Source organism: Pelodiscus sinensis, chromosome 4 (assembly GCF_049634645.1).
Source record: "Pelodiscus sinensis isolate JC-2024 chromosome 4, ASM4963464v1, whole genome shotgun sequence".
NCBI classification, from domain to species: domain Eukaryota; kingdom Metazoa; phylum Chordata; order Testudines; family Trionychidae; genus Pelodiscus; species Pelodiscus sinensis.
The window spans coordinates 125795994-126027160 of record NC_134714.1 but is presented as its reverse complement, the minus strand read 5'-3'; the positions used below and the strand labels follow the sequence as shown (position 1 = coordinate 126027160).

At 49.0% G+C, this 231167-nt stretch overlaps 1 protein-coding gene across 19 annotated transcripts; it reads right to left on the bottom strand.

Moving 5' to 3' along the window:
* Nucleotides 1-5321: 5321 nt before the first annotated feature.
* Nucleotides 5322-185271, bottom strand: DAGLA (diacylglycerol lipase alpha). Of its 19 annotated transcripts, XM_075928457.1 has the most exons (22): nt 184861-185270; nt 168667-168791; nt 166801-167037; nt 72235-72373; nt 71357-71568; nt 66381-66482; nt 65554-65692; nt 58541-58628; nt 54965-55099; nt 49989-50066; nt 47700-47824; nt 46182-46338; nt 45820-45903; nt 45119-45196; nt 34904-34984; nt 31565-31707; nt 29743-29811; nt 28639-28711; nt 25750-25946; nt 25218-25347; nt 24001-24173; nt 16717-19079 (listed from the first exon to the last, which is right to left on the bottom strand). In XM_075928457.1, the coding sequence occupies exons 4-22, from the start codon at nt 72327-72329 to the stop codon at nt 18152-18154; spliced, it is 3087 nt and encodes a 1028-aa protein (XP_075784572.1). In that variant the 5' UTR covers nt 72330-72373; nt 166801-167037; nt 168667-168791; nt 184861-185270; the 3' UTR covers nt 16717-18151. The 19 variants fall into 19 exon arrangements, 18 of the variants coding, with proteins under 18 accessions (XP_075784572.1, XP_075784582.1, XP_075784574.1 ...); XR_012903704.1 differs by lacking the exons at nt 166801-167037; nt 168667-168791; nt 184861-185270 and adding exons at nt 5322-7065; nt 142302-142436 and having other exon boundaries at nt 17060-19079; XM_075928467.1 differs by lacking the exon at nt 71357-71568 and having other exon boundaries at nt 184861-185271.
* Nucleotides 185272-231167: the final 45896 nt, after the last annotated feature.

The following is a 231167-nucleotide window of genomic DNA, read 5'->3' as shown; positions in this document are numbered from 1 at the left end:
CAGAAACCCTCGATACACCCACCTACAAGCCAGTCCACTCCATCAGCCACCTCTATGAGCTAGCTGCAACATCTCTCGTCCAGCCCATCTTATACACCAAAGACCAGGCCCTTCTCTCCCTACCTACCCTGTGTAGTCAAGAGACCACCAAGGACTAATTGTATCCCCTACATGCAGTCCACAAATGCCCTCCCCTTCTGCTGTAAGACACAAAGCCCAACCATCCAACCCCTACATGCTCACCTTGTTCCACTGCCCGGTGACATCCCCTCCACATAAAAACTATTAGCCACCTTCATAACGTTCAGGCCTCACACACGAGCTGCAGTTTCCACAGCGCCTCGTTCTACCCAGCAGACCACCTGAGCGATGGAGTTGCAAAACTCTGCCCCGCAGGACGCCATGCTTAAAAGGGCTCTCCTGACCACCTCTGAAGTCAGTGGGGCTCATTGACTTCAGTGGGAGCTGAGTCACACCGAAAAGGCACAGTTCTTTGTTCCTTTCAAAACATAGAGAAGCAAGTGATGTACCAGCCTCTTCTGAAACGTCCATCCCGGCGTGGCAGGTGACTTCCCTTTGTGTTCAGATGGAACCAAAACCGCACCGGAAGTGTTCTGTGCATCACGCCTATCCACAATTGCCATCTGTCCAGCTGTCTAGGGCTCATAGGGAGCCATAACAATAAGTTAAAATAGCTTTAATTGACCTAATCTCTAAATATACCTAAACGGAAGGTCTAGTAGGGTGGATGCGTTCAAAGGAGGAAGCAAGTGCTGCTCCTGTTTCTATTGCAAGAGCCCCAACTGAGACCAGGGCCTCTCTGCGCTGAGTACCTATCAGCCCTTGCCCCTAAGAGCTCACATTCCAACTAGGCAGACGGGGCACAGAGGCACAGAAGGCATCTGTGAGAGTGAGAGTTAGGGATGTTAAACTGTTTGTGTAAACATGTAACCACTGGATTTTTTTGGGCAGTTACATGTTTACACAGAGGAGGCAGGTGGGTGCTGGTACTTCTGATACAGACACAGCAGCACAGGGGGCAGCATGCACGGGGAGCCAGCTTAAAAGCCAGCAGCCCACAGGCACTAAGTTCCTGCCTCGATACAGCATACCTTTGTGGCTCCACTACTAGCCAGATCAGGTAGGTCACACCTGACTGTACTGTAGGCACTAGAAAAGAAGGAGTCAACCAGGAGGAAGAGGATTAGAACCCATGCCTCCAGAGTCCCCATCTAGTGCTCAGCCCACTGGGGTGCCCTGGACATGGCTAGGCAGCCCACAGAAGCTAGTCTCACAACGCAGGATGACACACTTGGGCCAGCAGGGCTCATATTAGTGCTCCAAATAGGGTTGCCAGGTGTCCAGGTTTGAACCAGACAGGCCAGTATTTGAGCTTTCTGTTCGGGAAACAAATTGAGAAAATAGAAATGAGAAAATATCAATTTTCTAAATAAGCTGGGATGTCGATTGTGATGTCATGTCAGGTGTGTCCGGTGTTTTTGTTGAAACCATCTGGCACTCCTAGTTCCAAAACCAGCTGGGTCGGCAGAGCTTTGAAGTCAAGCTCGGGCTTCAAAGCCCCCCCACCCCACCCCACCCCAGGCATCCGTAACTCAAGCCCAGCCTCCATGGGCTGAATCCGGCCCTTAGAGACCCTGCCGCTCCCCCGCCCCCCGGCCAGTTAGGGTCTGGGGGTGAGGAGAAGCACATGAAGATTCCTCCACGCTGTCCAAAGTGCGCAGCTCATGGCAGGGCGGACAAAGACTTTGCGTGCTCCCCCACCCCCCAGCCCTGACTGGCTGGGAGGTGGGGGGGGGGGAGCCGGTGAAATTTCATCCACCCTGCAAGGAGCCCTGCTTGGCCTGGGGGCAGAAGAGGGAGCGCACAAAGTCTCCTCACACCACCAGGGGCAAAGGCACCCCCCCACCCCCAGGCCAATCATGGTCTGGGGGTGGGAAGCAGGGAAGTATTCTGACCCCGCCCCTTCTGCTTGAGGCCCCACCCATTCCAGTGCAGCCTGGGGCCATTTAAAAAACTTCTGAAGTGGCCCCTGGCAAAAAATTGTTGCCCACCCCTTCCCTAACTCCTTTATGCTGCATCTTCTCTATAAAATAGTCCTGTCATTATATCTACAGGATACCTTGCAACGCCCTTGTGCAAGATACAAGTGCCCGATGCAGGCGCACTGGTCAGGGAACTACTCCAGCAAGCCACCGGAGAACTTTCCCCAGGACATGTCCCCCAGGAGCAGACTGCTGGGTTGACTCAGAGCAGGAGGGAGCCTGAAACTCCCAGGAAGTGAGGATTCTGCAATAGGAAGAGCGAGGCTGAATGCAAGGGGGGACAGTGCCACCTGCTGCAGGAGAGAATTACTTTACTCAGCAGATATTACTCCACTGATGTGGCACTGGCACCCCTTCCAGTTTAAAAGCCACACTGCTCAGGGTAATGCTACATAACTGGGTTGGACAAGGTTTCCTATGTCATTCATCTACCTTCCTCCAATGCCACCCATTTAAAATAACATGTCGATCCCTTCTGCCCAGATCAATGAGATCCGACATAAAACTGGGCCTAGCCAATGGTTCTTTGAGCATCCCATTAGCACTTCACAGAATCACAGAACACTAGAACTGGAAGGGACCTCGAGAGGTCATCGAGTCCAGTCCCCTGCCCTCACGGCAGGACCAAGTACCATCTAGATCATACTTTGCTCCCCACTTGACATACAACCACTTAGAACAGCTCTAGTCTGCTTGCAGGCCTGCCAGCTGAGATCATCTGAACACACTTTTTCAAAGATTGAAAAATACTCTCTCAGATGATTTAGTAAAAAGTCCTAAGCATGATACAAAGACACAGGTTGTGACTTTGTCTGCCAGTTTTGGAATCTGATTAACCATGATCAAGATTGTTTGGTGTGATTTGTCCTGGAGTCCGTTCAAACCATCATTGCCTGGATAACCCCAACAGATTGGCTCTCATTCTCGTTTAGGAATAGAAATTACGTACCAGATGGTAATTGCTAGATGTCTTTTCTTTTCTTTTTTTTTTTACTTTGTAGAAGATCAGTCATCGCATTTGCTTCTCCAGTTCTCGTGCCTGCACAGTACTCCCTGACTTTTCAAAAATAATTGTCAGTGCTTCATCAGCTAGTTCCCTTAACAATGTAAGATGTTTCACATCCAGAGAGTCTGTTCTGCCATTTTAGGAGTTGTTATTAATTCCCCCGACATATCGGGGTTTCACTTGGGAATAGTCATCATAATCAGGAAATTATTTCACTTGGTTTATGAATCACAGAGTCATAGGGTTAAAAGAGACCATGAGGGACATCTAGTCTAGGCTATTTTCTTTCTAGCACTCCTTCCCTCTGCCATGTATTTCTTAACATCTGTCCATGGCTCCTGTTCCCCTAAACCGGGGCAAAAGGGCTGCCGCGGGCCGAATGAGGCCTGCCAGATGCGTTGATCTGGCCTGCGGAGGCCCTGCTGCTCCCCTGCCTCCAAGCCAATTAGGACCTGGGGGAGGAGGCAAGCACATGAAGTTTCCTCCGCCCTGCCAGGAACACGCGGCTCCTGGCAGGGCGGAAGGAGACTTTGTGCATTCCCCCACCCCCAAGCCCTGATTGGCCTGGGGGCAGAAGACTCCTCCCACCACCAGGGGCATGGGTACCTAGGGGGAACCTCTGGGGGGCAGCAAAGGCCAATCATGGTCTATGGGTGGGGAAGCAGGGAAGTAGCCTGACCCCACCCCTTCTGCTTGAGGCCCCGCCCCTTCTGGTGCAGTCTGAGGCCATTTAAAAAATTTCTGAAGTGGCCCTTGGCAAAAAATTATTGCCCACCCCTTCCCTAACTCCTTTATGCTGCATCTTATCCAGATTGCTCCCCATAGTCTCCTTATCTGTGTATTGTTGTCTGGTTCCTTTGGTCATTTTCCATTGCCAAGAGAGGTCTACTATTATTATTCATAAAAATGTGAGCAGTGTTTTACATTCACACACAGCTTTACAAGCATGGATTAAGATAAATCCTTTGCCTCGAAGAGCTTTTACGCCTCAGACCTCTGGGAAGCTTCCTTGCATGTTTCTTTTGCAGAAAGATTATGGCCTCTTTCTGACGGCATCTTTCCAGCATTCTGCCCCAAGGGTGGATTTTCACACTTTCTTTCCTGCTGCACTCCTTTACCCAAAAAGAGCTGTTTCTTTTACTCTATCACCCTTGCTCATGTTAGCCCCATTTCTCCGTATGTTGATTTCAGACCGCTGACAGTCACGAGCAGCAAACACCCTGCTACCCTTATGTTCTTAGTCAACGCCTTATTAGGAGGAAGACAAAGAGGTTGCATTTTCTCATTTTGATCATGGAATTTCCTGTTGCTACCAGGATTCTCCTTTATGATCTATGTTGAGCTGCCCAGGGACACAGAGAGGTTGGGATTTTCAGGGGGAGGGACAAGGCTTAGAGGTCAGAGTGGGTGCAGGGATTGAGAACAGGAAAGGACATGTAGGGCCCAAGGAGAAGAGGAAATAGGAGTCTAGAGCTCCATGGAGGGAAAGATACAGAACCCGGGGTCTATGAAGGGGAGATACATGACCTCAGGGGTTGATCTCAGCAACATCTGAATGTCTCATAGGATCCTAGCGCTGGAAGAGCCCTCAGGAAGTCATCAAGTCCAGCCCCCTGCCCAAAGCGGGGCCAACCCCAACTACATCATCCCAGCCGGGGCTTAGTCAAGTGGACACTTACAAACCTCTAGGGATGGAGATTCCACCATGCTCCTAGGGCAATAGTTTTTCCTAATATCCAACCTAGACCTCCCCTAGTGTAACTTGAGACCATTGCTCCTCATTGCTCTGCCATCTGTCACCACTGAGACCAGCCTCTCTCCATCCTCTTTGGAACCCCCCTTCAGGAAGTTGAAGGCTGCTATCAAATCCCCCCTCACTCTTCTCTTCTGTAGACTAAATAAGCCCAAATCCCTCAGCCTCTCCTAGTAGGTCATGTGCTCCAGCCCCCTCATCATTTTGGTTGCCCTCCGCTGGACCCTCTCCAATGCACCCACGACTTTTCTATAGTGGGGGGCCCAGAATTGGATGCAATACTCCAGATGTAGCCTCACATCTTGTCACAGAACCCCCCAAGCAGCCTTAACAATGGAGCAGTATCTGGTTGTTCCCTGAGGCTTGGCAAGAAAGACAGGGTTATTTTCTCCCAACTCTGCCATCCTTGCTCACAGTCCTTTAGAATATCCCAACAGCCTAACTATATAGCTCCCCCATTTTCCCAAACCAAGCTTGGGGCAGGCACACACACCAAGCATACTTCTACATCCATTTTATACACTGCTCTATGCAATATACAGAACCCTTTATATACATATATCTTTATATAATATGCTATATTAATTTGTATCTTTACAGCAATATTAGTTTAGATCTTTCATACATAGGTACAAAAAAGTCACATGAGAATGGCACATGAAGAGTGCTTGAGTTTCTTTATAGCCTTCATGCCGGGGCAATGTGGAGCAGGGATCTAGCAGGCAGCATTCCCGGGAGGGGCAGCGACCTCTTGCATGAGTGAGAGAACATGGGTTCCTTTGCTGCTTCCCCAGTGATTGCATATGAAGGCTCTCGAAGCCCCAGGAGAGGGAGTTGGAGCAGCTCAGGGCTGGGTCGAGGGAGTTGCCTTCTCCCCAGTAATGCAAAGACTCTAAACTGTAAACAGGCAGGCGGGGTGAAGGAGTTTGCTAGAAATTACCCTAGTCCAATTTGCCCCAGCACAAGGTATGGAAAAGAGTGAAAGAAGCAGGCAGTTGTCTTTCCTACACAGAGGGGTCCTGATGTCTGTTGCAGGGGAGGCGAATGTGGAACGGGAAAGGAGCGTGATCTCCTGTACACAAACCTTTTTCCACAGCAACCACCATTTGGCAAAGCCCCTCCTAAGCGCAGGGCCCAAAGGCCCCACTGGACCAAAGTTGGGTGTTCTGTTCCACTGAGTCCATCCCAAGGGGCATGCAAGAGGGAAAGTGAGCAGACTAGGGCAGAGAGATCTTCATCGGGGCTCCTCTTTTCTTGCCAGCTGCACATGCACAGCAGCATTCTTGGGAGGCCAGGCGGGCAGATAGCATCACAGGGTTTTCCAGCAAAAGGCCCCACGAACTGAAAGAGTCTTAAAGGGCAGCAATGTCCCTTCTCCTGATGGCCACCCCTGTGGCCGCATGGACGGCAAGGTGACTCTCAGCTCCTATGAACCATTCACTGGATGTATCAGGAGTCTGTCATTGGAATGGGAGCGGGAGGCTTTTGCTTTGAAGTGACCTCTACCTCTGCCTGAGGCAACTTGGCAGGGGAGCTTGGAGCAGAGGCCTCTGCGTCCTTGCTGTGGTTGCAGGTGAGGTTACTTCTCCACAAGACAGTGGCCACCAGCAGGCACCTCAGACACGATATGGGCATTGAGATGTGATAGAGTGCACGGGAGATCCATCGACCACGCCTGAGATGCAATCGCTTTGTATGTGCACTGCCCCCAAAGTGAGCAAGAAGATGAGTCAGACCATGCAGGCAACTGCCAAGAACCGGTTCGAATGTAACATACCTGCTACGTGGGGGTAGAATTGCCCCTCTGGTACTGCCCATGTACTTTGGAACATCAGAACTTCACTGGGACTGTGATGAACAGCAGAGAAGTGGAGCTCCAATTACTACTGATGCAGGCTTTTGCCTGCACTACACTATATTTATTTTTGCTAAATATTCAAACTAGTGGCTTCATGGACATAATGACTGGACGGAGGCCGCCTGTGTAAGGAAAAAGCAAAACTAGGCCTGGCCATGTCAGCAGGGGATTCAAACACAGGGACTGAGGAGCAGTCCCCATGCATGTCAGAGTCTGGCTTTGGAAGATCACTGGTCTAGAGTCACAGTCGAAGTGCAGTTAGTTACTCCATAAATACAATGGGCAGCTTTAACACGGTAAGTTCCTTTCATCGTGAAATCTTGCAGAACAGAGCCAAAACGAGGGACAGTTTTGCTTATGATGACTTAAATCTTTTGATCACCACCTGGGGGACAAATACAGAATTGCATGACTGGCTAGACATGGTGCATGTCGGAAATCATGTCAGGAAACTGCCCCGGCCCAAGACAAGATGCCAGACTAGATTGATCCAGCAGGGCGACTTCTATGCTTGTGTGGGTGTTTGAAGGAGACCTGCTTCAGACCAGTCAGGCTTTGCTATTGGCACTTTAAGACAACCTGAGGGAGCAGGGGACCGTGAGGAAACCTTGCCTGGCCTAACCCAGATGGTAAAAGACAAACTGGTACCCAGAGTGATTCTGGTCCAGCCCCCATCTCTCTTCTTTCCTCATTCCCAACTAGGAGCACTGTACCTGGCTCTGCAGGTGGGAGGAGGAAGCTAGTAGGCCAGGTGTCCCGTCCCAAACAGGATCCTTGCATTGCAATAGAAAACAAAGGCACAACAGAGACATGAATCCAAGCACGGAAGCAATGAAAACAACATTAATGGAGACATCAAGGCAACTTGAAGGCAAGTTGGTATATTTCCTGATATCTCCTGGGACCACCCTTTCCTATAACAAGTCATACACCTAGGAACTGGATTTGCTCTCTCCCTGGTTGTTTTGAATTTCCACTGTGTATGCCTTTAAAGAGCCATAGGTTATGCCAACAGCATCCTCATCCGCTCTCTTCCTGCTCAGGATACAGAGTGAGAAGGCTCAGAGAGAAGCGCAGGGCATGAATTTGGCAGAGAAATGATAAACCAGAAACCCACGACCGTGGCATGTGAAAAGAGAAGCAGCAAGGCAGCATGCTGCCTCTGGCATGCTCCCTTCATAATGGGAGCAGAGTGCCCCACAATTAGACTCTCAATGTGGAGAGAACATAGTACCCCACACCACAGTTGCTTTTTTTGCAACAGTGTCATGCTGTTGACTCATATTTAGCTTGTGGTGCACTATGACCCCTAGATCCCTTTCCACTGTGCTCCTTCCTAGACAGTCACGTCCCATTCTGTACGTGTGAAACAGATTGTTCCTTCCTAAGTGGAGTACTTTGCATTTGTCCTTATTAAATTTCATCCTGTTTACCTCAGACCATTTCTCCAGTTTATCCAGATCATTTTGAATTATGATCCTATTCTCCAAAGCAGTTGCAACCCCTCCCAGCTTCGTATCATCAGCAAACTTAATAATCATACTCTCTATGCCATCATTTAAATCACATATGAAGATATTGAACAGAAACGATCCCAAAACAGACCCCTGTGGAACCCCACTTGTTATGCCCTTCCAGCATGACTGTGAACAGTTAGTAACTACTCTCTGAGAACAGTTATCCAGCCAGTTATGCACCCACCTTATAATAGCCCCATTTAGGTTGTATTTCCCTAGTTTATTGATAAGAAGGTCATGTGAGACAGTGTCAAATGCCTTACTAAAGTCTAGGTATACCATCTCCACCACTTCTCCCTTATTCACAAGACTTGTTGTCCTATCAAAGAAAGCCTTTATCATAATAAGGAGCCCTAATAGGTGGGATGAGACTATGAGTAGCACTTAGGAGAGAGAGTCCAACAGGGGAGATACATGACCTGAAGGGAAAAGAACGCTGATCAATCCATTTCACACATTCTATACAAACTGCTCTGCAAGAGACAGAAGACGTAGTGACTTGAGCACAGGCTTGGGAGCCAGGAACTCCCAAATTCTAACCCTGTATCTAATGGAGAGTCACTATATGGCCATGGGCAAGTAACAACCTTCCTTCCTCTCTTTTCCCATCTGTAAAATGGGGATATTACTTGCCTAACTCACAGCAGGATGGTGAGACTTGCTCATTCACAACATGTGCAATGGATTATAACTATGTTCCATTTGGGGACACTGTTGGAGGGAACCCAGGAGCAAGAGATGTGGCTCTGATATCTGTTAGTTTAACTTCACAGCTGACTGCAAATCTGAACATTAACCAGAAGCCGTGTATTGCTCCAGCTCAGAAGAGAGTGCTGGCAGGAATATACAAAGACCTTAAATTTCAGAGTAACCACTGAAAAAGAAGGGCAGAGTTCCTGGTTGTGCCAATCCCACTGGAGCCTACGAGAGGGGGCCAGTTGTTCAGAGGAAAGGTCTGTGCAAAATGGATTTTTAGATCATTTCTTCAGACAGCATAGGAGAGATTGTGTACACCATTGGCAAGGAATGAGCATGTCTGTCATCCCTCAGTGACAATAAGAACTACTTGCTGTTAGGCCAATGCTCTATCAGGCCTTCTCTGCTCCAGGCTGGAAGTGTCAACACCCGGACACCCCCTGCCTGAGACTCAGGCTTGGATACCACTAAAATTTACTCCTTCACAAGCCTAGAGGGTCTGGAAAGAGACCTAACTAATCAGGAAGACACCAGCGAATTAAGAGGGCTTGTCTGCTTCGTCCCAGGAGGAGTGCTGAGTATAGCTAGGCCAAGGGGGAATTCCTCAGTTCTAACCTAGGATCCTAGCCAGGATCAGGACCTTCATTTACATGTCCTGCCCAAACAGTTACTTTGTCTTTTTGCTTACAAGTTGAAAGGTGCAGGGAGCCAAATTTTGAGTTTAACTCTTAAAGGACCAACACTGAGCTTGTTCCACATAATGCCTTGCTCTGGGCTGGCTTCCCCAATGTTAAATCTATTTACCCTGTTTCCTTGTTTAATAGTTCACATAATGTATCATTTTGTACAGTGCCTACCACACTAGTCATACTCATAATAATAGTATCCCTGTTTGTTCTATGTTGGGTTTTTCTTTTACACTGAGTCTTCACACTTACTACATCACTTATGTAACCCATCACTCTTTTACTTCCCGCTGCTCATATGACTAGCATTTTTGGTTGCTAAAGAACTGTAAAGAGGGAGCACACATTTAGCGAACAGTTGCTTAGTCCCAATATCACCCTAAACTGAACTAAGAGGGAACAGGGAGATTCACTCTTAAAAATGCAGAGAACTAAATGCATGAGGGTTGGGGGCAACATAACAAAACAATAATCCTCTTAGCAAAAACCCTGCTTGAGTTTGGGTTGACTCAGACAGGAGATTCACAAACTGAGGGCAGTGTGGAGGGATCTTGGGAAGAAGGAATATGAGACTTAAACCATATTATAGACAGAAAAAAAGAAAATAACTGGAAATCAGAGGAAGGCCAGAGGAACTTTTAGAGAAAAGGTAAAACTAGTGGTTTGCAATAGGTTAGCTTAGAATGTCTTGCCACCAGGTATTTTGGCATTTATTTATTTACTCGCCTTATCAGGAAAGTATTACACTCTATATGCTATCTACCTAACAAATCATACAGAGCTACTGTAACCAGAAAGCCACTGCCCTTGCCACAAAGTAAGATGTCTCTGCAGGAGAAGGAGTAAATTGGGGTTTACTTAGCATAATGTAAACCAGGCTCTAGCAAAGCCCCAGAAAGGGGGGTGTTCCCCAGGCATGTACCTCAGAGAAAGCACTGATCATCACCATGGGCAATTAAACATTGTACCACGCTACCCTCTTGCATAATGGTAAAGTCAGACTTAGCTGGAGCAGACAATGTTTAAAAGCACACAAGGTACTTGCAAGAGTGAGTGTGTGCATGTATGCAAGCAGAGAAATGGTAGATAGGGACTGAGCAGTCCAGTCCCAACCTGCCACACTGAATTTATAGACCTGCTTATTCTGCAAGAAAAACACACAAAGGAAAATATGCACATTTCTGCATAGGCTGGGTGATATTTGTTCTGCCTTGTTAACAGTGGGCTGCTCCTCAGATTCTATACTGGAACCAGTGCTATATAATATATGGAACAATGATCTAGAAAGGGGGCAAGCAGCAAGGTGGGAACACTGATAGATGATAAAAAAATAAATTATCCAAGCTTGAAGAAGACTAAAACTTTAAAGAATTCAGAAGGGCCTAGTCAAGGTAGGTAAACAGGGAACACAACAACAGTTCAAATTTGGTGTTGATTAATACCCTCTGTGGGCAGTCTGTGAAGTTATGGAGATATACCTATCTCATAGAGCTAAAATGGACCTTGAGAGGTCATTGAGTCCAGTCCCCTGCCCCCATGGCAGGACCAAGTACCATCCCTGACAGATTTGCCCCAGGTCTCTAAGGGGCCCCCTCAAAGACTGAACTCATAACCTGGGGCTCAGTAGGCTAATGCTCAAACCACTAAGCTAGCCCTCCCCTCCAACAAGCACACAAGGCAAGAAATAATAGGAGGGGTGTTTTCAAAGATAGGAGACAGGATGACCAGAGGCATGGAAAAACTTCTATATGGATGAGACTGGTAAGACTGGGACTGCATAAGTATAGGGCTGACAAAAATCTGAAGTGGGCATTAAAAAAACAGAAAGTACTAACCGATATCCAGAAAGAGCTAAGGTGTTCCAGTACCAGGGAATCCCCAATAAAAGTGAGAGGGACCCTACTTTTGACAAGGTGACAAGCCTTGTGGGTGGGGCGGAAGTGACAGATTTGATATAACTTGACTTTAGTGAGGTTTTTGATACTGTCCTGCATGACCTTGTAAACAAACTAAAGGAATAGAGTCTAGTATAAGGTGTGTGCATAACTGGTTAGAAAACCATTTCCAGAGAGTAGTTTTCTACAAATTAAATGAGGTCCTAAAGATACAAGTTCTGGGTCAGGTTCGGTTCAATATCTTCATCAATGATTTAGATAATGGCATACAGAGTACACTTAGAAAGTCTGAAGATAATCCCCAACTGGGAGGGGGGAATTTTGAGGATACAGCCGGTCCCCGAGTTGCAAACGGTCGACTTATGACCGTTCTCAGTTACGACCAAAGCTGTCGTAAATGACGGACCCCGTGTTACGAACACGATCCGCGCTTACAAACAGCATGGTTGCGTGAAACTCAATTGGGTCCGACTTACGAACGAACCGAGTTACGACCAATTGCTTGGTCCGTAACCAGTTCGTAAGTCCCGAAGAGGCCGTACAATTAAAAATCAAATTGATCCTGACAAACTGGAGAAATAGTCTGAAGTAATTAGGATGATATTCAATTACAAGGAAAATATTTGCAGTAGTATCCTACAAAATAACGACAGAACTCAGTGGAAGACACTGCTAGGGGTTGTAGGTTCACATGGGAGAGCTCTGGAAATATAGCGTTTTGTATTAACTACCCATTACTTCTGAATAAAATTAAGAGGGAAAACAACTAGAGTTGCAAATTTACACATAATCATACATCAGAAGATGGAGGTAGCACCTAGGGCTCCAAGCTGCTAAATCCGGACTATTTCCCATGAAGTGCTGAGCACCCTCAACTCCCATGGAAGCCAACAGGAAGTGAGAGAGCACAGGACCTCTCAAGATGGGAAGGCATGGACAGCAGTCAGGAATCCAAGGCATTGGTGAGCTGGGTGGATGGAGAGAGGTACACAGCGCTACAACTGGTGCCAAACAGGATGTGGATGGGGTACCATCTTCTTGACACAGAGTAACCTCACCATCTGGAGCACCAAGAAAAGAGAGGAGGGCTCCTAACTGAGTGAGAAGGGGGGAGACATCCACCATCGTAGGAGAGAGGAAAGTGGTAGCAGCAGGAGAGGATCCCAAACTAGAAGTGCAGGTGTAAGGAAGGGAAGTGGTGAGATTATCAGCTCTCTGTGGCAGGGACTTTCTTTTAGATCTTTTAACACCCTGGTCCCTGACTAGGGTTACTAGGTACTACCAGAATACAAACAAGAACATAATTTATAAAAGGGCCACCACATTCTAAAACCCAGGGTAAAACTGCTCCAAGTCTACTGAAGTCAATGGGAATATCTCCATTAACTTTGGCAGGCTTTGAATCAGGTCCCAAATGTTCAGAGGGCAGCTCAAAAATATGTCTGTGTTTAAACAGTCATAACCCAAACACATATGGCACTTCATGGATCCTCACCACTTCCCGTGACAGGATTAGAGACGCTCTCTCTTTGATCTAGGAGGTATGGGAGTTAAACCTTCGCGGTTACAATCATTTAAAGCCTCCCCTAGGGCCCTTCAATGTTCCATGGTTTCAGGATTACAGTCCATCACAGTCTGCTATTGGCGCGGAAGATAAGACATGCTATGCAAATGCCGTCTCATTATTATTCACTAGCCACAAAGTGCCTACTTGGGGAGGTTTCTTTGTAGGACTCTTTGGCGTATACCAGCAATGGGCAACTTAGGCTAATGAGTGGGCTGCAAGATTGTCATAACCAGGATGGTCTCCCAGAATAGGGAAGTTTTGCTCACTGCGCTTTCGTACCTAGAATTTGTGGGGGGGGAGGGGTGCCAATTGAACTATAGCAGCCCTTTGATTGGATGCAGGAGGTACACACGGGTCTGTCAATGTTGTGTGCAATTAGCATGCACCTGCCTTCATGTGCCTTGCTTGACGTGTGTGTCACTTGAGTAATACCAGTAGGAAAAGAACTATGGGGGTGGAAACCAGTGGAATCTGGCAACCCTGCACTTGGGCAAGAGTGAACAAAATGAACAAAATGTCTCGTGGGCCACACACAGAACCTGCAGGCTGCCCACCACTGGTGTACAGGGTTTCACTTTACACATTTTAATTTGGTGCACAAAACCCAGCCACTCAACTTTAGCAAACTGGTAGCCACCTGCTCTGACCTTCACTGGAACAGCCCTCCTGTACCAATCCCCACTGAGTGGGGGTGTATGTGTAAGAGTGTGCCTCACACCAATGATTAACAGCTTAGCTGCTCTCAAACGGGTCAGGCACCTGCAGTACTGGCCCAGTCACATCTTGATGTCACATTGACATTTCAATGGACCATCCAAACAGAAAAGGCACAAGGTGGCTGCACAGCAGCTGGAGGATAAGATCCAGCAGCCAAGCAGTGAAGTAACCTTAAGTGCTACGTATAGGTGTCTCAGGAAATGTATCAGAGCAGAGGAAAGGCAGAGAGGGCGGCAGATAGTGGCATGGGGTATGTATGGGGCGGTAGTGACGGGCTCAGCGTTCAGCGCTAACGCATCAGAGATGTTCTTTTGGGTGCAATGATGCATAAGACAATGGAATGGAGTCACATGAGTCGTTTCAAGGGGGGAAATGTAAGGTGTGTTTGGGCAGTGCTGGTGCAAAGAGCATGGGTTTTCTCTGTGCAAAGAGTCCTAATTTCCCAGGAGAGGGCAATGAAAAATGGCTGCAAGAGGGGAGGCCACGAGATAGCGTAGTCGTAAACTAAGCTAATTGGACCCTCTCACATCTTGACTCCCCACTTCTTTGGTCAGTAGGAGCCCTGGGGCACTGGAGGCTGCATATTTCCAACTTCCTGGCAGAAGCTCGATAGCCACAGAGCATGTAAACTGGGGGGCAAGACTGCATGCTGCTGCCCTGATTCCTCTAATGCTGGTCAGGGAAAGAGCTTCTGAATTCATCCTAATACAATGGCTTTGAAAAAGTAGACAGAGTTACAACATACAACAGCAACAAAATGGTGCCCAGGTCAGACGTGACATCTTAGTGCAATAACATGGTCCATTAGTCATAATCTGGTCACTAGTGAAATCACTAAAATGCTAACAAAACTTTCACTAACAGGGAATCCATCTAATCCCCTAATTTCAGTGACTCTGATCCCCTAATCTCCTCAAATCAGGAACCAATGTCGCCTAGACTCAGCACATTCGCTGAAGTAAGCAGCCCATCTCCTAATACAATAGGTACGTATCTAACTACTAGAGATTGGGCCGATTCCTTCATTAATATTTGTAAAGTGCTTTCGAGATATAAAGCGCTAGGTAAGTGCTAAGCGTTGTTATTACTCCCTGACCTCAGCCTGGGCAAGGCAGGAACATGCTCCTTTCCCCAAGGCTAGCAGACAGTTTGAGGCAGAGTGTCACTCTCCCTACATGTCAGCACCCCAGGCAGACTGCTGTCAATGGTAAACCGAGCCCACTAGCCCGATTCCCTAAATTCTGCAAACTTCACAAACTCTCCTTGTTACTTTAAACCAGCGATGGACAACCTAGGTGAATGAGTGGGCTGTAAAATTGTCATAACCAAGACAGTCTCCTGGGATAGTGTAGTTTTACTAACTGCGCTTGAGCACTTAGAATTTGTGGGGTGTGCCGACTGAACTGTAGTAGCGCTTTGACTGGATGCAGGAGTGCACGGCTCACACAATCAGTGGTGTGTGCAGTCAGCACAACTCACTTCACATGCCCTTGTTTTACCTGTGGGTCACTTCAGTAATACCAGTAGGGAAAAAAGCTGTGGACAGAAACCAGCGGATCTGGCAACCCTGGGCTCGTCTACACTGGCCCCTTTTCCGGAAGGGGCATGTAAATTTCAGCAGTCGTCGTAGGGAAATCCGCGGGGGATTTAAATATCCCCCGCGGCATTTAAATAAAAATGTCCGCCGCTTTTTTCCGGCTTTTAAAAAAGCCGGAAAAGAGCGTCTAGACTGGCCCCGATCCTCCGGAAAAAGTGCCCTTTTCCGGAGGCTCTTATTCCTACTTTGAAGTAGGAATAAGAGCCTCCAGAAAAGGGCGCTTTTTCCGGAGGATCGGGGCCAGTCTAGACGCTCTTTTCCGGCTTTTTTAAAAGCCGGAAAAAAGCGGCGGACATTTTTATTTAAATGCCGCGGGGGATATTTAAATCCCCCGCGGATTTCCCTACGACGACTGCTGAAATTTACATGCCCCTTCCGGAAAAGGGGCCAGTGTAGACGTAGCCCCTGTGTGTGGGTAACAGTACATAAAATGTTTCGTGGGCCACACACAGAAGCCCGATGGGCGTCAATTTGCCCATCACTGTTCTAATCTGCACTGCTTATTGTAATGCTTTCCTGAAAATCACCTTTTTAATTCCCTCGCCACATGCTGTTGCCCTGCACTTCCAAATGGAGGATAGTATTAACACAGCTGTTCTCGTTCGGGTGCCAGAACCATTCGTGTTGTCAGCACAATGCTGGTTAACTGCTGCTGCAGAGCCAGCAAGGGGAATACACCAGATTGTTCTTTTTGGTAGGGACTACTAACAAAAATGGGACTTTGTTGCTCAGCAACAAATAGATTTTAAAAAAAGTTATTTAGAATCTTGCCAGAGTTTTAAGAAAGGTCCCATCTGGGAGCTAAGCTTCTGGGACAGTGAACAGATTTTGGTTTAGTGTTTATAAATGGAAACAGCTGCACATCCTATGATTAAGCACCTCATGGTGGAGACTGAGGAGTCTACCCTACATGATGTTGTCACACTGGATACACAGGATCTATTCAACACTGCCATGCTGGGTGGGTGTAAAAATGTTCCTGCTCTTATTTAGGGACATTTTACACCATTTTTGTTTAGTGTTTGTACAGCACCTAGCATGACCACCCAACAACAACAAAGATGTACCGTGATAGGGAATCGGACCCATCGATTTCTCTTGTGTGATGGGGCTAACCTATCACATGCATGGAATTCTCACTGCACGGGGAACTGCCCAGCCCAAGGCTCCTGTAAGATGGGGGCATTTTACAGCTGACTCCCAACAAGAGATTCTTTTCCGGTGAAGGAGGGCAGAGCTGCAGAGACACAGACGAATTCTGCTGAGTTCTGAATTGAAGTCTTTTTCCAGTTAAAGGACTCTTATAAGTCACTGTGTGTTTAACTGCCTCGGCAGTTAATCTCCCTCCTGCTTTCATCATCGGAAAACCCCTTCTATTCATTCAATGGAGCCAGCAAGCTACCCAGGGCATTGGAATTGAGAGCAACTGGACTGGTTGCTCAGAGACAATTTTGCTGACAGTATATTGGGGCTTTTAAATGAGTTGTCGTGCAGTACGGTGAAGGGGAGGAACCCCTGTGGGGAGGGAGGCATGCCATGAGCTTGGATCAAAGGGCCTCCACTTTGAAACAAGGATTTGCAAAAACAGCACCTCCTGCCCACCCCATTCTCCCCTCAGCCTCCAAACTGAGGGAATGGCAAGGGAAGGGGAGAGAAAACATTCTTCTTGCTCCAGGAAGGCTTCCCAATTTGCAGAATGAATACCTTCTGAAAAGCTTAGCAGCTCTGTAAACATACATGAGATTTCAACACTCAGTAAAAGTTCATCTTTTCCCTGAACTCCGACGGCAAAGACCGGTGTTGGCCTGCGAGGAAGGTGGACTGAGGACCAGGAACAAGCCCAAGGAGGCTCCCAGGCACCACAGGGAACTGGTGGATAATCCTGGGAACTGGCAAGTCTTAAATACTAAAAGCTAGTTTAAACCATGTGGTACTGAGATGAAAATCCAGTCAGTCTGTGGTGGGAACATCACCAGTTCTGAGTGGTCCAGGGAGCTGTGAAGTGATGAAGGTGAGACCCAAGAGACCTTCCCCACCTCTCTGGTGGAGGTTGGATGCAGCAGTGGCCTTCGGCTCTCTAGTACATGGATTTCCTTTCTTCTCAGAAGAAGCCTGGTAGTCACTGAACTCAGAGGTAATCAGGGGAGCGAAAACACACAGTGCCAGCCTGATTCTCGCTGTGCCTGGTCGGGAGAGGGTGGCTGCATTCCCCGGGAATACAGCTTCAATGGCTTTAAAACGGGAGAGAGTGTCCTATAAAACAAACACCATGAAAGGGTGACGAATTGGTGCTTGGGTCAGACATGACGTGTTAGTGCAATTGGGCCCAAAGTTGCAATCTGATCGCTACTGACACCACTTAAATGACAAGGAGGAGGTGATTTGACCCTCACTTCTCTTTACCCAGTCCTCTAACCTCAGGGAATCCACCCTCTGACTCCAGCAGACTCCCCGGAGCAGGAAATCTGAGCCCTGTGCCTCAGCAGATGGCCTGAGGCTGGGAATCTGCCCCCTGATTTAATCTAGTTGGCTGAGGTAGGGAAACCAAACATGTAACTCCACTGACGAGACTCTCTTAGCGCAGCAGGCTTTCAAAGGCAGTGCCTCTTCTCCCAAACTTAAGCATACGACCCAACATACGGAATCCATCCCCCTGGCGTCAGCATGGCACCCCAGAGGGAACATTCTCAGGCGTCTCCACACTTCCGAACTGCCCAATGACCAGCTCCTCCAAGTGTTATCCCAGCATTCAGCTCATGGGATTGGCTTTTGGAGCCTCACCCCTCCACCCCTGCACTAGAGGGCTGAGATCATGAGGTCCTCCTGCTTGGCAGGGCTGGTCACATGACCAGCTGGAGTGGAAGTCCGGATTTTGTCAGTGGCCAGGCATTCCTGGCTGCTCATGCCTGTGGGAGTGATGTCCATAAGTTCTCCAGAGGAACTCAGAGGGAAGGAGGGTGAGACTGAGATGCCAGAAGAGGGATCTGCTGAGCCAGCAAATAACCGAGGGGGCTTGGGAACTAGATTGGGTTCATACTGCGCTCTTAGCAGGATCTCCTGATCACTAACTGACTTGGGCATCTCAGCAAAATCGCTGGAGCTGTCAGATACCATCATGCAGTAGAGGTCCTGGAAGGAGCTGCTTTTGCTGTCCAGGTTAAAGAGGCTATCTATAAATTCAGCAAACTCCAGCACTTGCGGACTGGGCACATCAGTGAGCCGTCCATTTTGGAGGGACAGCTCCTCCCGAGGGGTGAAGGAAACGTGGTCCCCTTCGCTACGAGCTCCTTCCTCGCTGCCGCGTCGCTGGGGGGTAGTGCCGCCACTGTTGGCCAGGCCCTCTGGGGGCTGGGTCTCTTGGGAGTGTTTGGAGAGGCTGTCGGCAGCCAGCAGTTCTGTCCGTGAGCTGAGGGAGGGGTTCTCCTCAGGAATAACGGGGTCTATATAAAAGCAGTGTGTCTCATCCTTCTCCATGACGACATGGAGGCTGGGTGAACCGCGAATGCTCCGGAAGCCAGAGGAGCGCCTCGACTCAAAACTGTAAATAGACTCATTGTCTGACAGACTCTCCATGGTAGCGAGAGGAGCGCGACGGTCCTGCAGCTCCACAGACAAGCGCTCCTTGGTATCCAGCAGCAGTAGCTCCACCGGGTCCTTCTGCACAGGAGAAAGGAGCTTGGTCTCATAAAACCCTTCCAAACTGATTTCAGAATGGGACTTGCTCCTGCAAAGAGACAACAGAAACATGAGGCAGCCTCTAAAATCTCTCACCTGCCTCAAATTGTATCTGTCATCCTGCACCTAATTTTCGGAATAGCATCTCCACTGGAAAGAAACAATGGAAAATGAAACCACAGCAGGCTCCAACCCTGGAGTTCCCTATCTCTGACCCTCCCTTTTATAGTACAAGGCGTAAAAGCAGTAACCTCCTCTCCCCTTGACAAGAATTATTCCACTGTAGAATAGTGATAGAAATGTAGCTGTGATAGTCTGGGGTAGATGAAGCAAAATGCAGGACAATGTAGCACTTTACAGACTAACAAGATGGTTTATTAGATGATGAGCTTTCGTGGGCCAGACCCACTTCCTCAGATCAAAAATCCACTGTAGAGGCTGCTCTGGCTAGAAGACAGAAGTCTCCCTCCTCTGGGCTGTCAACCTCTCCCTCCTCTCTGCTTGCTCCTTCTACCTCCATCTTCTGTAGCCCTCACTAATGTGGATCCCTCTCCCTCTGGCTGCTCAACTGTCCTGTTTCTTCCTCTGCCTAGCCTCTCACTCTATCTCTGGTGATGGCTCCTGATCAGTGCCTAGAATCTCTCTGTTTCCTCCTTTCTCATCTTATCTTTTTCTTCAACATCAGACACTGCTCAGTTTTATCCCAGGGCTACTTAACTGCACAGATCTCAGCACCCACAACGACTACATCATGTTCGGCCTCCCTGTTTGTGTTGGCCAGACAAGTGCCTGGCTTCCTCGCAGCTTCCCTTATCAACAATCTCAGAAACAAAAGTCCTTTTCTTGGGGAGAGACAGACCCTTCCAGCACAGCTCCGTCTTTTCACTCCCGTCTGGTTCAACGGTCTATAGTTTTGGTATTATTTCCGTCACTCCCACAATTTCTCATCTCCTAGAATCCGCATCCAAGGGCTCTCCCCCTAATTAGAGCAGCTCATTCTATGGCCTTCCCAGTCCCTGCTCTGCCAAGCCCAGCAAGTGCCTGTGCTCCAGTCTTTACACACGTACAGCGGAGTGCAGCCACACTCATTCCCTGGCTCCCCTTTCACTTGGGTTCTGAATGGAAATTAATTTCCTTGTTTTTAGAACTCTCCAGGGGCTGGGTCCAGCAAGCCAGCCCATTACAGCTGCTGCCTACTCCTGGCCTCCCTGACTATGACGGCGTCCTCTGCAGCTCCTGCAGCCTTCTTGTACTCCTCTGCCTCACAGTCTCTCCAGTTCACATCTCAGCTGGGAACATACCCCTTGCTCAGGCTGCTCTACTTCTCGCTTCCTTTGCAATTTTCTGCAATAACATTATTTACTCTATCAATCGTTTGGGGATACACTTTACATGAAGAGCTGCACAAAATGAAGCATTCTGCTCACCATGATGGCTTCCGATAGTATCTTTTATCACTGATCCATATATTACTACCAACACCAGCATATTTACAGGGTGCTGGAAAGTGAAAGGAATGCAAGCTTTACCCCACCACTGAACCCTAGCCCTGTCCCAAGGGAAACCTCCCTTTGTCCTGGAGTAAGAAGGAAAGTGTCAGTGTCCTTTCACCTTTGGGTTTCCTTTTGCTGCATCCAATGAACTGTTAGAACGACATGGGCTTCTTTATTTCCAGAGTAAAAATCCCACTTGAACAGTCACTGAATCTACACTTCAAGCATGAGCCAGTCCCAAGTTTCAAAGAGTGATTGTGATGCTGGCAGACTATGTTCCAGTTCATGTCAAGGCCATAGGTCTCACCTGAACACTGATAAATACATAGCTGGAGGCCAATCCGGCTTTCCTGTGTGTTAGTATCGTTAAAATAGGTATTAGATTATAAAACTGTCCTTAACATTAGACGTTATTAAATGCTTGGAAACTGATCATGCATTCATCCCATTTATAATACCTGTATCCCATGCTATATGTTAATATTTAAGTGTTTGCTCTGTAACTGTAAAGCTGTTTGTTCTATAACTGCAAATCACCAGCCAGGAGAGTAGCATTAACAAATGTGAAATAATACTTTGCCATAGGAAGTGTTCTCTCCTGCCCAGCAATAGACGGCCCATCAATACCAGACAAACCACTGCAGAACACCAGAAGACAAAGTGCTTTATTAAACGCTTCCTCTCTCCCCAAACCCAAACTTCCTACCCTGCTCCTGAAAAGAAAACTTGCAACTGAATTCTTCCCCACAGCTGAACTTGCAACTTGAAGAAGTGGAAAAGGAATAAAAGGCCTAAACAAGGAGAAACAGACTCGGGGTAGGATAACTAGTTATAAGCAAAAGATCCCCAGTATCTGGCCTGGCTTAGTCCTTAAAACATATAGGCTATGCCTACACTGGCACCCTTTTCCGGAAATGCTTAAAACGGAACAGTTTTCCGTTATAAGTATTTCCGGAAAAAGTGCGTCTACATTGACAGGATGCTTTTCCGGAAAAGCACTTTTCCCGGAAAAGCGTCCGTGGCCAATCTAGATGCGCTTTTCCGGAAAAAAGCCCCGATTGTCATTTTCGCGATCAGGGCTTTTTTGCGGAAAAGGCTACTGTGCTGTCTACACTGGCCCTTTTCCGGAATAGTTTTTCTGGAAAAGGACTTTTGCCTGACCGGGAGCAGCATAGTTTTTCCGGAAAAACACTGACAATTTTACAGTAGATCGTCATTGTTTTTCCGGAAAAGCAAGCGGCTAGTGTAGACAGCTGGCAAGTTATTCCAGAAAAGTGGCTGCTTTTCCGGAATAAGCTGTGAGCTGTCTACACTGGCCCCTTGAATTTCCGGAAAAGCAGTGACGATTTACTGTAAGAAATCAGCTGCTTTTCCGGAAAAACTATGCTGCTCCCGTTCGGGCAAAAGTCCTTTTCTGGAAAAACTATTCCGGAAAAGGGCCAGTGTAGACAGCACAGTAGTCTTTTCCTCAAAAAAGCCCCAATCGCGAAAATGACGATCGGGGCTTTTTTCCGGAAAAGCGCGTCTACATTGGCCACGGACGCTTTTCCGGAAAAAGGGCTTTTCCGGAAAAGCATCCTGCCAATGTAGACGCTCTTTTTCCAGAAATACTTATAACGGAAAACTGTTCCGTTTTAAGCATATCCGGAAAAAGGTGCCAATGTAGACACAGTCATAGAGCATGCTTATTATAGAAGCTTCTATTACCTTTTGAAATTTAGGACAGTAACACATTTGAGTGTGTATTTATTTAGTTGCTTTAACCTTGAAAATAATACTTATTTCCTTTTCTTAGTTTATAACTCTTTAGACTATTTATTATAGTATTGGCTATAAGTGTCTTCGGTATGACATCTAAGGTGCAACTGACCAGGGGAAGTGACTGGTCCTTTGGGATTGGGAGTAACCTGAATATTACTGGGATCTTTGGTGCGAGGAACAATATATCGAAGGTAAGTTTATCTTGGTGCCAAGACAGATCAGATTTTAATCATAGAATCCTATCTAGAACACTAGAATGGGAAGGGACCTCGAGAGGTCATCGAGTCTAGTCCCCTGCCCTTGCGGCAGATCCCAGTACCACCTAGACCATCCCTGATAGATGTCTGTCTAACCTGCCCTTAAACATCTCCAGTGATGGAGATTCCACAACCTCCCTAGGCAATTTATTCCAGTGTTTAACCATCCTGACAGGAAGTTTTTCCTAATGTCCAACCTAAACCACACTTGCTGCAATTTAAGCCCATTGTTTCTTGTTCTATCCTCACAGGCCAAGGAGAACAATTGTTCTCCCTCCTCCTTGTGACACCCTTTTAGATACCTGAAAACCGCTATCATGTCCCCTCTCAGTCTTCTCCTTTCCAAACTAAACAAGCCCAATTCTTTCAGTCTTTCTTCATAGGTCATGTTCTCTAGACCTTTAATCATTCTTGCTGCTCTTCTCTGGACCTTCTCCAATTTCTCCACATCTTTCTTGAAATATGGTGCCCAGAACTGGACACAATACTCCAATTGAGGCCTAAACAGCACAGAGTAGAGCGGAAGAATGACTTCTCGCGTCTTGCTCACAACACCCCTGTTAATGCATCCCAGAAGCATGTTTGCTTTTTTTGCAACAGTGTCACACTGTTGACTCATATTTAGCTTGTGGTCCACTATAACCCCTACCTTTCTGCAGTGCTCCTTCCTAGAGAATTGCTTCCCATTCTGTATGTGTGAAACTGATTGTTCCTTCAAGTGGAGTACTTTGCATTTGTCCTTATTAAACTTCATCCTATTTACCTGAGATCATTTTTCAGTTTGTCCAGATCATTTTGGATTATGACCCTATCCTCCAAAGCAGTTACAACCCCTTCCCAGCTTCACTATGTTAGGCATTCCTTCATCAGACTCCTTTGTGAAGATGGAAACAAAGAAATCATTAAGCTCCTCTGCCATTTCCAAGTTTCCTGTTACTGTTTCTCCCTCTTCATTGAGCAAAGTTTGGAAGGGGACTGTCTAGGACTCCATGTTAGGCTGTTGTAGTGCTTGAGGAACTCATAGAATCCTAGGGCTGGAAGAGACCTCAGGAGGTCATCGAGTGCAGCCCCTTGCCCAAAGCAGGACCAACCCCAACTAAACCATCCCAGCCAGGGCTGTGTCAAGCTGGGCCTTAAAACCCTCTAGGGATGGAGATTCCACCACCTCCCTAGGGAACCCATTCCAGTGCTTCCCCCAGCCTCCTAGGGAAATAGCTTTTCCTAATATCCAACCTAGACCTTCCCCAGTGCTTGATAATAGCTTGGTGAAATCTAGGTACAGAACTCATAACCAATTTGCAGTTTGTGCCCTGCTCCTTGACATTCTGCCCCAAGGATGGCCCCCTGCTCCTGAGCCATAGCAAGACAGCTTGGAAGTGATCACAGCCCCTGTAGGAGGCAACAATCCCTCGAAAGGCCTGGGGTAAACCTCTCAAGGAAATAAAAGCTACATCCTTACTTGACACTGCTGTCCACGGTTATGGCTCCAATCCCGATTTGTACTGAGGGTCCGCTGGGCAGGGGCTGATTCTGGAAGATCAGTTCTGGGTTGAGATCCACTTCTGTTGGACTCACCATCACTTTGGCTGCAGAAAGCAAGGCAGTTTTGCCCTTGTTGTAATTCTCCAGAACCTATTCAAAATAAGATCAGCTTTGTTCATTTCTGTTCTAAACTCTGAGCTCCCCCCTGACAAGCAAACTTATCCCAATTTGCTTCTTATCAGCAGTCATTGCAAGCCTAGAGGGATGACAAAGGCAAGGATCATACCTAGGATCACACAAGCTGAGACACAAATATTGACATCAAAGCCATACTGTCAGTAAGTACTGCTTTAACCCAGTGGGAGGAAAGCAATTAGCGACCCTGCCTCTGGCAGCCCCAAGATCAGCAGGGCCTAGGAGAAACAGTTCTATTGACTTAAATAAGAGTTGTAAAATCAGACCCAACGACTTGAGACACTTCCTGCAGTGTGACATGTAGGTACCTAACATGTAGGTACCTAACACAGTGGAAAGACACTGAAGAGGCTCCAGCATGTTGGCAGGTGCTGCACAACTCAGAGACCGCCACATTAGTTACTGGTGCCCCACTGGAGAAGTTGTGGCTTATTAGATCAGCCTTGAATACAGGAGCAGTCCTTCATCAGAGAAAGGCAGGGTGTGGATGGGCAGGTCCTAAGGGAAGGAACCAAGGAGCAGACAGGACTAAGGAGACAGCTGAGACTTGGGTTCACACTATGCTGTTTTGATCTAGTGATCAGGGCACTAAACTAAGACTTAGAAGACCCAAGTTCAATGACCAGCTTTGCAATGAATAAGTTATGAGACCCTGGACCAGACCGGCCCGTCCTGTGCCTCAGTTTCCCTTCCCGCCCTTTGGCCATCTTGTCCATTTACATTGTATAGTAGGTGTATGTACAACGCCTAGAGCAATGGGCACCAATCTCGGTGGGAGCCTCTAAGCACTACTGTAATACAATATTATTTATACGGGTTAATAAAACCAGGCACCACACTACAAGTGTGCAGTTTTGATTTGGAGCTGAGTGGGGATTCCACCAGCTTACACTCCCCTCTCTAGCCTCTCCAGGGCCTGAGACTCAGAAGCTATTTTGCTATGCTGAGTCTGCCTCTGCCCCCTCTCCCAATACTTGAGACTTGGACGTTTGGCATTACCTTGTTGAGCCCCTCCATGACCACATAAGGAAGGTGTTCATGCAGCATAGCTGGGGAGATGATGACTTCATTGAATGCTTTATTGTCACCCCAAATTGCAAAGTAAGTGGGATCCTCCTGTTCACAGCAACTGGAATAGAAGTCGAGGATCAAAAGAGAGGGAGAGATGGAGACATGGGAGAGCGTGTGAGTCAGAGAAGGAAGGGGGATAATGTGAGAAAGAGACACAGTAGGATCCAGAAACAGAGAACAAGTGAATGTGAGGGGGGAAGTAAAAGAGAAGAGATGTTGAGTTACATATGCTGCCACTCCTCCCAAGAACAACACTAATCAATCCTGATGCAATATCTCCTCTCCTTAAAGCTCCTCCCCAGGGTAGACATAACCACCGCAGAATAGTGCTAAATAAGTCTCATTTACAGACAAAGCAAGCTGCCAAAGAATGCGGTGGCTTTCCCAAGGTTATCCCCTTGGGTTCCTTTCACAACAGAAGTGTGCCCCCTAGCCTGGCTGCAGCTCCACCTGTACTTACCAGCATTGCTCGGCAGGGTGGTTGTGCACTACGTGGATGATGCGGCCGGGTGGGTAGAGTGGCGTACTGGCAGACAGCGCAATGGTTAGATCACTGGGGTGTGTCCAGAGACGGTTACTGGTCACCGAATTCCCTTCAGTCTCCTCTGGGAGTTCTGACTTGGGTATACACTTTGTGGCACCCACGATGATTCGCCACTGTCCAAGAAGAGAGGGAGGAGGAGAATGAGATGATGCAACAGATTGTGATGCAAGAAAACTGAAAGAGACCAAAAGGAGTTGAGGATAAAAAGCCAGGGCAGAAGGGGGCCTATAGTGTCATATTCCTAGAGTCACTTCACATTAGCCTGTTGCTGGGTTTAGTTCACAGATTACACAACACTTTAAAAGTGTCCCAGAACAACAACATCAGGCTTGTGCCCTTATTTACTTAATCACAAAACAAAAGAAATTTCAACTGTCTCCCTTCACCCCAAGTTTTTCCGCCTCTGATTAAAAATAGCAACATCTTCCCTGTTTTTGCTGACGGTCTCCTTCCAGGAGCCAGAAACATGGCATGAAAGTGTTATCAGCCCTACATTGGAGGGCCAGGTATGGTGAATCCTTTACAAAGAGGTATTTTCTCATGCCTATTTATTAGGCATTTGAGCTAAACAGACATTAGCAACAAAAGAAAAAAACTAAAGTTCTAAAGAATCTGCATGAAAAACACTTCCCCTCTCAGTTAGACTAGGTTTTGCTTTTCTGTTCCTTCTGAGATCATAACCCTAACAGTTTCCCATGCTCACAGAACAGTGAAAGACAAGCAGCATAGAGTGGAATTTCTAATGTAAAAAACAAGCAGAGAACAAACAACCCAACCAACCAACCAACCAAACAAAAAAACCCCTTTCAAGCATGTCACTCTGCACAATCATACAAAAAGACCCAAAGTCCTTTTTACTCTTTGCAGGACCCCTTTAAAATTCCTCATATTAAAACTACTGTTAATAACGCTTCTGTTATCCATTAGATTGGGGTGCCTGACTGACGCTATGTCTACACTACACTGTTCTTCTGGAAAAAGCTATGCAAATTACGAACCGCAATTAGCATAGCTTTTTCTGCTTCTTTTTTCGGAAGAGGCTTTTCTGACATTTGGCCCATCTACACTGGGCCAAATGTCGGAAACCCCCCCTTTTCGGAACATCCCTTCTTCCTCATAAAACGAGGCTTACGGGGATGCCGAAAAAGCACATCTGCTCTTCTCAAAAATTTTTGGAAGAGCAGACGCGTTCCCTGGACCTAGTAGAGTTAAAACTGTATAATGTAGAAGTAGTCCTACAGCCCAGGAGTGCTTTCACAATGCCCATAGTCTGCTTTAACACATGTACTAACAGCCAGATCATTAGTGTTTGTTTACATCATTTTGGTTTACACAAGTTTGTAAATAGACAGCACCATACATAGAAATAGCTTATCTAAATACATATGAAATAAAATGAACTTAAAATATAAATCAATATGGGGGTATGTCTACATTAGCCCCCTAGTTCAAACTAGAGTGGCTAATGTAGGCATTCGAACTTGCAAATGAAGCCAGGGATTTAAATATCCCGGGCTTCATTTGCATGTTCCCGGGCGGGCGCCATTTTTAAATCCCCTTAGTTCGAACTGACTGCCCGCAGCTACACGCGGCAGTCAGAAGTTAATCCGAACTAAATCCTTAGTTCAGATTAACTGTTACTCCTCCTGCAACTAAGGATTTAGTTCGGCTTAATTTCTGACTGCTGCGTGTAGCCGCGGGCAGTCAGTTCGAACTAAGGGGATTTAAAAATGGTGCCCGCCCGGGAACATGCAAATGAAGCCCGGGATATTTAAATCCCGGGCTTCATTTGCAAGATCAAATGCCTACATTAGCCACCCTAGTTCGAACTCGGGAGCTAGTGTAGACATACCCTGGGTGACTTTAAATTTTATTACTTGGAATCTGTGTGGTCCACACAAAGTTGTGCTTAGGTTTATGTGGTAATAAGGTTAGCAATGGCATTTTCTAGTCTGTCAGAAACGAATCTTTACAACATAATATACATGTTAATCCTCCATCTCCCAAGAGTTAACACAATCCACTTAATTCAAAAATGCACAACTGAATAGATACCATGGAGTCATGGATGTAAAACTCCATTACTAACTTCATTACTTCATTACTAACTTAGTCCATTACTGGCCACTGCTCTCTAAAGGCCAGGAATTGGAGTGTGAAATCCTAAACCAGGCATAGGCAATAATTTTTGCAGGGGAGGGCACTCCAAGGATTTGGTAAGTGGTCACAGAACTTACTTTTCTATTACATTAATGGAAGTGGTGAGGGGTCTGGGAGGGAGACTGGGGGCAGGAGATTATGACCTGGGGAAGGTGTTGGGTGTGCCAGGGAGGTGCCAGGCTCTGACTGGGAGACACTTATCAGCAGAGGTGGCTGGCAGCATGGCAGGACACACAGACAGGCAGGCTGCCTGCATGCCATAATGGTCCTATGCCACTCAAAGCTGCCGGATGCTGCTTGCAAGCATGCCTCTGCACACCCTTTGTGGGCAGGGAGGCAGTATGTCTCTGTGCCCCCACCTACAACTTCCTTTGGCTAGAAACTGGTTAATAGGAGCTCTGAGGATAGCACTGCCCCCTTGCTCACTGCCCCTTGCCCCCAAGGGGCGTGCAGAGACATGCTTGTCAGCAGCCTGTGGCCATGGTGCTTCCGGGAGTGGCATGGCTGGGGCCTTGGCAGCCAGGCTGGATGCTGTCCCTTGTCCTAAACAGACTCAGTTTAGGACAACACCTATTCATTTGGTCTGGTATTTCCATGAGAATAATTGTCAAAACTTTTCATTCCAGGTGACTGGAATAGTCTTACCTTTGGTTTGTTACTTCTCTGGAGAACATCAAGAAGCTGCCGGCGAAAACCCTCTAGCTGTGACAGACCAATTCTAGAAGCAACAGAGAGAAAGAATATTAGCTACAACTGCACAGGAGACAACTGGGAAGTTAGCATCAAAACACAAGTACCAAGGAGAGGAGGTACTGGCAGAACAGAAGAATGAAATACCACAATCCAAGAGATGTACAAAGGTGTGGGAGATACCACAATACGGGGGATGCAAGAAACATCACAGAGATATCAGACGACACAATACAGGTAACCCACAGGCAAACGGACAAGATAGTGCAAAGGTTTGAGATGTGACAATACAGATAACTCAGGAGATAGATACAGAGATGCAAGATGGCATGAGACAGGTAGATAGCACCGGTGTGATGTCACAATACAAAGAACCAGGAAAATGGTTCAGAGATATACAAGACCACAAAACAGGCAAGCCAAGGAGATGGTACAGCAGTGTAAGACACCACCATACAGGTCACCAGGGAGACAATGGACTGGTGAGAGATGTCAACTTACAGATGGCCAGTAATAATACTCAGTACTCTAAAGTGCTTTCCCTCCAGAGATTTTTACAGCACTTTACAAAAGTTGGTCAGGATCATTATCCCCATTTCAAAGATGAGGAGACAGAGAGCAAAATGATGTGGCCTGCCCAAGGTCACACCACGAGTTGATGGTAGAACTGGGGACAGGACCCAGGTCTCCTGGATCATGGCTCCAGCATTAGGCCACACATCTCCAAGGCAAAGATAAAAAGGTGTGATATATCAGATGCAACAATGAACATAATTGTGAAGTCAGGATATTCACCTTTCTACTCATACAGGGAGAGAGGGGGAAGGGATATGCCAATACACAGGTGTGTGATACACCAATAAAGGTGTCCAGGTAAAAGATACAGCAATACAGGTAACTAGGAAGAGAAGGACAAGTAAGAAGCACATGAGGATAGGTAAATGAGGAAACTGGAGACAGATATGATTGGGGTGGGTGGGGTTTCAGACAGGAAACAGGTACCTTTGGTATAGAACAAATGGATACTGAAGTGAGGAATTCAGAGACTTTTCAACTTGCCTGGGGACTAGATCTTTGCCAAGCACGACAGCAGTCACAAACTCTTTCGAGTACTCCATGGCATCCTCACTGGAAGAGAAACAGGGTCCAAGAAGAAAAAGTAGGATTTCACTGGCAGTGAACGGCACTCCATGGCCAAATTGCTCATGACCTCTGAAGGCTCAGATTTCCAAGAGACTGGATTTGGGGGACTGTGGTGTTGTGCAGGCCACAATTTCTGTTCCTGATGACATCTGGGGTTCTCACCTTGCTCCACACACACAAGGCTTTAAATTCACTCCTGTAGCCCAGGTGCTATTAGCCTTTGCGTGCACTTGGGAAAGGAAGTGCTCAAACATTATAACTCAAATTGATTCTCCCCATAGTCTTCATATGGCCAGGACACTTGAGAGAGGTAGGAAGGCCATGGTGCTTGTGAGACAAAGAACACCACTTTCTGCACCACCCCATCCCCGCTGGCCCATGGTAAGAGTGAGCTAAGGCTCCGAGATCCTGTTCATTATGCAGATTTACATCTTCACTGGCCTCTCTCTGACTGGTGGATAGATTCAGAGTAGCTAGAGGGCAACACTTATTGACAGAAATCAAATGAGAGGGTCTACGGACGATACTGCAAGCCGTGTTAGAGTATCATGAAGAATAAAGATCAGAAACATGGTAAGTGGAGGCACCCCAAGGAGCTATCTGATAGTCTGGGGTCTAACAGCACACCTTAGCCATGGCTGTGTCTATAACAGTGCAAGGGATTTCTATTGGGGGAAACCAAATAGATTAGCTACAGAATTCCCTCAGGGTATGTCTAGACAACAGGCTTTTGTCGACAGAGGCTTTGTCAACAGATACTGTCGACAAAGCTTCTGTCGACAAAGAGTGTCTAGACTACACCCAGTTCTGTCAACAAAGCAAGCCACTTTGTTGACATGAGAGTGTAGATGCAAAGGACAGTGTAGATGCAATAACACCTTCCGTCAACAGAACTCTGTCAACAAAAGACGTTGTTTCTCCTAGAATGAGGTTTACCACCGTCAACAAAACTGCCGAGTTCTGTTGACATTATGTCGACAGAACTCAGAGATAGTGTAGACGCAGGTATAGTTTTGTCGATAAAAGTCCACTTTTGTCGACAACACCCTGTAGCCTAGACACACTCTCAGTGACTGCCCCTTGACAGTCATTACAGAGCACTCTCTGTCCAACAGACACTGCAGAGACTCCTATCATGGAGTGCTACACAGACACACAACTATCGTGATGCACAAATCTCTGTAGCTGCTGTAAATAACCGTTGCAGTGACAGTCATGACTGATCAAGGGGCCCCATCCCTCTTCATGTGGGTCAAGATGGGTGATTTCTTTTTAGCTACTATATGAGTCACCTACTGTATCTATCTGCAATGGACAAAGAGGCACAGTGCCCAGAATCTCATAATATGCAGTGGAAGATGACGGAAGGGAAACATGGGCTGGGCTGCCAGCCTCTTGATTGTGGCTTGCGATTGCTATTGTAAACAGGGTGAAGCTACAGTATTTGCCAAGGGACTCCTGTGTGATGTGACTTCATATATTTAATGAGTGACTGGAGCAGCTGTCCACCTGGCATCATGATCAAGATCTGAAACCTAGACACACAGAACCAGGCCAACTGCAACATCAGCATCTCTAGTGTATTGCTCCCATGGCTGTAAGATTTTTAGGACAGGGATGTCTCTTGCCATTTTTCAGTACAGCACCAAGCACCCTGGAGCCTTGAGGTGCTCTCATACTAGCACAACATAATGGTCATCTGCAATCCCCCTGTCAGGTCTCATCTCCCAGCACATACCTCAGCAGCCCCCCAGGGGGAGAATAAGCATAGCACTTCAGCGATGGGTACTGTGGACGCAGCATAAAGGACAGAATAGCAGCTGTGCCAGCCCCTAGGGAATGGCCCACAACAATCAGCCCATAGTGTTTTGTTCCTCTGCCCTGCAAAACAAAGACAAGCTGAGATACTGGAAGAAGGTGGGCACCTTTCTACAAGGCCCCGCCGGCTTAGCAAAAGCTGACTCTTCCATGCACTAGCACGCCAGACCCTCCCTCCTTCCATAAATGACTTATGACAGTGGTTCCTAACCTTTTTGATACTGGGGACCAGAAAACCCATTCACAAACTTTTGGCAGACTGGTAACATTTTATTTGCATATTTGCATATTAATTACCATCAAAAGCCCAGCCCCCAGAGTCCCCAGTGGCAGCCCTAAACCCCAGAGCCTCCCAACCCTCAAGTGCCAGCCACTGACCCCAGAGTCCCTTGCATCCAACCACCCCCCCCCAGCACCAGCTTCCCATCCTCAGAGCCCCCCCGTGGCAGCCCATTCCAAACGCCTCAGTGCCAGCCCCCCACTCCTTAGAGCCTTCCCCCCACCAGATCCTCCCCCAGTGCCAGCTTTTTGTTTCCAGAGCCCCACTGCATCTAACCCCTCCCCCAAGTGCCAGTCCCCAATATCAGCCCCATTCCCAGGGCCCCCTAGTTCCAGCACTACCTCCATAACCCCTCACCCACTAATAGCTCAGCCTCCAGGAGGAGACCCCGCCCCTGCCTGGCACTGGTTGGCTGAGAGGCAGGGCAGGACATGCGTCTCCCAACAGCCTCAGCGAGAGCAGCGTACCTCAGCCCCGACACCCAGAGCCACTGCAGCCAGAGATCGGTTGGTTGGGACCCGCTAACTTATGACACCTTCTGGAGTGGGAGTGGAATTCAGATTACAGGCTGCCTTAGTCTAGGCTACATAATGACAGTTCCACCAAGCAAATCCCATCCCTGCCCTGGCAGGGCACTTCAGAAGAAATGAAAGCAGAAATCCTAGCAGTCACATCACTAACTTAGCGGGACCCAACTCTGTCCCATCTGACAGATGCAAATAGGACACGTTTGGCACTTCTTGTGACTCTGTCTCCACACAGCAGGGAACTAACTCATCAGCCTGGAGACAGAATTTAGGTAAATCACATCAACTGCCACTCAGAGAGACAACTCAATAATTTTCAGGACAAGGGTTCTAGAAACTTTTTTAGAGGGAAACTGTAGAGATGTGCAGTGAGAATAATCAAAGATGAATATCCAACAGACTGGGGTGCTCCTAACGGTTTGCACACAGGCTACGGAAAATGGACTGCTCTGGAAAGGAGGAGAACTTGCAACATAATAAATTTGCTGGAATTGAGGGTAAATAGAAAGACCATGAAATGTCTAACTCCCCTCTTGGTGTCATCCAGGCTCAGAGTGACAATTATGCAAGCTTACATAAATGGCCAGGAGGAATTTGGATATCTCATCGGCAAACCGAGAATCTACACTCTTCACACTGTGAAACAGTGGAAGCTACTGGGTTTGGCAGCGTAAGTACAAAGCAAACACAACATTCAAGCCTGTTTGGCTAAGTCAACAGACCCTGTGCCATGGAGAATGGAAAATGAATAGACAACCTCCGTCAGTTTCCAGCGAAGAATGCCACAGAGAAATTTATTTGCCTTGTTGTTAGACTTTCCTTGTTGCAGTCACTGGGGGGAGGAATGCATGGAAAAACTGATGCATTCTCAAGTCAGGAGTCTAATCCCTTTTGTGGGCCTTTTTTCCTTTCACTCTCCTTACTCAGATAGCCAGAGCACTCCTCAAAATGCCAAGATATGTCCCCAAAGTTCTTAGTTTTCCTGGCTCCTTGAAATGTCAGTTTGCTCCCTTGAATTCTATCTTCCACTACATGTCCAATCAGATGCCAAAAACTAATTCAAACTACTGGCTTGGAACTTGTATGGCTGCATCTTCTGGAGTGTAGATATTTTCAATAACTAGCAGACTAATTCTTGTAATAAAAAATCCACTTCTAAACTTTGCTATTGCATTTGGTATCTATTTAGAAGTTGAAGCTCTAGGCATGGTCTGAATCTTAAAATTTACTAATAAAAAACTATGTTAGCATTATCAAAGCTTTAAATCTCAGTTCTCTGCCTGGCCCACGGCAGCACTAGGGCCCCTAGACTATCTAGAGGAAAGGAAAGTCTTCTATTTCCTTATCTTCCCCGGGGCCAGACCCTAGTAAATTAAAGATTGGGTCCAGCATATTTAAAATTATCTTACCAAAAGGAAGTCAAATTCAATTGCCTTGATGTTTGATAGGTGATGAAGTACTATTTAGACAGGAACAATAACAAGATTTTGGGTGCACAATGTGCAAGAGAGAATTAAGGTATCAGAGCTTCAAGCACCACTATATTTTTGCCAAGTCTGGGCAGCAATTATTGAGGTCTATGGGACAGCAAGAAATTCCCCTCTTATGAGTAACAGTTGCTCACTAAATAAGGCCAATTCCCACTTTCTGGGGTGATAAGAAGAGAGCATCACATTAAGAAATCAGAGTAGTGACCTGTGAATCCCTCCATCCGCTTATCAGATATTACAAGGTGATCATCTTACTGGGGCACTTGGTTCTCAAGTCCTGCAGTCTGCCACCCTTTCTTGATCCCTCTTTTCCCTCTTCCTCTTCTTTTTGGTTTCTAGGTTGCTTGCTAAATCGCAATAGCAGGGAATCTGACAGTCCAGAGAAGACTGTCCCTTAGTTAAGTGTCAGTCATTCTGTCAGTGCGGCATAATATACACTCACTTTGGAAGTCAGCATTCAAGGGTTGTGGTGTGGGTCTCTTCATGATACGGGAAGATCCGTTCATGCAAAATGTATATATTTGAGCTGTTCAGATGAATGCTACTGGGTACTGCTCCCTGGTAGTCTCTCTCTAAACCAACGGATTCCATGGGCATAAGAATTTAGTCTTATTGGTATGTTTCTCTGCTCAGTGTTGCTATGGGATGAAGCGTTTTTGTCTGCAACTGCAGCCTGATTTCCTGGTTTTTGCCTTGCTTCAAGAACTAGCTCTGAAGCCCTGAAGGACTGATGTGGAGAACCCTTCAAAATAGGGTGGTGCATGGAGGAACAGGAACACTGGAGTAACTGGTAACAAGTTGGCTCTCTGATAGCTGGGATCAGCCAGACTTAGAAGAAAGCTTTGAATTCCTGGGACCAATTCTACTACAGTTGTTTCAGGACAGTGTGGGTGGAAGCAGGATACCAGTAGCACAGGAAAATCTCATCTGCTAAACACGGAAATCAAGAAGAAAGGACTCACCAAGTCACGTCCAAAGGCTTGAGAAAGCACCATCTCCTGCTCCAATTTCTTCTTGATGTACTCAGCAGACAACACCATTCCCTAAGGCCAGACATCACAGATCAAAATGTGATCATTAGCATAGCAGCCTCAATAACACAAGTCAGCAAATTACTGAAAGGAGCTAGTGGGCTTTCTAGCTAGGGTTCTGGACTGCACCCAAGAGTGATGGGGGAAAGTACTGACTTACCCTCCTGTTTCATTTGGAGAGAAAATAATTGGGCAGCAGGTATGTGTCTAAGGAGCAGGACTGTGAACTGCTATACAATAGCAGAAATGATAAATATTCATATTATGGTAGCACCCAGAGACTTTCTGACACTTGGACCATCTATCTTTGGTATTTACCATCACAGAGCAGTGAACTGAACCCGGATCTCCTGAGTGCTAGCACCTTAACCATTATCCTCTTTAGTTTCACTCTGTAAATGAAGATGTTAACTATTCTAACACATTCACAGGCAAACAAAAGAACATCAAGGTTCCTGTTATGTCTACTAGCCCCAGAGAGTGAGAGAACTGTTTAGTAGCCCACATGGGAAGAGGAATGGGTGGGGCCATGGGGGAATGGAGAGGCGAGAGACTATTGTGTGGAATCTACCCTCGTTGCATACTGAAGACATTGGAATGGGTTTGTAATTGTGAACTATTCAAAGCACTTGAGTGGGATAGAATCCAAAGATCTGGACAGCTCATCTTATTTGTCTGCCTTCAGTGTACACAGCATTGAATTTGCTATGTGGCTGTTTCTCATTCTATCTGTAGTAAATATGGAGGCTGCTGATTCCTGCTGCAACAGATGATTGGTGTTTACTGATCAGCTAACACCAATGAAAGAATGTGATATGGTATACAAACATCACATGGAGGTGGAAAGGGTTGAAGGAGTATCCTCGGCCAAGCTATCCCTGCCATTCCAACCCAAGAGCATGGAGATACAGGCTAAAAAAGGAGCAACCCAGCTCAGAAGGGAGAGGCTGGGAAGGAGAGCAGACCTATCTGGAAGGCTCCTGCCAAAAGGAGCTGAAGAAGACTCCTAGAGGAACAAGACTGTACGTGGAGCCCAACCTGGGCTAAAAGGTTTTGGTTTCCTTCATTTTAATTCTTATCTGAGACCAGATAAGTGACCCATGAAAGGTAAATCAGCCCCCCTGCCCCAGGCAAAATGCTGCTAATCTTCCTAAGGGCCAAGGTCAGAGCCCAGTGAAGTGGGCAGGCCCGGGTTTTCCTGCCACTGTCCCTGCAATGAGCAGGTGCTAACTACTAGGCTCCCGGGCCCCCCAGGGAACCCCATTACAATGAATTGCCCTACTCAATCTGCCTAAAGATGAAGAATGTAATAGGAAACAAGGAACTAAATATACTGAAATAACTGAACAGTTCTCAAGTAAAATGTGAACATGGTCAAATGTTGTTGATTTAAGATATAAAGAATCCAAGCTCATTGCAAAAATCTGCAGCAACCTGGGTTTCTTTAAATTCTTAAATATGCCACTGCATTGAATAAAACTGGTATTGAAGAGGGAAGAGCAGAATGTTGATAAGTTTGTGAATCTGCAAATGAGACATCTGTAATGCTATTATCATTATAATCATCAAAAAGTAGCTATCAGGATCATTTTAGGTTTCATCTACACAACCAAGTTTTGTTGCCAAAAGCTGCCTTTCGGTGACAAAAATGCAATAGCATTCACATTGCAATGTGACAAAAGTCGTGGTTTCAGCGACAAAAAACTTCCATCACCATAAGGGACTTTTTTCTTTCCCCCTCCCTTTAACTGTCGACAATAATGCAGTGTGGACAAAAGAAGGCTTTTTTCACCTTTACAGCCCTCCAGGATGTATCCTATAATGCCCCAAGCAGCTGCTACAGTCAGCACTTTGAACTCTCCTGCCCTGCAGCCAGATATACAGCAATCTGCCCCTCTCTCTTGCAAGCCCTGGAAACTTGAATTTCCATTTCCTGCTGGCTGGCCCAGCATAGAGAGCTCTTATGGCTTCTTCCCAGCTGATCATGGCTGGCTATCACACCAAATATACTCCAGCTTGGACGACCATGGAACTTTTGGATCTTATCACGCTGGAACGCGCCTCACGCAGCTGCTGCTTGACTCCAGCTGGAACTGGAGGAGAAGAAGGCAGTGCCACCAGACCAGGACCCCACGCAGCAAAGGCGGGCCCGTGGGGGGAGGGAGAGAGGGAAGGGCCGCACACCACCGGAACCTGGCCCGGCTGTCCTATGCGCTCTGCTGCAGAGGAGGGGGAGGAGGCTGCTGTGCAACGCCAGTGTTCCCATCGAGCAGTGAAATGTCTGGCGGGACTTTCAGGACATTTCACTACTTGATGGGGCACCAGGAGAGAGTATTTAAATTCAGGACAGTCCCGGAAAAATTGGGATGTATGGGCAGCGTAGGCATGCGACATGCACCTTTCCAGACCACCCTGCACTGATGTCTGTGAAATACCCATGGTGATCCACAAGCACCTGCAGCACCATTGAGAAGTACCCCTTCTTATTGATGTCTTCTGTGGCAAGATGGGTGGTGCTAAAATTGGAATGTGTGTGCCATCTATTGACCCCTCGCAGTTAGGAAAGCCTCCATCTGCACAGCCAGCCACCACATCATGAACATGTCCCAGAGACACGGTCCTCTGTAGCAGAATGTGATGTATTTCCTTGCACACTTGCAATGGTACAGCGCCAATGGAAGACTTCTCCATTACAAATTGGTTTGCAACAGACCGGTAACAGGGGTTACTAGCTTCCAGGAACGCTTCTCTACTGAGAAGGCAGCTCTCACTCTGGTATCGTTGCATTGCAGGCCAGGAGTCAGCTCAGCACCCAGCTCCAGGAAGGTTGCTTTGCACCTCCTAAAGTTCTGTAGCCACTGGTTTTCAACCCACACCTGCAGGGCAATGCGGTCCCACCACTCAGTGCTGGGTTTCCTCACCCCAAACTGACAGTACCTTCTGCAGCTATTCTGTGAGTCACAAATGCAAAGACAAGTTGCTGCTGTCCACCTCACAGTGTCAGCCACTGTGACTATTTCCTCTGCCAGTAACTTCAAGAGTAATTCTGCTGCAACGTGTGATGTCCTCACAACACTGAACACAACACAGGAGAGAAGTGTGGGATCCATGCTTTCACAATGCACATGCTGGAGTGCAATGTCAGTTGGAAACCCCTAGAGGGCTGGGAAACAAAGCAGTGCCTGATGGGACGTTTTGCATGTTCTCAAGATGCACTGTGCTCTGTTCTACACTCCCACGGTGCCTAGCAACAGATGGAATCCCCACAGTGCATTGCTCCCACTGTCGATGGCACTGCACTGGAACATGTTCTAGAGAGAGATCCTGCTCTGCAGCCCAGTGGGAAAACATCTTCCACCTTGCTTGGTAGATCGGCCTTGTGGAAGGTTTCCTACTTGCTAGCAGGACCTGCTGGAGCTCCTCCAAACAAGTACGTTCCACCTCACTCAACCACGGAGCATCAATGACACAAGGTGCAGGGATGCAAGGTCGGGATTTCTGAAAGGATCATGACCATCTTGTCCAGGTTGTCCCTAGATTGGGAGTAAGCTGACGCCAGCCACTACTGGAAAGGCCACATGCAGAGCCCGTCATGGCAGATATGAACACTACCAAATGCTCCAAGAGGAAGACAGACAGACCCTGGCCATAGTCAGAGGATACAGGAGGCCCCCACTTTACGATGGCCCGATTTATGACCCCCGCACTTACAACCTTTTCCGTAAGTGTGGAAGGGGCCAAAATCCCCCAACTTACGTCCTTGGCCCCACATTTACAATGGGATACAACGCCTGTCTAAATGCGAACTCGAGTTACGACGCCCCCGACTTGCGATGCTATCCCAGGAACCAATTACGTCGCAAGTTGGGGGCAGCCTGTATATGGTCTGGGATCTATCTAGAGGCAGAAAAGTCTTGGTGCAGGTTGTGTTGCGCACCACTTTGATGAACTCTACCCTTCAAACTGGTACTAATGTTGACTTCTTGTCACTGACCAGGAAATTCAGCAATCGGCAGGTATCTAGAAAAGCATCAGACTGCGACAGACCTGTGCCCTGGATCTGCCCTTGACCAGCCAGTCATCAAGATAAGGGAAGACCTGGATGCCCCAATGCCTGAGATAGGCTGCTACTACCACCATACATTTGGTGAACACCCTCAGGGCTGCAGCCAACCCAAACGGGAGGACTGTAAACTGGTAGTGGGCAGAGCCCACCATGAAACAAAGGAACCTCCTGCGACCTGGAAAGATCGCTAAATGGAAGTAGATATCCTAAAGGTAGAAGGAGGCATACCAGTCTCCCGGATCCAGAGAGGAAATGATGGAGGGAAGAGAGACCATACAGAACTTGAGTTTCCACAGATAATTACTGAGGTTTCTCAAGTCCAGAATAGGGATGTAGAAAAACGGTTAATAATGTAACCATTAAAAATCGTTACACAGTTACATGCTGCGGGCTCTGCAGTATAAAGCTTAAAATGCAAAGTCCGCAGCGCAGCTGGCTCCCCAGAGGTGTGTGCTGGCAGCCAACTTATGCCAACCCCGCTTCCATGGAGCTGACTGCCACCTATGCTGCGGGCTCTATGTCTGACACATAGCCCGCAGCATGGACAGCAGCCAGCTTTCTAGGATCAGGACAGCAGCCGGAGCTGGTGCGCACCAGGAGCTGGCTTATAAGAACCGGAATCATAGAGCCCTAGGGCCTTTAAGGTAGTGCGAGAGTCTTTACACCTAGGTAATTTCATGCCCATCTGCTCTGCAAACAGGTAGTGCCCATCAAACAAGAGGTCCTGCTCCCCAGATAGCCTGGAGAAGAGAAGCCAGGATGCCCAAGGCATAGATATGGTCAATGCCATTCTGTGCACCGCAGCATCCCTTGTGTCTGCAGCTGCCTGGAGGCCCACCATGGCCTCCACTGCCTCTTCCTTGAGGAGTGCTCTGTACTCCTTCCTTGAGGATTCAGGAAGCAAGCCCTCAAATCTGCCCTTGGTCCGCCACATGTTAATGTCATAATGGCCAAGGAGGGCCTGATGATTAGCCACGTGTAGCGAAAGAATAACCCTTATAACTGAATAAATCCTGCTGTTTTGAGTCTTTATTTCTCAGTGTCATCCCGCCTGCCTTTGCCTCTCCTTGTGGTTGACAGCCTCTACTACAAGGGAGTTGGGAGCCAGGTGAAAATAGAGGTATTCACGTCCCTTCACTGGCACAAAGTGTTTTCTCTCAGCCCTTGTAGAAATGGAAGTCAGGGACGAGGGAGTTTGCTAAAGGACTTTAGTAATCGTTAAGACCCCTTTGTGCAGCGGTAGGCAATGCATCCCAGGGCTGAGGTGCCAAGCGCACCAAAGAGTACACCCTCCAGCTCCTCTGGTTCTTCCCAGGTTCAAGGCTGCCCACCTCAGGAGCTCCTAGTGCGCCTTCACGTCATCCTGCGGTACTGGGAGAGGGGAGCGTGTGATGGCCGCATCCAGTGAGGACAAAGAAGAGGCTGGCACCAGGGTTACCACTCCCTGACCCTGAGGTGCCCCTGAGGAGTCCGTTAGGGGTTCTTACATGCAGGGGTGTTTCTTCCTCAGCAGCTTGCATTAGCCTAGGGGGTTGAGACACCGAGGCTGAGGATATTTCTGACACCCCAGAGACTAATTTTGGAACTGGGGCTGTCATGTAAATCTCCAAGGCTCCCCAGGAACCAAGATGCCAGCCACTGTCCTTGCAGCCATACCAGCATTTGCAGTGCTGAGGGCTGAGGCTGGCACTTCCAGAGTCTGCGTCTGTCTCGGTGGCAGGGACCATTGCTCCATGCCGGCTTCTGCTGGCATGAGTGCACTGCCTGGCCACCAGGAACAAGAGAGCTCATGAATGCCTCTCTCATAGCAGTGCATGCTCTGGGCCTGCCAGCATGTCTCTGACCATGATGAGCCCCTATCTGGGAAAGCTGGCATCAGTTCAGGGAAAATGGATCTGCATCGGTCACCCAGTGATCTATACCTCCCATCAGCTCTCCGATGCTGGGAGCTGGAACGGGACTGATAGCTGGAGCAAGACCAGCAGTCCCAGGAGCGTAAAGACCATGAGGAACACAGAGACCAGGACCAGTGCTAACAGGGTGAGAACTGATGCTGCGGGGAGCAGTTCTGGTTACAGTGCCCAGGCCACCATGACACTGACCTTAATTGAAGGTTCCCAACCCGAAAGATGCATGCCTGTCTCCAAGACTCTGAGATCTGGCTGCTTTGCACAGGGGTGCGCTGGCACACAAACCCCATAAGGGATGGGCTATGCTGCAGGGGTGACGCTCAGAAGGAGTCCAATGTGGGCCTGCCTCAAGACCATGTCCTGTGCAACTACAGGGCTTCAGGAGTCAATGGTGCCTCTGGGTTCCGGAGACCATTGTCGCTGCTCAGTGCTGACGCTTCGGGCGGGGTCAGGCTGGACTGCCCCTCTGGAGCTGAAGTTCGACTTCCTGGCAGAAATGATGACCTGCAGGTCCAGGCACCCTTCCTTGTTTCTCCTTGGCCTTTCAGAGCACAGAGGAGCAGACGTTGGTTGAAGCCTTCACCTTCTGCACCAGGGTCAGCGAGGGAGAGCGATGCCAACTGGAGGCACGGTGCCCATGGGCCAGGCTGGTGTCTGCTCCCTTGCTGGGGACAGTGCCAATTCCATTAGGAGCGCCCGCAAGCAAATGTCCCTTTCCTTCTTAGTACGGGGCTCATATGATCTGCAAAGTTAGCACTTGTCACTAATGTGCCCTTCACCAAGACCTTGCAGACAACTCTCATGTGGGTGGCTCACAGGCATAGGGTGCCTACACAAACGACATGGTTGGAAACCTGGGGATGGGGACGTTCCCTGTCCCTAGGCAACTGTCCCATTCATGACAATGAACTCTATCTAAATGAACTTATCAACTAGTTGAAAATTATCTAAAGAGCTGCTAAGTAGAGATGATCAAGCTGAAACCAGAAGTTCTGATGCATTGTCACTGGCATCAAGAAAGAACTGAGGATAGGGGGAGCACACAGTGCCTCCTATATTGCGCCATGGCAGAAGCACTCCAAGGGTCGCTAGAGACACTCCCCTACAGATGCTGGTAGGGGAAAAACTTCCAACATTGGTACACATGGCAAGCACGTACATCTAACGTGGAATGGAGATGAGCAAGCACTCAAAGAAGAAATCTAAGATATGAAGACTACAGTCAAAATATTTTATAATTATAATTTGATTTTATAAAATAAAAAACAAACTGAAACTTCTTTTAAGTTATGCCTGAAGTTGTGAAGCCATTAATCAAAGAATAGCATCGAATATTTTAATTCAAAGGCCAACCCCAAAAAGAAAAAAGGGAATGATCTGATAAAATACGTAATAAAATCAGACATATTAATGCAAATATTCTAAAAAGATAGTCATGAGGAAAGCTTCATCTCTAACATACATTGTAGATTTTCACAATATATAGTAAGATACTTGTAACATAGATTTTCAGTTTATTAATGTCATCTTCATTTGGATTTAATTTTACCTTAATTATTTCATAAACATTCTTTTACAGTTATCATTATGCTACTTAATTTTGAACAAAATGCATTAGTTCAACAGCATGAGATGTTAGCGCTAATTCCTTCTGATAAGCATAATATTTAATAAATGAAACAAGCAGCACAGACTTTAAATATATGAATGCCAATTATATGACAAAAACATTACTTTGTTTATTTCTGAATATTATTTTGTTATGCGGATTAATTTTTGTTATTTCAGAAGTATAAAACATAGCACTCACATTTGTAAGAGCAAGAACGCAACCTTGGTTTCAACATGACCCCATTCTGCAAGCCTATTCACAGGTGTAATCCAGGGATGGGCAATAACTTTTGATCAGGGGTCACGCCAAGAATTAGGTACGTGGTCAAGGACTGCATTTTTCTATTATATTAATGTAACAAGTGCAGGGTCTGGGATGGAAATTGAGTACTGGAGGAACTCTGGGTAGGTGACTGAGATACAGGAGGGGGTGTGTGGTCTGGGCGGAAGTTTGAGTAAAAGGGGATTGTGAGCTGGGAAAAGGGGTTGGGGGTAGAAGGGTGTGCAGGGTCTGGGGGGTGGGGGTTTGGGTGCAGGAGAGGATTCTGACCTATGGGAGGTCTGTAGGAAGGAGCTATGACCCGGGGCAGGGATACAGGAGGGGGTGCAGAAGGTTTGGGTTATGACATGATGCAGGGATTTGGGGTGCAGGAAGGTTTGGGGTGCCAGGTGAAGACTCTGGCCAGGAGGCACTTACCAAAGATTGCTTCCGGCCAGCAGCCCAATGAGACCATCGGGCAGTCTCCCTTTCTGTCATGCCCCCACAAACTGGGCCCCTTGTGCGGATCTCTGCATGCTGCGTGCACCCGCAAGCAGGGCCCAAGTAGCTCCCACTGGCTGGTGTCAAGAAATGCACACACTGGCTCCAGCAGCTGGGTGCTTTGAGTGGCATGTTGGGATGTGGCAACAAGGAGCCTGCCTGAGGGTCCCGGTGGGCTGTGGGACATTGGCGACCCAGATAGGGTTGCCAGGTGTGCGGTATTGACCTGGACAGTCCAGTATTTTTGCCTCCTGTCCGGTAAAAAAAAATTCAGACAATACCGGACACCTAAAAAGTCTGGTATTTTCTGATTTTTTCCCAGCCAGGAGGCGAAAAAAACCCATGTGCTTACCTGGTTCCGCAGGGGAGTTGTCTGGCCCGGAGCAGTAAGACAAAATGGCGGACGGCCGCCGGCAGTCTGTTCGGCCAAAAATCCTCAAAAGCATTTCTTAAAGGGGCCAGACCAAGTTGTTAATTTTTTTAGCTTAACAACTCTCGGGGTCCTTTTTTTTTTTTTTGCTCAACAACCTTGGTCTCCCCCCGCTTTTTTTTTTCTCAACAGAATTTTTTCCCCAGTGGGTTTTTTTGGGGGGTGGGGGTGGGGTGTTCAGTATATTTGGTTAAACCATCTGGCAACCCTAGACCGAGAAGATCTTGGCAGGCTGGATCTATATGTTTGACAGGCCGGATCCAGCCCACGGACCATATATTGCTTGCCCCTGTGTAATCGTTAACCATACACAGAGTCCCAGTGACACCAACTATAGTATGCATGTGAGTAAGAAGTTCTTGCATGAGCAAGACTCCAAGCATCAGGTTCTTAGGCCTCTATCCAACCAAGAACTTAAGTATTTGCTTAACTTTAAGCACAGAATTAGTCCTTTAGACTAAGATGCTCATGTACTTAAAATTAAGCACATGCTTTACATTTAGCACTTTGTTGTATTGGGGTCAATGGTTTTGTCTTTAATAACTACATCAATTTAGTTACACCAGGCCATATTGCTAATATAGACATACTGCATGTCAGTGACCATCTGCCTTACAATACTGAAACTGTTATGCTCTGTCAGGGCTAAATTTATTTTTCCTTTGACAGAGCTTTTCAGAATTTGCTGTCAGTGATTTTTTTCCCCACCTTAACAGATTCCTTTTTTTAGTGTGCTGTTTTTATTAATTGTGTATCTTTCTTGTCTTTAATTAATGGCATAGGGACCCTAAAGTATTTTTGGGGTTTTAATAATGTCATTTGGCCACGACATAGACCTCCATTCTTGCCCCCCTACTTCACAAACCCTCTGCTCCCCTCCTGCACCAATATCCCCTCCCAGATCTGGCATCCCAACTCCTGCCCCAGATCGCAATCCCCTTCTGCTCTAGGTCACAACCCAAACCCCTGCACCTTCTCCTGCACCCCAGTCTCCTGCCCCAAATCACAACCCAAACCCCTGCACCCTAGTCCAGTGCCCCAGGTCACAACCCCCTCTTTCACCCAAATTCCGTCCCAGACCCCACCCTCCCTTGTGCAACCCAATCCTTCACCCCAAGCTCCCTTCTGGACCCAACCTCCATCCCAGAAACCTGCACCTCCTTCATTAATATAATGGAAGAATGCAGCCCTCAACCGCTTACCACGTTTCTGGAGTGGCCCCCCATCAAAAATGTTTGCCTACCCCTGATTTAGACCCTCTAATCCAAGGTGCTCAAAGAATTAATGAATCTCACTAGGTTCTGTGGGAGGAGGGAAGGGATCACACTATAAAGTTACAAAGCCAAAATAAGCAGTGTTTTCTGAGTACCTTGTGACCCAGCCAGGTTCCATGGTGACCCTCAACTGGGAGACGCTCTGCATCCCCTGTCAGATCAGTCAGGGCATCCTGGAGGGAGAGAATCCAACACAGGTCAGAGAGTGAGAGAAAGAGAGACAGCGGGTATGTCTACACTACCCCGCTAGTTCGAACTAGCGGGGTAATGTATGCATACCGCACTTGCTAATGAAGCCCGGGATTTGAATTTCCCGGGCTTCATTAGCATAAGCGGGGAGCCGCCATTTTTAAATCCCCGCTGCTTCGAACCCCGTGTAGCGCGGCTACACGGGGCTCGAACTAGGTAGTTCGGACTAGGGTCCTATTCCGAACTACCGTTACTCCTCGTTTCACGAGGAGTAATGGTAGTTCGGAATAGGACCCTAGTCCGAACTACCTAGTTCGAGCCCCGTGTAGCCGCGCTACACGGGGTTCGAAGCAGCGGGGATTTAAAAATGGCGGCTCCCCGCTTATGCTAATGAAGCCCGGGAAATTCAAATCCCGGGCTTCATTAGCAAGTGCGGTATGCATACATTACCCTCCTAGTTCGAACTAGGAGGGTAGTGTAGACATACCCAGCAAGAGTGGGAAATGAGCTCTTTGCCTGTACCGAAGGAGATTCCCAAGAATGAGCATAAGCCAGCGTATGCTGGTGAGAGTGAGTACCAGGGGACTCCATCACAGAGCACACATACCTTTGGAGACAGAGTTCCTCGGATACTGATAACTACCTTCTTCTTATCATGGTCTACAGCAACGTAGAAAGGAGTTTCATAGACCTGGGGAAAATACATTACTCTGTTAAAACCTGCGGCCTCAACTAGCTCCCCGCTTTCCCTCCAACTGAGAGGGAAGCAAATCACCGGCATGACAGATCTCTCCTCTGCCCAGTTCAAGGGCAGCAGTAACGTAAGGATTTGTATACAAGTAGTGCAGTTAGTCCAGAAGGGGAGCTCCAGGGTCAAGGGAATGGCTTAGGGTCCTCCCAGCCATGCTACAGAGCACACCGGCTTGGGAATATACCCTGAGTACAACAGGCGCCATAGAGTCTCCTTACCGCATCGTGGCAGGAGGTGTAGACAATGTCCACCGAAGTCATATTCTCATCTAGGAAGTGGCGCCGGATAGCGATGGCGTTGCAGCCGCAGCAGTTATCCTCCTCAATAGTGACACTCGGAGCATAGCGGGGCCGTGAGGAGCAGAGACAGCAACATCTACCAAGTAAAAGAACTACAGTGAGGAAAAAGGAAAGGTAGGGAGTTGCGGGGCTTTGGGAAGAGGAGTGGCAGGCATGAGAGGCACTGAGCCAAGATGGAGAAACAGCGGGAAATACCTGAAAGACTCTGCATGAGACTCTCTGGCCTTGCCTCTTGTCATTGTTTTTATGCACAGGTGCTATGAAGCTGCAGCACAGTCAAGGCACAAGCATTTTTACCACCTGTGACCGGAGTAGGTTTAGATGACATGACCCAAACCCTGCCTCCACTACAGCTTCTGCTCTTAATGACCCAGCTGGAGCTGCACCCTTGAAGAAGGATGCTTAGTTTTTCACAAAGTAGACACTCCCGCTTCTTCAGTGTCACTGTGTAAAATCACCATGAGGGTATGCAGTGTTGCTTGTGGACACCAGGAGGAGCAACAATGCAACTGATGACTGAAGAATCAATGTGACTGAGGGATCTCTGAACCTCCACAGCTCTGAGCACCGGGAGGGACACTATATTTTGGTTACTGCAACCCCAAATGTCTTGTAAGAAAAGGGCTAAGTCCTTAAAAAACAAAGCGATTCTGGACACTAATCACCAAACTTAAGCATTTAAAGGACAGCTAATTTGTTTGGCCTTTTTAATCCTTGACAACTGTCTTTCCCTACAGATGACTCCTCATGCACGGATGACTCAAAAATTGACAGACTCTTATTAGAAACATTCCTAAAAATCAAAACAGCTTCTGGACTGAGACTACACATGAGGTTGTCAGCCCACCCTTCGCCCCTCCAAAAAAGAAGCAATGAGAAAGTTCCAAGCAACTAAAACTGGAAAATGTTGCAAATGAAAGTGCCACCTCACTTTAACTACAGTGCTGTTACCTGGAGGTGACTGCGCTACTCCTAGCATTGGAAATAAATCCCAGAAAGCAAGGAACACTGATCCTGCCCAAGCCTCATTGACACCAAATGTCAGCTGCTTGCATTTCTGTGCTTCCCAGAGCTATAGGACGGCAATTCTGCCTCAGTGGATATCGTCTTAGCCAATTCCCCATGCTGGCGATATGAAGCACACAGGTTTGGCAAGGTCTTTAGTATGTCAGAGAGAGCACGCAGACACACAGAATGGGGAATTAAATAGGGAGGACAGATAAACAGTGGGGAGCAAGGGACCAAAAAGAATGGGAAAGAATGGTGAAAGTGAGAAGAAGAGAAGGACTGGAGACTGAGAGAAGGAAAAAGAGCAATAAGGAGGAGATGCATAAAGAAAAGGAAAAAGAAGGGAAAAACGAGAAAGGGAGAGAGGAGGCAAAACGGGGAGTGAGAAAGAAAGTGAAGGCAGGGGGAGAACCAGGAATGGCCACTCACGAGCAGGATCTGGCCAGGCGACAGAGTCCACAGGTGGGTTTCCTCATCAGGTACATGGGCCAGCCATAGGCAGCTAAGGCAAACAGCATATAATAACAGACCTCTTTGTACCGCAGCATCTCTTGCTGAAAGAGACAAGAGAGATTAAGTGCCTTTCATATTCTCTTGGTGGTGTGCGCCTCACCTTGACTCCTTTTTCCAGTACTCTCCCCACCAAGAGCTCCCGATTATGTGTTAGAGACATGCATCCGTGTTTCCTTTTGAGCTCTCTATTTTATGTTAGCCCTCCCCAACACATCATCAGTTGCTTTGTGGCGAGCACGGTGGTAATCCTGGGTCAAACCCGTCACTGGAGTAAATCAACCGGGCTACCCAAATTAACACCAGCTGAGGCTCTCACCCATAAATGTTTAATAAAGTTAAGAATTAGCTCTACAGATATTCCCAAAGCACTTTAGCAAACTATCCAGCCTTTGCAAGGGAAGGGAACCCACAGTGATCTTAGCTCCATGACAGTGGGGGATCGCAATGCCAGTCCCTGTCCACACAAACCCAGAGTGCTCTGCACTGTCCTAACTGAGGAGAGAAGACACTAGATTATTATTTGTCAGTAACAGGATCGCTTCAACATATTGTTCCCACAGAGCCACGGATGGTCACAGAGATTCACAGAGATGGAATTGTAGAGCCATGCTTTTAGCCTGGGGCCAGGTGCCTCGGAGCATGTGTGGATCAGGGCCTACCTATGAAGGGAGACACATAGGCAATTCCCCACCTGTCTAAAAAGGGGGGCAGGCTGAAGATACAGTGGAACACAGTGGAGTAGAAAGGTCCACAGACAGATCAATTACAGAATCACTTGATCAGAAAAGACCAGGATTGAGTCCTCTGTCTCAGCAATTTTGCTACAATCTAGGGCTGCAATGGCAACATGCCACGAGACCAAAAGCTAAACTGAATTTGTACAAAATGGGACAGCTCTCAGTCAATTTCACCTTCAATAACTGCAGCCTGCAGAGACTACTGACTCCACCATGCAATGCTCATCTTGATGTCAGTGGCCTTTTGTTCAAATCAAGATAAAACCCATCATGATCTATACTGGCAGCACTTCCGCATGAAACTCCTGCATTAATACCCTGTCTGTGTCACTGACTCCTCACTAGTGGCCTTGGACAAGTCACTTAATTGTTCTTTCTCCTCCATGTGGAATTGTATCATCGTATACTTCATAGGGACATGGTGAGGATAATGCTTTAAAGTTTTGAAAGATCCAGGCAAAAGCTTTAAGCATTGCTACTATCATCTGCAGCAGAAGAACAAACTTGAAGCATGGGCCTGGTATAAGACCTGAAGCCTGAATCAAAGTGAGCAAGAGTTATACTATTAGTAACAGACAGGCCATGTCAAAAGCAAATGTTTGTCTGCAATTCAGCGTCCGGGAAAGGAACTCAGCATTGGTGCTGCTAGCACTGCTAAAACACATTCCATCAGGGCTGTACAAAGTTACCCCCACATAACACACGATAAAATAGTTTGACAAAGGTGATGAATAGCGATATTTTGTCTGAATGCTCAGGAGTGGAAGCACAGTAACAGGTGGTAGATGGGAATGCTTTGTCTGAAATATCAGGAGAAAAGTAAAAGGGGAGGTAACAACATGTCATTAACGCCTAAGATGATACCTATGGTGTGTATCATAGATTGTTTGTCTCAGTCTATAAATGTTTACTCCAACATTTATAGACTGAGACAAACTATGATACACACACTTAACTCCTTGTCCAGCCTATGGAGCAGCAGTGAATTCCATGCTACTGAATGAGCCACATTCATTGCACGGGCACACATTCTTAACTTACCTGTAGGCATCTCATCTGGGGAAACTATTACTGTGCTTTGTTTACAATAAACCTGACTCGGGTATCTCCGTATCTTATCTGATTCTGTGGTCATTGGGGACTCTCTCAGAGTGTGCTGTGTTGTCTACTTGCGCAAAGCCAGCGCGACCTAGAGGAAGCACGCGAACATACATGCAGCCGAATGGTTATCACCACTGACAGAGCAAGAGACCAGTCAGGACACCACGCCAGTGCCTTCTGACTACTACATCATCATCTAACAGTATTGTTCATCTTTAATTTCCTCGATTATGTGAGACAAAGAAATAAATGAAATAGCAAGCACCAACTGAGAGAGAAAGGGACAGGAACTATGAAAAGACAGTCAGTTTGTTGTTTGTTTTACAGCTCTGCACAGAGCCAGTGAGTTCATGGGCTGGTGACTTACCGAGTTTTTCAGATCCAGGTACTTAGTGTTCCTAGTCACTGGCATTCCAGACAGAAAGGCCAAGATGTCATTGTTTGCCTGTAAATCACACAGACATTGGGATGAGTTCCCTCCAGCACAAAGACAGAATGGCTATGCATAAGAGAAGGCAAGTTCCCATTGTTCTGTGCCAACACAACTTGCAGAAGTTGAGATATTTTCCTTACCATCTAGTCAGTTCTCTGAGCTCATTTCTGTTCCAATTCCCACCCCGTCTGATCTCTGTTATCCTGATTTTGAATCTCTCAGACATGCCCAAAAAGAGACCTCAATAGGTCATCTAGTCCAGAAACCGTCAGTGAGGCAGGATTAAGTATTATCTAGAGCAGGGGTGAGAAATAATTTTTTTGCCAAGGACCACTTCAGAAATTTTTGAAATAGCCCCGGGCTGCATCGGAAGGGGCGGAGCCTCAAGCAGAAAGGGCGGGGCCAAGATACTTCCCTGCTTCCCCACTCATAGACCATGACTGGTCTGGGGGTGGTGGAGCACATGAAGTCTTTGCTCCCCCCACCACCCTGCCTGAGGTTCCCTTTAGGCCAGCCGTGGCCAACCCGCGGCTCACGAGCCACACACGGCTCTTCCCCCAAAAAAGTACAGCTTGTGAAGCCGCTCCTGAACCCCCCCCAACAGCCCCCGGCCCCCTCCCAGGTCGGCGATTCAAAATGGCGCCCAAGATGGCAGCTGTCGATGGGAGCCTCATGTGGTCAAAAAGCCTAAGCTTTCTTGCTCCTTAAAAGGGCAGCCTCATTTTTTGGGGGAGAGGGGAGGAAGGGGGGGGGTTGCTTGATGATTCTGGTGTGGCTCTTCGCATTTTTTCCACTGCTGTTTCAGCTCTCTTTGGGTATGTCTACACTACAACGTTAATTTGAACTAACTTAGTTCGAATTAGTTAATTCGAACTAAGCTAATTTGAACTAACGGATCCAGACTAAAAAACTAGTTCGAATTAGCGTTTTGCTAATTCGAACTAGCATGTCCACATTAAATGGACCCTGAACCGGGCTTAAGGATGGCTGGAAGCAGTGCCAGCAGGGCATCAGAGAAGAACTTAGAGCGTGGAGATGCTTTCTCAGGCTAGCCGAGGGCTGTGCTTAAAGGGTCCCGACCCCCACCCCGGACAGACAGTTCTCAGGGGTGCCCCGCTTGCAAAGCAGTCCTGGCTTGGAGTGCCCTGACTACCCACACTGGGCACATCACACCACTCGGCCATCAGCCTGGCTGCACTTGCCGCAGGCTGCCATCTGGGGAGAGGGGGCAATTGGGGGGCTGCAGGAGAGCTTCCACCCCCAGAAGCCCGCAGAGCCAGCCCAGTCCTCCCCATCGGGGGCTCGTGCCCCATTCCTCCCTCACCTCCTTCTACTTACCCTTCCCTAGCCCCTCTTCCTGATGTACAAAATAAAGATAACGTGTCTTCCAAAATGGAATCTGTCTTTATTGAACAAAACTGGGGGGGTATGTCTACACTACCCTCCTAGTTCGAACTAGGAGGGTAATGTATGCATACCGCACTTGCTAATGAAGCCCGGGATTTGAATTTCCCGGGCTTCATTAGCATAAGCGGGGAGCCGCCATTTTTAAATCCCCGCTGCTTCGAACCCCGTGTAGCGCGGCTACACGGGGCTCGAACTAGGTAGTTCGGACTAGGGTCCTATTCCGAACTACCGGTACTCCTCGTGAAACGAGGTGTACCGGTAGTTCGGAATAGGCACCCTAGTCCGAACTACCTAGTTCGAGCCCCGTGTAGCCGCGCTACACGGGGTTCGAAGCAGCGGGGATTTAAAAATGGCGGCTCCCCGCTTATGCTAATGAAGCCCGGGAAATTCAAATCCCGGGCTTCATTAGCAAGTGCGGTATGCATACATTACCCCGCTAGTTCGAACTAGCGGGGTAGTGTAGACATACCCGGGGAGACTAGGAAAAGGAGGTGGGAGAGGGGAAGAGAGAGGCTGGGAGAGAGGAGGACAACTAAAATGATCAGGGGTTGGGAACAGGTCCCATATGAAGAGAGGCTAAAGAGACTGGGACTTTTCAGCTTAGAAAAGAGGAGACAGAGGGGGGACAGGATAGAGGTCTCTAAAAGCATGAGTGGGGTGGAGAGGGTGCATACAGGAAAGTTCTTCATTAGTTCCCATAAAGAAGGACTAGAGGACACCAAAGGAAAGGAATGGGTAGCAGGCTTCAAACTAGTAACAGAAAGTTGTTCTTCACAAAGCAAAGAGTCAACCTGTGGAACTCCTTGCTGCAGGAGGCTGTGAAGGCTAGAACTAGAACAGAGTTTAAAGGGACGTGAGATCAAGTCATGGAGGTTGGGTCCATGGAGTGCTATTAGCCAGGGGGTAGGAGTGGTGTCCCTGCCCAAGGTTTGTGGAAGGCTGGAGAGGGATGGCACAAGACAAATGGCTTGGTCACTGTCTTCGGTCCATCCCCTCCAGGGTCCCTAGGGTTGGCCGCTGTCGGCAGACAGGCTACTGGGCTAGATGGACCTTTGGTCTGACCCAGGACGGCCATTGTAAGCTCAGGGCTCAGGGTCGGGGGTCTCACTGGACCCCCTTGATTCTCTTGCACACCTGCTCCTGGGTGGCCAGGCTGGCAGCTCTCCTGCCCTAGACGGCCACTTTCCTGTGCCTAGTGCGGAGATCGTGGACGAGGTCCACGATGTCTGCACTAGCCCAGGCGGGTGCCCGCCTCTTCCGGTCCCGGGCAAGCTCCCAGGAGCCGCCAGCCTGGTCCCGGGAAGAGGGGGAGGGCTTGGGGGCATCGGGTGGGTGGCTCGATCCGTGCCAGGTGCAAGGTCTGCTGGCTGGGTGCTGGCAGGCTTGCACCTGGCACGGGCACCATAGCCAGCCCGTGCCCCTTTAAGGGGTTCGGGGCCAGGAGGGGGGCAGACGAGTTTCCCTGGTGTTGGCCAGAGTGGCCACCAGGGAAACCTGGGGAGGGCTAGCCTCCCACTAGTTCGAATTAAGGGGCTATACACCCCTTAATTCGAACTAGCTAGTTCGAACTAGGCTTAATCCTCGTAAAATGAGGTTTTCCTAGTTCGAACTAAGCGCTCCGTTAGTTCGAATTAAATTCGAACTAACGGAACGCTAGTGTAGCGCCTATGAAAGTTAGTTCGAACTAACATCCGTTAGTTCGAACTAACTTTGTAGTGTAGACATACCCTCTGTTAAATGGGTTGGCCATCCCTGCTCTAGGCGCCCATGCCCCTTGGGTGGGAGGAGACTTTGCGCGCTCTCCCTTCTACCCCGCAGGCCAAGCAGGGCTTAGGGGCGGGGAAACATGCACAGTCTCCTCCCACCCTGCCAGGAGCACACGGTGCTTCTAGGCGCTCCCAAGCGCCGTGCGCGCCTTGCAGTGCAGGGGCAAGTGCAGAGGAAACTTTGCGTGCTCCTCCGCCCTGTCCCCACCCAGCCAGGAGTGCAAGGCGGTTGGAAGTGCCACGCACTCCTAACAGGGCAGAGGAAACTTCATGCACTCCCCCCACCCCCAAACACTGATTGGCCTGGGGGCAGGGGAACAGCAGGGTCTCTAAGGGCTAGATCAATCCGTATGACGGGCCGGATCCAGCCCGCAGAGACCTTTTGTCCACCCCTGATCTAGATGATCCCTGACAGGTGTTTCTCTAACCTTTTCTTTAAAATGAGGGAGATTCCACAAGGTCCCTGGGTAATTAGTTCTAGAGCTTAACTACGCTGACAGAAAGGGTTTCCTAATGTCTAAATTAAATCTTTCTTGATGCAATTTAAGCCCATTACTTCTGGTCCTGTCCTTACTGGTTAAAGAGAACAATTTAGCATACTCTTTTTTATAACAAGTTTTTACATATTTGAAGACTTATGTCCTCCCCCCCCTCAGTCTTCTCTAAACAAATACATTTCTTCAATCTTTCCTTGTAGGTCATATTTTCTAGATCTTGAATCATTTTTGTTGCTCTCCTCTGGACTTCCTTCAATTTGTCCACATCTTTCCCAAAGCGTGTTGCCTAGAACTGGGCCCAGTACTCCAGTAGAATCCTTACCAGTGTTAAGCAGAGAATTACTTGTTCTGCCTTGCTTATAACACTCCTGCTAATACATCCCAGAACAATGTTCACTTTTTTTGCATTGCATTGCGGGCTCATGTTTAATGTATGATCCACTATAAACCCCAGATCCTTTTCTGTAGTACTCCTTCTTAGGCAGTCATTTCCCTTGTTGTATTTGTGCAATTGATTATACTTTCATAAGTATAATAACTTTGCATTTTTCCCAATTGAATTTCACCCTATTTATTTCAGAACATTTCTCCAGTTTGTCAAGATCATTTTGAATTCTGGTCCTGCCCCAAAGTGCTTGTAACCCCTCCCAGTCTGGTGCTGCCCTCAAACTCTATTAGGGCAGGTCTACACAACAGCCTAAGTCGAAGTAATTTACATTGCTCTGGGGTATGAAAAAGTTCTAACCCCACAAGACTTGTCCATAAAAGTGCTATGACAGTGGAAGATGCTCTCCTGATGAAAGAACTTCCACTTCTTGTCAAGGTGGAGAAATTATGCCAATGGGAGAGCACTTTCTTGTCTGCACAGCGCATCTTCATCTGACGCACTACAGTGGTACAGCTGCACTGATATAGAGCCGCAGTGTAGATTTGCCCACGTGTACTTTCCAAATCATTTATGAAGATATTGAACAGAACCAGAGCCAAAACCAGGACCAATCCTTGTATGGAAAGCATTTCAGGAGCCACAGATAAAGGTGCTGCAGAAGAACTAAGTATTATTAATTTTGATTTACCCAGAGAGTGGTAACAACCCACCATACAACTGAAACCAAGTGAGCAGAGACATGGGGTTCTCACACTGAGGCAGGTAAAAGGAACAGGTGGAAATGAGTAAGATACACACAGTGTCAAAGCCTCCACTGGGACAGTGCAACCCTAAAGCACTCCAAGCACTCACCTCGTCTAGCACTGCGTTGCGCTTTGCCCTCTGCCGCTGACGCAGGAGGACCAGGCCCGCAATGATGTCAGATGGAACTATGTCAAGGTCTCGGAAAAACTCAGCAAAAAGGTAAGCGATTTCAGAGTACGCATCCTGAAGAATCCAGACAGAGGGGAGGATTAAGGAAGAGGAAAGGAGAATGAGTGGGACTCGGTATGGTAGGAATGGCCTCATTCTCAGGGCGCTCTTTAGAAAACATTCTCCAGGGGACCTCATGGGAAAAAGTCTCTGGTCTAATTATTATTAATATGTATTATTCATATTTCTGAACCATCTCAAGGCCTCACTTGACATCAGAGCTATGCTGTGCCAGGAGCTGTACATATGAATATTAAGAGACAGTCCCTACACTGAAAATAGACAAGACAGACCAAAAGGAAAAGAAGGAAGCATTATTTGCCCCATTTTACAGATGAGGAACTGTGGCACAGAGAAAGTGTGTGTCCCAGGCCAGTGCCTTAACCTCAAGGCCAGCCATCTTCTTTATCACGGATTTAATCTGAAAAATTCATTTTAGTAAAAATATTCCCCATATTTCTCCTACCATTCTCTAGCTTGTAGTCCTGTGATCATCTCTACTAAATTGAAGCCAGACAGACTCCCAATCCTTTCTGTCCCCTACTGTGAAAAACGGGGGAGATAGCTGTATTATTTTAATAACTATTATCCGATTTCCATCATGTTCATTTCAATGAGTTAAGTAAATGCTGGGTGGTTTTATAGATCTGCAGGCAGACAGACAATGGTTCTTGGTATCCCCCGTTAACCAGTACTTGAGGGGACAATACAGATGCCAAGCCCTTTAAGGCTACCTCAGTCTATGCCGAGGCCCCCATTCTGCACTGACACTGGAGAACTAAGGATTTTGGAGCTGTTAAAAGCGGAGCCCTTGACAAAGCATGGATGAAAGCACTGCAAGGAAGAGAGGACTGAGCAGGAGGATCCCAGAGTTGCTGAAGGACACTACCCAAGACCCAAGTGACTCTCTGCAGACCTGAGGATCTTGCAAATAGATGATATTTTTGCTCTTCAACCCAACTTCTTTCCAGGCTAAAGAATCCCAGTCTTTCATTCACAGCCCAACTTTTCTCTCAGTACCATTTCTGACCCTTTCCTGAGTCTTTTTTCTGATATGAGGAGGCCAAAATTGCAAGTTGTAATTTGTGCAGATGTGCCATTGATTTATAGACTAACAAAAATATATACGATCATGAGCTTTCATAAGTAAAACCCACTTCATCAGATGAGTGGGTTTTACCCATGAAAGCCCATGATCCTGTATATTTGTGTGTTTGGCTCTAAGGTGCCACAGGACTACTCACTGTTTTTAAAGTTACAGACTAACATGGCTACTCCTCTGAGACACTGATTTATAGAATGCTCTGAGAGCTTTTCCATACTGTTCTCTCTTTCTATCTAATGCAACCAAAAATCTTTCCTGACTTTTGGCCACGGTTGTGTTGAGTTGTCCTTGATAACTTCAAGATCTTTGCCTACAGGTTATAGCTAATTTAGAACCCCTCCGTGTGTGCAAGTAATTTAAACTGTTCATTGCAATGTGTATTAGCTTGGCTTTATCATCTATGACTTTCATCTGCCTTCGAAACAATTCCCTTGTTCTGTCTGGTCCTTCAGGAGTTCCTCACAAATGCTCCATAGTTTTAACTAACCTAATTATTACTATATCCTCGGCAAAACACTGTTCACTTCTACAGCAGACCATTAATAAATCCAGTAATCACCAAATCTAGCACATGAATCTGCTCCCAGTGAAGTCAATACAAAAGCCTCCGCTGACTTCCTTGGGGAGCCAGGATTAAGCCATTAGGCCAGATCTATGGGGGAACTATCTATAGCAGTGGTTTCCAACCTGTGGTCTGCAGATTACTGGAGGCCTGCAGATTATGTCTAAGATTTCCAAAGATGTTCACCTCTCCATTCAAAAAACTGTAGGGATCCACAAATGAGAAAAGGTTGAAAACCACGGATCTACATTATTAAACTTTCCACATTGAGGTCTCCTACTTCAATTTGTAAGCCATCTTAATTTGACACAGATCATGGTATTTAGCAGTAGTTTTAGGCACTCCATCTGCCCAAAAGAGATTTGCCAATTTTAGTGGGTTTGTATTTTCTTATTTTTAAGATGTCTCTCTCTGTCCCCCCTACAGGTGTTTGAAAAGCTCTCACAAACAACTGGGGAAACTGTGTTAATGAAGAGGAAGTGTTAATGAAGAGGAAGCAGTAAAGCTGCCTATACACAAAGTTCCATCAAATGCAGAAAGTAAACACAATAAAAAAGGGTTTTTTCTCTAATCTTCATTTAGAGAAATATTAGGAGATATATGTGAAAAGCTTCATGCAGAAGTGTCCCTAGGAACTAATAAATTTCCCTACCCATAACCTCTTATGAGGGAATTTCTTCAAAGGCCTCTTCAAAGTCTAAATGAACTATATCAAGTATTTCCACCTTAACTATTATTCAGTAAGCCCTTGCAAAGAATCCCAGCAGCTCAGACAGACATGACTTACCGCTGCTCAAGCTGTTTTGGACTCTCCCTCCCAAATTATACTCATCGAGATGTTATGTTATACTAACATTTTGCCAACTGTTGGGCATGGCTCACTCACATGCAGGACACGAGATGATGGGCAACAACTGGATATTACAACAGTGAACTCCAGATGGGACAGAGCTGTATAAAATAAGAGTATGCCCCCTACGGTTACTCCTGGACCCATGACTATAATTTCCAGGATCAGATGGGTAAAAATGCTATCCACCTTTAAAAGACCATCACCCTCTCTGGGGACTTGTCTTTCAGCATATAATTATAACAGATATACATAGTTCTTCTGTGCCATACAGGGACTGGACTCAGTGACCCAAGTGATCACCTTCCAAACCTATCCTCTAGATTCTCTTATCATTTCTATTCCTGACAATCAGCCAGTCTCATCCAGGAAACCTGCAAGTCAAAGGAGGCTTATACTGTAAGCCAGTGTTTCCACAGAACTGCGGGGTTCCACGAAGTGAAAATAAGGGTTCCGCAAGAAAATTCCATTACAATAACATTTTATGATTAAAAGAAATAATAATGTTTTTAAATATGTGCAATTAAACTAAATGTTGATCTCATGACCTTGTTTAGCATTTGTTTATTACTATCATTACATATTTGTGGTCTACTTTTTCAGCTACATATATAAGACTATTAGGGGTTCCGCAAAATTCTTTCACATTTAGAAGGGTTCTGTAGCCAAATAAAATTGGGAAACACTGCTGTAAGCCTTTGCACCCACCTACTTTGAGAGCAGTTCACTTTGCTGCTCCTAGAGAGGCATTTCCCTTGTATTCCTCTCCCACTACACTTAATGCACCTAAATCCCAACTAGGTAAGAGTGCCACTTCCCTCCTCTCCCTCTTCCCAGCTAGTTGCATGCTCCATCTCAGGGATTCCTAGAGAGCTATTCTTGTGCAAGACGGGCTAGGCCTGAAGTCTGCCCTTTGACACAGAGCTATTTGGTACTTACTGACTGGGAGTCCTTTGTCCGTGTGCAGCAAAGGAAAACTTTGAGTCGGCGAGTCCAGCTGCTAGCTTGTCCCTCTTCAAGGCGGTGCCTGCACCATGGAAACAAAGAATGCATATGCACAAAGGAAAAGCAGTTGCATAGCAGAGGGGCAGGAGCAAATACAACAGCAAAAAGAATACAGAGACAAGCACTAGGACGTAGTGTACAAACCACATAGACTATGTGGTCTGGGATAATATACATACCGGACCAAATTCTCATTTTCACTAAGGCTCCTATACACTGCTCTGGAAATGAGTATCTCGCCCATGCTGTATATAGAGAAACATACACAGAGCATGGGAGATGGTTTATGAGGCAGCATTCTGTGTGTTGAGAGGGAGGGGGAGATATTTGTGAAAAGTTCTGACTTGTCTGATCAGTGCTAAATTCACATACGTGATGACCTTTTCCTGATTAGGATGGCTGTAATGAGGACATTAATGTTCCATGGTCTGCTAGAAGCAGAATGTGCAAGGACATCTCATTCTTTAGAGCTCGGAGAGGAACCTTGAGATATCTGTGTGCAGATCATAAAGATTAGGGTTGGAAGAGACCTCAGGAGGTCATCAGGTCCAACCCCCTGCTCAAAGCAGGACCAACCCCAACTCAATCATCCCAACCAGGGCTTTGTCAAGCCAGGACTTAAAACCCTCTAAGAATGGAGATTCCATCTCCTTCGTAGGCAACAAACTGCAGTGCTTCACCACCCTCCTAGCAAAATAGCTTTTCCTAATATTCAACTCAGATCTTCCCCACTGCAACTTCTTGTTCTGTCATCTGCCCCCACTGAGAACAGCCTGGCTCCATACTCCTTGGACCTGCTATCAAATCCCCCATCATTCTTCTGTTCTGAAGACTAAATAAGATTAGTTTCCTCAGCCTTTGCTCACAAGTCACGTGTCCTAGGCCCCTAATAATTTTCACGGGACAGAGTCCAGCGGAGGGCAATTTTTCCACATCCTTTCTGTAGCGGAGGGCGCAAAACTGGATGCAATATTCCAAATGTGGCCTGTGACAGGGCGGTCCAGCCCTGCACTGACCAAGGGGGGAGCAAATGGGCCTGCTGGACAGGGAAGGCCCCACCCCCGCAGCAGTGCATGCTTCAACTGCGGGCCAGGTACAAAGGCCAGGGAGACAGCTCGGTCGGGGCTGACCTCCGGCGGGGAAGGAGCTCCTACCTGACCACGGATGCCAGAGTCTCTGCTGCTGGAGCAAGAACCGCCGGAACAGCCGCCTAAGCAGCTACAGACCCCGGCCTGAGCGCAACCGCAACGCCGACTATGCCGCACAGCCCACCTATCCGCCGTCGCTGCCCCCACTGCTGCAGTACCAGTTGCCGTGCCTGCCAATGCCGTTGTCACAGCCAGAAACCCGTCTACAGCTGGGGCCTCCATCGGCCATGGGGAAGGGGTAGGAGACAACCCAGAGCAGGGAGCAGGAAAAGCCCCGGCTGGCTTGGCGCGTTTTGGGGCAAACTCCCCGCTGAGCCAGTGGTGGGAACCACCCACCGCTGATAGGGCCCTGGGTGGTGGCCCGGTGGAGAGGGAGGGCTCAGGCCCCCCTACCTCTCCTTCCCAGATCCCAGACAAAGAGTAAATCGGGGGAAAGGACTAGGTCTCTGGGCCTGTGTGGGTAATAGGACTTGGCCTCTGGGCCCGGGTGTAAAGACTCGACCCCAGGGACAAACTGTGCGGGGCTAGGCACCCCGCCACGTGGCCCAACCAGAGCCAAATAGAGAGGAATCATCACTTCCCTCAATTGCTGGCAATGTTCCTACTAATGCATCCCAATATGCCATTAGCTTTCTTGGCTACAAGGGCACACTGTTGATTCATATCCAGCTTCTCATCTACTGTAATCCCCAGGGATTTTTCTGCGCAACTGCTGCTTAGCCAGTTGGTCCCCAGCCTGTAGCAGTGGTCAGGATTCTTTCATCCTAAGTGCAGGACTCTGCACTTGTCCTTGTTGAACCTCGTTAGATTTCTTTTCACCCAATCCTCCAATTCGTCTAGGTCAGCTTGGCTCCTACCCCTATCCCCCAGAATATCTACCTCGGCCCCTAGCTTAGTGTCATCCACAAACTTGCTGAGGGTGCAAACCAACCCATCATCCAAATCTTTAATGAAGATATTGAACAAAATCATCCCCAGGACCAACCCCGGGACATTCCACTTGATACCAGCTGCCAACTAGACATAGAGCCATTGATCACTACTCACTGAGCCCAACGATCTAGCCAGCTTTCTAACCACTGTATAGTCTATTCATTCCAGACATACTTCTTTAACTTGCTGGCAAGAATACTATGGGAGACCATATCAAAAGCTTTGCTTAAGTCAAGGTATATCATATCCACTGCTTTCCCCATAACCACAGAACCAGTTATCTCATCATACAAGGTAATCAGGTTGGTCAGGCATGACTTGCCCTTAGTGAACTCATGCTGATTGTTACAGATCACCTTCCTCCCCTCCAAGGCTGTGTCTACACTGGCACCCCTTTCCGGAAAAGGGATGCTAATGTAGACTTCGGAATTGCAAATTCCGCGGGGGATTTAAATATCCCCCGCGGCATTTGCCTTTACATGGCTGCCGCTTTTTTCCGGCTTGGGGATAAGCCGTAGAAAAGCAGCAGTCTAGACGTGATTCTCCGGAAAATAAGCCCTTTTCCGGAGGATCTCTTATTCCTACTTTCTTATTCCTACTTTCTTATTCCTACTTTCCGGAGGATCTCTTATTCCATGTAAATGCAAATGCCGCGGGGGATATTTAAATCCCCCGTGGAATTTGCAATTCCGAAGTCTACATTAACATCCCTTTTCCGGAAAGGGGTGCCAATGTAGACACAGCCCAAGTGTTTCAAAATGGATTCCTTGAGAATCTGATCCATGGTTTTTCCAGGTACTCAGGTGATGCTGACCAATTAGTAATTCCCCAGATCTCCTCCTTCCCTTTAAAGATGGGCACGATATTTCCCTTTTTCCAATTGTTTGAGCCTTCCCCACTCGCCAAGAGTTTTCAAAGATAATGGCCAGTGGCTCCACAATCACATCAGCCAACTCCCTCAGCAGCCTCAGATGCATTAGATCCAGCCTTTTGCGTGTCCAGCTTTTCTAAATAGTCCTTAACCTGTTCTTTCACTACTGAGGGCTGCTCACCTCCTTCCCAGAATGTGCAGCCCAGTGTAGCAGTCTGGGAGCTGATCTTGTCTGTGAAGACAGCAAAAAAAGCATCAAGATCTTCAGCTTTTTCCACATTATCTGTCACTAAATTGCCTTCCCCATTCAGTAAGGTTCCTACACTTTCCATGATCTTCTTGCTGTTGACATCACTGTAGAAACTCTGCTTGTTATCCTTCACATACCTTTCTAGCTACAACTCCAATTGTACTTTAGCCTTCCTGATTACACCCCTGCATGCCTGAGAAATGTTTTTACACGTTTTCCTAGTCATTTGTTCAAGTTTCCACTTCTTGTAAGCTTCCTTTTTACGTTTAAGATTTCTCTATTCAGCCAAGCTGGTCACCTGCCATATTTGCTATTCTTTCTGCACATTGGGACAGTTTGTTCCTGTGCCCTCAGTAAGACGTCTTTAAAATATAGCCAGCTCTCTGGGGGTTCTTCCCCCCTCATATTAGCCTCCCAGGGAATCCTTCCCATCAGATTCCTGGGTCAAATTTTGCTTTTCTGAGGTCAAGGGTCCGTATTCTGCTGCTCTCCTTTCTTTTGTCAGGATCCTAAACTTAGTCATCTCATGGCCACTGCTGCACAGGCTGCCACCTACTTCAACTTCTCTACAAATTCTTCCCTGCTTGTGACCAGCAGGTCAAGAGGAGCATGACCCCAACTGGTTCCTCCAGCGGCAGTGACAGGAAGTTTTCCTCAGTACTCTCCAAAAACTTCCCGGATTGTCTGTGCACTGCTGCATTGCTCTCCCAGCAGATGTCAGGATGACTGAAGTCCCCAAAGAGAACCAGGGCCTGTGACCTGGAAACTTCTGTTGGTTGTCTAAAGAACGCCTCGTGGTCTGGTGGTCTATGGCAGGCACCCACGACAATATCACTCTTATTGCTCTCACCTCTAAACTTAACCCAAAGACTCTTAACAGGCGTTTCTCCCACTTTATACTAGAGCTGTGAGCAGTCGTACTGCTTTTACATACAGTGCAACTCCTCCACTTTTTCTCCCCTACCTGTCCTTCCTGAACAGTTTATACCCCTCTGTGGGAGTGCTCCAATCAAGCAAGTTACCCCACCAAGTATCTGTTATTCCAATCAGATGAAGTGCCACCCTTAGGATTTACTGCTGTTCTCAAGGAGAGAACTTTTACCTCTATGAGACAAGTTGGCCCCTTACACAAATGGATTTTACAATACATCACAGTGGCACTCAACTCAACCGCAGGTGTCACTGCCCATTGGAGGCAATATTTTGTGACAACTTCCTTCCCCGTTTTTGATTGAGGAACATGCACAGCAAAGAGGCTTAGATCAAGCAAAGTGAAATTCATCTCACTTTAAGGCTGGAGATTAGGGATGTGAAAGATTAACCGGTTAAACCTTAGGTTGATGTAACATTTAATCTGTTAACTGATTAACCGGGATTTTACATCACTACCAGAGATGGTAGTGTCTTTGATTCTTTACTTCAGAGATCATCCCTTGGTATCCCTAAGCAGCTACTCGCTCTGTTGATGCCAGCACAGATGAATTAAGAATTAATGTGCTTTGGAGTGATTAGAAACAGGTCACTTCAACCCTGCTCTTCAGGCAAAGGATCCTGAGGGAAAAGCACTTGAGTACAGTGGGTTGCTTTTGGGGAAAAGATTTTGGTAGGTTAGGTGGCTCCAGTAACTACATGGGTCCCAGTCAAACAATACAACGTATAGAGCCAGAAAGTGGATATGTAAAGAGTTAAAAAGCAGCCAATAACTTGCAACTAAGATTCCAAAAGATGAACAAGAATACAGTTGTTTTAAAATGGAGTTAGCCCTGTAATGTAACAGGCCTAGAGATAATCATGAGCTCCCTGAAAAGCTACGGAATACAGGTAGCAGAATTTTTACCTCCTCCATCAATGTCAAGGACTTCACAACTGGTCTAACGGGAGAGTGGAGGGACATGGGAAGGGAGCAGTCATTCGGGCTGAACTTTCAAGTGTTTACTCTTAGCCTAAAGGTGAATTTGTCAGGTAAGTCTGAACATAATGAGCTGACCTTTCTGTGAGCATGAAAATAGCCATGTAACACAACAGAGAAACTAATAATAATAGCTGAGTACCACAGAAAGGAAGCCACCAAAAATGAACTGTCCTAAAGTAACAAATAAATCCAAAGGAAATCTGTCATCTTGGCAGGCTCTGTTATGGGCTGAGAAAGTGAAAAAAACCCTAAAGTTATAAACGCATTTACAAAGATCACATTGATTCCTACATGTCACAAGTACTTGCCACCGAGGACTAGAGGCTTGATCTTGCAAGACGGAGAGTGCCCTTAATTCCCTTTAGTCTCAGTGAGAACTGACAGTGCCCAGCACCTTGCAGGATTAGTCTCAAGACCAGAAGATAATTTAAAAATAAACCCATCGGGGGCTATTGTTAAAATAATAATAATACATATGTTATAGCATTTTATATTTCCATATAACATTATATCCCAGCAGATCTCTAGTTACATGTACCAATCACCCCTGAAATTCAGCCGTGTCTGGGTAGGTTGTAAATGTCAGGTGCATAACACACTGCATAAGAATAGGGGAAGGAGAGGTCAAGGACACTGAGACAAAGCCATACTCTGACCCAACGGTGCCCTGGAGTCTTTAATACCCACAGAACAGTGAATTTTAAGATCTCAGATAAATGGAACCTGTCAGACTGCAGAATGCTCAGTTTCCCTCTCTCTCTCTCAGGAGGAGGAAGACCTGTTCAAACTTGCTGGGATTTATGCACATGGTCTGCGGGATGCATCCTGATCTACCAGGGCCTGTCCTCACTTCAATGTAGCACCCTGAAGCATGCAAAATAGACTAACAGGGTACTGAATAGCCCCAAAGATCCAGAACTGATGCAAGTGACATGTTAAATGGTAAGGAAGGAGCTCCCTGCTGAAAAAGATACCAAGTCCTTAAAGGGTACATGTCCTTGCTGTATGGCTCCTTAGCAGTCCAAGGGTCTTTCCCAAAATGTGAACAGCATTCGAACGATTCCTTTTCAAGTCAAAGTTGGAGCGAATGTTTGGAGGACCATTTCTCACTGTATCTTCTTGATTTGAAACACATGACTTCCAAGCCATTTTCAAATGGCCACACCTTTGCATATGCAAAAGCAAATAGCCTCAACTGGCAAAGCTACATTCCTCACCAAGGGCTATATACATTTCCACACGACAGGCCAATTTGTGCTGTCCAGCATATAAAAAAACATTCTTATGTGATGAAAAAAGAAATCCTCGCTCCTATTTTGGGCTACTCACAAATGGCACAATGGTTTCTTAATTATAATGTCTAACTGCCAACACAAAAGTAATTGCTTCTGGGCTGAGACAAAATATAGCAGAGGGGAATATGCTGAAAAAAGACAAAGAATGAGCAAAGAAAGGGGCTTCGAATGAAGAGGCTGTCTCAACCTTAAGTAGAGCATCAGTGCGGCAGAACTGTAGAAGGGCAAACAGCCATGCAAAAGAATGAGCAGTATAAGATACTCTACATGGCAGCAACAGGGCTCCCCAGGGACAGAAAAATTCCTGGCCTACATGGATCCAATCAAAACTCTCCCTTCAGACACATACACTGATGTACATGTGGTACACAATACGAATATCCTGGAGCATCTTTGGAAATGATGCTCAACAGAGAAATGCCCTGTTGCCGGCACTGGAGAGCCCCCGGAGGGAGGATGGGGAAGTGCCAAGAGTTGGACAGATCAATATGGACTTCCAGACCTCCTCTTTCTGGAGAGCTGCGCCCTGCTTCCTTACCGCAGGTTGTATGTCCTCAGGTTGCGCTGTCTTCTCTTTGTGGCTCGCAGTTTAACAAAGGTCCGTCCTGTTGGGTCAAAGACACACAGGACAGTGATGCAGACACTCAGAATGACGACCCAGTTGCAGACGACCATTCCTGCAGAGAGAGAAGAGGGGGAAAGTCGGGGGTCTGACCTGAAACCACAGCAATGGTTCATCCACCCTAATCTCTTGTGTGCACACCAATCCATCTCCCCACTTCTACAAAGAGAGCAATAGGACGGCATTAACCTGCTCACTCTTGCAGAGAACTCCTTTGGGAGGGTCTCTGAGCGTAGATGGGTTCTCCAGCCTCAAGATTCTTGTTCAGAGGTTACCTATGTAGAGGGGGGCACTTAAATATCTATTCAGTATCTAGAAGGATTCCAGAGCGTGTCAGGAGCCCAATAAGACTAGCTCAGATCCTGAAAGGAAATCTAGATAGTTAACTCTCTGAAGAGCAAATAGTAAAGCACAAAGTCCTTCAAATTCACCCACCCAACCTAATGCTGGAAATTTAGATTTCTGTCTCTCTGGAGACAGCTAAACAGTGTGAATACAACACCTGCTCTGTGCAGTAATATAGCCAGACAGCAAGCACCACATTCACATCGACTGTACTTCCCCCGTTCCCAGGGGTACTTCCTCCATTCCCAGGGGTACTTCCTCCATTCCCAGGGGTACTTCCTCCATTCCCAGGGGTACTTCCTCATACATGGAATAACCCCACAGTCAGGGGCACCCTCTACAGGCACAGGAGCACATAAATGCACTGAGCACAATATTCAGGACACCCAAATACGTACCCAAGGTGACACTCTTGGCAGTGAGGTCATTGCAGGAGGAATAGTACTGTGTTAACCACACAATGCCCACAATTGCATACACAAACTCGATCACCAGGATGGCTGAAACAATAGGAACACAGAGCACAATAGGAGCAAATTTCTAACAGCTAAGCACTGCTTCTCCCCAGGAAGATAGGCATGCTCCTAGCCTTGTCTCTGCCACCCCACCTGCATTTCACATCAGCAGCCTCAAGCCAAGAGAGAAATCCTTGTTCCTAATGTTGAATGAACTGTAACCAGTGGCTGGCTCATGCCCCACTAGGATAGACTGTGCTGAGAGCAGCACAGAATGGATTACCTTGCTGTTCTGGCCACAATGCTTTAGGATCCTGAAGGAATGAGTACAGAGATCCACTAGCTCTTCAACAGTCTCTACCCCTATATTATTCCCTGGCTATAGTTACACACAGTTGCAACACCAAGGATGGCATCACAGGCATGATTCATACCCCACTTAGCCTACAATGCACACAGACTCTCCCAATGCAATGTACCACTGTGTAACAAGCACCTGCCTCACCATGATATACCCCCCGCCTGATTTGGAAAGGAGAGGTTAAATCCCTCAGGCAAAATTGAGGAGGGTTTGTGTATTGTGGATTAATCCCACCTTGTACATTTTGGCAAATCTGGTGTGTGTGGAAGGGAATGTATCTATTTTAGGCGCCTCACAATCGTCAGGGAAATTCTATTATCCCCATTGTACAGTTGGGGAACTGAGGTTCAGAGAATCTAAGTGACTTGCCACACCAGGAAGTTTGTGGTACAGCAGGGAACTGAAGCCAGGTCTTCCAAGTTCTAATCCTAGCTTCTTAGCCACTGGCTTCAGCAGACTCCCAGCATGTGAGGAGTGGCAAAGGATGTTAAGCCCCCAATCTTGGCAGTCTCAGCACACAAAGGATCCCTCCTGCTTCTGTCAGGTTCAGAAAGGGGCATACAGGGCAGGGGTAATTTTCCACTGGCTCTAGCAAGCCCAGGGGGATATATGTGTAAAGGTGAGGCTTGTTCCTGGCTAGCTTTGGCAGACTTGAGAGAGAATATGGAGTGCTTCTCTCCCTTGGGCACTATGGGTATGTCTACACTACCACACTAGTTCGAACTAGCGGGGTAATGTAGGCATACCGCACTTGCAAATGAAGCCCGGGATTTGAATTTCCCGGGCTTCATTTGCATAAGCGGGGCGCCGCCATTTTTAAATCCCCGCTGGTTCGAACTCCGTGCCGCGCGGCTACACGCGGCACGAACTAGGTAGTTCGAACTAGGCTTCCTAGTTCGAACTACCGTTACTCCTCATTGTAGTAACGGTAGTTCGAACTAGGAAGCCTAGTTCGAACTACCTAGTTCGTGCCGCGTGTAGCCGCGCGGCACGGGGTTCGAACCAGCGGGGATTTAAAAATGGCGGCGCCCCGCTTATGCAAATGAAGCCCGGGAAATTCAAATCCCGGGCTTCATTTGCAAGTGCGGTATGCCTACATTACCCCGCTAGTTCGAACTAGCGGGGTAATGTAGACATACCCTATCAGACTTGGGATAGGTATTATACCTCTCCCCTCAACTCTGGCAGCTTCAGGAGACAGGGAATGTTCTGGCAGACTCAAGATATGTTCTAGTCATAGGCTGACACTTCTTTAAGGCCAGAATCCTCTGTCTTTCATGAGCACTTCAACTACCACTTTCCTTACTCCTTGGTACATCTCAGCCACTGGAACCATTTCTTTCAGCTGAGATACAGGCATCTGCCCCGGGAACTGTTCTGCTGTTTCTTCGTAGGGTTGCTAGGTGTCCGGTATTGACCCGGACAGTCCAGTCCAGTAATTCCTCATTTAACACATGCCCGCTTAACACGTTTTCATGATAGCACGATTTTCTTTTTAGGGAACGTTTTTTGAATTACACACGACTGTCCCTGGAATAACACAATTTCCCCAGCCGGCCCATCGCTGATGGCTGTGCAGGGCTTCCCTCGCCTCCCTGCAAAGCGGCGGAGAGTTCGCTGCTCGCAGCGCCATTCCCCGCTGACTCCCCCTCACCAGACACCTTGCCCCCTCTCCTCCGCCCCCGCTTGCAGGCCGGCGACTGGGTTTCCCCAGCCGGCCCATTGCTGGCGGCTGCGCAGGGCTTCCCCCACCTCCCTGCAAAGCGGTGGAGGGTTTGCCACTTGCCACGCCGTTCCCCAGTGACCCCCGCTCGCTGGACGCAGTGTGGGTCCTGGCAGACCCATCATAGGAGCATACTCCCAACCCAATCCCCCTCCCTTCTCCTTCCCTTCCTTTCCCCAGAGCCAAACACCTCCCCTCCCTGCTGTAACCCAGTCCCCTTTCTTCCTCAACCTTATGTCCCGGTCCCAACAGACACCACCGCTTGAAACGCAACCCTCACCTTTTCCATTCTTTTCAATGGGAAAATTGATCCCGCATAACACGTTTTCACTTAACACGATCATTTTCTGAAACATACCTATAGTGCTAAATGAGGAATTACTGTATTTCCACCTCCTGTCTGGTAAAAAAATTCAGAAAATACCAGATACCTAAAATGTCCGGTATTTTCTGATTTTTTCCCGGCCAGCAGGTGAAAATCCCAGGTGCTTACCTGGTTCTGCAGGGGAGATTTCTGGCCTGCAGCAGAAAGACAAGATGGCCCAAAAGTCTCAAAAGCATTTCTTAAAGAGGTCATGCTGTTTTTGTTTTTTTTTTTTAAATAAGCTTAACAACTCTCGGGGTCCTTTTTTTTTTGCTCAAAACCTTTGGTCTCCCCTTTTTTTTGGCAACAGAATTTTTTCCCCGGTGGTTTTTTTTTGGGAGGGGTGGGGGGGAGAGTGTTTGATATTTTTGGTTAAACCATCTGGCAATCCTATTTCTTCAAACAACTGTAGGCCTGTCAGGCACTCACACTCCTCTCAGATCTAGGGCACTGGCAACCATGGGCCTGCATCATCTTACTGACCCTGGTTTAAATGGTTCCAGCAAACAGCTTCTCGTGCTATTTGGCCAGCCAGTGGTACTTTTAAAAACTGTTCAGTAGGCCTTGTGTACACCGGTTCTCCCCGCCCCCACCCAAATTCCTGCCATTTCTATCATCACATAAGCTTCACCCACAGGAGTGTTAGTATTAGGAATGTGAAAGATTAAGCAGTAAACGGGTAAGCACCACCCTTAACGGGTGCTGCTTCCCGGTTCCAGTTAACCTGTGGGGGATCACCGTGGACAGGGACCTTGTGCATCACAGTCAGGGTCTGCTTCAAGCATCCAGAGCAATGCCTGTTCATGGCATCCCAGGCGTGTGCTGGGGAGCTGCCCAGGGGATTGCTCCAGCCCAGCTGGGAACCAGCAGAGACAGCCCCAGCCGAAGTGTGGGGCTGGGACCCAACGCGTCCAGCAGACAGACCCAACGCGGGGCTGGGAACGGGAGCCCAGCAGGCTAGGGGGCTGGAGCAGCGAGATCCCACTTAATCAATTAATCAGTTAAACATTAGGTTAACTGGTTAAATGTTAGGTTAACTAATTAACTGGGATTTTACATCCCTATAGATAAGATTTCTGAAGTCTCAGGGCTGGACTAACAGCATGTGTTTATTGGAGACCTTGACTACATTAGTGGTAATATTCACACTGCTAATACCAGAATAAATGATGAAATTGTGGTAGCAACAGTGAGAAATGTGAGGAATAAAGCACACCCAGGCCTAAGACTCAGTTTCAAAACAGCTCCCTAATATGTGCATGGTATTAAAGGGCTTGATGACTTTGCAGACGGATGGGATGGAGGGGAGATCTCTCACTTGGTTTCTCTCTTTTCCTGCCCCTTCTACTCAACCTAGATTTAAAACAGTGTGTCGAAATGTCAGGCTCTACTCCTTTCCCGTGGGAGATTCTACAATGTTGGGGAGAAATTTAGAGAAGAAGATTTGTTTGCTTTGCTCGTTAATGGATTGCACTTGGCACTCAGCAAAGATGGAACTGCTTCCCATATGGAGAGAGCTTTCAAGAGAGGATGCTGGGCTTCTGGTAAATCCTAAGGGGAGAGAAGCCAACGAAACAAGAACAGGCAACAAGAGGCCCTGCCCTCATGTTTAAAATAAGCACGATTCCCTGTCTATCCAAAAGACTTCCCCACCAGACTCTTACAAAAATACTTCCCCCAGGGAGCAGAGGTGGTGGCCTAAATGTATTTCCATATCTTAGGCCAGAGTGAGAAACCCTGCATAGGAGACCAGGATCTGTTCCCCTTTCTGGTACGATTTTGAGGAGTTTCGATTGGGAGTGCTGGGGGAAAGGTTGTAGGAGGAAAAGAGATGTAACACACATCTCAGCAGGAGGGGAGGCATGTAGGCATCCAATGTATATAGTTATCTATATGGAGGCGGGTTATCTATCCTGCACACTAGTGGATGGATAGGTGTATTGAGAGATGGCCTAGAAGTGACATCTTGAGGTAGGTGGGTGAAGGCTGGGTGTACTTAGCGTATGACAGGGACTTGTATGACAGGGAAAGGCATGTGCATGCTTTGGGGTGGGCATGCTGATGTTGTACTGAGGCATATATTTGTGTCATGGGAAATCTTGTGGAAAAGGAGGGGGCAGACGTGTAAATGTGTCACAAGGGAGGTGTACAACTGTATTGGAGGAAGAAGGATGAATGTATTTGTGGCAGGGTGGGGGTGTACAAGATGTCACAGGGAGAGAGGGATGAAAGAAAGGTACGCTGGGAGGGTGTTTGGGGGGGTGGGTGCAGGTATGTATGGGAAGGCAGGGGGCTGTGTGTCCATTCCAGAAGAGCTCCATAACTCAAAGAAGAGTGGCTAGACACATGTCTCTGGGGGCGGGGGGTGTATTTGTCAGGGTTCAGGAAGGAATACTCTTCTGAGAGTAACAGATGTGGAGGGTAAGCGTGGAGGGTAAGTAGTTAGAAGGCCCTGTGCTGCTGCCTCTTACCCAGTCTGACATAGAGCACATACTGCATCGAGTCCCGGGGCTCTGTGTACAGGATGCTGCCGCGCATGCTGAGCCAGATGATTGCCACCTCTGCGATCATGCAGCTGAGCAGGATGCCCAGGTAGCCTCTGCCGTGGTCCACCAGGTTAAGGGAACAGGTCTCGTTGGGATTGTACGCCAGCCCGAAGAGCACCACGGAAAGGATCACAAACCTGCCATGCACAAGCCAACTATTTACCAGTGGCAACACCAAGCAAAGCAGCCCAGCATCTGGTAAGATTCCCTCAGCTAGTCTCCTCACAGTCAGTTTTCTTATCCTTAGGAATAAAAAAAGAAATCCTAGATGGCCTGTCCATTTCCTGCTAGTTCTACTACTAACCTGCAAAGCCTTATTATATTAATTTGGTCTTGAATTCTCTTTCTCAGCTGTCGGGAGACAAGCTGCCCAGATCTCACCACCTCAGTAGCCTGCATCTATTTGGCGGTTATGAGCTATCCCAGGGGCCATAACAGAGGCATCACACTCAAAGCACTGTACTTTGGGTCCCTCTAAAAAAGCACCTCCCCAAATGTCAATAGACTACTCAGGATAAAGGGTGGAGTTGTACGAGGGAGTTACAGGCAGGAAGCTACTAACAAAGGCTTCCCCTGTGAAAGTGGGACAAGGACTCGGAGTAGCAGTGATCCAAAGAACAGGGAAAGGGAGAGGGACCAGAAGTTGAGAACAATCTGGTGCCAGTCCTAAGTGTCCAACATAACCTTCCTGCTCTACACAGGGGACCTAGAGGGAACTCCAGCCATGGAGATGGGAGTAGCAAAAGGAAGGCATGAATTGCTGCAGAGCAACCTTCTCCTGATCATCTGTGCTTGTCACTTACCAGGTGGTGTGAAGAAGGAAGAGGAAGATGGCTGGCAAAACGAGGTCATCGCTGCCCACAGACCAGCGACGGCGGAATACCACAATCCCTGGCATGGCTAGTGGGTCTGAGGAGGCTCAGCAGGCACGATGCTCATCTCCTGAAACAGAAATGAAGGAATGAAGGATGCAGGTCCCCTTCAGTCCCTCAATCACTCCATCCTGTCTTAAAATCCCCTCTTATGGGAGTCCCCTCCATCCCACACCCATGACAATGGCACATCTCCACCAACCATCACCAGCAGCCAAAGAGGGAGGGGCATACCAAACTCACGGTGGCGAGGTGGGGAAAGGAAGAGGCAGTGCAAAGACCATGGGAAGCAATGATTCAAACAGGTGTGCAACTCATGCTGAATGCAAGTAACACTCACTCGAATACCAGCTTACAGGATTAGTTAGAATCCTGTTACAGAGCTCCGTGTTTGCAAATGATCCCTGCTGGGCACCAACATCAGGTTGTGCCAATGTAAGCACTGTACAGTTCCCTATTACCATGTTCTCCCACACACCTGCCTTCCGGTTCTTCTCTCAAAAGCTTCCTTGCATCACCTCCCTCTCAGTCAGCCAGGTGCTCCAAAGCAGCCACTAATACTTGGCCCTTGCAAGCCACTGAGAGAATAGTACATCTCCTCCTCCCCAGCTCTTCGTGGTCCACATCCTACAGTCTCCATGGTGTGCCAAAGCTAAGACAGCAGTGTCCAAAGAGATCTCAATCTTGAATGCAGACTATTTAGAAGCCTCCATTTGCTCTGCCCTCAATTTGCCTCCTGTAGGCATTAAATCAATGGGGAGCGAAGAGACAATTGCGTCTCTTCCTTTCTCTCTTTTTTATTAGGTTTTTTTAACCTGATGATCCTCAGTTAGCACTGGCAACAGTAGTCAGGAGTGATACAAGCTCCCCCACACATGCAGCTCTGTACCTCACTCCTATCCTGCAACAACTCCTCCACTATTCTACTCCAAGGTTCGCCCATTGGCAGTTCTGCCAAAGCACCTCCTGCAATGCAGCACCCTCTGCTATTTCAGCTTGAAGAGGCACCTCAATTCTAGTTTTAAGCCCCCAGCATGGCTTTGTTAACGTATTTCTATGCAGACCTGCCACATCTCAGGCTTTTCTACTTCTGGCTTCCACTAGCAACTCATGGTGCTCTCTACCCCAGTGCATCCATGGTGATGTTACAGTACTCCTTACAATTCCAGTCTCTCCTTCACCCTCCACTCTGTCAAAGCACTTCAAGACTGTCCTGCAGCTTCCCATGCCACTCAACCCAGGCACCTCAATCCTGAAAAACCACCTTCTGCTCTTCTAGTTCTGGGCTTCCACCAGCTCTGCCAATGCACCTCATGCTTAATCTGCAGCAACCTCTGCTATTCTAATCCTCCTCCTTAACACTCATATATTGCTGCCAATGCACTGCAGTTGCAAAGTACAGCAACCATGCAAGTCCCATGCTGTCTCCCAAGTACTGACAAATAGAGTAATCTAATCAAGTACTTCCACAGAAGTAAAAATGAAAATGTCTCATTTCTATTACTTGTGATAGAATGAGGATGTACATCAGGATTTCAGAGGGGACGAACTATTACACTAATCTGCAATGCCCCATTCCTAACTTAAATCTTATTGGCACTCTTTCACACTGGATCTCAAATTCCAATCCAAATGCTCTGAATAAAATGACTAGATGAGTGACCACATTTAAATTAACTAGAATCTTCAAACCACAAAACCATTGGCAGCTTATGACATGCCCTGCAAACTGCCCTAACAGCACCACACATCTACATTATTAGAACATCTGATGTTACAACAGGTCTCACGACCTAGCATCTTGTACCCGTCAATTACATTTTTGCTCTCTAATCTGCACACCAGGACTGCAGATCATCCCAAAACTTGGCAGCATTTCTTGTTCCATGTCCACTACCAACTGCTGTCAACCTGGTCTAGTTGGATTTGCTCTTCTATACATGCTGTCACGTAGCAGCAAGTGACTACACACACCTCTAACACTTTTCAGGAAATTCCACAATTAACATGCTGGCATACTTCTAGCATATTACTCACTTCAGTAAAGGCAACACTGTATTCAAAGCTCAGCAGAAGAAAAAAAATCCTGAAATAACTACACACCATTTGGATTCATACTTCCCTAGCACACACTTATCAGCACACTTGGTACATTTCAAATTGCTCACTCCACCAGCCATATGGCAATGCTTTCTAGCCTTATCATGAATAACCTCCCCATCTACCATTGGCACATGGTGGTACTTTCCATTTTCACCGTGAATATTGCTATCCTAAATCAATGCACACAGACATACTTTTCACATTGTTCTACATGATGTTGTTCCTTGCCAATGAACATAGTGGTACCACCCAGCCTTTCCCTACCTGCTCTTTATCCATGCAGGCACTCCCAGCATTCCCTGGCTTTCTCATCTGCCCCATTAAAGTATTTTCTACCACTTTTCTGTGCCTAGCAGTACATGCGATTGTACTTTGAACACTTTCCTACAAAAAGAGAGCCTACAAGGCCCTATGACCAGATCAAGCAGTGCTGCTTTGCAGAAAAAGTGACCCCTAAAGTAGATTCCTGATAAAAAGCAACAGGTGGGCTTGGAATGGAGTGTCTGGGCTTTCGTTGCTGAACATGGTCCTATAGGACTGATGCTGCTAGTCCTCTATTTACCAAACATCCTATACATAATAATGGGGAAATCAGGGGTAGATTGAAGGCAATTAATTACTAATGGTTGTTGGTATGAAATCTAAACCAGGAGGCCTGGAGCCCTGCTCCCCTGTTAGAAACAGCAAGACAGAAGAGGGCAAGAAGGCCTGTTGCTATAATACCGGAGTTACAGCAAGACAGAAATAGTGCTCTCAGGGTAAGGAGTCCTGGGATGCAACCAAAGAGATATACTGGAGGAGACTTGAATACATGAGGAGAAGGGGTGGCTGGAAAGAGTCAGAGGAAAAGAGCCTTGGGACCTTAAAGCAGTGGGTTAGACACTGCACCAAGAGTCCCAGACTTTGCCCCCAGGTTTAAGAGCACTTACAATACAAGGAAGCCCAGGCGTCTGAAAGACTGACTGAAAGAACACTGAGTTGAGAAACCCTGGGACCCTATGCCCCTCCTAGGGGAAAAGCACATGCATGCACAAGTGCTCAGTGCAAAGAGCCCCAGGACCCTGGCCCTTCAGGTCAGAGTGAGATCTACGGGAATCGGAAACGCTTACATGGCATGTGGTCCAGCAGAAGCACATCCTTCTCTCCCAAGAGGGTGTTTCAGGGAAAGTGCGTATCCACGGAGACAGACATCACGAGTGAAGGAAGAAACAGCAAACTCTTCACACAGCCATTGAAAATCCCAGTCAGGAGAGGAAAGGACGGCTTGCTGACTGTCCGTCAACGAAGCCAAGCATCATCTTCAGAGCACTTCCCTCCCTCCAAGACAGCAACCTCATTTATCCAACTGGGACTGCTCAGAGCGAATGAGCCGGGGTCGTGACTTCCCCCACTCTGCACCCCCCCCCTTCGTCACACTCTAGAAGGAAGTGACATCATCCCTGTTCTGACTGAGGAGATTGTGTGAATTGTGGGAAGAAGGATTGAAAGCAAGAGCATGAGATGCTGTCAGAGTCCTGGGGAGAGAAACACAGAGAGAGATGGAGAGAGGACGGAGCTCTGAGCCAGCAAGTGCAGCAGCACGGAAACCTCCTCCCCTTTGCCAGAGGAAAACAGGAAAGACTGAGCTTGCTGCAGCAATTCTTTGGGGATGTCCTGGAGCGTGGCTGCATGCAGGAACTCCTCTTCCCCAGCAGTGGATAGCAGTAGAGGCAGCGCTGCTGGAGCAAAGATCCGAAAGGCTCTGGGACAGTACCCGCTGGCATTTGCTGAATGCAGAGGGGAGGCGGGGAATTGGACGGGGCATGAAAAGGGCAGTCAGGAAGGGCCACCCTCCTGTCCAGAGAAAGGAGGGACTGTTCAAAAGGAACAGCCTCTCGCAGGCCTTTTCAGCCGTTAATTCCCTGTGACATGCTCCCTAGGGTATAGCAGGGCATGGGGGAGGGGTAGAGAAAGCTGTCTGTTTGGTGAAGGCTTGGAGAAAAGAGCAAGAGAGAAAGAGACATGCTACAACAAGACAAGATTCCAGCTAAACCTAGATTTAGTTTAATCCAACATCCTCTGGGTCTGACATTAACCACATTTACAAGATATACAAGTAAATAGATGAACTGAACACAGTCGCAACCAAAGGAAATAGGTTTACACATATCACCCCAATAGACATGAGACACCACCTGCATCCACACAGCCACTGACAAACCAACCCACAATCACACACTCCTTGCTAGCCAAACCCACAGAAGAATGAGCTAGCATGCTCACACAGTCACATTCAGACTAGAGATGTTAAATATCGATTAACTGAATCGTCAGTGAACCTCATGAATTCTTATCAGTTATTCAACTATTCTAAGTCCCCGGGGGCAAGGCTGGCAGCCAACAGGCTCCGGCCCGACTCCCGAGAACCCCCTTCCACTCCGTGCTGCTGCCTCTGTGGGGTGCCAGGCTCCCCTCACGGACTGGCTGCCTGTCGCACCACGCTGCTGTCGCTGATACAAAGGCAGAGCGCAAGGTGGCAGCAGCCCCTGAGCTCCCGGACCTGGCATGAGCCAGGCTGCCTGCCCACTTGGCTCCTAATACACTTCAAATGCAGAGCCGCAGCAGGGGCAAGTCCTGGACCCCAGCGCAAGCTGGGACTGAACTGGGCTCCTGGCCAGCCTGCTAAAAATTTACTGGCTAGGGTGGAGAGGAATGCGTGTAGTCTATAGCATTAACTGATAAGCATTTGCTTATCAGTTAATCGACTATGCTATTACATCCCTAATTCAGACACCCAAGGCACAACATGTGTACCCATACAGACTCTGATATGCCACCCTACAGTAATTCCTCATATGAAACTCACCTCACCAATCCACACAGGCAATGGGTTCACTCTCACTGTATACTACCTACAAAATCCTGAAACTGCCTACATGCTATCAGCTCTCCACTCAACCCCCCGTGTTATCTGCCATCTCCTGGGAAACAGAAGCAGGAGGCCCTCAAGTGACCAAATTCTGAGTCTCCTGTAGCACCAATGGTTTAAGGCTCCAACAGGCGTGCTAGACAGAGAGTCTTGCTAGGAAACATCTATAGAGAGGCCCTGAGATTTAGTGGATCTGCTGTCCTCATGCACTCGCCATCTCCACGCATGCATGAGTTAGCATGCTGACTGTGACATGACACAGGCACTGAAAACCATCCCTTACCAACCTCATCCATGTGACATGCTTGTAACCCTGCTGCTGTCAACCCATCTCTCCAGGCCCTGCCTCAACTCCAGGAGGGGCTCACAGAGCCTAATGGAAGACCCAAAAGAGAGAACAGTTGTGTTCTGAAACTCTTAGCCAGGTTTTCATCTCCTCTGCCTGTGACTACAGAAAGCCCTTTCCTTATGATACCAGCTCCAGATACTCTGGCAGGTGTAAAATACTGCTGCCATCTTCTCACATGTTCTCCCAGACAAATGACCATACACACCCAAAACACTTCACCTTCCCACTCATTTCAAGTTTAGGTTCAAAACTGTCCTCAGTGTTCTTAAAACCATCCCAGGACATGCTGTAAGTGACCTCAAAGACTTGTCTCTGCCTCCTCTCTTCATCTAGCCCTAGCCTCTTCTCTGTCCTGCCATGCAGTCTGACCACTGTAGGGGCACATCTAGACTACATGCTTCTGTCGACAAAGAGTGTCTAGACTACATCCAGTTCTGTTGACAAAGCAAGCCGCTTTGTCGACATGAGAGTGTAAACGCAAAGGACAGTGTAGATGCAATAACGCCTTCTGTCGACAGAACTCTGTCGACAAAAGGCGTTATTCCTCATAGAATGAGGTTTACAGCTGTCGACAAAACTGCTGAGTTCTGGCGATGTTATGTCAGCAGATAGTGTAGATGCAGGTATAGTTTTGTCGACAAAAGTCCACTTTTGTCAACAAAACCCTGTAGTCTAGACAAACCCTAGGTGTAAGAAACTCCTCTGTGGCATCATCTATGTCTTCGCCTCTCAGATGGAATCATATTGTCTCTTGCCTGTACACTTGTGTCCCTTTCGAAATTATTTAACTCTGTTAAATCTGCTGAGATAATTTGTATATTTCATACATTTACCACCAAAGTTGTTTTGTATCAAAGAAAATAATTAAAAGTGTACCAGCAGTTGGACCAAGCAAGACTATCTCTGGTGCTCACATACTCTCCCAGACAAATGGCCATACACACCCCAAAACACTTCACCAGAAGTGTAGAGTCCTGCACAGATACAAAATTGTTATCTGCATTCACATCCATAGATGCAGATACCTGCGGATATAAAGTCCATATCCATGGATATGTAGGGCTCTACCAAGGAGCACTTCACCATACTCTTGCTATACCCTAAGCATCCACTGGATTACAGTCTCCTACCCCATATCCCAACAAGCCACAGCACCACTGGACAAGTTTCCAACTCCACCAGACAATGTTCTCCTGGGAGCTGCACTCTCCCTGACCATTCAAGTGTGCCCGTAACTCACAGGCTATCTCACCATGAGTGCCACACAAAGAGTCCCTCCCTGTCCCTGCGAGTACACCAGACTGCACGCACGTACTTGTACTCGACTTCAGCGGAAATCAGCAATTAGAACTTGTACAAAACATGATCAGTCTTCCATCAGTTATTTTTAAAGCCCCTAAATGGAGCGCTTTCTGCTTCAGAGTCCGGATCCTCACAATCTGGGAACTGTTCTTCCATCGGAAGGGATGTGATTTCATCTTTAGGAAATGTCTTAAGGTTGTTGGGGAGGTACTTTCTTGCCTATGGCTGCACACTTACAAAGAAACATCTCTTCCTACTGAATCTTATGTGAGGTTCACAGTGTGTACTCTGAAGGCATGACAGTGTGGAGTGAACAGAAAGGCTGCATTCCTAGATCACTCCCCTGCACAATCTGCCCATGACAAATGTAAGCATTATTAGTACCTCCAAGCTAAGATCTCTATAAGCTGCATGGTCATGCAGCAACCTATTAGGCACCACGCAGATATTCATGGAGCCTAGTCCCAGCAGACCCGCTGCAGCAAGGGGAGAGGTGCCCATCCTCCAGCCCAAACCTAGCCTGCAGTGGCCCGGAAAGAGGTGCCCCTCCTCCCCAATCCCAATCTAGCCTGCTTCTGCCCAACTTGCCATGGCCAGGCACCATTTCCCCAGCCGCAACCAAGCCTGGCCCCCAACTTGTTGCAGCCACAGGGCAGGTACCTATCCCATGGCCCAGCCCTAGAGCTGCCAGAGCAGGGAGAGGAGGAGTCCTCCCACAGTCCAGGTACTGCTGTGGGAAGAGAGAATGGGGAGAGGGGGAGGGAGTCCTCTCTCCCTGCCATAGCCCCAGAACAGCTTGCCCCCCAAATCCTTCATCCTTGGTCCCACTCTAGAGCCTGCACCCCCAGCCAGAGCCCTCACACTCCTGCACACAAACCCTCTGCCTCAGCCCTGATCCTTCTCCCACACTCTGACCCTTTCAGCACATGAGTTTGTTATATCCACCAATATGGAGGTGATGTGTCACACTTCCATATTGGTGCACATAATAAAATTCATTTCACACGTGTGGGGAAAATTAGAGGGAACACTGTCTTCAAGTGGAGTTGATGAAGGATGAACCCCAGAATAATGGGAAAGTGAATTCCCCTCTCATCCTAGAAGCAGAATGTGTCCGTGTAAAGGAGTCTATCGGAGCGCCCACTGGCACCCCATACTCTCCGCTTGAGTCTTTGTGCTCCCCTCACCCAGAGGTTCACCGTCTGGCATCCCCAGTCAACTATCTTCTTGGCCCAGGGGGCCCCTTTAACACCAGGGGTCTCCGAGCTTCCCGCAGCAGGGAGAGGGGGGTCCGGGCCCGCCCCCTCTCACGGACCCCAGCCCAGGGCCCTAAGGACTCGGTACGCTTACGGCATCCGGTCCGGCTGGCGGGGCGTCTGCCGTAACGCGCCAGCCCTCAGGCTCCCTTCGCCTGCCCTGGGCTGCTTCCTCTCCCTGTTGCACTGTCTCACCGATGCGGGGGCTTACCTCCGCAGTTTGGGTCCACACCTCTCTCTTGGGCAGTCATGTCCGGCCTTTTAAATCCCCGCGCCGCTTGTGGGCGGGGGGTGGGGGCTCCGCCCCCTGTACGCGGCTCTACTTCCGGCGGGGCGGCGCACCCGCCATCTGGTGCCGCCCCCCGCGTGACATCAGGCGTGGTCTCGGCAGGTGCAGGCGCGTTGCCGCCTCCGTGGCCCGGAAGCACCCGGCACATCGCCGCTCGCCCCACGCTGGGGCCGCCCCGTTTGTCCCCGGCGCCTCCGGCTCCTGCCCGCACGCCGCCGCTCGTGGTGTGGCTGGTGCCGGGGCCTCTCGCTCCGACCCCTGGGTCGCCGCGAAGGCAACTTCCAGGGGGATCAGAGTGCGGGGCGCCTCTGCCCCGTCACAGTCTCCAAGACAGGGCTAGTTCCCCCTCTGGAAGTAATGTGGGAGAGAAGCTCAAGGGTGAATTAACAGGGAGTCTGAAATCCCTTGACACTCTAGGAAGGCAGGACCATGTTTGACTGATAGATTACATTCTTCTTAATGGAAGCCCAAAGCAACCTCAGGAAGAACCTCTGTGCTTCAAGTAAGAGGAGCTGGCATGCAGGCTGGTGGAGCATTTGGAGAATGGGCCCATTACTGATGTAACCAGTTATTAAAAATTTTAAAAAGCCACCTCATTCTATTTAAACTTAAAACTCCCAAAAACCAAAGAGAAGAGTTCCTGAAGTTAGGGACTTTAATCTTGGAAATTACCACAAGTTCCAACTTCACATTGATGTTAAAGAGAGGTAGCTGTGTTAGTCTGTTTCAGCAAAAACAACAAGGAGTCCCGTGGCACTTAAAAACATAAATTTCTGTGGGCTGTAGCTTACTTTGTCATGCAAGATTCAGATGGCAGGGATTTATTCACACATACAGAGATGGCAGATTAATCAGAAGTGGTATCATCTTCACTCTCCTCCCCAAGACACTTTTTGCAGAACAATGCTCACAGCACTGACTACGATATCCTACATAGTGGCTATCACTGTATCAAATTTTATTAGAAATAACAATATGGACAACCCTAAGCAGTCAAAAACCATTAGACCAGTCATGAAGTTGGCTCAAAAATCATGAGTTTTTAAGAACAGTAAATCTGGGATTCTTTTTATTTGCCTTCTGGGGTTTGAGCCTCTAGGATTCACATATATTCTTGTCATGAAGGCTAGAAATTCAGCTTTAATTTAAAAAAAAAGTCAGTTCTCACCTAATAACATGACCCCGTAAAGAAAATACTATGATTATCATTATAAATTATATATACATAATATAATTTATGTTTATATTATATATATATCATTATTATAGATTTATGAGTATTGTTTGATTAAATTATATATATTATTTAAGTTTGTATTATTAATATTTATTATTATTATTATTACTGCTTCTTCCCATGGGATGGGACCACAAAAAACACACTCTATCCAAGGTGAAATCCAACAAATGCCTCATACACTCACAGTATATCACCTTACCAACCTACTACCTTGCTTTTCTAGAGTTGTCTGCCTAGTACAGGCATGTCCAAAGTCCGGCCCGCGGGCCAATTGCGGCCCGTGTTCCGGTTTAATACGGCCCCACAGGTAATTTGGCAATATCTATCTTTTATGGCCCCCAACGAATTCATATGTATTGAGATGAATACATTGTAAAATCTCAGTTAATGTCAGTTGGTCTAAATCAGTTATAAATATATTTGAACACAACATGTATACTTGGTGTTATGTTCCTGTTCATATTTTTTGAACTTAAAAGTTGACAGACAACCTTTATTACCAATAATATGTAATGTACTTTACAATGTTCCTGACATATATTTCAGCTTCTTGGATTTTTTTTTCATCTGGCCTTCAGATATGAAAGGCAGAGTGATTTAACACCTGTTTAGATTTGTCATCCATGTGACGAAATGAAAAGTATGCCGTTTGCAATAAACTTTGCATAAAATAGTTAATTTGCATTTAATTTTAATGGTTCAAAGAATGTCAGGCAAAATGGTCGGCCCTCACGCATGTTCACTTCATCAAATCTGGCCCTCTTTGAAAAAAGTTTGGACACCCCTGGCCTAGTATTACTAGAGGTTGGACCTCCCTGGTCTGGCACCCTTTGGATGTGACCGATCCCAAAGGAGGGAGTTTGGCTCTCCTGAGGTCTGTCACTAGATCACCAGGCTCCCCTGTCCCTGGGCCACTGGTCTCCCCACTCCACAGCCAGCCTTGGGGCACCAGACTCCACTATCCCCTGGCAATGTCAGAACTCTGCTGCTCCAGGAAGCCGGGCTCTGCAGCCAGCCCTGGGGACATTGGGGCTCAGCAGCCAATCCCGGGCCACCAGGCACCAGGGCTCCGCTGTCCCAGGACTGACGGGGCTCCAAAGCCAGTCCTGGGGTCGCTGGGGTTCAGCAGCCAGCTGCTTCCTGCCGTCAGCCTTCTGGGGCTCTCTGGTCCAGCAATATCTCACAGATGTTGCCAGACCAGAGGCTCCTGAACCAGAGAGGTTCAACCTGTACTATCTTAAGGCATAAAAGTGTTCTTTAACAAGTTCATGATATTCTTAAAGGGCTTTTTGCAGTCTTTTGAGATGAACATGCAGCAATATTTGAGCTGCTAACATGTTTGCGCAATATCTGTTTTGTAGCAATTGTTTCATTTCTTCAAGAATGCTGAAACTATTTTACAACTTACCGTGGTTTTGATGAAGACCTCAGAAGGAGACCTAAATGGAGACAATTCCCTAGCTACCGTCATTTTTGCTAATTGCAATAGTGTTCTTCCTCCCCAGAGCTTCGTAATCAGCAGTGAAAGGCTGGATGGAGGATCAACCAAATTAAAGGGAAATTGGAATGATTTTTTTGTCTCCAGAGAGGCCAAATAACGGGATTTGTCCCCAAAGCTCATATTCACAGCAGAATGCAACAAAACATTTTTCAATTGTGGCTCTGAGAAAGCATTTTTGTCTAAATGAGGAAACGACTAGATTTCTGTTCCACACTCTGCCTTCTATGAGTGACACACCCAGTGAAAGGATTTATCAGAGAACCAGGAGGGACATTTTTCAAGGAGGGAGGTCCTCCCACGCACACTTGTTAAAATACTGGTAGCACATCACTGGCCATTTGTGACAAACTACAGGCAGTCCCCGACTTACACGGATCCAACTTACGTCGGATCCGCAGTTACGAACGGGGCTGCCCCAGAGTACACGGACTGCGGGACCTCGCGGTCCCGCCGCCCGTGTACTCCGGGCGAGAAAAGCTGCTCCGCGTCTCCCTGGTCTGCAGACCAGGAAGACGCGGAGCAAAGCTGCTGCCGGCTTCCCCGAGGCTTTGCAAAGCCGCGGAGGGGCTCGGGCAGCGAAGTAGCCCAGGCCGCCTGGGCTGCTCCGCTGCCGGCTTCCCCAGACTTTGCAAAGCCGTGGGGGGGGGGGGGGGCTCGGGCAGCGGGGCAACCCAGGCGCACCTGGGCTGCTCCGCTGCCAGCTTCCCCGAGGCTTTGCAAAGCCGCAGGGAAAGCCGGCAGCAGGACAGCCCAGACACCCCGCGGCTGTCCCGCTGCCGGCGTCCTGAGAGGCTTTGCTCCCCATCTCCCTGGTCTGCTGGTCTCCAGCAGACCAGGGAGACTGGGAGCAAAGCCGCGGAGGACCCAGGCGGCGGGACCACGGTGCGTCTCGGTCCGCCGCCCGCATCTTCCTGGTCTGCTGGGGTGGGGGGGACGCAGCTAGTACGCCCTCCCCCCCAGCAGACTAGGCTTTTCTCTGGACACCTGTGGCAGAGCAGCTGGGGCGCTGCCGGTTGGTCCCGCAGCGCCGCTCTGGGCGCTACTGGACCAACCCAGCAGCACCCCAGCTGCTCTGGTCCTGATTCAGCCGCTGCTGGTCAGTTTCAGCAGTGGCTGAATCAGGACGCCTGGGGCAGAGCAGATGGGGTGCTGCTGGGTTGGTCCAGTAGCGCCGAGGAGCGGCGCTACTGGAGCAACCCAGCAGCACCCCAGCTGCTCTGCCCCAGGCGTCCTGATTTAGCCGCTGCTGAAACTGACCAGCGCTGACTACAGGAAGCCTGAGGCAGAGTTGCTCTGCCTCGGGCTTCCTGGAATCAGCTGCTGATCAGTTTCAGCAGCAGCCGACTTGGGGACGCTTGGGGTTCTGAAGTTGATTCTGTATGTAAGTCAGAACTGGCGGTCAGTTTCAGCAGTGGCTGAATCTGGATGCCAGTTCCGACTTACATACAGATTCAACTTAAGAACAAACCTACAGTCCCTATCTTGTACGTAACCCGGGGACTGCCTGTACACAAAATGTGCATGCTAGTGACCACTGAGAGTGAAGAAACAGGGTAATCAGGTTTCTAAGGGTCCATTTACACTGCAGGGCTTAACTCGAAATACAGTACGCAAACTGAGCTACATAAATTGCCTACCTTATTTCGAAATAGCTTATTTGGAAATAGGGAGCATCTACACAGCACTTATTTCTAAACAGAGCACTCTTCCTCTGACACCCTTATTCCTCACACAATGAGGGTTACAGGAGTTGGAGGAAGAAGTCCTCAGGCTTGATAGTATTTTGACACTATTTTGAAATAACTCCTTCTGTGTAGATGCGAACTAAGTTATTTCGAAATAGTGTTGTAGTATAGACGGTACTAAGTCTTAGAGTGGCTTCCCAAGTCCAGGAAAGAGGCAGTTTTGTGAAATATGGAAACACTGAGAGTTCTGCTTCCACTTAAATACAAGGACTTTTGCATTTAATTTCAATGGGTCAGACTTGAATCTCAACATCTACTATAATTAAATAATTATGTATCTGATATCCCCCTCTAATATCCCACACCATTTAAAACCCATAATTTTGTGCAACTACGATCATTTAAATTGGTAACATAAAAAAAATACTCAAAACAAACAAGTATGATGTCAAAATTATTTAAAAAATATAGATCTAATTCAGCCAAACCTAACTACAGTAACTGCTTTGCTATGTCCTGAAAGCACCTTGATTATCAGGGACCTGAGTTTGGGAATCTCTCTCTAGTCTTTGTTTTAAATGACAATCACGATTTTGCTAATTCCTTGGGAGGGTCTTCTAGTCCACTCTCATCATTACAAAATTTTCCCTAAAACTTAATATAAATTGTCCTTTGCTCAATTTTCCTCTAACACTTCCTCTCCCTCCTAATTTTATATCAGATACTTGAAGATAGTTACATACCATCCCCTCACCTCTGTCTTTTAGACAAGCTAATACATACTTAGCATCTAAAACCTTTCTTCATAAATCAATCCCTCCAGCTTCTTTACTCTTTCTTTTGGAAAGTGCTCCTGAAATTCTCTCCAATTATCTACTGAGGAGGTACCTAAGATAGTTACATATTATTACAGAGACATCCCTCAGGATAGGAATAACTTCCACTGACCCCAGGTGCCATCTTATCATCAGTCTCTGAAAGAGGTGCTATTACCTAGCTTCTCTGTGGCATAATTTTTCTGCAAAATCCCAATGTTTTTTGCTGTCATATTGCATTGAAAACACATCCTGCTCACTATCACCCCTAAGTCTTCCTCAGTATTCCTGCTCCCCAGTTTTCTCTCTTGCACTAGATTGTTCTTAGAAGTATTAGCCTGCATTTTTCTAGATGAAATCTCATTTTATTCCCTGCCCATATGTCTAGACTTTTTAGATGCCTCTTTATTGTTTCTGTGCCCTCTCTGCCATTTGCAATGCATTCCAAGTTAGGATCATACATAGATTTCATTTATTCTTGTTTTCTTCTTCATCATTAATAAAATTTAATAAAACTGAACCCAGCATCAATATTTATAGGCTCCCCCTCTTTGAAGCCTCTCCCTAACTCTATATATTGCATCATTTCACACATGGATACAACTTTCCAGCTATTTTTCAGTCCATATAACTGGTCCCTTACCAGAAAAATGAATTCCAACTGATATGGGTAAGCTTCTGAAAGGTGCCACACCAAATGATCTTCTTAAGTTCAGAGGCTTTCTCAAATAGGGATTCTTTCAGCTCAGGACTAATCTAGGTCACATAACATCACAACGTATACAGTTTCACTTTTAACATTTTCCCTACTACATTAAGGAAGCCGTGGTCAAATGCCAAAGTAACAGGAGCTCAGTCTAGTGAAGAACATGTGCACGACAATGAATAAGCATGTGCAGGCCAGGGTAGCTGTTTGCAACTGTACATGTATTTCCATGAAGTGCCACAAGGACTATTGTCACAAGAACAATGAATATAAATAGTATATTAGTAGGTAGAAGGTTTAGAACAAAAAAACGAAGTATTTCTTCTCACAACACACAGTCAATCTGTGGAACTCCTTGACAGAAAACATTCTGAAGACCGGGACTTTAGCAGAGTTCAAAAAAGAAGAGGAAGTTACTCACCCTGTGCAGTAACGATGGTTCTTCAAGATGCGTGTCCCATGGGTGCTCCACTATAGGTGTCGGGCTTGTCCCGGCGCCGCAGATCGGAGAATTTTCGTAGCCGTAGTCCGCCGGACCGCGCATGCGCGAAGCGCAGCTCGTGCTCTTTCACGCCATTTGTGTTTGCGCGGTCCAGCTCCCGCCAGTTCCTCCTGATCCTCTTGGTCTGAAAGACAAATAGAAATTCCGAAGAGGGGAGGAGGGCGGGTCGTGGAGCACCCACGGGACACGCATCTCGAAGAACCATCGTTACTGCACAGGGTGAGTAACTTCCTCTTCTTCTTCGAGCAGTGTCCCGTGGGTGCTCCACTATAGGTGAATTTGCAGCAGTAGCCCCTAAAAGGAGGGGGGTTCGGAGCTATCGTGCTGCAGCTGTGGACAGCACCACTGTTGCCACTGCTCCTTCTGGAAGGTGGAGGTTGGGAATGGCATAGTGCTTGGCAAAGGTGAAATTTGACGACCAGGTAGCAGCCCTACAAATTTGACGACCATGTAGCAGTCTTTTAGAGGTACGCCCTTCAAGAATGCAGTTGATGTAGCGACTGCATGCGTGGAATGCGCTGTCGAATTCTGTAGCAGCGGTCTACTACGTAGGGTATAGCATTCCTTTATGCAGTTCACTATGATTGACGAAATGCGTTGTGCTGACAACTGTTGACCCTTAGAACGATCGGCTGTAGACACGAACAGATTGTTTGTCTTCCTGATGGACCTGGTTCTGTCTATGTAGAAAGCCAGGGCACGTCTGGCATCCAAAGTGTGTAGCCGAGCTTGTTCTGCCGAGATGTGGGGCTTTGGGTAGAAAGTGGGAAGCACTATCGGCTCATTGATGTGAAATTTTGAATTCACTTTCGGAAGGAAAGTGGGTTGAGGACGTAAAATGACTCCTTGATCAGTAAACAGAGTGTATGGGGGTAAGGCCGATAAGGCAGCCAGCTCACCAACCCGTCTTGCAGAGGTTATAGCCGTGAGAAAGATAACTTTCATTGTGAGAGTGCGCAAATCACATGTGGCCAAGGGCTCAAAGGGTTTTTAAGTTAACGAGCTCTAGGTCCCATGGTTGCGCTGGTTGTGTTCGGTGTAGAAAGAGAGTATGTAAGCCTTTCATGAAACGTCGCATCGTCGGGTGAGAGAAAACTGAGTAACCATCCACAGTGTGGTATAACGCAGTGATTGCGGCGACGTGCACTCTAATAGAGGCGCAGCTGAGAGAAGAGCTCTTGAGGTGCACGAGGTAGTCCAGAATACAGTGGATGGGCGCAGAATAAGGATCCAGGGATGCCGACGCACACCATGCAGAAAATCGTGCCCATTTGTGAAGGTAGGTGGATCTCATGGATAATTTCCTGCTATGTAAAAGAATGTGTTTGACCTCTTGCGAACAGATCATTTCTGTTTGTTGAAACCAACTAGGAACCATGCCGTCAGTGCCAGAAGATCGATCTGGGGATGGAACAGGCGCTGCCTGTTCTGGACAAGGAGGTCGCGCCTCTTGGGCAGAGGGAATGGACGCCAGGCTGACATATGATGGAGGTAAGGAAACCACGTTTGTCTTGGCAAAAAAGGAGCTATCAGGATTACAGTGGCTTTATCCATCAGTATCTTTTCTAGTACTCTGGGGATTAGAGGTGTGGGAGGGAACGCATACAGCAGTTGATGACTCCAATTGCATAGGAAGGCGTCTCCCTTGGAGTTCTGACCTATTCCTGCCCTTGAACAGTATTGGGGGCATTTGGTGTTCATGTGGGTAGCAAATAGGTCCACTGTTGGGAATCCCCAGGAGTGGAATATGGTTAAGAGGACTTCCGGGTGAAGCTCCCATTCGTGCTTCAGGGAAAAATGTCTGCTTAGTGCATCGGCTATAGAGTTCTGCTGACCGGGTAAGTATTCTGCAATCAGGGAGATTTTGTGGTGGATGCACCAATTCCATAAGGCAATTGCCTCGGCGCAGAGTGACCGGGATCGGGCCCCGCCCTGCCTGTTTATATAGTATACTATCATCATGTTGTCGGTAAAAATTCGGATAGTTTGGGCACGAATCTTTGGGAGAAAGTGACGACAGGCATTGCGCACCGCTCGTAATTCTAGGAGATTGATATGCATCATCGACTCCTCTGGGGACCAAAGCCCTTGTACCTGATTGTGTTCCAGGTGTGCGCCCCAGCCTATTAAGGATGCGTCGGTGGTCAGCTGTATTGTCGGGTGTTGGCGATGAAATGGCACACCCGACATCAGATTCTTGGGGACTGTCCACCAAGTTAGAGAATTTGTGATGTGCACGGGGATTGATACCCGTTTGTGGACATCTCGAACATTTGGAGTATAAACCGTAGCTATCCAGTGCTGAAGGCAACGGAAGTGTAGTCTTGCATGCTCGACGACGTATGTCGTGGCTGCCATGTGTCCCATAAGCTGGAGACATTGTAGGACCGAGAGTCTGGGACTGGTGGTGATGGCCTGTATAAGGTCTTGCATTGCTTGAAATCTGGTTATTGGCAATAGAGCACGAGCAGTGGTTGAATCGAGTTGTGCGCCTATAAATTGTATCAATTGTTGTGGCGTCATGGCCAATTTTGGAATGTTGATGATCAGGCCCAAGGTTTCGAAAACTGTTTTCGTGAGGCATGTCACGCGGAGAGCCTCCGCCGCTGAAGAAGCCTTGATTAGGCAGTCGTCTAGGTAGGGGAATATTATTACGCCTAGACGTCGTAGGTACGCTGTTACCACTGCCAGAGTCTTGGAGAAAACCCTGGGAGCCGACGAGAGACCGAAGGGCAGGACCCTGTATTGGAAATGGCCTGCTCCTAGTTGAAAACGTAGAAATCGTCTGAGAGCCGGGTGTATCACTACATGAAAATAGGCGTCCTGTAAATCGAGGGACGTGAACCAATCTCCGCTGTGAAGCGCTGGAATGTTAGTGGCTAGGGTAACCATTCTGAAGCGGTACCTCCGGAGGTACCGGTTTAATCCTCTGAGGTCAAGGATCGGTCTCCATCCCCCTGATTTTTTCTCTGTTAGGAAATATCGAGAATAGAACCCCTGTCCCCGGAACTGTTTTGGTACTATTTCTATTGCTCCGATGGCGAGGAGGCGATCGACCTCTTGTTGTAAGAGAGGCTCGTGAGATGGGTCCCTGAAAAGGGATGGGACGGGGGGATTGGGTGGGTAGAGTGGTGAATGGAATGGTATGCCCTAGTGTGATTGTTTGCAGTACCCATCTGTCGGTGGTGATGTGAGACCATCGGTGTTCGAAAGGTCTCAGGAGGTGGTGGAATAATGCCTGTGGAAGTTTGGGATGGGTGTTCAGCGGAATAGTGCACAGTCCCTCAGCTGGGATGTCAAACTTGTTGCTTGGCATTTAGACGGCCAGATGTTTTTGGCTGAGGTCTTCTCTTCTGCTGTCGCTGCCGGTTGCGTTGCTGGTCCTGCTGTCTGTATTGGGATGGCTGAAAGGCGAACGATCTCTGTCTCTGATATGGAGTATACCTTTTCCGATGGAAGGGAGGAGTATACATGCCCAGAGTCTTGAGTGTGGTTCTAGAGTCTTTACCCGAATGTAGCACCTGATCAGTTTTGTCAGAAAAGAGATTCTGTCTGTCAAAGGGTAGGTCTTGGACTTTGGTCAGAAGGTCTTTAGGAACTGCCGCCTGGTGTACCAACGAGGCCGTGCGCATGACCACGGATGTAGCTGTGGTACGCGCTGCGGTATCAGCCATGTCCAGAGCTATGTGAAGAGCTGTTCTGGAAGCTGTATAGCCCTCGTGGACCACCGCTTTAAGGACCTCCCTTTTGCCCTCAGGTAGGTGGTCCAGTAGGGGCGCTAGTTTGGCATAGTTATCAAAGCTATGGTTAGCTAATAGCGCCGCATAATTTGCCATCCGGAGTGAAAGGGTAGCAGACGAGTAGACTTTTCGTCTGAAGAGGTCTAGCTGTTTCATGTCCCTGTCCGGGACACTCGGTCTTTGCTGCGGGCTCCTCATTCTTTGTTGGGCCGCATCGGCGACCAGAGAATTCGGTGGAGGATGAGAGAAAAGAAACTCCATCCCTTTCGCTGGAACGTAATATTTTTTGTCTGCCTTTTTGTTGGTGGCCGGTGCAGAAGCCGGCAGCTGCCATATGTCATCAACAATCTCCAGGATGGCATCATCCAATGGGAGAGCCACCTTCACCTGTTGTGAAGGATGAAGGTTTCTAAGCAAGTGGTGGGATTTCTGCTGAACTTCTGCAAGCTGTACTTTTTGTGATACCGCCACTCTTCTGAAAAGGTCTTGAAACTGACGAAGGTCGTCCGACGGAGATGTGTCTTCCTGAAATACAGCATCATCCGGAGAGGAAGAGGATTGGTCGGTAGGAGATTGATGTTGAGACTCATCCTCAGTGGTATGTTGTAGGAGTACCTGAGGCTCAGGTGGTTGGGGCGGCGGGATACCTGATGGAGTTGGTGGTCTGGTTGTTGCTGGTAAGGATTGACAGTCCCTGCTGGGTGGTGTGTGTGAACGATGAGGAGAGTAGGACACCGAGGAATGTCGAGACTGGGAGTAGTGCCTATAATAACGGTGTTCCGGTGACCTATGATAATATGAGGAGCGGTGCGGAGATCTAGAATAGTAACGGGATCTGTGAGAGGTATAATACGCACAGCGCCCGGAGCGTGATGGAGACCGGGGAGATCGAGATCGTTCTCTGGATCTCGGGGTCGGTGGAGGTGACCGGTGATAACGGCATCTTGGCGAGACACGTGGAGAATGGTAAACCCTCTGCGAGTGTCTGATAGATTGGGGAGAGAGTCCTGATGAAGGAGAAGGCGGTTCAGGTGAAAATTGGATGTTTTCTGGTGAGGGAGAAGGTGTAATGATTCTCCTCGATGTTCGGTGCGTGGATGACGCAGTTCATCCCACAGAAGGTCATGCAGGCTGCACATTTCCTTCCATCGGTGCCGACAGTGCCATGTCAGAAGGCGGAGAACGTTGTGGGAGAACAGACTCCCGAGCCAGAGTGAGTTCCCGCACCGAAGAGTCGCTCGGCGCCGGCGAGTTACTCGGTGCCGGCGAAGCGCGCGGTGCCTAAGCATCTGACGGTGCCGGGGGGCGACGCAGTGCCGGCGACGCGTTCGGTGCCAGAGGTTCCTTCGGTGCCGAGGTGGGAATCGGTGCCGTAGGAGTGGTCTGCGTCGGGGTCGCTTGCGGTGCCGCTGTTGGCGGCTCAGCGGGTGTTCTCGGTGCCGCGTGTGACGTCGGTGCTGGGAACGGCTTCGGTGCCGACGATGACTTAGGTGCCCGAATAGTCGCGGGCTGCGGCGCCGAGGTACTGCGGCTGGGCTTTGCCTTAGAGCCATGCATGCCCGAGATACCAGGTTTATCCCCCACGCTAACACGCGTCGGGGGAAGGGAACAAGAAGGCGATGGTCTTTTCTTTGCCTTCTTTGAGGACGGCTCAGCTGAAGGAGCAGGGAGGGATCCGGGATTTGCTCCATCTTGTGGCTGTAATGCCCTATCAAAGAGGATCATTTTGAGCCTCATGTCCCTGTCCTTCCTCGCTCTCACGGTAAGCTTGGAGCAGTGAGGGCACTTCTGGGGTATGTGCCCCTCACCCAAACAGCGGATGCAGAGAGCGTGACCGTCGGAGGCAGGCATTGCTTCGCGGCACGAGCTGCACTTTTTAAAACCGGGAGAACCCGGCATGGTTACCTCTGTCTTCTTCTGACAGGGTAAGAAGAAAACTATCTACAGTAGAAACTATTAACAGGTAACTTCTGAAGAAAATAATTTTTTTTTAAACTAACGACTACAACTAAAAGTAATGTCACTATATAACTGGAAAGAACTAACTATGAACTAAACTAACTAAATCCTAAAAGTTCTTTCTCTCTCTCAGCCTGACAGAGTCTGAGGAGAAAACAGTATTCCACCCGCGGCCGAGGACGGTCAGGAGGAACTGGCGGGAGCCGGACTGCGCAAACACAAACGGCGCGAAAGAGCACGAGCCGCGCTTCGCGCATGCGCGGTCCGGCGGACTACGGCTATGAAAATTCTCCGACCTGCGGCGCCGGGACAAGCCCGACACCTATAGTGGAGCACCCACGGGACACTGCTCGAAGAAGAACTAGATAAATTCATGGAGGATAGGTCCATCAATGGCCAGGATGGGCAGGAATGGTGTCCCTAGCCTCTATTTGTCAGAAGCTGGGAATGGGCAACAGGGGAGAGACCACTTGATGATTGCCTGTTTTGTTCATTCCCTCTGGGGCACCTGTCATTGGCCACTGTCGAAGGACAGAATACTGGGCTAGATGGATCTTTGCTCAGATACAGTATGGCCGTTCTTATGTTAAACTGTCCATGAACAAATTAAAGCCAGAAATTGGAAGAAGGTTTCTAACCATCAGAGGAGTGAGCTCTGGAACAGCTTCCCCACAAGAGTGAACAATTTAATTACGTTTAAGAGAGAGGGGGGCAAATTTATGAACATGAATGCATCACAGGATTACTTATGATGGTGAGAGCAGAACTTAGCAGCCTTGGGGGAACCCTTTCAGTTTGATTCTTATGTTCCTAAAGGGCTGGTCACCAGAAGGGGTCAAGAAGGGATTTTTCTCCCCAATGTATCCTAGGGCTGTCTTGTTTTTAATCTTCCTCTCAAGCATCAGGGATAGCCATGGCTGGAGATGGGACACTGGACGGAGTAGGCTAGTGTTCTGAGGAGGCACTGAGTAGTCAGTCTGTTATCTTACATGGTTGGCTGGCTGGTTATTGCTCCCATGCTCGGGGTCTAACTGACCACCAGCTATGGAGACTGGGAAGAAATTTCTCCCCAGCTCAGATTGTGAGTTCACCTTCGTCTGCAGCATGGGGTCACTTGCCAGGATTATCTGAGCATACAGACATCACTAGAATTGCAGGGGCACCGGTGCACCTTGATCCCTCCTATTTTGCACCCATGGCCCCTAATAGTTTAGTCTCCTGTGGGCTCTAATACTTTGGGTTTAATGTGCAGGTATTGGTTGATACTGGCGGCCTGTGGCATGCAGAAGGTCAAGATGATTGGGTGGTCCCTTCTGGCTTGATACTCTGTGACCTAATCCATATATATGCATGTGCTCTTGCACTTTCTGAGATATACAAACGTTTATCAGAAAGAACAAGAACTGCCCAAATTTTGCAAAAGGCCTAAAGCACAACAGAGTTGCAGCCCCCATCTGATATTTTCTTTCCTTACTCAACGGTGGTATATCCAGAAGGAGAGACCTCACATTACTGGCCATAGAAGGAGCGGCTTGAATTTCTATTGTGGAAATACCTATCACTCTGTCCTTTTTATTTTCTGTGCTCAACAGGAACCTTTTCTGTTTTAAAGAGGAAGCAGATTCTAGAAGAAAAAGAGCACAGAATGGCCTTGTATTAGCAAACAAGTTGTTCCCACGCCTAAACACTAAAACATACAGCATTATTTTAGCTTTTCATTTGACAGACAAATGGTGCTGTTACATCTAAGCCCAAAGGGAATATTTAGGTTCTGACTGTGGACCCTAGAAAACAGGGTTTTTATAGCTGGAAGTTAAGCATGGGTCTGCAGCACTCTCCCCACACACACAAGTAGGAATCTGGGTACAGAACAGACCCTCAAGGTACAGCAGGGGACACAGATAAAGAATCCCAGAGGATCAATTCTTCTCAATCCTGCATGAAGAATGTTGTCTTTCCAAAGGAAGATGCCAACTCCTGACCCTGCTCATAAAAAGCTCACTAATTACAGTGAAAATCAGAAGAAAGCAAAAAAGGGAGGGAGGGAGACTGGCTCTCCAGCTCACACAAATGACAGCTTGAGCAAACTTTCCCTGCCTCAGCGGCTGTTGCTATAAATAACACTCCCCAGAGCTCAGCGCTGCAGTATGACAACCCAGAATCCCAGTCATCCCATACACACCCTCTAAAACCTGCACTCCCCCTATGCACAGGGCACCTCTCATGCCACACACACAAGCACTAAAAATTGCACTCCACTCCATAGTAAACACTCATCTCTGCTGTACTGTGGATACATGAATTTCTAATACACATACACCAAAATCAGCTAGAAATTGCACTCATCTATTCACAAAACACTTCTATCTACCACCAGCCCTACAAGCTTGCCTTCCCTCTCTTACCCCCAGCCTTCCATCGCTTGCATTGCTTTTCCTCATTCAGCCCACACCTCCATTATTGCAGCCAGTCTCTTTTTCCCCTTCTTCCTTTTCAATCTTCACATCTTCCAATGCTTCCCTTGTCTGAACCGGGGTCCCCACCCAGTTCTTTCCATTTGTTATATAGCAGCCCTAACATGTCCTAGTGTAGCCAAAACCCGCCCTCCTGCTGCAAATGGCTCTTTCTGAAGCCTGGGCCAACACAGCTCCTTCAGTCAGCTAAAGAAAAGTGCAGGATGCTATCTCCCCGCTGGGACTGAGCCTAGGGATATAAAATCTCGGTTAATCAGTTAACCACTTTAATGTCAGGTTTAATCGATTAAGTGGGACCCCGCTCCAGCATCCTTCCCTTCATGCTTAACTGCCGCTGCCAGCCCCTCACACGGGGGGGTACAGTCCCACGTGTGGGGGGCCTGGCTTATGCTCCTGGCCCCCCACATGGGGGCAGAGGCAGCAGGAGCGGGCAGTCCAGTGCATGGGGAGAGATGCTCTGGCTCCCATGCACATCCAGCTCCTGCTCCCAGCACCTGGGGGGGCTCAAGCAGCCTTCCATCTGCAATTGTCCATGGGCAGGAGGCTGCTCCCTGGTACAGGTGATGCTTACCAGGTACCCGGTTAACTAGTTAACCATTCACATACCTAACTGAGCTCACTGTCTCTGCAGCACATCCCATCTCCTTGATGGCCTAGGAAATAAATGACCAAATGACACCTAAACTACTGCTAATGCTGACTGCACAACTGGTACAGTTCCCCCTTGCTCTATCAGTCTTTCTTTCCTCTCCCTCCTCCCCCAGTGGATTGTGCCTGAGCTACTGATGCTACTCCTGCATGCTGCACCTCCACAGAAGCAGTCAAACCCTGCCAATTGAACTCAGTTCCACATAGCCACAGATGAAAAGGAGAAGCACGGGTACCAGCATCACCCTATGTTGATGGGGGCAGAGAAACAAAATGCCTCCTCTTCTCCCAGGAGGTCCTATTTGTAACCCTTCTCTAATAGCCTCTTACTCTGCTGCTGATGTTATCTTACTTATCAGTCTCACTCTGTTCCCACTAGGTAGCTGCAGAACGAACAGCTATTGACGGAAGCAAGGAAGACAGAACTTGCCTTGCATGCGAGTTTTGAAGATGCCTGGGGGGTAGGGAAGAAAAGCAGGAAACTGATTCTCATCTCCCACCAGTCCAAGATTTCTGTGAACTTGTGTCTCATTTAAGCCTCATCTACAGCCTCTGGCAACCTAGAACTAAGAGCCCTTCTCTTTGCAAACAGACCAATCACTACACTTCTGAACACCCAGCACACACCCCTCCTCCACAACACCCACGCACATCACACAGTACATTCTGCACACACACGCAGCACATCATCTGCATTCATATATCTCCGGCACAAGCCTAGGTAACAGGCCTCTGACCTGTTCCTCATCCTCCGATTACACGGAAAGTGCTTCTCACTACCACCATCACCACCGACATCCCCTCTCCCTGATCCCCAAAGGTAGTTCATGGCAGACAATGGGAAGCAGTTTCCAGGCCAATAATGATTTAATCAGATAACCCAATTTTAAAAGATCTATTTAAACTTTCTGACTCTCTAATTGTCTAGCTATGAGCCTTGTGATCATCTCTGCTGAGCCTGATAGGATATTCTCCCAAACCTCATTACCTTTTCTGTCACAGCCACTCCCTCCCCTACCTGATCCCCATTCCCTTGGTTTCCTCAACAACTTTCCTTTTCCCAGAAGTCTTTATACTGAACTCATACTGCCCATCTTGTTGTTCCACAGCCTTTCCAACCTCCTACCCCCATTTCTTCAATACTAGGGAAGAAGCCAAAGGACTAGGGAGTTAGAAAGAAGACACAGATATAGATATAGATATAGATATTAGTGCTTCATTCCATAATTAATCTCCATATCACTACAGATCCTTGGGACTAGAGCAGTAAAACCCACCATCTCTGGAAACTCTTGGGAATGACAGTCACATGTTTCTCTTTATCTTAGCCCAGAGCATCCCTGCAACTGGTCTCTGGATTTCCCCGTCTTAGGTACATCCTCAATTTAGCATTCTCCTTACCATTTACACATTACTTTTATCTCCTGCAACCTTCAGCTGTCATGGAACCTTATAGCTCCAACATTCCATAATCCTCTCAAAGTGGCATTATATTACAAGTTATTTTCTGCTGATGTAACTAATCAGGCTCCAGAAGAGTCACTTACTGTGAGGACCATAGTGTACTCCTTTATATGGTTCCAGGGTGTGTATGTTTCTTAGTGAATTGAATAATCACTCAAAGTCTTGATGGAATGTTCCAGCTGGTTGCCTTAATGGTTTATTAAGTCAAAAATATTTAGCTCCTTGCTGCCATCACTCCCACTCATTTACAGATTTTTCTCCAGCAGCTGTAGACATGAGAAAACAAGGAATCACTGAGCACTCAAGTGTAGGGTCAGGATGGCATGTCACTGCAGGAGAGGCATTGCTTCAACTCAGTGCCAGGAGCCAGTCAATAAAGAGAAGCAAGAGTGAGGTAAGGGGAGGTGAGGCAGAAGAGAACCTCTTGCATAACTAAGGAGAGGGAAAGGAGGACTGTAGCTGCAGTTATGGAAATAAGAAAATCTAGGTACAACACTCTGTACTTTCAAACAGCTGTGCAGAATTTTACTATGGGAGAGAATAAAGACAGAGAGGCTAAAATACTTGCCCAAAATCAAAGTGGAGGAACCAGGATCAGAACAACGTCACATTCTGACTTGCAACTCTGAGCTTAATTCCTTAGACCAATTCTTTATGGTCATTAATGTTTCTACACTAACAGCACATATTACAAAGTATCTATGATCAACAACAAAAGACCGACTTCTAGGGGAGGAAAAGCCAACTAGGAATTCCTACTCCACAAGCTAATGATACATAGGAAACAAGAGCTAGTCACACATAGACGGATTCCACTAAGCCCCATGTTGCAGACTGCAATGAGCCGATGGGAAGTATGAAAAAGCAGCATGAAACCATTCGGAATAAAATCAGAACCAAGGTTAATAACACAAAGAAGAGAATGTGAATGAGACAAAACCATTACTCTCAACAAAAGCTGCTGAGCTCACCAAAGAGAAGTAGTATGTGGAAAAAGGGAAGAAGAAGTTACTCACCCTGTGTAGTAACGATGGTTCTTCGAGATGTGTCCCCGTGGGTGCTCCACTCCAGGTGTCGGGTCCCGTCCCGGCGCCGCTGATCGGAAGTTTTTCATAGCCGTAGTTGGGCCGGACCGCGCATGCGCGAGCGGAGCGCGCGGCGTTCGCGCCTTTGCAACGGTCCGGCCCCCCCCCCTTGTCAGTTCCTCTCACCGCTCGGTCCCTGAAAGACAAAGCAGAGAGACCCGGAGCGGGGAGGAGGGTGGGGCGTGGAGCACCCACGGGGACACATCTCGAAGAACCATCGTTACTACACAGGGTGAGTAACTTCTTCTTCTTCTTCGAGTGGTCCCCGTGGGTGCTCCACTCCAGGTGAGTACAAAGCAGTAACCCAGAACGCGCTCCGGGTCAATTATTTTCTACCGTGGACAGTACCGCAGAGGCTACTGCAGCGTCTGAAGCCCACCTCTTCGTTATGGCATAATGCCGTGCGAAAGTTATACTAGAAGCCCAAGTAGCCGCACGGCAAATATCCGCCAGGGGAACTCCCCTTGCAAATGCAGTGGAAGTCGCTACAGCTCTCGTGGAGTGAGCCCGAGGTAATGAAGGAAGAGGTTTGTTTCTAATTGAATGACATTCCATAATACAGAGTGTGATTAATTTTGCAATGCGTTGAGTGGAAAGCGCCTTGCCTTTCGATCTAGGTGCCAAAGATACCAACAACCTGTCGGTTCGTCTCCACTGGCGCGTTCTGTCTATGTAGAACGACAGTGCACGTCGGACGTCAAGTGTGTGGAACAGAGCGTCTCTACTGGAGGAATGAGGTTTGGGATAAAAGGTCGGAAGAACGATAGGTTCATTGATATGGAAAGAAGAACAAACTTTGGGGATAAAGTCCGGATGTAATCGGAGCGTTACTGTGTCCTTGGAAAAAACAGTGAAGGGGGGGCTTGCCATCAGCGCCCCCAATTCCCCTACCCGTCTCGCCGATGTAATTGCAAGCAGGAAGATTGTTTTCATCGTTAAAATATGTAGCGAAACCGATGCCAAGGGTTCGAAAGGTGGGTGCATAATGGTATCCAGCACTAAATCGAGATTCCAGGAAGGAGAGGGCGCGCTTCGTGGCGGATATAAGTTTTGAAGTCCCTTCAAGAACCTTTTTGTAATTGCGTGAGAGAAGAGCGCAGAACCCCCTACTGGTTGATGAAAAGCACTGATGGCTGCCAAGTGCACTCTTAAAGACGAAAGCGTAAGACCTGACTCTCGTAAATCAAGGATGTAGTCCAAAACGTTCTGTAGAGGAGACGATAGGGGGTGTATATTGTTCTGAATGCACCAGTCAGAAAATCTCCGCCACTTTGCCAAGTAGGTATTCCGTGTAGACTGTTTTCTACTATGAAGAAGTACTGTCTTGACCTCTTCGGAGCATAGATTTTCATCTCCTTTCAACCAGTAAGAAGCCACGCCGTCAGATGCAGGGACTGCAGCCTGGGGTGTAACAGTGTCCCCCCTTCCTGAGTGAGGAGATCCTGATGGAGAGGGAGAAGGTAAGGTGGTTGAATTGACATCCTGTGTAAGAATGGAAACCAGGCTTGTCTGGGCCATGCTGGAGCTAGGAAAATGACCGTTGCTGCCTCTAACCTGATTTTCTCTAGTGTTCTGGAGATAAGCGGCGTGGGAGGAAACGCATACAGAAGTGCTTTCTTCCACCTGATCAGAAACGCATCGCCGAGAGAGCTCTTGCCGAGCCCCGCTCTCGAGCAATATAGGTGACATTTCTTGTTGTCGTATGTTGCAAATAGGTCTACCAGTGGAGTACCCCATCTCTGGAATATGGCAGATAGAATGTCTGTCCTTACTTCCCACTCGTGATCCGTGGGAAACTGTCTGCTGAGGGAGTCTGCAATTACATTGGCGGTGCCAGGTAAGTACGATGCTGTTATGCTTACGTTGTTCTGTATGCACCAATTCCAGCACCGCACTGCTTCGGCGCATAGGGAACGTGATCGTGCTCCCCCTTGTCTGTTGACATAATACATCGCCGCTACGTTGTCTGTCAGTATCCTTACTGTAAGCCCTCTGATCTGGGGAAGAAAGTGTTTGCATGCGTAGAAGATTGCTCGAAGTTCCAACAGATTTATATGCAGACGCCTCTCGTTGAGCGACCATTTGCCCTGTATTCGCTCGTTGTCCATATGGGCTCCCCAGCCTATGAGCGAGGCATCCGATGTTATCTGCACTGTTGGTTGCTGTCGATGGAATGGAACTCCCGTGAGAAGGTTTCTCGCTTCTGTCCACCACTGCAGCGATCTCTGAACATGTGGAGGTAACCACACTAGCTTCTGAATGTCGTGCCTCACGGGGACGTAAACCGTGGATAGCCAATGCTGAAGGCTCCTCAAGTGGAGGCGTGCATGAGGAACTACTGCTGTGGCCGCTGCCATGTGCCCGAGGAGACGAAGGCAATTGTGTACCGATATGGTCATGTTGCCAGTGAGTATAGTGACAAGATCCTTGATTGCCTGAAATCTTTCTTGCGGTAAGTAAGCTCTTGCCATGCGTGAGTCTAGGTTTATCCCTATAAACCTTATAAACTGAGTTGGAATAAGTGTCGATTTCTGCTTGTTTAGAAGGAGGCCGAGTGATTCGAAAGTTTGTTCGACCATCGCCACCATTTGTGACGCTTCTCGCTGCGTGGCACCTTTTATTAAACAGTCGTCCAGGTACGGATATATTATCACCTGTAACCGACGCAGATAAGCTGCTACGACGGCCAGGGTCTTTGAAAACGCTCTGGGTGCTGACGCCAGCCCGAACGGTAGAACGCGATATTGAAAGTGATCGTGGCCTATCATGAATCGTAGAAAACGTCTGTGCGCAGGATGTATTGTGATGTGAAAATACGCATCTTGTAAATCGAGGGCAGCGAACCAATCGTTTAAATCGAGGGACGGTATTATGGAATTCAGGGTCACCATTTTGAAACGCTGTCTGCGAAGATAACGATTCAAACCTCTTAAATCGAGAATGGGCCTCCAACCCCCCGTTTTCTTTTCCGTTAGAAAGTATCTGGAATAAAACCCTCTTCCCTTGAACTGATCGGGGACCCTCTCTATTGCTCCGATATCCAGGAGACGATGAACTTCCTGTTGCAAGAGATTTTCTTGAGATGGGTCCCTGAACAGGTACGGGGAGGGTGGGGTGGTGGGGGGGATGGAGGTGAAAGGAATGGTGAAGCCGTTGTTTATGACTTCCAGTACCCATTTGTCCGTTGTTATCTCGACCCATTGGTGGTAGTAAGGTCGTAAGCGGTGGTGGAACATGGGTTTGTCCAGGTTGATTGGTAGTGTGCGCTTGCCCTCGACCAGGGAGTCAAACTTGCTGCTTTGAGGCAGCCGTGCCTGTCACTCTAGGTGGTGGTGGACGCCTCCGCTGGGGGCGCTGTCTCGATCGCGCTTGGTCGAAGGGGCGATTCTGCTGTCTCCTCGACTGATAGTCATACCGTCTCTGGTATGGGAAATAACGCCGGCGACGGAATGGTGGTGCGTACATGCCGAGCGTGCGAAGCGTTGTTCTTGAGTCCTTCCCAGTATGAAGGATCTCATCTGTTTTCTCCGCAAACAATTTTATCTTATCGAACGGGAGGTCTTCTACCTTGGAGTGCAGCTCCTTAGGTACCGCGGCCGTGGCGAGCCAAGAAGATCGCCTCATTGATACCGCTGTTGCTACTCCCCGAGCCGCTGTATCAGCTATATCCATAGCTATCTGAAGATTGGCCTTTGAACACGCATAGCCCTCCTTGAGAATAGACCGTAGTAGCTCCCTGTCTGTCTCTGATGATCTCTGAGACAGCTCAGTAAGCTTTGTTATACTATCAAAGCTATGATTGGCTAGGAGAGCTGTGTAATTCGCTATGCGAAGGAGCAACGTGGCCGATGTGTAAACCTTACGGCCAAAGGCATCCAGTTTCTTCGCCTCCTTATCAATGCCCGCATTTTTCAGCTGCGGGTTCTTAGCCCTTTGGAGAGCTGCGTCGACCACCAGCGAGTTTGGTTGCGGGTGAGTGAAAAGAAATTCTGAATCTTTAGACGCTATAAAATATCGCTTTTCTGCCGGTTTTGACGTTGGTAGAGTCGAAGCCGGGGTACGCCAGATTTCCGCAGCTGATTGGAGGATAGCCTCGTCCATAGGCAAGGCGACCTTAGATTGTTGTTTAGGGTTTAGGTTCCTCCAGAGCTTGAATTGTTTCGTTGGAGTGTCCAATATCTGAACCTCCTGAGATTGGGCCACTCTCCTAAACAGATCTTGAAAGTCCTTTGTGTCGTCTGGGGGAGATGGGTCCCCCTCAAACAGTGCGTCGTCAGGGTAGGATGACGACATATCTTTTTGTGACATATTGTGCAGCTGATCGTCCACATCCGATATCTGCCCTTCCTCAGGCTCAGATAGCTGGACTGAAGGTGAGTGGGTGTGCTGTCGAGATGACGCCCCCTTCCAGTCCTTAATTGGTGATAATTGTCGCGATTCATGAGGGGTATGACAACAACAACGGCCAGGACGATAGTGATGCCTTTCATATTCGGATGCTTGATGGCCCCTATGATCAGGATGATCAGGCGAAGACCTTCGGGAGGAGTATCTACTGGCATACCTCCTATGATAGGATCTTGGGGGGGAATAACTTGGTGAACGAGATCTATATGATGATTCCCTATAATAACGATGACATCGCCCGTGACGATCAGAATAACGAGACCTTGATCTGCATCGCGGGGACCTTGTTTGGTGATGAGAAGATGTGCGATGAGTAATGCTTGGTGAATGAGAGGGAGAGATTGAAGGCTCGAGTGAGGGTGAAATTGAATGCCTCGTGACAGATTTCTTAGCAGCCTTAGTGGGGACTGCAGAGACAGAAGGAGTGTCTCCCCCTTGCACTGATAAAGAAGAATGGGCAGGGGGAGGACTAAGCAGGACTGCTTCGTCCTGCTGTGTTACTGCCCTAGCCGGCACCCCAGGCAGCTGTTCTTGCGGTGCCGTTGCAGCTGCAAGCTGATCGGCCGGTGCCGAGTCGGCACGGAGGGGGGCGCTCTGTTTATTATGCTCACTGAGCTCCGCGGTGCCGTGTGGCAGGGTTGCATCCGGTGCCGGACCCGGTGCCGGCTTACCCTGACTCAGTGCCGGCATTTGCGGTGCCGTTCTGACTCGCGGCTGGGCAGACTGCCGCGGCTCCAGCCCTTGGAGCGGTGCCGAGCGCTGCGTGTCAGTTGCGCTCTCAGCGGGACGTATAGCCGGTGCCGATGACGTGCGGCTTGATGTTGCCGCCTGCGGCTTATTTGATCTCTCCGGCTGTCTCGCGGCCCCGGAGGCTCCCTGTTTATGTCCCTGAGACACACGGGACAATGAGGGGGGCGGGAGGGAACGGGCAGGGGAAGCCCTTTTCTTTTGCGTTCCCGTTGCCGGTGGAGACTTCGCTCTGTTACCGTGCCCTCCGGGCGCTCCTGATAGATGTTGCTCAGAAGGCTGTAGCGCTTTATCACAGAGGAGGAGCTTTAAGCGCATATCTCTTTCTCTCCGCGCTCTGGGAGTCAGCTTTGCGCAATGAGCGCATTTTTGCGGGACATGCGACTCTCCCAGGCATCTGACACAGGCTTCATGCCCGTCGGAGGCAGGCATAGCCTCCTTGCAGTGTATGCACCGCTTAAAACCTGGTGAGCCAGGCATAATCTCCCTCTCTCGTCCTCTTCTTGTTTTGTTTGTTGTTTTTTTTTTTTTTTTTTAAATTAACTACTATTCTTTATCTTCGTCTGTTTTCTTTTTCTTGTCTTTCTCTTTTTTTTTTTTTTTTTTTTTAAACGGTCCTGTGAGGAGAGAAACGGCGTTCCGCCAGCGACCACGGGCGGCTGAGAGGAACTGACAAGGGGGGGGGCCGGACCGTTGCAAAGGCGCGAACGCCGCGCGCTCCGCTCGCGCATGCGCGGTCCGGCCCAACTACGGCTATGAAAAACTTCCGATCAGCGGCGCCGGGACGGGACCCGACACCTGGAGTGGAGCACCCACGGGGACCACTCGAAGAAGAACTTGGTACCTTCTCCAGCAATGACTCCTGCTTATCAGGCCTCTTGACAGTTTAGTTAGGAGCTGCATCCAGAAAATATGTCTCTTATGGGCCAGTGCACAGCAAGCGAGGAGGAAGCAAGATCTACTGCCTTACCCAGGAGCAAGTAGAGTGTGATGAAAAGAATTGTCAGACTAGAACAGGTCAATGGGGTAGCTCATATGGTATCCAATCCTCAGTGTTTCAGATAAAGGGCATCAAATCTCTAAAATGAACCTAACTGTGCAGGTGTCTTGTCCAACACTTTGTGAGTCTGAACTCCCTTAAAATAAAATAAAATTAGTGCTCCCATATTCCTTCCTTCCTTCCTTCCTTCCTTCCTTCCTTCCTTCCTTCCTTCCTTGTGTCCTTCTCTCAATCACAGTTTAGTTGATAGTGGATAGCTGAAGAGCAGTCATTAGCACATAGGATCCTGTTTTGATTAAGAAAATAGTCTTGCCAACAGTCCAGAAAGGTCATCGTGGTGAGAGAGGAAACAAAAATGCTAGCACAATAAAATGATCAATAATTCATCAACACTCCACTGATCTCTCCTGGCATTACTGAAACTTGAAAGATGTTCCAGCTGTCAAGCAGCAGTACACCTGGGAAAGGGAAAAATGCCCAAAGAGGAAACAATAAGCACAGCCTTATTTCCTTCCCATGGGTAGATATTGTGCTGGCTTCTTATTTTCTGCCAGGGTGTTAACCCCCACTCAACTCCAGGCCCTGCCCTATCCCTTTCACAAGGTCTCACCCTACACTCTCCCATCACCATTCCACCCAAGACCCTGCCCCCACTCTAGCCCTTCCTCCCAGTCCCCATCACTCTGTCTCTTTCTTCCCCCACCCCTCCTCTTCCCTGCCTATTCCCACCTAAATCCACCCTCTCCCATGAACTCACACCATTCCCTGCCCCTCCCCCCTTCCCAGTGCCTTCTATACACCATGGAACAGCTGAACTGTGGGGGGGGGGGGGGGGTGAAAGGTGCTGACAGGGAGGGAAAGGGATTGATCTGCTGGGCCACTAGCAGGCAGGAATGTTTTCCTGTGGATGCTCCTGAGCTGAAGTACCTACTGAGTCTGCCTCTATGCTTGAGCTGCAATTCCCAGCAGCCACGGCACTCGAGCAGGACAGAGAGTAGGCAAGTAAGAGGGACTAAACAAGACATGAGCAATGGAAAGCCACTTTTGAGAGTGAAAGTGTGTGCTGACAGTGGTGCTGGTGGGGGTAATCCAAGCCTCTGAAACACGCATCTTCAGAGCCAAACAAAGGAAAAAGAATTAGGATAGCCAGGCTGTGTTGAGTCAGGCAATCCCAAAATAAAATATCACATAAAGGACCATATGAAAAGAAGCTAGAGATTAAAAAGATACAGAGCTAGAACAGTCATCTTAAGTCTCCTGCCTGCTGCAAGCAAGTTCAAGTCACAGGCATAATACTTGGCATTCTATTACCCAGCCAGCAGCTGGTGGCAAAGAGGAATGAACACTGCATTAGCCACCTGTGAGGAAAGCAAAAAAAAAAGAGAGAGAGAAAGAGCGAGAGAGACACTCTAATGTATTGAAATTATAATGACTCAAGGCCCAATTTTAAAAAATGTCTACTAAATTGGGTCACCTAAGCTATTGGATATGCACTTTCAGACACCTTAAAAACCAGGTCTCAGGAGTCTCAACAAAACCTTAGGTGCACAAAATAAGTGAACATTTTGGAAAAAGTAGGTTGAAATCTCTCTCTCTCTCTCTCTGATTTTACATTGCCTAGGTAACTGCCCTCATTAGTTCACAGAGGCTGCAAAAGGAGAAGAGTACTGTGCCTGCTAAAGAGGTAAAATCCCATTTAATTGGTTAACTGGTTTAAAATATTTTTTAACCAGTTAACCATTTAAAGGGGGGGCTGCTCCAGTCTGGCTGAAGCAGCTTCCCCACCCATCGCTGGGCTAGGGTGGGCCCCTGGTTCCCTTGCGGCAGGCTCCCCCACGGGACTAGAGCAGCCCCCTTCCCACAGTAGATAGGGACCTGCTCCAACACCCACCAGTTAACCTTAATGGTGAGTTAGGCTTACAGGTTAACTGGGTAACCATTCACATCCCTAGTGCCTGCCTGCAAACAGAGGGTATGTCTACACCACACACGTTACAGCACAGTGACATGGACAGTCTTGTCACTCTCTATTGCCAGGAGAGAACTCTCCCAGCGATTAAAAAACACAAACACACACACACATGAGGGGTGGTAGCTTTATCGCCAGGACCATAGCTCCTAGCAATAAGATGCTTTTGGGCAGATTTTCTTCACAATCATGTGGCCTAGGACTGTAGTCATTTAAAGGAAAAGTGAAATTCTGCAGAAAATGTTATAATTTAGGAAACAAGAAAACATTTCTACTAACTATTAGTGAGTGGAGTTTTTTGGGCCTGAGCTAGCCATTACATATAACCCATATTAATAACTCAAATTAGCTGGGGACCTATAATTTCTGTGGACACTGAGTTAGACAGAACTTGTGGAAACAACCCTCTTTATAACAAAACAAGAAACGGGACCTCATAGCTGAGCATGTTTAAAAGTACTGTGTATCACAGTCAGGTTACGTCTACATTGGCAGATATGGGACCTGTAATTCTCAGTGGACAAGGCTGCCCTGATTATTGCTATATATTCAAAAAAGGCTCAAATATTTTCACACTGTATCATCTACACTTAAGGCGGGATTCGACAACTAAGCATCATTTCCTTATCTAGTCTACAGCTTCCATTTGTTCTGTCATCACCAATTGCGAGGTACAGGTCCAAATTCCACTGTAAATAAGGCCTCAGAGTGTTGAGCAAAGAGAAACACTGGAAACCAGAACGTGGCTAAAAAGCTTGTACATATGCTTGGAATATACAGTGTAAAACTTCCTGGGCACTGTAGTATTCTTTCTGCAAGGGGTTCACTCAAGAGATTAATTACATGAACACCAACAAAGGATCAAGATAACAAGGTTACTTCAGTCTCAGGTCAAGGTCTTGTATATGGCAACTCATGGATTTTTCTTTGATCCCTTTCTAAATGCAGCTGTGAAACTGTGCCCAGGCTAGACGCACCTCACCATATGAAGAGGATTTAAAAATCTACTACAAATACTCCCTAGATTCTCTTGCCATTTCCTTTGCCATTCCAAGAAAGAGTTCAATCCAGCTGTGGGATTCCAATCCAGGCTCAGTCATATAATTCAGTCCTTTTTCCAGGGCATACACACAAACCTCATGTCACTGAAATCCCTTATGAACAAGGAGAACCTGCTTACACCAAGTCACCTGATCGCCTCCATAAGACGTCAGGCACGTTCCAGTGGGCAAAGTCCAGAATGCTGAGGCCCTTCCAGAGGAGAGCAGCAATTACTAGGCATATTGCTGAACAATGTACTGTAAGTCAATGCAACTAGAACAGCAAACAGGAGCTCTCAACTGCATGCTCACTGCTCCAACGGGGGTGACGGAAACGGATTCAAGAAAGCCCTTTGGATTCCCTTTGAGCAATTCATTCTGGAAAGGTGAAATGAAGGTCAGAAGACAGAATCAAATGGAGGAAACAACACCAGGCCTATCCTGGATGCAGAAAATGGGATGCTAGCCCTGCCAGAAGCTCAGCTGCTCCCTGGAATAAAGAGCTGTGTGTGTTCCAGTCCTGAGGATATGCACTATCTTCCATAGCTCCCTCCACACAAAAGGAGCAATTGAACTATTGAGTCCATAAAACAGCAACAGGCTGGATTCCTACAACTCATTTTCCACTGTGTGATTAACTCTCTTTGGCACTCAGGGATAACACAGACTGCTTCACAAAAGCTTCCTCTCCCATCTCAAGCACAGAAAAATGAAGCCCCTTCATTCCCTCCCTGATCCATTTCTAGTTAGGAAAAAAAATTCAGCCCTTCATCAGAGTTCCATCCAGATAAAAATTAACCCCTCTTCCCTGCATTCCTAACAAAGACCCATCAGGGTGAACATTCAAGCCCCTGCACTTCTCATCGGTCCCTTGAAAAGAACAAAGAAGACAGAGCTGTTTCCAGACTCTGAACCCCTTTCCCAACAGCAAGGGTTAGGGGCAGGAAAAGCTACAGAAACCTCAATGGGATTTCAGATGCTGCATGGAATATCACAAATTAGCTTTGAAGGAAATGGAAAGGAATTAACATTCTCTCTACTTCTGAAAGCAGCAGTTACATTGTCCTAGAAAGGTGACTGAGTCTTGGTTACCATCAAATCTACCTTCTTGTCCTTTTCTTTGCCTGCACAGCATCCCCAATCTTTCTCTGCCACTTTGCATTTCCAAAAATCAAGAGAATTTAAACAAAAGCCTCCACCGTGAAATACAAAGTCGATGAAAATCCTTCTGCAAATAGTCAGCAGTCAGGTGCAAGGCAGCTGAGCAAACATGGCCAGGTTCATCCTACGACAAACAGGAAAAAACAAACAGACGTGGTAGCACCATTTGGGAATGGGACCTTGTGCTTCTTAAGGCTTAGCACATAAAGGGTGCCATGGCTCCATATCCCCTGGTACTGCCCTGAAGATTTATGTTTTCTGATACAGAGGAGGAGCAGTTTGGTACCCCCCACTGCCAACACGGAAGCTTCAGACCAGAAATCTCAGCCAACTGGAGGTGATCCAGAATGGGATTAGCGGAAGGTGGGTGAGGGGAACACAGCATTTACCTAATCTACTCACCAGCAGATTTATTTCCTCAAATGTCAGTGCTAAGTGAAACACATTAGTGAAGCGATGTCAGTTTAAAGGACTAAATGAAACTATTTCAGCTAAAAGGACTATGAGTTCAAATTAAACACTTGGTAGAGAATCATTCTCATGGAGTCCTTGTAGTTTAGTCCAAAACCTGAGAAGTGGTGGTTTTCCATGGTAGTCAGCTAAAGGACAGCTTTGGCACTGTTCCAGCTAACCTACAGTCCAACAATATGCAAAGCAAGCCTATCTTAAGTCAACACTAACTAACGTTTTTAGCACCTAAATCAGCTAATTCAGAGTGGAACTCCTACATTTGCTATCTTCCGAGTTTATTTCAAGAGAGTCTCCTTTCATGCCCACATGATATATGACCAATAACACAAAGTGCTCATTATTTGCATTTACAACTACTGATATGAGTGCAGGTTTTTTTCCTATTCTACTAGGATAATTTATTTTCGAAACCATACAGCACATTTCATAGTCCTATGATCCCTTACTAAAGCCCCTGTTTCTCATGCATCCATACACATGGGCAGCAGGGTTATTGTGTCTTGTCTTCTGCCTAATTAAAAGCTCAGCCATAACATTCCTTTTAAGTCATTGTTATGCTTATAATTTAAATTACAGAAGAACCTCAGAGAAGGAAGTTGGGAAGGAAGTTGTTCACAAGTCTGAAGCATTCAAAACTGAACAAAATGTTATGGTTGTTCTTTCAAAAGTTTACATCTGAACATTGCATTAATACAACTTTGACACTTCATTATGCAGAAGAAAAGTGCTGCTTTTAACCATCTTAAATGAAAGAAGCACAGAAACAGTTTCCTTGTCTTGTCAAAAAAATTTTAAAACCTCCCCTTTTTTGTTTTACTAGTTTATGTTTAACACGGTACTATGCTCGATTTGCTGCTGCTTCTTTTGTTGCTGTTGTTCTCTGCGGCTGCCTGGATGAGTACTGCCAGTTCCAAATGAAGTGTACGGTTGACCAGTCAGTTCATAACTCTGGTGTCTGTGACTCAGTGTATAAGGAAAAAGGTGTGGGGAGGAGAGAGAAGCAACTGGAACAGCAATGATTCTGAGGGGGTCAAAGTAGCAGCTGCGGTTTGCTGCACAAAAGAAACAAACTTACCCATTGAACAGGGATGTTGGGGATTAATGGAGTGGTTTATTTCTTTCTACACAGTGCTTCAAAGCTAATAGTCTAATTATTTTGACATCTAATCTAATATATATTGATATACAGGCAGTCCCTGAGTTACACGGATCCGACTTATGTCGGATCCGCAGTTACGAACGGGGATTTCTCGCCCCAGAGAACTAGAGCAGCGGGACGCCTGGTCCCGCCGCCCGCCTTCTCCGGGGCGAGAAAAGCTGCTCCCCGTCTCCCTGGTCTGCTGGTGGAGCCACCAGACCAGGGAGACGGGAGCAAAGCAGCGGAGCACCGGGGGCCGGACCCGCGGCCGCTTCCAGATCAGCTGGAAGCGGCGCGGGTCCTGCCGGGTGCTCCGCCGCTCTGTTCAGCGTCTCCCTGGTCTGCAGACCAGGGAGACGCTGAGCAAAGCCGCGGAGGACCCGGGCCGGACTGCGGCGCTGATCTGGAAGCACCACGGTTCGGCCCGGGTCCTCCGCAGCTTTGCTCCACGTCTCCCTGGTCTGCTGGGGGGGGAGGGACTCAGCTAGTGCCCCCCCAGCAGACCAGGGAGACGTGGAGCAAAGCCGGGGGCCTGTGGTAGAGCAGGTGGGGCACTGCCGGTTGGTCCCGCAGCACCGCTCCTTGGCGCTACTGGACCAACCCGGCAGCACCCCAGCTGCTCTGCCCCAGGCGTCCTGATTCAGCTGCTGATCAGTTTCAGCAGTGGCTGAATCAGGATGCCTGGGGCAGAGCAGCTGGGGTGCTGCTGGGTTGGTCCAGTAGCTCCGAGGAGCGGCCGCGCTACTGGACCAAGCCAGCAGCACCCGAGCTGCTCTGCCCCAGCAGTCCCAAAGTTAGCCGCTGCTGAAACTGACCAGCGCTGACTACAGGAAGCCCGAGGCAGAGTTGCTCTGCCCTGGGCTTCCTGGAATCAGCTGCTGATCAGTTTCAGCAGCAGCTGACTTGGGGACGCCTGGTGTTCTTACCTTGAATCTGTATGTAAGTGGAACTGGTGTCCAGATTCAGCGGCTGTTGAAATTGATCAGTTTCAGCAGCGGCTGATGCCAGTTCTGACTTACATACAGATTCAACTTAAGAACAAACCTACAGTCCCTATCTTGTATGTAACCCAGGGACTGCCTGTATATAAACACTAATATTAGAAAAATGATCTAATAGAATTTCATTCAACTCTCTCCAAGTCCACCTGCTCTAGGCTAAAGCCAAGTGCACAGATTTTTAACTCAGAAGGTATTTTTGAAGTTATAAAACAGGAGAGGGGAACCTAAATCCCAGGGGTTGGCTTGCTTGTGTCCGGCCCCTGAGGCTCAGGGTTCCCTCCTGCAGCAATAGGTAGCCCACACTGGTGCTCCAGCCCTGTTGCCGCCTCTCCACGGGGCTGGAGCACACAAAGTCTACTAGTCTGCCCACTCCCCAACCCCCCAAGATCTAGTGTACATGGGAAATGGGGGGAGTGTCTTTCCCCTTCTCAGCTGGGGGCCATGACAGTGAAAGACTTTTTTTTCCTCACTTGTGGGTGGCCCTGAACTGATTTTTCTGTGTGTCAGTGGCCCCCAACCCCAAAAAGGTTCCCCACCCCTGTTATAAGACAAAAAATAAAGGTTTAAAATGGAAGGCACACCTGAACCTTACCTATAGTCATTACAGCTAGTGTCTTGCAGCACAAAAAAATGTTTAGTCCTCACCAGCACCTCATTCTGCCCATTGCATGAAGAAGGCCCGGCCTTACAGCATGCAGGTCCTGCAAAGAGTCATTTTCTCTTTGTGATTTTATTGCCGGCAGCCTCCTCTGCCAACCCTTTTCTAACAAGGTTCTCATTGTATTCAGCCTGCTGTTCTGCTTCACTATTCTGCAGTATGCTGAGACACCTGTTAACTCTACCCTGCACTTGCAGTAACTCCTCTTAATCCATTGGTTCAGGAAGAATATATCTGCAAGTGAACAAAGTGGCAACTGATGGGAAAGCCCTGGCATGGGAACAAAGCTCAGCACGGCACGATGGGCTGCATTCTTTCTGCTGCTTACCACTCCCTGCACCTGCCCTAAGGGAATTACAGGAGTGTGTCAATACATGGCTCAGGGGGGTTGGTCAGAGTAATTCATTGCGAAGTGAATGCAGCATGTCTCAAAGGATAAAAATCAGATATATGACATGCCTCAAAGCGCCAAACCAACACAAAAACTAGGCTGCTTCTGACTAGCCCAAGAGTTCAGTGCCCAAGGAATCTATAAAACTTGTGACAGCACACACGCATACAAACACACCCATATAAATAGCTGAGAAAAGATACAGTATTAGCTTCCCCTGCCTCCTTGATGTGACAGATTAAACAACCCCATTAGTGAGGTAACCCTTCTCAGATGGACATACACACACAGTGCACATGAATACCTTCACTTGACAAAAGGATATGTGCCTACACATACATTGGAGACTTCAGCAACTTCCAGGCAAGCACACAAACACAGGCCACACATCCCCTAGCCTCACACCTGCTAATAGACCTTCAGCCTAGCATGTCAGCAAGTACACAGGCACACAGGTACCCCATCTACTGCCATGCACCTCACCACAACATGGACATCTCCAAAGGCACACACCTACTGACATACGTGAACACCTATATGCATGTCCCTGAAATTACATGAACATCTCCACAGGAAACATAAGCGCTGAAGACATACTAGTGTGCTCTTTGATAAGGATACACCTCACAGGCACACACAATTCACGGTTACTCCAATGCCAGCACACTTATTTCTGCAGCAACCCAAGTGATGTCTCCTCTAGCCCAGTAAATGCCTGCCTTGCTCTCCACAATCCCTACCCCAAGAGGGGAAGGAAAGTTGTGACAGGGCTTCAAACAGATCAGTGTGCATGCCCATGCCAGGAGCAGAGGGCTGAAGTCCAGCAACATAAGGGGGAATGATTAACTAGGAGCATCTTTCTCCAAAACCCAGTGCTGGCTCTTCCAGGTCTGCAATTTTTAGAGGCTCTGGGATGATGCCTTGCTTGTTTAGTGGCCCTGTTTTTCCAGTTCCATTAAATCAGACTTAGGCCCTGGAGGTCTTGATAAGGGTTCATCCTACAAGGGCCAGGAAAATCATGTCTCCCTTTTTCTTCATATAAGAATATAAGAATGTAAGAACAGCCAGACTGGGTCAGACCAAAAGTCCATCTAGCCCAGTAACCTGTCTAATGACAGTGGCCAATGCCAGATGCCCCAGATGGAGTAATCACAACAGGTAATCATCAAGTGATCCCTCTCCTGCCATCCATTTCCAGACAAAAAAACAAAAACAAAAAAAAAAAACTAGGGACACCATTCCTACTCATTCTGGCTAATAATCACTGATGGACCTAACCTCCATGAATTTATCTAGCTCTTTTTGAACCCTGTTAAAGTCCTAGTCTTCACAACATCCTCTGGCAAGGAGTTCCACAGGATGACTGTGAGCTGAGTGAAGAAAAGCTTCCTTTTTGTTTGTTTTAAACCTGCTGCCTATTAATTTCATTTGGTGACCCCTAGTTCTTATATTATGGGAACAAGTAAATAACTTTTCCTTATTCACTTTTTCCACACAAATCATGATTTTACAGACCTCTATCATATCCCGCCTTAGTCTCCTCTTTTCTAAGTTGAAAAGTCCAAGTCTTTTTAATCTCTCTTGACCTGTTCCAAATCCCTAATCATTTTTGTTGCCCTTTTCTGAACCTTTCTCTCAAGAAGCACAGAGACTGGGAATGGATTATAGAAAGTAAATGCTGATCCAGGAATATTACAGAGGCATGAAATACAGAAGTTGCTTAGTGGAAAGAAGAGCTTTCCCTATGATGTAATGAACTCAATAATACATTCTATTCAGTATGGACCTTCCTCTGCTGCCATTAGATGCTTCTTAAGTTGTGGTGAAATTCTACTTTATTGATTAATAAAGTCTTTCAATAACAAGAATTTGCTATGTGCATACAGTAAGACTCTTTGCTATCACAGTAAAGCAGGTGTTTCAGCTGTTTCTGAAAAGCTTTGAAAATGAAAAGTCCTGTATAGCTGTGAATTATCTGATATGCACTGAATATATAATCACCAGTTTCTTAATGTGCTGAGAAATGTTAGCCAGATACTGGCTATGGTGTTGGAGATTTGGTAGAGACAGTGGCAAGAGAGCAAAGAAGAGAGTAAGCATACATACCAAAGGTGAGGACAACAAAGGAGATGGCTGTCACAGGGTGTGCCAAGGGAGAACCCTTTGATTTGAGGAGCTATAATTATTATTAATGTATTCCCATGTGAGTTGGTGGGAAACAAGAGGAACAACTCCAGTGAAATAATATCTTGCAAGAATTTCCAAGACTAGGAGAGAAGATCCAAATTCCCTCTTCTTGATTTTTTGTATAAAGTACCTTAACCTATGTCCACAGGGAGTCAATAAGAATATGTTCACTGATTTCAGTGAGCACTGGATCAGGCCCTCTAACCATGTGTGGGTTTTTTTTCCCACATTCAACAAAAAAGATGGAGTTTTAGATTAATAGATTCCAAAGGCAGAAGTGATCATTACAATAACCTAATCTGACCTTCTATATAACACAGGCCTCCCCAAAATAACTCCTAAAGCATATCTGTAAGAAAAACATCCAATCCTGTTTTAAAAATTGTCAGTGATAAGAGACTCCACCATGACCTGTGATTAAGGTTGCCAATTTTGGTTGGATGTAATTCTGGAGGTTTCTTCATATGTGTGACGAGGTGTGCAGACCCCACCTTTGGCCGGAAGGGGTTAATACACTGTGGGCAGAAGAAGTTCTGCCCCTCTCTGCCCACCATACTAGGCATGCTCCAAGTGCTGAGCTAATATAAAAGGGAACAACTCAGTATAGTCTGGGCTGGATGCTGGAAAGGGACGACCAGTGGCAGCAGAGCTCTAGAGGTGGACCAGCTACCGATCCTGACAGTGGGAGCTGGAGATTGGAATGAATCTCCACAGCTGGTGGACCCTGAAGCTTTACATATTGCCCTGCTGCCAGAAATGGCAGACTGTGACCCAGAGAGAGTGAGTGAATGGTATCTCCCATCTGAGAGATCTTGGTGTGTTTTGGTGGGATTCCCTGCTGAGCAAGTGGTGGACTGCTGTCAGGGCCCTGGGTTAGGACCTGGTGGAGTTGGGTGGGCATGGGCCCCCCCATCAGGATTATTGCTGCATCCCGTTCTTCCAGCAACAGTCCCCTTGGTACTTGGCTCATTGGAGTGCACTGCCCTGCAAGGGAAGGCTGTTCTATACACTCTGGCTGTTAGGTTGCGCTGCCCCACAAGCGAGGGGCCCAACATAGGCCACTGGCAGCAGTAATAGCTGTGTCAACACATCCCTCTTATTCCCCCTGTCAGGACAGGATGTGCATACAACCCCCACAGCATGGGCATAATCTTTATTTAAAGCTTCATCTTAAATTTCTGGCAACACCAGGCCAATTCTGGAGGGTTGGCAACCTACCTGTGATAAACTGTTTGTGATTACTTACTCACTATTAAAAAAACTGTTTTATTTAGTGTCCATATATTTAGCTTCAATTTCCAGTGACTGGATCTTGTTATATAGCCACTCTCCGAGTTACGAACAAGTTATGGACCAACGCTTGGTCCGTAACTCAAAGTGTTCGTAACTCGGATCCCACAGAGTTACGTGGCGACCGTGCTGTTCGTAAGCGCGGATCTCCGTTTGTAACTCGGATCCGCATTTACGACCGCTTTGGTCACAAGTGCGGATGGTCGTAAGTGGAGGTGGTCGTAACTCGGGGTGTACTTCTCACTGCTAGTCTGAGAGTCCTATTATCAAATACTTGTTCCCTTTGTAAATCCTTACAGACATGTTCCTCTTGTAGGTACTCGCAGGACAAGTCTCCCCTTAGTAATCATTTTGTTAAATAAAATAGATTATACTAATTTTTATAAGGCATATTTTTTAACCCTTTAATCGTTCTTATGGCTCTTCTCTGAACTCTCTCCAACTTTCTTTTTGAATTATGAACACCAGAAATAGACCCAGAATTCCAGCAGCAGTTGCACCAGTGTCAAATAGAGTGAGTGGTAAAATAATCTCTCTGCTCCTATTTGAGATTCTCCTACTCATATATCCAAGGACTGCATTAGGCCTTCTGGCCACATCACCCTGGGCACTCATGCTCAGCTGGTTATTCACCCCCACATTATTTTCAGAGTAATTGCTTTCCAGGATGGAGTGTAAGCAGCCTATATTCTTTGTTCCTAGATGTATACATTTCAATTTAGTTATATTAAAATACATTGTTTTCTTGAGACAAGCTTACCAAGCACTCCAGATCATGCTTTACAAGTAACCTGCCTTTCATTATCTATCACTCTTCCAATTTTTGTGTCATCTGCAAACTTAATCAGTGATGATCTGCTTTCTTTAAAATACCAAAGAGCATACAACTCCACCAGAAAACACACCTGCTCAATGATGATTTTCTGTTTACAATAACACTGAGACCTATCAGTTAGCCAGTTTTTAATGCATTTAATGTACACCATGTTAGTTGTATCTTTCTAGTTTTTTAATGAAAAGGTCATATGGTACAAAGATTAAATGCCTTCTAGAAGTCTACTACATAAACACTATTCCCCTTATCAACCAAACCTGTAATCTCATCAAAAATCAAATTAATTTGACAGACTCCCATAAGCCCATATTAACTGGCATTAATTATATCCCCCCTTTAATTCTTTATTAAAAGTAGTGTATCAGCTGTTCTATTAGCTTACCAAGAAATAATGTCAGACTGACAGGTCTATAATTACCCAGGTCATCCCATTCACCCTTTTAAAATATTTACTCACTGCCTGCAGCAGACGTAACTGCTCCAACCTCCACCAGTTAACCGGTTAAACATTCACATCCCGAATCCAAAAGTCTCAGATCTTCATCAAGATGCTCCCATCTAGTGCAAAAGTTGTCAGTAATATGTCCTGGTGACAGTGGTTTAACAAAATAGAACGTGTGTGTCTATCACTATTTAAAAGTCCAAGTTTGACTGACGGGTGATGGAGTCACTCAAGTATGACGAAGTATGGGAACAGGTCATCCTAATAAAGATACTTTGGGGCATACGAGACAATAAGATAGTGAGTTAGGTGAGTGGGAACATCTCCAGTAGTTTTAGGGGGCTGGGATGACTGGAGCATGCCTGTTGTCCCTTGTTTACAGATTTTGTTTGGGGACAGGAAAAAAATAGGTAATAGGAAAGTCCATTTTTCCAAAGCTGCTTAGTTTTCCATCTCTTCATCATTTCATTTGGTTCTGTTTATCTTGGGGGTTTTCCATAATGCCCACTGCTAACAAATTCTAAGGCATAGATTTGTAAAGTGTATGTGGGAGGAGGCGGGGTAATGTAATAGTATTTATACAGTGCAAAGACCAATGAAGTACTAGCAACTTCTAGAATCGAAGATAAATCCCACTAGCTGGGACGTGATGAATGAAGGATATCTGTGGTATGGTTCAATGGAGAGTTCTGTATCCTAGAATAAGGGAAGTTTAGAGGTTTGTGAAATGGGAATGGTGTCTTCAGATACTTTATCCCCTTGTGTGGACGCTAGAGGGTGGGGCTGAAAATTTCTATTCTTAAAGTGTGGTTTGTTCCAAAGCAAAGATTTAAATTTAATATGCTGGAAATAAATGGGGGTGGATTCCAGTTGCCTTTTTTTCTCTTTTCAGTGTCCACCCTTAAGTGCCCTCTTTGGTGGAGAGGCTCTTCAGCTTTGGAGCTCTCCCTCCTAACTGACCCACACTGTCACTCTCCAATGAACTGGAAAATGCAGAGTGCGAAGAGGAGATGAAACAAGTAGCCCCCCCGAATAACAAGCACATGAGGCTGAAGCTCCTTGACTTAGCACCTTCATTATACTCCTTCTATATGAGCTATCTCTGCTCCTGGGCTGGGATACGAGTAGAGAAAAAAAAGTCTGGCAGCCCTCAAACAGACTTCCAAATGATCAGTGGCTCAAGAGCTAACCAAGGAAATGGCCTAGCTTGACAAAGCAGAACTCTAGTCTCTGGACTCTTTCAACTGCAGACAAGGCTTTAAAAATGAGTGACTGCCTTATGCATGGCTTCAAATGAAGCATTCATATGTGGAGTTAACTGATAACACTGTGTTGGATTTTGATAAGAATGCTTCACAGAGTCCCTTTTGATGGGTGTTGACGACAAGGGTCACAAGTGGATGTAGACTGAAAGACAAAAAAGGGCAATTTTAGAAGAGCTTTTCTTAAAGTTAGCAATAGCTGGTCTTGTGCGCTTTTGTCATGATACTGGATTTTAGGGGGATCAGACAGGTCACTGCTGCACCGAAGGGGGGGTGTTTGCCCCAAAGTATGTACAAAGGGGGCCATGTGAGGTGTCAAATAAAAGCTTGTGTTTTACTGATTCTGTATATGCTATTAATGTACTTGTATGATATCTGTATGTGGAGTTATAAATATGTAATTTGTGCTTATGCTGGAAGATTCTCTGTCCAAGACAGAGCAATGGGCAAAGAATGTTCAGCCAGTGACTATGCTAATTAGCAAGGCTCCAGGGACAATGGCTCACTAGGTGCCAATCCACACTTGAGGAATGCATCTGAAAATCTGGATACCTGCAAACCAGCCAGTATCTGATGACTGCTGACATGGGACACAAAGATAGGTCACTGGGCCATGTGACCTCCTCCAGCTGGAAAGAGACCAGGCATGGATATAAAATGCCATGAGGCAGACTCCAACTTGTCTTCAATTTTGTTCCTGATCTCAGATGCAGCCTTGCGAGGGACAGAGAGCCCATCCTGACATAGGATGTATACCAGAGACTTATAAGATAGCAGTTTATAACATCTTTGCTAAGAGCTTGCATCGAGAACTTGGTGATACAATGCATATAATGTATTTTCCTTAACCTTATTCTCATGCTTTTTTTTCTTTTATTAATAAACCTTTAGATTATAGATTCTAAAGGATTGGCTCAGCATGATCTTGTGGGTAAGATCCAAAGTGTAAATTGACCGGGGATTTGTGGCTGGTTCTATGGGACCAGAAAGGCCTATTTAGGGTAGGTGAGATTGGGTTCTATAATCCCTCACCTGTGTATTAGGCCCAGGGCTGATTGGACCACAGGGAGAGCTGGAGTGTCTGAGGGGTTTTGCTCGGTGTGACTCGTTTGTGACCTGTTTGGGAAGGTCTCCAGTCAGGGGCTATAAGGAGCCCTGAGTTTGAGCAATTCGCCCTGAATGGACGCCTTCAGCGGTGCTCAGAACCGGCCCGGTCTGTCACAGTTTTGCACTCCTGAAAGCCACCAGGTTTCATCTTCCATGTGATAGGAGTTAACACATTCATCTGCAATCTGGGAAGACCCAGCACTCAGTTCTGCCAGATCTTTGGAGGACTTTGTGGGGAAAAATCATTAGGCCTTTTCAAATCTGATGAATATAAAATGCTTTTATTGGAAGTTGTCTTAGACAAACACTAAACAATCTCTGTGGTGTGCAGCGCAGCAGCAAACGCACTGTACATCGGCTGGGTTGATACCTGAAGCTGCAGCATTATTTCAATTCTACTCTTCATTCCACCAGATAGAGAAAAGTGCACTCTCCCCATTCTCTGGCAAGCATGAAACAACATACCAGTTCATATCAGCCATACTGGCTTGTAAGTAATGTATTGCTATGGACCAGCATTCCTAGTTTCAGCCACAGTTATGTGGTCATTTTTCATTAGCCGTTTTATGGCTACACTAAGGATGTTGAGTATTGAGTAAATGACTAATTGTGTACTCGACACAAATTGTATCGAACACGATTAGTCGATAAAGGGTCACTGCAGCTCTGCAGTTTACATGTAGTAGGAGCTGGGTGTGCAGGCAGCCTGGCTCCTACTACATTTAAACTGCAGAGTGGCAGCAGGAGTAGGTCTGGGACCAGTGTGAGCCATGACTGCTTCAGTTCAGACCACTGCGGCTCTGCTTTTTAAATGTAGTAAGAGCTGCCTCGTACCAGGTCCCACGCTACGCCTCTGCCTTTCAAATGTAGTAAGAGCACTGGCTCCTGCCTTCTCCCCCTACTTGCTGCCTCTGATATGACGGCAGCAGAAGGGGAGGAGAGAAAATGTGAGTAGTCGACTCAATTACCCAATAAGCCCAGGCTTATCAGGTAGTTGACTATTTGACTACTCTTACATTCCTAGACTACACTATAACTTCTATGGTATTGCACATCTTTGGTACTCCCCTCCCACCTCCTGGTTCAACTGTAAGAACTGTTTTTGCCCCAACTATTTGATTCTGTGTTTCACTTGTATTTCTGCCATCCCTAGCAGAAAATAAGAGCTGACTCAGGAGGCTTGTCCAGGATTTTAACTTGGACACACTTAGATGCAGGGTGAGAATCATACCCCTAGACCAGCAACACAGTGTGGAGATGTCAACCATATGTACTGAGTAGTGTACCTCTTTATTTATAGTTATCTCACAGATCTGCAAGTTACCTAAAAGCTCACAATACCAGTAAGACTGGTTAGTCTCCTCACACCTCACCATGACCTTCCAAGAGGAAGCTATACTCTCATTCAGTGAATTTCTATTTCAGTGGGTGAGTATATCATACCATGCCACTCTCTCTCATGCAGAATGAGAGGAAGTGACAAGATATTCAAGCACAGTAAAGAATCATTATTTGGACCTTCTAAGCAGTTCTCCTTGCCCAATACCCCGTGACATGTATCAAATAAGCCACACTGCAAAACAGAGTAGGAGAGCAAACGCTCATGAAAATAATGGTCAGGGCTCATTCTTCTCTAATGGTGCTGATGCACTGACCCAATGTGTGGCCAGAGAAGGATAGCAGATACAGATGCACATTAGACTGTCTGATTGTCCTATTTCTGAAAGCAGTCTCAGTTTGTGTACACACAAAGGCACAGTGCACTCTTAATGTTGCAGAGCCACCAAGGAAATGGAGCTGCATACAGCCCTGAGATCCCACATCTAAAGGAAACAGCTGAACTAAGCACCTACATGACTCAGAAAAAACGGTTTTAGAGAATTAATATAAAAAAATTCACCCTAATTCAATACCAAACTCTGAACCGCACAAACATCAGGAAATGCTCAGTTCAGGTTCCCACAGTAACCCTAACAATAGCATCCTGCATGTATGCACTCTGAGAGCATCTTTCAGTACCCAATGACAAAACATTCCACACGGATTTGTAATACAGATTTGTACATAAGACTGTAGAAACAGGGGCAGTTTAAACACATCAACAGTAGAGAATTCTTCTTATCCATGCAGTACTAGAAAAGCACGGAAGCACATTCCATTCCATTATTCTTGTTTGCTACACAGTATTATGTTATAAGGAAATGCAATCAGCGAGGGATTTGAATTATAATAATACTGACATTTTTAATTCTACATTATATTTGGCTCCACAAACACTGTGCTCTTCCTGCTTCTGGAAGTCTGCAATTTTAAGTGAATCCATTTGCCAGAAGCCCCTAAGGAAACAACAAAAAAGCAGGCTGACTGCTGAATGAAGATCTTCAGCAGCATAGTTGCCAACTTCTGCTGCAGCCAGAGGGGAGGATGGTGTGCAATAGCTCCCCGTGCAGACCGACTGACTGCTGCCCAAGCTCCCTGTGGACAGAGGCTGGTCTGCAGGGAGCTTGGACTGCCCCCCCAGACAGGGGCTGCTGTTGCAGACCAGCCTCTGTCTGCGATGAGCCCGGGCCCCCATGGACAGAGGCTGCTTTATAGCAGCCTCCTCTTCCCCGCTGCCCCCTGCCTCCATAGGAGGCAGCAAAGTGGGTGAGGACAGCAGGTCTGTGTAGCCAGCAAGTGCAGGGAGCTGGCTTTCAAGCCAACTCCCTGTGCATATCCACTTCAGCCTGCTCCCTCACCCTCCAGCCATTCTATCAGAAACAGCAGCGTGGGGTAGCAGGGGGCTCTCCAGGAGTGGGACTGGAAATGCACTGACCCTGGAGACTATCAAATAGTCGTACCTGATAGGTAACATGCCTAATAAGACTAACCTGATTTAGAAGAAAAGCAAATCAGAAGTTAAGAACTGTGGACACTGAAAAGGGACACAAGGAGGAGTCTATGGTGAAGACAGTTAAAGACAATAAAGGGTTTTTAAGGCATGGTGAGATACTTTAGGAACTAAAAGAATCCTGACAATGGACATGGTGAAAGGAAAATGGCAGGAATACCAATAATGCTGAAAAAGCAGAAGTGTTCAATAAATATTTCTATCTGTATCTTGAGGAAAAACATTATGTAATATAATCATATGGTGATGATAAAACTTTTTCCATTCCACTTGTATCTATGGAGGCTGTAAAACAGAAGCTACTAAGTTAGACATTTTTAAACCAAGGGTTTTTAAAGAGCTGGCTGAAGAGCCTGTTGGATCACTAATATTTTTAGTAAGTCTTGGAACACTGGGGAAGTTCCAGAAGAATGGAAGAAAACAAATGTGTTATGACAATTTTTTTAAAGAGGTAAAAGAAATGACTGAGGAAATCAGAGGCCTGTTAGCCTGATATTGATCCTGGGCAAAATAATGGAGTGGCTGATCCAGGATTTAATTAATAAAGAATTAAAGGAGAGTAATGTAATTAATGCAAATCAACATTGGTTTATGCAAAATAGTTCTAGTCAAACTAATTTGATCTTTTACTGATGATTAGAGATATAAAATCCTGTTTAACTGGTTAAATATGAAGTTTAACCAATTAAACAATTAAGGAGGGAGCACTCCAGCCCAGCTGAACTGGAGCAGCCTCTCCCCTGCTGTAGGCTGGAGCTGCTCCAGCCCCGCCAAAGCAGCCCCTGACTATGGCCCCCGGGCCTGCAATGGATAGGGACAGCTCCAGACACCCAGACCAGCCCTGCCTGCCATGTGCATCGCCACCATCGGGAGCTGCCCTGTCCACAGTGGGCCCTATGGGGCTGGAGTAGCTCCAGTTTCCATCAGTTAACCAAAACCAATAAGCATCACCCATTAACAGTGATGCTTATCAAGTTATCATATCATCAGTAGGGCTGTGGAAGGTTAAGTTTGGCTGATAAAGATAATAGTTTGGATATAATATACTTAGACTTCTGTAAGGTATTTGAATAGGTACAAAATTAACATGGTACATATTAAGCACATTAAAGCTAATTTAACCAATAGGTATCAAATCATAACTGAAAATAGGTGGATAATCAGCTGAACATGAGCTTCCAGTTTGATGCTATAGCCAAAGGAGCTAATGTAATCTGGGAATGTATGAACAGGGAACTGTGGAGTAGGACTAGAAACATTAATTTATACCTGTATTTGCCACTTGTACGACCACAGCTAGAATAATTTGTCCAATGCTGGTGGCCCACAATTCAAGAAAGATGCTGATTAAGATGGAGAGGGTTTAGAGAAAAGCCATGAGAATGACAGAAGCATTAGAAAACAGTTAAAAACTCAAGGAGTTCAATTTGTTTCACTTAACTAAAAGAAAGTTAAGGGTGTCACCTCACAAAGGGGTAACCTGATTGCAATCTAGAAGTATTCACAAGGGAAACTAATATGCGACAATGGGCATTTCAAGCTAGCAGACAAAGGTATAACACAAACTAATGGTTGGAAATTGACACTAGACAACTTCACACTGGAAATAAAGCATACATTTCTAACAGCAAAAGTAATTAACTATTGGAACAATTTACCAAAGGTCATGGTGAATTCTCTCATCACTAAGCATTTGTTTTTGGTTTTGTCTGGGGTGGGGTTGTTTTTTTAATCAAGATGGGATGGTTTTCTAACAGATAAACTCTAGGAATTATTTTTGGGAAGTTTTCTGGTATGTGTTTTTGGAGGTCAGATTAGAAGATCACAATGGTCCCTTCTGTTCTTAGAATCAAAGCGAAGGAACCTCTGTGCCTCAGTTCCCCATCAGTAAAATGGGCCTAGACTAATGGTGACCGGTAGTCTAGTTACCAATGCCATGGGGTGTATGGGGTGTTCAGGGAGGGGTAGCACCTCTGATGTACGGGCATGTCGTGTCCTTTTAGGGCAGCTCGTCCACCTTTGGTCCCCACTTGTCACTCAACTCTCACCTGTGGCTCCTAGTAGCTGTAGCATGTGCAGCGGCCACACCCCGGGCAACAGCTTCGACAGGCTGGCTAAACCAGGTTGAGAGTAGCCGTCGGGTCATCAACCTTCGGTGAGATAGGGACTTGTCTATCCCGAGCATGTGAAGACAGACTCCGGCGGATCGAGCGGATGAGACCTACTAGAATAGGACCAACGGTCATGAAGGTGGTTTCTGCAAGCGATGTGGTACGCTAAGAGCACGGCAAGACATGAAAGATGCCCTGGTCAACCACTGCGCCCAGCCCATCTCCAACCGTCTCGACTTTAGTCCTGCCATTGGAGTAAGATGGAATCTGGGAAGAGAGAGTGAGGCTGACTATGCGCACCTCTCCCTCACTTTAATCCAATTCACGCGCAAGTCTTGACATCTCGACATCTCCTAAGTCCTGTGGCGACGGGCGAGCGACGAAGCAGCAGGTGTGGATACACTGGGAGCTGTAGCCGCGGACCTGCACACAGGCGGCTCAGGTCTAATGGTCGTCTTCTTGCTGGTGGAAGCAACAGCTGGATTCGGCGTCTACCTGAGTGACTGAGCAGCCCTCTTTAGGATTGCACTGCTCACCTCCGTAGTAAGAGGAAGGGGCTAGAAAAGGTGCCCTAAACATTGTTTGCTTCACAGAACCCTGGCCAGCTTACCGCGGCTGGAGGGGATCCCATCTCATGCGGTCGAACAATAAAATTTCGAACAAAATGCAAGGTGACACCACTCACTATTGGCACATGGAACGTACGCACGCTTCAGGACAACCCTTCAGCAGACCGACCAGAAAGAAGAACAGCCCTGGTCGCCAGAGAGCTCACAAGATTTAACATCGATATTGCGGCACTGTGTGAAACTTGTCTAGCAAATGAAGGTCAGCTCATGGAAACAGGAGGTGGTTACACATTCTTCTGGCGTGGACGCAGCAGTGACGAACGTCGTGAATCTGGAGTTGGCTTTGCGGTTAAGAATCATCTTGTCCGCAAACTTGCCAGTCTTCCCAAGGGCGTGAATGACCGACTCATGACACTGCATCTTCCACTACCGAGAGGAAAGCAAGCCACACTGATCAGCGCTTACGCGCCCACAATGACGAATCCGGATGAAGTAAAGGACAAGTTTTATGACGATCTCGATGCCCTACTCTCATCCGTGAAGCGCACTGACAGGCTGATTCTACTTGGCGATTTCAACGCGAGAGTAGGATCTGATCACACTGCCTGGGATGGCGTCATTGGAAAAAATGGAATCGGTAAATGTAACAGCAATGGCCTACTATTACTGAAGACATGTGCGGCTCATGATTTGATCATCACCAATACCATCTTCCGCCTGCCCACTCGCAAAAAGACGTCCTGGATGCACCCACGCTCTAAGCACTGGCATCTCATTGATTATGTCATTGTGCGGAGGAAAGACAGACAGGATGTAAGGGTGACCAAGGCCATGCCGAGTGCTGACTGTTGGACTGACCACAGACTTATCATCTCCAAATTAAGCTTTCGCATCAAGCCAAAGAGACGTCCACAGGGAAACAAAGCTGTGATGAAAAAGATCAATGTCAGTAGACTGAGGAACCCCAACACAGCAACTTTACTAGCAGAAGATCTTGGCAACCAACTTTTAGAGCTGCAATTAGAGGAAAATGCTGAGAAGGACTGGGAACGCTTCCGGGATATTGTGCACTCTTCTGCACTAAAGGTTCTTGGACCCTCACACAGGAAACAGCAGGACTGGTTTGATGAAAACGATGAAGAGATCAAGGCCATACTTGCTGAAAAGCATCGCCTTCACCGTGCTCACCAGAATGACCCATCGTCAACAGCTAAGAAAAATGCCTTCAACAACATTCGCAGGATCGTACAGAACAAGCTTCGTAAGATGCAGGACTCCTGGTTGAGTGCCAAAGCAGATGAAATCCAGAAGTTTTCTGATAGAAACGATGCCAAACGGTTCTACGAAGCCCTTAGATCCTTGTATGGACCTCAGCCCTCAGGGAGTTCCCCTCTACTGGACTCAGATGGTGCAACTCTCATTACTGAGAAGGCTCTGATTTTACAGCGTTGGGCTGAGCACTTCCAATCCGTACTGAACCGCCCATCTTCCATCAATAACGAGGCGATTGATAGAATGCCCCAGGCGGATATCAACCACAGCCTGGATGTCTCACCATCAGAGACTGAAACCTTACAGGCCATCAGCCAGCTGTCCAGTGGCAAGGCCCCAGGATCTGATGCGATTCCAGCGGAAGTCTATAAGGGTGGTGGTGCAGTGCTTGTCAACAAACTCACTCAGCTGTTCCAGTCCTTCTGGAATCAAGGATCTATTCCTCAGGAACTGAAAGACGCGTCTATCGTACACCTCTACAAGAGGAAAGGAAATCGACAAGTTTGCGATAATCATAGAGGAATATCACTGCTTTCCATCGCAGGTAAGATCCTTGCACGAGTGTTGCTGAATCGTCTGATTAACCACCTGGAACAGGGTTTATTACCCGAGACACAGTGCGGCTTCCGCAAAGAGCGTGGCACGGAGGATATGATCTTCGCAGCCCGACAGCTTCAAGAGAAGTGTCAAGAGCAGAATCGTGAACTGTACACCACCTTCGTGGATCTCACCAAGGCTTTTGACACTGTCAGTCGCGAAGGTCTGTGGCGCATCATGTCGAAGTTTGGGTGCCCTGACAGATTCATCTTGATGGTACGTCAGTTCCACGACGGCATGACGGCTCGTGTTTTGGATGATGGAGAAGCTTCAGAGGCCTTTCCCGTCACAAACGGCGTCAAGCAAGGGTGTGTGCTGGCACCGACCCTGTTCAGCATAATGTTTTCAGCCATGCTGTCAGACGCCTTTCAGAACAGTTCCTTGGGAATCAGACTGAGATACAGGACCGATGGGAAACTGTTTAACCTGCGAAGACTCCAGGCTGTCACCAAGATAAAAGAGACTGTGTTACGAGATCTCCTTTTTGCTGATGACTGCGCCCTGAATGCTGGATCAGAGCAGGAAATGCAAGCCAGCATGGACAAATTTGCAGCAGCATGTGACAACTTCGGCCTTCTCATCAACACAAAGAAAACCGAAGTGATGCACCAGCCAGCTCCAAAAGCTCAGCATCAAGTGCCCACCATCACAGTGAAGGGACAAAATCTGCAAGCAATGGACCAATTTACATATCTTGGCAGCACCCTCTCCCGCTCAGTGACAATTGACATCGAGGTCAACTGCAGAGTCGCCAAGGCAAGCTCTGCGTTCGGCAGACTGTTGACCAAAGTGTGGGACCGCCGTGGAATAAGCCTTGCTACAAAGCTTAAAGTCTATCGAGCAGTAGTGTTAACTACCCTGATGTACGCCAGTGAGACTTGGACTGTATACAGGAGGCACGCTAGGCAACTGAACCACTTCCACACGATTTGCCTCCGCAGACTTCTGAGGATCCGGTGGCAGGATAAGGTGCCAGACACAGAAGTCCTTTCTAGAGCAGGTCTGCCGTCAGTTTACACCCTGCTGATGAAAGCTCAGACACGCTGGGCAGGCCATGTTGCAAGGATGCCAGATCATCGCATCCCTAAACAGCTCTTCTATGGTGAGCTGTTTCAAGGGAAGCGATCGCACGGGGGACAAAAGAAGCGATACAAAGATACGCTTAAAGCCTCTCTCAAGTCCCTGGATATTGACACCACCTCCTGGGAGACCCTGGCACAAGACCGATCAACATGGCACACGCTGATCTACCAAGGCTGTCAAACATCTGAAGCCAGAAGGACAACCATAGCACAAGAGAAGCGAGCACTCCGTAAAGCCAGAGTTGCAAAAGCTGCAACAGTGGTGCCCACACATGTCTGCCCGACCTGTGGTAGAACATTCCGTGCCCGTATCGGCCTTATCAGCCATTTGCGGACATACCATGAACAGTCCATAACCTGTTAGATGTCAAGGTCCTCTTCGAATACGATGGACGAACAACAACCAATGCCATAAAACTAATAGAATTCAGTTTTATCCAGTCTTAGTGTTGGAAACAGGAAATTATGTTGATTTTTCACTTTCTATTTGCTCATAAACCAAGAACTGATTTGGCTCAAACTTTCCTAAACAGAACACAGAAAAGAAAAATCACCTTTGTACAAAGATCCACCTTGCAAAATTTTAGCTCCAACAGTGAGTTTCAGAAAGATAAGGACAACTGCAAAGATTACATTTGAAACTAAAGTCAGACTCAACAACAGTAAGCTGTGATCATTCCCATCATAATGAAGTCAGATGCCATTTCCCTGCATTCTGCCTGGAATAAATAACAATTCCAAAACCTGATATTGAGAGTGGTACAGAAAAGAGAAAAGTACCTAAATAGGTCAACTTCCAGTAAAAGATGAGCTTTGCTGGTAAGGAATCCCATTACAGCAGGAACCTGCATCCAAAGCTAGCCATACATAGAAATGAAAGGAAATCTGCTCTGCTCTTTCTGTTTCTGATAGTCCCAGTAGCTCACAATCTGGGGCACAGAATGCACTTTCACAGACTCTTCTTCCCTCTCTGAGGTCTCCCATCCAAGTATAGATAAGCTCCATAGCTTTCAAAAGCACATGAGAACAATCCCACTCTTTCAAGGATCCCAGCTGCTGTCTCTTTAAACGCAACTTCCCACGGCTCCCATATTTTATCCATATCAGGATGCACTTATTCATCTGCTAGAACTAGATCATTATCTGATTCAGTCAGACTATTAGCTTTAACAATTTATGAACTGCTGCTCAGGTAGCATGTTGAAAAGTTGCATAGGGCGATTTATTAGAGGAAAAGCAAGGTGCAGCCAGACTCAAAGGCAAACTTTCTCACTCTACAGTGATATAAAATTTTGCTATACAAGAAATAACTCTAGAAACCTTACTCCCATGGAAAGAAGAGACTCATTTGTTGCTATAATGCAAGACAGGTTGTAAAATCATGGCTGGACCTGTAAATGTTTGGAGCTTCACAGTCTGTCAATTCTCTCTGCAGTTAAAGCAACTAATGTACCATGCATATTGAAGTCAACAGCTTCAAGGAGGAAAAGTGGTCCAGGATATAAACCTAGGATTTGGGAGAGCTGACTTCCTGTTTAACCTTGAGAAAGCCACATAGAGCATCTTTGTCTCAGTTCCCATCTTTAAAAATCGAGATTATACTTTGTTACCTAAAAGGAGTGTTATGAGGACAAAATATATTTAAAAAGACTGTGAAATGCACTAAAAATCTACTGATAAAAAGCACTATGAGTTAGGTACATTATATCACCATTAGGGATGTTAACAGGTAACCAGTTAAACAGTAAGCATCACTCTTAATGAGTGATGCTTACCGGGCAATGGTTAACTGGTACCCAGGAGCAACCCCCTGCCAGTGGCCCAGCCATAGGCAGAGGGCTGCTCCAGCCTATCCGAGCTTCCCAACCCACCCACAAAAGGACCAGGAGTCCCTGCAGCAGTGGCAAATCCTGCCTGCAGTGGGGGGCCACACTAGCCTGACCCCAACAGGCAGGGGAAGGGAGGGTATTCCAGCCCCACTGGAGCAACCCCCCACCCATTCCCCTTTAATCGGTGAAGTGTAATGTTAGCACTACATTTAACCATTTAGCCAATTAAACAGGATTTTAAATGCCTAATAATCATTATTTCAAAATGAGCACTTCTGAATTTCTTCAGGCATCCCACTTAATAATTCTTGCTCAAAAGGCACTAGCATAGCTCAAGATTTGTGGTTTTAAAGCAAATCCTTTTTTGTTTGTTTTTATTGAACTCCTTATAATTTACAAAAACCAGCATTTGAAAACTCTCTTTACAGGCTAAATATAAAACATTTTTTTGTAAATGTGGACTGCAAGGGTGTGAATGCACCCCCCATGGTTTCCCAAGTAAGAGGGAAAATCAGCCCCAGCCTTCCCCCAGCTGGTCAGAGCACGGGGGAAGGTAGCTTGGGCAACACTCAGCTCCTGCCTTCCCCTGGCCGGACAGAGCGTACTTACGTGGGGGACCATACGGGGTGCACTCTGTGTACAGACCTGAAAACCCCACATATTTCTCACCCCCTCTACTCTAAAACAGCAGAACTTTATAAAGAGTTGCTTCCCAGAAAAAGTCACTTTTAGACTAAGACTAAACATGAAAAATTGCAGCTCAAATGACTGTTTTAAACAATGCAAGAAGCCACAAAATACAGTAGAACATCAGTTACAAACTGACCAATCAACCATACACCTGATGTGGAACCAGAATACACAATCAGGCTGCAGCAGACACTTGTAAAAAAAAAAGTAAATACAGTAGGCGTGTTAAGCACCGGGTATTTAACTACTTGACTAGTCAATAGGTAGCCCACTCAGTCCTGGCTCACCCCGGGTATGGGATCAAACCTCATTGAGGCTCTGCAATTTAAAAGGAAGTAGGAGCCAGGCAGCCTGGCCCCCAGCTCCTACTGCCCTTTAAATTGCAGAGCCACAGCGGGGTTTGGTCCCATATCCGGTGCAAACCAGCACTGAGCCAGACTGCCTGTCCAGCCAGCAGCAGCTTGTCCGCAGGGGGTCCTACCAGGAAGTTGGGACCTCCCGTGGACAGGGGCTACTGCCACAAAGCCAGAGGTGTAGCGAAGGAGGTACAGAGGGGGGCAACTGCCCCCAGGCACCACTCTAGGGGGGCACCGGGCTGGGGTGAGAGTAAGCACATGCTGCGCAGGCTCACCTGGCATGGGCGGCAAGTTATATGGCCGTCCCCCGCCCCCCTCGGCCCCGGCCCGGCCCGGCCCTGCCTTCGCAGTGTTCAGTCACCTCCCCCATGCCTGCGCACGCTGCACAGCATTTCCAGGTGACCGGGGAGACTCCCGGGCGTGACGTGACGTCACGACCCAGGACTTTAAAAGTGTTCGGTGCAGCGTGGTGCCGGCCTAGCTTCCGGTTCGGAGTCCGGGGACTTCTGGGGCCCGAGTGCAGACTCCAGCCCCACAAAGTGCAAGGCAGAAGGTACAGCAGGGCAGGGCAGGAGGAAAACTAGGGGGAAGGGTTGGGAGAGGAACAGACTTGTGTGGAGGGGGGAGGGAAGATACAAATGCCAGGGGGCCAAGTTCAGACAATGAGGGAAAGGGCAGAAGAGGAGGTGTCAGTGAGAGGGGGGACAGGGTGATGCTGGGAGAGGAGAGGGTAAGAGCATTAGGGTGTGGAGGGGGGAGGTGATGGGAGAAGGCTTGAAAGGAGGGGTGGGCATGAGAAAGGTGGAGATGGAGCAAGTCATGTGAATATAAGAACATAAGAACGGCCGTACTGGGTCAGACCAAAGGTCCTTCTAGCCCAGTATCCTGTCTACCGACAGTGGCCAGCACCAGGTGCCCCAGAGAGGGTGGACCGAAGACAACGATCAAGCGATTTGTCTCCTGCCATCCCTCTCCAGCCTCTGACAAACAGAGGCCAAGGACACCCCAACCATTTTATCCCCTGGCTAATAACCTTTTATGGACCTAACCTCCATGAATTTATCCAGCTTCTCTTTAAACTCTATTATAGTCCTAGCCTTCACAGCCTCCTCTGGCAAGGAGTTCCACAGGTTGACAACACGCTGTGTGAAGAAGAACTTTCTTTTATTAGTTTTAAACCTGCTACCCATTAATTTCATTTGGTGTCCTCTAGTTCTTCTATTATGGGAACTAATAAATAACTTTTCTTTATCAGCCCTCTCCACACCACTCATGATTTTATTCATATCCCCCCTCAGTCTCCTCTTTTCTAAACTGAAAAGTCCCAGTCGCTTTAACCTCTCCTCATATGGGACCCGTTCCAAACCCCTAATCATTTTAGTTGCCCTTTTCTGAACCCTTTCCAAGGCCAAAATATCTTTTTTGAGGTGAGGAGACCACATCTGTACACAGTATTCAAGATGTGGGCGTACCATAGTTTTATACAGGGGCAGTAAGATATTCTGGGTCTTATTTTCTATCCCTTTCCTAATAATTCCTAGCATCCTATTTGCCTTTTTGACCACTGCTGCACTCTGTGTGAGGGCACAGGGGGGCATAAGGGGAATGGGGGCAGAGAGTGGTGAGGGGGTGGGCATCAGGGAAAAAGAGGGCAAAGGGGGCAGGGGCAGTGAGGGAAGGGGGAGGCACCAGGAGGGTGCAGGGTTAAGGGAAGGTGCAGGTGCCAGGGGATTCTGGGGGTGAAGCAGAAGGGCAGACACCTTCAGGGGAGGGATCAGCACCAGAGGAGAGAGGCAGGGCAGGTGTGTAGAGGGAGGTGTTAGAAGAGGGGATGAGATGGGGTAGCTCACTTGATCAGAGTGGGGCTACTGGAGGAGTGGGCACAGGAGGGAGAGAAGGGATGGTGGAGGGGGTCAGGTCGCAGGAGGGTTGAGAGCAGTGAGAAGGGCAGGAGTCAGGACAGCAGAGGAGGGTGAGGAGTTGGGGGCAGCAGGCACCAAGAGAGATGATGGAGCAAGGGGAGGAGACATGGCAGCAGAGAGAAAAGGTAAAGGTTTAAAAATATGTATTAATAACTTGGTATGCTGCCCACAGCCAGTTTGTTTGTGCCCCGTGGTGCAGTTTGGGTTTATGTGGGGATCAACACGTGGCCGGCGAGTGGGAGCCAAAACAAAAAAGTAGTCAGTGTAATGATCTTCTGTTGATATGTGTTTTAGTAGTTAAATTCTTGGGTCGAAATCGGGTAATTATTGCATTTTATTAATATCAGCAGAGCTGACTTAAATGGGGTCCGTGTGTTCTGTAGTCTTGCCTTAATCTTTGTATTCATGCCTGTCAGTGTGAGAGAAGCTATTTGTATATATTTGCTTGCATATGCAACCACACTTAAGTTGAGGCCCTCAGCATGTTCTGTAAGTATCAGTGTGGCCCCTGGGGCTTCCAAAGTTGAGTTGCCCTAACTCATCCCTGAACACCACCCAGAAGCCGGCGCCACAGACACTAACTGCAGATTCATGGGACGGCTCTCACAGATCTTTCACATGCATAAGATGATAGATCTGCAGGAGGGGAGGCAGTGGCTTAGCGAGGGGGCCGGAGGGATCAGTTGCCCCTGGGCACCATGCTAGGGAGGCTCCAATTTAATCCCATTCTGCTCCCCCCGTTATCCCTTCAGCTCACATGCTCCTACTCCGCCTGCTACTGGCAGCTGGAGCCTCCTCCCTGCCTCTCTGCTCCAAGCCTGACACTGCTCCAAACCCGACCCTCCTTCATCTTCACTGGATGGTTAGTGCATGCGGGAGCCCAGCCCCAAACTGTAGGGGGTGGGGGAAGATGCAGTACAAGTTCCCCTCAGCTGTGCACTAGGTTTGGGCCATGCCACATGGCGCATAACACCCTCATTACACTTCTGCACAAAGCAGCCCCTGTCTGCGGCAGCCTGGCCACCAACACGAGCTGCTTCGCAGCAGCAGCCCCTATCCACCGAGGTCCCAGTGGGGATTTGGGGAACCCTGTGGACCTTTGCTGCTTCACAGTAACAGCCCCTGTGCCTCTGCCCCCGCTGCGTCTGATAAAGGCAGCAACGAGGATGTGGACAGATGGCACCACAGAGACAGTGCTGGGGGGGAACCTGCTTTTTAAACTGGCTCCCTCCAGCACAAGCTCCTGTTTGCCCCCCTTGCTGCCTCTGATACAGAGATAGCAAGGGCGGGGTGGAGGGGGGGAATGCAAGTAGTTGACATGACTACTCCCTTACATCTCTAAAATACAGTACAGTGTTGAGCATAAACTACTAAACAAAAAAAAGGGGGAAAGCAGCATTTTTCTTCTGCATAATTAAGTTTTAAAGCTATATTAAGTTAGTTTTCAAATGTAAACTTCTGTAAGAACCACCATAATGTTTTGTTCACATTTACAAACATTTCAAAGTTACAAACCTCCTCCAACCCTGAGGTGTTCTTAACTCTGAGGTTCTACTATACTGGCATTCAAGCCCTCTTAAGATTAACTCTATCATCACCAATACAAACACTCAATCTAAATCTTACCAGACCAGGATTATCCGTGGCTGTCTCGTCAGGTCACCAAAGAAAACCTAGACAGCTGTACAGACAGGAGCACTTACAGCAGAAAAAGTTATGGGCCAAGAAATGTGAAGTAAATTAGACTCATGAGAAAGGGTGGTTGGAGATTCCGAGTTGATATCGTTAGCATTCAGTAAGGGATGCATATACGTCAGTGGATGATACAGAAACTACTGTAGCAGAAAACTCCCTGTGGTGGCTGGCATAACAATGAATGTAGTATTATCTCTCCCATCTAACCCCACAAGCAGACGCACATAAATACAAATAAAATCCAAAAATCTTTATTTGCAAGAGAATTTATACAAATATTTACAATTCTGAGTACTATTGGACATCTATTAGACACAGTACAATACACTGAAGATCAGCATAGGACAAGCCTTCTGAAGCAGGGTTGGTGGTTTTTTGGGGGAGGAAAGTGCGTTATTACCCATGTCCACTTTCATCCATTTTTGATGCAGTGGCAGATTGTTATATATCTTGCTCTGTCATGCTTCTCTTGTCTCCTAGTTATGCACATTTCTTTCTCGCTTTTTTTTTAAAAAGAGTCTTATTTCTGATCTTTTCAGGAAATCTCTCTTCACAGTCATTCCTATTCTAGACCCTGGAGTGGAAAATATCCGTTCAATCTCTCCTCTGTCTTACTGGTTGCACAATTTTTCATTTCTGGGATTCCACTGTGCTTTGTCTCTCCCAGTTCCTCCTCCTAGCTTACAAGCAGTGAGCCTATATTTTGTAAGAGGTTTGTGCATTTCAATATGGTATGGTCTGCTGCTTGGGTGAAACTTTTGCAAAGACATACAGCAGTCTAGTTTTTGTGACTTGTGATCTCTTCTTTACCATTAGATAGCAAATAGTCTTCTCCATGTTAGGTTCAGTGTCTTGCATGTAGCTCAATTTTTGGTAAAGCTGTTTTCTCCTTCGGCTTTTAGAGGCCAGTATTGGTGAGTCCTATTAGTGATGGCATCTAGAAATGGGACACATTTTGTCTAGTTTTGGGTTTCTTCAAACCTGGTTGAAGAGAGAGTATATGGTGCATTGATTGTGATGGCATCAGAAGATGGGTGGTTGTTGTTTTTTCTACATGCAGTTCTGTTCTGCAGAGTCCTAGTTTGGGGCACATGAAGTATTTGCTCACAGAATAGCAAATGTAGTATAGGTTTCTGTTGGAGTTCGGTTCCAGGCTTTGCTCCTTAATGATAAATGTGTTGAATTGCACTTAATAGTTTTAGGAATAGTCTAATCAGGGGGCTGTAGTTGTCCAATGCAATTTTTATGGGGTAGAAGACTGACACACACACATCCATTGACAACCTATGCCAGAAAGATGTTTTCAAGATTGAAAATCAGACACTAATCCCCAAGAGATGACCACATCAAACACACATACTAAGAGCCATGTAAACATAGACACCTCTTCACCACAAACACACATTGCCCAGCAGAAACCAGTATCAGAAAACAAAGAGATAAAATATTTGTTCTTTCAGAAACCACAGGCAGGAGTTAGTAACCACATCCTGCAATTTCGCTATCTCCCAGCCACTGCTATTTCAGAACTCGTACCACTTATCCTGACCACTCAAACACTGATGTTTCCCCCAATACCAAGCAACAGCTACAATACCCTTCCTGACATACCAGAAAGCAACCATTGGTGACCCTCCCATTGCCTCACACCTTTAACTGGCAACATATGGCTTTGTCCTGACAAGCATTTAACCATCCTGAGAGGACGCTTATATTTTCATTTGAAGCACTTCTGTTTAATACAGTGACTTAAAGCTCTCTAGGGTAAGGATTCTACATCCTTTTCATTAGTCCTGCTCAGAGGCACTCCAGAATCTAACTTCAGCCTCAGCTGGAAAGGTCTGGTGTGCCTGTTGGAACACAGCACAGTGTTCCACTTTGATCTGACTCTAGGTACAAGGCTGCATGCTGAGAGCTATAGTCTCTACAGCAGTAGTCACCAACCAATAGATCAGGATCTACTGGAGCATGTGACAGGTGATCTTGACTGCTTTGGCTAGTGCTTCAGCCTCCCCTTCCCCCACTGCCATGCTGCGCCTGCCCTCTGCCTTGGAGCTGACTCCTGGGAGCCTCCAGCTTGCTGTGTACGGTGGAGGAGACAGAGGATGGGGCACTGATTAGGGACGTTAAACATCAGTTAATTGAATAGTCGATTAACCTTATTGGTTAGTCCAGCGGTGCATAACCCATAGGCTGTGCTCCTGGGGGTCGCAGCACTGGGCCAGTCGCCATTTTGTTTTCCTGGCTCGGCACCCAATACATGCGCGGTGGGGGGGAATGGCAGGGCGCTTTAAAGGGACCTCAACAAACTGTTCTCGGAGCTTTTTTTTTTTTGCTCAACAAAAATTTTCCTGGCCCTGGATGTCGTGAATTTAAAAAGGTTGAGCACCGTTGGATTAGTCGACTATTCTATAGTTTCCAGACAGCCCTTGTCCGAGGGGGAGGGGTCTGAGCTCCTGGACCCGGAATGAGCCAGAACTGAGCTAGGCTGCCTGCCTGCCTGGCTCCTAACACACTTTAAATGCAGAACCACCGCAGGGGTAGGTTCCAGACCCAGTGCAAGCCAGGATTGAGCTGGGCTGCTGGCCAGCCTGCTAAAAAAAATTTACTGGCAAGAGATGGAGGGAAAATGCATGTAGTCTATAGCATTAACCTCTAAGCTTTTATCGGTTAATTGGTTAATCGACTATACTATTACATCCCTAGCGCTGATGCCAGGGTATCTCCCTCCCCTCACTCCTGTACCCCATCTCTCCAATGAGAGGGGACACAACAAGGCTCAGGATGGCGGGAGGTTTCTGGCAGCTATTCCTATGTCTGAACATGCTCAGCATACTTAAAGGAGCAGTGCAATTCTGTCACTCACACACTGTGTGTGTGTGTGTCTGTCACTCACACTAACACATTGTCTTTCACACTCACCTCCTGACTCAACACATTCTTGTGGTGGTAATGCTGTCGTTACTACTTGTACTTTTTCCAAAATGTGTGTTATTTTTGTTTTTTGACTGGTCTGTGTATTTCATAATTTTTATTTCTCTTTTATGCTTAAATTTAATTCCTTGAGTAATGAGTTCTAAAATGCCTAATCTGTCATGGTTGGAGCAATTATCCCTATGGTAATTTTTAAAAAATAGATATTATATAAAGAGGGTTTTGTTTTCTACTGGCGGTGCACATCTGCACATTACCTCTATATTTGTGTACATAACAAAATTAATTCCCTCTACTTTTTCCATCCATGTGCGGAACACTGGCTGGAATTAGAATTGATCTTCTAGAGGCTCCTGCAGCCAAATCAGGAGATCAGCTGTTAACAGTCTGACAGTACAGTAGGGCTAAGGCAAACCCCCCCCCCCCCCCCCCCTGCCCTAGCCCTGTGCCACTCATGGAAATGGCTGGTATGTCCCTACAGTCCCTAGGGAAGGTGGGGCCACATGCTTCCCTCGCCTACAAGGAACTACTGCCAATGGGAGGAGTGGGGGACGGATGCGGCACAGTGCATGGAGCCACCTTCTCCTCCTTCCAGCAGCCACTGTTGGACATGCTGGCCACTTTTGGGAGTGGTACCAGGCCATGGTGGGAGTAAGTCTACCTTAGCCCCACTGTACCACCACTCGGGAGCCACTCAAAAGCCACTGAGTTAAACAGTATCCAGTTGGAGCCCACATCCTGAACCTCTTCCCCTGCCCTGAACCTCCTCCTACACCCCAACTCCCTGCCCCAGGTCTGAGCCCCTTCTGCGCCCAGGCTCACTCCCAGAGCCTGCACCCTGAACTTCCTCCCACACCCCAACTCCCTGTCCCAGGTTCAGCCCAGAGCCCCTCCCACATTCCGAATCCGAACCCTCGGCCCAAGACCAGAGCTTTCACCTCTCCCTCTCTCTCCCCCTCCCCCCATTAGAAAGTGTCTATTGTTTCCTAATGCCTCTAAGGTAGAGCTAGTACTGCTTGCACTGATAATAAAACATTCCCTTCCACCACAACATGGGCAAGGGTTACTTGCTAGGATAGTCTGGGTATATCTTAGGGATGTAAGAGGCAGCAGCACAGGGAGGTAGGTAGGAGCCAGTACCTGCAGGGAGCACTGGCTCCCAGGGAGCTGGCTGCTGCCCCGCGTGTAACCATGTAATTGCTGAAATTTTCAGCAGTTACACAGTTAATCAGTTACACGCATATTAACATCCCTAGTATATCTCACTAAATCAATCTGCTGCCATTGCAGAGGTCTTGTGTAATGGGGCACCTTAGTTCCTCTTGTTCTCTGCCTGTGGCATACAATAGTTTAGTCTCCAGGGCTGTAATACTTTGGTCTAATTCTGATTTTTGGACTTGGTGATGTTGTGACATTCCCCAGGGTATAAAGTGGACTGCTGAACCACTGTGTTCCCTCAACTTGCCAAGCTTTTACACTTCATCAGAAAGAGCAACCACTCCTGGCCTACTTGCACACAGCCTCTAGCACAGACGTGGGCAAACTACAGCCTGTGGGCCATATATGTCCCATCAGCCATTTCAAACCAGCCCTTGAGCTCCCGCTAGTGAGAGGGATCTGGGGTTTTCCCACTCTGGCTCTCCAGCTGGAATACATGGTTGGGCGCTTGCCCTGCTCCACATGTGCCATGGCTCTGCACAGCTCCTGGAAGCAGCTGCTTGTCCACCCCACACACAGCTCCTACACATAGGGGCAGCCAGTGTGCTGCCCCCACCCTAAGCATCACCTTGCAGTTTCTACTGGCTGGGAACCACGGCCAATGGGAACTACAGGGGCAGCGTGTGGAGCTGCACGGCAGCACCTCCATGTAAGAGTCAGAGAAGGGACATGCTGCTGCTTCTGGGAGCTACCTGATAAAAGCACTGCCTAGAGCCTGCACTCCTGAGGTCCCCACACACCCCAGCCCCTTACGCTGCCCTTGGTTCCAGCCTGGAGCACCCTCCTGTACCACAAATCCTCACCCAGAGCCCACACTCCCAGCTAGTGCTCACACACACACACACACCAGACCTCCTCCTGCAACCCAAACTCTTCATTCCCAGCCCTACCTCAGAGCCCACGCCACCAGCTGGAACCCTCACCCCATCCCACAAGCCAACCCCGCTTTTGTGAGCATTCATATCCCATCATTCAATTTCCGTACTCTGATGTGGCCCTCATGCCAAAAAGTTTGCCCACCCCTGTTCTAGCATGTAAATAATTCCCAGCCATACTGTATGAGTGCTCAGCCAGCCACTCATGAATTACATTGCAGAGTGACAGCAACAAATCCTAATCCCAGATTTGTCCCTAGAAATGTGTCTCTTGTACTGACCAATTCTTTCCTTCTGGACAATACAAGCTCATAGTAAGTCCATCATTTTATTAACAGAAAATAATATGCACAAATCCTTTTATCACAAATGAAGTTTCCCAAACACTTGGATCCAAAGACACTAGTTTAAATAAAACAAGTTTATTAACTACAGCAAGATAGATTTTAAGTGATTACAAATAATGAGACAAAAGTCAGAACTGATTGTAAAGAAATAAAAGGGAAAACACAAACTAATACTTATCTTATCAAGCTAAGTGAATTCAAAACAAAGATTTCTCTTGCCATATGCTTTAGCTGTCTTACTGGCTGAACTCCTTACAGGCAGGATTCCTTCCCGCCCTCCGTTTAAAGCTATTCCTTTGTTCCTCAGAAGTGCTGGCTGCTGGAAAAAGGAGGCATGTTTTTGGACTTCTGTCCTTCTTTCTTATAGCTCCCCTTTTCTTTGAAAATCATCTTCAGCTGAGGTTCAGGCAACAGCCAGTGTGTTTACCTAGAACCCCTAGTTGTTCTATTGCAAAGATATAAATTTCTCATGTACAACCTTCTTCCTGCCAAAGAATGGAAGCTTACACATATAATAGCTCATTTGATTGTGCTGACATCTGATTGAGGTGCTAGCTAGCCTTATGTCTCTGGAGAACTTGTTCAAATTTGTTATCCAGACTTGGAACATGTCTTATGCAGCAGAATATACCAGGACAATAATGCTCAGCAGATTATGAGTTTTCAAATGCTACTTAACAAAGCATAATTTGTACAAAATGTATCACGGTAATGTAAAAAGAATAAACATAAGGGTACAGACTGTCACAGATATTTATTGACCGGTGATAAGCAGAAGGTCAAATTGAACAATCTAGTGACCTTTCTGATCTTTCACACTCTGGGCACATCTGCACTACAATAAAAAAAAACCCACATAGCACTAAACCTCAGAGCCGAGGTCTGCTGACTTAAGCTCTAACGGGGCTTGAGCTGTGGGGCTAAGAATAGCAGTGTAGACATTTGTGCTGCGACTGCAGCCTGGCCTCTGAGACCCTCTCTCCTCTCAGGGCCCAGGCTCCACCAGGCCAAGCCTGAACATCTACAGTGCAATTTTATAGCTCTCCAGCCCTAGATCCACAAACCCAAGTCAGATGGTCCAGGTCAGCTGAGGTCATGCTGTGGGTCTTTTGCCACACAGTAGACACACTCTAACTATAACCCTTCTTCCTCCTATGCAATATTCCAAACTGCACAAAGGAAGTAAAGACCAGTGGTTAGAGCACTGAACTGCAAAACCAGTGAGTTGGGTTATAATCCTGACTCTGCCACTGATCTGCTGTCACCTTACCCAAATCATTTCACCTCTGTGTGTGTCTCATATTTTTTGTCTTTTGTCTATTTACATCATCTGCTCTCTCGGGTGGGGAATGTTTTGTACTATGAGTCTGTACCAGGCCAATCACAATGCCATCTGTAACAAGGATAACAATATTAAAGGACTATGCAGCACTTTAAAGACTAACAAGATGGTCTATTAGATGATGAGCTTTCGTGGGCCAGACCCACTTCCTCAGATCAAATAGTGGAAGAAAATAGTCTTCCACTATTTGATCTGAGGAAGTAGGTCTGGCCCAGGAAAGCTCATCATCTAATAAACCATCTTGTTAGTCTTTAAAGTGCTACATAGTCCTGTATTTTGTTGCAGCTACACCAGACTAACACGGCTACATTTCTATCACTATTAAAGGGGCACATTGAATTTGGACTCAACAAATGCTGCCTTACGTAAAAGAAATTATTTCCTGTAAATGAAAGGAGGAATTGCAATGCTAAAAGACGCCCTCCCAATCTGCTGAAACGAAGGGGTTGCCATGTATCAAATAAAAGGGGAACACGCTTCCTAAACACGGAACACACAATTCACACACATACAAACTGCAGCCCCTGAACGCAAAACAGAAAAGAGTGAAAAACAAATAAACCAGAGTATATAACACAAGAGTAAGCCAGGAGGGGCTATCCACCCCTCAGCCCCAGCAAGAAGTAGATTCCACACCTCAGCTCCAGAGACTCAGAAAACTCCACTGTCAACAGGGCAAATCTTCAGAAAGGAGGCTCCGTCCTTAAAAGCCCCAAGCCCAGGAGGCAAGGAAGCCCAAAGGAGCTCAAGACCAGGCACCACGCCCCTCTGGCAAGTGCCCCCCGTCGTAACTCCCCTGACACACCCAGGAGCCGACCCAGGCTCACTGCGCTGCCTCCCCCCAATCTCCTGAGGCGCCCCTTCCTCAGCTGCGCGTCCACCGCCTCACCCATCACCCACTGAAAGCGGGGAGGACGTGGCACCTCCCCAGGGCGGGGGCACCTCCACCCCCGCTCCCATAGCAAGGGGGACGGTTCCCCCGGGGGGGCACTACCCCCCCCCGCTCCCATGCTAAGGGGGGGCTGGCTCACTCCCCGCCAGGGCGCTTCTCTCCCCCCGCTCCCACGCCAAGGGGGGGGGTTCGTCCCGAGCGGGGGGCGCCCCAGCCTCCCCTCCCCGCGGGTCCCCGCCCCTCACCGCTCTGCCGCCGCCTCCGCCGCCGCCACAGGGCCAGGGCCGCCGCCGCCACCGCCGCCTCCATCCCGGGGCTCCCCGGCCCCCCGATCCTCCCCCCAGCGCCGCCGCCCGCCGGGCCGCCCACTGCGTCAGCTCCGTAAGCCCCGAGTACGCACCCAGCGGTCGCCATGGAGACGGCTGGGGCCTGCAGCGCCCCCTGGCGCCAGAGAGCGCGGCCTGGGGGTGGGAAGCGGGCGCCGGGGAGCAGGGGGAGAAGCAGCTTTGGGGCAGGGAGAGAAGCATCTGGGGGGCAGGGAGAGAAGCAGCTTGGGGGGCAGGAGGAGAAGCAGCTTTGGGGGGCAGGGAGAGAAGCATCTGGGGGGCAGGGGGAGAAGCAGCTTTGGGGGGCAAGAAGAGAAGCAGCTTTGGGGGCAGGGAGAGAAGCATCTGGGGGGCAAGAAGAGAAGCAGCTTTGGGGGCAGGGAGAGAAGCATCTGGGGGGCAAGAAGAGAAGCAGCTTGGGGGGCAGGGAGAGAAGCATCTGGGGGGCAGGGAGAGAAGCAGCTTGGGGGGCAGGGGGAGAAGCATCTGGGGGCAGGGGGAGAAGCAGCTTGGGGGGCAGGGGGAGAAGCATCTGGGGGGCAGGGGGAGAAGCAGCTTGGGGGGTAGGGGGAGAAGCATCTGGGGGGCAGGGAGAGAAGCATCTGGGGGGCAAGAAGAGAAGCAGCTTTGGGGGCAGGGAGAGAAGCATCTGGGGGGCAAGAAGAGAAGCAGCTTTGGGGGGCAGGGAGAGAAGCATGTGGGGGGCAGGTGGAGAAGCATCTGGGGGACAGGGAGAGAAGCATCTGGGGGGACATGGAGAGAAGCAGCTTTGGGGGGGCAGGGAGAGAAGCAGCTGGGGGGGACATGCTCCCTGTTCCCCAGGGCTGGGGTGTGACTGCTCAGTCCGGAGACCTTCCTTTACCCTGATACTATGTGCAGGTCTGTGCTTAAATCGCTGCTGCCTGGCACTTCAGTGAAGTCAGGGAGCTTCTCCCTTTGCTAGAGGCGGTAGCTAGGTTGACTGCAGAAGCCCTCCCATCAACAAAACGCTGGCTACACCGGGGGCTGGGTCTGTATAAGTGAGGGTGGGCAATAAATGATCTACATGCGGGACATGACTAGACCTGCAAGCACACAGCTATATAAAGCATTGGGCAGCCTGCCAGGGGCTAACCCTAATGAACCACATCTGGCCTGCAAGCCACTCACTGCTCACCCCTGGTCTACGTGCATGGCTGGACAGAGTGGATTTTTCACATCCTTGAGTGACATAGTTGTGCTGATGTAAGTTTATAGTATGGACCTGGCCTAAGACCAGCGTGTAGCCAAGACGTGTCAATTCCAGTCACATTACCATCAGCGTTTCGCCATGAAATAACAGAGCAGGGGCAGATGGGTGAACCCCATCCAGAAAAGTACGCTCCCTACTGACCAGTCCCCTTGAATCTTTGGGACTTTCTTTATTCAAGAATGACCATTCTGTAACCATAATAGAATTGCTATAATGCTTTATGTTCTGTAGAGTACTGCATAAAATTAATTAAATAATCCTCCCATGGCAGTAAGTGGATACATATTATTCTCTATTTAGGGGGACTGGAAAGACAGCAAAGTGAATTTACTTGGCTAAGACCATGCAGTTAGCCAGTGCCCTGAGCTCAACCTCATTTTAGTTCCTGAAATGTTAGGACACATTTTCCCTTGAGCTTCATTTTCCAGGCAGAAGCAAAAGTGCTGGACACCTCCAACAAAAGCCTGTTTGCGCCAGATCTCCAGCCTGAATGGAAAAACATCACGTCAAACATGGGTGTGGGATTCTTGCTCCAAAAGTATGTTTGACCTGAAGAATCTCCAGGAACGGCTACACTGTGGAGAGGTTTTCGGAAGAGTTATGCAAATAGCACTCGCATTTTCATACCTTCTTCTGTTTTTTTTCCAGAAGTGGCTTTTCCACCATTTGACCCCGTCTACATGGGGCCAAATATCGGGGGAAAAAACCTCTTTCGAAAGCCTCCTTATTCCTCGTAAAACAATATTTACAGGAACTTTCGAAAGAGGGTTTTTTCCCTGACATTTGGCCCTGTGTAGATGGGGCCAAATGGCGGAAAAGCCGCTTTTGGGGGGGGAAAAGGAAGAAGGTATGCAAATGTAAGCATTATTTGCATACCTCTTTCGAAAAAAAACCCCACAGTGTAGCTGTACCCTCCGTAAATTAATATAAATTATTCTATTCCCATTCTACTACTTGAGCTGGAAGACTATTATTAATTAAATAATGTATTTTTTGAATATTGATTTTCATTTTTACCCGTTCTATAGCTGATGGAATAATATAATCAATTAATTCTACATTATTAATTGAGGTCCTAGTCTTGTTTATGCTAATACTATTTTAGATTGCTCTAGCAGTGCACAAGGGCCTTTTAAAGGACATAAATTACATCCACACTCATTTTAAGGCCTCTTTACCCTGCCCAAGGAATATGAAATGGCTTTGGTATAAATGAAAATCAGTCCCTGAATACATAATCATTTTACCTGGTGTGAAGTATTACAAGGTCTTCCAGAAGCACTGGCAAAGATCTGGCAAGCATAAACCCCCAGAAGTTCAAGAATGTAGGAATGGATGGAGGCAAATTTCTCATAAATTTTTAAAAGTGCCTTTTTATAAATAAAATTTACAAGTAGCTATTCTCTTTAGAATTTTTTTTTTAAAGTCGACCACTTTCATTTCATCATTGGCCCACAAATGTTCAACAGGTGCAGATCCTACAAATTTGTTGATGTGACTTTACACATGTGAGTCATCATCACACATGAACAGACCCATCCAACTCACAAGCTTTACACACGGGAATAGTCTCCTTTGTTCCTGATTGTCCAAAGCTGCAATTGAACTCACTGGAATTGCTATGGAATGTATGTGTTTTTAGGGGCTAGGCCACACACAGTACAGCAAAAGGCATTGAATGTGTCACAGGTAGTGAAACAAACCAAGTTTTATTTCAGACCATGAGAAACTGACACTATTGATAGATAATGAAAAATGGCTCTCTCTGTGCATTCCTCTTTCCCCAACACACCTTTGAACCATTCTTAATCTTTTCTTTTACATACAGGTCATCAATTATTTTGGTTAATCCATATGAGAGCAGTTGGTGGTATGACTGGGGTAATAATTATAGGCCAAAAGGGGAAGCCAAAAAAGTGAACTACTTTAATAAGGGAGATAAATTCAGCTGTGCAAGCAGGAGAGATGGAATATTTTCTGAGTCCCACAGAACCACTTCAAGCCAGTTTAACTGAATCTCCTCCCACATTATCTACAGCAGGAATATTGATTTACAGGTTTCACCACCTGACAACAAGTGGATAAGGGTTCAGGTCTGGACAATTATCAGGACAATGGAATGGTGGCACATACCCAACAGTAAGTGAAAAAAACAACAAATGGTCTGGTAGCACTTTATAGACTAACAAAACATGTAGGTGGTGTAAGTTACAACTCCATCCCCATCATGGCATGTAACAAGGAAGGAAAATAACTAAGGCTGTGTCCAGACTCAGGGTTTTTTTCGAAAAAAAGTAGCCTTTTTTCGAAAAAACCTCACCTGCATCCAGACTCAAGCCGCGTTCTTTCGAAATTAAATCGAAAGAACGCGGCTTTTCTTTCGATGGCGGTAAACCTCATTTCACGAGGAAGAACGCCTTCTTTCGAAAGTTCCTCTTTCGAAAGAAGGCGTTCTTCAATGTAAATAGGGCTTCTTCGAAAGAGAGCATCCAGACTCACTGGATGCTTTCTTTCGAAAAAGCAAGCTGCTTTTTCGAAAGTTCAACGTGCAGTCTAGACGCTCTCTTTCGAAAGAGGCTCTTTCGAAAGTATCTTTCGAAAGAGCCTCTTTCGAAAGAGGCTTGCAGTCTAGACATAGCCTAGGAGTTGTATGTTAATTTGGGGTGTACTTGGAGGTGCTTTATCTACATCTTCCTATTATCTTTGTCCTATTACTTCACCCTTTTGCCCTCTCATCAGATACATGACATTAATTGCTGATGTGTATTTATACCGTTATTTAAGTCTATTGTAAATATGGTCCCACTTGTCCAAAACCAGGTTCAGACAGGCCATTTGGGGTGTCCCAGCAGTGCACAGCAGAGGCTAGTCCATGCAGAAACAAAACAAGGTTGTACATTGTCTGGGCCAAATCCTATTGGCCTTACTCACACAACCATTCTAACTGAAGTTAATTGGGGCTAGAAAAAGGACCACATCACCCAGGGAACACTAAAAAAAGAAAAACCATCAACAGGAAAGGGTGGAGAAAAGGAACCGAAAAATTTAAACTCCTGAGTCACAATAGACTGTGCACTCATGGGGCTTTGATGGATTTCTCAGATGGCTTTGCCCAATCTACGCCCTGTTATGACTAATCTGCTATTTTTGGTTGATCAGTGAGGGGAGAACATTCCCCACCTAGCAATACCTCTTTTCTCCTAAAACTCAAACTGCAGGTATCACTAAACATCCCAATGAACAATAAAATAAAAATCAGCGTTTTCTCAATAGATTTATTCTATCTGGAAATTTTCTAGAGCATAGAGGGCTGCTTGTCACAGGACCTCTAATGCCCACAATATCTGGGCCTTATACAGTCTGATGACTTTGCTTTATAGCCACCCTTACGTTATGGCACATGCCATAGAGCAGAGGTGGGGAACCCAAGGACCAGGGTTTCTTTTTTCAGTCTCACTTATGTGTGGCCCCTTTTTTCTGTGAGTCAGCGGTCTCCAACCATAAAAAGGTTCCCCACCCCTGCAATAGAGCTTCCCAACCATATATCATCATTTCAGACTGTAAATACTCATGGCCAGATTCACCCATGTACCAGCCTAATGCCAAAGGACTACAGATCTTACAACCCTGAACTACAGGGACAGCCAGATATATCTCCCACCCTGGAATGCACTGCAGGTTCTTAGGGAGCCCCTGCACCTACCACTGGAGCCCCTTAGGCCAAAGTCATTCCCCCATAAGGGGCCTTACAGTTGCTTTGAGACCACTTTATGCTGTCACAGGTGGAGAAAAGTGTCTTGAGTTACCATCACCACCTGACTAGCAATCTAATTCATGTGAACCTTTATATGCCTCCCAGTTTAATTCCACTAAGTTGTCACTAAATGATCTTTTTGCTCTTTACTAGCCTCTGAGTAACAAGAGAAAACTGGAGGGTTTGAGAGAACACAATGGATACCTATCAACTGGAAAAGAAGAATCTGCTTCTATTAGCAGTAATATATCCCTCTTAAAAGCATTGCCAATTTTAAAGAAGCAGAAGGCATGTTGGGAGAAAAAAAGCCATACTAGTCCCTAACAATTCTCCCCATTCTAAGTCTTTAGGGGGCAGGGATATTATATATTCCCCTTTCAATCAGTTTTTTTCTTTGAGGAAAGAAAGCCCTAAATATTTCAAGCCCATCTTCTGTATTTCTATGTAATTGTGTTTGATTGGTCTCTGACTATTCAATTTGGAAATGTCAGACAAGATCAGAATCTCTGAAGCAGTGGAAGATACCAGTGCTAGGTTTGTGGCTTCAGTTTCTCTTTAGCTGGAGGAATTCCTTTAACAGCATTTGCATCTTAAGCAAATTACACTACCCTGAGACTAAAAAGTATCATTACGCACATACTTTTAGTCTGTGAAATGGTTCTTTCATGTTATGCTAGTGCATATCTGTGGCTCATTTTGGTGCTAGGATATCTAAATCACATTATTATGCCATTACCAATCCTATAAACCTCTCCCTCCCCCTTTAGCTCTGTTTCCTGCTCTTTAACATGCCAAAGACAGATGCACATTAAGGTGCTGTACCAGACTAATCCTCTTATTTTATAAACAGCTTGTTTGTATTTTATAGGGAACAGGTAAAAATATAGCATACACAGATAGTGATACAAATGTAATACATAGGTGAGAATAAAGGGATTCAGAACCATGTTATTGTTTGCAAGAATACACACAGGTATTTAGGGCAGTACTGGTTTCTGTGAGAAGCAATACAGATATTTGGTGCAGCATTGTCACAAAGCCGCGTGATATCGGGAGTGGGACTGAGAGACACAGGTAGTGTCACAAGCATTTGAATTTTTCTTCGTAGGGAGAGATATGGTTATTTGGTGCAGCATTGTTAGGCGAGGTTGGAGGCAGGTGTTCCTCATTCAGCACATGAAAATGATTGACAGTTTCCTAGGTATAGAAAAGGGCAATTTTAACTGGAGTGTTTGTCTTTGTTTCTTGAGGGTTACAAGTAGCTCTGTGCGTAAATGGAATAATCCTTTTAATGCATTAATGCCAAGGTAATGTTCAGATTTATTGTCCAGCACCACCTGCTGGAAAGCCAGCATCAAATCTGATTTGGGGAATTTTATTTCCTTCTGTGAACATTGAAAAACAGTTATAACTGAATTATTGACCTACTTCTAAAGCAAGGAGTGCAATCTCCATGTACCTACCATTTGTATCAGACACAGACAACTCATGGTGGTCCATCACTAAGAACAACAGAGGAGACTGTCCATTTTGTCAGACCCCTGAGTTGCTGGCTGATGCATCATAGTTCTTAGGGGAGAGGGATACTTAGCACCTGTTGAAAATCAATAAAAGTTGAGTGTCTATTTCCCCATCTGTGCTTTTGAAGGTCTTCCTTTTACTGCATTAAGATGCTAGTATAGCTTTATGAAATTTTTGAATGGCTGGTTCTGCCTCTAGTCCTTTCTGTCCTTCAGACTATCCCATTCCTGATATAAACAGAGGCACATTTGGAGCACAGTTCTCCCTGGTCAGCCCTCTGATTAAATCTTGATCAGTCTAAATTTAGTGGTAGAAATTCTGTTCTGTGCCAGTTGGCAGGTGCAGCCCATGGGAAATAGATTCATGCTGTCAGGATCTATCTAGGCTGCTCCAGAGGCCCTAACTCTCATGACATAAATTAAAATAGCTGCAGGAGAGCAGCCTGTCGTCTGATCTGCAGTGCCAGAATCTCAGGCGTGGCATGCATTAAACAAGGCAATCTCACAAGAAATGTTTCTGGTGGCCTCAGAGTGCTGCCACTAATTCTTGCTGGGGGCTCCTCTAACGATTTTTCCTAAAATGCTTAATGTAGGTTTTATGTGACGTCATCTCTATTCTTTACTGGACTTAAATAGAATAGAAAGTGTTCGTATGCTTTGTGTGTTCTTGTCTTTTTTGTTCTTGTTTCTTTTGTGGTTTTGATTGCTTTTTTACACTTACTAGCTAGTATGTCTGTTTCTATGAAAAGTGGTATTTGTATTTTTGTTAAAACTGTATTCTCCTCCCACCAAATCACTGCCCAGGAGGTTGTGGCTGCACAAAAAGCCCATGGTGGCTGCATTTGAGAAAGGCTGCACCAGCAGACATTCTTCCTTCAGCATGCCTCTTGCACAGGGACTGTCAAAGGGGGTAGTATACAGCTGCTTACATCAGCTCTACCTTGGGTTTGCACCACCAGAATTTTCCTCTGACCTCTTTGCATCAGGGCTAGGGTCAAGGACAGAGCCTATTCCAGAGGCTCATGTAGTTTTTACCTTAAAGACTAACAAGATGGTTTATTAGGTGATGAGCTTTCTGGCCCACGAAAGCTCACCTAATAAACCATTTTGTTAGTCTTTAAAGTGCTACATAGTCCTGTTTTTTGTTTCAGCTACACCAGACTAACACGGCTACATTTCTATCACTATAGTTTTTACCTTTATCCTTGGATGCAAAATAGTATATTTATCACTTGTAGTTGACACCATTCCATAGCATTTCCCTGGGATTCCTACATGTTGGCTGTGTCTAGACTGGCCAGTTTTTCCGGAAAATCAGCCGCTTTTCCGGAAAAATTTGCCAGCTGTCTACACTGGCCGCTTGAATTTCCGCAAAAGCACTGACTTCCTACTGTAAGAAATCAGTGCTTTTTGCGGAAATACTATGCTGCTGCCGTTTGGGCAAAAGCCCCTTTTATGTAAAACTTTTGCGCAAAAGGGCCAGTGTAGACAGCTGAGATTTGTTTTGTGAAAAAAAGCCCCGATCGCAAAAATGGCAATCGGGGCTTTTTTGCAGAAAAGCGTGTCTAGATTGGCCACGGACGCTTTTCTGCAAAAAATGCTTTTGCGGAAAAGCGTCCGTGCCAATCAAGATGCTGTTTTCCGAAAATGCTTTTAACGGAAAACTTTTCTGTTAAAAGCATTTCCAGAAAATCATGCCAGTCTAGACGTAGCCGTTGTGCTGTGCTGTGGGTGTGTTTTCAGAGACACAGCTGTGTTGCAAATTAATTTTAAAAAATTTACTCTTGAACAAATGTTCAGAAGAATTATTACCTGAGGTTTTCGGCTCTGAATATCCGATCGGAGCGAAGCGCTACACACTCGCTCAGCGCATTCGTTACATAAAGTCCATAGCTGGGAATTGTTGTCTCTACAGGTCCTTTCTCATATGGCAAGTATAAAGTGCTAGGGTTGCTAGGTACATTATCTCATTAATGTCTCTCAGGCAGGTTGCTTGAGAACAAAGTCTGGATGATGACTCCGGAGTCATCGCCTTCTAGAGTATCATATTTACACTCATTTTTATATGTCCACACCAATGTCCCCTCTAATTTTTGCCATCGATGTGTGGAATAAATTTTGTTATGTACACTGAGGCACATAGGGATGTGCACCACCAGTAGAAACATGTTCTCGGTTGTGGATGTTCTGCTAATCAGCTGGGTGGCATTTTAATTTCTACTGAGTGGCATCCAAGCACATAGCTTATAGGGAACACCGGTCCAAATGCTCGCATGCTCAGTGCTGCAATTTCATAGTGGCATCTTTGCAGTGAATACCTGATTCTAGGCACAAAATTGTTTCCCCAACAATATTGCTGGCTGATTATTTGTGTTGCTTTACATGAAGTGCCCTGCACTTTACGAAAGAAATCTTCAAAGCTCTCAACCTGCGGAGTGTACAGTGATACAGGCCAGTTGGATCTTTGCATGCTGTGTCCTCACTTTCAAAGTTGTTCATCATTTCCAGACTTTTTTGCCCAAGACCAATTCCCCCCATAAGCTGCACTTGGTAATTCAGGGCCATGCTTACTGCTAAGAATTCCGTACACACAAACAGATCTCTCAGCTGTTTTTCTATCTTTGTGCCAAACAAATGCAGAAGCCAAGCCTTACAGACTTACTATAAATTCAGGCAGCGTTTTCCCCCAAGTGCTGGCCAGCGTCAGAGATGCTGTAACTTCTCATCTGTTTCTTGCAGGGGAATAGCAATTTCACTTTAATGAGAATGTTAAACACAGTTTTTCTGGGCTCTTTCAATCCCACTAATTCCTTTTAGCAGAGCAAAGCATATTTTGTCTAACCCAGTTGAAAGTGATCTTCTTTCTTAGAGGCAGTTTGATCTTGTGGCTAAGGGTCTGCAATGGGCTTCAGATGATTTGCATTCAAGCCCTAGTTCTGCAAAAGACTCCCTCAGTGACCTTGGGCAAGTCCCTTAATCTCACTGTACCTCACCTCCCACCTGCAATACAAGGATACTGCTGCCTTCTTTCTGGCTGGTCTATTCAAAGTATAAAGTGCTCCAGGATAGGGACTGGGTGTTACAATGGGCATGTACAGCACCTAACACTGTGAACTCTCAAACACATATTGAACTCTTGAATGATAATGCAATGAATGATAATTGATGGGAACAAGCTCTCTTCCTGTATTCTTACTCCAATACTTTGGGATTGGATCCTTATTAGGGATGTAAGCGACTAGTCGAGTAGCTACTTGATTAGTCACTTCCCCCCGCTTGCTGCCTCTCTATCAGAGGCAGCAAGTGGGAGAGCTGGGGGTAGCCGGCTTAAAAGCCGTTCCCTTTAGCACCATCTCTGCAGAAGCAGAGGGTATGGCGGCACGTCGGGATCCCCCCAATCCTGCAGCCCGTAGCAGCAAGAACAGACTCCGCCAGCCAGTGGAATAGAGAGGGCTTATTGCTTCTCCAGGATACAGCACAGCATAGACGTGATGTGGTTACAGGAGTCAAGGCCAGGATGCCTCAGACCCCTGAGGTTAGGGGGTCCGTTGCCCCCCCCTTAAACCCTCAGTCCTCTGGTTAGGTTGTTCCCTTCATGTTTTCCAACTGCTCCTTGCCCTAAACACTCACTTCCTTAGTTCCCTCACCAGGGCCGCCCAGAGGATTCAGGGGGCCTGGGGCAAAGTAATTTCGGGGGCCCCTTCGTGGCACTCCCTTTCTCAGACCTCAGACTTCAAACATTCTTGTGGAGGCCCCTGCGGGGCCCGGGGCAAATTGCCCCACTTGCACCCCCGGGCGGCCCTGTCCCTCACTGCCCTCAACTGGTCTGCCCAGTTGGGTATTTGTTTACGTGACTTAGGCAGCCCACCTGCTGGGCAGTGTTCACAGGCAGAGGCCAGTAGGGGTCATCCACAACCCAAGCACAGCAACCAGCAAGGTACTGACACTACATCACAACATGTGGATGAGTCAGTGGGAATCACACATCGCAGCGCAGGGGGGCACCGGGTTCCAGAGCAGACAGCACCCCCACTACGTCACAGACGGTAAGGGAGGCAGAGGCACAGCGGGAAACAGCGTGAGCAGGGATTGAAGCAGTCCCCGCTCGCGCCGATCTGACTGCTGTGCCTCTACCTTTTAGATGTAAGGCAGAGGCAGCTCAGCAGGAACCCGGGGCGAGCGGGGACTCAAGCAGTCCCACCTCGCCCCAGGCTCCCAGCTGCGCCTCTGCCTTTTCAGTGTAGTAAGAGCCGCCTGTGGCTCTCTTGCATTTAAAAGGCAGAGGTGCAGATGGGATAGTAAGCCCCCTGCCCCACCCCTTATCGGCTAACCGAGTACATAAGAACATAAGAATGGCCGTACTGGGTCAGACCAAAGGTCCATCTAGCCCAGTATCCTGTCTGCCGACAGTGGCCAGCACCAGGTGCCCCAGAAGGGGTGGACCAAAGACAATGATCAAGCGATTTGTCTCCTGCCATCCCTCTCCAGCCTCTGACAAACAGAGGCCAGGGACACCATTTTATCCCCTGGCTAATAGCCTTTTATGGACCTAACCTCCATGAAATTATCTAGCTTCTCTTTAAACTCTATTATAGTCCTAGTCTTCACAGCCTCCTCTGGCAAGGAGTTCCACAGGTTGACTACAATTAGTTGTAGTTGATGTACAAAGTAGTTGATGGAAATTCCATTGACTACTCAATTAGCTGATTAATCGAAATTTAACATCCCTAGTCCCTAAAGGGACCCAGATGAGTAATAAGTTCTCTGCTTCTAAAATCTTCTTTAATTGTTCCTTGTCTCTCTGCGTCCCATTGCCCACCTTCGCCCTCAGCCGTGCGGCCTCCTCCTTCACCCCTCCCCATGCTCTGGGGAGGTGGAAATCACGCAGCCTCCCCTCTCCCTGGTGCTCCCAAGAGCCGTGAACCGTGTGGCCTCCTCCTTTCCCCCTCGGTGGTGCTCCGAGGAAGCCGGATGCAGGAGCCGCGCCCCCTTCCCCCTCCCTGGTGCTTCCCATGCAGTCTGGCCTGACACGTAGTGTCTGGTCTGCAGCCCCACTGGCATGCGAGGGAGCCAGGAACGGCACGCCCAGCTCAGTCACACTTCGGGAGCTGCCCGGCTGGGAGCCCTGGGCGAAGAGAAGGAGCTGGCAGTGGGGAGGAGGTACCTGGCTGTGAGGGACAGGGAAGGGGGACCTGGCTGGGGATACCCGATTTGAGGGATAATGAGGGACTCTTAGGTGGGTTTAGGGGCACTGGGAGCAGAGGGACACTGGGTTGGGAGAACTTGAGAGTGGAGGCTTTGGAGGACCCTGGCTCGCTTGAGAACAGGAGCCACTTAACTCTGGGTAGCTGACTGGTGAGGGCACCTGCTGGGAATATATAGGGCTGAGTGGATGCTATAATGAGACTCTCCACTCCCCGCCCCTGAGCCCCCTCATACACACCCTCCAAGCTGAGACCCCGCATTGCCAGCCTCATCACTCTGCCGAGACTTCACACCCCCAGCCCTTTCACACACACCCTCCACCAAGACCCTGCACCCCCCCCCCAGCCACTCACCCACCCCTTCCACTGAGATCCTGCTCCTGTCCTCCCCCCCCCCCCCCCCCCGGCCAGACACCTACCCCCAGAGCGAGCGTAGAGAGCAGGGGGCATAGCCCCCTAGTATGTTGTAACAAAACCATCACCAGCTCTATTTGGTGTCTTCTTGGGGCATGTCTACACATGAATAAAATACACCTGGCATGGCCACAGCTAGTCTGGGTTCACGGGGCTCAGGCTGTTGGTCTAACACGTGCTGTGCAGATGTTTGGGCCTGGTCTCTGGGATCCTTCCTCTTGGTTTAATTGCTGTGTAGCTGTACCCTTAAGGCCCTGTCCCCCCAAAATCATGTGATTACAAGAGACTCCGCTTCATTTTTAAGACAGTCGGTTTCTAGCCCTCAGGTTTGCAATGAAAAGCTTAAAAATTTGACCCCTAAAGCCAACAGGCACCCACAATTTATTGTTTTATTAAAAGGTCATGGTTTTAGAGACCTGACTTTTGGTTTCATTAAAGATCGCTGCTAGTGATACTGTAAAACCCTGTGGCTTCATTAAAGCACCTGCCAAACTTACAACTTTCCCATTGGGAAAGTACATTGAAACACTCAATTTTCTTCCTCTGCTTTATTCTTGTCAATTATTTACTATGTCTTCTTGTCCCTCCCATCTTCCCCTTTATACTCTCAGTTCCATCTTCAGCACTAAACTGTGGTTACAAATAACAGCTATTGCCAGAGATGAAGCAGGAAATTTAACAACGGCATTATGAAAGTGGGATGATTTCAACTGGCCCAACCTCAAAGCTCCAGAAAACCCTTTCAGGCTTTTTCAGCAGCATATCACTCAGACAAACTCCAGCAAAGATAAGCAATCAGAAGAATTGACATGGTCAGAAAGGTCATTGGCTGATCAGGGACCCTGAGGGCAGGGCTCTGTCACCTGCCAGTTTCTGGCTGCTCCTTAACTCTTTTTCATGTGTCACCAGACACAGGAAAAGTTTACACGTCACCCATGTTTTGCCCACCTCGGTTCTCACTTTGGGAAATGTGGATGGTATCTGAGACACTTCCTAAAGCCAGGTGTTCTGTTTTGACATATACAAAGTCTCAATTACTGTTGTGTTAGATGAAGGGAAACAACAAAACAGAAGTAATAAGAAATAATATCTCCTTGGGAGAACTCAGTGTGTCATTCCTCTATATACCATGCAACAACAGCTGTGCCATGCACATTTCCCAGAAATTTAAAGAGGCAACACACAAACAACATCACAAGTTACATGCACCCCACAAAGGATGGCTTGCTGAGCGTGTTTTATCAGCCTCTTGCTATCAGTTGAGTATGGTTAGAAGCATCAACAAGCGCCAATCCCATTGGGAAAGTACATCCAACTAAATACAGTGGCACCCAGTCTTCCTTGGAATCTGCGAGGGGACTATTTGGGGGAAGAGTTGCATTAATTTCTGGAGATTTGTTTATAGTGCGGAAAATGAAATAGTTGCTGTAAACCAAAATATTCTCAAATCAAGAATTACTCGACTCTAACTCTTGTAAAAGGCACCTTTCCCATGGTCACTAATAGTGCCAGCAGGGCCATTGATCAAATCCCCCAGAATCTTAGTATATACATAGCCCTTCAAAGCCCCACTCCCCAGAATGTTAACATATAGGCAGCACGTCCAACAGATAGAAAAAGGGCATGTCATGTTTCTATGTAAAGAATCCATACGACAATGACAAATGAGAGGGATTCTGAGACAGCCAAACGCAGGAGGAGGAGGAGGAGGGGAAAGAAAAGTGACAGAGGGTTTGACAGTCAGACTCTGCTTTTTAGATGCCTAACCAAGGAAAAGAAAAGGACAAATCGTTGCTAAGGGAAATGGGGCAGATGGTTGAAACAAACAACTTACTGACTCTTGAGGACTTAAAACTCTCCAGATTCTGTTGGGGAAAAAACAGGCAACAAAGCAAAAATCCTTAACGCTTGTTTCACTCTAATGACAGATCATTTTCTAGCATGGAAGGACAAAAACCAACACGTAGGCAGACAGCTGGACTTAATACTCCAGCACACCTATAGCTGTCTTTCTGTGCATCCGCTTCTCTTCCTCCTGCCCTCCTTCTGTTGACTTCTCTCCCTATTCCTCCCACTCTGCTTCTCTGATTCTTTCACTATCATACCCTTCTCCTATTTCCCAAACACACCATGGCAAACTCCACTGCCAGAGCCAGCTAGCTGCCTCTTGAGCTTCTGTGCAGCATTTTCCATTGCATGCTGTCACGTATGCGAGTTACATTGGAGCTGTGTAATATCACGGCTCTGGGACATGGCACGGCTGGGTAATGTCAGCTCTGGATTTCAGAGCGGCTGGGTACTATCATGGCTTTGGGATACAGTAAGGCTGTTGGATATGATGACTGGAATTCAGAGCGTCTGTGTAATACCATAGCTCTGGGACATATTGTCCCTTGAGGGGTGCATTTGCACCTCTTACTGACATTTAAAGCCATCTGATGCATTTGGCTTCTGTCTTCATTACAGTGCCAGGTCTTGTCTGGCTCAGAAGTCTCTGACTTGGAGAATTGCGACTGTAGAAGAACCAACAGGTCCCTGCAATCTCTGCAGCAGAGCAAAGGGAATGAGCGAGAGTGTGGGAGATACTGGGGGAAGTTGTCATATCCACTGACAGCAATAAACACTCTCTCAAGGGGGGGGGGGACTGAAAAACTTTGCCAGCAGGAAGGCAGAGTTCATAAAGCAAGTTACACATCAGTGTCATATTTAAGATCATCTTTGGACGGGGATTTTTTTGAAGCATGGTCTAGTGCACAGCGCATGTGCCTGGGTCAGGACGTCTGCATTCTGTTCCCAGTTCCTCCACTGACGTGCTGCTGATCTAGAGCATAGTTTCTGCATGGGGGGAAGTTGGCAAAAAGAGGGGCTTTCTGCAGAAGAAACAGGCTGCAGCCGATCTTCTTCAAGGCTCTCAGGACAGCCGTGGGGCCAGATCTTCAACGGGTGTAAATCAGAGAGCCAATGACTGCAATGGAGCTAGTCTTAGGAACTGTCCCATTGCTGTCTAGCCACCCACCAGTCAGATGGGCACAGTTCATCCTGCTTCTCTATGGGATAAATTCTCCCTCTGGTAAATGGATTCAGTCTGGCGGTGGGCGGGGGGTAATTTATTCCTTCCTGCACCAGCCACAATGAATCTGGCCTGACGTCCCCAAGCACCGGCTACTCCTGCTCTTGTTGCAGGGCTCGGGTTTTCAGCGTGGCTCACGCCCACCTGCTTGTGTGATCCCCCCAGCTGAGATGGAGATGCACGTCTTTGACGTCCACTTTCCGCAGGAAGAATGTGGCTTGGCCCATTCAGACACCCCAAGCACCGTCCTGGCAATGGGCACCTGGCACAGGGCCACTCGGTTGCCAAGGAATCCCAGATGTTTCCCAAACACAGAGGCTGTGACAAGGTGCTCGGCAGAGAAGGGCCTTTCTTGGAGACTGCAGTTTTGACAGGGATCCGGGAGGAGACACCGAGTGACATGCTTCTCCCAGGGCTCCGCGCAGCAGACAAGCCAGGCTACTGTGGCTATCGGCTGCCTTGGGAACCACAATGCTAGTGACTGATCGTGCTCCTCCTCTCCCGTTGGGCTTTACAGCTATCCTGCAGGGAGCCCTCTGTGCATCGGAAAGGTCAGGCTTGCTTGTTTTACACACTCACACTGTCCTTCTTAAACACTATACACACACTCACACACACAGCCCTTCCTAAACTCTCTCAACACACTCACACTGTCCTTCTTAAACACTATACACACACTCACACACACAGCCCTTCCTAAACTCTCTCAGTACACTCACAGGCTGTGTCTACACTGGCCACTTATTCCGGAAAATCAGCCGCTTTTCCGGAATAACTTGCCAGCTGTCTACACTGGCCCCTTGAATTTCTGGAAAAGCACTGATGATCTACTGTAAAATCATCAGTGCTTTTCTGGAAAAACTATGCTGCTCCCGTTTGGGCAAAAGCCCTTTTCCGGAAAACTGTTCCGGAAAAGAGCCAGTGTAGACAGCACAGATTTCTTTTCCGTAAAAAAGCCCCGATCGCGAAAATGATGATCAGGGCTTTTTTGCGGAAAAACGCGTCTACACTGGCACGGACGCTTTTCCGGAAAAAGTGCTTTTCCGGAAAAGCATCCTGCCAATGTAGATGCGCTTTTTCCGGAAATACTTATAACGGAAAACTGTTCCGTTTTAAGCATTTCCGGAAAATCAAGCCAGTGTAGACGTAGCCACACTGTCCTTCTTAAACGCTATACACACACTCACACGCACGCACTGCCCTTCCTAAACTCTCTCAACACACACTGTCCTTCTTAAACACTACACGCACATGCACACGCACACACACACGCAACCCTTCTTAAATTCTTTGTCCCTGCTATGGCTTTCTTAGGGCATTTTCATAGCAAGTGATGGTTTTGTCTGATCAGATAAAATGGTGTACCAAGAAGAGGGCAAGTGTATGCTTTGTGTTTCACACACATTCCCCACCTACAGCAGGGATGGGGAACATAAGGCCCAGGGGCCGGATGCGGCCACCATCCTGCCTGGATCTGACCCTCAAAGCTCAGAGCTCTGCTCCTCCAGCACAGGAGAGCCTGTGCTGACACTCCAGCCCCCCACCGCCTCCCTGTGGGACTGCAGCACTCAAAATCTACGAGCCTGGACCTCCCAGGCTCTGGTGTGCGAGGGGAATGTGGGGAATGCCTTTCTGCTTCTCAGTCAGGGGCCACATCAGTGAAGGGTTGTTGTTTTTTTTAATGGTGTTTTGCTTCTCACTTGTGTGCAGCCCCTGACTGTTTTTTTTTCTGTGGGTCTCCAAGGAGGTTCAGCCGGCACCTTTCGCAGTCGTTTATTTTAAACGGACTTTTAAAAAAAATCAGCAGCTCAGTTTTTTCAAAGCCCACAGCAGCACAGTCTCTGCCCAGGCAGCCGGCTGTGCAGACACCACAGTGGCAGCTCACGTGAGCCCAGAGTGGCTTGAACCCTCCCTGCCGCTCCCTCTGCTATGCCCCAGATTAATTAGAGATCAGTAAGAATGGGAACCTCCTGTGGAAGGGCCAGCCAGCAGCCAAACGAATGCAAGAGAAGAGGGTACCCCTCAGCTCCCCGCCCACCCTTAGGCCTCAGCAGATGTTTCACTTCCAACTGCATCCATCCCCTCAGTGTGATGAAAATCACCCTGCGGGGTCTGGGCCCAGCTCTTTTTGCTCAGAAAGCTCCACCTTTCCTGGGTGAACACTGCTTAGCCCACCTCTCCAAGCCAGCGCTCTCCCACTCTACCAACTGCCTAGGAGCACCCAGGAACACTGGCCATACTTATCCCATTCCCAGCCTGCCCAGGAAACAGCAGCTGGAAGAGCTGTCCCTTCTTTGGAGCGACAAGCATTCAATTGCATACTGTCCCACCTCTGACAAGCGTCGCCCCCCGTCCCCGGTGGCTTGCCTGGAGCCAGCTGTCTGGAGTGTAGCCCAGCTGTTCTGATTTCGACGAGGCCATCCTGCAAATTAGGACGGCCAGACATTGCAGGGCTGATGTTTCAAGATTAGGTGCCGCTCATTACTCATCCTCTCCTGCCTGCCTAGCCTGTGTGCAGAAGTACTGCAGTCACCCAGGCCACTCTGGATGCGCTCGGACGGTCATGCAGCTGCCTGGCCACTTGCAAAACTGGAGTGACTGTGTGCACCTCTCTTTGAGCACCAGGCTCCAGAATGTCTCATGTTCCCTTTCCGTTCTGGCTCACCAGAGGATAGGATGCCATGGGGTTCCAACATGGCGACGTTGCTGGGTGCCTTCTGACACCCAGTCCCGCTGCAGCATTGTGATGCTCTGACCCTGCCCCGGGACAGTGTGATGCCGACAGGCGGAACCGAACGTGGGACCTCTGGAGCTTCATGCATGAGCCTCCGCAGCATGAGCTAAAAGCCAGCTGGTTCAAGCTGGAGAGCAAACCCATTCTTTCTCTCTGAGAGTGGTCTAAGTGCCCCTACACAAACTACACCAGCAGGCATGTGGGTTACAACAGCACAACACAATATTGCAATGGCAAGTGGCCGCAGCACAGACATTGCGTTCGCTCCCGTTGTTCCCCAGGAAGAGTCCCCCTTGGCTGAAGGAGGAGGCTTGTGATCGCCGCAGGTGTGGCTACAATTGTCAGCGAGAGCGAGTGAGTGCACGCACCTTCCTGGGCCCACTCCACAGGGCTGCCAGCTGTTGCGTCTTGCATTATTGAGTGGAAACTGGAGCTATACCAGAGTCTCCTTGAAACTGCTCTGTCCTGGCACCGGGCTCCTTATCAGTGACACGGAGTTACTCTACAGAACGCACCCTCTGCCAGTTCCTCTCCAGCTCCTCCCTGCCAGCAATCCGATTCCATCTCCTGCCTCCTTTCCTTCTGTCCCTGCTCTCCCGCCCCTCCCGGCCTTTCACATAGCCTGAGCAAGCAATGTCACGACCATCTGGGATGCCCTTTCCCGAGGGGTTAATCACCCCATGAGCAACAGGGACACAGCCCAGGGGCAGTAAGCATCGCATGCCCCCATGCCTGGCAAACGACACAATGTGATGACCCTTCCCATCGGAGGGATGCCTCCGCGCCGCTGCATACCACTTCTGCTGGGAGTCCCTGTCAGCTGGGGTTGATTAAGCCTCCTCAACAGCAATGATCTGCTTTGGTCCTACTGGCAGAACCAGATAATGCAAAGAAAACTCCTGCAGCCCTGGTAGTTTCCAGGGAGCCGCATGGATCCCCAAATACTGGGGTTACAACTGGACCCTGTCCACAAGGGCAAGACCAACTGTACTATGCCAACTGGGAGACAGCTGGCATCACAATAGCAGTAGTGTAGGGGGGAAAGGGGTCCCTTCCTTGGTGTGGGAGGCTGTAGGGGAGAAGGTGGCCCAAAAGGGTGCTGCAGAGGAGGCAGCAAAGGGAATTCCCAATGCAATGATCCTGAAGGGGTGTAGGCCACAGAAGAGGAGAAAAAGGACAGTCCAGGGGTTGGAGCATTTGCTTGGGAGCAATCGTCAGCCTCAATTCCCCACTTTGCCACAGACTAGCTGTGTAACCTTGGGCAAATCACTTAGTCACCGTGACAGCTAGGCACCTTGGAGGGTCTGAGCCCTAGTCTCCGTACCTCAGTTCCACATCTGGATCATGGGCATACTAGAACTACCGTACTTCCCTTGGGTGCGGGAAAGCAGTTCCGCTAGCTATAGGTGAAGTGTCAGTCAGCACAGCACTGGGTTCTTTCTCTGGTGTAAGCCAGTGCAGTTCCACTGGGGATCTATGCTGATTTACACCCGCTGGAGATCTGGCCCTTAGTATCAAGACTAGCTGGAGGTTATAAGACAAAGATATCCTCTCCCATCATTAATATCAGCAGACCAATGTAACCCACCACTCTGCCAGTGCCTAGCTCTATGGGAAAGCTTTGCTGTCAGACCAAACAGGGAAAATACATTCTACTTGTGATTAACTTATCATTGTCTCACAATTCCTAAGTCCATGTCCAGCGTTGGAACCACAGGTCACACCATCATTGCCAGATGCTATACTAATGTCTTTAAACGTATATTGGTCCACTGAAAAGCCTTCGTAAAGTGAGCACTGAGGTTGGATAGTTAAGCATTCAAATGCCATGGAATGCCAGAGCTACACAATTCTAACACTGGCCAGTTGGGCACATACTGCCTTGTGATACAGCGTGTAATTAACACAATCCCGGTGTTATTTCCCAAACAATACCATGCAACTGTTCCTGCAACCCCCGAGGTGAACATGGCATCTTGTTTTACTCTTCTGTGCGTGCTCTAATTTCATTGCCACAATGGGCCCGTTTTTCTTTTTTTGTAAGGACTGTATTTCAGAGATGGATGGTGACAAAATTAACACATATCCAGTAGCACCCAATTGGGATGAGAGCCTCATCCACATGATCGCTGACCTTCCTGCAAATGGCAGTGCCTCTTTTGTGGGCAAGGGATGAGCTAGTTTATAAGGAGCATCTACATGTGCACTCCCCGGCCTCCTTGCTTAGGTGCGATGACAGGGACGAGGCAGTTAACTCTGTAGCTAATTTAGCGGCTAAGTTGGGTGACCCAGATCTGCCAGTGCCTTTTTGCTCTCGCTCCATTGTCTGTGTAATCCATAGGACATTGGATAAGTGCGCAGGCTTTCCATGGAAACGACTCGGATGCAGCATGGCAAACACCCCCCACCGGGATCTGAGGTTGTAGACGACACGGAATTCTGCTCATCCCCCTCTCTCCCCATTGCAAGGGGACCTTCCCCCCTCACAGCTGCCCTCCAGCCAAGGCCTTCTAATTGGCATGGTGAAGGGGCCGGATCCCCTCTTTTGTCCCCTTTCCTTTTGACACCTGCAAGCTCCTCCAAGAGCTCCTCTGCGAGGCTCCCCCTTGTGGCTGCAGGGGGAGTTTGCAGTTCAGCATGGCAGCCAGCCCCGGGGGGGAGAGTTCATGCCAGGCCTTGCTCCAGCCCAGCCTCCTCCCGAAAGCCACCGGCGTGGGACCTCACTAATCCCTCCGCCTTCCCGGGGAACAGTTCTGTTGGATGTTTGCCGCATCGGGCCTCCCTCCCCCAGCCCTGGAGAAAGCACTGTGACTCCAGCTGCACAGATCAATCCTTCCCGGCCCCGGGCTCACTGCAGTCCCTTCTCCACTGAGCTTGCCCCATTCTACCCCCAGTGCCCCGACAGGATGGTGCCCAGGACACAGATGTGGTGAGCAGCACCCGACTTTGGGATGGGGCATGTGGGTGGAGCTGAATTGACTTCAGCATTCACCTGACAGCAGACGCCCTGGTTGCCCTGTCTACGGGGGACTAGAACCACTAGACATGGAGTTTGCCGGATGATTTTCTGTGACAGGATACCAAGCTGCCATTCTCCGGCAAAAACCAAACCCAAAAAAAGCCTTCAACAGACTGGGAGGAGAAACTGCTGAGCTGGAATTCGTGTGGGAATTGGATACCCTCAAAAGAGGTTTAAATAGCACCATGGACGGGCTCTCACATGACAGGAGGTAATTTCCCCTTCAGGTACTCTGCCCTTCTCATCCCTGTTGTAGCTGAGCCACATCCCTTCTGACTGAATCAGCACCCATGTCGCACTCCCATCTCTCTATCCCTTGCTTTTTGCTTTTCTCTTCAAGCATCCGAAGAAGTGAGTTGAAGCTCGTGAAAACTTGTGCCCTGATAAATGTGTCAGGCTTTTAAGTGCCACCGGACTCCTTGTGGTTTTTGCTGAAACAGACTGACGTGGCTGCCCTCACACAGGAATCCAAACTTGCATCCTCACAGCAGCCACGCCTCCCAGGGCATGTCTGCCGGACTTCACAGTGTGCCCAGCACACAGGAGCAAGAAAGGCAGCTGGGAAACCCCCCCCCCCCCCGTCCCCCGCAGAGGATAGGGCAAGGGAAGAGCCTCAGGGTGGAATATTCTAGTGTTTCGAGCCCTCCTCCAGCCGCCTCTCCCGCCAGTCTCTCGCTGCTGCTTTTTTAAGCTGGCTTCCCGCGGGAAGGCACCACTTATTTAACCAGGGGTCAGTCTCTCTGGGTCAGGGTGGAGGAAGGATGCAAGTGGGGCAGCGTTCTATAAAAAGATCCTCGCTGCTGCTTTTTTGCAATTCCACATCGATTTTTCCTTGCGTGTCGCTACCGGTTCTGTGCAGTAGGAGGGGGGGGGGGGATGGGTGAGCTCGCCAGCGCTGCCCTTGCTCCTGAGACACACAGCAAGCCGGCCTCTGCGTCACCTGCATCACGCTAGCTCCTGAAGCCTCGGATTGTACGGAGCAGCCCCTCCATACCCAACACCAGGTGTCGCCCCTGCCTCAGTTTCCTCTCCATCTCACTCATTTGCTTGCTCCAGGTCCCAGCGCTGTCAGGGCACTGCTGTGACCCAGCCCGCCTGAAATCCACTCCTTTGGGGATATCAGCCGGGGAATCCAGACAAACACAAAGCTTCTAACCCTGCCGTTCTCCTTGGTGCTAGTCAATTACCTTGGCTTCACCATTTTCCCACACGTGACAGCACCCTCCCACTAAGGGGCAGGACAGGGGGAACCCACTCTCACCAGTAGGGGCAGCCACCCCCAGCAAGCAGGCTGTCTGTCCACATCATTCAAAATCACTGTGGCTTCTCCTCCGGGTCCCTGCCCTGACGCTCCCAACCCACTCGCTCTTCTTAGAGTCTCTTGCCAGCTCCCTCTAGGCTGTGGGCTGCAGCCTGTCCCCCTCTCTCCTCTACCTGGCACATGGGGTAAGCCTGGCGGGGGGCAGCCACCCCCTTAAAGGGCCAGTTCACCTCATAACACCACCCTTGCCCCAAAGGACAGTGTCTTCAAGGAGGCATGCTGGAGCCAGGCTTTGCTCTGTATTTTGGGAGAGCACTTAGTATTTTTGCATCCCTCGTCGTACAGTGATGCTGCTCCTCGGGGGTCAGTTCCAGGGCTCATTTACAGCTTGTAAGCACTGGGGCAAGGGATCAGAAGGTGGAGGGGCAGGGCAAAGAAAATGGGGGTGGGTGATGGGCAGACTGAAGCTCTGAAGGGTGCAGCAGAGAGTTAGCTGCTGACAGGATGATAGGAACGGTGTCTAAGGCTGATAATCAGAAACAATCCCTAGCACCAAAGGGTCGTACAAAGGAGGGGAAACTGAGGCACAGAGCGACATGACTTGCCCAGGGTCACTCAGCAATAGGACATAGGTCTTCTGAGTCCTGGCCCACTGCACTAGCCACTAGACCACATTGCCACGCAAGGAAATAACTGAAATAACAGCTAAGGGAGTTTGGTGTCTCTCCCCAGCCACACCCACTGGCTACTCCTTTGTCAGTGTGCCAACCCATTTAGAGTATAAGCTTTCCAGTGTGTGTGTAGGGGGGAAATGAACCGCTCTTGTTCTGTGCTTGTATGACCCACAGGTGTGTTACAGGTGTGTCTCCCTCTCCCACCCCTAACCCTGGTGGCTGGACGTGGCTTCTCTTCAGAAGCCTGTTCCTGGCTGTGTGATTACAGAGCTGAGTTTTTGGCTCCATGGCTGTAAAGCGGGGTGGAAAACTTGGGATGGATGCAGCCTCCATCTTGCCTGGCTCTGGCCCCTGAGGCTCAGGCTCAGGGATCCCCCCAGCATTGGGGAGCCCACGCTGGTGAAGGTTTTTTGTTTGTTTGTTTCTCACTTGTGTGTGGCCCCCAACTGATTTTTCTGTGGGTCAGCGGCCCTGACCCAAAAAAGCCCGCCCCCCCCACCCTGCTGTAAAGCCAGAGAGGCACAGACCCATCCCCAGGCATCGCGTTAGGGTGCGTAAAGGCCTAGCACGTTCTGGGACGTGAGACTGTCTAGGACTAGAGACTGTCTTGACCGCGCAGGACCATAAGGAGGAGTAACTGCCCCCTCCTCAGCCCCACCTTGCCCCCTGGACATGCATGCCAAGTAAAGCAGAGGGGTGGCCCGGTTACTGCCCTTTTAATACATCAGCTGACCAGCACCGAGACAGGAGCCTCCGTCAGCCTTGTGGGAGTGAGAAGTCCAGCAATGGCCTGGGGGCAGAGTGAGCAGGGCTGGAGTCTGGGTCAGTTGCCATGGTACTTTCAAAAACCGTTCTGAAAGAAGTGGGGGGCTCCACAAAAGACCCTTCCGCTCTGTAACGCAGTCCCCGTGGAAAGGCTAAGAGAAAACAGCAGGAGCTCTGAGGCCAGCTCCTCCAAGAGGCCTCCTCCTGTGGAAATCAGCAAACACCTGAACACCTTGGAGGCTCTGGCCCATGAGCCCTGGCCTCAGCTGCTCTGGATAAATTCATTGTTCTTCTCTCTCTCTCTCTGCTAAGGTTCCTGGAACATCCCTGGACTATTTGACCCCCACTTGCCCCCCAAAAGACAATCCCCCCCTTTCAGCAGCAGCGTGGGACCCAACAGCCCCTTTCCTTCTGAGCAGCTCCCCAGCCAGCTTTCGCACTCCACACAGCTGAGGAGGCCCCAGACCAGGGCTGAAAGGTCCCCTCGGGGAGAGGCCAGATGAAGGTGCCATCTGTCCTTCCACCCAAGCATGGTGGGTTCTGATAAGCAACAGAGCTCGGCCGTTGCGGTGCTAATTGTCCAATTTCAGATGTTTTTCCCCCTTCGTAATAAGCTCTTGCCAGTGAGAAGTGCTGTCACCAGCAGAAGCGATTTTCCACTCACCCCTCCTTTCTCATGCATACCCTCCCCGCCTCCAACCAGCGGCTGCGGCCTGAAATCATATTTCATGCATTAAGTTAATGTCTTACTGGAAGCAACCAGAAATCTTACCCTGATGACGCACCTCACGCTGGGTTATTTTGGGGCAGATCTCGGTTTGCTTATCAAATGGGCCGCCCGGGCAAGGTAGGCGCAGGAAATGAAGCGGTAGCTAGACACAGGCTCAGTCTGCTCCCCCGGCCGCAGGACAGTTGGAACTGGGAGAGGTCGGGCTCCAGGGCTAGGCCGTTATCTTCATTATTATCCGGGCTCGCCGGCTGGCTCTCCACCCAGTGCTGGAGGAGGGTGCTGCGTTATGCAATAAACAGCACGTTCACAGGAAGCACCCCTGCCCCACAGTCTGAGTTTCACAAGCAGGAACGACAGCTGCAAAGCCTCCCCGTTGGGGTCTTACCCACGTGGTGGCACCGCAGTCTGGGGCAAGACAAGGTCTCTTTTCGCTGTGTAAGATCCTGCTTGCCGATCACATTCTGTCTGGGCCACTGCTGCCTGACACCTGAGACAGCAGGCGGTGGGGGGGGAGGGCTCTAATGGAGCATTTTGTTTGACTTGAAGTTCATTTAGTGCCAGTAGGCAGCATCGGACAGCCATGCAGACCAACAGCCCCTAACCCTAGAGCAGGGACGGCTTCCCCACATGGCCCTACAAGCTCTACAATAGGCTGATCCTTGATGAATTCCTCTATGGACTGTTGGCAGCCAGGTCCAGCTGGGGCAGCCCCTAGACTGCTGCCATGGGGGGTGAGGACCATACAGGTGCCTGACAGCTTCAGAATAGAAGAGATGCTTGGGGAGCAAACACCCAGTGCTCCTCCCTCTGTACCCCATGGAGCTCAGCTCAGGCTATGAATCCAGCCCAGTGCAGGGGCCATCTCCAGGTCTGGCTGGGGAATTCGTGCTCTAGGGCCTGTTCCATCCTAGGTCTCTCTGCTGAGCCTGCCCGGTAAAGGGCCCAGCTGGTGTCCATGTGGTACGATTGCTCTGTTGCCTCCCTGCTCTCAATGCATCAGCTCCTTGGATCACCCTCTCCCTTCAGCTGTCTCAAGTCACAGCTGCTCCCCAGGACCTCACTGCACTGGCTTCGAGGCTCCTGCTGACCGAGGTCAGTTCCTCAGAGCCCCTGAGGGTGTAGTTGCTCCAGGGAGGTCACAAAGTCAGCTCTTGGAAGGGCACTGGGCCTGGGCAAGAGATGGGTCTCAGCTGCTCACTCTGTCCCTAAGGGTACGTCTACGCATCAGCGTTATTTTGGAATAACTGATGTTATTCCGAAATAACAAAGAGCGCAGCTACGCTACAAGCCTTTCTTTTGAAATAATGTTGAGCTGGAGGACTTCTTACAGCGACTCCCGTAAGCCTCATTTTACGAGGAGTAAGGGAAGTCGAAGGACGAGTGCTGTGTTGACAGCACCAAAAGCCAAATTAAGCCATTTCGACTTAAGCTACACAATTGACGTCGCTCAGGTTGCGTAGCTTAATTCGACCTTAGCCCTGCTGTGTAGACGTGCCCCTGGAGCAGGGGTCTCCAACCTTTTTAAGCACAAGATCACTTTTTGAATTTAAGTGTAATCCAAGATCCACCTCAAATCCAAATACCCTTTCTCTGCCTCCTTCCTGCCCCTTCTCTGAAGCCCCGCCCCTGCTCACTCCATCCTTCCCGCCTTGCCCATCCTTACTCAGTTTCACCAGGCAGGTTGGGGTGCAGGCTCTGGGCTTGGGTTAAGGGATCTGGAGTGCGAGAGGGGCTCTGAACTGAGCTTGGGGCAGGCATTTGGGATGTAGGAGGGGTTCTAGTTGCAGGCTGTGGGACGGCGTTTGGATACAGGGGTGCTCGGGGCTAGGGCAGGGACTTGGGGTGCAGGAGGGGGTTCATGACTGGGGCAGGAGTTCGGGATGTGGGCTCCAGCTGGGCATTGCTTACCTCAGGTAGCTCCTGGGTGGTGGTGCAGTGAGGCTAAGGCAGGCTCACCCCTGCTCTGGCCCTGGACCACTCCCTAAAGCAGCCAGCAAACTCCATCCCTGGTCCTGTTGTGCCCCCTCTCTGTTCTGTGGAGAAGGATACAGAGTGGGAGAGGGGTCACCTTGACATCAGCACCCTCCTGTCCCTCCTCTGCCCTGCCCAGGAAGTAGGAGGCTCCACAGAGGGAGGGGCAGCTCCAAGGCAAAGGGCAGGAGATGAGCAGCAGTGGGGGTAGAGAGCAGCTGAAGTGCCGGCACTTGATAGCCTCTTGGCCAAACCAGTCAGGATCACCTGTCAGAGGCTCCAAGATCCACCAGTAGATCCTGATTTACTGGTTGGTGACCACTGCCCTAGAGTCCTGCCTGCTGGTTCTGTGCCAAAGGCGCAAGGTTACCCAGTGTGGGGGGTGTCTCATAAGCAACCACCCAAGGGGCTGGATTAATGGCTGCACAAGCAACCCGGCTTTGGGCACTTCCTAACTGCTGAGTTCTTGGCTTTGCAACCAGGAATATTCTTTGACCAGGGGTTGGTTTGGGTATTTGCCTTCCCCACAGGCCAGACTCCACCAGGTGACACTGACTCCTGGGCGCTGCGGAGCTGGGTTTACCAGCACGCCCCACAGGGAGTAACAGGCGGAGCCTGTCGGGATCCAGTCACTTTTCCCTCTCAGTGATGGCAGCTTGAAGGAGAGCTCCGGGGCGCTCGGGAAGATTTGCCTGAAAGACGCATCCCAGGGCTGTTCTCGGTGGGCTGTGAGATATTCGTTGTTCTTGTGGTTTCCTGTTGGCTCTTCCCCTCCCCATTTGGGGCTGGTTGCCCACTCGTTCCTTCACGGCCAGTCTAGTGGGGGGGAGGCTGCCAGGGGATCGCTGGCTGCAGCCCAGCAATGCCTGGCACAAGCAACAACTAGGTCCTGGGCAAAGCTCCTCCCCCAGAGAGAGATGTCTGGGCACTTTCCTCCTTTGCTAACCCAGCACCAGCTGGAGCCCCAAGGAATTAGGGACGAGGTCCAGGTGGCAACAGGGTGGACTAGAGGTGGTGTAAATCGGCACAGCCCCACAGGAGTCAATAGTGAGAAGGTGACAGGCATCTGCAGGGATCCGGCCCTGTACTGAAATGGTGGGTCCTGTACAGTTTAGTCGGTAGGTTGTCACCTGTCATGTCCCCCGCCAGCCCTCACTCGCTGGGTGCTAATTCACACCCCCTTGTCCTCTGCCAGCCCCCTTCGCTGCCTCAAACCCCCACTGGTATCATCCCCGCCCCAATCCCCACCTCCTGACAGTGCCGATGCCCCCCACACCCCGCGCAGGCAGGCATGCTGCATCCGGAGCTAGGCCGGGCATTGGCACAGGCAGCTGTGGGTGAGGGCTGCTTTAACCGGGCGCTTTGGGCCCCGCCGGGCCCTGACCTCACACAGTCACGCTCCATGCGTGTCACGTCACAGGCAGCCATGCCATGCGGGGGGGACTGCCCCTCAAAAGGGAAGGACAGACAGAGAGGGCCAGATAGGCTGTGACAAGGGATGACCGCGTCAAAGCCCAGCTCTCGGAGACACACTCTAGCTGGGCTGGGACCGCCGGAGAGTGGCTCATCCCATCAGGCCAGCAGAGGGACTGCTGCAGGGCAGAGCTGGCCCTGAACAGAGGTCGCCTGTTGACTCCGAGGAAGGTGGCAGGAAGACACAAGTGGCTGGGCCGGAATGGGACGGACAGGCCTGGCAGAGCAGGGAGCCCCTGGCTCGTTCTTCTAAAGGCTGTTTCTTTGCTCAAGGCCTCCGCTGCTGCAGGAGCTGGGTTATCGGAGCAGGATCTCAAGCCTCCTGCTGCACCTCCCTGGACAGCCCCCTCACTCTCCTGCCACTCCCCCCAGTCTTCCTTCCACTCCCCAGCAAAGCCAGTCTGGAGCCTGCCCTGCTGGCCTCTCTGGCTGCGAGGCCCAGATCCTGCCCCAATCCCTCTGGTTCCCCTTGGTAGCAGCCAGAAGTTCCCCCATGTGCCCAGCAGAGGGAGCGTTCAGACTGTTCCTGCGGCTGGGTTTAGCATTCACCCTTCCGTGCATCCAGGTGCGGCTGCTAGTGCCCTCTCACCCACTCCACGTCCAGGGGGTGCCGGGCCATATCTGGCACCTGGACTCCCTAATGAACACAGAGCCTCTCTGGTTCCCTTCAGAGGCAGGGAAGGAGCAAGCAGGGTTCCCAGGATGGGTAGCCGAGGGGTTTACTCCCAGCAACGGGCATGTGACCTAGCGCTCTGGGCAAGGGGCACTTTAAGGCTCATCCTGTTTCCAGTTGCTCAGTCTACACACCTCTCCGTCGGCCGGAAAATGTCCATGTCTGATCATCATGCACCGGCCTCCCGGAGATTTCCCTGCCAGAACTATTGCTTACACGGCCGTAGCGCCTACCGGCATTAAGAGAGGCTGGGCTGCCTGGCACTGGGCAAACCCAGAGTGAGAGCCCCTCCCTGCCCCTCGGCGCCCACAAGCCAATAGATAAGTGGGAAAACAGGATTCTTATCCCCATTTTACAGATGAGGCACCAAGGCCCAGAGAGATTAGGGGCTCGGTTTTCAACCCAGTCATAAAATAGCTCAGCGGCACCTGTTTCAATGTCTAACGGAAAGCAGTTTTCACAGAGGGACCTGGCGCAGAACTGAGCACCCCGGTGCTTCTAAAAAAAGAGCCCCTGATCAGCGAGTGAGACTCTGGCAGAGCTGGGGATTCAGCTCCCAGCTCCTAAATCCCAGCCTGGTTCTTCAGCCCCTAGATCAGCCTCTTTCCCTGGGACGGGCTTTACAGACCCTCCACTGAATGAGGGCAAGGAACAGAGCCCCATGTGCTGCTGCTGGAGGAACAGTATCATAAAAATAGAAGACTAGAAGGGGCCTTTGCTAGTCATTTAGTCCAGTCCCTTGTACGGAGGCAGTGCTAAGTACTATAGGCTGAGTAACTTAAAAGGGCACTGGCAGCCCAGGAAAAGGAGCAAGGCAGATTCTGGGAGGTGTGATAGGGGAGGCTACAGGATTGTTCAGGCTGCTGTATCAGGGGAGAAACCCTAAAGAAACTGCTTTGACTGGGACATTAGCAGACCAAGTGGAACCAGCAACCGCACTTCAAACAGAGAAGCTCCTGTCTGGCAGGGAGTGACTTTGGGGTAGATCAACAAAGTCTGGGCCCTGTGACACACCCCGAGGGCTGGGGCTGGACCCTTGTGGAGCGAGTGTGCTTGGACCCCTCTACTGTGCAGCTGAATCGCTAAGGCGCTGGAAGAGGGAAAGTCTAGTGTCTTGAACACGGGGCTCGGAGTCAGAGCGCCCAGCCTCTCTGTGGCCAACTCACAGGGGCTCTGTGGTTTGGTTTCCTTTGGCTGTGCAATGTCCCAGCCTGACCGGGGCTGAGAAGGGGAGTTGGCCAATGCTGCTGAAGTGCTTTGAAGGGCTACATGCTCCGCTCCCCAGAGAAACGCCCCTCCCTCCTCTGTCACTGCACAAGTGGAGGAGCAGAGATTCGGGGCTGGGAAGGAGCATCCTTGCTCGGTCTCTCCTGTGGGCTCCTTCCCTTCCTCTCGGCCCCCATCCACCCCACTCGCTGTTTCATGGCGCACCCTAATTCCCACCAGGCATCATGGCTGCTACCCAGCTGGTGAACAGGAGGCACAATAGGAAGGAAGCCGTGCTGGTAGATCAGTTTCCTGCTGCCTCTCCTCTCCGAGGTGCTGTCAGGCACTGCCCAGGAGGCGGGGAGCACATGACGAACTGAAGGAGAAGGCAGTAGGAGAGAGACATCTACCGCTGCCTCAGGAGGGACCTCCCCCTTTCCTCATCCCACCCCAATAGACCCTAGGTCCCAGACTACCATGGCCCCTCCAGTCTCCAGGTTGTTGCTCTTCATCCCAATGGGATCTTGCAAGGCCAGAGGCAGCTCCCTGCCCACCCGGATGGGCCCCTGTGAGGTTGAGCAGCCCCCCAACTTCACTCCTTGTACTGAGGGGCCCCAAAAGACAGGGGAAGGCTGACACAACCCTGCCCCTTCCTCAGGAGGCCCAGGTCCTGTGCTCTGATGGACACACAGGCTTGGAGAGAAACTTGATCCCTGTCACACTCCAGGCATGTGTGAAGGAAGGAAGGAAGGAAGGAAGGAAGGAAGGAATCACATGGGGGCCAGCTCACTGTCTCTACTGAGCAGAGAGGACACACAAGGCCTAGTTACGTGTATATCCTGCGGCTCTGGGGGCTTCTGGAACAAAGAGGACAGCGAGGCCCACTAGACACCTCACAGACCAGTTACAGAGATCCCCCCCAGACTATTCAATTAACCGATATTTAACATCCCTAGGCTATAGAGCACCATCAGGGCTGGGGGCTGTAAGAGGAAAGGTTCAGGCTTGAAGCTGGGCATGGGCTCTTCTTGCAGGAGGCCACAAGAGCAGAGAGTCCAAGGAGCCCTGGGGAAAACGAGCCAGGTATTAGGAATAAACAGAAGCTGGGTGTCCCCTGCAAGGTCCCAAGCCAGTGGGGTCTCTTGGCAGGGTTTGTGGGCTGGCTGAGGTGTGTGTGCAGCGGGGAGATGTATGTAGGGACTAACTGTCTGTGTGGTGGGTGGGCAGGCACTAGAACCTGCCATTAATTCTGTATATCCCTAGTGCATTTTCACTCCTGCCAGGTTTGGCCTCAGCATAGGCGGGTGGAGGCCCAGCTGGGGAAAGCAGCCAAATCTCCGCCCCTTCTGCCCAAAGCCACACCCCTTTGACCCAAAGCCACACCCCTTCTGCCCAAAGCCACACCCCTTCCCTGAGACCTTGCCCCATCACAACCTTCCCCCCCAGCCAAGTGCCGCCCAACCCCAGTTGGCCCCAGCCCCTCCCAGGCGGCTGAGCAGTGTAGGCAATTTAGGGAAGGCAATGCCTTCCCTTGCCTACATTACCCACTGCCCATGGGCCCCGTGAGCTGGGTTCATGTCTGTAGTGTTCTGATGTCTCCCCTCAGCTCCTTCATGAGAGCCCTACATTCTCCACTTTGCCACCCCACTAATAGGCCCACTTCTGCCCTGCGACCTCGAGTGAACTAAGTTGAGCTGACGAGAAAATCTCTCTGGTTGTTCCCCTCCCCAGCCCTCTGTCTGTCCATCCCTCGACTGAGCGCACCTCCTGCCCGGACCGTGCCCTCTCACATGTCCTGAGTGCGCCATGTACATGCATCACAGTAAATCCCAAAGGACATGGCGAGGAAACCGCGTGCAAAAGTCCATGTGCCCTGCAAACAGAGAGTTCCCCAGCTACATGTATCCCCAGCCTGCTCCCACAGAACATGCACAGGGGGGCCATGGAGAAGATGGCAGAGTGGGATTGTGAAAAAGATAAAGGTCCAATAACTCTCACCTCAATCCCAATCCAGCCCTGCTCCGGGATTCAGGCTAGTTACTAAGTTTCAGCAGGGCTGGGGCAGGAAGAATCGCCCCTGAATTTCCCTCGGGGTGCAGGGCGACTCTTCGGGGTGGGCCCTCTGGCTGCCAATCCAGGGAGCCAGCTTGACTCCGCCACCTGCTTCTGTCCCCGCAGGCAAGCCGGGAGCGAGAGCTCAGCGTGGGACGGCCTGGGGCCGCCCGTCTGTTGTCTGCTCTCTGCTGCGTGGGAACCTCCTTGCGGCGCGGTGCTTTCCAGCTCTACCGCGCCGCTTGGCAGGCGGAGGGAACGGGGCTAATTACCTTTGTCACCAGCTTCTCCTGCTACCTACAGTGAGCACGCAGCCTATAATCCGCCCTGTCAGACAGGAGCCCGTGTGGGGCGAGCAGCCCGCCTCCCCGCACCCCCACAGGCGTCTCTTCACCGGGCTGTCAGTGCCAAACCCCGACAACAAACAGCGTGCCAGGCGAGGAAGGGAAGAGCGGATTAGAGGAGGATGGGCCATTGTGATTCACAGGGGTAACCGGCAGCCTCCGGGCAGGCCTGGTGATGAGCAGCTGGCACCCTGCAGCAGCAGCCCGTGCACAGTGTGTCCATACAGACCCCCACAGGGGCCCTGCGCTCAGCACCTCGGGCTCCAGGTCTGCATATGCGGGCACCTGGCAGGGCTGCCTGACACCACTGAGAGAAGATTCTGAGGAGCAGGAGAGCTCAAAAGAGATGTCTAGCCTGTGTCGCCCGTCCTGCAGGGGGAAGGGCTAGCTCAGTGATTTGAGCATTGGCCTGCTAAACCCAGGGTTGTGTGTGAGCTCAATTCTTGAGGGAGGCCATTTAGGGATCTGGGGCAAATCTACCAGGGATGATACTTGGTCCTGCTGTGAAGGCAGGGGACTAAACTCAATGACCTTTCAAGGTCCCTTCCAGTTCTAGGAGATAGGTGTGTCTCCATTTAAAAAAAAAAAAAGCACTCTGCCTATTGACAGTCCCACACTTCTGAAGACCTGGGCTACCTCTGCCCGCCCTTATTGACCAGGGAGACAGACTTAGGCAGCAGCCAGGTGTCATTACTTGCCCGCGCCAAGAGAAGGCAGCCCGTGTATCCCTGTGTTGCATACAGGACACCGGATCACATTACTCATACTCAGGCAAGCTCAATGGCCATCAGTCAGAACTACGCAGGACAAACATCCCCATTCACAGCAACCTAAGCCCCTGTTAAACAGAAGTACTGTGCAATTGGAGTCTTTATTTACCTTCTTATTTTTAATGCTTTAGGGTCACCTGGGGAGGGGGTGACACCCTCTATGTACACACACAGAAGTGACACACACACACACCCCTCTAACACATGGAGGGTGACCGACTGGCTTGACTTAGTGCTCTCCACCCAGAGGTGTGGGAACAATTTTTATAGTGGGGGTGCTGCGAGCCATAGAACCAAACTGTAAATCTTCCTATATATTTCAGAAACGTGAATCTGTCCGTCCATGAGTCCATTTGTTCGAGAACAACGGCAAGAGGGAGGACCACCAAATTTATTGTGCAGCTTCCTCTGATCATAAGTTAAAGTGAGGTCGTGTGGGTTTGGTTGTGCCAGGACAATGGGATGTGCCTGGAATGTGATTGTTTCTCATAAAATGGAAAGGAGGGGCCTGGCAGGAGGGAGATATATTGTAGAATGACCACAGGAGGGCAGCAAGGAGCCAGATATGGGGACTGTGACAGCTCCCTCCCCCCCTTTCATGGACATGAATTTACATAACTCAAAGGGGCTTTGAGCAAACTATTTCCTGTACCCCATCAATCTTCATGTCATGCTCCGTTGGTTCTATTGATCTTACTTTGATGTATGTATCATTTGTGTGTGTAAAATTAGACATATGGAGTGGGGAATACTTTGTGGGTTTCAAATGTGTGAATGAGAGACATGGAGGGTGTTACCTTGAAAGTCTTAATGATCAACTGTTAAACAATCTCTTTTGTCCCTAAGTCCTAGCAGTGGTTGGTAGGGAGGGGCCTCAATTCCTTAACAAAATGGGAAAGCAGAGGCCTGGGTCTTTTGGTTGGGCTGCACCTGAAGGAAGGAGTGGAAGACCCCAGGGTGGGGAGACACCCCTGGTTTGGAGGAGCAGTTGGAAAAGAGGTTTTAGGGTGAGTTTGAAAAGTTTGTACTGAGGTTCCAGTGTAGAATTAGCCACACGGTTTTGTTTCTTTTACTTTGCTCTGCCTGTTCTCACTTGTTGCTACTTAAATCCTACTGCTTAAATAAATCATTTTTATTTTCTACCATACCCAGTGTAAATAATTGTTACCTGCGGGGGGTGGGGGTTGGGCAACCAGTGTGCATATTCCCCCTTTCATTGCTAAAGGGGGCTTACCTAATTCTTTGGGGTCTGATCCCAGTTGGGGAGTGCTGTCCCAGGAAGCTGGGCCCTAAATTGCACTCTCCTTGGACCTGAAGAGGTTCAGTGTCTGTACTGCTTCTTGGTGGAGGCAGGGATCTCAGCTTCTCATGGCCACCTTCCTGGGCCCGAGGGTCTTGGCCCTTCACAGGGCCCAGCCCAGCCAGAGGCAGTGGGGGAAAGAAAGAGGCTGCTGGCCAGGCTATTGGTGAGCTGGGCGCTCGGACCAGGAGCTGGTTCTCCGCACAGCACTGAGAGCAGGATGTGTCCCATCAGGAGGCTGTGAAGGAGCAGTGGGCTAGGAGGCAGTGAAGGGGCAAAGCAGGAAGAGGACAGTGAGAGGGGAAGAACATAAAGGGCTGGTGGGTGGGCAGCAGAAGCAACACGTGTCTGGCAGCCACCAGCGACTTACCTATGCTTGAGTGCCTGCCGGAAACGGGCAGGGGGACTGAGCCCTGCTGGCAAGAGCTAGCACAGAATAGGGGCTGCGCTGATGGACCAACCAGGGGAGCAGCAAGATCTTCACACCCATTGTCGGCCACTGGACTCCCACAGTCACCACTGATGGGAGGGTGGCTGGAAAACAGGGATCTAGCCAGCCGCAGGGCCCACCAGCACTGACCGGGGACAATTGGCCGGTTTTTAAGAAAAAATAGAGACTCCTGCAGGAGAGATTAAATATGGGACTGTCCCTTCAAAAACAGGACACATGGCCACTCTATCCAAGAGTCTTCTAGCTAAGGAGTGTGCATAGCTGCCGCCTTCCTCCTCCCAAAGGAAGCTCAGACAAAAAGCTAGAGCGGCTAGATAAAAAGATGGCAGGGGATAAACACCTGAAGAAGAACTGTGTTGACTCCTGTTCCCTATAGGGATGTGAAAGACTAGTCGACTATACAATAAGCAAAGACTAGTTGACTAGTCGATTCCTCCACCCCTTCTTGCCTCCATGCGTTTCAAAGGGGCGGCAGTAGATCCTGGGGTCAGCTGGGGACTCCCCAACTGATCCCGGGCACTGCGCGGCATTTCCCCAGAACCCAAGGCGGGTTCCGGGAAAGTGCTGCGTGGAACCAAATTCAGCTAGGGAGACCTCAGCTGACCCTGGGCTCCTAGCAGCATGCAGCTGAGTCCCCTGCTGACCCCAGGCTCCATGGCTTTGAAATGCACAAGAGCCCCCACTGCAGGCTCTTGTGCATTTCAAAGCAGGCACCCATGTGCAGCCCGGAGTCAGCTGGACTTCCTGCTGGCCCTGGGCTGTACATGGAGTTCCGCATTCCTCTTTTGAAATGTACAAGAGCCCCAGCGGGGACTCTTGTACATTTCAAAAGAGGAATGCGGAAGTGCCTATCAACTAGTCAGTTAACTGCATTTTAACATCCTTAGACCCCTATGGAGCATTACGCAACACCGCATAATTATCGTACACTGCCTCTCCTCACCACCTGTCCTGCCACACTGCCATGGAGTGCCCAGGAGGTCTGGGTTACAATAAGAGCCCTGCAAATCCACAGACATCCACTTTATATCCACAGGCATCTGCGTCCGCAGACATGGCTGTGGCTATCCATGGCTCATTTATGCAGCTACGGCTGCGGATATACCAATTTTGTAACTAGAACCCTGCAAGTTTGCAGCTGCCCCATGTACAGCCGCGGCCCATTTTGGCAGAGACGGTGGATGCCGATTTTGTTTCCACGCAGGGCTCTGGTTAGAGTGCCTCAGTACCACCCTCTAGGGAGCCTGACAGAGCAGTCTCACCCCCCAAGAAGCAGCCCCCTGGCATTACCCAGCACAGGTTGAGCTCTGGTCTCCCTGGCAGATTGCTTGGGGAATTCTCCCCTCTTCAGCACTAGGTCCGGAAGGGCTGTGTCTCTGGGAGGGGGCGTTAATTAGGGAGTGCGGACGGAGCTGCCAGGGTGAGACAGCAGCCCATCTCCCTGCATCTGGGGGCGTCTAATTTCTGCCATTCTAAATCCGGCTCCTGGCTCTGGGGCGGTGGGAGGACTTGCGTCAGTGGGTGACTGTTATAGCTGGGAGAGTGACAAGGGGGGACTCCTAGGATGGGAACCAGCTGCTGCTTGAGTTCCGGCTGGCCAGGGGCGTTTGCCTGCGGCATGATGGGAAGGGTAGGGGGACCTGTCACTTCATTAGGAATGTGGAGGGAGGCTCCATTCCCTCTCACCCTGCCAAATTTCCACCATCACCTACGAGGCCTGAGTCAGCACCTCATTCTGGAAGGGAAGCTTCCAGGCAGGAAGGGGAGATGCTGCTGACTCTGCTTGGAGCTTCCATTCCTGTGTCCCTCTCCTCCTGCACAGCTGGATCGCAGGGCAACATGGAGGGTTCAGCTCCCAGACACCCAGAGCTGCCCTAGAGCTTTTCAGGTTTCTGTACCCCTTTCTGGAGTCTGATTTGTCTTGTGTCCCCCCTTCTCCTGCCGAGTTACACCTCACTTACAAACTGTTTGCTTACACAATGCACCATAAAAATACCAAGGTGTGTCAGCACGCCAGCACTGAAACACTGCTCATGTTCTCATCTGTGCCCTATAATTAAACAATAAATCAATTGGAATATAAATATTGTACTTGCATTTCAGCGGATAGTATACAGAGCAGGATAAACAAATCAATGTCTATGAGATTTGCGTTTGAACTCCTGGCTTTGCTAGTGCTTTCTGTGTAGCCTGTAAACCTATGCAAATACCTAGATGAGTGGAGGTGCCCCCGGAAGACCTTTCCATAGCCCCTGGGACACATATACCCCCGGTGGAAAATCACTGCCCTAGAGAAGCATCGTCCAGCATGAAGTTTTCACAGACGTCCATCAGAACGGCTCTGAGAGACTGTACTATGCTTCGGGAGGAAGGGAATCCACTAGAAGCAACACTGAGAGCTCCCCAAATGGCCCCTCACAAAGGCTCCTGAGCGTAGATCTGCCACAGGGGACTGTCCATGAATTCATCTTACTGCACTGGGCGTCACCTACAGTTCCAGGTGGACACTTCAGACCCTCATCGCCCCATAACCGGGGGTCCCCTTAGAACTGCATTCACGGCAACTGCAGCTAGGTGCCCACCAGCCCAGCTCAGACTGGCCTTGTGCTCGCAAAGAGCTCCCCATGCACAGAGATGCACCAAAAGTGCAAGGCCCAGCAGGGACTTGACCTTGGGAGTCCTTGTGCTGGGTGTTTATTCCCCCAGATCCGCCCATTCCTCATGGTGAGGCACCATCTCATGGAGCTGGTTCAAAGCATGGTTTTAAAGGTGAGATTGGCTTGAGAAGACCAGCACTGGGGAGGTTTGGGGCTTGGCTCTGTGTCTGTTCTAACAGGGTCAGGCTAACTCTGCTTAAACGCCATTTGACTGGTCACTGAGGCCATGTCTACACTAGGAAACTATTTTGAAATGACTAAATTCAACTTATTAACTCCTGATTTAACACGTTCGAAATAGCAGGTCTTTACTACGGGGAAGCCTCAAAAGTTGTCCAAGGCAGGCTCCCTTAATGTGGACGTGCTATCTTGGACTTAGAGCCCCAGGAAGCACTGGGGAGTAACTACTTTGAATTCCTCGGGGGATTAGTTATTTCAAAATAGCAGCACCAGAACGTCCACACTGCCGCTATTTCAAAATAACTATTTTGGAATTAGCATTATTCCCGATGAAAAGCTGGAGTACAGATTTCAAATTAAGCAGCCCGTTATTTCAAAATAACGGACTTGGTAGTGTGGACGCTCTGCTTATAAATTTGACTTAACGGGGGGTTATTTCGAAATAAAGCCCTAATGTAGACCAAGGCTGAGTGTGGGGGTCTGTTTAAAATCCACATTCTGGCCGAGGTTGAGACGTGCCAGGATTCAGGCTGGCTCGGCCCTCTCTAGGGCAAGTTAGCCTGGATCAGTTGCACACATACAGCTTAACCCCCACTGAGAACCTCATTGCCCAGAAATCCAGATCACTTTAGTGTGGAATATACTCTGTGGGGTATCCCTGCCTCTGACACCATCCTGGTGCTCCCAAAGGCAATCTATCTGGAGAGACAGACTAGGCTGGGAGCTGTCAGGCCTGGATTCTACCTGCCCTTACCATTGACCACTGGGAGCTTGGCCAACTCAATCTCTCTGTGTCCTTCCATTCTCCACCTGTATAATAGGGTCAGTGATTCCTAACCACCTTTGCAAAGTGCTAGCAAGAGCTAATCAGTAGTATCAGAGCCCCAGATAACCCATGATGGAATAAGCAGAGTCTGTTCTAACCTCTGTCTCCAGCCACTCTGAACTTTCTACAACAGCATCCCTGTGGGCCTGACATTTTCCAGCCTGGGCTCTGTCCAAAGGTTACTTATTTTGAGGGGAGAAAGGCGGAGGAGAGGAGGATTGTTAAGCAAAAATCTTTCAGCTGTTTAGTCTTAGGGAAAAGTTAGAGAAAAAGAATGTGCTTTGGTTGGTTGTAAATTCCGTCAAACCTCCCCCGCCCCCAGTTTTTCAATAAAATGTTATTCACGGATAAAAGACTCTGCTTTCCACAGAAAATTTTGCTTTGTTTTGGGGGGGGGGGGGACCTAAGGAGCCCAAACCCAAAATACTTTTAATTGGATATGTTTCCGCAATGCCTTATGGGAGTTGTAGTTGAGTTGCTTCATGGCCCCAATCTCCTCTAGGGGCTGTGCTCCCTATTTGGACTACATCTCTCACAATGCACCATGGCCAACGTCTCCCATGATGCAACCACATTTCCTCCACATAAAGGGAGATGGAAGTGCAATCTGAGGGTATGTCTAGACTACAGGCTTTTGTCGACAGAAGTTTTGTCGACAGATACTGTTGACAAAGCTTCTGTTGACAAAGAGCGTCTAGACTACATCCAGTGCTGTCAACAAAGCAAGCCGCTTTGTCGACATGAGAGTGTAGACGCAAAGAACAGTGTAGATGCAATAACGCCGTCTGTCGACAGAACTCTGTCGACAAAAGGCATTATTCCTCGTAGAACGAGGTTTACATACGTTGACAAAACTGCTGAATTATGTCAACGTTATGTCGACAGAACTCAGTGGCAGTGTAGACGCCGGTATAGTTTTGTCGACAAAAGTGGACTTTTGTCGACAAAACCCTGTAGTCTAGACACACCCTTAGATACACAGTCTTGAGACCAGGATGCTGGACTATAGAGGAGAATCAGGTGGCATGAGCTATATGCACTACAACTCCCATGGAGCAGGGCCTGACAGTTTCCAAATTGGACGAAGTACTTTAATATTTGAACTGTCATTGAAAAAAAACCTAATCTAACATCTTTTGCCCTGAAAGTTAAGTTACTGATGTATCATGCACTATTATCATTAGTTGTATTGGGCTGGGGCCAAGAGGCTTCAGTCAGAAAGGGGCTCCTTGTGCAAGGTGCTGCACCCACATCATAAGTGACAATCCCTGCCCCAAAGATTTTGCAATCTAAAAGAGGCACAAACATTCTACTATGAGTCATGCCTCATAGAGGTGGTATATGAAAAACATACCCCAAAAAAAGGGTTAAAAAAAGAGCTAGATAAATTCCTGGAGGATAGGTCCATCAATGGCTAGGGTTGCCAGATGGTCTCCCAAAAAATACCGAACACGTGGGCTAAACATTTGTCAAGCAAAAAACAAAAAAAAAACCACTGCCGCGAACACACATGCTATGTTTAATACTTAACTTTATTATAAACAGTCTTCATCCTACACCATCTCTATGAAAAGAGACTTAGAAGTAATTGTGCAAATGTGCATGCTATTTTCATTGTTTTCTATCCCTCTAAAGCTAAGGCTATAGAAGAATTTAGAAGAACTCCTTTTTATCCTGCAGCTGAAATGATTGTAGAGAACTCCCAGCGCCGATCGCGCCCCGCCTCCCAGCCACTCCTCCGCCCCTGCTAGGCTTCTGGGCTTCTGACCCGCCCAGAGCGGTGATCACGGCCCTGCCTGCCAGCTGGGACTCCCAGCCACTCCCCCCAGGCTTCTGTGCAATCACAGGCTCCTAGTGCCAATCGTGGCCCCGCCTTCCAGCCGCTCCTCCCACCCACACCAGGCTTCCGTCCGGTGCACAGCTGGAAAAATCAGAAAATACCGGACATTGCACGTGTCTGGTATTTTCTGATATTTTACTGGACAGAGAGTGCAAATACTGGACTGTCCAGTGGAATACCATGGCTATTAGTAGGGATGGGGTCCCTAGCCTCTGCTTGCCAAAAGCTGGGAATGGGCAACAGGGGATGGATCACTTGATGATTGTCTCTTCTGTTCACTCCCTCTGGGGCACCTGGTATTGGCCACTGTTGGCAGACAGGATCCTGGGCTAGATGGACCTTTGGTCTGACCCAGTATGACCATTCCTATGTTCTTAAGAAAAAACACCATCAATCTACCAGTGGCATATACCCCATCACCTCACAATCCTCAACATATTTATCTCACTTATGGGGTACAGGTTGAACCTTTCTAATCCAGCACGCTCTGGTCCAGCAACACACATAGTCCAACATGATTTTAGTGAGCTGGATGTCCACTTATCATGGGTGTGGCCAAGTTTCCCACAGTCCCATAAAGTTTGATTACAGCCACCAGTCATGGTTCTCAGGGCTCTATGCTCTTATTTAGCTCTAATTTACCCTCAATGTCTTCTAAGAAGCAGTGGAAGTGTTGGTAATACTGCCAGACAATATTGACCTTCCATGGTTCAGCAAATTCTCTGGTTCGGCACAGAGTGTGCCAGATGAGAGAGGTTCAATTGTAGTGACACACTATTATCTCCTTACCACAGACAGAGCGATCAGGGATCCCATAGCAGAGTCGGAGAGAACCCAGGTCTCCTAAGTCATAGGCTAGCGTCCTAACTACTGGTGCATGTTCTCTCTAAAGTGCAAGCCCTTCAGAATCAACTTCGTTTTACATTAAGGGAAACAACCAAACACAAGTCAAGCTGCTGCGGCTGGTGTGTGGGTGTGCGTGTAACATGTCGCATCAGCTGTCTCGCAGAACGGCAGCTACCTCTGCATCCTTGTCAGAAGTGTAACGATGCAGAACAGAAAGCCAACCTGTCGCAGTTATGAAGCTATCCACAAACCGCAACCTATTTTAGGGGCAAATATGTGCAATGGCACGTTCTTGCATGCAGGAGACGTTGACACCATATTGTTTTCCCAATGCACTAGGTACCGTTTATTGCTTTTTCAATAAAGAAGTTATTGATATTACTAAGGCAAGTGAAGGGCTCAGACAAGATCAGGGCACAAACACACAGCAAGAGACAGCCCCTGACACCCCAAATTTACATTCTCATCCAGACAGACACCCCCCTTTTTCAAAGATTAAGTCCCTACCCCAAAGAGTTTATACTCTCATTAGACAAAGTCGACAAAGAGAGTATTACTGTCCCCAGAGGGGGAACTGAGGCCCAGAGGAAATCAATCACTTCCTCAAGGTCAGGCAAGAAGATGGCGAGAGAACTAGGCAGTGACACTCCACCTGAGTCCCATTCAGCTGTTTTAACCGCCAGGCCGTCTTTCACTTCCACAGAAGGGGTGAACAATCTAAGGGGCTGGGGTCTTTGGCATGTTTCTTCCTGCAGGCCTATGTCAGCTCTTTGAGCCACCGAGTGGTTTCTTGGGAGCTGTCACATGTTTATCCTCCTCATTAATTTTATGGACATGGTCTTAACTTTGTTTTCCAGCAGGATGGGAGCATTTGGCCGGAACGGAGTCCTTGCAGGAACAGGAGGGAGCGTATCTTAACCTGGCTGCCAGCCTCCTTTCCCCTGTCTACCAGGGCTCAGCTGGAGCTTCCGCACCTAACAGGGAAGGTGATAATGAGCACCCAGCAGACAGGAGGGTGCGCTTTAAATGAGTCCAATTTAGCAATGTGCTACTGTATTTTCCTCCTGCTATTTTGCCTCGGCCTGTTCCACTAGAGAAAGGAGGGAGAAGCAGATTGGCTCCCTACAGCTCCTCTAAATAGTGAATTGTTTAAACTCTAACATAGCACTTAGGAGACCTAGGTTCAAATCTAGCTCGTATCACGCGCACTCTGTGAGACTTTGGCAAAGTCACTTAGCCTCCCTGGGCCTTGGTTCCCCCTCTGGGGATAATAAATCTGTCTTGTCCATTTAAATTGTCAAGTCTCTGGAGCAAGGGCTGACTCTGCTGATCAAGGCACTGATCGAGGTTTGGCAATACCGTAGGATCACTAACTACATACACAAACATGTACCAGACATTATTTAGGATGCAAAGTTGAGCCCTGAAAAATCCAGAAATGCCAGAAGATAGTATTGCCCATGCAGCCCTCCCTGGGCACTATGATTCTGAATTTAATAGAGTGGTCACTTACTAGTTTTCATTTGGGATCCCAGCCTCCATGGAAAGCGTGGCTGTTTGGAAAGAGGAAAGTCAGGCGCTGAGCAGATTCCACAATTCCTGAGCGGACTCCGATCCAAGGCCCATGTGAACAGCTTCATCCCATCTCAAGAGGAAGCTTTTAGGAGGGCGTGACCCGCTCCTCCTAGCAGCTAGTTCCATCAGCGTCTTCTGTCTGGGAAGGGCAAAGGCGAATCTGTGCAGAGGAGAAAGCAGACGCGGAGTGAGAGAGCAGGGATCAGAAGTATTTACAAGGGCCAACATTTTAGATTGAGGAAATCATCTTTAGGAATGTAAACACAGGGCCGGTGCTCAGTCAGGCCGTGCACTCAGCGCCTGTGGAAGCCAGCAGAAGCTCAAGCCTCCATCTTTCCATGCCTGGTGGGGGATGCAGGCAGCTAATTTCAGGAAGCCAATTATGGAAACCTGGGCTGATTCCGGCCTAAGTAAGACATCATGTGTTGTGGCGATTAATTGGTTGACAGTGTTTAAGGCCAGAAGGGACCACGAGGGTCGTCTGGCCCAACTTCCTGTGTGACACAGCCCCATGGAATGTCACCCAGCCATTCCTGCAGGGGAAGGAAATATTTTCCTCTGCTTTCAAAGAGCCTCCGTCGAGCCTGAGAGCCGACGGCCATATGGCGCTCCACATGTGCTAAGCAGTGAGACACAATAGAGATTGCTTTGAGAAGGGTAGGAGGAATTAAAACCAAGAGGGGGAAATTATCAGGCATCTGCTACAGGCCCTGGGGACAGGAGAAGAGAAAGAATGACAGGGCCCCAACGCAGCTCTCCAGATACTCCAAACCAGTGTACCAAGAACACAAGCAGGGTTTTAACTAGGCAGGTAACATGGGCAGCCAAGCGAGGACAACATTGTGATCTGGCAAGAGGCTCCCACAGAAGAGCACCCCTCCTGGACCAGCTGGTGGAAGATGGGAGAACCTCCCTGCTCTCACAATTGTAGCCAAGGCCCCCTCTGCCACACGCCAAGCTCATCCCAGACAGCAGAGCAAGAGGATGAGTTTCCATGAGAGGCACCATAATGCAGGGTTGTAAGCGAGCAGGGCGTCATGGGAAGAGGTGTCGGAGACAGCAGGGAGGGCAGAGCCAGGAGGGGGCTGGAGGGAGGGCGAATAAAGGCCCTGTTGGTGAGATCAGTTAGACTCTGAAATGGTCCCTCAGGGTATGTCTACACTACCCTCCTAGTTCGAACTAGGAGGGTAATGTATGCATACCGCACTTGCTAATGAAGCCCGGGATTTGAATTTCCCGGGCTTCATTAGCATAAGCGGGGAGCCGCCATTTTTAAATCCCCGCTGCTTCGAACCCCGTGTAGCGCGGCTACACGGGGCTCGAACTAGGTAGTTCGGACTAGGGTGCCTATTCCGAACTACCGGTACACCTCGTTTCACGAGGAGTACCGGTAGTTCGGAATAGGAACCCTAGTCCGAACTACCTAGTTCGAGCCCCGTGTAGCCGCGCTACACGGGGTTCGAAGCAGCGGGGATTTAAAAATGGCGGCTCCCCGCTTATGCTAATGAAGCCCGGGAAATTCAAATCCCGGGCTTCATTAGCAAGTGCGGTATGCATACATTACCCCGCTAGTTCGAACTAGCGGGGTAGTGTAGACATACCCTCAGGTCTCCTGGGATGGGGTGAAGCCACAGAGCAGGGGCGTGTCTCAGGGTCATTCACTCCTGCTGGGACATCTCTCGGGAGGGCGATGCTGCGGCTGCACCGGAGCCACCAGACCTTCTCACCGCACGGAGCTCGGCACAGACTGGCGGGCTCGCACGGGCCACGCTAAACAACCTCCTGCCTTGCTGGTGTCCTCTCCCTGCAGCCTGGACCAAACCTTCTGCCGGCAGGAACACTCGCGCCCAGTCAGAGGCTAGGCAGTTTGAGTCCCCCGGGGGCAGGGGCGGCCCTACACCCCTGCTTCATGGAGCCCTTGTGGAGCTTTGCAGAATTGCCAGGGCATAGGAACAGCCTGACCGTGCCCCTGACTTGCCAGCAGGCCAGCTGTGCGCTTGTGCCCAGAGATCCCCGACTGTGGCTTATGGCCACAGAGCAACATAGAACAGAACAGAAGCGGGGGGGGGCAGCAAGGAGGGAAGATCACGGGGGACACGGTGTGTACTGCACAACAGGAAGCGGAAGTGGCACTGTCCCACCAGAACCCTTCCCTGCAAACACCCCCGCAGTGGGAGGTGGGTGATAAGGTGGCTGTTTTGCAGCCCCCCTGACTCAGAAAAATCCTTTTGCAGCTCACTCACCGACCAGCTCATTGTAAGAGAGCAGTTCTGAGCCTGGCACCCTCTCCACCCAGGTGGGCAGCCCAGGCTCCCTTGCTCCCTTGTCTAGAGCAAACCGTGGAATATGGCAGACAAAACTCCCAGCGCTCCTTGGGATTTTAAAGGGGCGTTGCCCCGTTCTCCCCCAATCCACGTTGGCAACCAGCTGTGCCTCCCTCGCAGGGTCCCCCGTCTCTGGCACACAGCGAAGAAGCCCGGGTGAAAGGCAAGTTAGCTTGTAATGTCCCAGCCTGTTCCGCTTCATCCACCTCGTCCTCCACACTACAGTGGCTGGAGCGACGCACCAGTGCACACTCCCCTCGCTGTCTCACAGGCCCAGCCGCGGGGGGGAACCTCGAGTGGCCTGCTGCCAGCTTGATCAACGCTCCTGACATGCAGAGAGGCCACGCGGGAGCAGCAGGGACCAGCACGAACCGGAGGGCCCAAGGACAGGGCGACAGACGGGCCTCTCCAGATGGCTCTCCTAGCTCCTGAATGCTCACCGCCCCACAACACACACCAGTCAGGGAGTCCTTCTCCCTCAGAAAACCCAGACGAGAGAGCTGGACAGTGTCATGGGTAAATATTATCACCCCCCCCCTCCGCTCTCCACTTGTGTTGCAGGCAGAGCTAGAGGAAAGGCTCTACGGCTCTAACCTTCCCGGGGGGATGTTTTCAGGGCTCCACAGAGGAAAGCAGAGCTCCAGAGCTCTTATGCTTCGGGGTCTGAAATTCCCTTGGGAGCCTCTGCCTGTGCCACCCATCCCATGGCCCCACATGCAAAGAGAACCCCATCATGGTCACAACATGAGCACTGCCAGGTCTTGTTGGAGGCCAGGGGCTTAGGAAGGAGCAGGCTGGCCAGCCAAGGGGCTGGCTGATAGCAGTTCAGCATGGGACCCTTGCCTGGCCAGGAGCTCCCAGAATGGGGACCCAGCGAGAGCTCCCAGATCTCTGGCGAACTGAGTGCCAAGGGAGAGGCACTGAACCTGGGGGGGGAACAGCAGGGGGGCAGAGCCAGGAGTGGGCTGGGGGGAGGGTGAATAAAGGCCCTGTTGGGGAGATCAGTTAGACTCTAAAATGGGGGCAGCCCGTCCCTCAGGTCTCCTGCCACAAAGCAGGGGTGGGAACCCTTTTTATGTCAGGGGCTGCTGACCCACAGAAAAATCAGTCGGGGGCTGCCCACAAGTGAGAAGCAAAAAAACCCCAAACCCTCACTGACGTGAGAAGGGAAAGACACTCCCCATGTTCCCTTCTCACACCCAAACCTTGGAGGGCCCAGGCTAGTAGATTTTGTGTGCTACAGCCCCATGGAGGGACAGCAGGGGGGCTGGAGTGCCAGTGCGGGCTCCCCAATGCTGGGGGGAGCCCTAAGCCTTGGGGCCCAGATCCAGACAAGCTGAGGGCTGCATCCGCCTTTCCCCTCCCCCAGGTCTTAGTTCCCCACCCCGCCATAGAAGAACATATTCTACTTTGGCTCTGGTGGATGGGGGAGATGGGTGGGATAGGCTGAGAAGCCTTCTCTGTGCCTAGGTGTCTGTGACTCCCAGACGCCTGTCATGGCAAGGGAGGGGCTCCAGGGCACTCCCTTCAGATCCCCCCCCCCCCAAACTGGTGCCTGTCCCTCGGCCCTGGCTGCTGCACTGGGCTGTCGTTTCCAGCTGGCAGCCTGCCCCTATCTCTTACTGTTCCAGGGCATTGAGCCCCCCCCCGCCCCCCCCCGTCTGCAGGGCCTTGGAACTCTTGCAGCAGGGAGACTGGGCGACTGCCATTTCCCGGCCTGAGAAATTAGCCTCTGCCCCAGCGTGGGTGGACAGCAGACTCATCCCCTTCCCTTGCTCCAGCCCTGGATCAGCCCCAGAAAGGGGAGGCAGAGGAAAGAGTCAGACACTGGAGGAAGTGGGGATGAGTCAGTGGCGAGAAGAGCCAGAGGAAGGAGGGCAGGGGAGAGTGATGGAGAAGGGAAGCTGTTGGCTTGAATGCCAGTCCCCTACGGAGCCCAGGGGAACTTGGGAGCACACTGCATTAGGCGTGCTGCCTTGCTACCCTGAGTGACAGATCCCCCTGCCCTTCCCATCATGCCGCAGGCAAACGCCCCTGGCCAGCCGGAACTCAAGCAGCAGCTGGTTCCCATCCTAGGAGTCCCCCCTTGTCACTCTCCCAGCTATAACAGTCACCCACTGACGCAAGTCCTCCCACCGCCCCAGAGCCAGGAGCCGGATTTAGAATGGCAGAAATCAGACGCCCCCAGGTGCAGAAAGACGAGCTGCTGTCTCACTCTGGCAGCTCCGTCCGCACTCCCTAATTAACGCTCCCTCCCAGAGACACAGCCCTCCTGGACCCAGCACTGGAGAGGGGAGAATTCCCCAGGCAGGCTGCCGGGGAGACCAGAGCACAACGGGTTAGTGCTCTGTGCTGGGTGATGCGAGGCGGATGGGGGGGTCCGTCTTGCGGCATGGGACTGCTCCGTTAGGGATGGGACTGAGGTGGTGTAACTCTGATTTGGGTGCCAGCTATGCAGCTGGGGAGCCGTAGGCATCAGAAGGATGCAGTGCCGGGGCACCGTGCTGGCGGACGCCCTGCACATGGCACGGGCTGCGTTTTCCTTTCACTCCTTTCCCCTTTAATGCATGGAGAGGCTCACGCTGCAGAAGGCAGGACGGTGTGAGTGAGCTGCAGTGACCGCAGGCCTGAGCCCTCCTTTAAGAAAGCCTCCAGCAGCCCCTTCCTTCCAGAGGGCGTTCCAGAGGCTACGTGCTGCCGGTCTGCACAGCCCAGCTGACAAAGCATCCGAGCGATAGCAGGTTATTAAAGCTCTCTGAAGTGTCCCATTTCCCATTATGGCTCGGAGTGCAGAGTCATTACCATTTAATAATCACTAATCCCCTCATTACCAGTTATCTCCGCTCACTAGCTACTCAGCGCCAGTGCCGAGTGTTGTGTCTCCCTCCTGCTGCCAGCAACAGCTGTCCTGAGCCCCACGGAACAACTTCCTGCCTGAGCCAGCCCGGCTCACTTCCCAGGCACGAGCTGCACAGAGCTACAGGTCAGGGGGAAGAACTAAGGATGTTAAGTAACAGTTAATTGATGAATAGTCGATGGAATTTCCATCAACTACTCGTCTAGTCGATAGGCACTTCCGCATTCCTCCTTTGAAATGTACAAGAGCTCCCGCGGGGGCTCTTGTACATTTCAAAGGAGGAATGCGGAACTCCGTGTGCAGCCCGGGGCCAGCAGGAAGTCCCGCTGACTCTGGGCTGCAGGCAGCGTGCCAGGTTTGAAATGCACAAGAGTCCCCAGCGGAGGCTCTTGTACATTTCAAAACGGCAGCGCAGCATGGAGCCCGGGGTCAGCAGGGGACTCAGAGTTCCCCGCTGACCCCAAACTCCATGCTGCACTGCCAATTTGAAATGGCATGCGAAGCCGGGGTCAGCTAGGGACTCACCAGCTGATCCTGGGTTCCACGGAAATGCCGTGCTGGAGCCTGGCATCAGCTGAAGAGTCCCTAGCTGACCCCAGGCTCCACACGTGGCAGCGCCACACAGCTGATCCTGGGTTCAGCTGTGTGGCGCTGCCGCTTTGAAGTACCCCTTCCTCCCGCTCCTTTTCTGCCTCTATCTGATAAAGGCAGCAAGGGGGGGGGGGGGAATTGACTAGTTGACGAGGAAAAGTTATTTACTTGTTCTCATAACATAAGAACTAGGGGTCACCAAATGAAATGAATAGGTAGCAGGTTTAAAACAAACACAAAGAAGTTTTTCTTCACACAAAGCATAGTCAACCTGTGGAACTCCTTGCCAGAGGATGTTGTGAAGGCCAAGACTTCAACAGAGTTCAAAAAAGATCTATATAAATTCATGGAGGTTAGGTCCATCAATGGCTATTAGCAGGATAGATAGGAATAGCGTCCCTAGCTTCTGTTTGTCAGGGTCTGAAAATGGATGACAGGAGAAGGATCACTTTGGGTGTGTCTACACAGCAAAGTTATTTCAGAATAACGGCCGTTATTCCGAAATAACTATGCGAGTGTCTACACACCAATTCTGTTATTTTTAAATAATTTCGAAATAATGGATGGCTTATTCCGACTTCTGTAAACCTCATTCTACGAAGAATAACCCCTATTCTGAAATAGCTATTTCGAAATAAGGCCTGTGTAGATGCTCCACTTCTGCTATTTCAAAATAGCCCCTCACCAGGCCCATTCTAAGTTATTCCTCCGGGGGCTTTAAACTGAGACAGCACGTCTACATTAGGGAAGCCTGCCTCGGACTCATTTTGAGGCAGGGTAGATGTGCTATTTCGGAATAACTATTCCAGAATAGCTTGTTCCAAAATAACGGTGCAGTGTAGACGTAGCCTTGATGATTCCCTGTTGTGCTCCTTCCCTCTGGGACATCTGGCATTGGCCATTGTGGGAAGACAGGATACTGGGCTAGATGGACCTTTGGTCTGACCCAGTCTGGCCGTCCTTATGTTTTATGGTCTTTATAGGAAACGTAGAGACCTGCTCCAGTCTCTACCAGTTAACCAGAATCAGAAAGCCTCACCCATTAAGGTCAACTGATTCACTTCCTATATCCCTAGGCTGTAGCATCCTACCCTGAGGCTACCCATCCAACAGTGCTTCTCCTCAAATGGTTCTGGTCACTCTCTGTTCTTCAGACGGTTGCCAGATGGCATTTTTATCTGCTTGGTATCAGTCCCATTCCCTAATGTGGCAGTAGGGCAACTGCCTGACTGAAATGCACACAGACTCTCTGCCCTGCATTCCTTTTATCTGCTCCATCAGTGATTCCATTGAAGGAAGCTATCAGCCAGTTTGGCATGACCTCTTTCTAATAAGCCCATGTTGCTCAGTGGCTATTAGAAACCGTCCTCCCAAATGTTTACATGATTGACTATGCTTTTTTGGCTGGGGCTAGATGCTGGGCTCATTGGCCCAGCTAATGTCCTAATACGGCTGCCTTCTGGCCTGAGAATCACTTTCCCTCTTCCACTCCCACCCCTTTCAATATCTCCTGCCCACGTGCTCCCATTACTTAGTGCAGATTACTTCCATTTCCGTGCCAGGGACTGGAGAGTTCTTTCCCCACATGCTTTAAAACCTCTAAGTTACCCGCTGCCTCCAGATTCACATGTACCCTGCTCCATCCAGGGCTCTGTTGTTTGGGAACGTACGCTCAGACGCCGCAGGGGTGAGGTCCATATGAGCGGGTACCTTGGTGGATGACTATCGTGCCTATGAACTGTTGGCCTACAGAGAATAAAGGACATATCACTGATGGTCGGGTTCTCTTTAGATCAAGTAGCAGGGGCCGGTGTTACGGGAACAGAATTCCAGCCCCATCGTCCCTTAAGGGCGTCAGCCACACAGTAACTTGTCAGTAACTTTTGCTCTGCTTGGGGGACTCTCCACCTTCCCCAGGCATTGCCCTGCCTCCTCCCGACGGTTACAGAGCTCAGCCTTTGGAGCTGACAAGGGAATGAATCCGGTCTACAAGCCCCCCTGCACATGGCAGCCTCCTCCTTTCCCATCTGCCACCTCCTCCCTCCCTCTCCTGCAGGATGTGTATCCAGCTGCCTTTGTTCTCTTTGTCTCACAGCCCTGGCATTGTCTCATTTGCCTCCCCCTGATTTTGTCTGCTCCTTTCCATCCCCCCCCCCACACACACACACTTCCCCCACTGCTTGTTTCCTACACTGTGCTTTCCTGAGCTCATCCGTTGTGCTTCCTTGTGGGCGCTGGGTGTTTTAATCTCTCTTGCATATAACTTGTATTAACCTTTCGGCTCCCTGGATTGGCTTCTCAGACACACTCCCCTCCCGGCACCTGGGCTTTTTGCATGCTGCCTCTGCTTTTCTCCCTGATAACAGTCCCTAGCCTAACCAAAATCAGGCCCCTGTGATAAGGGCTGGACATACACCCTGCAGAGCTTCTCATCCAGATAGACAAGACAGGCAGCCCCTCCCTCAGTGGCTCCCTCTCCCTCACTGTCCCTCACTTTCACAGGGCAGGGGTTGGGGTTTGGGGATGGGGGGGGGAGTGCCGGCTAGGGTGGCCAGGTGTCCGGTTTTGGAACATCCGATTGAAAAGGGACCTTGGTGGTTCTGGTCAGCACTGCTGAACAGGCCATTAAAAATCCCATTAGCTGAGCTGCAGGGCCAAGGCAGGCTAGTCGCTACCTGTCCTGGCACCAGGCCAGTGGAAGTGCAGAGCCAGTGTTCAGGCTGGGGGCAGGGCATGGACGCCCCTGACCTCCCCTCACCTTGGAGTTGGACCAGCTGGCCACTTCTGGGGCTCAGCGCAGACCCCGGACAGGTAGGGTTTAGACTGCCTTAGCCACGCGGTGCTGCTGACCAGACTTTTACCAGCCTGGTTGGCGGGTTGGGATGCAGGGAGGGTGAAGGCTCTGGGCTGAAACCGGGGATGAGGGGTTTGGGATGCAGGCGAGGGCTCCAGGTTTGTGGGGGCTCAGGACTGGGGCAGGAGGTTAGGGTTTAGGGCCTGGACTGGGCACCTTCTGGTGGGGGGTACAGTGGGGCTATGGTAGGTTCCTTGCCTGTCCTGGCACCACGCCGTGCTGTGGAAGCAGCCAGTGGGACCAATGCCTAGGTGGGGGGGTACAAGGCTCCATGCTCCATTGCGCCCATAGAGACACCCCCCCAGACAATGTGAGTGTGGTGTTGATGCTCGGGGGGGCAGCACGCAGAGCACCCTGACTCCCTCGCTTAGGAGCCGGACCTCCCGGCCGCTTCCAGAGACTGGTAGGGTCTAGCCTGCCTTAGCCCCTCCATGCCGCTGACCAGACTTTTAATGGCCCGGTGGTACAGACTGGAGCCGCCTAGGTCCCTTTTTGACCAGGTAGCCTGGTTGAAAACCAGGCACCTGGCAACCCTAGTTGATGTCCCAGACGGGGGACAGATTCTTCCTAAAGTGAGGGGCCCCAGCGCCCTCCATGGCCTCGCCCCTGCCTGCCCTCTTCCCCCCAGGGCCCTGCCCCCTGGCCAGGGTGGAAGCCAGAGTCTGGCTGGAGTAACAGCTACCCAAGCTACTGTGAGGAGTCCCACCCCTCCACCTGCCCTAGGTGGCAAACTGAGAGCAGCCCATGTCCCCACCTCCCTAGGACTCCCTGACCCGTTAGCTACCCAGGGTCCCTGGACAGTTCTTACCTCAGCCTGGCTCGGGCTTCTGGCCTGGTCAGGGGGTGGGGTCTGAGCAGTGCTTTTTTGTGACAGTACTGCCCGGTATGCAGTACCGGCACCTCCAGATGCAATAAGCACTGGGTCTGAGGCAGAAGAAGAGGGGCAGGGGACTGGGGCCCGTCCTGAGAAGTGCATGGGCCAGGCAAACCATGGCCCCACTGCCCTCCTACCCCTGTTCTGGCACCCCTGGCTTCTTGTCACATACACCTTGTTGTACACACAATAGGCTGCAGGGCTGTTACTAGCAGATCAGGCTTCTGTACCAGATAGAGGCTAGCCCACAAGCTACCTCCTCAGAGACAGGCACACCAGAGGTGTCTTCCCTGAGACCCTTTTAATCGTCTAAATGCAGGAGGGTTAGATTTCTCCTCACAGGTTTGGAAAGGCAGTGCAGTCCCCTTTAATCATGAGTCTGCTTAATTGTTCACATACAGCAAAGTAGCCTCTTGCCACCTCATTAGTGTCCTTTGATTCTGCTGGAGAAGAAAACTCCATAGTCAGCCCAAGTAGTCTGGCCTGCAACCTACACAGTGCAAGGTGTATGTGACAGTTGTAGGAATCAGGAGTAGGACAAAGACTTAGTCCAAGTGAGGCAGCTTGGAGGAAGAGCCCCAGGAGGGGACAATGTGGGAGGAAAAATGTTATTTCTCACGTACTCCAGGCTCCATTCAGATGTAATCCGCTCCCAGGGGAGAGTGAAATTCAGATTAGAGTTTTTAGCACCACGGCAGAGAAAATCCTGTTACTGACCGAGTAAAACTCACCAGCTTTCAGGGTTTTGAGCAAAACATCAGACCCTGGCCAGGCTTGTTGAGAATTTGTGACTCTTGGGAAGGAACCTGGTTGGCTTCTGAGCAAAGGGCTCCCCACAGATTCAGAGGGGAGGAAGTTTAGAGAAGAGATTGAGCTAAAGTCTGGTTCAGGATCCACGTGAGGTGGGATGAGGGGGGCCAAGGTCGGGCCACTTGCTTTGCTAATAAGCTGCTGTGAAATTAGGGAGTTGGACTCTAAGGCTGTGTCTCTGCTTGCACGAGATCAACCAAAATGTTGTTGTTCATGAGTGTTTAATCCCGCCTTCTCCCCTATGAACAACAACATTTTGCCACAGCAAGTGTGACTGCTGCTTTGTCTTCTGGAGTGGAAGTATTTTGGCCACAAAAGTGCAGACCAGGAGCATTCACACAGTTTGCAAAACTTTGCATGAACAAGCTGTGTGTGCCACACCATGTGTAAAATTAAGTCTACATCGCATTGTAAACCCTAGCTCATTGTAAACCCTCCCTCTCCTTTGCAGACTCAGGTCTGCAAGCACTCAGGGAGACGGGCGTGTAACCAAGTCTTGATGAGACAGGATCCAAGCCTTGTCATTTTGCAGTATGGACACAGCACAAGCTCTGGACCCAAATCAGCAAGTCTGCGTAGTGCAATACTGTATGGACATATTAGCACAGCTGTGAGACCTGGATCTAGCTGCGGAGGCTCAAGCACAGGCTTGGGAACACAGTACACAAGAACTGGTCCCACAGGCCTGGGTTTGCAGTGCCATGGAAACATAAGGGCTTTTTCAGTGTAAAGTTGCCATTTGTGCTGCCCAGCAGAACTCTGGCTACAAAGATTGAAGTCACCTAATACTGTAACTTTTCATCTTGTGACATTCTTGATATTTGCTTCGTAACTGCACAAGTTTCCTCTATTCCCTGCGTAGGGATTAGGAATGATAATGTCATATCCCACACATGATCTAAGCCCTGTTGCAGATAAGAAATCAAGTGCTCAAAAGTCAGGAAATGCAAAGTTAAGGTTGAAAGCTCAAGATTAACTCAGGCCTTTGCTGCTAATGCCATAAAAATAGATCTCTCTCTCTCTCTGTCTCTGAAAATGATCTGTCGAGGAGCAAAATGCATCATGCAAACTGCAATTCCTTCCGCAGACTTAGAGACAATAAAATACAGAAGAGACAGGCTTCCGCAGAGAGCAACTTCTATCATCTCTATGCTGCACTTACCCCAGGACAAATTCTCTCTCCCTCCCCCTCCCCTTCTTTGTGGTGCATTAACGCTCCCTATCTGCTGCGGCTCTGGGGCAGAGCAGGAGCGAGACTGCGCTGAAATGGGCAGGTTTGCTGGATGTTTGCATAGGCTGGCTGGGCAAAGGAAAGACGGCATGAATTTTCAACAGGCTGTCCAATCAGACGCTGAAGTGCACAGGGTCTCCAGTTAAGCCCCCCATGAATGTCTGTGTGCTTGGATGTTAACAGGGGCCATGGCTCCTTTGGGACTCCCAGACGTGGGAAGTTTTCTCTGCAAGGGCAGGCTGTCCTGTGGATGGCTGCAGGTCTCTGCTGCAGACAGCAGGTAGAAGAGGCAGGGGAAGGCCGTGCCTTTGCAAACTGCCAGACCTAGCCCTGCCCACACTCTGCCCCCAGTGCCCTCTGTTCGGCATAGCTCCCCCAGTCTCCTGGGTCTACCTGGGGCTGGAGGGTGTGTGTGTGGGGGGGGTGCTTGCCCACCTTCCTCGTGCTAAGGGGGATGCCAGGGAAGGCCGGGGCTACCCATGCTCCAGTGTGGCCGGGCCATGAGCCACAAGAACTCTGGGAGGCTGGGCCATGCGCTGCCTGTGCTAGAGGTAGGCACCTGATTTCCAGGGAGGGCTGCAGGCCATGGGTTGCTTGGTTGCTCGTGAAAGCTGCCGGTGCAGCAGGGGGAGGGGACTTGACACCCATGGTGGCAGTAGATGGCAGCTGTGGGGTCACAGGAGGAAGGGGCGGGGTTTTGGGGTTTGCCTCCCCCAGCCCAAGGCTCACCCACTGCCCATGCTACAGAGCAGTGTTTCTCCGCCTTTTTTTTTATAAAGTACCCCTTTAAAAAAAATAAAATTATAAGTACCCCTAGCACCTACAGTTTTCAGACACACAATTTTTTCTACCATTGCAAGACATTTGTTTAAATAACTTAATCGTGGCTGGGCAGGCCAGGAAATGTCTTGGTGCAAAAAGTACAAAAATAATAAAGAGCTGTAAAACTTACAACAAAAATTCAGTTTTCTCCAAATTTCAGTTGTGTTGAAGTACCCCCCAGAGTCCTCTCGAGTACCCCTAAGGGTACACGAACCGCTGGTTGAGAAACGCTGCTACAGAGCAATGACAGCAGCATGCAAACCCTTCTGCTCCCACACTATCCCTGTGCGCAAGGTTAGGCACAGCACTGGCAGCAGACCCAGCCAAGGGAATCAGGCTCTGTCCACAAAGGGCACCCGAAGCAGCACAAAAGGGCAACACCGCTTCCTAGGTTTGTGCTGTGGAGGGGTTTCTGGCGTCCGGCATTGCTGCAAATAGCAGGCAGGCTAATCTGACTCAGGCTGGCCTCTGCCAGCACTTTGCTAGCTCTGTGGGAGGGGAGGCCAATGGTAATTGACAGTCTACTGTGTTTTGATTGCTTCATCTGTTGTCAGGGCCCATAATAATGATTAAGGACCTTAACATTTAAACTGAGAGCTTGTGTTCCATCCCTGTGTGTGAGAGAGATGGAAAAGCTCTTTACTAGTTCAAGTATAATAGAGATTTTTATCTCCGGTCCTGTTTTACTCTCTATTAGATTTCCTGCCTCTCTTAAGCACCCAATAAAATGTTTGCTAAGTTCTTTGCTCTGTCAATAAACACAGCACCCTGCCATGCTCCTACGAAGCAAAACTGGCTCCGGAGGGACTAGCAGGGTCTGAGAACACTCAGTATTCCTGGCAGCAGCACCGTCCTGTCCGTAGGATGGGTCAAGACGGCCACAGCAGGCCCCGCACTTTGGGGGGCCCTGTGACGGCCGCCTCAACGGTCCTATATGGAGGGGGGCCAAAGCAGCCCAGGAAATTAGCAAGGGGCCTGGCAGGGGGTGGCAGAAGGGATCGCCCCCTCTCATCGCAGTGGCAGGAGCCAGAGCGACTCAGCCGCCTGCTCCACTCCACTGCCGCGATGAAGAGGAACACAGCAGGCTGGGAGGGAGCTGCAAGGTGGAGCAGAACAGGCTGCCGGGTGGCTCTGGCTCCCACCACAGTGGTGAGTGCGGGAGGGGGCACCGACCTCATGCTAGACCCCCCGGTAATCCCCTGGCTCATCTTGGTCATGGGAGGGAGCTTTGGGCAAGGGGATGGAACAGGGGCAGGAAGGGGTAGAGCCAAGATGGGCTGGGGCCTGTGGCAGGTGGATTGCCCTGAGCCCTGTGCCTGGGGCACTCAAGGGGAGGGAGGTTGCCCCAGACTCTGCGCCCCCCCTAGGGGCAGCCCTGCCTGGCAGTGGGACACCACCAGCGATGTTGCCACAGGAGAAGGATATGGGAGCTCTAAAGGAAGGAAGAAGACTGTGAGGAGGACGCAGGATGTGATGAGAGGAGGCTGTGGGAATCTTCCCATTGACTCTGGGCTTTGGAGCTGGGCCTGTGAGAAGCTGGTGGGAGTCAATGCCAGGCAGTAGAAGCTGGTAGCGCCCTGGAGGGCAGTTCCAAGCCAGGATTGCCTCTCACCACGGCCCCAGGAGCACCATGTACTTTGCCATCCCCACTTGCCTTGCAGGCTTCTTGTGCTACATATAATACCATCGGGGCGGGGGGAGTTTTCCTTCCCTATCTGTAGCCTCCTCCTCCTCCTGACAACCCTCCTCATCCCACTGCATGTGCGTTGCTTCTCCAGTTCCCACCCATCCCTGGAAACGCCAGAGCCCTTCCTCATCTCCCGCTGCCACTGCAGGGAGAACCCATTCTTTAGCGTCCTCCTCTTCTTTTCCAGGTGGCCCTGTGGCTGTTCTCTGCTACCCTCCGGAGGCAGGCATCTTGGGTACGGTCTTCCCAGGACTTGAGCAGGCTTCTCCTCATTATGCAGCTCGGGTATGGTTGTCAGGCCTGGGAAAGACAGAAAACATCAGAAGGGAAAGTGTGTAAGGGGGCCCCTTGTGTTTCCAGCTTCACACGCCTACCCCTGCTCCCATCGACCGCTCCGGCCGTAAGTAGGGGCCTGCCACAGAACTAACACATCCACAATGGGTGTCTTCTCCCAGGGGAACAGAACACTCTTGCAAATGCAATTAGGGGTGAGAGGGAGGGAGGAGAAAATAATGCTACACAGAAAGATGGGGAATTGTGTCCAGGATTTGTGTGAACAATATCGCATGTCCCTGTGTGCGCAGGTAAACTGAGGCAGCAGGCAGCCTCAAAAGAGTCTGACAGAGACTTCCGCTGCTCCCAGGGCCTGTTGTAAATCTACAGCTATCCTGTACTCCCAGGGCTTCTCCCTACCCACAGCTCAGCATGCTGGCAGCCCTCCAGTCTCCGCAGGCAACTTCCAAGCTCCCCAGAGAGCCCACATTCAGCCTACGGTTTCAGCGGGTGCTTAAGCAGAGCACTTCAGAAAGCACAAAGCTGAGAAGAGGCGGCAGGAATTAAAATGTGGATTAAGGGAGAATGTGGAACTGACTCACTGGGTGGTGGAGCTAGGGACCATATGGGACTCCCAAACCCCTGGAGTTACCTGTTCCTGGGCTCACCTGGCCCCTATATCTTGCAGAACTTAGGGGCATCTCATGCCACCTCTTCCTTGCCTATCTTGCAACTTAGGTACATTGAAGGTTCCATACTATTAAAAAAAACCAAAGAAAATCCCATCCAAAAACCTTTGCTGTGCAGGGAGGTAAAGCGGGGCAGCATGTATCAGTAACTGAAGGGTACAAAAAAAATACTTACAGTGAGGGCATCCAAACCCAGAACAAAATCCAACATCCCCCCCAACAAACCCTGGCAAGGAATGCAAGGCGTTCGTCGTGAAAATTAAACTGAAAAGAAAGCTTCCCATTGAAAGGATGAAAAGCCACACTTCAGGCATGCAAACAACCTTAATTCTGCCCTTGCGGTATTACCCTGATTAAAGATGAGAACAGAAAGATATTCTGAGTCACCCTTATCCATCCATAATAAACAGTTTAAAGTAATCAGTGACTCCAGTCACTGGGATGATTTACTTTTAATTGTACAGTGGCTCTGCAAAACCAGACTGCCTTTATGTCCACAAAGATAAAAGAAGAAGAAAAGATGTAGTATACAAATTCCCACTGAAACTAATAGCGTACTAGTGGAGGTCATCATTCATTAAGACTCCATGTATCACACATTATACAAGCCTCAAGAAATGAAGAGCTATTTTTGCAATGGATACTAAGCTCCTAAGCCCAGATCACAATAGCTCTAGCATTTACAAGAGGAGAGCAAAGGTTAGCATCATTACAAAGCACCACAATTACAGCTGTTTGGCAGGTCTGCCCAAGGGCAGCGTTCTCTTCAAACTGAGTATTTCTGCAGCCCTCAACCGCAAGCTTCTTAACACCCTTAGGGGGAAAAAAGAGATGATTTGGGACAGATCCGAAATAAACTGAAATCAATGGAAAAGCAGCCAGTGATTTAAACAAACTTTGGATGAGCTCCAAAGGGAAAAAGGGATGTTGCCGGGAGTACAGTGTATACCTGCTTTTCCAAACTCTGCGCGCCTTTATAGAACATCACAGCTCCACTGACTTCAGCTGAAGCTCTTAGGAAATGTCCTTGATCCCAGAAATAGCAGTCTAACACCGCGGAGACTTGAGGCTACCCAGCTGTATTTGGGTGACTAATGGTTTTTAGAACCAGAGTACATCTACACAACAAAGAAAAGCCCATTGGTGATCCATGTCCGCAAACTCAGGCTGTGTCGCTTGCTGATGTGTAGAATTCCAGGCTAGGGTTTACACAGTATGAAACAGCCCGAGTCAGCTAGCAGAGGCCAGCTGCAGGAGTTAAGTTGCTGTGTAGACCAGTGGTTCCCAACCTGTGATCCACGGACCCCTGGTGGTCTGTGACAGTACTGCAGGGGTGTCCATAGAAAGTTTTAAAAACTTTCCCCTTTTCTTTTCTTTTCTTTTCTTTTCTTTTCTTTTCTTTTCTTTTCTTTTCTTTTCTTTTCTTTTCTTTTCTTTTCTTTTCTCCCCCGGGGAGGGGGGGAGAGGGGTCCATGAATTTTTAATAGATTGAAAGGGGGTCGTTATGCTAAAAAAGGTTGGAAACCACTAGTGTAGACAGACCCTTGTGCTGTTTGTGTGAATGGAACAAAGACCAACAGATTGGAAATTGACCAGAGTTAAGGTAAGGTTATCAGGGAGTGCCGAAGTGCAGCTTTGTGCTTCCAAATGTTAAGTGCTTCTCCAGTGTAACCTCAGCTTTGAATGTCTAACGTGCAGGGTAATTTTAATAGAAACCACAACATTGTTTTACCACCCATAACCTTTTAGTCGCTGATGTGTGCTCTCAATCTGAACAAAAAATAGTGCTTAGAGATTACTTAGCAGCTATTTAGTGCTTTTTCATCCCTAAGGCTATGTCTATACTGCAAGGCTTTTCCACAAGAGGAAATGCAAATAGAGCACTCATTTGCATATGTCACGCTCGCATTTGCATTTCCTCTTCAGATCCCTTTTGCACAAGAGGTTTTTGCACAAAAAGAGCCATGTAGACAGCTCCTTTTTGTGCAAAAACCCCCTTTTGCACAAGAGCCATTCCTGAAAAAATGAGGAAGTGCGGCTCTTGCACAAGAGGGATTTTTTTGCACAAAAAGGGCTCCTAATTAATTTGCAAATGACGCGTGGCAATATGCTAATCCGCACTTCATTTGCATAGGCTTTTGCACAAGAAGGAAGCAATGTAGATGTAGTTTAGGTGTGTGGGTTACATATTCTTCCGAGGAGGGTATGGAAAGTCCTGCCGTTCACTGAGCTGCATCCATTGTCACAAATATACACGTCTTAGTACCCTTGCAAAGTCTGCAAAGGGTTATTACTATGTTTTGTTGACAATAAAACTGGCTGGGTACCTTCATCCCTTAATTGGCCTCCAACCTTTTTACACCCAAGATCACTTTTTAAATGACAGAACAAGCCAAAATCTACCACCCCACCCCTTCCTTGAAGCCCTGCCCTCTCTATCCTCCTCTTCTCCATCATTTGCTATCCCCAACCCTTATACTGCTGCTTTTTTTTTTTTTCCAATTCTTCCGTAGGAAGAGGTTTTTCCAACATTTGGCCTGTCTAGACTAGACGAAATGTCAGAAAAAACCCTTATTCCTTGTGGAAAGAGGAATATAGGGGTGACCGAAAGAGCATGTTTGCTCTTCCACTAAAAAAAAGCAGAAGAACAAACGCATCCCTGGATGCAGAAGAGTTTTTCTGGGATATCTCCGGAATCCTGAAAAACTTCTGCAGTCTAGCCATACCCTCGCTGGGTTGAGACAGGATGTGTAAGCTCTGGGGTGGGAATGAGGGATTTGAGTGTGGGAAGGGGTGAGAAGTGCAAGCTTTGGGAGGAAATCTGGATGCAGGAGAAGGTGGAGACGGGGACGCTGGCTCGGGGAGGGGGCACCAGGCTGGGCAGTGGTGGGGTCAGATGGAGGGTTGGGGTACTAAGCAAGCCACAGGCTTGTGGATGTGAGGGTTCAGGAATTTGGGTTGGGGTATGTGAGGGGCTCAGGGCAGGGGGTTCCAGTGTATGATAGACTCAGATGTAGGGTCTGGGGGAAGGGGGAGTACAGGCGTGTTATGATGCTGTGGCCAGATGGGAGCTTGGCCACAATTGGGGGTTTGTTGGCCAGGCTTCATTTTTAAATAAACTACTACGTCAAACACAAAAAGTTTCTGCATTGTCTTTATTTATGAGAAGGGCGGGTAACCTGTTTTGAGTCAGGGGTCACTGACCCACAGAAAAGTCAGTTGGAGCCACACAAGTGAGATGCAAAAAAAAAAAAAAAAACCTCCTCCAAAACCCCCCCAAGCATCACTAATGTGGCCCCAACTGTGCTGGTGGGAGCAGGGGACGTAGTACTGGGGAAGGGTGCTAGTGGGTACTGGGGCAGGGTGCCGGGAGAACAGGGGACAGGGATCTGCAGCAGGGGACAGAGTGCCAGTGAGGACAGGTTTCTGCAGCAGGGAGCCAGTGGGGGCAGAGTTCTGTGGCAGGAGGCCAGTGGCCAGAGAGTCCTCTGCACCCGCCTCCTCCCAGGATTCACGCCCCCCCAGAGGAGGGAAGCCCTGTCCCACTCCTCCTCCAGGCCCAACTTCCCCCTCCCGCGGAGCAGAGAAGCCTGTGTACATGCCCCCTTGGGGCCGACTCCCCCCTCCCACGGAGCAGGGAAGCCCCCATCACATGCCCCCTCCGCGCCTGACTCCCCCCTCCCACGGAGCAGGGAAGCCGACTCCCCCCTCCCGCAGAGAAGGGAAGTCCCAGCGTGCGCCTCTGGAGACTCACTTGGTAAGTTCCTGGCACGCCACAGACTTGGGGCAAGGAAGCAGCCAGTGCATTTCCGGAATCCCCGGAAGTGACGCGCAGCTGCAGGATTTCCGTCCACCCCGTGGGAAGCTGCCACTACCTCCATTGTCACTCGAGGTAGGTATTAGGGCTTCTTGGGGGTGGGGAGAAATGGGGGGCCCAGAACGCCTTGCGATCAACTGGTCGATCGCGATCGACTGGTTGGTGACCACGGCCTTAACGGGTCATGTGGTCATTGAGCGATTTGTTTGAGGTCTGCCACATTGGTTGTTTGCGCAGAGCAAGGTGGCACACAGGGAGAACACACATGTGGAGCCAAACATTCAGGCTTAATTAAGGTGCATTAAGTGCCCGTTGTTTAGTGATAGTTAAAGCCACAGAAGCCACCGCCCAAGGCATGGATCAGTAAGGCCTGACTAAGAAGAGAAGCCATGTGGCCTGCATGGTTTCCTTGGAGACTGACTACAAATTCAGGCCTTGGGCTATTGGTTTAGTTGCAGCTGTCTGTCTGTCTGTCTACAGAAGGAACCAAAAAGCAGGGAGAAAGCAAGCAGACAGGCAGTGTGAACGTAGCTTTGGTAGGAAGCCAAGAGGGACTTTCTTTTCGGCAGAGAACTCACTGAGAAGGCAGGCTTGGATTTCTGAGCAAGGAAACGGCCTCTTGTTTGTGTCTACTGTGGTCAGGGGAATAGGATTTTGTGTACGTTCATTGCAAATAAGCAGCCTTGCACCAAACAAACGCCCGATTCGTCTCATCCCTTTCTCCTCCTAGTGGAAAGAACTCAGCAAGGCCTTGAACACTGGCTAGCCATGTGGGTTAACGATGGTTTTGATACCTCCATTGACTTACAACCTCTCCCATCTTCTCTAATCATGACCTGAGTAAATGGTACATTGGATCTTTCTCTATCAGCATTCTGGTCATGTGTGTTACCCCACCGGGTCCCTGCAATACCAACTAAGTAGTAATTGTCTTCTTGCATGAGAAACTCGACTTCCTCCTGCTTATTTCCCTTGATCCTAGAATCAGCGTCATCACATCTCAGACAGCTTTCACCCCTTTCTTCCTTAATCCTGGCTCAGCATTTCCTTTATTAGTCATAGGGCTGCTCTTCCCCTTCCCTTAGAGACCTAGTTCTATGCATGATATGTCTCCATAATTGCATTCCCTTCTCACAGCTGAGCTTAAACCAGCCTTGCTAACCCCTTCCATCACCCCCCAGCAGGACTGAACGTGGAGAATCCATCAGTACAGTACAAAAACCAAGAAAGCTTGAATTCAAATCCTTCTACCTCCATGCCAGATCCTAAAACACCATGGCTACGTCTACACTGGCCCCTTTTCCGAAAGGAGCATGCTAATTTTACAGGTCATAATAGGGAAATCCGCGGGGGATTTAAATATCCCCCGCGGCATTTAAATAAAAATGTCCGCCGCTTTTTTCCGGCTTTTAGAAAAGCCAGAAAAGAGCGTCTACACTGGCCCCGATCCTCCGGAAAAAAGCCCTTTTCCGGAGGATCTCTTATTCCTACTTTGAATAGGAATGCTTTTCCATTAAAAGCATTTGCGGAAAATCATGCCAGTCTAGACGTAGCCCATGGGTGCGTCTACCCTGCAGGGCTTAAGTAGAAATAAGCTACACAAATTGAGCTACATCAATTGCGTATCTTATTTCAAAATAGGGAGCATCTATACAGCACTTATTTCGAAACAGAGCATTCTGCCTCTGAATTCCATTACTCCTCTTACAATGAGGGTTACAGGAGTCGGAGTAAGAAGTCCTCCAGCTTGACAGTATTTTGATGCTATTTTGATATAAACGCCTGCTGCGTAGATGTGTGCTAAGTTATTTTGGAATAGCACTAGTTATTTTGGAATAGTGTTGCAGTGTAGGCATACCCCATTTTACCACTAGGACCATCCCTCTTCCTTCTCCACTAGCCACTTGCTCCAGGTAGTCTCATTGAACATCTGAGAAGTTCTTTCCTTCCGTAGCTGCCTACACATTGTCCATGACTGGGCATTGGTCTCTACCTACTGGACTATGCTGCCATGCCATGGGGGCTTTACTGCAGAGCCTTCGGCTTTCCTCCATGGCCTTGCTTGGGGAGATCTGAACAGCTGTTGAATGCGCAGTGACATTAGCACATTAGCATCCATTTCAAAGAGAACCCAAGCTGCAGAGGAGGGGGATGATGGATCCCTTAAATGCAGTGTTTATCTCTTCACAGCCACAGCTGCAGACACAAGGCAAAATTAAGCCAGCTCCGCCGCTAACGTCAATCAGCATAACTCCACCGAAGGCAAGGAAACTGTGCTGATGCACACCAGCCAAGGGGCTCAGATGTGGCAGTGAGCGGGTCTAAAGCATAATGGTCCTTCGGACGCTGTCCACATGCCAGAATTGCAACTAAGATTAGAGCCAATTTCACTGGTGTTACCCGTTCCCTGCTGTCTGGGCAATGAGACATCCCAGACAGCACTGCTGCTCTGGTGAGGCCACATCTGGAGTATTGTGTCCAGTTCTGGGCCCCCCACTACAAAAAGGATGTGGGTGCATTGGAGAGGGTCCAGCGGAGAGCAACCAAAATGATTAGGGGGCTGGAGCATATGACTTATGAGGAGAGGCTGAGGGAGTTGGGTCTGTTTAGTCTGCAGAAGCGAAGAGTGAGGGGGGATTTGATAGCAGCCTTCAACTTCCTGAAAGGAGGTTCCAAAGAGGATGGAGAGAGGCTGGTCTCAGTAGTGACAGATGGCAGAACAAGGAACAATGGTCTCAAGTTGTGGTGGGAGAGGTCCAGGTTGGATATTAGGAAAAACTATTTCACTGGGAGGGTGGTGAAGCACTGGAATGGGTTACCTAGGGAAGCAGTGGAGTCTCCATCCCTAGAGGTGTTTAAGTCTCAGCTTGACAAAGCCCTGGCCGGGTTGATTTAGTTGGGATTGGTCCTGTCTAGAGCAGGGGGCTGGACTTGACCTTCTGAGGTCTCTTCCAGTTCTATGATGGGTTGTGGCTGATGCCACTCATTGGGCTAAATCAGGGCTGGGCAAGATGTGGCCCAGGGGTTAACACTTTGATCCTGCCCACTGACTGCTTTCTATTTATATCCTGCTGCCTGTGCCACCGAATTTCCAGGCAATGGCTCAGGTAGCAGGATCCTATAAATGCCTCCCAGCCTCAGTACTACCCCGACTGGGGCCAGAGCTGTGAGCCCTTTAAACGGCTGTAGCAACCCGGCTGGCTGCCAGGTAACATGATAGCTGTAGGGCTGGGAGCAGCAGAACTTTTGCTGTGTTTTTACTTCAAAGCCTCTGGCCCCAGACAACGCCGGGGGGGAGGCTAATTTAATTTGGTGACCCCTACTTCTTATGTTATCGTGTGATGGGGCAGCAGAGCTCTGCACTTGCAGCCTCTCCCCCTCTAGGGGGAATAGGCGGTGGAACAGCACAGGGCAGACACCGCCACCCCAAAGCCGGCACAGCTGCGGGTGCCCGGGGCGCTCCAGACAGCAGGTTCTGGCACATGCGCCGCCGGCGGTGCATGAGGGGCCAGCCTGACCGGGGGTGCCAGGGAACCGGATGCTGCCCCAGCTGGAAATGCCGGCATGCACAGGGCCAGCCAGGAAGACATTGCCAGGCAGCGTGACGTGTCCCCCACAGGTGGTGGGCGGGGAGACGCAAGTGGGGGCATAGGGGATTGGACCAAAGCAGAAGCCCCGGATATAAATGGCGGCCTGCTGAGGTCAGGGGGGGACACAGAAGAGGTCAGAGGAGATGCAGGGAAGAAACGGAGGCACAGAAGGGGAGGAGAGGAGTAGACAAGTAAGGGAAGGAGGAGCCGAAGAGGGGAACAGGAAGGAAAGGTCCGCGGTGTGGGAGGCAAGGGTGTTACATGGCAAGGACACCAGGGGAGAATGGCAAGAGGATGTGGTGCCGGTTAAGACAGGAGGGGGCGGAAGCGACCCAGGGCAGGGCTAGGGAGGTAAACCCGCAGACTGGCAAGTTAAGGGCGACTCCCCGTCAGTCAGGTTGGAGGGGGAGGAAAGGCTGCCCCTTGACCTTAGGGCTCTGGGTCAGGACTCGGAGAGAGGGTGGGCCCGAGTCCCCCTTCCCCTTCTTTACCGCCTACCACCTCAGACAATGGAGTAGTGTTTTTGGCAGCGGCTGAGAGGGCGTCCCTGCAAGGCCTTGCGAGGCCAGTAACTCGAGGACCAGACTAGTGAGTCCTTTCACATATGGGAACAAATAAATAACTTTTCCTTATTCACTTTTTCCACAAGGGTCATGATTTTCCAGACCTCTATTGTATCCCCCCTTAGTCCCTTTTCTAAGGTGAAAAGTCCCAATCTTTTCAATCTCTCTTCATATGGCACCCGTTCCAAGCCCCCTAATGATTGTTGTTGCCTTTTTCTAATGCCCAGATATCTTTTTTGAGATGAGGCGACTATCTCTGTACAGTATTCAAGATGTGGGTGTACCATGGATTTATACAGAGGCAATAAGATAGTCTCGGTCTTATTCTCTATCCCTTTTTTAATGATTCCCACCATTCTGTTTGCTTTTTTGACTGCCGCTGCACGCTGAGTGGATGTTTGCAGAGAACTATCCACAGTGACTCCAAGATCTGTCTCGTGAGTCGTTGTAGCTAAATTAGTCCCCATCGTTTCATATGCATAGTGGGGATGATGTTTTCCAATGTGCATCACTTTGCATTCATCAGCATTAACATTCACTTGCCATGTTGTTGCCCAATCACCGTGTTTTGTGCAATCCTCTGGAAGCTCTTCACAGCCTGCTTTGGTCTCCGCTATCTCGAGCAGTTCATCAGTCTCATCTGCAAATTTTGCCACCTCGCTGTTCACCCCTTTCTCCAGCTCATTTATGAATATGTGGGATGAGTTGCTTCCACTGGCGCAAGTGGGACCAACTCATCCATGGGTACCTGAAGCAGATAGGCCAGGCCTCGGCTCCGTGCCTGTGTGTGCTGAGACAACACACAGAGGTAGCAATTTATTGTAATATTGGTTCCCCCAAGCAAAGGGGAAATAGAGGAAGAATTAGTGCCTCCTCTGTGGCTGCTCTGGAAGCCAGGCAGTGTACTCTTTGAGGGCAAGGCTATACCTGAAGGCAGAGCCTAGTTCAGTGGATTTTTAAAGCACAGCAAGAAGACCAGGACTTTAACAGGTCTTACGTATTGATGGACGTAACCTCCATGAATTAATTAGCCAGGATGGGTAGCGATGGTGTCCTTAGCCTCTGTTTGTCAGAGGCTGGGAATGGGCGACAGGAGAGGGATCATTTGATGATCACCTGTTTCTGTTCACTCCCTCTGGGGCATCTGGCATTGGCCACTATCAGAAGATGGGTCACCAGGCTAGATGGAGCTTTGGTCTGACCCAATGTGGCTGTTCTTATGTTCTTAAGACCTAATTCCATATGGGAGTGAGAGGTGACGAGAGGACCCTCTAAGAGCAGCATTTTCAAATGTAGGTGCCTAGAATAAGGCACCAAAATCTGTATCTGGGAGTTCAGGGGCATGCCCACCCTCCCCTCCCCCCAGGCAGCAGTGGCACAGAACTTCTTCAGCCACTGGGGGAGAGAACCTTTCACCCGTCCTATGCTGTGGTGGAGGGGGAGGAGGAACCAATTACTCCTGACATGTGGAGGGAGGCACAGAAAGTGCACCCCCAAAAGCAGCCAAATGTTTATTCTTGGGCATGCCCTTATGGGCAACTGAATCCAAGCAGAGCTGTCATTCAATTCTAGGTGCCCAAATATGCATGATGGTGTCTTATTTTAGGCACCTATGTTTGCAAATGCTGGCCCATACCTCAGTTTCCCCATCTGAGTAATGCGATCTGCCTCTGAGACTGATAGCAAAGCCTACGAGTTGGGCAGGAGTGTGAATGGAGGGAAGGGGTCCTAAAAGATGTACCAAGTGACGAGACAGATACCAGTGGAAGGGAGGCAGAAATTGTTTCATATTTCAGTCTCCCTTAGACCAGCTTTTAACATCTGGGGAAGGCTGCCGTCTCCAGGAAATCAGAGATCTCAGCACTAAATATTTTTAGCAAAAAATGACTCCCAGAGGGACTAGAATGTTTGTTAGCCTGGGAGCAAAGGTGTGTAAACACTAAGAACAGGCATCGAGCGAAGAGGAGAAGACACAGGAGGAGGCGACAGGGATAAATAAGGCAGAGGGAAATAGAGACAGAGAGGAGAATGGAAGTCTAGGCATGAAATAGACCAAAATCTCCTTCCTGGGAGCTGCTGAGCACCTGAGTGGCATCAATGGGTGTTAAGGGCACTGAGCTCACAGAATCAAGCTCAGGGGAGAACCAGTCTCTGTCACATTCAGGAGCAGAAATTATTTCAGATGCCCCACACTCACTTCAGTGGCAGCAGCTCAGTAGGGCTCAGAGTTGTCAGCTGGCTCGGCCCCTCTGCTGACAAATATCTGCCCTTGGGCTCCTGGATTTAAACTTGGTTTGGATGGGATCTTAGGAGGCTGTGGCTGCAGACAGATTAGTGAGTGGGCAGGGGAAGGGGCGCCGATGGTGCAGACAGCCTGAGAGCGGAGCAGCTTTGTGGCACGGTGCTTCCCGCACAGTTGTCATTCAAACAACTGACTGTTTCCGTGGGGAAGAACCATCAGGCTGCATGGGGTGCACAGGAAGGCGTGTTGCTGATAGAGAGGAACCTTTGCTGAATCAAAAGGCTCTAGTTTGGAGGCCCATGGGGAGACAACCTGGATTCTGCCCATGGGGGTAGTTGAGAGACACAGCTCTGACCCCGAGCCCATCTCCCTCTTGGCTGGCTTGGTGTTAGGCGGGTGCCTGTCAGGTGGTGGGAAAATGGATCTTTGATTGACCGTAATTCATCTTTCTGCTTCCACTCCCCATCTCCTGTTTTCATGTTAATTATAATTTTATGTTCCTTGGTTCGGTTTCTTTTGTTCATTTAATAACATTGGCTGCCTGGGAGAGAAGAAATAATGAATTTTTATGAAACACAGCACAGAGGCTGAGTAGGAATGCAGTTGAAAGGCCCTGGAGCTCTTACACTAGTTTCACATCCCACTCAGCCTTGCCAAGCAGAGAGCATCCAAGGAGCAGCAGAGAGGGTGGGCTTTGCAGAATACATGGGCGGGGCACCCATGGGAGGTGTATCAGCCACACGGGAGGAATATCAAGACCTTCCCTCTCCAGCGCAGGCTTGTTTGGCTTTGCAGATGGCTAGCAAGGAATCCGGGATGGATCCACCCACCTGCAGTGGGACCCTGATCTGAGGTGCTTTGCTTTTCCACGGCCAAAGTATCTAAAGCAAGGAGTTTCTGCAAGACCAAAAAGCTTCCTGGAACTAGGTGGCTTCTTGAATTGGAGGAGTTGGGGAGGTCTCCAAATACAGTTTCCTAAGTGATATCTGCTGCTGCCTCTGATTGGTGGCTTTTTCGGCTGGTCATTTCTGAGCACCACAAGTCTACAGTACCCTTGGTGGTCCACACAGACCATCAGTGGTCCACAGCCTCTCTCCAGAAGCCTGGGCACTTGTCAAGTGGCAAAGGAGGGCATTACTGGATTGGAAATAGCTCATCTGTCACTGAGGGGTGGATCCAGTGAGGACAATCCCCTGTGTGGATCAGGGGCGGCCCTAGACTAGCTGCCAGCAACTGGAGCCCTAGGCAAACCATGCAATTGGCGCCCCCCCACCCCCACCCCAAGGGCAGATATAGGCTGAAGTTTTTGATTCTGTGGCTGGGGAGAGGGGGGCTGGGGATGGAGTTCTGTGGCTGGAGACGGGGAGTGGGGAGAGGGAACAGGGTGCCAGTGGGGGGAGAGTCCCCTGCACCCGCCTCCTCCCAGGATTCCTGCCCCCCCAGAGGGAAGCCAGCGTGCGCCTCTCCAGGGGAGACTCCCACCCTCCCATGGTGCAGGGGAAGCCAGCACGTGCCTCCCCCGGGGCCGACCCCTCTCCTCCCGAGGGGTGGGGAAACCTCCGTGTGCCTCCTCCCACAGGATCGACCCCCCCCCTCCCATGGCCAGAGAACCCCTGCACATGCCTCTCCCGGGGCCAACCCCCCCTCCCACGGTGCAGGGAACGCCCACGCACCACCTCCCCTGGGGCCAACTCCCCACACTCCTCCTCTGGGTCTGAAGCCAGGCGTTACAGGAAGGGGAAGTGGCAAGGAATTTGGAGCCCCATTTAACTCAGTGCCCTAGGCAGCTGCTAGGGTTGCCAGGTGTCCAGTTTTTAACCGAACAGTCCAGTATTTGAGTTTTCTGTTCAGGAAAAAATTGAGAAACTATAATTGAGTAAATAGAACTGTCCAGTATTTTCTCAATCAGATGTAATGTAGAGTGATGTAATGTCAAGTGTGTCCAGTATTTTTGTTGAAACCATCTGGCAACCCTAGCGGCTGCCGAGTTTGCCTATAGACATGGGCCACCCCTGGTCTGGATGATGAGTAGCCGCACGAAGGACATCACTTTTATTGGTGTTCAAAAGTCGACTTAAGATATGCAACTCCAGCTATGAGAATAGCGTAGTTGCAGTCGACCTACCTTAAGTCGAATTTCCCATCAACTTCCCTTAATCCTCTCAACCCTGTGGAGTACCAGAGTTAACAGAGGCACCATCAGCATTCAATTTAGTGGGCCCTTACTAGACCTACTAAATCAAACCCTGGAAAATCTCTCTCTGGAGCATCGATCTCCAGGTAAGTATAGACAAGACCCTAAGATTCACGAGAAACCTCCAACATTCCCTACTCACAGTCCTCTGTGCTACTCCTTCTCCAGAGGATAAATTGCCCTCATTGGGTCTGTTCTTGTTTGCCCACTCAAAGGGCTCTTTTTCTGTTTCTCATCTTCCCTCTGCTCCTCTCTCTGCCTCTGCCTCCCTGAAGACCAGTTCTTAGAATGGACAGGTAGCTTAATGCTTAGCCCTGAGTTCAACCCAGAGGCTGGAAGATGCGGAGAATAGTAGGGAGGGGGCAGGGCCGGCTTTAGGAAGTGCAGGGCCCAATTCGAACCCTTTCGACAGGACCCCAGCAGCCAGGATTTTTTGTTGACCAAAAAAAAAAAAAACCACACACAAATATTGGTTGAGAAAAAAAAAAAAACCCACAGCACACAAAAACCACAGCTCCTTTAAGTCCCCAGCTGCAGGGCAAAGTCTCGCCATCCGACCAAACCCAGGGGCCCACTTACCCCTCCTGTGCCGCACGGAAGCCGCCGCGCTCCTCCGGGGCCAATGCCCCCTCCCACAGTGCTCCTGGCACACCAGCACACTTCTGGATTTAGGGCGCGGAGCCCTCTTGCTTTAGGGCGCGGGGCCCGATTCCAGGGAATCGGGCGAATCGGCCTAAAGCCGGCCCTGAGAGGGGGTGAGGCCCATGAAACGCTGTCCTGTTGGCAATGGGGTAATTTGCATAGAAGGCCTTGTAAGCAAACGAGGTGACCAAAAAGGGCAGAAATGCAGGAGACGTGGTGACCAAAAAGGGCAGACAAGGGGTTCAGGAAAATGATGATGAAGCTATTTCTATGGCTCTGTTACTGAAGGTAACAGAAGATGAGGGTGCTCCTGCTGATAGACACGACTAGCAGGCTGTGACGAGCGCGAGTCAGACTCTCCGGATGAAAGTGGTTATCCTGATGAGGAAGTTAAGATACCTGTGAATGTTACAGACGACAATATTGTGCTGCCACGAGGACAAACCTCATCCTGGTTCCTGAGCAGAACCACAGAAAAGTACCACCGCAGAGGCTCCATCCCAGATTTTACACAGAGCGTTGGCCAGACGGGACTCTGGGAGTTTCATCAGTGCTGTGGGGCTGTGCATGCAGTGTGGACCCAGGGCTGGCCTTACCATGAGGCAAACTGAGGCGGCTGCCTCAGGTGCCAGGCTGTGGGGGAGGGTGGCTCCACTAGTACCCAGAATGTAGAAAATTGTGTCTGTTGCTGGTGCAGCAAGGGGGCATGGGAGCGTTATTTGAGCTCCCCACCTCAGGTGCCAAAATGTTGTGGGCTGGCCTTGTGTGGACCGGATCAAAGCGCTTCTACTTTCACACCTCATGAATGAATCCTGGTGTCTGGATTTAAGGAATGGCCTGGTAACCTGGGTGTGACCACTCCGCACCAACTGGCAGGGGCATTACAAGAATATCCTGGTCCTGGTATGCAGGGGCAGCAGGTTTGCAGAAATGTTGGTGGTGCCCCAAACACCCAGAGCCTGCACCCCTCCTCCCTAAGTCCCCTTCCCCACCTGCCTAAGGCTCAGGGAGGGGGTTGAGTGGAGGGAGGGGTGCAAGGTCTGAGAGGGAGTTTGTGTGCTGGCTGCAGGCTCTGGACTGGAGCAGAGGATTGGGATGCAGGAGAGGGTCTTAGGTACAGGTTCTGGGATGGAGTCTGAGTGCTGCTGGGTGCAGGCTCTGAGTTGGGGCAGGAGGTGGGGGTGCGGGAGAGAGTGAGGGTGCAGATTCTGGGAAGGAGTTTGTGGGCTGCCAGGTGTGTGGGGAGATGGAGATGCAGGAAGGAGTTCGGAAATGGAAGGGGGTATGGTGCAGGAGGGAGAGGGTTGGGGGTGTGGCATTTACCTGGGGCACCCCTCTCTGACAGTAGCTCCTAAGTGGGAGGGAGGGGTCTGTGCCCACTGCTGCCGGGAAGCACTGCCCCCACAGCTTCCCATTGGCTGCTGGGCACTGAGACGGGGGGCAGTATAAGGAGGAGACACATACACCCCTGGGACATAGGGACATCCCGGCAGCTGTGCTGGACAAGTGGCTGGAAACTGCACTAGCCCTACTGTGCTGCTGGTGGTGGCAGTGGTAGGCCCCAGACCATTTTAATTTGCCAGGAGCCACCAGGCAGGGACAGGAGAGAAATTGGGGAAGGAGGTGGCAGACAGAGCTGGGGAAAAGGCCCAGTCCTGGACTTCGGTGGAGCCGGGCTCCAGGCCAGGAATATTCCTAGTGCCCAGGCATCTAGAACTCGCCACCCATGCTGGTGTGTTCATTCTACTTGACGGAAGAATGTTGTGTGCAGTCTTAAGCGAAAGGCAGGCTCATGTTGGTCAGTCCCAGCACTGTGAAGTGTAGGTACCGATCAGTCAGGAGCTACGGACACATACTGAAAATAGGTTCCTCAAGTCTGTCTACACTACAGGGAGAGTCGACAAAAAGAGGTGTGTTCTCCTGCCTCTTGGATGACATGCATGGTAAGCCAACAACATGGTAGTCCTCCAAACATAAGAAGGGCCGTGCTGGCTTAGATCAAAGGTCCATCTAGCCCAGTATGCCGCCCTTGGATATGGCCAATGCCAGGTGCGGGGCCGTCCCTATCAATACACAAAGTGCACATCTGCACAGGGCATCAGGAAATTTGAGGCACCCAATTCTGTGGTGGCCTAGGCAGTTGCATGCTGCATTTGGGGCAGCGTTGGCTCCGGCAGCCACCCCCATCATTTGGCTGCCCCCTGGGCTGCACCCAGCAGGGCCATCCCTAGAACCTGGGACAACTCCCTTCCCCCTGCCTCCAGACCTGCCCCACTTCTTCTGTCCCTGCTCCGCCCACACTCTACCCCCATTCCCCCCCGAGTGATGTGGCCTGTGGAGTTAGCAGGGGGCCTTATGATGGCAGAGGGGGTTGGGCCCACCCCCACATTCACTGGCAGCAGGAGGAAGCAGAGTGGCCTGGCCCCAGCCCACTCAGATCCCTGCCCCTGGTGAGTGCACAGTCAGCCAGGAGAGCGGAGTAGGCTGGGTCAGGGTCTCTCCGCTTCCCCCCAACATAAAGGAGTCACCCCCAAGGCTAGGAACTCCATCCTGGCCAATAGTCATTGATGGACCTATCCTCCATGAACTTCTCTAGTTCCTTTTTCAGCCCTGTTATAGTCTTGGCCTTCACATCAAAGTCAGCTGGAGGGTGGGAGGAGGAGTGAAATCAATAGAAAGGCAGCACATCCGCAAATACACCACAGAGGGTTATCCTATCGCTGAGTAAAAAAAAATTAACTTTGGGGACTAGAAGGGCCTTTTTTTTCCCTGCACCTAGGAAATGATGGAGCAGTGCAGGGTCAGACTCTGTCCTGGCTGAAAACTTCTTTAGACAAAAAGTTAGCCTGTTCAGTTCGGTGTCCAGAAAATGTGCTATGGTTTTGTTTTATATATAAGTCTCTAGCTCCCATTATGTGTCCTGACCCTCTCTGTTAATAATCTGATTGTTATTTCCACTAGAAATATAGCTTCATGCTGTGGTATTAGGAGCTGAATCACTCCAGCTGGTGTTTGTGCTGTTCCCGGGGGCACAGCAGAGCAGGTATTACTGTGGGCGTTCAGGGAAGGGGCTGAAAGGAAGAGAAAGCTTCAAAAGGGCTCAGGGACTGAGGAGCACTGACTTAATATACAAAGCAAAGTGAGGGCTGGCCGGGCCTAGCGGGGATGGTTTGGGTGTCTAACGGGCTGGCTGTGTCCGGGAGCTGACACTCAGTTAAGCACAAGCAAGGCTCCCTTGGACTGGCAGCAGGGGTGACACACAAGGTGAGATGGAAGTGAGAGTGGAAGTACAAGATCAAAGCACTTGGATTAAGGTTGTGACAGGCTGTGATAACATCTCTCATATGCTATCAAGATACCAGCTCTGGCCTCTGCTCTGCCTCTGGAGCCAGGCTTCACTGCCTGCTTGTTACATGTTCAACTAAGCACCTTTATGCTTTCTCCCAGTAGGTTTCACCTCATGCTTGGCAGGGTTGCCAGGTGTCCGGTATTTTACCGGACAGTGCGGTATTTGCGCTCTTTGTCCAGTAAAAAAAATCAGAGAATACTGGACATGTGCAATGTCCAGTATTCTCTGATTTTTCCGGCTGTGCACCAGACAGAAGCCTGGTGTGGGTGGGGGAAGCAGCTGGAAGGTGGAGCCACAATCGGCGCTGGGAGCCTATGATTGTTATAAGGAACACTGGTCCTGGCCCATAACTGGGGCTCCCTGTTGTTGCTCTGATACAGACAATTAATAATTAGGGCCCACTGATGAGGATGATTGTGGTGATGAAGATGAGGCCCAGACGTGGAAACGATGGGAAGTAGAAGACTTATGATGAGGATGCCTCTGAGATCAGACTCAACTGCGCCACAATGCTGATAAATTGGAGCAAGAGGCCAAAATCAATTACAGGAGGTGCAGTGAGAACAAACATAACAGGATTTACCTGGGGAGGAGTAATCAAATGCACACATAGAAAGGGGGACTTAGTGGCGAGGCAGCTGGCAGAAAACGGAGAGGATGACAAATGGAAAAGTCAACAATACAACACTCTTGCATCAGAGGCTGGGGTGTTGGGGAGTCATACGGAAGAGATGCTCATTCCACTCGGTGCTGGGCTGGCTGCCGGCAGGAGCCTGCGCTCAGTGTTTAGCTCCACGTTTGAGGATCAGAGATCAGAGGAGAGTTTGAGAAGTGCATAGGAAATACTCCCCTGGGGCAAGGCTAGGAGAAAGTGGCACAGTGAGCCGGCAAGAAATGAGGCAGAGCTACAAACACATGAAAGGAACAGTTGTTGCCTGCTGAAGGTGGAACAAGAAGTAAGCCACTCAAAAGGCCAGCTGGGAACATTTAGGTTAAACTGCAAAAAAAAAAAAACCTCTGAGATGAGTTCAGCCTAGAAATAATTCATGAGGGGAGTTCCCTGAGGAGGCCGCCCGAGCCTAGCAGTGGCTCATGGGCAGAGGGAAGGCAGTTGGCTTAGCCGGACCTAGCATGGGGAGGTGCATTCTGCCCACCCTGTGGACCTGTACTGGATGCCAGAAACAGTGGTGGGAGCATGTTCAGGACAGTGCACGGGCAGGACTGGGGTACAGGTGAAAGCCCCAAAACCACTGAAATTTGGGGAACACGTAAGTGGGATATGGCCATCACTGCCACCAGGAGGAACCTCCAAGTCACAGTCAGCTCCAGCACCGCCCCCAGAAGTCTCCAGGTCACAGTCAGCCCCAGCACCGCCCTCAGGAACCTCCAGGTCACAGTCAGCCTCAGCACCGCTCCCAGGAACCTCCAGGTCACAGTCAGCCTCAGCACCGCTCCCAGGAACCTCCAGGTCACAGTCAGCCCCAGCACCGCTCCCAGGAACCTCCAGGTCACAGTCAGCCCCAGCACCGCTCCCAGGAACCTCCAGGTCACATTCAGCCTCAGCACCGCTCCCAGGAACCTCCAGGTCACAGTCAGCCCCAGCACCGCTCCCAGGAACCTCCAGGTCACAGTCAGCCCCAGCACCGCTCCCAGGAACCTCCAGGTCACAGTCAGCCTAGCTAGCTGACAAATCCAGGCTCTCTGTCCCAGGAGAAGGGGCAGAAGTTGGTTTTGGCAGGATTCCCGGCTGTGGGAATAAGAAGGTTCAGGGGCCTGGAAGTGAAAAAGCAGAGTGTGCCCACCCCTCCCAGTCCCCTCCGCAGCCAAGCAACAGCTCCTCCCTCTGCTTTCAGAATAAAACCAGGGCCTGAAACCTCATCTGAGCTCCAGGGCTCTGCTTGTCCCTCATAAGTGGGGGAAACAGGAACTAGACCCTTTCACGTCTCTGCTCTGCCTCACTTCCCCGCCCCTGCGCCCAATCACACAAGCTAGAGGAGCCCCAGAGCCACCCTAAGTCTGGGCCATAATGCTGGCTGCATTCTAGCCAGAGCCCCTCCTATTTTAACAACATCACTGACATTATGGGGCTGGAAGGGTATGGCCAGCTCACTGGGGGAATCTTCAGTCTCCTCCAGCAGTACAAAGGGGATGTGATGTCTGGGATTTATTACGATAAAGCATGAAGTAGAAGCAAACAGCACTTACCCATTCAATGTCTCCATTGTACCAGTCAACAAATACCACAAGCCCAGCTCCAGGGGCCAGGAGCTATCTTATTTCTTGTTATCTATCGTCTGCCCTGCCCTCCTCCACCTGCTCTTGCACCATCTCTGGTTTTTCTCCATCTGGTCAGCTCTGCCCCCTCACCTCTCTCCATGAAAGGGAAAGGTAGCTCAAAGATTCCTAAAAAAAACAGCAAGCAAATGGTCTGGTAGCATTTTATAGACTAACAAAACATGTAGATGGGATCATGAGCTTTTGTGGGCACAGCCCACTTCTTCAGATGACTAGAGGATAAGGAAACTCGAAATAATTAGAAGTGGGAGAGGGGGAAGAAAGATGTTCTGTCATCCACCCCCCTACCTCTATGCATAAAGTATCAGGAGAAAGGGTGTTAAACCTGAGTAGATAAAGATCAAAGTCAGTGGCTGGATAAGGCAGGAGGGATACCATTCAGAAACACACCATTCAGAACACACCATACGAGCCATCATCTATAGCCAAGCCCTTCGATACAACTGCATCTGCTCTAATCCCACTGACGGAGACCAGAAACTTCAGGATCTCTATCAAGCATTTATAAACCTCAACTACCCACCCAGAGAAATAAAAAAGCAAATTGAAAGAGCCAGACGAATACCTAGAAACCAACTACTTCAAGACAGACCCAAGAAAACCAACAATAGAACACCACTTATCATCTACAGCCCCCAACTTAAACCTGTCCAACACATTATCAATAAACTACAGCCTATACTGGAACAGGATACTAAACTCTGAGAGGCTCTGGGAGACAGACCCAGAGTCTCCTATAGACAACCACCTAACCTCAAGATGATTCTTACCAACAACCACAGGACATACCACACTAATACCAACCCTAGTACCTTCCCTTGCAACAAACACCATTGCCAGCTTTGTCCACATATTCACTCTGCTGATACCATTATTGGACCCAACCAAGTGAGTTATAAGATCAAGAACACATATTCCTGCACATCCAGAAATATAATTTATGCAATCATGTGCCGAAAGTGTCCATCCTCTATGTACATTGGACAAAGGTCTCAGACACTTCGCCAAAGGATCAATGCCCACAAAACAGATATCAGACAGGATCACAAAGAAAAAAAAGTTTCTTGCCATTTCAACCAGAAAGGACATTGTCTCAACGACTTGATTACCTGCATCCTGCTTCAAAGACCTTTTAAGACTTCACTTCAAAGAGAATCCTCTGAACTGTCATTCATGCTTAAATTTGACACTTTACACTCACATTTGAATAAAGACGCTAATTATCTTACCCATTACAAAGATAGTTTCCCCAATTATCACCTCTAATATCATTAGCTCACAGACATTTACCTCCCCCCTTTCCCCCCCTCCATCTGTTCTGAAATTTGATTTGTCCTTTTCATATGTGTTTATTTTTTTTTAAATTGTATCCTTTGGTATATATGGTTGTGACAATTTTCTTCCACTATTTGATCTGAGGAAGTGGGTCTGGCCCACAAAAGCTCATCACCTATTAAACCATCTTGTTAGTCTTTAAAGTGCTACACAGTCCTGTTTTTTGATTCAGAAAGTAGTTAGCACCTTCATTGATAAAGGTTCCACCACCCCATATCTTGATTAAGTCCATAATTAATTGAATTGAATTTGCATATGTATTGTAATTCCAAGGTTTTCCTGTGGATTTGACTTAAGGAACTGGCCTGTGACAAGATTCCTGCCCAGGGGTGTGTCTAGACTACATGCCTCCTTCGACGGAGGCATGTAGATTAGCCAGATCGGAAAAGGGAAATGAAGCCGCGATTAAAATAATCGCGGCTTCATTTAAATTTAAATGGCTGCCCCGATCTGCCGATCAGCTGTTTGTCGGCAGATCGGGGGAGTCTGGACGCGATGCCCCGACAAAGAAGCCTTTCTTCATCGACACAGGTAAGCCTCGTGAAACCAGGCTTACCTGTGTCGATGAAGAAAGGCTTCTTTGTCGGGGCATCGTGTCCAGACTCCCCCGATCTGCCGACAAACAGCTGATCGGCAGATCGGGGCAGCCATTTAAATTTAAATGAAGCCGCGATTATTTTAATCGCGGCTTCATTTCCCTCTTCCGATCTGGCTAATCTACATGCCTCCGTCGAAGGAGGCATGTAGTCTAGACACACCCCAGGATGCCTGCTGCCTAGGGGGAATAGGATAAGTCTGGGATGGTGTAGGCCTGGTAGCTTACTCAGCCAATAAGGTTGACAATCCTCCAGGAATAAAGATTAAGCTTTAATTAAAGCTTATGTCATGTGATGAAACCTCCCGCAATTTGCCCAACCAGAATTCGTGACTCTATCGGCCAGTCTACCATCAATTCCCTCAGGTCGGCCAGCCATACAACTTAAAAAACTGAGGCCAATTAGTGTATTTTGTAAAACAGCAGGGGCTCTACGATTGGCCTCCACATCAAAGACATTTCTAGCTTTCCAGCCACTCAGTCTCCCTGCTCACATGGCACTCAGAGCCTTCAACAATTACATAGTGCCCTGCTACAATCAACCTCAAGTGTTCAAATATCATAAAGGTGCTTTAAAAATAATACATCTGTGAGGAAAGGGGTGTTTGCATTCTGAACCTTTAGGATATACTTGGCTTATGTTTGTAGGCTTTTCTCTTCAACCACAAAGGCTGGAAACTTACTGTTTTTCCATAATGAAAGCTCAAATTTCCACTAAACAGCCTGAGGAGAGCAAGTAACCCACAGCCGTGAGGCTTAAGGTTTTGTTTTAATATGGCTAGAAAGGTGAAAAGTCACAATCTGATTGGCTGGTTGGACTCTTTGGACAATTTATCAGTTGCAGGCTGTATTCCAATAACATACAGCTGGGATCTCTTCAGTGGCTGGCTGCATCCACCTGTGAAGTGCAAGGTGGTGGCAGTGAGAGCTAAAGTGGGCACAGGATAGATAAAGATAATACAGGCCTCCAGGGGCTTATTCCAAATTTCTTTTTTCACTAGGAACATTTTTTTTTTACAGTGGAAAGTTATGTGTGTCTTTCTCCCATCCATACACGTTCCTTGGAAGGACCAGGTGCAATTGGGTTCCATCCTGGTGGTGGCTTGTGTTCTCCAAGCCTGTCCTAGGCCTGGTTTCCATGGGAACCCTGGCTGAGAGCTGGGGAGGATGTACTGAGTTCCTTCCTTCTGGGTTTTCATAGACAGACCTACCATAGATGCTGGAACTACAGGTTTTGGGGATGCTGTAGCACCCCCTGGATTGAAGTTGATTTGTTACATACAGGATTTACAGTGTGGTTCAATGTCTCTCACCACTCCCACTATAAAAAGTGTTCCAGCCCCCCTGAGACTAAGAATGGAGTAGACAGGAATCTGCTTCCCTTCACAGGGAGGAGGGTGTGAGAGCCCAGCCCTACAGGAGCTGTTGTTTTGCTGCTAAAAGTGGAGGACTAAGGTCACAATCTATAAGGGGGTCAAGCAGGTACAGATCCTTGTTCCCAGTGGGACTTTGTGTGGCAGTAGGGCCCCCATAGGACTGGGCCAAAGTGAGAAACAGGGAGTGATCATCCCTGTCTCAGGCTGTGTCTACAGTGGCACGATCTTGCGCCAAAGCGGCCGCTTTTGCGCAAAAACATGCTGCCTGTCTACACTGGCGGGGAGTTCTTGCGCAAGAACACTGACGTTCTAATGTATGAAATCAGTGCTTCTTGCGCAAGAACTATGATGCTCTCACTCAGGAATAAACCCTCTTGCACGACTGTTCTTGCGCAAGAGGCCAGTGTAGACAGGCAACATGAATTTCTAGTGCAAGAAAGCCCGACAGCTAAAATGGCCATCGGAGCTTTCTTGCGCAAGAGAGCGTCTACACTGGCACGGATGCTCTTGCGCAAAAGCGCATTTCTTGCGCAAAGGCACATGCCAGTGTAGACACTCTCTTGCGCAAATACTTAAACGCAAGAACGCTTACATTAAAGAGTATTTGCGCAAGATCATGCCTATGTAGATACAGCCTTAGTGTTTGAGCCAGGCTGGGCACTTTCCACACTTTACATAGTCTTTCCTGCTGGCCAGAGGTGCCTGGACATTTGTGGTATTTTTATTGTTACAAATCCAAGGGCTTTCCTGGTTGTTGCTCTGCTGCTCCTTGTGTCTGCTCAGAACTTCAGAATGACAGCGGGGGCAGGATTAAAATTCTTTATTAAAAAAAGCTGAGAAACACTAGTCTAAGAGATCATTTGCAAAGCTGCAATATGCTGAATGTGTGTATTCCATTTGTGTATGTGTATCATTCCTGTATCTGAAGTTAGAAATGTGAAGTATAACCCTGTTTTACTAATATAGACATGCTAAGGGGGCCATTAAAGGTATTTTGGAAACTTCATGGCTCAAGCATAAGGACAAAAATCTGTAAATGGGGTTGTTTTTCCTATGAGCCTATCTGCAGGAGAGGCTGAGAGTCTACACAAAGACATATGTTTAGGTCCTCTGATGCTGGGACCCATCTTGGTCTTTGTACTTCTCCATTGAAAATGAAAAAAAGTTTAAACTGAACACAAAGGATTCCCACCTTAGGCAAAATCTGTACAAAGGTGGGAAACCAAACAATAGAGGCAGCTATTGACAGATGTCAGGACACCCCTGCTTACTACCCGAGATGACTGCTGGAAACATCTAAAACTGAACAGGGGAAAGGATCAAGCCTAGACTGTTCCAGATTGTGAAAAAACTACTGTTAGGGTAAAGTAACAAGTTTCTTAGTGTATTAGGCTTAGTTGGTGCATTTTGTTTTATTTTACTTAGTGACTTACTTTGCTCTGTGTGCTGTTACTTATAACCACTTACATCCTACCTTTAACACTTCATAAAATCCCTTTTGTTTATTAATAGACGCGGCATGAACAATTGTTCCCATGGGGGAAGCAGCTGTGCATCTCTCTCTACATAAGAAAGAGGCAGGCAAAATGAGCTTGCTCTGTATGTTACTTTATACGGAGTAAGATGGATTTATCTGGGGTTCTGGTTCCACTGGGGCTGTGCACCTGGGTGCTGAGGCAAGTCCCTTTAGCTGAGTCTTCCCAGAGCTGAGCTGATCTCAGTGTTGGTATTACTCTGCTGAGGGCTGTGATCAGTGCTGGAGGAGGCCAGAGGGCCTGGCTTCGCAAACTAGGGTAAAGAGGGCACCCAGTAAGGCAGGAAAGTTGGCTCAGTGGTATTTCAGCACAACAAGTGACTGTCACAAGGGGATCTCTGTGACTGAATCCAACACACAGGCCACTGAGTGAGGCGAGAGAAGGGGTTTGGAAATGGACAGCAAGACCCAGTCATCCCCTCTGACATGGCCTCTGCTCCTTACCATTGCAGTTGGCCTGGTTCATAATGGCCTGATTCTGTTGTGCTGTGTTGGCATAAGGGAGGAGGAAATGGCTGCTGGGGAATATCCTGACATAAGGGAGGGGTCCCTCATTAGGTAGGTGGGGTGGGAGGCGTAGCTGGTGGCTCAAAGGGGGCCACAGCTCATAGCCATGGGTTAAGTGACTTGCCCAAGTTCACCAAGCAAGCATGTGACAGAGCGAGGACTTGAACTGAGATTCCTAAATTGCGAGCCAATGCCCTGCCCATTGAGTCAGCCTTCCTCTCCGAGCAGCCTGCTCTGCACTAGCTCTGTCCAGGCTCTGGATTTACAGCCTCCTGCGATACACCAGCATCATCCAACCGCTACATTTCTACAGGCCTGTTCTCTGTTCCAGGCATGTTCACAAGAGCGAAGAGACCTGAGAGCAGAATGTTTTGTACAAACTCCGGCCTGGAAGACGTGATCGAAGCCAACAGCCAAGAGGCTCTGAACAGACATTATTCCCATTTCCCTAGGAATCTGGAGGAGAGAGCCGCCTTATTGAGCAGTCCAGCTACTGGGGCCTTCCAGTCACTCTGTGGCTACGTCTACACTGGCCCCATAAAACGGAATAGTCATGCAAAGCAGGTAAGTCAGAATAGGGAAATCCGTGGGGGATTTAAATATCCCCCGCAGATTTAAATAAACATGTCCGCCGCTTTTTTTCCGGCTTGGGGAAAAGCCGGAAAAAAGCGTCTAGACTGGCGCGATCCTCCGGAATAAAGCCCTTTTCCGGAGGATCTCTTATTCCTTCTTATTGCAAGTAGGAATAAGAGATCCTCCGGAAAAGGGCTTTATTCCGGAGGATCGCGCCAGTCTAGATGCTTTTTTCCGGCTTTTCCCCAAGCCGGAAAAAAAGCGGCGGACATGTTTATTTAAATCTGCGGGGGATATTTAAATCCCCCGCGGATTTCCCTATTCTGACTTACCTGCTTTGCATGACTATTCCGTTTTATGGGGCCAGTGTAGACGTAGCCTGTCAGTGTGAAGCTGTGTGTGTGGGGGGGGAGAGGGGGACTGATATGTTCAGAGGCTCTACTACTGGTGACAAGCACAGGGGAGACGCTGCTCTGAGTTCTGTCCCCAAGCTGCTTCTGTGTGACACGGCTGGGGATCTTGGTGCCTATAGGAGGCCAGGGACTCATTTCCTACCATTAGTGTAAAGCAGGGTCAAAGTACTGCAGTGGTGAGCCGGGGCAGTAAAACAAACACAGGCAAGGTGGCAGATGGCAGGTATTTCCTGGCAGCCAGGAGGCTCTATAGGAGGGGTAATGCAAAAACCTCGGTGCCTGATCCAAAGGCCAGTGAAATCACAGGGGGAGTTTACACAGACTGCAGCTCAGAGAGGAAAGTAGCCCAGTCAAATAGGTCACGAGCAACACAACATGGGCCTGTCAAGAGTGGATCTTTGCCCTGCGTCCACACAGTGCTAAGTTGAATCCATGACCGGGGCACCCAGGAGCTACAATAATATAAACAATAACAGCCGACTGAAGCTTCCTACCCCAGAGCATGCCTTCGAATGTCCAACGTAGGGCCTTCCTCACACTTTGCTTTGCCCATAAGAGACCCGTTTTCTAATGGAGACACCACGCCTTCCAAAAGGCCACTCCTCGATCCTCAACATTGCCCTGCCAGCGCCATGTGGCATTTGCGGAAGGCCCTGGCAAACGGCCCCATAATCCAGGGCCTGGTCTCTTTGCTCAAGGCGAGCTCACAGAAAGGCGTGGCAGGCGTAACGGGACCCTGCTCTGCGGCAACGCTGATGCAGGAGGGAGCAAGTCACTCTTCTGTTAAGGGCTGTGGGGTTATAGCATGAGCCATACAAAGCAAACAGCCCATGCAAACACTGTGAGCTGGAAGAAATATTTGATCCAAAGCCAAACTCAAACTTTATAAAGACAGAGACAGACCCAGCTTGCACCACAAGCATCGTGCCATGGGAAGTGCGATGGATGCTCCCTCTGTAATGAAAATACATATAAGTCCATAGGGCGTTCAGCCACCCTCAGTCCGATTATTCATATGGGGGATGCTGTAGCAAAGGCAAACCCCCTTATTAATGGGTGGGGACTGCAGCTCCCTCCACGTTCCTGTCCAGCACTTTGGCCCAAGGGAGAGTGTACTGTTCCACGGGGCTTTATGCAAAGCCTGGATCCTGCTGGGGCAGCAAGGAGGGTGGCTATCGGTTAGCAGGTTGCATGGCATCATCTCCCAGTGCTGAAGGTTTATTTGCCGCCACAGAAGGCTAGAAGGTGTATGTGTTCTGCAGAGGCAAGCTTCAGATTGCTGGTAGCATTGAGTCCACGTGAAAATTGCTAGGTCAGCGTATTGGATCCAGTCTGACCCCATTCCCTAATGGCTGGCCCCCTGCGTGACCAGGCCAGATCCCTGCTCTATTGAAGGACAGGCGGTATTGTGTCCCAGGCCCTGTCAAATGCTCAGGGAGGTCTGTGCACAGGGCCTGATCCAAAGCTTATGGGAGATTTTTTTTAGGAATCTGTCCATTGACTTCAATAGGCTTTGACTGGGGGTCTTGGTGTTTCCGTGCGTTCCTGTCTCTGCGTAAAAAAGAGGCTCCGAAGGTAATTCTGCCAGTGTCCTGTCTGGAAACTGGGGCTCTCAGCACTGTAACCTACTGCCTTCCATATCCTGCCTCTTTGCCCCATCCACACAGGGTAGGAGTCTGTTACATCTCCTCACTAGAGGTCCTTCAACATAAGGGCTGCATCTAGACTGGCAAGTTTTTCCGCAAAAACATGCGCTTTTGCCCAAAAGCTTGCCAGCTGTCTACACTGGCCACTTGATTTTGCGCAAAAGCACTGACATTCTACTGTCCGAAATCAGTGCTTCTTGCGCAAATGCTTTGACGTTCCCGTTTGGGCAAAAGCCCTTTTCCGGAAATGTTTTTGCGCAAGAGGGCCAGTGTAGACAACTGAAAACTGTTTTGCACAAAAAAGCCCCGATGGCGAAAATGGCGATCGGGGCTTTCTTGCACAAAACCGCGTCTAGATTAGCACGGATGCTTTTCCGCAAAATGTGCTTTTGCGGAAAAGTGTCCGTGCCAATCTAGACGCTCTTTTCCGGAAAAACTTTTCCATTAAAAGCATTTGTGGAAAATCAAGCCAGTCTAGACGTAGCCAAGATGTACAGAAGAGGTGGAGAACCTACGTCCTGGATCCAGCCCCTGACCAGCATTGGGGAGCCCATGCTGGTGCTCCAGACCCCCTGCTGTCCCACCACGGGGCTGGAGCACACAAAATTACTGCCTTGGGCTCTCCTGTGCTCTAGTGTGCAAGGGGAATGTGGGGTGTCTTTCTCCTTCTCAGTCAGGGGTCACGTCAGGGAGGGTTTGTGGTTTTTTTGCTTCTCACTCGTGTGCAGCCTCCAAGTGATTTTTCTGTGGGTCAGCGGCCCGCAACTCTAAAAAGGTTCCCCACCCCTGATGTACAGGCTTGCAACCTTAGTGCTTGTGTAATGTTGACAGGCGGAACTGAACCTGGGACCTCCGGGGCTTAGTGCCAAGCCTCTGCCACTTGTGCTAAAAGCCAGCTGGTGCTCAGCTAAGGCTGTAGAGCAAATTCATTCTCTCGCCTGTTCTGTAAGTGGTCTAAGTGCCACTATCTAGGACAGTGAACCACACGCAGTAGGTGTGTGGGTTACACGCGTGGGTGCTGGTTCACAATCTTTGGTGACCACCAAGCTGGTGGTCTGTCACATGCAGCGTGTGACAATAACTTGGTTCCTGGCTGCTTCTGAACCTTGTGTGGTCGCATGGCATTTGAGATCTGCCAATAACCTCTAGTTAACAGTCCTGCCAGGACCAGATAACCATGGGTTGGTGGCAGGGAGTTTTCCATGCCAGGACCAGGACTCTGTAACCTGCTCTGTCTGCCTTGGCCTGACAAAGCCAGGATCTAACTATCTGCAGGGTTCTCCTGGGGTATAGGTAGAAGCTCTTGCATGTGGGGATGTGTGGGTGAGTTTCCAGTTGCGCTTCTTTGTTAGCGAGGTTGTTTACTGGGCCTTAGGCTGTATGTATATGCTGTAAGTGATGTGGTCTTAATTACACATAGGCGGAGAGACTTGCTGATTGCAGAGTGTTATACCCTTAAATAACTAATTGGATGGATGAGTGTGTTCCCAGGGGTGGTAACACACCTGCCTGTTCATTTCCCCGCACAAGCACGCTCTACCCTGAGATACACAATCCACGTAATCTCCAACACAGAATCCCAGCACCAGGGCTCCACCCGCCCAGCACACACAAACACACACACACACACACACACACACACACACTCACAGACGTTAAATAACTCATCATTCCATTTAGTTGCGTGACCAGTTCTGTCCCCAGCAATAATGTTTACACAGAAGGACAAACAAGATGCTGCGTAGCCAGGCTGCACTTCCACTCCTGTCAGCAGAGGAAAGCGCTGCTGCAGGGCCAGGCTGTCACCGAGCTAATCTCACACAGAGATTACCCTCAACAGGGCGTGCCCTGAGACAAGGTGGGAACGAGGCCAGGGAGCTTGGAAGGGCCTGATCTGCATTGCTCCTGGAGTCATCAGGCCTGTAACCGTGGCTCTAACACAGCCTGGGGGAGAGATGACCTTGTGGTTAAAGCCCTGGTGCAGGCCTTTGGAAAGCTGGGTTCAGCCCTGCCACAGACGCCCTGTGTTGATATTGGGCAGGTCACTTAATCTCTGTCTCGCTCAGTACCTGTTCTGTGCATTTGCCTCCTACCAGCCTCACTCTTCAGAGCAGGGAGTACAGGCAGTCCCCGGGTTACGTACAAGATAGGGACTGTAGGTTTGTTCTTAAGTTGAATTTGTATGTAAGTCGGAACTGGTACATATTGTAGGGGAAACTCTAGCCAAACATTTCTCCAGAGCTCAGTTTTATTCTCCCACACCTCACTTCCCTCAGTCCTTTATTCTCAAGCTGAGGTGTCTGCTGAGAAAAGCCGCTCTGTGTCTCCCTGGTCTGCTGGGGGGGGGGAGAGGGAGCGCTAGCTTCGCGTCTCCCTGGTCTGCTGGGGGGAAGCAGCTAGTGCGGGGTTACCTCACCCCGTTTGTAAGTAGGGATCCGATGTAAGTCGGATCCATGTAACCCGTGGACTGCCTGTACTGTGTTGTGTTCAGCACCCAATGGGTTTGGTATCTCGGCCATGGAAGTGGGAATTTCCTGCAATATTTGTATGAATGGAAGTGATTTAGGATTGCTACCCAGTCAGTAGAGAAGGGTTCAAATGCTGCTCTGGGGCCCACCAGGAGACACGAGGGGCTTGTGTCATGGAACTGTCTGGGGTAGTATGAATGGGGTGTTAAAGATTGGCTGAAAATGAGTGGAGGATCCAAAAAGACAACGAGAACCCCAAGGACTGAACAACTAACAATGGGAAATTCAGGCCGGCACAACACAGGAACTCCATGTGGGCCTGCAGAAAAGAGACAGTACAGTCGGAGGTGACGGGGATTAGGATAAGTGCTGGCCTTGATGGAGACACAGCTGCTCCCATCTGGCCTGACACAGCGTGTAGGGTTGCCAGGTGTCTGGTATTGATCGGTCCGTCCGGTATTTGGACTCTGTGTCTGGTAAACAAATTGAGAAAATACCGTATATATAAATGCCTAATTAGGGAAGTTTGTCTGCTTTTCCCGGGCCCAGCTCGGCACCTGAAGGAAGTCCTCCTGGAACATGCAGCAATAAAAGGGGTTGCGACCGCATTTCGGCCCGACCTCCTGAATCCCCCCCCCTCCCATGGCGCTTTTTTCTTTTTTTTTGCTTGACAAATTTTTGTCCGGTATTTTTTTTGAAACCATCTGGTAACCCTAACAGAGTGACAGAACATCAGCGTAGCTCTGTCTTACCCTTTGCTCCTGTGTGCTCACTCAAGGATTTCCTGATGCCGGATCCCAGTTAACTAATACACCCTACTCTGGGGGTAGACAATGGGCAGACTATGGGCCAGATCTGGCCACCAGATGCTTTCAAATGGGCCCCCAAAACCTTTTTATTTACTTATCATCAATACTGTTATTTTTAAAAAAAATTATTTTCCCTGGAGTCTGGACCTTGACTACACCTTGACCAAGTCATTTGGATCTTGACAAAAAATAATTGCCTTACCCCTGCCCTACTCTCCTGCGGAAAGGCTGCCTGGTGGGCTGAAGCCCAAAAGCTCAGTCTTGGAGGTGTTGAGGCCATGTGGCCTACCCTGAAGGAGGAACCGGACCCCTGAAGGGATATTGCCTTGTTTAAAAGCAGGGGCCTAGCATAGCTGCCTAGGTACTGGTATAACCCAAGTCAATAGTAATAACACCACGCTCAATAATTCTGTGCACCCCTGCAGCGCCTACTCTTGGAGGATGTCAAAATACTTCACAGACAGCAAAGAATTATCGCTGGTTTACAGGCGGGGAGGTGAAGAGAACTTCACAGTCAGGCTGCGACTCCTCCAGTCCCCTGCACTAGCCAGCAGCAATGCTCCTTGTATTTGCAGTTTTGGTTCTCTTTTCCCTATGGCACTTTACCTCCCCCTAAAAGTGTACGTAATAACTATAATGAATAGGACTTATCACTCATGTAGCACTTTGCATCTCAAAATCACTGTACAAACGTTTAGGAATACAGCGTAAGAGTTAGAATCTACTTTTCAGAAGTCAGGGGGTGTTTATTGTGGTAGTTCATATATTTACCCTTTAGTGACTGTCTTAGGTGAGTCTGAATGACTTGGAAACTGTGAAGGTCTTGTCCTTTAGCCAGTCAGGCATTGTGTAATAAAGACCCAATATTTTGCCTCAGCTTCCTCCTAACTTTGGGGGGGCGGGGGAGTCTTGTGATAAACCAGTAGAGACTAGAAAGCAATCATGGCAGCTTTGTAGTTACGCTGTTCAAGGGTAGTTGAACCACAAGTTATTGATTTTGATACAGACTGGACCTCCTAAAACTGGGGCTCTCTGGTCTGACAAGATCCGTGGTCCTGCCAGACCATGGATATTGCTGGACCAGAGAGTCCTGGCTGGGAGCGCCAGTGGCAAGAGGGCTGGTGGCTCGGAGTCCGGCAGGGATGGGATGTGGAACTGGAGCCCCAGTAGCACAGGTAGAGCCGCAGCAACCCTGGTAGCGGGGCTGAGGATGCGGCAACCCCAGTAGCGGAGCTGGAGCTGGAGCTGGGGACACAGCCCCAGTAGCAGGGCCAGGGACGCAGCA

What these genes read in the sequence shown, in the direction of transcription:
- DAGLA (XM_075928457.1), bottom strand. Translation starts at nt 72,329, where the DNA reads ATGCCAGGGATTGTGGTATTCCGCCGTCGCTGGTCTGTGGGCAGCGAT. An exon ending in GGACAAAGGACTCCCAGTCA is followed by an intron (nt 55,100 to 58,540) that starts GTAAGTACCAAA and finishes TGGATTCTTCAG; the next exon opens with GATGCGTACTCTGAAATCGC. An exon ending in AAGCCTTTGGACGTGACTTG is followed by an intron (nt 31,708 to 34,903) that starts GTGAGTCCTTTC and finishes TTTGTTTTGCAG; the next exon opens with GGCAGAGGAACAAAACACTA.